The sequence below is a fragment of the Dermacentor silvarum genome, chromosome 1 (genome assembly GCF_013339745.2).
Source record: "Dermacentor silvarum isolate Dsil-2018 chromosome 1, BIME_Dsil_1.4, whole genome shotgun sequence".
In the NCBI taxonomy this organism is placed as follows: Eukaryota; Metazoa; Arthropoda; class Arachnida; order Ixodida; family Ixodidae; genus Dermacentor; species Dermacentor silvarum.
In genome coordinates this window covers 413,995,679-414,284,036 of record NC_051154.1, presented here as the reverse complement: position 1 = coordinate 414,284,036, position 288,358 = coordinate 413,995,679, and the positions used below count along the sequence as shown (strand labels likewise).

The 288,358-nt window shown below is 47.7% G+C and overlaps 2 protein-coding genes and 1 long non-coding RNA gene across 11 annotated transcripts in view; 1 reads left to right on the top strand and 2 right to left on the bottom strand.

Annotated features, from left to right (window-relative positions):
• Positions 1–49,487: 49,487 nt before the first annotated feature.
• On the bottom strand, positions 49,488–251,151 carry LOC119437595 (E3 ubiquitin-protein ligase parkin-like). Of its 7 annotated transcripts, none has more exons than XR_007465205.1 (10): positions 250,735–251,149; positions 236,214–236,361; positions 232,848–232,963; positions 195,635–195,834; positions 183,961–184,091; positions 167,713–167,774; positions 147,001–147,138; positions 136,700–136,780; positions 92,184–92,326; positions 49,488–50,149 (listed from the first exon to the last, which is right to left on the bottom strand). XR_007465205.1 is itself a non-coding variant. In XM_037704603.2 (10 exons), exons 1-10 carry the CDS (start codon positions 251,020–251,022, stop codon positions 50,040–50,042), a joined length of 1,401 nt encoding a protein of 466 aa, XP_037560531.1. In that variant the 5' UTR covers positions 251,023–251,147; the 3' UTR covers positions 49,488–50,039. The 7 variants fall into 7 exon arrangements, 5 of the variants coding, with proteins under 5 accessions (XP_037560531.1, XP_049516695.1, XP_049516696.1 ...); XM_037704603.2 differs by having other exon boundaries at positions 92,184–92,310; positions 250,735–251,147; XR_007465206.1 differs by lacking the exon at positions 49,488–50,149 and adding an exon at positions 90,857–91,611 and having other exon boundaries at positions 250,735–251,150.
• Positions 251,152–272,176: 21,025 nt separating this feature from the next.
• LOC125942556 (uncharacterized) lies at positions 272,177–277,002 on the bottom strand. Its single transcript, XR_007465204.1, has 3 exons — positions 276,370–277,002; positions 272,430–274,698; positions 272,177–272,396 (listed from the first exon to the last, which is right to left on the bottom strand). It is a non-coding gene; the product is annotated as an uncharacterized LOC125942556 (long non-coding RNA).
• A 6,179-nt stretch (positions 277,003–283,181) lies between these two features.
• LOC125939713 (uncharacterized) overlaps positions 283,182–288,358 on the top strand; it is a 6,685-nt gene continuing 1,508 nt past the window's right edge. The window contains exons 1-2 of one of the 3 annotated variants that reach the window (XR_007465202.1): positions 283,182–287,013; positions 287,791–287,884. Coding sequence is in view for 1 of the 3 variants with exons in the window: in XM_049660736.1 (XP_049516693.1) it covers positions 286,861–287,013; positions 287,791–287,884 (247 nt within the window). In the remaining 2 variants the exon portion in view is untranslated. Of the gene's footprint in view, positions 287,885–288,358 lie in introns of all 3 variants that reach the window. The other 2 variants (XM_049660736.1, XR_007465203.1) reach the window with 2 other exon arrangements.

Sequence of the window (288,358 nt, the reverse complement as noted above, 5' to 3'; positions counted from 1 at the left end):
TTTTCTTCGTGACTTCTTTGATGTCAGCATGCAAGAACATTCACATAACTCTCAGCTGCTCAATGTCCTGCATTTCAGCCTTTTCTGTCCCTAGGGCACCCGTGAGTCCACAGCCAAGGATGCTACATAGTTCATTTGCAAAAATCAGTAATCGTCATGGTTCCTCTCATCTGTAATACTGCTGTGACAGCACTGGCTGCTCAAAGGGCAAAGCTTCCGAAATTCAGATGGGAACACCTCAGCGCAGCGTTCTAGCCTCGCAAACCTTGAAGTGGCCATCAGGCTGAAGGACTAGAATATCGGCAGGCACACAGACGGTGATTTCAAGGGCTAGGCCTACACGATCAGGCTTCGGACAAGACTCACTATCCCTGCCTTGCAAGCTATGGAGCAGTCATCATTGTGATGGCAAGTCTCCATTATATGTGCTGTTCACTTTGAGGGCTAGGCCAACAGGATGGATGTCAATGAAGGAATTCATCGTCCAAGCCTTGCAAGCTTCGAAGTGGTCATTGCAGTTGTCCTTCACATCGATAGGCAGGCCATCAGGGCTGGGCCGACAGGTTGAGCTCGTCATGCTGAAGGGCAAGGTCAGATAGTAGCTGAAGCAAGCAGAATGTGCTCCCGCCTCCTCTAACCTGAGGACGACGCCTGCCGCTGTAGTAGGAGTCCTGGGTATTACGGCACCAAATGTAAGGAACCAAGACAGATGCTATGGCTATCCCAATCTTCCACCTTTAATGGAACTCTAATGAGAACCATGATGATAGGCGAGAGATGTTACCTTCTTCTTTTGGAACAGGCACAAGGGCATGCAAGGCAAGAAAACAGGAAAATTAAGGAACCTAGCTATTATGTACCTTTTAAGTAGGGTACCTATCACTGTGGACCATTGACCTCAGAAGAGACTGATCGCTGGGGACCACGAAGTCCCGGAAAAGATTAAGGGGACAGTTGGAACATGGAGGAAAGCCACGTAGGAAGGAGGTCGCCCAGCCACATGTGCTAAAGATATTTCGTCAGTTTTTGGAACCAAGCTGCCGAGACTTCACTGGACCATGGCAACCAGTCAAGGCCTGGCCAACACATAGCTACAAGAGTACGCTTTGCAACTTCACCAGGCCACAGAGTTCTAACACAATGCCTGTAAGCACCTGTTTCTGTGGCCAGAACACAAGCTAGCTTAGGGTCTGAACTTACAGACAGCTGCCGGGCCAGGACACCTCCTCCGGGTGTTCCTGTTTAAGGTTCCAGATATGACCCCCGTTTCTTTGGCCAAGTGTGGACATTACATTTGTGATGTCTTGGACCCTTCGGTCAAGCCTGTAGCTGCTGGGTTGAGCACATCGCTGCTTTCCTCATCTCACCTTGCCAGTCATGCAACGGTGAACTACTTTCTTTGGCTGAACTATGTTTTTCTAATTTGCTTTGTCTTGTACCACCACTTTATTTGTTGTAGTCTGCTGTTAATTTACGTCAAGATGCCATCTTACTCTCAGCTGCTTAAGTCTATACTATGTACTTTCCCTTCCATGTGTGCATTAAATGTTTTGTTGGACGTATGCAAATGGCTTTATGTTGTTTTGGGTGCTCTGAGGTTTTGGTTAAGTAACCCCTTCCAAATATAAAGAACCTGCATCACAGCTACTGATTATGGGTAGCCATGTGAAAAGCAGATAAAAGCAGTGAACATGTGCTTGGTTAAAAAATCCCTCCACATGGTTAGATGGTCTGTTGAGATTTTTAGGCCTGCCAACCTTTAAATTAAGAAAACACGACAGTAGAAGCTAAAAAATACTTAAATTTAGTGAAAATACTATACATTATTCGATTACTCAATATGCTCACTGTTTATTAAGTAAGACTTGCAGATTTTGTTCTGTAATGGTGCTGTGAACAGCCATGCAGCCCAATATTGTCGCAGCAGCAATGGGTCTCTGCCGTAGACAGGTAGAAATGTTGAAGTTTATTAATGAAATATTCGTGTAACATTCGTCAAGGACTCAGCTGCCATATACATTGGTTCTATCAGCTGATGTCGCAGCAGTGCGAGAAGGTCCGCATAATCAATGGGCTAAAAAAATTGGGTTATAAAAAATCACTTAGCCACTCTTGCGCTCTTGTCTTCTTTAAAATTGATTTTGTCCGAACAACACACGAATGAAAAATCATCAAATATTTCTGTCAATATGACAAACATAAGTGAAAGGCAAAGTGACAAGACGATGAGGAGATAACAAAGCAAGAAAGCGATTGCGCTTGGTTCAAAACTTGACAGCAGCTTCAAAGCATAACCAGAAGGTTGGCCCAGGAAGCAAGACAGTAGATGTATGTTGGAAAGAGTTTGAGGGCATTGTGGTCAGCTCCATGCTTGATGTATAATTCTATCTGCAATGTGTGTGCCAACAATTGGCCTCCTGAAAGCCGTTTCCTGTGTAAGCATGGTTGTATATGTTGCAGCTCAAGAACTGAAGTTTTAGTTAACCGCTTCTGTGCCTGACTTGACAGATGAGCACGCTTATGTATTCGTACAAGTAAATCAGGATGTGTCGATAGTGTACTGAGTAGGTGTATGTTAACAGGCTAGGATTTTCTTTGTTTTCAGTTATTATTCAATTCTTTATTTTACTTGTTGCACAATGTAGACCAATAAAAGGACAAGCACAAAAGGTGAAAACGTAAATGCATACATGACTGTTTTTCATCACAAAATTAATGTTTTCTGCTTTGATGTCATAATACTGTTACGCGCTGTGCCGAGCATCGAAGAATGCGCCAGAAAGACGGTGAAGACGACGATCTGGGCAGTGCTCGTGTTCTGCCATCTTGCCTGCAGCCGTCTCTCTCAGTATATATCTTGTAAATATAATTTCCCTATCCCTTTTTGCTACTGTCATCCCCGTGGCAATACATACCTGCCAAATTTTGCAATTTTATTACAAAATGTCAGATTTATAGCGGTTGCTTACGATTGTTGTATTGACACCAATAATTTGAGGATTTTTTCATTGCATCCTATTAAGGGCAAAACTGATCTCAATAGAATGCAAATATAGTCATTGGGCAATTTTTAGAGCTGGACTATCCAGACCTTCTCAGTTATTTGGACTTACTGGCAGCAGTGCAACGGCTGGGGAAATTTTGGCTGACGTTACATGAATATTTTGCGAATAAATACCACAAACGTTTGTTTTTCTGTGACACAGCTTATGTTTGCTGCGAACATAGAGCAGCATGCCTTTTCATAGTGCCTCTAGACTGAATTCAGGTAAGCGTCCAAAAAGCATTGCATAATTCGGTTTCCTAAAGTCAGCTTCACTGCAATACAGTTGTGTTAAACTGTGAAGCATATTAAGAGTGGAAAGGGGCCAGTGTCACACGACATATAATAGGTGTTCCTTAATTATGCACGCGCACACCCACCGTCACCTGCCAGTAAAAGCACCAGGACACCTATTTAGTGTAGTAGCAGGCCTTCTGAGCTACTTCGGATGTGGCTGTGGCAATTTGAGCATTTGTTTCGACCACCTTGCAAGGATGTAGCTAATATTCTAGAAATAATTAACACATCAAAAAACATGAACAGCATGAACTTCAGCTTGATAAACAAAATATTACTTTCTTATAGCTAGGGCCTCACTTTTCACCCCCAGAACATGGAACTTAAATCGTCACAAAGACAGCTTTGAATGGCTGCCAGTACAGTTATTACATGTCTCGATATTCGTAATGCGACAGGATATGGCAGGTGCGCGCGTGTAAGGAACACACACGTCCTGTGACAAAGGCCCCTTTTCACTTTTCATATGCTTCACCGCGTAACACGACTGTAGCGTGGGGAAACTGACTTTAGTGAACAGAACTATGCAATATTTCTTAGAGCCTTGCCCAAAGCCAACCAATTGTTTTTAAATAAACAATGCAAGTCTTGCGCAAGAAACAATTTTCAGTATTTCTTACCAAATTTTAGTGTTTTCTGTCTTCAACAGTCGTATTTTATTGCATTTTAAGGTTGAAAATCTGTAATACACTGTGGGGGAGCACACGCTGCCACCTTCTCCCGCGGGCGCTCGCCCGTCGCCGGCGCACGGAGCGCCCGCGACAGCAGCCGGGTGGACATCTCGTGCGCGCACACCGCGCGCTGCGGGAGCCGGGCGAACACGGGAGAAATGCACTTTGCCCTCTCCCGGTTCTCGCTCGCCTCTCGCGACGCGCGTGCCGCGCGGGAAGAGGGAAAGTATCCGGCGGGCGAGGAGGACACTCCCCTCGCGGAAAGGCATAAAGGCATAAAAGAGCGCGACCGAGAGACTCTGACCTCGCTTGACCTACTGCCTGGACGGATTTTTACCTGCTGAAAGCCGTGAGTGACCTCGTTCGCGTGACTACCACACGCGACGAGGCAAGCCTATTTTATTAGTTGTTATACAGAGCGGACTTCCCTCTACAAGTATGTTTTATTGCTGACAGCAATAAACGTTGTTGAGTTGACTCGCTGGTTGCCTTATTCGCCCGAACCCTACGTAGCTACGATTACACGCGCTACGGGTTGGGGAAGACCCCCACATTTGGCGCTACCAACGTGGTTCGAATTCGGCAACACGGCGAGTTTTCTTTTCTGTTTTTGGAGCTGGGACTACTGAAGTTGCAGTAAACAATGGCGACGGGCTTGTCTGACTTTCCAGATTTGTTCATGTTGTCGGAGGTCGCGGCAGATAATCAGAGGCCTAGTGCTAACGCGGCGGCAGCTTCCGAACAAACCGGTAGCTTTGATTTTGAGTGTTTCACGTGGAACAGTCGGGATCGCGGAAACGCCACGTTGGCAGGGTTTAGGCCTGAAAGTAGGCCTAACACGCCTAACACCTCGCCGCGTCGTCCCGTGGACTCAGAGCCACATATGCCTCTAAATAGTTCGACGCAAGCTGCGGATGCGTCCGAACCTTCGGGCGGTAGTATTCCGTCAAGCGAAATAATGCTGCAGAATGCGCTGCAAGTCATGCAGAGCTTAGCCGGCGCCCTGCAGAACACCATGCGGGCCCCGTCGCAGAGCGAGCGACCACGAATTAAGGTAGACATGCCTACCTATAGTGGGTACCACGATCGCACTAGTGCAAACGAGTACCTCGACCGTCTGCAGTATTATCAGCAAGCAACAGGGCTTTCAGACGCCGAACTTCTCGCGCGCGTGGTCCCTGCTTCACTGACTGAACAGGCGGCTCGTTGGTTCCGACTGGCCGGACACAGAGCCCGCACAGTAGAAGAGTTCCGCGCGAACTTCCGCGAGGAATTTCTTCCGGCCAACTACGAGTGGCGTTTGAGGAGAGAGTTGGAGTTGCGTACCCAGCATCCGGACGAGTCCCTGCTGGAGTATGTTCGAGCGATGGACGAACTTTATCGTCTCGCAAGCCCTCTCGCCACCGACGCCGATAAAGTCGAGCGCGTCACACGGCAAGCGCACCCGACTTTCGCGGCCTACTTCAGGGGATGTAGGTACCGAGACTTAGACGAGCTCGCCACCGAAGCAAAGCGCATCCAAGGGGACATCCTCGCGGCGCGAGCATACCGTCCGCCGCCACCCGCCGCGCTGTCACTCGAGCCTCGCTGCGCGTGGAACGGCGGCGGGATCGCTTCACATTCCCCGAGGGTCGACGCGTCGGCATCGTTCGCCGACGAGCAGGTCCAGCGTGGTTGGGAATTATCAGACCGCGCCTTGGACCCGTACGCCTACGCGCTGAAAACAGCACAGCATAACGCGGCACGCAGTGCGCCGCGGCAGGAACTTGCGACTAATGCGAGAACAGAGGAGCGGCACATGCCGACCGCCGAGCGTGGAAGCTACGGCCCGCCGGAAGGGAGCGACGGGCGCCCACGCCACCGAGGCTTCGGTGGCCGTTGCTACCAATGCGGCGGACTGGGGCACATCGCCCGTGACTGCGCAAGCACGCCGGGCCAAGGTCGAGCACGTGGTTCGGGAAACGGGCGAGGCCGCCGGTGATCCACCTTGGGTCCCGGGCGGCGATCTCGAACACAACTGGCGATTTCGATTTACTTGCGCCTTTGGCTTGTCGCGTAGGAGATGTCGCGGACTCGCAGGCGCCGTTCATCGGGCTAGCGATAGCCCGAAAGAAGTTTGCCGCATTATTGGATACTGGGGCAAGCGCTTCTTTATTTGGTGACGAGGTGTTGCAGCATCTCCGCGAGAACAATATCCGCTTAAGAGATAGTGACATTACTTTCCGCCTTGCTTCCGGCACAGCACAATTCGAGCGGTGCAGCTAGACTAGTTATTCGTTGGGAGAGACGCGTCAGGCGACAACGCCTCGTACATCTTGCCGGTCTGTCAGTGCCTGTTATTTTAGGTCGAGACTTTCTCGCCAAGTCGGGTATTTTGATAGACATCGCCAGCGGAGGTTACCGAGAGAACGGAACGGGTGTTTTGAAGCGTTTCGCAAAAGCGCCCGCGCCTGCGGAGACACGCCAGTCTCCGGGGGCGGCGCGAGCGGGCCACACCCAGCCGCAGCCGAGCGAGCAAACCGTAATCGGTAAAGACGATCAAAGCAACGGAGAGACGGTAGCACAACATTGTGCCGCGACGTTGCAAGGGGCAGCGCACCCACTTTTGTCAGAGGTCAACAGCCTGCCGGAGAGAGAACGGGCACGACTGTCATCGCTGTTGTACGAATACGACGCGATTTTCACGGACCGGCCGGGCCTCACTACGTTAGTCAGGCACAGGATAGACACGGGTGACGCTGCGCCGTGGAAATGTAATCCTCGGCCGATAAGCTTGACTAAACGGAAAGCACTTGACAGCGCCTTAGACGAACTCATCGACACAGGCGTTGTGGAAAGGTCGAACAGCCCATGGGGCTTCCCGGTAGTTCTAGTCCCGAAGAAGGACGATACTTATCGCCTTTGTGTAGACTACCGCAGGCTGAATGAGGTTACGAAGAAGGATGCGTACCCTCTACCCTCCATTTCCTCTTTAGTATCTAACCTAGGCGGGGCGAAGTACTTTACGACGCTCGATGCTAGTCGGGGATATTTTCAGGTCGAAATGGACGAGCGTGACAAAGAGAAAACGGCTTTCACTTGTCACCGCGGGCTCTTTCAGTTCAAAAGAATGTCTTTTGGCTTAGTCGGAGCTCCCGCTACTTATCAGAGGTTGATGGACCGAGTTCTAGGAGATGCGAAGTGGCAACATGCTCTCGCATATCTCGACGACATAGTGGTTTATTCGAAAACATTCGACGAGCACTTGCGACACTTGAGAGACGTCCTAGACAGGCTGAGGTCCGCGGGTATCACGTTGAACCCGAGTAAAGCTCAGATAGCTGCGAACAGAATAACGCTGTTGGGATTCACGTTGGACAACGGCCGCATTCTGCCGAGTGAGGATAAGCTCAAGGCTATACTTAGCTACCCTTCGCCGAAAGACATCGGCGAACTGAGACGCTTTCTGGGATTGGTGAACTTTTATCGCCAATTCATTCCAGACTGCGCGGCAGTGCAAGCGCCTTTAACGAAGCTCTTGAGGAAAGACGAGCGTTGGACTTGGGGTCCAGAGCAGGAGGCGGCACTGCGCGGCCTCACAAAGGTGCTCGCTGACACGGCAGAGTTGCAGCTGCCCGACTTGAACAGGGAGTTTGTGATTCAAACAGACGCAAGCGACCTGGGTCTAGGTGCAATTTTGCTTCAGGAGCACGGAGGCATTCTCCGACCGGTTGCGTTCGCGAGCCGTTCGTTGACGCCGGCGGAAAGGAACTACTCGGTGACAGAGAAGGAGTGTCTCGCGATAGTTTTCGCTCTGCGAAAGTTTGACTATTATGTCGACGGAGTGGCTTTCACGATTGAGACTGACCACATGGCTCTCACTTGGTTGAGGCGCTTGAGTGAGCCGAGTGGTCGCCTGGCGCGTTGGGCACTGCTGCTGCAGCGTTACGACTTCACCGTGCGCTACCGCAAAGGAAAAAGCAATGCCGCAGCGGACGCACTTTCGCGAGCGCCCGTCCGAGGCGAGGGAGAAACCCTGGCCGTAGCCCGAGTAAGGGACGCGGAACAACCGTCGGTCCTGGGCGAGAGCGTGAACCACGTAGATGTTGTCGGTTCCGCAGGAGTTGTCTTCAGCAGAAAGGAGCTGTTCGAGGCTCAGCAGAAGGATCCGTTTTGTCGAAAAGTGCTCGACGGGCTCCGAGAGCCGGGCGGCGCGGCCGCCGCGCACATGGAGGCAGCTGGTACTGCTGTCGGTGCGGAGCGCTCAGGAACAGCTGGTAATGCTGTGAGCGCACTGGATTCCTATCTGCTGAATTCCGACGGCGTCTTGCTGAGGTATATTCCCTCCGAGAACGACACAAGTGAGGCGTTTAAGGTGGTGATACCGCGCGCGTTGAGAGGAGCACTGCTACGCTACTTTCATGACTCGTGCATCGCTGGGCACGCGAGCGGCCCCAAGACTTACGTTGTGTCGCTTCGCTACCTGGCCAGGCATGAAACGGGACGTGCTTCGCTACGCCCGATCGTGTCATGTGTGCCAAAGCGTCAAGCCCCGAGGCGGACGACCGCCCGGCTTCATGCAGCCTATCGACAGCCAGACTCCCTGGCAAATCGCGGCATGTGACGTCATGGGACCGTATCCCACAACACCGAGCAGGAACAAATTCTTGCTGGTGGTCACGGATCACTTCAGTAAATGGGTAGAACTTTTCCCCCTACGAAAACTGACGGCACGGGTGATCATGGATAAGTTGATGGAGGTTTTCACCAGGTTTGGTTTTCCGGAGCAGTTGATAACGGACAATGCGTCCTACTTCACTGCAAAGGTGTTCGTTGACTCATGCGCCGCACTGGGCATTAAGCATAAGAAAACGACAACCTACCATGCTCAGTCGAACCCCACTGAACGAGTCAATCGCAACATCAAGCACATGCTTGTCGCGTTCTCGGAAAGGCATAAGGACTGGGATACCTACCTTCCAGAGATCGGGTTTGCATTGCGATCGACAGTGAACCGCTCGACTGGGTATGCGCCTTCTTCTCTCAACCTGGGGAGAGAGCTGCCGAATCCGATGGATAGGGTTCTCGCGGATCGCAGCGGAATGCCAGTCGCGCCGTCAGCACGAGCTGAATACGCGACGCATCTACGTGCCAAGATGACGGAAGCTTTACATAAAGCACGCTGTAATCTTCGCACTGCAAGGGCACAGCAGAAGGCGCAGTACGACCGCTCGCATCGGAACGTCCACTACGAAGTGGGCGATCTGGTGCTTCGACGCCAGCACGTTCTCAGCGATGCTACCAAACAGTTCGCTGCCTCGCTGACGCCGAAGTGGACCGGGCCGTATCTAGTGAGAGAGAAGGTTTCCTCGCTTGTTTACCGGCTCGAGAACAAGAAAGGAAAGCCGATCGGCGGACCGGTACACGTATGCGACCTGAAACGCTACGTGCCGCGTGATGAGCAGTGGGATGACGATCAGGCCCTCCCTCAACCGCGATCGGTGAGAGAGAGCAGTCAGAACAGAACGGCGAGCCCGCAGCCGCGCTACAATTTGCGTAGCAGGCGAAGGTAATCTGACTGCTAGTTGCGTAACCCGACGACTGCGAGGAACATTCGTAAGTCCGGGTGGCGTTGCGTACCGCGTGAGCATACAGCCGCGCCGGGCTGGCACCTTGGTAGTTCCTGCCGGGGAAGCGAACGTCTAGTGACCACGGAGCGCCGAGTATGGCCGACGAGTCGTCGAGGCCACGACGGGAATGTGGCGTGAACGCTCGACGCGTGGGTGTGCGGTTTCACCAAAGACTGCTGTGAGGGCCAGTGCGGTGATTATCCTGTGCTGCGACTTGAATTGGTGATGATGCTTGCGAACATTCCCTTCGCAACAGACGTCGATGGTGTCCCCGGATATACGGCCAACTATGCTGCTGATCACAGTGCCGTTCCGTGCAGTTTGCTATGCAGTTGCTGATAATAATTTCCAGGAGCAGAGCAAGACGAGATACGGCCGTGCGAATTGCCTGCAGTACGCGCTGGAACAACTGACGCCCTTGCAGTACTGACGGCGCTACGCCGGCCTTGGAGCCGCACGAACCGCTAGCCGGCGGACGACCACCCCCTCCAGCGCAGCCGACACCTAGGGCGCAGCACTGAGAGTCACCTTCGAGCCCCGACAACGATCCCGCCTCCGAGTCGGCATCAAGTGTCCGCCAGCTGAGGGCTACATCACCACAACGCTTCCTCGGTCGCCAACCTCGGCGGGTACTCAGGCAAACGGACGTCCCTAGGTGCCAGCCTCAACGTACGGGGGCCTTCTTAAGGGGGGGAGGATGTGGGGGAGCACACGCTGCCACCTTCTCCCGCGGGCGCTCGCCCGTCGCCGGCGCACGGAGCGCCCGCGACAGCAGCCGGGTGGACAACTCGTGCGCGCACACCGCGCGCTGCGGGAGCCGGGCGAACACGGGAGAAATGCACTTTGCCCTCTCCCGGTTCTCGCTCGCCTCTCGCGACGCGCGTGCCGCGCGGGAAGAGGGAAAGTATCCGGCGGGCGAGGAGGACACTCCCCTCGCGGAAAGGCATAAAGGCATAAAAGAGCGCGACCGAGAGACTCTGACCTCGCTTGACCTACTGCCTGGACGGATTTTTACCTGCTGAAAGCCGTGAGTGACCTCGTTCGCGTGACTACCACACGCGACGAGGCAAGCCTATTTTATTAGTTGTTATACAGAGCGGACTTCCCTCTACAAGTGTGTTTTATTGCTGACAGCAATAAACGTTGTTGAGTTGACTCGCTGGTTGCCTTATTCGCCCGAACCCTACGTAGCTGCGATTACACGCGCTACGGGTTGGGGAAGACCCCCACAACACATAGTTGTATGGATTTGTGTGTAAATGTCCACTGGGGTATCTTAAGTGCCAAGTAGAACAAAAAAGCAAGAAGACATACAACATTAAAAACTGAAATTTGGGCTAGTCAGCACTAACTAGCACGAACTTTACTTCTTGTGTAAATATATTTTGACCACGAGTTGAAAATCCCGGTGTACCTAATGTTGAAGATAAAACCTACAAGAAAAAATATTGACGAAGCTTTATAGAATGAGAAATGGACAGGATAAGCTAATCAGAAAGTATGTGCTTTGTCGTTTTTATTTGAACATACTGCTAGCCTCACATTTGAGGCTGTTGCAGGAAAGGGGCAGGATACATATTTAAGAGAACACAGTTCAAGTAGGCGCGGCCATAGATAAGTTTAGGTGAACAAGGCAGTACATATGCACTGTATATTCCTTGTACAAATGCTATAAAAGGAGGGCGGAAAAGTAGTAAACGCCATGTTGGAAGGTTTAGCACACAAAAGAAGAACAAAGAAAGAAAATGTAAATATATTGGATGTTCATTGAGCAAGAGACAAGAATCAGCAGGAACTGGGGAAGTCATAAGCAGCAATATATATATATATATATATATATATCAGGGCAGAAAACAAGACACTGCGAAGTGACTCACAATGCCATTGTACGACACAGCGCAACTACATGCAGATCGTCGCTACAAAGCATTGTTTGATAACTTGGCGATAAAAGTTCCGAGTGATGTGCAGGTGACGTCATCAGGCAACATGTTCCATTCAAGGATTGCACGTGACTACCTGAATATGTCGTTGTGAAATCTGTATTCTGTTAAGTGCTTGGTGTGTTTTGTTCGAGAACTACGTGTATCTGTCTGTAGTAAGAAGTCACTCGCATTGATTTTCATACTGCCATTAAGAAGGAAAAGAAACTTAAGACGAAGTAGTCGGGCTCGATTTTGTATAGGGGGAAGTTCAGCTTGCCTTATTAGTTCTGTAGGGGAGTCAAGACGGCGATACTTATTAAAAATAAATCTAATCGCTTTTCTTTGTACGCTCTCCAATTTTGCTATGTACTGTTTACTGAAGGGTTCGGGTTCCGCGCAAGAGTTTAAATGTGGTTTGTAATGAGAGCCAATCCTGAATGCTGATAATCATAACAATGCTATCACATTACAGGCACTCAATGTGGATCTAGCTTTACTTCTTCCTCTGAGTTTAACGTCGGTGTCTCATCAAGTAGACGCAGCGGGGGTTCTCTCATGCAGCTGTACAACGAACAGGGAAAACATGAGCATTTACAGGACAAAGGACTCCTGCCAGATAGACTTAGCGGAAGGTCTCTGCACTTGCGTGATGGGGGTATTTAATAGCTCATGCAATTCAGAGATGTTCAAGCATTAAACACGTTTAATACTTCTTTGTACATACGCCTCTGCTCATAATGCTTCTGTCACAAAACATTGCATTAGCCTGCAAGTCATTATTGCAGCCACGTGATTTACCATGAAGCCTTGTGAATGTGCATTTAAGCAGAAAGGTTAAACAATTATACAAGTTGGAAATCAAAATGAAGCAGCTCCCATGCATTGTTATGGTTAACGTGAAGCGTTGCCAGGCGGACCAACATGTTTGTGTACGATGAACAACAATGTGTGTAACGACAGCGACAAGACGGCAGTGACCACTATCGTGTGACACTGATGGCATGATTCGACGTGAGCTTACGACATGCTGATGGTTTGGTTCTACACATGTACTGGACGAGCATACGCAAGAGAAGCCTGGATTGTGAAGTCCTCAGTGACTGTGTGTTACACAATCGTATGTACCTATGGCTTCATGGGTTTCTCAGCTAAGAGCAGTTCTTCAGAAACGCATATGGGTTTCTCGGAAAGAAAGCTTCGTAGTAGAAAAAAAATTTCTCCTGGTCTGGGGATCGAACCTGGGACATTGTGCTAAAGTCAGGTTGATGACAATATTCCTTTTGTGAACGCTCCTTCACCTTGCGGGCTTCCACAGAAATGATTTGCCAATACCTGAGCTTAGGACCAGGCAAATAGTAGACAGCCCTGACTTTGACAGCCTCGATGCAGTGGGATAGGGTACAAGAGTTTATTAAGACGAAAGCCTTATATGTCTCATGATGAGGTCTCCGTTTCAAGGCAGTTTCAAAACCATGTCATCGACACGAAATGGTCCTCTTAGGATAAGAGGCGATAATGCGCACAAAACCGCGATTAAGGCTAGAAGAATTATTAAGCAAGTGAACTGAAGTGATAATGGGTATACAGAGGGGTGAATTAAAGGGGTTTAGTCGGGTGATAGGAGTCAAAGGAAAGGTGATGATGAGGTAAAGGGGGCTAAGATAATGAAGAGTAAATGAGAGTTAATTCAGAGTGAATGAAGGTGACTCAAGTGGTGATAGCGTGAATCAAGGGTGATGAAAATTGGAAATGTGGAGTAATAGAGCAAACCAAGTGTGATGGAAGTAAAACCGAGATGACAGAATGAATGAAAGTGAACCAAGCAGTGATAGGGTGAATCAAAAGAATGAATCAAGGGTGAGTTAAGAGTGAATCAAGCGGTTATGAAGTGGGGGAGTGACTTGCAAAAAGATATATGAGATATTATGGTGCAAGTGAGAGTGACTCAGCAAGAAAAGTGCCGAGTCGCGGTTCGAGTTTGGTGAATCATAGGAAGGGTGACTTGCAAAAAAATATTACTTGCATGAATGATGATAAATTGTGGTTTCAGAGTGATGATATCTCAGCGAAAAAAGTTCTGAGTCACGGTCCGAGTTTGCTGAATAAAGGATGACTTGCAAAAATGACTGCAAAATATAGGTTCAGAGTGACGATGACTCGGCAAAAAAAAAAAGAAGTGCCGAGTCACAGTTTCAGTTTGGTGAAATAAGGACTTCAGTTAGCGGCGCAAGGGCTTTTGCCTTCAAGTCGTCTTAGTTGTAGCAGAAGGGACCCCTAGTAATTTTGGGCAACTTGACTGCTTCTAAGGCCACATGCTATTAAAATGAAATAAAATCTGGGTTTTACATGCCAAAACCACAATCGGATTATGGGGCACGCAGTAGAGTATTTTTACATTTCACCCCCATCGAAATGCGGCTGGGATTATCCTTGCAGTTAAAAGGATGTTTCACATTTGCCAACATGGCTGTAAGCAGTCTTGGTTAACACTCCCAGGGCTAATCTTGTACACATATGCAAATATACAAGAAAGTTGACAGGACGGTTGCTAAGGTAGCTTAATGGTAAAGCACATGCACGCACAATGTGGAAGATGTGGGTCCGACTCCAAGCTGTGGCACTTCAATTTTACTTATTATTTATACATTAAAATTAAACACAATTACTTTCTCCTATGCTCTCTGGCTTCATTGTCCATTTTCTTTTCATGCGGTTGTAACTAATAAAGAATTGAGCTCAATGGATCCCCTTATTGTTCTCGCTTCTTTTGACTAGCATGGAAAGGGGCACAGTACCCTACTGCTCACAATATCAGAAATGTTACACATTGTTTTAGGGCACAAACACAAACATACAAAGAAAGGACACATACAAAGTGTCAACTACCAACTGATTTGTTGATTCAAAGGATGGAACATAGGGAGCAAATTTTGTGCACATGCAAGACACTGATATTGTGACAGTGCTAGTTTGTCTCGTAATGCTACAAATTTGCCTTAAACAAGTGCGCCTCTGTGAAATATAGGGTAATTAAAGTATTACTAACACGTGTAGTATCTTTCTGATAAAATATGCCTCCGTGAGCTCACGCACTGCCCAAGATCATAACACACAAGAAGCACGGTTCACATTAGCAGGCCTTGCAAAGTGTGCTAAGACCTGCACCATCAAATTAATTTGATTTGTTTGAGGGCTCCCCTAATATGGCCTTTCAAACACTAGTCCCTCTGACACACATAGGACTTGCCACAGATGAAAGGTATCACGTAGGTAACCTCCACAGCACAACACACAAAGTGCTTGGCATGGTTCTTCGTGCATCCTTGTCTCTCAGTACTTGTGGTACAAAGACACAATGAGGCTAATCTGTTGGGTGTGAGAGAAATGACTGGAGCGCCATATCTAGCAGCCAAGTTCTTTAATTTGTGGCTAATTCTGTGCACACATGGCACAAACTCAGGTCTAGTGATGTATGTTCCTTCCACGTCTGAATGGCGAGTCCTAGTCAAGATGCTCTTCACAATTCAAAGAACGGATTTGGTCACAGCATGCATGAAAAATTGAGTGAAGCTGACTTTTAAATGCCTAATCATTTGATGAAATCACATCATTACCCCCAACAAGGAAAATGGCCAATAAACCATTGTATGCTATTTTAGGGCATCAAGGCAGCTGAAGTTGGGGCCCTCGAGCAGTTGCCTGCTCATGTTTTACATGACACCTGCAGTTAAAAGAATCTTCTACGTCTACTGCCATGGCTGTGAGTGGTACTGGCTAACTCCCAGGGCTGCTATTCTACACACAAATACTTAAAGCGAGGGCCACAGTAGCTGAATTGGTAAAGCACCCCATGCCTAAAGATGTGGATTCAGCTCCCACCTACAGGAAGTTGTGTTTTCGTCCACTTTCATTTCCTTTTTTCGTATTATTTATAAATTCCAAATAATCACAATTAATTTACCCTATGCTTTCTCCGAGTTAATTGTCTGTTTTAATCATCTGGTCAAAAGAATGATGGCTCAGCTTGATACAGGCTACTTCAGCTTGGAAGATAAGAACGGCTGAGGAGGCCGAAGGAAGTGACCTGCTGGACAATTGTGCATACTGTTCAGAATCAGTTAAAAAAAATTTCAGCTAAATGCATAGCACAGACACTTGATTTGTTGTAAAGGTACCTAGGGTAAATACTCACTAGTGCACTAAACATGAACGTTATAGCTAAGTGTGCCCCAATTGCTGAAAATAATTGCAAGTATACATTCATGACATGTCGCAGCAGAAGCGCAACTATGGGACAGATGGCAAATAGGCACCCTGTCGGACAGCGCAGTTCATGGCTTTGAAAACAGTCGGGGCACAGCATGGTATTGGAGTGTTCAATAAAAGAATGAATCTTTTTGAAAGATGGGCGCTGACGCTTATGCTTCCCATTCTGCGTTGTGGTTCTTGTTAAGTCGTCGGTCCTCAAATCGACGGCGAGTATGTTTTCGGTGCCCGCATGTTCGCATTCCTAATGACATCGCTGGTCATTTGTGTTGTAGTCATTCGCGACATCCACGCGACGCTATAACTGGCACGCGTTTAAATGGCTAGTTTATAGCGCCACTCTTGAACACCATGTTATGCACCTGAAAGGCAAGTCTGTTGTCTCGTGAGAGAATAAAAAAGTTTAGTCTTTGTTTGGAACTCATTGCTCTTCACCCGCACTAGCAATCAACAGTGGTGACCCAACATGAAAACGCACAGCGACACAGACGCGTCTACCGTGTCTGCAGTCGAATTGAAGCTGCCCCCTTTTGGCCACTGACTCCGAGCTCTGGTTTATTCAAGTCGAGGCGCAATTCGCCACCCGGCGCATCACAGCCGACCTCATGCGCTACCATCACATCGCGAGTAGCTTGCCACCAGCTACAGCCAGCGAGGTCCGCGATTTGCTTCTCGCCCCACCTGCAGAGAACACCTACCAAACTTTGAAGGCGACACTCATTCGACGCCTCACACTATCCGAACCCGAACATTTACGGCAGCTCCTGAACGACACGATCCTTGGCGACCGCACACCATCTCAACTACTGCGCCACATGCAACGTCTTGTGGGAAGCGTTATAGATCTTAACAGCACGTCGCTGTGCAAGATATTTCTTCAGAGTCTCCCCGGCAACGTGCGCGTGGTGCTTGCTACGGTGGCTGAAAAGGATCTCGGCAAGATGGCCACCATCGCTGACACCATCATGGCAGCGGCAAACCCCTCCGCCTCCGTCGCTAACGTGCAAGTGGCGAGTGCTTCCGCCCCCTCTTCCAACAAATTCCTCGAGCTTCGCGAAGAGATCGTGCGCCTCACCGAAACAGTGGCAGCTTTGCAGGCACGCACCTCGCGCCCTTTGGAGCAGCGTAGTGTACTGCCACAGCAGCTGCGACTCCGTTGGTGCTGGTACCAGAGGAAACATAGCGATGCTGCACGCTGCCCTGTCACGCTGCCCTGTCAGATGCCCTGTCACAAAGTCATGTCAACGCCTTTAGCCTTTCCAAGGAGACTGATTTGACTCGGCTGGTGGCAGTTCAGCAAGCAGATCAAGAACTCGGTCAGTTGCTGACAACAACCGCGCTGAAGTTGAAATGGCTACACGTGTCCAGCTCAAAAGACCGAGTGTGCTGTGACTTATCAAGGGACAACCCTTGTCCTTTTGTTCCTTCTGGCCTTCGTCGTACCGTCTTCCAGTCGCTGCACAAGCTGGCACATCCGGGTGTTCGGGCGACACAAAAGCTAGTGACGGCAAGGTACGTCTGGCCATATATAAATCGAGACGTACGGCAGTGGACACGAGAGTGCATCGCCTGCCAGCGCTCCAATGTCCAGTGCCACACCATGACGCCATTGGCGAGGTTCCCAGTGCCAGATGAACGATTTGAGCATGTACACTGGGACATTGTCGGAACGCTACCACTTTTATTACTCACTTGCGTGGACAGATTTACACGCTGGGTTGAAGCTGTGCCTATCGCAGACATCACCGCTGACACAACTGCCCATGCTTTTTTTTGTACCACTGGGTGGCTCACTTCGGCGCGCCGTCCACAGTTACGACTGACCGTGGCAGGCAGTTCAAGTCGGCTCTTTTCGCCAGCATAACACGGCTGATCGGCACCTCTCGCATCAGAACTACTGCCTACCATCCTCAGAGCAACGGTATGGTAGAGCGCTTCCACCACCAGTTGAAAGCGGCTCTCATGGCGACGGAAGGGCACAGTTGGACTGAAGAACTACCGCTCGTCCTTCTTAGTATCCGCACAACGCTGAAAGCCAACATTGGCTTTCATTGGCGCAGAGCTGGTGTATGGAACAGCACTGCGATTGCCTGGCGAATTTTTTACATGCTGTGGAGATGAAAGCCCTGTAGCTACTGGCGACTACGCCAGCCGGCTGCGCAACATCATGGGCAAGCTTCGCGCCACACCACCGCGTCAGCCAGCGCCGCGACCCGTCCACATGCACCCAGAGCTGTGATCCTGCTCCCATGTGTTTGTGCGGCATGACGCAGTGCAGCGACCTCTTCAACCACCGTACGACGGCCCTTTCAAAGTCCTCCATCGTACAAACAAGCAATTTACTGTGGACATTCGTGGTCGACGTGAGGTAGTCTCTACTGACCGTGTGAAACCGGCTCATATGAAGAACTCTGAAGGTCCCGCAGCTGTCGCGACTCTTGTCAGAGCAACGAAAGAACCAACTGCAACTTCCTCCCGAACAACAGTGCAGCACAAACGCAGTGGGACGCGAGCCACTGTTCCCGTTGTACTGGACCTGTAACGTTCGGCAGCTCACTGGGGAGGAAGTGATGTAGTGAACTCCATCTGCCGCGCCGCTATAATTGGCGCGCGTCTAAATGGCTAGTTTATAGCACCACTCTTGAACACCATGTTGTGCACCTGAAAGGCAAGTCTGTTGGTGCACCGCGCCTCCCAGTGTCTCGTGAGAGAATAAAAAAGTTTAGTCTTTGTTTGGAACTCATCGCTCACGGTCTCATTGCTCTTCGCCCGCGCTAGCAACCAACAGTGTCATTCTTCTGCCTGTCCATATAGAGGCTTGGTTAAGATGTCCTCTTCGTCATGCTAGGGCGAAAAAATTGTGTAATAAATTGAGATTAACATGAAATACATGTCTTCTTTAGATAGTTGCTCCGTCCGATCTGATGCCTCGCTCGATTCCCCTGCCGATGCTTCATAGGCTTCATTGCCTCTCTGCTCTCACACTGGTGGCCAGGGCAGGCTCCTGTTATTTCAGCATCCGGTGAAGGTATGCGCCTCGGCGGTGTCTGGATAATTAGACTCATTCACTCTGATTTGGAACTCGAGACGAGTTAATTCCATTTGTATTTTTCAATTACGTTTGGATAGCGCGATTCCTGTCATGAACTTGCGATAGTGCTGCAATGCATAATACTAATGCGCCAGAAGTCCACCGTGAGGCGGCCCTATCACAAAATACTGGATTTATGTCTACCCTAACGCGCCCCTAAATCTTAGTTCTCCATTTCGCTTTTTTCAAACTGTGGCCGCAATAGCAGATCCAGCTTCATCATCACTGTGTGCATTAGCTCGAGAAGCGGCTAATCACTTTGAGCATGCTAATGTTAGCGAAAATTGAAGGCTCGCTAAAGCGTCAAAGCAGTGCCACGAATGAGCGAGCTACTCGAACACCAAGCTGAGTCATGCTAGCAGACTATTGAATTGCTATGTCAAAGCATAACTTCATGTGCGGTGTGGCAACATCCTAAAAAAAAACACTTTTTGAGTGTTTCCATTGCTTCGAATGTGGCATTGTTCAGCAAAAAAAAAAAGAAAAAAAAAAGAGACCTCTTCTTTCATGCTGAGAACGTGTGCAGCGGCATACAACATTTGTCATACGTGAAAGCGAATAATTTTGCTATTGGCTTTTCGCTCCATTTCTGTTCCTATAAGCAAGAGCATGCATGCAGGTTCAATGCTAGCACAATGCTGGCAGAACAGTTCGTCCATGCCAGTGTTGACTCAACTTGCTGCGCGAGGCACTGATAGTTCTTGCTCCGACAGCGCTGCCCCGGCAGTGTCAGGAACGTATATGCTATTATGAAGGCAAATTATTTTTGTGGGCTACTCTTAATGAATTGACACACGCTTATTTTTGTACAATCTCAAAACTAAGAAAAGTGAAGACATTTGTTCCCTCGGCCTAAGAAAATCCAAATTTCTGTAGGTAAAGTGACCAAAAAGGGATCACCTTGAACTATCTGTAGTAAGTGGGTGCTCCAGTAACAGCTGTCATTATCACTGATGAACAAAATGAGGCAGATCAGATGGACAGCCTTTTAAAAGCAGGTTTACCCTATAGATCATGCATGCCATGGCCGGATCCATTACTTTGAAAGCTGCAGAGCAGCTTGACAAGGACTTGCCAATCAGATGTAACAGGTACAGACGCCACAAGACCTGAGGTTGCCATATTGCCACCAGCAGTAGTGGGTACAGTGCTAAAAGGCAGGCATGGACAAGAAGTGCGCGTGCTTCTCCGCCCGCTCGATAGCCAGCTCCCAGCACCGTGTTTTTCAGGAGCTGCTACCCTCAATAAACGTCACGTCGCCGTTCTCTCACAAGGCACGTGACAATATGTACACAAATTTAGCCACAGATTTAAGGTCGTGCCTGCTAGGTACGATGTCCCAGTTGTTTTTTTATGCCCGTCAAATTAGCCCAAATGTGTTCTCGTACCACGAGACAAGCGTGTATGAAAAATCATGCCAACCATTTCGTGCACTGTGCTGTGGTCTATGAGATACCTCTCAGCTGTGGCAAGTTCTATGTGGGCTAAACGGGCCAATGCTTAAATGACTATCTGAGGGAGCATTCATTCAAACAATTTATTTGAAATAAACTGGGTGGTGCCACGTACGTTGCAAGGCCTGCTCACGTGAGCCGTGCTTTCGCACATTATGATCCTCGGCACAAGCAGCACCAAACCAGCACATGAGCTCATGAAGGCATACGTTATCAGAAAGATCCTGCACATGTTAGTAACACTTCAATTACCTTATATTCCCCAGAGATGCACTTGTTTAAGGCCGCTTTGTAGCATTACGAGACAAACTAGCACTGTCACAACATTCATGTCTTGTGTGTGCACAAAATTTGCACCGTATGTTCCATCCTTTGAATCATTAAATCAGTTGGTAGTTCGCACTTTCAGTGTGCATGTGTTCTTCCTGTGTAAATATATTTTTGCACACAAGAACATTGTTTAGCAGACTTCACCAACTTGCCCAAGAGGAAGTCCTATCGAGTCTCAAAATTTTTCTTCACGGGCTTTTCTTTTCCGAGAGAAATTCTGTCACTGCACGGCACTCTGAACAAAGTCACGAGTGGTTGACAACTTTACTGATAAATATGGGAGAAAAGAAAGGTTATAGAGGCAAAAATTGTCACATTGTCACTCAGATAGATGTCCTAATGCGATGCCTAAAACGTTTTTGTTAGACAAGAGGATCAGGGTAAGGCTCAAGACTTATCAGCATTCTATTGTACAGATCAAGGGAATAACCAAACAAGCCCTGTGAAGTGCAGCAAAGTGCAGGAAGATTCATACAATGGAAACTTGCCATTTGCTTGAGAGTGACATGGGCCTGCAAACCTACACCGGTCATATTTGCATGCATATTACATCTACAACATAGTGCAGGTTCCTGCAATAAACCTACGTCGTGTTTGCATACAAGATGCGAGGTATATTTCTACAAGCATTAGTACCTCGCATAGCACCAAAAGAAGTAATGCTAGATAGCAGCTTAGCAAGCTAGCTGGAATAAATCTAAGAAAATTTCTTGGTTTTCAAGGCAGCTAAACTTTACAGCAAAATTGGGCCCGAGTAGAACTATCAGCGGCTGGGCCACGTTCCCCAACATTTGTCTTTATCGCTTATATTCGGGTTACTCAACATGTGCTTTTTGAACTGTGGCGAGACTTGCTCAAGCAAGTCGTGATTCGCTAGCAACCAAAATCCGAGATAAACAGGGAAACAGAACATGCAAGGCAAGCAACAGTAGAGGTAAACGCTACATCGAGTGCCATAAAGAAGTATGCAACAGCTCACTTACTCGCGCATTATCTGCAACGTACAAGTCTCACGAAGGAGGAAACGAAATTGTTTCCCGATCGATGCCAACCTAAGCGGCAACGGCAGCAACAAGCGTTTAAAACGAGTTTAAACCTTTACACCATCAGACAAAAAAGTGCTGCCTAGCTGGGAGCACACATGCGCCTAATTCACAACAGCAAATTCAACAAACAAGAGCAACAGTACTGAAAAACGGAATGCACAAGACCACGCGATACCAACCATAAACGCACTGCAAGGCGTAAAGAAACGAGCTGCTCCAGGGTTGCGCCCTTGTGTCGCTCGTGATCGCAAGCTCGGACACGATCCAGCTCTTCCAACGCAACTAGATAGAAGAGTATTCTAGCACACATTACACTAAGAAACCATAAAATTGAAGCAGCTCCAGCAGCATGCACTGCATCGCGCACAAAATTATAAACCGGAACACGCCATACTTGTTTAAATAACGTCACGATCACGTGGCCACAACTCTGACGTCACTTCCGTGCGTGGTAGCAGCGCTCTCCACTTAGACTTCGCTGGTGCCACGCGCGTGTCAGCAGCTATTGCCTATTTTTTACCTCCATGGCCGCCGCGTCGCCGAGTTCGCCGGCTTGGTCAACTCCGCGTGCGTCTAAATGTCGTACAAAAATCCCTCACGTGACCAGATCCTAGGCACCTAGGGACACGATCATTTAGGGACTTTTGAGAAGGCGCGATGGTGGCGCCAAGTGACGACGGCATGGGATGGCGTGTTCGTTCTCGGCATGATCGTTCTCTGGCCCGCGCCGACCGCGCGTTGTTCAACATTGCGTGTGTGATTGTGCTTGCGTTGCTTGTGTATTGGTTGTAGGTACTGTGTTACTTGGCGGAAAGCCGTGAGTAGTGCTTGTGTGGCAGTGCGGCTTTGGCCTCGGTGAGCTCTGGCAATACAGAACCTGCGTTGTGTGATCCAGTGTTCCTTGACAATGCGGAGGTGGTGACGATTGAAATGTCGAAGTGGCGTAGCGCCTCGGCAGCGCAGTTCAGCGAACCGCGATGTGGCGTCGCCGTGTCCGCCTTTGCATAACGGACGTCGAGGGATGTGCTGCTCTCTACAAGTCACAAAAATGTGACTGCGTCGACCGCCCACGGTTCAGCGCTGAATGTGTGGTTTGAGTACTGTGCTTGAAACGAGTGGTGCAGCTGTGGTGCCCTAATTTCGCACAATTGAGACGCGTGCTTTTGTGCAAAAAGGGCAACAAATCGTATCTTAACCCGCTGAGGCGATGCTACAATGTCAACAATGCCGTGCATGTTTATTATGATGGTAGTCTCTACAGCAAGCAAGCGTGCACTGCAGCTATGCTGTGAATATAGCCTCAACTCGAATGTGGCGTTTGCAGAACCCTTATGTTTCTGCTTTCAACAAGCTGTATGGTGTTAGGATTATCACTCACTGCTCACATGAGACATGGGAGTCCATCGTGTGGGTTGGGGCTCAGCACGAATGTGTGGTGAGGGGGTGTGGAGTTGGTGGCTGTGTCAGGTGCCTCACTGAATTTTGTCATTGGAATAAGCTCAATGTAGAAGGACACACCCTATACCTGATGGCTCACTTTCACGGATATTGCCTTTTTTTCCTTGAAATTTCCAGCCTCAGGACGCGCCTCGCATTATATTCGGGTTCGTGACACATATAATCACAATAAATTTTTCTTTAGGAGAGACCAAAAGCCGCTCGTTGCATCATATTTGTGGTCGTGTTACTTACATGCAAATCCAGTACTTTCAGTGCCCATTGACTGACTGAGGGGTGCAGGACTTTGGCAGTGGTAGCAGCACCAAAGCAGCTGCCCAAATGGTATACCCTATAGTGTTAGATTTCTTGTGCACATGGGTGTACTGTGAAAACACGTTACAGGAATTAAACAGTTGCTGCAGCATCACGTCTGGATCTGTGATCACTGAGCGGTTGTTTGATCACATGTCTGAATTTCTGTTGTCACTGAGCAGTTCTTTGATCATTAGCTTAGGCTGTCTGTTTTCTACATATATTACAGCAATGGCGTCAGAGTAGCTGCAAAAATGGGATTTTGCTGTACAATCGCAGGTTGGTTGCTTTTCTGACTGTTACATTGCTCTATTTGCTGCAACTGCCGCCAAATGTTGCTTTACCATGTCTGGTGAATGCCTTGAACGTGAACCACATTTGGATGATGCTTGTGAAAGTATAACATGCTCCTTGTATGCAAAGAAAACTATCACACCGGTAGGTGTGGTGGAGTCACTGATGAAATAGAAGTTGAAAAATGAAAGTTCTCGCAAAATCTGGAAGTGTTCATGGCGCTTGCCATCAAAAATGTGTAACAATCCAAGCAAACATAAAGATAACCTACCTATCCTGAAGAATATGAAAGTGATGCTTCAAGTTGTCAACTTAAAGCTTGATATACTGGTGCCGATCAAGGAAAGAGTTGAGATTATATAGAAGGATTCAGTGCAATTCATGTTTAATCAGCTTGGCAATCTTGTCAAAACGACCAAATAAAATTGTGACTTTTAAGAGATTGCCATGATAACGTGATGAGGTTGCTGGCATTATTTGGTGCTTGGGAAACAAGTATGTGGTGATTGAGCTTCTCAAAAAAGAAATTAGGTGTGCCACTAAAGATATCTAATGAATTGAACCCATAAACCACTGAAAGAAGTTGAGTGTGCAAAGGCAAATGGCTACAGCTATATTTGCACAGTAATAGAAAAGTTGTAATCGGGCTGATGGTGCACAGGTGATGGATGTATATTGCATGTTCGAGGGCTTAATTTTTCATGAGCTACTCATTTTTGTTTTCCTGTTTTGTTTCCATGTGCCTTAGTGAGTGGAATGCCTGACTGCAGACTCCCGTCATTATGTACAATTAACGAAAAATGAAGTAAATTTTTCTATGAAACTCTTTATTTGTAACTTCTGTTCAGTTGCAAATGACGCAGTTGTCCCTACTCTGCACTGAATGGTGAAAGGGGGGGGGGGGGTGAGCGCATGCAGGCATCATATTTATTGGAGCTTTGGGGTGCCCTCACCATGGCTGCTCACATACCCATTTTTCTGGCTGTAACAACCTAGAGTCAGTGCACAGGTGTTTTTAGCGTCCCAGGATTAAGTAAACTTGACGTCACTATGCACAAAATTTAGATTACGACAGCCCAAGATGGCAACTGCCATGAACTGAATATAAAATTGCCTATAAGCATGCATTGTGCAATTGAATGCCTGTGAATTCTGTAATGCCACTGTCATGAAATTGACTGGCATGGTTTGCTTGAAACTGAAAACATGTTCGATCCTCAGTTGTGGCAGACTCACTTCACTATAACATATTTGATAATGCATGTGCAGATTGTGAAGGAATTGAAGCCGGTGTTACTCTTGGTGAGAATCAGTCATGCTCATTAGAAATTATAGCTAAGGCTATATATACATTACTTCAGTTGAGATCGACTAATGTTGAGATAGAAGCTCAGCTGTGGCACATAGGTACAGGCGAATAAATTTAGAAAGAAAAATTCTGGCACAACCCATTCCACGACGATGCCGATGCTAATACGATAGCATTGAAACAATGTAGAGACATTGTATTGCCACCACAGAGATCAGTCATGTATGAGCCGGGCTCCTCTCTCACGAGTCCCTCTGGACATGCTACGCCTGTTAGCAGGGTTTCCGCTAAGTCGGTGCTTGACATTCGATTCGAATCTGCCCAGCACCTAAGACATTTTTTTTTGTCATTGATGAGCGGCCCGGCCCATACCTCGTGACCTACTTTTGTTTCAAACTGGGTGTCCTCAGCACAACAGCCCCAGTGCTCTACCCCTTATACCATGGATCACCCAGTGACCCAAGTTTACAGAAAAATGGATAAAGACCTGGACAGACAGGAAGATACGATATTCCACACTTTTCAGGGTCTAAGAACGGTAATTCTAGGCAATATACACAACTGGCCTGTTATGGATACGTTGCCGGCATTGCAGGAGAACAATTTAGAGCTTCTATTGGTAAAACCACAACAATATACACAATTTTGATTTCACAAGAAACAGTACTGCCATCTGGTTTATGTATTCATCTACGTCACAGGCTCCAGAAGGAGTATTGCGTGGAGGGGGGAGGGCATCACATAACAAAGGAGCGAAAAAGTTATACAACTTTAGAAATATAAACAGCGACACAAGATCAACGCGATAAATTGAAAAGAACAGAAAATATAAAATGGTGAAGTAAAATTCTACCATTAGGAAGCTGGGTTATACAGTGAATAGTACGATTGCATAATTACATAAAAAAAGTTACATACACCAGAAATAGAAACACTTCAACACTACCCAAACATACTGATTTTTTTGTCTGAAGGTTACAGTATTGTTAATGTCAGCAATGTTATCGAGAAGACCATTCCAATGCCTAATGGCACGTGGCAAAGCAGATAAGTCAAAGGCATTAGTTCGACCAAAAATGTGCTGGACGCTAAGGCGATTGTGCAAGCACCTAGATGTGTGGGATGGACAAACAAGAGGCAAGGTGGATGAGAGCTCACTATGAATGATTTTATGTAGCAGACAAAGCGACACTACATTCTGGCATGATTCCAAGGATGGTAGTGACAATGACAACATAATGTTAGATACGCTCAAATATTGGTTGCAATCCCTGGCGATTAAACGTGGAGCACAGTTTTGGCTATACTCAAGAATGCGGATTAGATATGTCTGATGAAGTGACCAAATTGAATCTGCCAATTCTAGTTGGGGCAAGAATAATGTTTGATATGCAAGCTTTCTTGTGAAGGAAGGAGCAGCATGAAGGTCGTATTTTTTTGAAGATTGATGATCAAAGCACTTGTGTATATGGAGGTTAATCGATAGTGCATACAATACTGCCACAGTGCAGTCAAGACATTGCAGTAGTGAAAAAAATTCAGAGCACTTATCAAACAAGGACATGTATGCAAACAGCAACACAACACACATGGAGATGAGATGCAGTGCAACAATGCCCTTGTAGCCTACAATGTGTGGTTACTCAATATTTAGAAGCAACGGCACTACCACTAGGGCAACTAGAAGTGTTGTGCATGGGTGACGAGTTGACCGTAGTAGCAGCAGAAGGCACAGGCTGTGAACTTGCGGGGCGATCAGCTGTTGCGACAACAATGAACTGTAGACTGCCTAGGTCGAAGGGAACACAGTACGTTGGCCTGTTGGCTCTTCACTGATGTTGCGTAAGGGCCTATAATTTGTGCAGAAAGCATGTGGCCATCCATGGCTCAATCACAGTTGTATGGTTGTGGGTGCCGATATCGCTCTTAAGTTTTCCAAAAATGCGTGCATGACCAACTTGTTCGTCTGCAGTTTCACCTTTCTGTCACCACCAAAGAACACTGCCAAGGGTGCAGTTTTTTAGTAGGCTTATTTTTTTTAAAAGCACTTTAAAAGAACATTGCCAAGAATTTCTCATCAAATTGACAAAACACAAAGAACAAACCAGCTTAGCTAGCCTCCCCATTTTGCAAACAGAATAGCAGCTCACTTTGAAGAAAATGGGCCCATATTGTCATCATGCTTACTGAGGGCATGCAAAGCATGGAATGCCAGATTGGGAGCAGTACTGGGGCACTCCTGACAATCTTCTCATGGTAGACATTGTCTTATAACACATGCTAGGCATGTATATATGCTACATGCTTTTAATGTGAGAAAAACTGCAAAGCTGGCCGGCAGCATATCGCAGCACCTTCGCCATCAGCGTTTGTCAAGCAAGGACTGGTTAATTAAATATTATTGTGTCGACGCTACCGAATAGGGCGGGCACAGAGGCGCCGCTCCAGGGCGCCGGTTTGCGAACTGGCCGTTGCTAAGACGCCGACGTGAATTGGATATTTTGAGCGTCTGCACAGCACGGATTTCACGGCGGTCTGCCACCACAGCTGCACCACTCATTTCAAGCAAAGAGCACAAACTGAGGCCTCATGGCGTTCTGCCACCACAGCTGCGCCATTCGTTTCAAGCACAGTACTTGAACCACACATTCAGCGCTGAACCGTGGGCGGTCGACGCAGTCACATTTTTATTACTTGTAGAGAGCAGCCCATCCCTCGACGTCCGTTATGCAAAGGCGGACGCGGTTCGCTGAACTGCACTGCCGAGGCGCTACGCCACTTCGACATTTCAATCGTCACCACCTCCGCATTGTCAAGGAACACGGATCACACAACGCAGGTCCTGTATTGCCAGAGCTCACCGAGGCCACAGCCGCACTGCCACACAAGCACTACTCACGGCTTTCCGCCAACTAACACAGAACCTACAACCAATACACAAGCAACGCAAGCACAATCACACGCGCAATGTTGAACAACGCGCGGTCGGCGCGGGCCAGAGAACGATCACGCTGAGAACGAACACGCCATCTCACGCCGTCGTCACTTGGCGCCACCATTGCGCCTTCTCAAAAGTCCCTAAATGATCGTGTCCCTAGGTGCCTAGGATCGAGTCACGTGAGGGATTTTTGTACGACATTTAGACGCACGCCCGCTCGCGCCGGTCCCAGCGTGAATTGAATTCTGTGCCTGGTTGCTCCAACCGCCCGCCGCCACTGGACCGCCAGCATGCGGTGCGGCTTGCGGCGATGGGCGGCTCGAGCGTGTACAGGCCTTTACGGGGCCCTGGCGCGAGCGCGGAGGGGGGCCTTTTCCGACGTCTACGTCCGGGAATAAATGGATCGTCGTCGCTACGGACTACCTCACCCGCTATGCCGAAACAAAAGCCTTGCCCAAAGGCAGTGCCGCCGAGGTACGGGGGTACGGGGATCGATACCCCGCACCTCCACCAGATGTCACGTAGTAGTGACGCTGAAGTAAACAGTCGTAAAACTGTGTATGACGAGACTGATTCTTTATTGGGCGAACCTGTGCCCACAAAAGCAAGCTACACTCGAAGCACAACGAAAGCGGCGAACACAGTTGGCGGTCGTCGAAATCTGTTCAGCGGCGAAGCGCGTCGGCTTTTATACCTGAGTCATCGAAGGTTCCAGATTAATCCCCGACGCCCGCGTGTCTTCCAGAAAGTTCTAGACAATTCGCGTCGGTCATACAATCAGATAACATAAGCGTCGGTGAAAACAGGCAACGGAAAGAAGCATCGATAACGTTCTAGAAACTTCCGATACAGGCGCGTCCTGCGCCGAGCGATAACGTAACATTTGTTAGCCGGTGGAAAGCGACCACCGGTAAAAGATAAACATGTGTACGTGTCAATATATATATATATATATATATATATACCCTCTGCTAACAATTTTCTATTTATAGCTTTATGTCGAAAGCAATTAAATCGACTGTTCAGACAAATTGTCGCGGTTGTCATCGCCGTGATGTTCCGCATTAAATACAAAAGCCGCATGAGCGGCCCATACCCTGTGGGTGCGGGAAAAAGCACATAACAGAGAGCCGAAAAGGTTGGCGGCTTGAGGGGCATTATTTCCCACGCGCTCAATATTCGGGTTAGTTGTAGGTCACGTAATCATACGCGAATGGGAAGGAGAGCACGCGTCTTCTCCTCTAGCCCTGCCATAGCTGTGAATGACTGTGCGAGGCTGACGCTTATGGGGCCCGCGTGCCATATCTAATAGTTGGTAATCATTGGTGGGTGCAATGATAAAGGGTGATCAGGGATGACTGCTAACTTCATGTGAGCTGTCTTCCTTGCTGGGCTGTCTTTCTGCGCCCCTAGTGTTGCAGAGTTAAAGAGACACAGGTCATCGCAGATGACCTGTGTCTGATGACAGAGGCCGTCAGTAGTGAACATAAAAATAGGCAGATTGTGATGATGAATCTAATTTTCAGAGTTGCGGTGAATCGCGCCTGTATGAACCATTAGCCTCCGCTGCCGGCATTCTTCACAATGCTTGCGTTGTGAAAGTGAGTGCTCAAGGTCATCCAGTGAAGTATTTACAGGTTTACATGGTCCGTGCTTACTATGTCCACTATGTCCACTATGCTTACTATTTTACTTTTAGGTGAATGTTTACTACAATTTATATGGCCACTATAACTCGCGTAGGGGCCACGCTTTTGTGTCGCGATTTTGACGAGCCATTCATGGGACAGGGCTATTTGACCTCATTTTTCCAACTACGAGTATGAAATCAGCCGTAAACCTCCGCGATCGACTCCTCTCGACATCCAGTAGCGACGTGCGAAAGTACGCTGCGCTCGACAATTCGCTGTTGAGCCCGATCAGAATCAACGCACAGAACGCGATTGCTTCTCGGTTGGATGTCTTTTTTTTTTAAATAATGGCTGTCAAGTTATGGGTGCGGCCCTTACACGGGTGCAATCATCATCATCATCATTTATTTGCCCTTAAGGGCCCCTGATGGGGCATTACATAAGGGGGGGGGTAACAAATGGTAACCTCGGGTCACATAAAAACAAAAACAAAAGACAATAATACAGGTTGCAAAAACAGGTAAACACAGTAAACACATGAAAATTAGAAAGCCGAAAAAAAAGGGCTTACTAGTGGGGCTGTGGACAACACTGGTGTAATAATAACTGTTTAAATTTTGCAGAATTAGTTTCATTGACGATACCATCAGGAAGTACATTCCAATCCGATATGGCAGTCGGCAGAAATGATTTATTGAAAGCGTTAGTTGAACCATGAATGCGTTGAACACTGTGACAATTAAAAAGGCGTCGTGATGATCTCATGGGCGGCTGAATTAGGCACTCACGTAAATGAGGAAAATTATAATACATCTTATGAAAAAGGCAAAGACTTGCTATCTTACGACGGGATGCTAGGGCGGTTAGACCAATCGAAGCTTTGATGTTAGTAACGCTCAACCGAGAATCATATTTGGACGTTATAAAACGAGCAGCTCGATTTTGTATTGCCTCTAACGCCTGGATAAGGTACTCTTGATGGGGGTTCCAGATAGGGGAAGCGTATTCAAGTTTGGTACGGATGAAAGTTTCGTATGCGATTAGTCTAACCGTGGGCGAAGCAAAAGTGAGTGATTGTCTGATGAAACCTAGTGATTTAGAGACGCTTGCAGAAAGCAACGTGATGTGCTTTGACCAGCTTAGATTACTTGTTATTTCTATGCCTAGATACCTATAAGATTCCACTTGTGATAGCGCGGTAGTGTTTAGCGTGTATGAGAAGTGTAGGTTAGATCTTTTACGAGACACGTGCATGAACTTACATTGATACATTTAACTGCATGAGCCAAGTCGAACACCAATTTTGGATTAAGGTTAAATCATCCTGTAGCAATGACTGATCGTTAATAGTAGAGATACGTCGGTACAGAACGCAATCGTCTGCAAACAGACGAATGGATGATGAAATTTCAGCAGGAAGGTCATTGATAAAGATTAGGAACAGAAGCGGGCCAAGAACAGAGCCCTGAGGGACACCGGAGATAACGTTAGTAGAGGCAGAAGGATGACTTTCAATGACGGTGTACTGCGAACGATCAGTTAAAAAACAGTGAATCCATGAAAATATCAGCGGGTCAAGTGAAAGGCAAGAAAGTTTAGTCATGAGGCGCTGCTGGGGAACACGGTCAAAAGCCTTAGAAAAATCAAGGTAAATGACGTCAGTTTGAAAGGATGAGTCTAGGTTTAAGTGCAGGTCAGTCGTGAATTCAAAAAGTTGAGATTCGCACGAAAAGCCAGACCGAAAACCGTGTTGGTTTTTGAAGAAAAAGGAATTATTATCCAGGTGCTTTGCCACGTGGGAATAAATTATATGTCCAATAAGTTTCCGTGCAATGCATGTTAACGAGATAGGACGATAATTCGATGGATCGGAGCGGCATCCTGCCTTGAAAACCGGTGAAACTCTGCTTACCTTCCACTCGGACGGGATTTGGCCACTGGAAATAGACTGCGTGAAAATGATCTGTAGTACGCGACTGGATATTACTTTTGTGCCTTTGAGGATTTTAGCTGATATGTTGTCAGGCCCAGGGGCACTGGATATCTTCAAATTGTCAATTATTTTACAGATTCCTTCTGCCGAGATACCAACTGGTGGCATTTGAGGGAAATTTGAGCTGAGTGGCATAGGAATATTAGCAGCTGGTTCCTGGGTGAAAACGGACGTGAAGTACGCATTCAAAATGTCAGAACGAAGCTCCTTCGGAACGACAGAACCATCCTGATATGATAAAGAGATGTTATGCGAGCCACTACGATTGGGAGTTAACAAAGTCCAAAATTTTTTGGGGTTATTTCGGAGGATGTCAAGTAACTCTTTGTTGTAGAAGTGCCGTTTCGTGCTCCTCAGCAACTTCGTATAATTATGCAGGCACTCTAAGTACTTTTCCCATTTTAGTGCTGAATTGGAGCTCTTGGCTTCCCTGAACAACCGCTTTTTCTTGTTACATAATTTTCTTAATGAGTTTGTAAACCACGGTTTCCCGGCATCGCCGCGAATGCAAACGAGGGGTACATAGAATTCCATTAAAGAGATAATTTTTTCTTTATACGAAAACCAGTTTTCATCAATAGACCTATTAGGAGCAGATTGTTCAAAGTGTTGGAGAAATTTGGCCATTTCCTCATTAATTTTGGAAAAATCTGCTTTGCTGTAGTCGCGAATGTACTTTACTGAACGTTGGCGCAAAGGAATTGAAATTGCGAGGTTGAACAACACTAACGTATGATCGCTAAGACCGTCGGTGGATGACAATGACTGAATTAGCTCAGGATTTGACACAAGGACAAGGTCAAGGGTGTTACTACCACGAGTTGGTATTCCGACAGTTTGAGCGAGGTTGAAAGAAAGAATAAGATCCAAAAAATCTTTGGAATGACGTGAAGATGCATGTCACATGTAAGAGGCCGCCGGTGGCGCGAAAAAGAAGAGGAGCACGCGATGCCTGGTGTTCGGAACGGCGCAAGCGCGCGAGGCGCACGAACCGAGGCATAGTCGAGAGTGAACGGCGCTGTCCGTTGAGTTTCAACGTGGCACCGGGTCAGGAAGGTCGCATCGCCAGCTCCGCTCTGGCGACGGGAGACTTGGGGGTCTGGTTGAGTCCGCGACGCTGGCCGTCCAAGGTGTGGCCGTCGACCTCAGCAAGTTCGGGCGAGGCTCCTGGACGGGCTGCAGCTTCTCACGGCAGGACCAGGCACCCCAGAGAGGATCCCCCTTCTGCGACAGACCGGCACGTTCGATTCTCCACGGGACGCCACGTCGGCACTCACGAAGAGATTGCGACGCATCCCGACGCTAGGCCTAGGCAGGTGGGCCTAAGCAACGCCGAGCGCCATCGCTGACAAGCTGACGAGCTCATCTCCGACGAGCCGACGAGCTCACCGCCGACAAAAGAGACAACGCGAGGCGTCGGCACCTACGGCATCCGCAACGCTTCGGACGAGCCCTACACGGACGTGACAAGAGCCTCAAGACGACGATCTGTAAGAGACGATCCCGTTTACGATTTACGACGTGGTTAGGCCGGGGCCAAGGTGGCCAGACTTTGGCAAGCAAAAGCTAAGACTGACCGAGAGACTTTAAGGCGGAGCGAGGCTCCAGAAATGAGATAGTTGTTTTGGTAGTAGTGTTGTATTAAGTTAGAGATTTGGTTTATCTATTAAGTAAGCTTTTTCGCTGAGTTATGTCTAGTTATGCGTGCCTTTAGTTGTTTAGTTGTGGTTTTAGTGTTGTGTGTCGCGTGTGTTCACCGTCCCTGTACATATTAAATCCTCGTTTGCTGTGCCACCAGTCATGTCTCTCCTCCATCGAGAGTAGCGCATGCACGCAACTCTCCACACTCCCAAGTAAAGGTGACAAATATTGGCGAGCCTGCCAGGATTGATACGGCCCAGTCACCGATACTCGGGAGTTGTAAAGATGGAATGGGAACGTTTGGCGGCGATAGCGAAGGATTTAAATATGTCGAAGGAGGAGACGATGGCGTTTTTTGAATACACGCAGCAACAAAAAGAAAAAGAACACGAACGAGAGCGTGAGAAGCACGAAGGAGCACGCGCGGAGCAGGAACAACAGCGCAAAAGTGAAAAAAAAATTTTAGAGTTGAAGATTAGACTGACGGAGATGAACGCCAGGTCTCGCGAGGGGTCGATTTCCCCCAGGTCGGCGTCATCCGACTCTACTTCGCCCAGACCAAAGCAGATTTGCCCCAGGAAGTTAATGGCTCCATTTGATGAGCGTAGAGACGATTTAGATGCGTATTTGCATCGCTTTGAAAGAATAGCGGTCGGGCAAGGCTGGGCAAAGAATGAGTGGGCTAGCGCCTTAAGCCTGTGTCTAGTTGGTGAGGCTTTAAGTGTGTTTGGACGGATGCCCGCCGAAGAGAGCCTAGACTACGACAAAGTAAAAAACACTTTATTGCAAAGATTTCGGCTAACCGCTGAGGGTTTCCGCGAAAAGTTCAGGTCATGCAAGCCGGAAGACGCGGAAACTGGAAAACAGTTTGCATGTAGATTGACAAACTACTTTGAAAGATGGATGGAGTTGTCAGAGGCCAACAAGACATATGAAGGGGTGCGAGACAAGGTCGTAGGAGAGCAATTTCTCGCCAGATGCAGCGACAGTCTGGCGATATTCCTCAAGGAGAGGAAATTAAAAACAGTAGAGGAAATGGCGGCGCATTCAGATCAGTTCGTAGAGGCGCAGGGACTAAGGAATTTAGGAAAGAGTGGCAAGGACGCGCCAATGGCAGCAGTAGGGGAGACGAGGAATCGGGGCCCCATGAACAGGCAAGGGACGCCCCAAAGATGTTTTCTTTGTAACCGGCTGGGACATATAGCAATGAACTGTCGGGTGAAGGATAGTAGACGTGGTCCACCAGTGGTTTGCCAGCTATGTCAAAAGAGAGGTCATGGGGCGCACGAATGCAGATCAGGATGCATGGACAAAGCTGCATGTATGATGAAAGGTAAAGAGGATGGGCCGATAGAAAAGAACATGCCCGTGGTAGAGGGAGAGGTTCAAGGACGCAGGGCCACGGTATTGAGAGACACGGGGCCGAACACAGTCTTAGTCAGGGAGAGTGTGGTACCATCCGAGAACATGACCGGCTATTTCAAACCAGTCATGTTGGCGGACAGGTCTGTTAAGTATTTACCAGAGGCGCGAGTTCAAGTATCAACACCATATTTCACAGAAGTAATCACAGCTAGGTGTGTAGAAGATCCTCTGTTTGACTTGATTTTGGGAAATGTACCAGGGGTGAGAAGGGCCGAAGACCCAGACCCTAACTGGAGGAGGACAGAGGATTTAGAGGAGAAGAATAAGCCAGAAGTGCCAGAAGAGGAGACACCTGAAGTAGAGGTAGCGGCGGAAGTACAAACGCGAGCTATGAGTAAGAGTACTAAACCCTTAACACCATTACCGGTCACGTACATTAAGGGGTTGAGCATAACGGCGGCTGAATTCAAGAAATTGCAGGAGAAAGACGAGTCGTTGCAGAAGTGCGTACAGAAGATAGGAGAAATAGTACGAAGGAAAAGAAGTCGAAACGTGGTGGAGTTTTTCAAGAAGAACGATTTATTATACCGGAGGTGTGTGTTCAACTCGGGAAGAGAGGTTCAGCAGTTGATGGTCCCGAAAGAGCTTAGAGACAAAGTAATGAAGATAGGACACGACAGTGTGATGGCAGGACATCAAGGGATAGGGAGCATGTTGGCGACTATTACAGAAGATTTCTTTTGGATCGGGGTACAGAGCGACGTGAGGAGATACGTCAGGGCATGCGATGTATGTCAAAAGACTATGGTTAAAGGGAAAAACGAGAAGAAGACTAGTGTTTGCATGACGATTGCTGAAGGGAAGGACACAGAGATACGAGATAATGCCCGTGACACCGTAAAGAAGCTCACGACTAGAGAGCCCTTGATTCAGGTTAACCGGGATAAGAGGATGGACAACATCCCGATCGAGGTCCATTTACCCAAAGAGCAGAAGAGAGTAAAGAAAGAAGTAGTTCCACCTCAGAAAGATAGGAAGTTGATAGGTGACGTGGAGTCCAGGGAGTACCAAACACTAGGCATGATGGGACAGTGTGACTCCGAGAAAAAGGGCGAAGGAAGTAGATACCCAAATGGCCCCAGACGTGTAACGCGTAAGCGTAGAAAGAAGTTTCGCAAGAGGTGGAAAAAATAGGGCAGATGCAATGGTCAGAATCAAAAGGAAAAACATTTAGGAATGGCACGCGGAAGATTGCAGAACTTGTAAATGTGTATAGAGAGGAAAGAAGTGAAACAGTACCTATGTAGATATAGAGTAGGTAGAGTATTGTAAAACATGCTGTGATGCAAAGTTTATTCATGTAGAGTGTTTCGAAACACTGAAGTAGTGGACATTGTGAACAGCTGAGTGAAGTGCATTAGGTGGTGAAAAGTGCATAAAGTGAACTCTTAAACACGGTGAACACTGCGTCTGGTGAACCGTGCGCAACAGTGTGGTGTTGTGTAGTGCATCGAGTCTTCAATGAACCAGCACCAATGTCACTACGAGGAGTCACAGTCATCACCTGAACGCCAAGAGTGAGCAGTTTTTTGAGAAAAAACTCTTGAAGAGGGGGCCTATGTCACATGTAAGAGGCCGCCGGTGGCGCGAAAAAGAAGAGGAGCACGCGATGCCTGGTGTTCGGAACGGCGCGAGCGCGCGAGGCGCACGAACCTAGGCATAGTCGAGAGATGAACGGCGCTGTCCGTTGAGTTTCAACGTGGCACCGGGTCAGGAAGGTCGCATCGCCAGCTCCGCTCTGGCGACGGGAGACTTGGGGGTCTGGTTGAGTCCGCGACGCTGGCCGTCCAAGGTGTGGCCGTCGACCTTGGCAAGTTCGGACGAGGCTCCTGGACGGGCTGCAGCTTCTCACGGCAGGAGCAGGCACCCCAGAGAGGATCCCCCTTCTGCGACAGACCGGCACATTCGATTCTCCACGGGACGCCACGTCGGCACTCACGAAGAGATTGCGACGCATCCCGACGCTAGGCCTAGGCAGGTGGGCCTAAGCAATGCCGAGCGCCATCGCTGACAAGCTGACGAGCTCATCACCGACGAGCTCACCGCCGACAAAAGAGACAACGCGAGGCGTCGGCACCTACGGCATCCGCAACGCTTCGGACGAGCCCGACACGGACGCGACAAGAGCCTCAAGACGACGATCTGTAAGAGACGATCCCGTTTCCGATTTACGACGCGGTTAGGCCGGGGCCAAGGTGGCCAGACTTTGGCGAGCAAAAGCTAAGACTGACCGAGAGACTTTAAGGCGGAGCGAGGCTCCAGAAATGAGATAGTTGTTTGGTAGTAGTGTTGTATTAAGTTAGAGATTTGGTTTATTTATTTATTTATTTATTTGAAATACTGCAAGCCAATGATTAGGCTCGAGCAGGAGGGGCTTCATGCAAAATACAAAAGTATAGTATCAAACAACGCAAGTGATGAACACAAGAAATAGTACGTATCGCAAGGAAAAAAAAATTCTGTGTCATGAAAATTGTGCAACAAATGTGGTCATAAAAAGGGAAAAACACAATACACATGTTATAGAAATGCTAACAAAATAACCAGAAGCATAAAATAAGTAGAGAGGTTAGTAATTCAAAACATGGCGCTGCATTTCATTAACAAAATCACCAGAGGTAAATATGTTGGCTGGCAAAGAATTCCACTCCGCGACTGTGCGTGGGAAGAAACTATATCGAAATGCGTTTGTGCGAGCGAAGATTGGTGCTAAAGAGTGTTCATGACTGTGTAAGCTTTGAAGAGTGTTCATGACTGATCTATTAAGTAAGCTTTTTCGCTGAGTTATGCCTAGTTATGCGTGCCTTTAGTTGTTTAGTTGTGGTTTTAGTGTTGTGTGTTGCGTGTGTTCACCGTCCCTGTACATATTAAATCCTCGTTTGCTGTGCCACCAGTCGTGTCTCTCCTCCATCGAGAGTAGCGCATGCACGCAACTCTCCACACTCCCAAGTAAAGGTGACAATGCAGTTAGGTTGTCCCAATCAATGTCTGGAAAGTTAAAATCACCGCAAACCATGAGGTTAGCGCAGGGAAACTGGCTTTTGATATCAAGTAGAATGGTACTTAGGTCGTCAATGAAGGAGCGATCAGAATCGGGTGGCCGGTAGCAGGCAATGATGATAGTGGCGCGATGAGCCAATGAAATGTTTACACAAAGGATTTCGCTTTTACTATTGATTGCAACAGGAGAAGAAACCAGGGTGCCCTTAACAAGAACCATCACACCGCCTTCCCGGCGACCACATCTCTCACGCCGGAAAAAAGCGAAAGACTGCTGTTCGTGCAAAAGTTCGTCATTCTGTATATCAGGTGTGAGCCAAGTTTCAGTAAAGATGGCAATATCAGTGCTGTTGTCATCCAATATAGCTTCGACAGCGTCTTTCTTTGGGAAGTAGCTTCGGATATTGGTTAGTAAAACTGATACAGATTTATTTCTTGGGATAGAGCTTGCATGGTTGGGAGTTTCCAAAGGGTGGTGCACCAAAGACTTAGGTGCATGCAGTGAGCGCTACGAAGTTAGCTCGACTACAGAATCAGTTCCAGCATCGTACACAAACTGTTTGTTGTTCATAATAAGCTTATCAAAACGGATTTTGAAAAAAGCAGTACTCTGCTTACCATACGAAAAAAGTTTCTTCCTTGCCAAGCGCACACGCGCAGAATAGTCTTCACGGACTGAAAACGGCGAATTTTTTAGCTTTGAACTGGCAGACAGAATTTGCCCTTTGTCTTTGAATCTCATGAAACTGACAATTATCGGGCGGTTCTTTCCTGGCTGGTAGCGGCCAAGTCTGTGGGCACGTTCAATATCATGACTATTAATGGTGATATCGAGCTCCTGAGCAGAATGAAGTGATACGTGATTCAGATTGGGACCACGTTTCATCTTGCTTATCGGTGATCCCAAAAAACAGCAAGTTAGTGCATCGAAGACGATTCTCGACGTCGTCGCATTTGTTCAAAAGCAGTTTAATGTCCGAGGAAAGTTTAGCCATATCAGGATCAGCTACAGAGCTTGTGCAACTTAACTGATTTGTTTCCGCGATTTTTTCTAGGGCGTCGACTCGCGAGGAAAGGCTAGAAATCGAATCCTCCACCTTCGACTGAGCGGCGCGAATCAGCGCTAGTTCACTTAACACAGTATTCTGAGAGCATTCAATGCGGGATAAGGCCATAGCGATGGATTCAAGGGACGGCTGAGGATTACTATTCCCATCGGGTCCTGGGTTCATTTCGACGTCCCCAGCCAACACTAACAGAAGGCAAACGACATAGGCGTTGATACACTGGTAACAAAATATGAACATTGATTTTCGAAAGCAATCGATGGCGTCAGTGGGGCACGACACCGCAAGCAGAAAAGCGTTATCAGAGCAAATGCAATTAGTATTAGGCAAGTAACCAACCTGCATGAAAAAGGGCATTCTCGTGACCAGCATAGTTGCGGTGGCGTGCCCCGAGTGATTGCAGCATGGTGGCGGTATTTGTAGACCATCCGAAGTGGCTGCACAGAGCGTAGCACTTGGTTGCCAGATGTGGAAACGGTCCGATGTTGGAGGCAGCGCGTAAGGCCCGGCGTCACTTGCGTTGACTGTGCTGTCGGTTTGTCGCCAAACGTCCCAGTGATGGTTCAGGTCGCAACAGCTGCCTTGACAGCACAACGGCGTTGACGTGACGATCAAAAATAGCGCGGCCTGCATGAAAAAGGGCATTCTCGTGACCAGCATAGTTGCGGTGGCGTGCCCCGAGTGATTGCAGCATGGTGGCGGTATTTGTAGACCATCTGAAGCGGCTGCACAGAGCGTAGCACTTGGTTGCCAGATGTGGAAACGGTCCGACGTTGGAGGCAGCGCGTAAGGCCCGGCGTCACTTGCGTTGACTGTGCTGTCGGTTTGTCGCCAAACGTCCCAGTGATGGTTCAGGTCGCAGCAGCTGCCTTGACAGCACAACGGCATTGACGTGACGATCAAAAATAGCGCGGCCTGCATGAAAAAGGGCATTCTCGTGACCAGCATAGTTGCAGTGGCGTGCCCCCCAATCCTTACAATCCTTACACGGCCCAATCCTTACACGGATTTACACGGTAAGAATCTTCCTTCGTGTAATTGTCTTCTACTTCGCTATCACTAATACTGCTTCGCCTTCCCGGCCAAGCTGCACTCTTTTTAATTTTTTAGTACTTTGAGTCGGAGTATAAGCGCTGCTGCGCATGGCTTCTAGACTTCTATTTATTCTGATTTTGAGTGAATCCGGCTTGGCATCATTTCGGACACAGAGTGAATTCTATATACAAGGTGTTTCAGCGAACAGTTTCCAAAATTTTTAAAGGTGGCCTGTGGCAGATAGTACAATTCTAGTTCATGAGCTCGTCTACTCGAAGATGCGGGCATTACTTGCACAAAAAATTGAAATGCATAATCGACAAATTAACAAAATTAACCAATTAAGTTTTTAGCTAATTACCTTATGGCCCATGTTGCAATTTAGAAATTCTAGCCGTGGAGTGCAGATCCACACCAGTGTCGAGATATTAATTCTCTAACTTTGCGGAGAAATACATTGGCGTGCCAGTCACTTTCTCAACAAAACGTCGTTTTATGCATCAAAGCCCAAAAGTATGAAAAGAACAAATTATGGGATTTTACGTGCCAAAACCACGATCTGATTATGAGGCACGCCGTATTGGAGGACTCTGGAATAATTTAGACCACTTGGGGTTCTTTAACATGCACATGAATCTAAGTATACGGGTGTTCTAGCAAATGCAGTCGCCATGGCAGGGATTTGATCCCGCGACCTCATGCTTAGCAGTCCCACACCATAGCTACTAAACAACCATGGCTGGTAAGCTCAAGAGTAACTGGAACGCCAATGCATTTCTCCGCAATGTTCGGGAATTAATATCTCGAAACTGGTGTCATCCTGAGAATTAGTTCCTAGATCATCCGCCTTGCGAATTCCACGGCTAGAATTTGTAAACGGGTCATAAGTTATATGTTAAAAACCTAATTGGTGATTTTTTTAATTAGTTGATTATGCATTTCAATTTTTTGTGCAAGTAATGTCCACCTCTTCGAGTAGACCAGCTCATGAACTAGAATTGTGCTATCTGCCACAAGCAACCTTTAAAAATTTTTTGAATGTGTTTGCTGAAACGTCCCGTATTTATGGCCTCTGCATGCAAGAGGTGATGTTTCCATCCCTAATGTGTAAATGTTGTAAATATTTAGACGAGTTTTTTTTCTTTTATTTTATCGCCAGTCGTTAGCATTGCCTACTGGAAAGAGAATCAATATTGAGACACATATCACTCACGTGCTTTTCACATGCCGTTGATAGAAGACTCGGCCGAAGGGGTCACTGAAGTCTGCAGGTTTTTTTTTTTCAGGGTCAAAAAGCACGCAAAGTAATTTGAAGTGAGGTGAAGATACATCACCATATTCATTTTCTAGGTATAGGCTATCCATTTAGTCGGCTACCTCGTTCTCTTTAAAAAATATAATAAACTTTGTCCTTTATATATATTTAAATATATTGTGCCTTCCTCAGTGGAAATTTTTTTTTATGTTAAAGTGAGAAAACACGGATGAGGTAGCCGCCGCTGGTGCTTCTAATGCGCTTGTCCTCCTATTGTCAGGATTTGCCGAAATAAAGCGAAAGTATAAATTAGAAGCCGTGCACATCCGTGTGAACAATGGTGCCATCAGCTTTTAGCCACAACAAAAGTGAAAATGTGGAGGCGCCGCAAAAGAATCCTCATATTATGTGGGTAACAGAACTCCGGTAGTGACATTTTAGGGGCAGGAGGGGGGGGGGGGGGGGTTGGCTACGGATCTCCTAGGGGGGGCTCAGCCCCCCCCAGGCAATTCACGAGGGGGCTCGAGCCCCACAGCCCCCCCGTAGTCGGCGCCTATGCTGGCATCGCCTCTAGTCAAACCAAAGAACACGCTACAAATATTACCGACTCTCAAGCAGCTTGTCGTAGCTATGCCAGAGGCAGAACATGTTCCATCGCCGCCCGACTCCTCAAACAAGCCTCTCAATTACCCGACGTTGAAACAGTATGGACTCCAGGACACGAGTCCCTCCGTGGAAATCAGCGTGCGCACGCTGTAGCCCGAGCTCATGCCACCCGGGCGCCACAGGAGAGGGATACGATCGCATCTATGGAGCCTGTACCTTTATAATACCACGCCATATTAGAACACCACAGATTGAACAGACGACAATACCCACCCCCGCACAAGACCCTCTCACGCGAAGACGCAGTAGCATGGCGACAATTACAAAACAACACATACCCCCATTTAAGCAGATTACACGCAATACACCCTGCACTGTGCTCGTACAAATGCCCACTTTGTAACGACTACGCTTCCCTATATCACACCACATGGGCATGCCCCAATATACAGGTAGCCCCGCATATACCCAACCCCACACCCAAGCATTGGGGGGCCTTGCTGACTAGCTCGGACCCTCGTGACCAGCAACAACTGGTGCGGCGGGCCCGGGAGACAGAAAGAGCCGCAGGAGCCCTGGACTGAGGGCACCTCCCAACACAAGCAGGAAGACGCCTGCTTGTTTCTTTTTGTCTCTTAATAAATGTTTTTCCTCCTCCTTGATGAAGCTTAGTGGGCCTACCTAGTTTGGTTGCACCTGAACTAGCATAGCCCAACTAGCTCTCGGCAATAATATTTTTTCTTGCCAGTGTCAGGCACCACTCCATGCCTGAAAATGTGGTGGGCTGGAGTAGGATTCGAACTTACGACCTTCAGATTTGAAGCCGGGTATTCTACCTCTGCTCCACGCCACCACCACGCAGAAGACAAAGACAATGTTAATAGCCTAGCAAGGGAACAAGAATTCAGGATCACCAGTCAGCCTCTAGAGTCTGTAAAGGAGTACGTTTATCTAGGTCAATTACTCACAGGGGACCCTGATCACGAGAAATAAACTTACAGAAGAATAAAATTGGGTTGGAGTGCATACGGCAGGCATTGCCAAATCCTGACTGGGAGCTTACCACTGTCGTTGAAAAGAAAAGTGTACAATCATTGCATTCTACCGGTGTTAACATATGGGGCAGAAACTTGGAATTTAACAAAGAAGCTCGAGAGCAAGTTAAGGACCGCACAAAGAGCGATGGAACGAAAAATCTTAGGACTAACGTTAAGAGACAGAGCGGTGTGGATCAGACAACAAACGGGGATAGCCGATATTCTAGTTGACATTAAGCGGAAGAAATGGAGCTGGGCAGGCCATGTAATGCGTAGGATGGATAACCGGTGGACCATTAGGGTTACAGAATGGATACCAAGAGAAGGGAAGCGCAGTCGAGGTCGGCAGAAAACCAGATGGGATGATGAAATTAGGAAATTTGCAGGCGCAAGTTAGAATACGCTGGCGCAAGACAGGGGTAATTGGAGATCGCAGGGAGAGGCCTTCGTCCTGCAGTGGGCATGAAATAGGCTGATGATGATGAATTAAATTTTTTGTGTAATCAGATTGTGTGTGCGACGGGAATAGCGGTGTACCTTTTAGAACTTACGCAAGCACCAGCGATTATGCTGGAAGGTTCAACGTGTCATGTATATCCGACGCATCTGATCTGCACTTGAGATTTCGACGATCGCCGACTGTGCTCGCCGCTATTGTTCTGCTTTGAGTGTCACTTGCTTTTGTGGGCACCGGTTAGCCAAATAAAAAGTTAGTTTCGAGATTCAAATTTTGCTACTGTGTTGTTCAACGTCACCACAATGTGGCAATATATATGAGAGGGTCAGAAGGCGCCTCAAACAGCAACCCACCTTCTCTTTTGGAATCGATGTGATGAGAAGTGTTCTCCTACCATGCATCTTGCAATCATTGGCGATTGCTTTTGAAATGCTGGTTAGGCCCAGCGGCACTTGCACGGCACTGAACCGACAGCGCAGTGGGCCCACTGCATGGTCGACGGCGGTGGAACGTTGCACAGCACACCGTTGCAAGAAGCATGCCGGTCGTGTGTTCGTTCCTTAAGAAATGTTGAATCTTCACTGTGCTGGTGAAGAACGACCTTGTCAGTGCTAGCTGCTGCCTGTTCTTACGTGCAACAAAGTCGCAACAAAGCTACAACTCTTTCTTCACTAACTGCAAGCATGGTTTCAGGAAAATGCTTTCCTGTGGAATACAGCTGTTATCTTTTACTAATGATCTCTTTATACATAACGACATCAGCTCTCACATTGATTGCATGAGCGTATGCATTTGGGCTGGTTGGTTCACGCTTAGGAGCAGAAAACAGCGCTAAATGACAGGATGAAGAGAAGGACACAAACCACAGCGCTGTGGTCTGTGTCCTCCTCTTCATCCTGTCGTTTAGCGCTATTGTCTGCTCATCATCATCAGCCTATATTTATGCCCACTGCAGGACGAAGGCCTCTCCCTCTGATCTCCAATTACCCCTGTCCTGCGCCAGCTGACTCCAACCTGCGCCTGAAAATTTCCTAACTTCATCAACCGACCTAGTTTTCTGCCGTCCTAGACTGTGTTGCCGTTCTCTTGGTATCCATTCTGTAACTCTAATGGTCCACCGGTTACTCATCCTACACATATTACATGGCCTGCCCATCTCCATTTTTTCCTCTTAATGTCAACTAGAATATCGGCCATCCCCGTTTGCTCTCTGATCCACACCGCTCTCTTCCTGTCTCTTAATGTTAGACCTAACATTTTTCGTTCCATCGCTCTTTGTGCGGTCCTTAACTTGTTCTCGAGCTTCTTTGCTAACCTCCAAGTTTCTGCCCCATATGTTAGCACTGGTAGAATGCCATGATTGTACTTTTCTTTTCAACGACAGTGGTAAGCTCCCAGTCGGGATTTGGCAATGCCTGCATGCTGTATGCACTTCAACCCAATTTTATTCTTCTGTAAATTTCTTTCTCATGATCAGGGTCCCCTGTAAGTAATTGACCTAGATAAACATACTCGTTTACAGAATCTAGAGGCTGACTGGCGATCCTGAATTCTTGTTCCCTTGACAGGCTATTGAACATTATCTTTGTCTTCTGCATATTCATCTTCAACCCAATTCTTACACTTTCTTGTTAAGGTCCTCAATCATTTGCTGTAATTCGTCTCCATTGTTGCTGAATAGGACAATGTCATCTGCCAACCGAAGGTTGCCGAGATATTCGCCGTTGATCCTCACTCCTAAGCCTTTCCAGTCTAAGAGCTTGAATACTTCTTCTAAGCATGCAGTGAATAGCATTGGAGAGATTGTGTCTCCTTGTCTGACCCTTTTCTTGATAGGTAACTTTCTACTTTTCTTGTGGAGAACCAAGGTTGCTGTGAAATCCTTGTAGATATTTGGCAAGATATTCACGTATGCCTCCTGTACTCCTTGATTACGCAATGCCTCTATGACTGCTGGTATCTCTACTGAATCAAATGCCTTTGTATAATCTATGAAAGCCATATAGAGAGGTTGATTGTACTCTGCAGATTTCTCTATTACCTGATTGATGACATGGATATGATCCATCGTAGAATATCCCTTCCTGAAGCCAGCCTGTTCTCTTGGTTGGCTGAAGACAAGCGTTGCCCTGATTCTATTGGTACAGTGTAGACCGCTTATAACTTAAGTCGCCGGAGTCTCGAATATCCGCACTATAACCAAAACAACTATTATATTGCGATAATGGACACTTCAGGTGCATTTCTGCCGTCCCTGTCACCGTGCTCTAGGTTCCATATTCGGTTACTAAATAAATTAACAAGCACGGTGTCACGCGCGCACAAGCAAACATGAACACATCTCGCTCGTTGATCGCGGATACGAACTGTCAAAACGCTCGAGTGACGAAGCGCGGCGAGCGAATTGATATCATGCCTCTCGCTTCAACGCGACCTATACGCGGCGAAAACAAGGTGCGCGGCGGACTTTCCCCGTCGTAGATTGCTTTCAAGATAGGGCCAAGGCGACCGTATCGTCGAAGTGGATCGTCGCAGATTACGTCCTGCTTCGGTCCACTGAAACCGTCCCGCATTGCTTTGCTGGCGAAAATCTGCTCCTGTTTGCGCCAGTCCCGAACGCAAGTTTGGGATTCTCTGAACGCCCGTGATGCGGCCCTATTTCCGTCCGGCTCCGCACACATGATCACTTTCCTTTTAAATGCGGCATCATGATGAACTCGGTACTTCATGCTGATAGAGCAGACGCAGAGAACATGAAGACAGACGGTAGACTATTGCCTAAGCACGTGTACTGCAGCACATGGAGGAAGCTACGGTAGCTAGGCTCGATGTGCGTGCGAGGCGGCCATTTTGAAATGCCGACGGCTAAATGGTAATGCAGATTTAGGGTCGTACTCGATTCTAATGCGCACGAAATTTTTGGACCTGTTTTATCAGAAAAAAAGTGCGCGTTAGCTTAGATTAAATACGGTATTTGTGGCTTGAGGGGAGCGCTTGCCATCTAGGTTGACTGCCAAACTTCCAGGCAGCCGCACTGTAACCGATATTTCGTGTCCCACAACTGCACTATAAGCGATACGCATATACATAGAGTGCTATGGGAAAATTAACGGTAGTCTGAAAAGACCGTATTATATCTGGTCCTGCACTATAAGCGGTTACGTTATAAGTGGTCCACACTGTAATTATCATGGTGAATATTTTATACAATACTGAAAGCAAGCTAATGGGTCTATAATTCTTCAATTCTTTAACATCTCCCTTCTTATGGATGAGTATGTTGCCGTTCTTCCAGTTGTCTGGTACACTTGAAGTCGTGAGGCGTTGCGGATAAAGGGCTGCAAGCTTTTCAAGCATGATATCTCCTCCATCTTTAATAAAATCGACTGTTCCATCTTCTCCAGTGGCTTTTCCCCTGGTCATGTCTTTCGAGGCCCTTCTAACTTCATCGCTAGTTATAGAAAGAGCCTCTGTAACCTGTTCATCACTACTTCGAATGAAAGTAGCTTGGCTGCTCTGGGCACTGTACAGGTCAGTATAGAATTCTGCTTTTACTATGTCATCGAAATTGCTGATGATATTACCATGCTTATCTATCAGTGCACACATTTTGCCTTGTCCTATGCTAAGTTTTCTTCTCACTGATTTCATGCTGCGTCCATATTTTACTGCTTCCTCAATCTTTTCCACCTTATAATTTCGGATATCCCTTACTTTCTTCTTGATCAGTTTTGACAGTTCAGCGAATTCTATCTGATCTCTCGAGTTTGACACTTTCATGTTTTGGCATTTCTTTATTAGGTCCTTTGTTACTTGGCAGAGCTTACCTACTGGTTGCCTTGGTGCCTTACCTCCTACTTCAATTACTGCTTCTGAGATCAGCCTAGTTACGGTTTCATTCATTACTTCTATGTTGTCTTCATCTTCCTGTTCTAAAGCTGCATATTTGTTTGCAAGCACCAGCCTGAATTGGTCAACTTTTACCCTTACTGCGTCTAGGTTGGCAGGTTTCTTCTTGACCAATTTTATTCTTTCTTTCTTCAAATTGAGAGAAATCCTAGACCTCACCTATCTATGGTCATTGCACTTTACCCAACCTAACACTTCTACATCCTGCACTATGCTGGGATCGGCAGAGAGTATGAAATTTATTTCATTCCTTGTTTCTCCATTAGGGCTTTTTCAGGTCCACTTCCTGCTGCTGCACTTCCTGAAAAAGGTATTCATTATTCGGAGCCTATTCCTTTCTCAGAATTCTACCAACATCTCTCCTCTAGTGTTCCTGGAATCGATGCTGTAGTTGCCAATTGCTTGCTCACCAACCTGCTTTTTCCCCACTTTTGCATTGTAGTTGCCCATGATTACAGTATACTGAGTTTGCACCTTTCTCATTGCTAATTCAACATCTTAAACTGTTCTATTTCTTCATCATCGTGACTGGAGGTTGGGGCGTAGGCTTGTACTACCTTCATTCTATACCTCCTATTCAGCTTTATTACGACGACTGCTACCCTCTCATTAATGCTGTAGAATTCATCAATGTTGCCTGCTATGTCCTTATGGACTAGAAATCCTACTCCTAATTCTCTCTTATCTGGAAGACTTCGGTAGGAGAGAACATGGCCGTTAGTCAGCACTGTATAAGCCTCACCAGTTCTTCTAACCTCATTAAGGCCAATAACATCCCAGGCAATACCTAATTCTTCAAATAGCCCTGATAAGCTAGCCTCACTCGATAGTGTGCATGTGTTAAACGTCACCAGGTTCAGTTTCCATAATTCCATAAGTCTGCTCATAATTGATTGCTTATTCTTAAAGTTTGCTAAAGCTTTCAATGGGGTGGCGCACATGACTTACTTCTTAAATGAAGCAAACTTAACATGGACGCTAAGGTATTCCACTGGATAAGACTTTAATTTCGACCGCACCCAGTATGTTACTGCTAACAACTGTCCGTCTACTCTTTCTCCTGTCTCCCACAAGGATCTGTGTTGGGACTCTTGCTCTTTCTCATTAACGACCTCCATGACTATCACGTTTTCAATACAAGTTTTTGCTGATGATTGCGTCCTCTACAAAAAACTAGCCGAACCATCTGATCAGCAGAAACTTCAAGAATATCTTAACAATTTGTCCTCATGCTGCAATAAATGGATGATGCAGTTTAACATCAAGAAGTGTAAGAGCATGCGAATGTCTCGACAGGGCCACACTATTAGCAGCGCATATTTTCTTGACTGTATCCCACTAGATCCTGTACCTAGGCATCCACATCACTTGCGATCTTTCTTGGCACATACATGCTGACTACAATACTAGCAATGCAAACCGCATATGCTGGGTTACTTACAATGTAAGTTTTCCGATCACCTTCATCAGTAAAACTACATCTATATAAAACACTTGTTTTGCCCTAAATTAGATTACACATGCTCAATCTGAGACCGCAAAAACACTACACTTTCATCAATTATAGAATCCGTCCAGAATTGTACAGCTCGTTTTATTCTATCAAATTACTCTTGGCATGCCAGCGTATCATCAATGAAAGCAACACTTGCCTTACCTGAACTATCCTTGCGTCATAAATGCGTTCGCCTTTCTTTGTTACACAATATCTACAATTATAATTCGATTCTAAAGGACATTCTTTTTTCCACTCCCGTCTATGTATCATCGTGTTCAGACCATAACTACAAAGTTGGTGAGCCATCTTGCTGGACTAATACCTACAGCGAATCTTTCATTCTGAAGACTAGCAAAGAATGGAACCACCTTCCCGCTTCCATCGCCACTATTGCTGACACTCACAGCTTCAAGGCTGCCATTGATGAAGCCTTTTTGCACATGTTTTCTTTACTTAGCTATAACTCTACAACTCTCCTTCCTGTAATGACCTCGGGCCTTGGAAGTATGCTAAATAAATAAATAAATCTGTTGTCCTTGTATTTTGACCAGTTTCCTGTACTGTGGATTATAAGATGGCACATGGACAGGCCCTTTCCAAGAACCTGCAATAGTTAACAAGCTTACCAGCTAATTCCACAAAATTTATGATGTCTGTCACTGCTGTAAATTCCAACCATCAAGAATGGTGATTTTGTCCTGAGCTCCTCCCCCGTCCCCTTTTCTTTAATCACTGGAGACTTACACTCTCCAAATATGCTTGAACGGCAGAAACCTCCCGGTCGTTTATTCTTTATCCAATGGCACACAGTTCTTTAAGAGAACACACTAAAAGTAATGACATGGCCCAAGGCAATCCTCGTGAAACGAGCACCATTACATTTGGCAAGGCAACAAGCAAGCTTAAGAAAAAAGCAACTTTATTGCTCACAAGATATTTTTTGGAAGTAGGTACAAAGTTTCATGATCTCAGCAAGCACAAATATTGGCTCTGAATAAAAACCCGAGTACAACCAGGTGTGAACCATAATGACAAACATCATGGGTCAGTGCACAGTATGCCGTGTGGCTGCTTCCACAGTCCTACCATGGTTCCCTTTGATCGCAGCGAGTGCATTGTGTAACACACCTGACCTGCAGTACTAGCACATTATGTAAAAGCGAATGCCTCCTGGTCTAAAAAGTTATTAAAGGCAATAAAACATAGCACACAAAAATAAAAACACAACATATAGAAACCACATGCCTAAGAAAACCCACATGTGACACACCATCCCCCCATAATGTGACTCGTGCACAGCAGGTAACTTGCACCACTGTTTGGTGAAGTGTCCAGGCGAGTGTAGGCCTAATGTCCATCATATCACAGTTATGAAGCATGGTGTGTGTACCAGGTGCTTTTGGTTGATGAGGTGAACAGGCTACCCAAAGTGTTGTGGACTAGGGCGGCAGAATTGTCCTTCATCCGAACCAGTGGGCCCCCATGCATTGCCGTGTCCATTCATCCTGGCACAGCCAGCACCACTGGAAGCCACACTGTGACCGGCTGCACACCATGTGCATACAGCCACCTGCACAGATTGCATGCACTCAATGGGCAACAAGAGCCTTTGAACAAAAAACAGCAGAACCCATCTCACGATGAATGTCAACATTATTGCTAATTGCACTGAAGCAACACACCGTGTATTGCCACCGACGCATCATGCCCCACACCGGATAAACTTTAAAGGACTTAATTGAAGAGTGGTACATACCCAGTGCTGCTCTTCATATACACTATTACAATTTAATTATAATAGTAAAAGAACTAAAAGGTGCACCTGAGTGCATGGTGGCCCCAATTTATAACAGAAAAATATATAGCATGCCCCCTACGTTCACAACCAGGAAAAAACTCGACGTGCAGAATTTACCTGCACAGATGGGAATTTTTTTTAATGAGTTTTAATTGCGAATGTAGTGTGTCATCATTGCCATTTGCATCTCATTAGCCACAGATACCAAGCATACAGAAGTGTTATTCTAGAGCAATCACTTCCGAGAGATTTTACGTGACTCTGCATCGAACTTGTCCAAGTATGCGGCCGATCCTGGCTCTGTGCACACACAGCGAGCTTAGCACAGTGCCAGAAACACTGGTGGCCGTATGCACTGACGCATCCAGTGCCGAGACATGCGAAATCTCGCGAAAGTGACAGTACCTCCGAAAATTATTGACCGAGAATACCACACCAAATCGTAGTTGAGCACAAAATGAACCAACAGCAACCTTGAAAAAAACACGCTCTGTCACCATCTTTTGATGACGCTGCCTCTGACAGCTCTGATGGTAGACTGTCGGCAACGGTGCAAACACAGTTTTGATTTTACATTCGATTATAATGTGAAACCCATTTTTCTTGGAGAAAAGGTGCGCATTAGATTTGGGTAAGTACGGTACCCAGTGACCCAAGTTATTTATTTTTACTTTATTTACACAATACTACTGCAGGCACTGCCATAGCAGGAGAGGGTTTGCAGGAGATGGGTTCACAATAGTTTTTTTTCAAAAGAATCATGTGATGTGCATCCAACACTTTGGGGTAGACGATTCCACTCATCACTTGTAAATAGAAATAATTATTTCTGACAGAGTTTTGTACAGACAAAGTATGATTGTACTACTCTGCAATCAAAAATACGCGATGACCAATGTTGGGCATGAGAAATTATATGTACGAGGGGCGCCTGAAAAGTTTGTGGCCTGACGCGGATGTAGTGACCGTAGGTTAAAATTTTGCAGTCAGTTCTCGACATAGTCTCCCTTGAGGACCACATGTGTACGCCATCACTATTGGAGTTTCATTATTCCACTTTGGTAGAACGTTTCGTCCTGCTCCTCCAAAAAAGTAATTTATGGCCTCCATGACGGCTTCATCAGAAGGAAAACGACTTCCACCAAGGTGCTTTTTCATCTGTAGGAATAGGTGGTAGTTCGAGGGAGCCAAATCAGGGGAATAGGGCGGGTGCTGAAGCAGCTGGAAACCACAGGAGTGAACTGTTGCCACCGCAAATGCCGATGTGTGAACTGGCGCATTGTCCCCGGAGCATCCCTCGCCGTTTTTCCTTAATTGGCAACCTCAGACGACGAATCTAAGCTGCATAGTGTTCCCCATTGATGGTTTGACCTTTCGGGAGGAATTGCAGGAGAATGACAACCTTGCAATCCCAGAACACTGATGCCATAACCTTGGCAGCGGATGGAACCACCTTTGCTTTTTGGGGGCGGGCGGAGGTGGGATGTTTCCATTGTTTTAAGGCTTCTTTTGACTCAGTATATTTTTTTACAGTATATAGTTAATGTATATTTTGCAATCATTACATAGTGCTTTATTATTTAGTTGTATGATGCCGTTTCTTGCCTTTTTTTTGTGTGTTGTATGGTACAGTGCTGTTTGTTGTATGCCATAAGCTGTTTACATTGTTGTATGTAACCCCCCCACTGTAATGCCTAAATGGCGCTGTGGGTATGAGAGTAAATAAATAAATAAATAAATAAATAAATAAATAAATAAAGGATGAAAGTGATGCACCAAAGTTTCATCACTGTAACGAATTTCTGCAGAGTGAAGTTCTCTCAGACGTTTGTTATCTAGTGTCAAAAGTTTGGGCACCCATCAGGCCGAAACTTTGTGCATGTTCAGGAGCTGTGTTACGATATGGCCAAACCTATCCACTGATATGCCCACACATTCTGCAATGTGCCGCTGTGTGACATGTCGATCAGCCATTAAAATGTCTTGAACTTTTTGCACATTTACATCTGTGCTTGCTGTTGAGGGACGACCACTGCGCGCAGCATCTTCAATTGATGTCTGGCCTCGCTTGAAATCAGCAACCCACTTTTTCACCATAGCATAAGAAGTAGCATTGTTCCCCAATGTGTCCTTGTCCTTGTGAATTTCTTGGGGTGTCAGTTCTTTTTTCAAAAGGTATTTAACGACTGCTCGCTTCGCAAATTTTTTTCTTTTCATATTTCAGCTTAGTGAGCATTGCTTTAAACTGCTGTACTTGAAACCAAAAAAAAATCGAAATAAATCCAGATTGCTCATGAGACCATCGAAATAACTGGATAACATATTGCATTGCAAAACAAGACCCCGAGAAAAAGATTTCACGGGTGGGCTGCGAACTTTTCAGGCACCCCTCGTACCATTTGCCAAATTGTTTGGTTATAGAACATCAAGTAGGAAATTTTCAGACTGGCAATACTACAGCAAAGCTGGAGCGGATCCAGTCCGAATCTGCCGAACATACCAGAAACGGATGACGACGTGTTCTAATCTGAGCAAATAAGCCAGGCACTGGATTTACCCCACTTTAGCAATTTCCTTATGGACTATGGAAGTATACCTAGGACTGGGTGCACGAGGGAGCAATAAGCTTGACAACTGAAGGCAACTGCTTTCTTTTTGTATGCAAAGTTTGTTTAATGCTTTCTTGCAACAATATGGGTGTCCAATCTGAGGTTGCCGTTAACTGTCACGCCTAACTATTAAACAGAGGTAACCAATTTAAGGTTCCTATGTTGAACGTGATAAGCATCAAGCAGTGCCTTCTGTTTCATTGTCATTGTGCTTGACAGTGCTTTAGAAAAGCTTATCTGCATTGTGTTTGGGCGAAGCAGTCCACCAGTTTACAGAGACTGTTGTTAATGTGCCCTGGCATGAAGAACTCAATTGACAACAGAATGAATGACACAATCACCTTGACATCTGGATTTCTACCAATATCACTCACATAGACGAGGCACAACAGGCCCGGCGGTTAGTTTCTAACCCAGTTCCCTCAGCACAGCAGACCAACCATGGAACGAAAGTTGACGGAAAAACAGTTACACACACAGTAGATAGACAGACCCCGGAAAGTGGATAAAGTATCCTAAGAATGCTAATCGCATTTAAAAAGGCAATGCTTGACCGTATAAAAGTATGCTGTTTTTTACCCCTTACCTTGTTCACAATAAACTAGGCCTAGCAGATTCAAAATATCCGTCTTCTTTTATATGGTCAGCGTCGCATTTTTCTTCTGGCAATGCACTGACCAGGCAAGATGTTAACAAACCCTTCCAATAAACTTATCCTTCAAAAAGTCACAGCCCTCAAAAGAACTTTGCCCCAGTGCAACATGCTAGAGGACTCGCCATAAATCCCCCCTGCTACACAATGCTTGTTTGCCACCAGCACTTCCATAAACACAGGCTGTCGAACCGAAAAAAATGCCAGTTCAGGCTACTTCGATGTGGTTCAAGTTCGGCTCGAGGAAACAAAAATTATAGCGGTTTGCAAACTGGTTCATGTTCGCCAATCGGTTCAGCACAGTGTATTTGATCCTTGGCCTTACACGTTGATGTAGCACGACACAGTTCAGGCAGCCTGTTAAACTAGTCTGTGAATGCAAATTTTATTGCGATCAAATTATATAGACACTCCAAGCGGATTTCTGCCGTCACTGTGAGGCTCTTAAAAAGTCCAAGGGCAATAATATTGTCGCCGCACGCCTTGTACGCACGCCTGTACGAGCGAAAGCGCGCAAGGGACATGCGCTTTCGCGGAGAGCAAACGCGACGTCCTTCGTTGCGCGAAAGGCCATGGGGGGATGGCAGGGATGGAGGAAGGCCACATTCTCTGCTGCAGCACGAACTGAGTATTTCGTGACTGGGCGCAAGGGGGTGACTCAATTTCACGTGTGAAAGGAGGAAGCGCGGCTTTTGCTCTGCCAGCAACCGCGTACGTTGTGCCTCTCTGTTTCCACTGAAGCTCCTGCCGTGCTTACTCACGCCAAAGTTTTGACAGCAAGTGTCCGCGGTCATCGAGCGTGATGTGTTTGCTTGGGCACGCTGACACTATGCTTGTTATTTCAGTTAGTAAGTGAATGGTTCCAAGTTTGTACGGCCAATAAAACTACAGTAGACTCGTGATAATTCAAACTCTAATAATTCAAACTTTCAGTTAATTCAAATAAATTTCAAATTTTTGGTTGACCCGCTGTTTTAAATGTCTTTTCAAGCCGCTTAATTCAAACTGCACCATTGCGTTAATTCATACTTTTTGCTTGTCCGTGCCAGAAAATATCTGCTGCCTTTTTCGCTTCTAGCTTAACATTTGCGTTCTGATATCACTAACAGTCGCAAATAAAGCCGACTGTCTGCCTACACGTGTCAAAGCAGCGTGACCCTTGGCCACTACACACGCCAACGCGTTTTATTGTTCCATCAGGCCCCGCACACTCTAGAGTTCACCAAATGGCAAGAGAGGGCGAAAAAAATCGCTCCTATTAAAACAAGCATAGTACATCCACTTGAAAATATGCCTATGTGAGTGCAATAGCTGCCGCTAGAGGCACCGTAATAAGTGTAATTTTAACCTTAAACTTACTCCCGCACTTATCAAAACGTTTTTATTTTATGACAAAAAGTACAAAATTATTATTCATAATTATACACTGTACTCCTCTGTGTGTTTTTTTCCCATTATAAATGCAAAATAACGTTCAGCATCATCAATCTCCCACTGACCTCTGGCCTGCAGTTAAAATTTTTACCGTTATTTTCGCGTACACGGTAAGCAAGGATTCATTGGTTCGTACACTTGTGCTGGTTGCTTATTTTGTGCTAAAACCACTTTATCGCGCTTCGACACGTCACATTATTTAACTTGGGGTGAAGTGACGTGCTTGCGGGCGGAGATGCAAGCCCGAAAGCTCGGTTTTGGTCGTGAGCCATGCGGAACAAGTCTGCATCGAAACGGGAGCCGGATTCTGCTGTGACGGAGGATGGCAATACCAGTGAGTCGTTCAACACCGCTGCTTGAATTGTTATGTAATATTCATCTCGTTCTCCAATTACCCCTGTCTTGCGCTAGCGTATTCCAACTTGCGCCTGCGAAGTTCCTAACCTCATCATCCCACCTGACTTTCTGCCGTCCTCGACTGCGCTTCCCTTCTCTTGGTATCCATTCTGTAACCCTAATGGTCCACCGGTTATCCATCCTACGTATTACATGGCCTGCCCAGCTCCATTTCTTCCGCTTAATGTCAACTAGAATATCGTCTACCCCCGTTTGTTCTCTGATCCACACCGCTCTCTTCCTGTCTCTTAACGTTACTCCTAAGATTTTTCGTTCCATTGCTCTTTGTGCAGTCCTTAACTTGTTCTCGAGCTTCTTTGTTAACCTCCAAGTTTCTGCCCCATATGTTAGCACCGGTAGAATGCAATGATTGTACACTTTTCTTTTCAACGACAGTGGTAAGCTCCCAGTCAGGATTTGGCAATGCCTGCCGTATGCACTCCAACCCAATTTTATTCTTCTGTAAATTTCTTTCTCATGATCAGGGTCCCCTGTAAGTAATTGACCTAGATAAACATATTCCTTTACAGATTCTAGAGGCTGACGGGCGATCCTGAATTCTTGTTCCCTTGCCAGGCTATTGAACATTATTTTTGTCTTCTGCATATTCATCTTCAACCCAATTCTTGCACTTTCTCGATGAAGGTCCTCAATCATTTGTTGTAATTCCTCTCCATTGTTGCTCAATAGGACAATGTCATCTGCAAACCGAAGGTTGCTGAGATATTCGCCATCGATCCTCACTCCTAATCCTTCCCAGTCTAAGAGCTTGAATACTTCTTCTAAGCATGCAGTGAATAGCATTGGAGAGATTGTGTCTCCTTGCCTGACCCCTTTCTTGATAGGTATCTTTCTACTTTTCTTGTGGAGAACCAAGGTAGCTGTGGAATCCTTGTAGATATTTGCCAAGATATTCACGTATGCCTCCTCCACTCCTTGATTACGCAATGCCTCTATGACTGCTGATATCTCTACTGAATCAAATGCCTTTTCATAATCTATGAAAGCCATATAGAGAGGTTGATTGTACTCCGCAGATTTCTCGATTACCTGATTGATGGCATGGATATGGTCCATCGTAGAATACCCCTTCCTGAAGCCAGCCTGTTCTCTTGGTTGACTGAAGTCAAGTGTTGTCCTGATTCTATTGGAAATTATCTTGGTGAATATTTTATACAATACTGAAAGCAAGCTAATGGGTCTGTAATTCTTCAATTCTTTAACGTCTCCCTTCTTATGGATAAGTATAATGTTGGCGTTCTTCCAGCTCTCTGGTACACTTGAAGTGGTGAGGCATTGCGTATAAAGGGCCGCAAGCTTTTCAAGCATGATATCTCCTCCATCTTTGATTAAATCTACTGTTATTCCATCTTCTCCAGGCGCTTTTCCCCTGGTCATATCTTTCAAGGCCCTTCTAACTTCATCGCTAGTTATAGAAGGAGCTTCTGTATCCGGTTCATCACTATTTCGAATGGAAGAAGCTTGGCTGTTTTGGCTACTGTACAGGTCAGTATAGAATTCTTCTGCTGCTTTTACTATGTCATCGAAATTGCTGATGATATTACCATGCTTATCTTTCAGTGCATACATCTTGCCTTGTCCTATGCCTAGTTTTCTTCTTACTGATCTCATGCTGCGTCCATATTTTACGGCTTCCTCAATTTTTCCCACGTTATAATTTCGAATATCCCTTACTTTCTTCTTGTTGATCAGTTTTGACAGTTCAGCGAATTCTATCTGATCTCTTGAGTTGGACACTTTCATGTTTTGCCGTTTCTTTATTAGGTCCTTTGTTTCTTGGGAGAGCTTCCCTACAGGTTGCTTTGGTGCCTTACCTCCTACTTCAATTGCTGCTTCTGAGATCAGCCTAGTTACGGTTTCATTCATTAGCTCTATGTTATCTTCATCTTCCTGTTCTAAAGCTGCATATTTGTTTGCGAGCACCAGCCTGAATTGGTCTGCTTTTACCCTGACTGCCTCTAGGTTGGCCTGTTTCCTCTTGACTAATTTGACTAATCTTGACTAACTTGACTAATGAGATCGCAGGGAGAGGCCTTCGTCCTGCAGTGGACATAAATATAGGCTGATGATGATGATGATGATGATTCATCTCGTTAATTTACAGGCGGAGACAAGTTAACGAACTAGATCCTGCATTACACATGGGCAGTCAGGACCCTCCGTTGCTGTTTCTGAAATAAATGTTTAGTTGTGAGGCTGTCGCTATACAAACACAATCGTGAAAGAAAGAGAGCGACATCGGAATGCACGTCACATTTTTCATCTCATTGTAGCCGTGGCCGTAGGCGACTGAGTAGCCTTATCAATATATATATATTTTGTCGAGTCCGCCGGCAACTTCTTTTGTCCACAAAACCAGATAACCCTTCGGTAAATTGAAGTGAAAGTACTGAATTTAATGTATTAACCAGTTGCACGCATGATCATTCACCCATATTTCATACTTGTTGGTTCCAAGTGTTCTTGCTGTGCAGTTTGATTTACCTTAGGGCATTTTTTTTGCAGTAATGAAGCGGTGCATCACGTTCGTGCACAAAAAGAATGCAGCAGTTCTAATAGCTTCATGTCTGTCGTGCATTTGCTTGTGGAACCAGCAGGGTGATATCTTCTAGTGTATAAATGAGTGCACAAATTCTCTCATTTGTGATCCTAATAATACTAAAGCTGTTGACACGCATTGTAGTTAGGCAGACACCAATTTTATGGAGAGTAGCAATATATTTATTTAATTAATATGTTGCTTAAGCACCCTAGAACAAACAGTGTACATTTGCATGTGTTCTGCAGTCTAAAACCCTTACAATAGAGAGTTTTAGAATAGGGGCCCCAAAAGTTTGAGGCCCCAAAGAGCTTTGCGCGTGTTAGCATTGGGGCATGCAGGAATGAAGAGCTTTACAACAGGGCTTTACGTTTGCAAACAGCGTCTCGCGCTTGCAGCGGCACTACGGTGGCAAAGAAAAACTATTATAAATATTAAAATAAACTATACCATTTTATAAGAAGGGTAATTTTGACTTTCGTGGTTTTACGTTTAATTACAATTGAGAGGTTATTCTATTAGCAGCAAGCAATTTGTTGCACTTAATTTTGAGTAACCAACTTTACGTGCCTTCACCAGCCAAGCTAATTCACGTTAGCCCTATGAGCCATGAAATCGACAATCTAATTCGGAATCAGCGGCGTCTAATGAATCAATCTTCATTACACACGTTAGTTGAGAGAAAGCGATAACCGCAGTCACTTCTCCTAGCTTACGAACTTGACGCGTTACCACGAATCAAGCCCAGTTTGGTACTCGGAGAGCCGTCGCTTCAATGGGTACCGGCATGCTTGTTGATGCAAAGCTTTTGGGGCTCCCACTAAATCGGTGAAATAGCGTGCCCAACGCAAAACCCGTGCAAAACCCCGCCTGTAAATTAACGAGATGAATATTACATAACAATTCAAGCAGCGGTGTTGAACGACTCACTGGTATTGCCATCCTCCGTCACAGCAGAATCCGGCTCCCGTTTCGATGCAGACTTGTTCCGCATGGCTCACGACCAAAACCGAGCTTTCGGGCTTGCATCTCCGCAGTGGTGTCGACACTATTTCTTTGGGGCTCCAAACGTTTCTAAAACTCTCTAATACAGTGTAGACCACTTATAGCTTAAGTCGCCGGAGTCACGAATATCTACACTATAAGCTGTACCGCACTATAACCAAAGCAACAATTTTCAAGGCCCGCACATAAGCAAAACATGTTCACCGAGCCGCCATGCGTATGTGACAGTCGAGGAATGCGGCTAGAACGTTTGCATTCAATTTACAGTCGAATCTCGTTAATTCGAACCAAATCACGCGGCGGCGCCTCCGACCGGCATTGCTCCGGCACCGCCATAGAGTAAAAACTTAGGAGAGACCCCACAATGTCACGCGCGAAAAAAAAAAAAAAATGCGGCGGAAATTTCACCCTCTCTCAAATGGCAAGGTCGCCGATTCTGCGTTGCGCCGGAACATGCGTGTACGTGGCGACGTCTCAGCCACGCTACCGTAGTCACGCGTAGAAAATGGCAGTGAACCCTTCTTTCTCCTTTATGCGCTTCCTCTACTTTCTAGTCACGTGTTGACCTTGCACGCTGCGGCTACGACGCAGAGGGAAGCAGCGGCGCTGTCCCAGGCCGGCCAATGAAATTGCCCACGCTGGCAAACGCCCGCTTCCCGATAACGGCAGAAAGCTAAACTTCGGGGAGCTGGCGCCTGGCCGGCTGTAGCGGCGGCGCCTGCACGGCGGTGGGCGTGCACGGTGACAGTCGAAAGTGAGGGAGCTACGAGGGAGGGGGAGGGGAGCCACCGAAGCGGCGGAGTTGCCGAGGTGAAATCCGCTTCCCTGCCGCCCTCCTCCCTCACATTCCACGGTCTCCGCGTGCGCCCTTCGCCGTGCCGGCGCCGCCCGCTCGCTGAAGTTTCGTTTACTGCCGTTATCGTGAAGCAAGTGTTGGCCGGCCTTGGCAGTTTCGTCGCCCTCGCTTGCTCTGCGCGCCGTGATATTTCACGACTCGCACTCAAGATTCTGGTTTCAGCCTCACTGGCTGTTCGTTCGCACCACGTGCCCTTCTCCTCCACTTCGTCTCTTTCTTCCTCGAGCACTCCTTGGGGCGCCCGTTTGAGGAGAGCGTTCACCGTCTCCGCAGACTTCCGTACTCCCAGGCAGCCGCACTGTAACCGGTATTTCGTTTCCCGCAACTGCACTATAAGCGATACGTGTATACATGGAGTGCTATGGGAAAATTAACGGGAATCTGAAAAGACCGCACTATATCCGGTCCTGCACTATAAGCGGTTACGTTATAAGTGGTGTATACTGTATATATGTCACATCTTCTTGCATTTCATATTGAAAAATTGTGCTTTTTCAATTTCTGATGCAGTCAAAATTTCTGTTCCAGACATGCAGTGAAAAGGATGGCACCAGTGTAAAGCAACACACTTCACACACTAAAGACAAGTCACTGCCTGCTACAAGGCCACTGTGTGGACAAGGTAAACAATACCAAGTTCAGGAATAAATATGCTTGATATATGCTGTATTGGCTTGCTAGTCTTGAGATACATGTCATTTATTTGTAGCAGATGATACGAATGTTTGTTCATATTTACGGTTCAGCATAATTGGTTCAAACATAAAAGAAAACGCTACATGAGTTTGGCTAATCTGTGCTGTATCTCATGTAAAACTGTTCAGCCCCAACGGAATCTGCACCAAGTACACCTTGGTCCTCATCACAGGAGCCCCCATCTACACTGACAGGAAGGGGCTGGAGCCGAATTTGCAAGGCTTTTACACCACAAACAAAGAAGCGGGTGCAGAATTATTTGGATGAGACATCAAGTCTATTGAGGACTGTGTCAAGACTAAAAAGAGCCTCAGCCACCATACCACCAGCACGGATATTGGCCGAGTCAACCAGGTACCTCAACAAAGACTTTCTAGAAATTCTTTGTGTTGAGATGCACCTTGCAACCATTGAACAAGCACGGACGACACTGGCCAAAAGAGTTCCGTCAGTTTGCCCTTCCTTAAAATCAGCTTCTTGGTCATATCAGGTTCCATTTGTGCAAAGTATACATTTTTCTATATAAATGCAAGCTTTTTCATTCCCCATTCTTGTTAGAGATCATTCTTCTTCCTCATCCAAACATGAAGATCAACCGATTATTTGCTCATACAGTAGAACCCCGCTGTTACGTTCTCGGGTGCTGCGTTTTCCCGGCTGTTACGTCGTTTTCGGCCGGTCCCGGCACAGCTCCCGTAGAACCCAATGCATTGGTAACCCCGCTGTTACGTCGCAACTGTGGGACCGTTCCCGCATCATACGTTGCGAACTGCCACACCGCGCCGGCCCGAGAGGCCATTTCGACTTTTCATGTCGCTTGGCTTGGTTGCTTGACGATGGCATTGGCCGCCCAAAGTGCTGGGGGCGACATTTATTACGTATTTTCGGTTTCCGCCAGCAAAAGTATGGCCTTTGATATCCGCTTTTGCTATCTCGCGCGCCGCCGTATGCTGTATGTGCGAGTGAAAGCGTCCGAGGGAAGCCGCGCGGCCGTATGCTGAATGTGCGAGTGAAAGCTTGCGAGGGGAGCCGACGACCACGTCTCGCGCGCGAAAGAAAAGCAGGGAGGAAGCGCGCCTCCTTCCGTTGCGCTCGAGGCACCAGCGAGGGAGCGGGGGGGGGGAGGGGGGCACCATCGTACTGCGCAGCGGCGCGCGGTCCCGCCGGCCGTATCTTGAAAGCGATCTGCGTGGAGGCTGATTCTACGCAGCGTAGGTGCGTCGGCGGCTCGTGGCTTTGTGCGTGCTGCGTGTTATCGGCGCTGCTCGTGGCTTTGTGCGTGCTGCGTGTTATCGGCGCTGCTCGTGGCTTTGTGCGTGCTGCGTGTTATCGGCGCTGTTTGGGTTGAAGCGATAGACAACAGCACGAAGGTCACTTCGCTCACTTCTGCAGCGGCGCTTAACTGCGCGTGTCCGCGCTCATCGAGTGTGATGTGTTCATGTTTGCCTGTGGGCGCTGACACCATGTTTGTTAATTAGTTAATAACCGAATGTTTACTACAAGTTTATACAGACGATAAAACTACTATTCTTACTTTGTATAGCTCATCGCAATCGATACTTCGGCTGTCGGGCGAAACTACTTTTTGTAGCACGTAAGAATTAAAATAATATTGTGTGCAGTTCAACACTACTCCCATTTCTCAATTTTTCCTGTTTCCTGGCTCTTGCGTTTCCCGGCTCTTACGATTTTTTTTTTTACGGTCCCGTGAAAAACGTAACAGTGGGGTTCTACTGTACTTAATACCATCCAGTGTCTAGTAGCATACCATATATGTAGCAGTATTTCCTAGTGTACGTTGCCATGTGCAATTCCTCTTCTGAAATAGCCGCATCAGCATGTGTCTTGCATTAACCTTTGCACCGTGTGCTATGTAGCATTTGACTTTTCTTAATCCTTTTGGCCTTCAGTGCTTACAGAGCAGAGTGGCTTCTTTCTTGAATGCAAGCTTTCTCATTGCCATATTTAATTCCTAGTCTCATTCAGCATTGCTCTTCTTGCTCTATAGCCTAGGTGTAGCCTCGCTTGTCTAGCCTTGCCTGGGTGCAGCCTTGCCTTGCTTGATAGCCTTCAGTGTAGTGCAAGCTACACTGAAGTGATTGGTTGTAGAGTCTGGTTTCACTGCTGTCCCACTTGGTCGTGGTCGCTGTGTTACGTTTCTCGGATTTGGGGGGCCTGTTAAGTTGCATTGGGAAGCAGTCGCTCGAGGTAAGCACCTGCTCCTGCAGTCCGCACAGCAACAGACTCCCAATTTACCCGCACTGTGATTGGTGCTCCCCGTTCTGCCCTTTCCTGCTGCAGCCGTGGGCAAATTGTGCATGTGGCCTTCCTCGGCCGTGATTTGGCGTGAGCGTAGACCAGCATTTAGAAGAGTGTGGGTGTAGGCCAGTTGGTGATTCATGATTTGGGAAGTTACCACAAAAACACACAAAACGAAAAAAGAGACAACACGAAGCGGTACTGACAACTCTTTATTCAATGAAACGAATGCCAAGCTTATATATAGATCAGACACATGTGTGCACCCGAAAAGCAATGAGAAAACCAATAAAAACACAAAGCGACCTTTAACAGGGGCACGATACAAATGCTAAGATAAACGCTGATAGACTACTGCGGCATCTAACACGTGTGTATCACGTGAAAAGAAACAAAAGTTCTTTCTGGGTAACGGCAGATTATCGGCAGAAAAAATGGCCAGCTGGAAAGAGAGATTGTAGAGGCAGTTGCCATGCGACGCTTTAAGGATGGTGATTGCGTTAGTTTGCCGTCAGTTGCTTTACCTAAAGCCCCTATATATAAAAAGTAGCGCCATCCACTTCCCTTCTCCTCCGTTCCACTATCGCGCTCGGCGCGACCAGCGCGATCGAGGCGCGATATCGGCAGTGGCGCCGCCTGCGTCGGGCCTGCCGTGGCAGACGACAGCTAACGCGCTACCAGAGGAAATCCGAGGAAAACTTCGATCGCGCCCTGCGGAGACGTTTTTGAGGCGCGATTTTGCTTCGTCAGTCAGTAACTGGTCTTAATAATGCCGTTTTGGAAGTAGCAACGCGACGAAGCGAGACGGCGCAAATATCAAGTGTGCAGCAAGCGTTTGCGCACGCCGGATGGTAAACAAAAAAAGCATTTTGCCCTCGCCTTGTCGGTTGCGGCAACTTAAGGCGCAGCAGCATGCCATCACAACGAAGTTCTTGTCCCTAACACATTTGATCCGTTTGTGCGTACAGCACTTTCGTCGCACAGGCCCGAGAATGACAGTAGGAGCGCGCTGGAAAGAAAAAAATATACAAAAGCGCGACGTGAACTTCCACGTGACACGGATTGGCCAATGGGGGAGCGGAGGAGGCTGGGGCGACAGGAGGCGGCTAAGAGAGGGCGAGGAGGAAGCGCCGGGGTGAGCGCGGTGGCGGCAAGATCTAAGAATGGTTGCGCTGAGCCGTGCTCCCTCAAGGGCTGCAGAAGATAGCGCCAACCTTTCCCTTTCCCTCAAGAACCACTTATCATCATCAGATCTAAGAATGGCGCTACTTATATAAATATAGGGGCTTTAGCTTTACCCAGACAGAACTTTTGTTTCCACGTGATACATACGTGTTAGGTGCCTCAGTAGTTTATCAGCGTTTATCTTAGCATTTGCACGGCACCCCTGTTGAAGGTTGCTCTGTTTTTATTGGATTTCTCGTTGCTTTTCAGGTGCACACGTGCGTCTGATCTATATAAGCTCGGCGTTCGTTTCATTAAACCAGGGGTTCTCAAGCATGTTCGCTCCAGGGAACCCTGCTAAGCTCCATGAAGCACCAAGGAACCTCCCCCCCCCCCCCCCCCCTTGAATTAACCCAATTACAATGTCCTGAATAACCGAATGTCGTTCGAATTATCGTGGGCATCACGAAAACAATAAACAAATGCTTAACTATGTCAACACGCTTTTAGTTACGCAATGAATCAGCAAATTCCGTCCACTAAAAGACCAGTACAGAAGCTGAAATTCTCATTTCATGACTGATTAGCGCTAGCAGCGGCGAAGGCCTCGCGCACATACATCTCGATTATTTTTTCGCCAGTCAGCTGCTCGCCAACAAATTGTCCGTCCATCGCGATGTAGCCGGTGCTCTTAATCTTCGACAGCTTTGCACTGAGTCGAAGCAAAATTACTTCTTGCCGCAACCGCTGTGGACGCAACCGCTGCGGACGCAACCGCGGCCGCTATCGACGCGATCATGGACGGCGACCTTGCGGTTGAGAAGGTAGGCGGCCAACTCGTGCACCAAGTCAAAACGAAACTACCGTTCGCTGCAAATAGTGCGGACAAAACCGCGGTCGCTATCGACGCTACCATGGATGGCGACTACGCATTTGTGAAGGCACGCAGCCGACGCGCGCACCGAGTGAAAACGAAACTACTGTTTGCCGCCACCGCTGCGAACGAAACTGCGGTGGTTATCGACGCGATTATGGATGGCGACTATGCATTTATGAAGGCATGCGGCATGCCGCCAATGCGGTGTTACACGCGGCGATAAACGCAAGAATAAAGTCTCCAAGGGCACAATTAGGCACGAAGCGCTCCGGCGTTGCTGTCAATCAAGTGCCGCGCCCGATTGCCGCTAGGACCATGGCGATGCGGACTGCGCCGCTTCGTTTCGGTTGGACGCTAGCGCCGTTCTTGCTCTTCTGCGGCGCATATTTGCGACGCTCCGCGCATTTTTTTTTCTTCATTTTTTAATTTCTCCATCGTATACGTCAGTGCGCACGCAATCAGCACCTACGCTATTTACAAACGGGAGAGATGCACATGTTGGTAAATTACGGACTCCAAGATTCAAGTGCGAAAGCTTAGGCGCGCTGCCCGTTTTCGGAGGTTGGATGGTTTGGGGGAGCACACGCTGCCACCTTCTCCCGCGGGCGCTCGCCCGTCGCCGGCGCACGGAGCGCCCGCGACAGCAGCCGGGTGGACAACTCGTGCGCGCACACCGCGCGCTGCGGGAGCCGGGCGAACACGGGAGAAATGCACTTTGCCCTCTCCCGGTTCTCGCTCGCCTCTCGCGACGCGCGTGCCGCGCGGGAAGAGGGAAAGTATCCGGCGGGCGAGGAGGACACTCCCCTCGCGGAAAGGCAAAAAGGCATAAAAGAGCGCGACCGAGAGACCCCCGGGTCTCTCTGACCTCGCTTGACCTACTGCCTGGACGGAATTTACCTGCTGAAAGCCGTGAGTGACCTCGTTCGCGTGACTACCACACGCGACGAGGCAAGCCTATTTTATTAGTTGTTATACAGAGCGGACTTCCCTCTACAAGTGTGTTTTATTGCTGACAGCAAAATGTCACAGTTTCGCCCTAAGGGCGAAGCAATGAATGCGATAGCAACACAGCAATGTCATACGAAGTAAGGTGAGCGGCTTTGGTAGCAACAACACGCAGAACTGTTGTCGACGCCATCGGCGTTTTGCCCGCGTTCGCTCAAAATGCGTGCGGCGTTGGTGACTGTTGCCGGAGCCTCTGATATAAATAGGCACTGCGTGCCGCAGCTAAACGTCGCCTCCCTTCCCTCCCCCTCCCCCACGGCCTCTCGCTCGTTGGAAGAAGGCGCGTTTGCTCTACATACATGGTGATTGTGAAGGAGAACAGAGACGCCTACTTCTGCAGCCCTTAAGCGAGCACGGCGCAGAACGCGCGTTTGTTCTCCGCCGTGCGTTCACTCCCCGTGAAAGACGCGCCCCTCGCGCCCTTTCACTCGCACATACAGCGTTCGGCGCGCGGCGACGATTTCTTCTCCAAATGACGTCATACGGAACCTCACGGCGACGGCGACGCCGACGGCAGAAATCTGCTTTTGAGTGTCCATATAATTGCTATCGCAATAATAAACGTTGTTGAGTTGACTCGCTGGTTGCCTTATTTGCCCGAACCCTACGTAGCTGCGATTACACGCGCTACGGGTTGGGGAAGACCCCCACATTTGGCGCTACCAACGTGGTTCGAATTCGGCAACACGGCGAGTTTTCTTTTCTGTTTTTTGGAGCTGGGACTACTGAAGTTGCAGTAAACAATGGCGACGGGCTTGTCTGACTTTCCAGATTTGTTCATGTTGTCGGAGGTCGCGGCAGATAATCAGAGGCCTAGTGCTAACGCGGCGGCAGCTTCCGAACAAACCGGTAGCTTTGATTTTGAGTGTTTCACGTGGAACAGTCGGGATCGCGGAAACGCCACGTTGGCAGGGTTTAGGCCTGAAAGTAGGCCTAACACGCCTAACACCTCGCCGCGTCGTCCCGTGGACTCAGAGCCACATATGCCTCTAAATAGTTCGACGCAAGCTGCGGATGCGTCCGAACCTTCGGGCGGTAGTATTCCGTCAAGCGAAATAATGCTGCAGAATGCGCTGCAAGTCATGCAGAGCTTAGCCGGCGCCCTGCAGAACACCATGCGGGCCCCGTCGCAGAGCGAGCGACCACGAATTAAGGTAGACATGCCTACCTATAGTGGGTACCACGATCGCACTAGTGCAAACGAGTACCTCGACCGTCTGCAGTATTATCAGCAAGCAACAGGGCTTTCAGACGCCGAACTTCTCGCGCGCGTGGTCCCTGCTTCACTGACTGAACAGGCGGCTCGTTGGTTCCGACTGGCCGGACACAGAGCCCGCACAGTAGAAGAGTTCCGCGCGAACTTCCGCGAGGAATTTCTTCCGGCCAACTACGAGTGGCGTTTGAGGAGAGAGTTGGAGTTGCGTACCCAGCATCCGGACGAGTCCCTGCTGGAGTATGTTCGAGCGATGGACGAACTTTATCGTCTCGCAAGCCCTCTCGCCACCGACGCCGATAAAGTCGAGCGCGTCACACGGCAAGCGCACCCGACTTTCGCGGCCTACTTCAGGGGATGTAGGTACCGAGACTTAGACGAGCTCGCCACCGAAGCAAAGCGCATCCAAGGGGACATCCTCGCGGCGCGAGCATACCGTCCGCCTCCACCCGCCGCGCTGTCACTCGAGCCTCGCTGCGCGTGGAACGGCGGCGGGATCGCTTCACATTCCCCGAGGGTCGACGCGTCGGCATCGTTCGCCGACGAGCAGGTCCAGCGTGGTTGGGAATTATCAGACCGCGCCATGGACCCGTACGCCTACGCGCTGAAAACAGCACAGCATAAACGCGGCACGCAGTGCGCCGCGGCAGGAACTGGCGACTAATGCGAGAACAGAGGAGCGGCACATGCCGACCGCCGAGCGTGGAAGCTACGGCCCGCCGGAAGGGAGCGACGGGCGCCCACGCCACCGAGGCTTCGGTGGCCGTTGCTACCAATGCGGCGGACTGGGGCACATCGCCCGTGACTGCGCAAGCACGCCGGGCCAAGGTCGAGCACGTGGTTCGGGAAACGGGCGAGGCCGCCGGTGATCCACCTTGGGTCCCGGGCGGCGATCTCGAACACAACTGGCGATTTCGATTTACTTGCGCCTTTGGCTTGTCGCGTAGGAGATGTCGCGGACTCGCAGGCGCCGTTCATCGGGCTAGCGATAGCCCGAAAGAAGTTTGCCGCATTATTGGATACTGGGGCAAGCGCTTCTTCATTTGGTGACGAGGTGTTGCAGCATCTCCGCGAGAACAATATCCGCTTAAGAGATAGTGACATTACTTTCCGCCTTGCTTCCGGCACAGCACAATCGAGCGGTGCAGCTAGACTGGTTATTCGTTGGGAGAGACGCGTCAGGCGACAACGCCTCGTACATCTTGCCGGTCTGTCAGTGCCTGTTATTTTAGGTCGAGACTTTCTCGCCAAGTCGGGTATTTTGATAGACATCGCCAGCGGAGGTTACCGAGAGAACGGAACGGGTGTTTTGAAGCGTTTCGCAAAAGCGCCCGTGCCTGCGGAGACACGCCAGTCTCCGGGGGCGGCGCGAGCGGGCCACACCCAGCCGCAGCCGAGCGAGCAAACCGTAATCGGTAAAGACGATCAAAGCAACGGAGAGACGGTGGCACAACATTGTGCCGCGACGTTGCAAGCGCACCCACTTTTGTCAGAGGTCAACAGCCTGCCGGAGAGAGAAAGGGCACGACTGTCATCGCTGTTGTACGAATACGACGCGATTTTCACGGACCGGCCGGGCTTCACTACGTTATGGCGAATTCCATTGGGAGAAGAGGAGCAGGGCGCCGCGCAGTGCGGAGTCGGGTGACAGCGCAGTGAGAGCAGGCACACTCGACCCGCCACTGGAATACGGCGTGCATTCGGAGAGCAGGTGGGAGGGGGACTTGTGAGGAGAAATGTACCATGTGACTAAAGCAATCGACGTCCCACCATTCTCTGCAGGAGAGCGGCAAAACACGCCTGATCATCTTGTAATCTGTCGGGCTTAACGCTGTCACCGTTTACGGCCACGTACTACATACTTTTGTGCAGTGCCGACGCATTCCTCAACGTTTCCGCCTGCGAAGATCATCTCAAGTTGAGCTCTAGCAGCTTTCGCTGCTGTCACCGTCGAGCGTCTCAAGCACTTCAGCAAGGCGAAGACGCTTTGCTGCCGCTGTCCCCCGCGCATCCGACGAGAAGCAAGGCGGACTAGAAATGCCAGGATCTGTCTCTAAATCGCTGCGAAGCTCGCTCGTATCGCCGACGTCAAAATCAGCGGTGTCAAAACACAAACCACGCTAGGCTACCGCCATTGCCGCCGCGCGCGCCGGCTGAAGCAAAATAAAAAGAAATGAGGAGGATATGACGGCTTAAGCCACGTGATTTCCTCCGTACTCCGCTTTTCAAGCGAGAGCAGTCCGGACTGCTCCCAGCTGCTCTCGGCGCCGCGAAACTGCTCTTGTTCTACCACTGGATGACGGCGCTCCCACTCCTGTTCGACCACTGAAACACGTCGCCTCTGGAACGAGCACTTTCAGCGTGCTTTTGAGTGCTCCTGTTCTCCCAATGGAATTCGCCATTAATCAGGCACAGGATAGACACGGGTGACGCTGCGCCGTGGAAATGTAATCCTCGGCCGATAAGCTTGACTAAACGGAAAGCACTTGACAGCGCCTTAGACGAACTCATCGACACAGGCGTTGTGGAAAGGTCGAACAGCCCATGGGGCTTCCCGGTAGTTCTAGTCCCGAAGAAGGACGATACTTATCGCCTTTGTGTAGACTACCGCAGGCTGAATGAGGTTACGAAGAAGGATGCGTACCCTCTACCCTCCATTTCCTCTTTAGTATCTAACCTAGGCGGGGCGAAGTACTTTACGACGCTCGATGCTAGTCGGGGATATTTTCAGGTCGAAATGGACGAGCGTGACAAAGAGAAAACGGCTTTCACTTGTCACTGCGGGCTCTTTCAGTTCAAAAGAATGTCTTTTGGCTTAGTCGGAGCTCCCGCTACTTATCAGAGGTTGATGGACCGAGTTCTAGGAGATGCGAAGTGGCAACATGCTCTCGCATATCTCGACGACATAGTGGTTTATTCGAAAACATTCGACGAGCACTTGCGACACTTGAGAGACGTCCTAGACAGGCTGAGGTCCGCGGGTATCACGTTGAACCCGAGTAAAGCTCAGATAGCTGCGAACAGAATAACGCTGTTGGGATTCACGTTGGACAACGGCCGCATTCTGCCGAGTGAGGATAAGCTCAAGGCTATACTTAGCTACCCTTCGCCGAAAGACATCGGCGAACTGAGACGCTTTCTGGGATTGGTGAACTTTTATCGCCAATTCATTCCAGACTGCGCGGCAGTGCAAGCGCCTTTAACGAAGCTCTTGAGGAAAGACGAGCGTTGGACTTGGGGTCCAGAGCAGGAGGCGGCACTGCGCGGCCTCACAAAGGTGCTCGCGGACACGGCAGAGTTGCAGCTGCCCGACTTGAACAGTGAGTTTGTGATTCAAACAGACGCAAGCGACCTGGGTCTAGGTGCAATTTTGCTTCAGGAGCACGGAGGCATTCTCCGACCGGTTGCGTTCACGAGCCGTTCGTTGACGCCGGCGGAAAGGAACTACTCGGTGACAGAGAAGGAGTGTCTCGCGATAGTTTTCGCTCTGCGAAAGTTTGACTATTATGTCGACGGAGTGGCATTCACGATTGAGACTGACCACATGGCTCTCACTTGGTTGAGGCGCTTGAGTGAGCCGAGTGGTCGCCTGGCGCGTTGGGCACTGCTGCTGCAGCGTTACGACTTCACCGTGCGCTACCGCAAAGGAAAAAGCAATGCCGCAGCGGACGCACTTTCGCGAGCGCCAGTCCGAGGCGAGGGAGAAACCCTGGCCGTAGCCCGAGTAAGGGACGCGGAACAACCGTCGGTCCTGGGCGAGAGCGTGAACCACGTAGATGTTGTCGGTTCCGCAGGAGTTGTCTTCAGCAGAAAGGAGCTGTTCGAGGCTCAGCAGAAGGATCCGTTTTGTCGAAAAGTGCTAGACGGGCTCCGAGAGCCGGGCGGCGCGGCCGCCGCGCACATGGAGGCAGCTGGTATTGCTGTCGGTGCGGAGCGCTCAGGAACAGCTGGTAATGCTGTGAGCGCACTGGATTCCTATCTGCTGAATTCCGACGGCGTCTTGCTGAGGTATATTCCCTCCGAGAACGACACAAGTGAGGCGTTTAAGGTGGTGATACCGCGCGCGTTGAGAGGAGCACTGCTACGCTACTTTCATGACTCGTGCATTGCTGGGAACGCGAGCGGCCCCAAGACTTACGTTAAGTTGTGTCGCTTCGCTACCTGGCCAGGCATGAAACGGGACGTGATTCGCTACGCCCGATCGTGTCATGTGTGCCAAAGCGTGAAGCCCCGAGGCGGACGACCGCCCGGCTTCATGCAGCCTATCGACAGCCAGACTCCCTGGCAAATCGCGGCATGTGACATCATAGGACCGTATCCCACAACACCGAGCAGGAACAAATTCTTGCTGGTGGTCACGGATCACTTCAGTAAATGGGTAGAACTTTTCCCCCTACGAAAACTGACGGCACGGGTGATCATGGATAAGTTGATGGAGGTTTTTACCAGGTTTGGTTTTCCGGAACAGTTGATAACGGACAATGCGTCCTACTTCACTGCAAAGGTGTTCGTTGACTCATGCGCCGCACTTGGCATTAAGCATAAGAAAACGACAACCTACCATGCTCAGTCGAACCCCACTGAACGAGTCAATCGCAACATCAAGCACATGCTTGTCGCGTTCTCTGAAAGGCATAAGGACTGGGATACCTACCTTCCAGAGATCGGGTTTGCATTGCGATCGACAGTGAACCGCTCGACTGGGTATGCGCCTTCTTCTCTTAACCTGGGGAGAGAGCTGCCGAATCCAATGGATAGGGTTCTCGCGGATCGCAGCGGAATGCCAGTCGCGCCGTCAGCACGAGCTGAATACGCGACGCATCTACGTGCCAAGATGACGGAAGCTTTACATAAAGCACGCTGTAATCTTCGCACTGCAAGGGCACAGCAGAAGGCGCAGTACGACCGCTCGCATCGGAACGTCCACTACGAAGTGGGCGATCTGGTGCTTCGACGCCAGCACGTTCTCAGCGATGCTACCAAACAGTTCGCTGCCTCGCTGGCAGCCGAAGTGGACCGGGCCGTATCAAGTGAGAGAGAAGGTTTCCTCGCTTGTTTACCGGCTCGAGAACAAGAAAGGAAAGCCGATCGGCGGACCGGTACACGTATGCGACCTGAAACGCTACGTGCCGCGTATGAGCAGTGGGATGACGATGAGGCCCTCCCTCAACCGCGATCGGTGAGAGAGAGCAGTCAGAACCGAACGGCGAGCCCGCAGCCGCGCTACAATTTGCGTAGCAGGCGAAAGTAATCTGACTGCTAGTAACTCGACGACTGCGAGGAACATTCGCAAGTCCGGGTGGCGTTGCGTACCGCGTGAGCATACAGCCGCGCCGGGCTGGCACCTTGGTAGTTCCTGCCGGGGAAGCGAACGTCTAGTGACCACGGAGCGCCGAGTATGGACGACGAGTCGTCGAGGCCACGACGGGAATGTGGCGTGAACGTTCGACGCGTGGGTGTGCGGGGTGCGGTTTCACCAAAGACAGCTGTGAGGGACAGTGCGGTGATTATCTTGTGCTGCGACTCGAATTGGCAATGATTCTTGCGAACATTCCCTTCGTAACAGACGTCGACGGGGTTCCGGATACGGCCAATTTTGCTGCTGATCACAGTGCCGCTTCGTGCAGTTTGCTAATAATTTCCAGGAGCCGAGCAAGACGAGATACGGCCGTGCGAATTGCCTGCAGTACGCGCTGGAACAACTGACGCCCTTGCAGTACTGACGGCGCTACGCCGGCCTTGGAGCCGCACGAACCGCAAGCCGGCGGCCGGCAGACGACCACCCCTCCAGCGCAGCCGACACCTAGGGCGCAGCACTGAGAGCCACCTTCGAGCCCCGACAACGATCCCGCCTCGCAAGCCCGAGCAGTGCAGCTGACCAGCCGCCTCCGAGTCGGCATCAAGTGTCAGCCAGCTGAGGGCCACATCACCACAACGCTTCCTCGGTCGCCAACCTCGGCGGGTATTAAGGTATGTCACCACCTTTGAAAAGGCACTTTTTAAGAAAAATGTACATTTTCTCTTGATTAGATTTCCAGAATTCCCAAACATTCAAAAATGTTCTGCAGAAAGAATTATGTTCTTATCTTATTTAGTTCAAAAGTTATAGCCAACTTACTAACAGCTGGCGAACAGTTCTGAAACCGAAACGAATGTGGTGTGGTAACAGAAACTGATAACTCAGCAAAAATCAACGGCGTATATTGAGATTTTTCTGTTATGTTTTAGATTGATACGTAAAATATTATTCAAAGACAATTTGTAAGGCTTCCTTTTTTTTAACATTGCCCAAATTTCCGTAAGGGGGATGCCTGACGCTACAAGCGTTAGAAGTGCGTCTCTGTTGTTCACGTTGCGCGCGCTTTATGCTGCCGCTGTGAATACTACCGGGATCGTCGTTTTTATAGCGATTATTTTTAGTAGCAACAGTAATAACATAGGCTGAACATTTTTATAGGAGGGCATGGCCAAGTTCAAGGCAAAAAGGCGATTGAAACAAAAGCTTCAATCAAAACTTTCGAAAAAATAGAAAACATTCGAACAAAGATTCAAACTAAAGTGAAGCCGGTTTATGCTAACCTTTGTACGGATTTAAAGAAGTGCCTACACGGAAAATCCCAAAATGTAACGAGAGTTTCAACGGTATGATATGGCAACGAGTGCCAAAAACGTCCGCGTGAGCCTGCCCTTTATTATGTGGCCTGCCCATCCTCCTTTTTGGTTTATATGATGCTGTGTGCCACTTCAAAGATAGCAACAGAAGTACAACAGATATTTTGAGGCAAGCAGGCATTGAACCTGGCCATCACACGCTCGTAGCATGTTGCACCAGTGACCAGTACCGTGTAAAGAAGGCCCAGCGTCAATCAACGGGTGAGGCAAAATATCTCCGCAAGAAAATGTGGGCTGCAACAAAAGCCAAAACAGAGCTCGTGGCAGCTAAGAAGGGCCCTAGCTATGAACCTAGTGGATTTTAACTTATTATGGCATGATGATCTTGTTTGTGCAAGGATTGGAAAACTTAATCTTGTTTTTCTCAAAACTTGATTTCTTGCACTTTCCTGTTGCGCAAACAGTTGTAACTTCAAAATCAATGAATAGTTTTCAGCGAAACTTTGCACGCTCGTTCCTTTATTACTAGACTGTGCAATGAACTAGGATTAATGAAAACGAATGATAAGTTTTGATGTTCTGAAGTTTTATTCGAAGCAATGCGGACAAAAATGACACATTTTTTTTGTTTTCTTTGGTATTTTTACTATATCTTGATTCCCAATCATCGGATGGCAAAGATCCTAGTTCATGGCACAGTCTTGTTAGTTGGCTACCTCTGTGCCAAAAAGTTTACGATTCCTGCACTCCATTCGCTAGTTATGAATGTTCACGTAACAGCCAAGTTTGGGCAATGTTTTGTCAATAACAAATGCCAGTATAATTTTTTTCACTCTTTCTTGCTTTTGAATGTCATTTAAAATGGTCCTTTATAAGGTCAATGTGAAATAAAAATTTAATGGCCAAAACTAAAACTTTTTTTGAAAAAGGTGGTGACATACCTTAAGCAAAACGGACGTCCCTAGGTGCCAGCCTCAACGTACGGGGGCCTTCTTAAGGGGGGGAGGATGTGGGGGAGCACACGCTGCCACCTTCTCCCGCGGGCGCTCGCCTCGCCCGTCGCCGGCGCACGGAGCGCCCGCGACAGCAGCCGGGTGGACATCTCGTGCGCGCACACCGCGCGCTGCGGGAGCCGGGCGAACACGGGAGAAATGCACTTTGCCCTCTCCCGGTTCTCGCTCGCCTCTCACGACGCGCGGGAAGAGGGAAAGTATCCGGCGGGCGAGGAGGACACTCCCCTCGCGGAAAGGCAAAAAGGCATAAAAGAGCGCGACCGAGAGACCCCCGGGTCTCTCTGACCTCGCTTGACCTACTGCCTGAACGGAATTTACCTGCTGAAAGCCGTGAGTGACCTCGTTCGCGTGACTACCACACGCGACGAGGCAAGCCTATTTTATTAGTTGTTATTGCTGATTAGTTGTTTTATTGCTGACAGCAATAAACGTTGTTGAGTTGACTCGCTGGTTGCCTTATTCGCCCGAACCCTACGTAGCTGCGATTACACGCGCTACGGGTTGGGGAAGACCCCCACAATGGCTACAAGCTGCTTGCGGATTTACTGCACAGTTCGCGCGTTGCCGTTGCACGCTGTGATGTGCTTTTTGACACTCTGGCATGGGTAATGGAGGTTCTGCGGATCGAGCGCACCTCGTTTTCGCCGTTTTAGCCACTTGGTGATGCGGAACAACGGAAAATTTATCAGTGGCTCGCGGAACCCCAAGCAAGGGCCTGCGGAACCCACTTTGAGAACCCATGCATTAAACCAACAGTTGTCAGTACCACTTCGTGTTGTCTCTTTCTTCGTGTAGTGTGTTTTTGCGGCAACTTCCCAAATCCTAGACCAGCATACGTACTTACATGGTCCGACATGTGTGAAGTTTATAGCCACCTGGGTGGAAAGGCCCGCAAAAGTGGCTGCCGAAGGTGATGCCCACGAAACCAACCATGTCCACATTGAGAGATAGAGGGACACCAAGTGTGAGCTACACATTCGCGGCCCCCGAAATAACAAAAAGAGACATGCAGGATGGAATGGAGGTAACGCTAAATTGCTGAGTAGTCCATGTCGTGGTGTTGGCTTCGGCAGCAGATGCCTGCGTCACCCGATTGCTTCGCAATGCAGGTTGCTCATCTTCAACCACGACTGTCGGTGCAAGCAGGTGGCACACTGTCAAATCTGTTTGTACTGCTGGTTGTCGCTCGTTACCAGACCGCCATGTGCGACGACAAAGGTGAACCGTTTACGAGCTCGTGATAATGATTCCAGAGTATCTCAACATGCAAATTTTATTTTTGCTCTTGTACGAGAAGCTGCACTGCTTGTCTTCTGCCAATAAAGTCGCACATTCTGTTCACTCACTTGTGGCTTGTTTTTATGGGCATCAGTAGAGTCTCTTTGGTCTCCTGGCAATTAGAACGCAAAAACTACGCGGCAGCCAAGGCAATGAGGCATGCCGCAAAGCCAGCCAGGCAAGCGCGGCACGTACCAGCGTACGCTATCGGCCCAGAAACAACAAGGACAAGAACGTATTATTGCTTACGCCAGCCGCCTTCTTTCCCCTGCTGAGCGCAAATATTCTATCACTGAGCGCAAGTGTCTGGCTCTCGTTTGATCAATGGGTAAATTCCGCCCCTATTTGTACGACCGGCAATTAACAGTCATCACTGATTACCACGCTCTGTGTTGGCTTTCTTCCCTGAAAGATCCTTCTGGGCGCCTTGGCCGCTGGGCCTTCAAAAATACAACTACTCAGTTGTATAGAAGACCGGCCGGTTACACCAAGATGCAGACTGCTTGTCGTGCCATCCTGTCAACCCACCTGATGTTTCTATGGCCGGCATACCTGTCACCGTTCTCTCTTTGAGTGCTTTTGACGATATCGGAGCGGAACAACGCCGGGACGACTTCTTAAAAGACCTTATTCAACGGCTGACTTCAACAACGCCCGACCTTTCCCTTTGCATGTTTGAACTTCACGATGGCATATTGTACCGCTCTAACATGCGCCCTCACGGTCCTGACCGACTCTTAGTTGTCCCTGCACATCTGTGCTAGACTGTTCTCGCCAAGCTTCATGATGTGCCGACTGCTGGTCACCTTGGCGTGTCACAGACTTATGACCACGATTGTCGGCGCTTCTTTTGGCCTCGTAACATCTGCCGTTATATCGCTAAGTGTGACCTTTGACAACAACAAAAAAAGTCGACCACACTCCCTGCTGGCGGCCGTCAACCACTTGACGTACCATCAGAACCATTCTTCCGTGTAGGCAAAAGATCTTTTAGGCCCTTTTCCTACGTCCGTTTTGGGAAATAAGTGGATTGCTGTAGCAACAGAGTACGCCACCCAATACGCAATCACACAAGCTCTTCTGACAAGCTGTGCAACCGATGTTGCCCGACTTTGTGGGGATGCGCGACTCTCACGCGTCCCCTGATGTTGTTTTCCCCGCATGTCTCCTGTAGTCCGGCTTCTCTGCGTGGCTAAGCCCGGCGGTGGTTGCGAGAGATGGCGCTAGTGTCGCGATGCTAACGCCACCGAACGGCGAGGTCACTTGAGAGAAAAAGGTCGGAGGCGCTCTCTCTTTGGCTTGGGATCGGCGATCAACACGCACGAACGCTTCGCGCGTGCGCCGGCCCGCTTCGCGCGACCGTCGCGCGAGGCTTAGAGCGGGACACCGGTATGGACGAACACGGATCGTTCGAGCGCGCCACCGTTCGCGTGACTGTACACGCGAACGACTAGGCGATGGTGTCATAGCATGGGGCGAACGTATTCGCTCGCTATCGGGTCGCGGTGAGTCGGACTTCCTTGATTTGTCGCGCGCCCATGTGAATGTTCTATTGGTTGTAATTCGGCTAGAGTGTATTAGTGTATGAAAGGTGCAATAAATGCCCTTTTGATTGTCTGCACTACTGTGTTGTCGTTCCTTTGTCCCAAGAGCACATGCGAGACCCCACAACTTCCTACTAGAAAACGTCATCCTTCACCATGGTGCCCCTCGACAGCTCCTCACCGACCGAGGCCACTACTTTCTTTCTAAAGTTGTTAATGACATTCTACACTCGGGCGCGACTAAACACAAACTTGCTACTGCTTACCATCCACAAATGAATGGTCTAACCGAGCATCTCAAACGAACCCTTACTGACATGCTGACCGTGTATGTCTCCGCTGACCATCGTGACTGGGACGTTGCATTACCGTTCATTATCTTTGCCTATAATTCTTCTCGCCTCGATACTGCAGGCTTCTCTCAATTCTTCCTCTTGTTTGGCCGCGACCCTACGCTACCTTTCGACACCCTTCTGCGTGATAGTCTGAATTTCACATCGGAGTACGCCCGGGAAGCCATACTCAAGGCACAAGTGGCGCGCCATATTGCTTGACGTCGACTTGTAGACTTGCAGGACAATCAGCATCGCTTATATGACACCCGCCATCGTGACGCCCACTACACACCGGGCGCCCTGGTTCTCCTTTGGTCACCGTCGCGACGCGTTGGCCTCTCGGAGAAGTTGTTTTCACGCTACTCTGGCCCTTACCGCGTCTTGCGTCAAGTAACCGACGTCACCTATGAAAACGCCCCTCTTGACCCCACCGTGGCTCAGCCTCGCTCCGACGTAGTCCATGTCGTGCGTCTTAAGCCGTATCATTCGACCACCTCCTAACCAGCACCGGGTCGGTGCTTCAGCCACCAGGGGTCATGTGACAGACCGATGAAGAAGGTGTTTTCAAATGACTTCAAAGAAGAAGACGCTCTGAACTTCGCGAGCTAACTATGATCTTGTCAGCCACTGCAGTTCTTGTAAATACACTGTAAATATATTTATGACTTCTTTTTCCCCGTTACAATATCACAAGCTCGAATAAAAAATTGCGGCAGTGCTTGCAGTTTCGAAACGACAGGTGATTGGAACCGGGCGCCGTTTTGAAAGAGCTACACGACACCAAACTTCGTTCTTTGGATGGACGTTTCTAACGGAAGTTTGCAGCTAGGTGCGGAAACAGACTGGAAACAGAAATGACACTGAAAATCTGGTTTTCGGACCAAGGTGGTGCCAAAGTGGTGCTTCTTCTTGCATACCGATCCCTGGTACTAACAAAACTTGAATACGCATCCCCTATCGGGAGCCCTAACGAAATCTATCTGATAACTTCACTAGAATCACTACAGAATCGAGCCACTAGATTTATTCATTCGTGCTATTCATACCATGCCAGCATATATCAGCTTTAAAAGCGAAGTCAGGCCTAACAAATCTTGCTTGCCGTCGTCGAATCGCCAGTATGTGCTTGTTCCAAAAATTCTTTTTCAGCTCACTTCGTATTCTGCCCTACATAAGCCCTCCCTCCAGCACGGATTTCCCTTCACATAGGTCGTTCCCTGCAAGTTGCCCGTCCACGTACTCATACCACAACATTTGCTGCATCATTCTTTCCTCGCTCAGCCATAGATTGGAATAGCCTACCACACGACGTCACTGCAACCACCTGCTCATCTACATTTTCTGATTATATAACTACCATATTTAACCAATAACTTTTTTGTATATATGTACCCACCCCTTATGTAACTCCCCCCAAAAATTGGGGGTCTTTAAGGTAATAAAGTGAAGTGAAGAATTGTAACTGCCAATGCCAGCTTATGTGCAGTTAATTTCTAAGCGTTCTTAAGTGCGAGTCCATATACAACGAACTATTGATATAACGATGACTTTTCGTGGAACTAACGATTTCGTTATAAGTGGGTTCCACTGTATTAACGAATATATGTGAATGTTACATTACAACACAAGTTTGTATGTGCCCAGAGTCATATTTATGATAACTTCTGATAATTCAAACAAAATCCTGGGGTCCCCTCAAGTTCAAATTATCGAGAGCCTACTGTACTATCCTTACTCCGTATAGCTGTCTACTAATTTGCTATCGCAATCGATGCTTCGTCTTTCAGGTGGAACTGCGACTTTTTTATCCACAAAGATTGCGAGATGACCTCACTGGTGCTTGGGAGACAGAAGTTTTTACATGGTTTGTCGAAGCAGATCGAACAGTGCAAAAGACGGAACAAGGTGTAGACAACGACTTTATCCCGTCTTGTGTGCTTCCCATCGACATGCATCAACCACTTCAGCACACCCATGATTTCTATTCTTTCAAGCATGAAAATTTAATGTCATATATCAACAGCAAATGTATGCTATTCATTTGTCTATAACTTCAATAGCTTTTGCTGTCTTCATGTATTGGAAAATTAACACACATGCAGATTAACGACAGCACGAAGACAGTTATCATTAGCCTATTTTTTATGTCCACTACAGGATGAAGGTGTCTCGCATCGATTTCCAATTACACCTGTCTTGCACTAGCTGATTCCAACTTGCACCTGCAAATTTCCTAATTTCATCGCTTCACCTGATTTTCTGCCGTCCTTCCCTTCCCGATTTGGGAAGTTACCGGAAAAAACACACCACACGAAGAAAGAAAGAGCTTCTCTTTCTTTCTTCCATCTCGTGTGTTTTTTGCGGTAACTTCCCAAATCATGAATCACCAACTGGCCTTCCCTTGGCACCCACTCTAATGGTCCACTGGTTGTCAACCCTACGCATTACACGGCCTGCCCAACGTCAACTAGAATATCCCCGTTTGCTCTCTGATCCACACCGCTCTCTTCCTGTCGCTTAAAGTTACACCAAACATTTTTCGTTCCATCACTCTTTGTGCGGTCCTTAACTTGTTCTCGAGCTTCTTTGTTAACCTTCAAGTTCCTGTCCCATATGTTAGCACTGGCAGAATGCAATGATTGTACACTTTTCAACAAAGACAGTAAACATGTGCAATAGACAATTTTTTATAGCCTCACAGCACGAGCGTCAGCCGTGTCGCTACTCATGATGATTTATTGGCATCCCCATTGAAACAGGGCTGTGACAAATAGTCACCTGGTTTGCTTGAGTTAATCAGGTAAGTTATACATGCTTTTCATTCACGAATTTTTGTATACATCTCCTTAATCTTTTTTTCTCTACCTCAAAACTTGTCTATCTACCTTGTACCGCTGCCTACGCCTGTAACGGATCTGGCCGTATCAATCTCTTCCCTGCTTTTTTTTCACCAATACTCTAAACGTCCTTGCTGATCTCGACTGCTGACCGGTTGACGCTTCCATCCATTTTAAATCCAAGTGCTTCTGGAAGGTTTACCATACCTACGGGTCTCACTTGGTGAATCCCTTCGTATTCCATTAGGATGTGCCGAGAGGTATCAGGATTTTTGCTACAGCATACACACGCCTCATCTTGTTGCGAGTATTTGCTCCGGTATGTTTTTGTCTTTAGGCAACCAGCTCAAGCCCGAAATAGCAAGGCACTGCCCTTTTTGTTATTGTACCGATTTTCCCTTCTAATTTCTTTCTTCTGATTTTTGTAAATCTCCATGGTCTTTTTTGTTTCCATTTTTTACATCCACTTCACGGTCTCTGTTTCTCTCACTTTCGTTTTAATGACTCCTGGTTGTCTATTTACACTTTCAATTACGCTGTACTTGGTTTCGAACTTTCTTGACCTTTTCCTCCATTGTGTGTTCATGCTTTTCAAGTACAGATACTTGTGCACTTTAGCCGCCCATTTATTTTCATCCATGTTCCTGAGCCTTTCTTCAAAACTAATTTTGCTCTGTGCTTCTCTGACTTCAAAAGAGGCCCAACTCATGTCACCCTGCACTGCCTCATTTGTGGTATTCAATTCAATTCATTTCAATTCTCTTTATTTACCAGAAAATATTCTGGCTGGACTCCTGGGCTAAATGCTGCAAGAATACAGCTTGACGGGGCCCAGGAGACCATACATACACGGCAACAAGTGCGTTAATTCAGCTTCCAGCGACGCGAACGACGCGAGCAGCGTTCCTGCCGACGCGAGCGGCGTTGCTACTGACGCGAGCAGCGTCGCTTGACGCATTTCAATCTTGGACGCAAAAGGGTATAAATACGGGTCCACCGCTTGTGCTGCCAGAGTCCGACGAACGCCGTAGGCGCTCTTGCTGCTGGCGAGCTTGTAGTAAGGCCTCAGCTCGTTCTTTGTGCAGAATACTTGCGAAAGTTACAGATAAGTGCTTCTTGAAAGCCTCCCAGGTTGTCAAGGACAGCTCCTGGTTCTCGTACCAGGTTCTAGCAGAGTCTTCGAGAGAGAAGAAGACGTTCCGAAGTTTGCCTTCGTCAGACCAATTGTTGAAGGTTGCTCGCAAGTGGAGCCACTAAACAGCGCAGGCACTCGCGGCTGCTGGACGACGAACGGCGCAGGTGTGGTGGCGGCTTGCATTGGTGACGTCGAGCGGTGGTTCACACGGCGACCAGTGGCAGGTAGTGGTCCCAACTCAGCCGGCAGTCCTTGTAGTCGGCCGCTGCACCGGATTTCGCGCAAAGCAGTACGATCGCAACTTACGCGCTCCTCCATCAGACTGCGACGACCCCCGAAATGCCTCCGCGGTGATTCTTCGAGATACCATCCGCACCATCGTACGCGATGAGCTGCACAAGTTGCTACTGGGTGCGCAACCACAAATATCCTCGCTCGCAGACGTCGTAAGAGACGAGGTACAGCAAGCGCTGGGCACACTCGATCCCGCCGAAACAGCACCGACCCTATCGCCACCTTGCCAGGAGCCACGCGTTTCAACTTACGTCACCGCTCTGCAAAGCCAAGCATGGCCAACCAGTTGGCGACGGGAAACCTACACGCCACCTCGACGCACACAAGCCTACCCGCCGTCGCCGCGCCCGCAGCAGGCCGTCCGCTCAAACACGTTCCGGCAAACCACCACGAGGAAGACCGACATCTGGAGGACCCCAGATCGACGACCGCTTTGTTTTCACTGTGGTGAAGCCGGCCACCTTCTAAGAGAGTGCCCCTACCGTCCGATGGGCCTCCGCGGGTACAACATCGACGCCCCACGACCCCTCCCTGGCAAGTGGCCTCGAGAAATGGAGGCCTATCTTCGAGCGACCGAAGATGCCACCCCACGTCGCTTCAGGTCCCTGTCACCCTACCCACGCCGTTCGTCTTCACCGTACCAAGGGTACGCAAGCGAGAGGTCACCGCGAGAGGTCACCAATGCAGATAGCGAAGCATCGCATTATAACCGATGAATCGGCTCGTCCCGTCCGCCGAAGTCCCTACTGCGTTTCTGCGCGAGAACGTGAAACAATCAAGACACAAGTTGAACAAATGCTTTGCGGCGACGTCATTCAGCCGTCCAAGAGCCCGTGGTCTTCACCCGTGGTTCTTGTAAAGAAGAAAGACGGTACCCTACGATTTTGCGTCCATTATAGGCGTCTCAACAGCGTCACGTTAGCGCTGGCACCGCTGGCAAAGAAAGCTGTTCGTAGATTCTTGGGGCTCTGTGCGTATTACAGGCATTTTGTCCGAGATTTTTCACGAATTGCAGAGCCTCTCACTCGCCTTACGAAAGCCGACGTGCAGTTTACATGGCAGAAGCCCCCAAGAAGACGCTTTTCGAGAACTTCAAGGACGCTTACAGTCACCACCAGTACTCGGCCATTTCGACGAGAGCGCTGACACCGAGATCCACACGGATGCAAGCGGCATAGGACTCGGTGCTGTGTTGATTCAAAAGAAGAACGGCCTCGAGCGAGCCATCGCCTACGCGAGCAGATCCCTGTCGAAAGCCGAATTGAACTATTCGACGACCGAAAAGGAATGGCTTGCTTTCGTTTGGGCGGTCACAAAATTTAGGCCGTATCTTTACAGGAAGCACTTCAATGTCGTCAGTGACCACCACGCTCTGTGCTGGCTCGCTAACCTGAAAGACCCGTCAGGTCGCCTCGCTCGTTGGAGCCTGCGACTACAGGAGTTCGACGTCACCGTCGTGTATAAATCAGGCCAAAAGCACACAGACGCTGACTGCCTTTCGAGAGCCCCTGTTGAATCCGCCCCGCCCTGCAACGATGACGACGATGCCTTCCTTGGGCCTATAAGCTCTAACACCTTCACACAAGATCAACGCGCCGATCCTGATCTACACTGTGTCATTGAATACCTCGAAGGCAAGACCGATTCGGCGCCAAAGGCATTCAGGCGTGCGCTTTCGTCGCTGTGCCTACGTGACAACGTGCTTGTGAAGAAAAACTTCGCGCCGTACAAAGCGGCCTACCTACTTGTCGTGCCAGTCAAGCTGCGGCAAGAGATTTTAGAAGCGTCTCACGATGAGCCGACAGCAGGGCATCTGGGATTCACTCGAACTCTGAGAAGAATCCAAGAAAAGTACTACTGGCCCGGCCTGAATGCAGACGTCGCACGCTACGTGAAAACCTGCCGAGATTGCCAACGCCGGGAAACACCGCCTACAAGGCCAGCCGGCCTCCTGCAACCAATCGAGCCCCCACGGAAACCATTCCAGCAGATAGGGATGGATCTGCTTGGCCCCTTCCCGATGTCTACTTGCGGGAACAGGTGGATAGTGGTAGCAACGGACTACCTTACGCGCTATGCCGAGACAATGGCGTGGGAACACCGCCTACAAGGCCAGCCGGCCTCCTGCAACCAATCGAGCCCCCACGGAAACCATTCCAGCAGATAGGGATGGATCTGCTTGGCCCCTTCCCGACGTCTACTTGCGGGAACAGGTGGATAGTGGTAGCAACGGACTACCTTAAGCACTATGCCGAGACAATGGCGTTACCACCGGGAAATGCAATCGAGGTCGTGAAATTCTTCGTAAAGAACACCGTTTTCCGTCATGGTGCACCCGAGGTCCTTATTACCGACAGAGGTACGGCATTCACAGCAGAACTCACGCAACAGATTCTGCACTTGAGCCACACGAGCCATCGGCACACTACAGCGTACCACCCGCAGACAAACGGCCTCACGGAGCGTTTAAATAAAACCCTCGCCGACATGCTCGCCATGTATGTCGACGTCGGGCACAAGGCTTTGGACGAAATCCTTCCGTACGTGACGTTCGCGTACAAACACTGCGCCACAGGAAACAACGCAGATGACACCATTCGAGCTTGTCTTCGGTAGTCAAGTCACCACCATGCTGGATGCGGTGTTGCCTCACATCAAAGACAACATCCATGCAGACGTTGTCGGATTCGTTCAACGCGCCGAGGAAGCTCGCCAGCTCGCCTGAATGCATATTAAAGAGAAGCAAAACATTGACGCCCGACTCTACAACCTACGACGACGAGACCAAGACGCACTTGGTGACCGCGTTATGGTGTGGACACCGATTCGTCGCCGCGGGCTTAGTGAGAAGCTCCTGCGCCACTACTTCGGGCCCTACAAGATAACTCGACGACTTGGACCGCTAGTCTATGAGGTTGTGCCGGATGGGGTGACACAGTCACAGGTCGCGCGCGACCTGAGATGGTCCACGTCGCGCGCCTCAAAAAGTTCTTTGAGCGTTAGCGGACTAACGGACATTTTTTTTTTGTTTTCCATGTTTGATTGCATGCTTACAAGTTCATTGTTTTGTTTAGCATCGGGGCGATGCTTTTTCAAGGGGGGGATAATGCCACGTGCATTAATTCGGCTTCCAGCGACGCAAACGACACGAGCGGCGTCTCTTGACGCGTTTCAATCTTGGACGCAAAAGGGTATAAATACGGGTCCACCGCTTGTGCTGCTAGAGTCCGATGAACGCCGTAGGCACGCTTGCTGCTTTCGCTGTTGCCGAGTTCGCTTGCTTTAGGGGCACAAGTTCACCCAATAAATTCTATTTTAAGTTTACCGTCGACGTAGTGTTACTTTCTGTCTGCCTGCGTGCCAGGCAGCTCACCGTCACCTACGTGACAATATCATGATTCTGACGCTGCAGAAATGCAGTAGTCTGAATGAAGTGTTTCAACGCAGAAGAGCAGATGTAAAATGAACGCAGGATGCGAAACTCATACAAATCTTGGATTTTAATTAATCTGTGAGTGCAAAAGTATGTGCAAGTCGGAGATAAATAATCAATGTTGGCAATGTGATGGACAGCTTTCTTCTGTAAAAGCAGTATTCTATTTATATTACGCTGAGTCGTAGTAAGCCAAACCAAACTGCAGTAGTTTAAGTGTGATTGAAATAGCGCGTGATATATTTTAACATTTATTTGTGTTGGGAGAATTTCGTGGCACCGCGATAAAACTCCCGTAGTTAAAGAGGAATAAGGATTATAAACAGGGATAAGGTGCCTCAGAAAGGCTGGCCTTTCTGAGGCACCTTATCCCTGTTTATAATCCTTATTCCTCGTGTGCTACTCCATTAGTCAGCCATCTTTTTTAATTTCGTAGTTAAAGTTGCTTACATAAATTACCGTGGGCTTCCAAAGCCAACCGGCCTACTGATCTTTGGTGAACTTCCAAACCCAACAAGATATCCGATTTTAAGCATAGAATGGCATTTGCGAACGTTAGCGCTGGCACCATTACTCCTTTCCAGATTCCACGCACCACCTCATACTTATTGTGGCCCCACAGTGCTCTGTGTTTCATTATTGCTGCATTCCGCTTCTCCTTTATTTTCAGATTATCTTGGTGGTTGCTTGAGTAATTCTTTCCTTCATTTATGTGTACGCCGAGGTACTTACATTGCTTCACAATGGGTATTACTTGCTGTTGAATTGACACCACGAAGTTACTCGTCTCTTCATTAAAGACCACAATTCCTGATTTCTCTGTGTTAAACGTAAGGCCTAGATTTGTCGCTGCACTGCCACAGATATTCGCAAGTATCTGTAAATTTCTTGCATTGTCTGTTAGTAGAACTATGTCGTCTGCATACATCAGTCCGAAAACCTGCTGTTGCACTATTTGCCCATTACGCATGTAGGATAAATCAAACCCTAATTCACTGTTTTCTAGTCGTCTATCTATGCCCTAAACATAAAGTGTGAATAACAACGGAGACAGACGACATCCTTGGTTCAGTCCGTGGTGAATTTCCACCACTGCATTACATTTTCAGCCTTCCCGTACAACTTCTACTCGGTTGTCCCTACATGTCTCCCATAGTAGCTACACGAAATCGTCATCTATGTCTCCGTGCTTGAGAATACCCTATAACAATTCCCTGTCTACGATGTCGTAGGCTCCCTTAATATCTAGAAATGCTATCCATAAAAGTCTATTCTGAGCTACTGAATTCCCTTCCCTGTCTACTATGTCGTAGGCTCCCTTAATATCTAGAAATGCTATCCATAAAGGTCTATTCTGAACTACTGAAACCTCTATGCACTGAGTTCATACAAACACATGATCCTCTCGACACCAGGTGCTGCCTTTTAGTGAGGAATGCAGGAGACGGGAGAAAGTGGCTGCACTTGGCGGTGCCCTGTTCGCATATTGGGCCTCTTTGATTTTCCACTTCTGACTACCTGCAGGCTGCCAGAGCCAGCCAGAGCGCCCGTCTTTCTCAGTTTGCTCCACCCACCGTGCGACGTTCTTCCGCCACTCTTCCATTCTTCCGACACGTTTTACTCGGGCTGGACAGTTTTGGCTAACCTCAGACTGCCAGAACCAGCCAGTACGATTTTTGTCTGGCTGCTCTCTGGAAGTTCTCTGGCTAGCAGACGACAAAAAGAGGCAATGAGTGCTCACCGCCATCTTTGTGGGGACTTGATGAATTGCAACGCGGGCACTTGAAGACTTTGGCCTCGCTCAGCTAACAGGCTACAGTCACCTTCGAATTGCATTACTTATAGCATTATCTTCTAAGGCTCTGAAGCACCGCTCCGCCTTGCAAGGCGGTGCGATTCGAGCGGCGGCGAACCATTTGAAGTTTTCTTTTTTTGTGTGTGTGTGTCTGTGCGGGTGTGTTTATGTCCCCATGAAGGCTTATTCCCGGCCATGAACTGCGTGCCACACTCTCGATTTTGCATGCACGTTATCTGCATCGTGTGCTGTGCAAGTTGTAGACGCTTATTCCCATACATTGTGGCGACTTTTCGGTTCACCTTTCTCTGGTGGTATCCCTTTTCACATCTCTCGCATATATGCGATATCTCCTTTTGCTGCGACTAGCAAGGGCATCGCAGCTAGTCCATGTTCGCTCCGTCTCTGTCGTGTGCTTGTTTGGCATCTCGAAACCAATGCATTCTAACTATAGGCCGTTGACGTTGAAGGAATGCACTGCATGGTTGAGTAATGAGACATGTACATTAGCTTATTGCTCCCATGATCAACCAATACTATTTTTCGTGTGAAACTTTTCAGTGGTCACAGATGGCATGCATTTTCATGCACCAACCACAGCCCCAGGTCCTTCAGCACAGCAGCAGAAGAGAAGCACCATCAGCTGAAACAAAATTTTTGAAATCGAAGCCCATGCAATCATGTCGGCACGAAATACAAAATTTTATGCGTATAAGACGTACCCCATATCCTGCTTTTTCGTGTCTTGTCAAATGATAACAAAATGCCAACTCATAAATGTCGCAGGTGGCTTACATGATCCCTGCAAGCAGGCATCCTCGGGGGATCGCTTTTGCGATCCCTCGCGCGCGATTTCACGTCTTGGCATCGAACGTGTCGGAGGCCATTTGTTGCACTGTGCAAAGTCAGGTACCCAGTGCTCATCCTGTGCCAAGTCATGCGAAATCTCACAAAAGTGATCATATTCCCAAATGACACTATATATCTTCAATCTGGCAAGACATAAATGGGCCGACTACGGCAAGTGCCGTAGATTTGGTATGTACGGTCTGACATTGATTTTCATGTAGCCTGTTTCGATGTGTTCAGGAAATGTGCTAGTGCAAAAGGTGAGAACTAGGTATTTTGTCGAAATTTCTTTGTCGTCTCGTCAAATCTTGATTCGCTGCACATTCGTGACATGTTGTTCCTTCCAGCCCTCTAGAAGCTCTGTCTCACTCAATACTAGCAGGTCCTGTTCTGAAATTACACCTCGTCGTGTGCTGTTGAGGGAATGATGCGAGGTTTACTGAAATTGGGATGTCACCAAATGAAATGAGATTTGTCAGTTTCTCACGTTGTACTTTGTCACAAACTTCAAGGAGAAGGTCACCACTGGCCATTTCCACGATTTTGTTTCCGGGGCCCAGACTGTCGGTGAGGCACTTTGTGACAACAAAAGGAGATAGTGTGTGTGCTCCTGGTGTGCGAGGCGCTCATAGATGGCGCCAGTTCTGTGCGAGTGGGGCCGGCCAGCGGTTTCGGCGGCAGTGTAATTTGAACCCGGAGTGCCCGGAGTGAAACCCCTTCCGTGCGCGTGGGTGTGCGCGGGAAAGAAGGGCAGAAGAGGGACGGCTACGCACCGAGCGAGACGCCGCATCCCAGTCCCCCGTCTTACTTTTACCTAAATAAATGTTTTCGTTAAAGCAACCACTGTTCCAGTTTCCCTCTATCTCCGAAAAGCGTATTTAACAATAGCGTTCTTATAATTTTTTCAGGGGTTTCAGAATGGATCACGTGGAAAGATTTCTTTGCTCATGGCGAAACAGTTTAAAGATTCGTCGGTGCACCGTCTTTTTAAAAGAGGCGACTTTTGCAATGAGCCTGAAGCCATAAAAGTATTTCGGCAGCTCTGCCAGCGGCCCACCACAGAGCCCAAAAAGGGGACGCGGCTAGATCTTGTATATATAAAGCCTGCCAGCAGTACACAGCTACTATAACCTAATGTATATACCAAGGACTGGATATGTTACACACGGTTAACCCTTGCCGCCCGGAAATTCAGAAGTGAAAAGAAGAAGGGGAAGATGAAAAGGCGAGAGAGAAGGACGAAGATTAAAGAGGAGGACAGGAAAAGACAACTGCTGATTTCCTCCAGTTTGGTCAGTCTGGAGGGGTGAAGCGGAGGCCCAAGAACTTAAAGGTCCAAACACCTGGCATTGCCTCAGCCCCCACGATGCCCCCTTTCCCCAGACACGGCTAAGCCGCGCACTGCCACATGCGGGTGGGTCCCACCCTTGTGTGCTCGGGTACGTGGTGTCGCAATAGACCAAACGCCTGCTTAGTGACCCACATTCCATTTGCAATTATAGTGGAGCGGTTAGAGAAATGCGGAATAACAAATGCAACGAGCCAGAAGGAAGGCAGAATGTCATGCTCCATAGCAATGCAAAGCTCTCCAAGACGGACACAAACTTCCATTCTGTGAAAGTAAACTCCACAAGTGTCATCTTACTTCTGATAGGCAAAATTGGAGGCATGCTACATTGTCCTTTTTTTCATAAAATCCTGTTCACATTAGACATGAGTGCACATTGTTTTATACTATGAATCCATAAATATTAGCTGTGTGTTATATTTGGGGGCACATTAAAATCAGGTAAATACGGCCAAATGAAAAAACGGTGCCGTTTTTTCTGCCTATTTGTTTAATTCGACTAGCTGGTTAATTGTATCCATTCTATGGCTCCCACCAAGGTCAAATCAATGGAATTCGACTGTAGTGTCACAAGCTGAGGTGGGGGTTCCCACTATTAAAAGCTACGGGGCTGATTCTGCTTCTGTCATGCTATGTCATTGGCAAAGTGCCAAGACACCCTCAATCTATCAAGTGCAGGGTTCGCCTTCGTTTTGGGAGCACTTTTCAAACTTCTTTTTGGCTAGGCCAAATCAGTCAGCCCAAGTGCCAGAAATCTGTGACATCGGCTGCATAAATGCAGACCAATTGGGTATTTCCTCTTAGTGTTTCGGGAACCTCGTTTAACCAAGAGGATATGGGATGATGGCAAGCATATATGAAAGAAAGCGACAAAGTGCTTGCACAGCACTAATAAAACAAGCTTGGAGTGAATGAGAAATTGGACATTTTTCTGACAGTGGTGATATGAAACTGAGCCAAGGTCCATTCAGATCTGGGGTTACCAGCAGATATTTTCAGTCCACCTCACTTACCTAACTACAGGTGTGCCAGGGGCAAATACCGTATATACTTGTGTAATGAGCGCACTCACATAATAAACACACCCCCAACTTTGCTACTGTGCAGTCCCACGATCAAACAGCCGTGCTTCTCGAACAGACTTGAATCTTTTACTCTCGCACATGCGTTTAAAGCAACTGTACTTAATTTCAATGCCCGCCACTATGTTGGAAATAGTTAGTGATGCCATGTGAGAAACGTCGAGATAAGGTAAACAAAATTCTGCAGCTAATTTGAGGTGAAAACAGGAAACACAGGAAACTTATGTAGGCTGCCCATCCACGCTAGCGGTAAACGTGCTGTGGTGGCACACTGGCCGGAGCGGTGGTCTAGATGAGTGAGACGCTGATGGCAAACACTGGCAGTAAGCATGCGGTAAGATGAGGCTGCATATTTTTACGGCCACTTGGGACCTGACGAAAAGAGTGACCGCAAAAATGCTCAGCCTGTTCTCATCGCAACCTTGCCGCCAGTGCCACCACAAACGCACCTTGCAGACTCGAGAGAGAAAAAAAACAGCAACTGGCTCTCTGCAACAGTTACTCTTTACGCAGTTTACGGACTTTACTCTGAGGTAATAGCAGAGAGTGCGGCCGCACAATGCGCAGCCAGGGGCAGAGTGAAGAAGGGGCGCTTGGTTGTCATAGTGAGCATAGTGTCGAATTTGCATGGCTGTTGCTCTCTTTTCTGCCTGTCTTTGGTTCCGCTGGGTGCCATGGGCCCCAAGTAGAGTTATACGCCTGCTGCAGGACACAGAGTTTGTTGGCACACAAAATGGAAATGCTGATCAGACGCCGATAAACTTTGGCATGCTGATGAACAGGATGGTCGAGGAAAGAGGCGCACACAGCGTGCTTGTCAAAACAACAGGTGCCGAAAAGCAGCGCTGCAACGTGATGCTTGCGATAATGGCAGACGGCTGGAAGCGCCTACGAGGATGAGCTGTGGCGGATCCACGATGTGGACGAAGCGGCCAGCGACCTGGACAACAAGTCTAGTGGTCCCAATGCGGAGCGAAGTGCAATAAAAACGCTGTTACGGTTTGCAAATAGTATACGTGTATTTTTACTGCAAGGATAAATTATCGAATGCAATTTTCAAATCATTACCCTCTTATTTTTCACTTCTTGCTATTTCGAAAAAGTTCCCATCAAATTTACCCCACATAATAAACGCACCCCCCAACTTTGCTTCGATTTTCTAGGAAAGAAAAATGCATTCATTAAGCAAGTATATAAGGTACTTCAAGAGCTAAGGGATGCTGACTACATGGCACCAATGAGATTTCACTGTGCAGTGTCAGAAACTTTTGAATTACCTGATGTTTTAAGACATGTGACTGCGAGTTAGCAAGGGTGTACTGTAGGCCCCCTCCAACCACTCTTGCTACAAGTACACAGTGGTATATTCTGCTAGATCCATGCCAATTTCACCATAGGTACCGTAATTTCGTTCTTGACTTTTACCCTAAAGACAGTCAATTCCATGCTTGTGCTAGGCAAGACCAGCTTCACATGTTTAGGCAGCCAGCCTGGAACAAATGGCAGCCAACAGCCTGGTGCTCACCACTGCGCTCGGTGGGTGTCCGACACTTGGGGCAAGGCTTGGTGGTGGCCTGCACGGTCAGTCGACTGGCCTCATCCCACGAGCTGCCTTGCGCTGCTGTGCCAAAGGACCTCCGACCAGCTGATTCCTGCATGAAATGTGGCCTACTGCACAACAACGTGCATGCATCACAATGCACCCAAATTTCACTGGTACCACCAAAATAGAACCAAGTCCATGCATGAAAAACATACAAAAATGCTAATTGGGTGTGCATGGTGTGTTCCTTGCTGCAGTGGAATGCCAAGAAAACACATGCACACAACTTTTCTTCCATAAAAGCACTTCCTTGATGGCCAGTTAGAACAGCGACTGGCTTTTAACCCTTTAAGTGCCTTACACGATTCCTACTTGGTCACAATTTTTTTCCCCGCAATAAGCGTCAGGACGAGCCTGTCTTGTCCACGTGCTTGGGCACTCTAAGCGCCAGTAATGAGCTGGGCTGGTGCCATCAATTTAGATGTTCTGATGAGTTCCCTCTTCGACCCCTAGGGGGCCTACAGACTCCGTTCGCCTAAAGCCCCTATATATAAAAAGTAGCGCCATTCTTAGATCTTGCCGCCACCGCGCTCAACCCTGCGTTTCCTCCTCGCTGCCTCCTGTCGCCCCAGCCTCCTACGCTCCCCCATTGGCCAATCCGTGTCACGTGGAAGCACACTTCGCGCTTTTGTATATTTTTTTGTTTCCAGCGGGCTCCGATTGCCATTCTCGAGCCTGTGCGACGAAAGTGCTGTACGCACAAACGGATCAAACGTGTTAGGGACAAGAACTTCATTGTGATGGCATGCTGCTGCACCTTAAGTTGCCGCAACCGACAAGGCGAGGGCAAAAGGCTTTTTTTTGTTGACCATCCGGCGAGCGCAAACGCTTGCTGCACACTTGGTATTTGCGCCGTCTCGCATCGTCGCGTTGCTACTTCCAAAACAGCATTATTAAGGCCAGTTACTGACTGATGAAGCAAAATTGTGCCTCAAAAACTTCTCCGCAGGGCGCGATCGAAGTTTTCCGCGGATTTCCTCTGGTAGCGCGTTATCTGTCGTCTGCCACGGCAGGCCCGACGTAGGCGGCACCACTGTCGATATCGCGCCTCGATCGCGCTGGCCACGCCGAGTGCGACAGTGGAACGGAGGAGGAGGGAAGTGGTTGGCACTACTTTTTATATATAGGGGTTTTACGTTCGCCATAGTTTATCCGGTGGAGATTTTAAAAACGGACGCTTCCAGTCGTATGTTGGCGCGCCCGTCACGAGAGCATGGCATTTGTTTGATTGAGTCGTCAAGCTCCGAAGACAACCTGCTTCTGCATGAAAGCATTGACAGTGATGGCAGTGTTTTCCGTGCTATAGGCACATACAGTGACCCTGATGTCGCCGACCACGGTAGTTTGTACGGATGAGGGGGATGCCAATGGCACTAGGCCTCGGCACACCATGCACCGTGGTTGGCACACGCCCGCCTATCAACTGCAGTCCGGTACAAGCTCGAAGAAACAATGGACGACAACTCTTTGTACACTGTGGGAATCCTCGGGTTCCATAACCGCCGCACGGGCAGCGAATGTCTCGTCAAGCGCATGCGTGCCAGGGAGAGTTGGGAGAGGGGAAACTTTCCTTCCGCGGGCGGCGCGCGGGAATCGCAAGCGCTATCAGCGCCACCGGGTGGGTCACGTGAGATCCCGCTGATATCGCCCGGGTCTCTTTGGTCCCCAGCAAGCGGCGATGGCGGAAGTCTCCGCTGCCGCTCCCGATTCCCGCACGTGGTTATTCAACCGCGTTCGTGCCGCGGCAAACGCCGCGGCCCCCCCGTATTTCCCAGTTGGTAAGTCGGAAGCCCTTCTTTACCTAGTGTATTATTCTCTTCAAGGGAACCCTCAGCGATGTCAACTATAGCTAGCTGGCCTGCTCGAAGTGTTAGTTGCAGTCGTAATAAATGCTTTCCGAGTGTACACGTGGTTGTCGTCTATTGTTTCCTCGAGCTTGTACCGGACCGCGGTTGATGCGCAGACATGCGCCAACCGCGGGGTTCGGTGTGTCGAGGCAGAGGGCCGTTGGCATCCCCCCATATCCCGACAATTTGGCATTCCCAACGTGGGGCAAGCTCTTGGAAAACGGGACGACGATCGGTTCGGATGTGAGGAAGCCTGAAGGCTTTGTCCGGCCCAGCGTTAGGCCTCAACCGAAGGCGTGATTGCTAGCTAAATTGGGCATGTGCTTTCTTGAGTGCGAGTTAACGCTGCGCCAGTGTCGCCGAACTCGTGTAGATGCTGAGATTTACAGCGAGTTTTCTCCTAAGAGTACGCCTGAAGCGAGTGAGTGCAGCAGCCGACGCGGTGGTCGATTTTCCCTGTACATATGTAAATAACCTCTTTTCTGTATCTTTGGCTCTGGGAGCCGGGCGCCGGAAACGCTGGCTAGGACGTCAGCGGGGCGCAGTCCCAGGAGTCTGCTCGGAAGCTGCGGGTTGAGCAGCGAGCGGGGACCACTTAGCTAGGCCTGCATCTCCTCGCGGCGGCTCACTGGAACCCTTTATGGGTCTTTTGTGGCATTGGTATCCGTCATGGACGCGATTAGGCCTAAGGCTCTGCGGAGCTGCCGGTCGCAAGTTCGAAGACGACCATGCCGCGACATTTAGCGGGTGCAACCGGATTCGCTAGTTCCACTATACTCGCCCGAGCGGAGAAACCTCGTTCGAAATAGAAAGCTTATTTTGTTCAGATGAACTCAATATTTTGCGGGCGGAATAACCGAAATCTCGGGTGACCAGAGAGCGCTTTGTTCATATGAGCATCGCCCACTTTCGCGCTGTATCAGACCGGAAAAATTCGGTCGAAGCGAATAACTTCATTCAAACGAACTGGATTGTTTTTTTTCTCTCGTTGCCGCATAAAGCTATGCGGTAGACGGGTGGTTCAGCATCGTGTCAGACGGCCGACGCTGCGGCGGCCTCTACTGCCTTAATTCTAAGTGTTTGTGGAGTGCATTTGAGCGACTTTGCAGAACGAGTGAAGCCGCCTCGACTTGCTATTGCTGCCATGGTCCACGTCCCTGCCTGCTGTCTCGGCCTCTCCCTGTTCGCGACCCGATGCAGCAGCACATGGCAGCCACAATGAGGGAGGCCCACCTCATACACTCCCACGAGGATGCGTCGGTGCGAGGTTCATCGAGCCGGCGCGCGCGCCGCTTCGAGAAAGTCCTGACCCGCTGTTCCCGGGTGGACATTGCGGCGCGCATCTTGAGGGCAAGCCATCTTCAGCCCCCGTCATCGTCAACCACTGTGACGGCTGCCACATGTGGGCGGCCGCCACACAGGACAGTGCTGCCTATCAACGTGGATTCGGACATTTCCTGCCGGAGTTGACCATCGCATCTGCCCGGATACTTTGTCAATGCCGTCGTTCCAGCGATTTCTCCGCCATAGGGCAATATTTAAGGGTGGAGGGATGTGGGAATCCTCGTGTCCCATAACCGCCGCACGGGTAGCGAACGTCGCGTCAAGCGCATGCGTGCCAGGGAGAGTTGGGAGAGGGGAAACTTTCCTTTCGCGCCCGGCGCGCGGGAATCGCAAGCGCTATCAGCGCCACCGGGTGGGTCACGTGAGATCCCGCTGATATCGCCCGGGTCTTTTTGGTCCCCAGCAAGCGGCGATGGCGGAAGTCTCCACCGCCGCTCCCGTATTCCCGCACGTGGTTAGTCAACCGCGTTCTTGCCGCGGCAAACGCCGCGGCCCCCCCGTATTCCCCCAGTCGGTAAGTCGGAAGCCCTTCTTTACCTAGTGTATTATTCTCTTCGAGGGAACCCTCAGCGATGTCAACTATATAGCTAGCTGGCCTGCTCGAAGTGTTAGTTGCAGTCGTAATAAATGCTTTCCGAGTGTACACGTGGTTGTCTATTGTTTCCTCGAGCTTGTACCGGACCGCGGTTGATGCGCAGGCATGCGCCAACCGCGGGGCTCGGTGTGTCGAGGCAGAGGGCCGTTGGCATCCCCACATATTCCGACAACACTCGGAATGCATTTATTACGATTGAATGTATGTTGTTTACTGGCTCAAGGGCCAGGTATGGCCAAAGAGCGCCATGCCAGTGTTAGTGAGTTCTAGTGGAGTGACGAATTCTGACAAGTAAAGAAAGGGGCCTAAAATTAGTTGCTGTAAAATGCGTAAGATCTACATGTAATATTACGATTGCAACTAACACTTCGAGCAGGCCAGCTATAGTTTACATCACTGATGGTTCCCTCGAAGAGAATAATACCCTAGGTAAAGACTTACCAACTGGGGTACAGGCGACTGCGGCCAACTGGCATGGCAAAAACGTTGTTGACAAACGACGTGAAGGAAAACGGGAGTGGCGGCAAAGCCTTCTGCAATCGCCGCTTGGTGGTGACCAAAGAGACTCGGGCAATTAATGTTGGCGGGATATCACGTGGGGTGGCACTGATAGTGCGTGCGCTCCCTTGTGCAACCCGTCTACACGAGTTTGGCAAAACTGGCGCAGTGTTACTCGCCACTCAAGAAAGCACATGGCCAATAGCAATTACGCTTTTGGGTGAGGCTTAATGCTGGTCCAAACAGAGTCTTTCTCACACCGAACTAATTGTCATCCCATTTTCCAAGAGCTTGCCCAGCGTTGGGAATGCCAAAATGTAGGAATAAGGGGGGTAGCCAATGGAACTAGGCCTCAGCACACCGCGCACGGCTGCCCATCAACCACGGTCTGATACAAGCTCGACAAAACAATGGACGACAACGTGCACACTTGGAAAGCATTTATTACGATTGCAACTAACAATTCGAGCAGGCCAGCAAGCTATAGCTTACATCAGCGAGAGTTCCCTCAAAGAGAATAATACACTAGGTAAAGAGGAACTTCCGATTTACCAGCTGGGGTAAAAAATTGGTCGACTAGCCAGCTGCGGGAAAACGGGAGCAGCAGAGGAGCCTTCCACACTCGCCGCTTAGTGGTGACCATTGAGACTCGGGCAATGTCTCAGGGGTCTTATGCGACACGCCCGGCAGCACTGATAGTGCTGTGTGCAAGCCGCAAGAAGGTGATTTTCCACTCTCGCAAAACCTACCTGACGCGCCTGCCCACGACGTGTGCCACGCTGGAGACCGCCTTGGGAAAGGGATTCCCACAAGCTTTAATATGGAGCAACAGTGAACCTAGTTAGAAGGACGGAGCCTCCCGCCAGTGCCATCTTGTTTTACATTCTGTGAACAAGTGGAAATGAAAGGAAGCAGAAAGCTGCTGATAGGTACGATAGCTACGCCTAACTTTGCTTGTGCGTGAAGGATTTAAAAATTCTTTTGCGCCAGGTGAGTCGTGAGGCGACATAAGTTAATACTGATTTCATTCTATGATTAGTTGGAAAAGTGTTTTAGGGCCCCTTTAAAGGGTTAAGAGGCTTAATATTGAAACAATTGCTGTGACAAATGGTCATTCATGGATGGTTCTTAGAGAGAAGGGCTTTTATGAATATGGGCCCAAGTATTCTTAAAAACGGGCCCACACAATGGAATGCACAAACAAATACTTGGCCATGTGCACTAAAGTCTTGTTAATATTGTTGCGAAGCGATCTGTACAAGACAACGATGAAGATGCTTGCACGTGGGGTGGATCAGCTATTTTCTCTTGGCCTAGCTTTCTTTGTAAATATTCTGTAACTATAACCTTCGCCTACATCTCGCCTCTGTCACACTTGGGTGGAGGTGCAGGGTACATCACACCTCGCAACGGAGCTCCGCAGCAGCTGTCGTTTTGGACATCTGTCTGCAATGACGCAAGACACAGCGCCTACATCAGCGTCCGCCACTACAACGGTCCTGCTTGTGCAACCCCGGGATCCTGGCACATTCTGTGGTTCCAGCGAATCGGACGTTGAAGCCTGGCTGCCAGAGTACGAACGTGTGAGTGCTGACAAACGATGGTACCCTACCTTGATGCTGGCAAACACTATATTCTACCTGAAAGGTACTGCGAGAATATGGTTCAATAACCATGAAGCTGAGCGCGGGAGCTGGGACACCTGCAAAGAAGAACTACGAGACTTATTTGAGAAACCCGTTGGCCAGAAGATCGCAGCGAAAAAGATGCTGGCGTCACGTGCGCAGACGTCTACAGAATCTTACGTCTCGCACATAGAAGACGTGTTATCGCTATGCCGAAATACCAGAGGCTGACAAGGTTGGGCATATCTTGAAAGGGATCGCCGACGACGCCTTCAACCTTTTAATGTGCAAAAATTTCGCACATTTTGCACGGTTCCGGTGCCGAGATGCGGTCGAAACGCTCACATCTGCTCTTTCTTCAGTTGTTTCAGATCGTTGTAGCAGCGTCCGGCACTGGTTTTGTTTCAAGACAGCTGGGAGGATGTGGCGAGGTCTACAACGCATGCCCAAATGGAAACATAGTGACTGCGTGGCCTCGTCTTAATGAATTGACGGAGCATCAACCGCAGCAACAGGTGGTTGCACACACATGCACAACTACCGAAAACAGCGACTTGCCCGGAGAACAGTGTCCGGCTGTAATCACTGACTGGTGGTTATGGCCATATCTGGATGCATCTTCAGTACCCAGCATGATAGCAGTTGTCACTACCGGTCACCGAGGGCGCTCGCTGTCAGAGGAAAGACTATTTCAACGCCTGCTCCAGACAAGGCCTTTGGGTTCCGGTGCCGAGATGCGGTCGAAACGCTCACATCTGCTCTTTCTTCAGGTTGGTCTCTTTTACCGTTATAAGCCAACTCGCACGCATGAATACTCGGTACCGGAGCCCACCTGGTCGTTACAGCAGTTTGTGCTTGTTCGTGCCGGTGTCTGTCTCTGTACTGGTGCAATAGATAGTTTCTTTAGAATAAGATAACTATTAGCTGGTGACGTCGAAGAGAACTCTGGTCCTCTGTCGGAAAAGCAAGAGCGTGAACTAATGGAAGCAATACGTTCGTTACCAAAGATATTGGCAGGTCAAGACAAGATAATTAAACAGTTAGAAACACTGCGAACTGAGCACAAACAAATCGAAGACAAAATTGGGAATCTAACGTCAAAAGTTGCCAAATTAGCTGAGGATTTATCCGTTTTGTCTGCGCTTGAGGACAGAGCAGAAGTGCAGGCGCAAAATAACCAGCTCTCAAAAGCTATGCGAAACGTATTGATTAATCAGGACGAGCTCGAAAATCGTTCACGTAGGAATAATTTACTGTTTTTCGGCATAGACGATGAGAACGAGAAGGAAACATGGGATGAATCAGAACGGAAGGTTATATCTGTCTGCTCGGACAAACTGGGTATTACTGTTCAACCATCAACGATTGAGAGAGCTCACAGGATGGGGAAGCATAATAACGATAAACCAAGGCCCATTATTGTGAAGTTTGGACTATTCAAGGACAAACAGCGTCTTCTTTCTTGCGGCTTCGAAACTGAAGGGCAGCAGAATATCGCTAAGTGAAGACTACTCCCAGCAGGTTCGGCGATGTAGAAGCAAACTGATTGCTTATGCGCGGGAACAGAACTCTGTAGCTAGATATAAGCTAAAGTACAACAAGATGACTTATGAAGGCAAGACTTATATTTACGATGGTACAACAGATTCCGTACGAGAGTACATTCAGTAGCAAACAAAGCGTGAGCCGCCGCGGCTCAGAAGAGACACGGCGGATCGCCTATCCGTCATCGTTATCAATTGTAGGAGCCTGAAGAATAAAACAGACGAATTCTCTAGCCTATTGCGCATTTCACAACCTGATATTGTCATCGGGACAGAATTGTGGCTCGACCCTGGCATATCGGATTGTGAAATGTTTCCATACGAATACATAGCTTATCGAAAAGACCGTAATCACCAGGGAGGAGGTGTGTTCATTCTTGTACATGACAGAATCAGAAGTGTACCGTTATACTGTGATGATGTTTCTTCAGAATGTATTTGGTGCAGAATATTGGTCTCTGGTGGTAACAGCCTTGTGGTGGGATCTTTCTACAGGTCACCATCTTCAACAAGCATAGAACCATTTCGCGGCCTTGCACGATCACTGTCGATGTTGTCATCGGAAATTATTCTACTTGGGGGCGATTTTAACATGCCTGAAGTTGTATGGCGTGACTGCTATCCTGTAGCGACGAGCGGCTCGGCACTTCACGCGGCCTTCATTGAACTAGCACAGAACAATGAACTTGCTCAGTTTGTGAATTTCCCAATGCCTTACGGTTCAGCTAGGGACAGTACGTTGGACTTGTTGTTTAGCAACAACGATGATTTAGTTGAAGAAGTTACGGCAGCACCAGGAATAAGTGATCATGAGGTGGTAAATGCAACAATAGTGTGCAAAAAGTTACAAGTTAGCAAGAATTGCCCGAGAAAGGTTTTTGTGTATGAACAGGGGAATTATAATGCCATAGATGAAGAGTTAAACTTATTCCTGCCAGTATTGCTGGAATACTGCAGTCAGTGCAGCATAGAAAGTTTATGGGCTCTGTTCAGAGACAAACTCCTGTTTTTGGTCGCTAAATACATTCCCTCAAGAGTGGTATCATCTAGACGTAGAATGGATAAACCTTGGATTAACAAGGAACTGCATCTGTCAATAAGAAAGAAGGCCGGAGTGTACAAGGCATTCAAGACAGAACCAAGTCAGAACTTATATGACAAGCTTAGAACTCTAACTAAAAACTTGAAACGAGAATTAAAGACAGCAAAAAGAACATACTTATCGTCGCTAGCTGATAAAATAATATCTAATCCTAAGGAGTTATGGCGATATGTCAAAAGTAATCGAAAAGACAGTGTTGGCGTTCCGGCTCTCCGGCATGAAAGTGATATGTTAACTGATGACACAAAAAAAGCTGATTGCTTTAACGAATATTTCCACTCCGTCTTCACAGCATGTCGTCATATTCCGGTACCTGAATTACACGAACAATTACCTCAAATGAATGACATAGTTTTAAATGAGGCTGGCATAAGGGCTCTGTTGTGCAACATTAATCCTCATTCTGCTCACGGTCCAGATGGAATATCAAAACATGTCTTGAAGCGCTGTTCACACAGTATTGCTCCTATCTTGGTTGAATTATTTACCAAGTCAACAAATTGTCAAAAATTACCTAGTGATTGGAAAATGGCCAATGTAACTCCTATATTTAAAGGTGGTTGTCGGGCTTTGGCAAGCAATTACAGACCAGTGTCTTTGACATCTGTTTGTTGTAAAACACTAGAACATGTTATTTACTCTGGTCTTATTAAGCATCTTCATAACCATGATTTCTTCATCCCGACCCAGCATGGATTTCGCATGGGATTATCCTGTACCACTCAACTTACTGAATTCATACATGATGTTGCACTCGGCTTTAACAATAGTACGCAGATAGATGCTGTTTTCATTGATTTCCGAAAGGCGTTTGACGTAGGCCCGCATGACTTACTTTTGTACAAACTGTCATTTCTTGGCCTCCCCGATTCACTTTACGGTTGGCTTAAAGATTATTTGCATAAACGGCAGCAAAAAGTGGTTCTGAACGGTGCAACGTCGAGAACGGTTGATGTTTTATCAGGTGTGCCTCAAGGGTCGGTCCTTGGGCCGTTGCTGTTCCTTATTTTTAGCAATGATTTAAGTGAAGGCGTTGTTTCGAATATCAGACTGTATGCGGATGATTGCGTTGTATACTATCCTGTGTCATGTGCCGAACATACGAGTGTGTTGCAGTTTGATCTCGAAAAAATATGTTCCTGGTGTGCTAAATGGAAGATGGATTTGAACGTAGCAAAGTGTTATCATGTTCAATTTACGAACAAAAGGAAAAAAGTGCCTAGTTCATACTCTCTAAATAATGTTTTAGTGCAATGCGTTGATGAAGTCAAATACCTAGGCGTCACTTTAACGGCGGTATTGGACTGGACATCCCACATTGACATAACAAGCGCTAAAGCGTGCCGCCTTTTGCACCTTTTCCAGAGGAACTTCAAGTGTGCGCCCAAACCTTTGAAGGAAACTTTATATCTTACAAATATTAGGCTGATGTTAGAATACGCTTGCGCAGCATGGGACCCCTTCACAAAAGTTCTCGAAGATAAGTTAGAGCGTGTTCAGAAAAGGGCTGCAAGATTCGTCACGGGCATCTACGACTACAAAATTAGAGGTTCGCAAATCAGGGAAAATCTGGGGTGGAAGTTGCTGTCCACGCGCAGACAAATGATCAGGTTAAAGCTTTTACACAACATCAACAGCGGTAACACAGGAATCGATAAGAACATATATTTAAAACCACCTCATTATCAGTCTAAGAGACGCGACAATTCCAAGAAATAAGTCGTATTAATGTATTTAAATTTTCATTCTTTCCGCGAATAATTGCGGAATGGAATTTGCTCCCGGATGAGATAGTGTCTGCACCCAATTTTTCATCTGCCATAGAGAACTTTACATGAATCTGTTGTAGACAATATTTTCTAGTGTACCGTTTCATGCATTGTGTAGCAAATTTTATAATCGAATGTTTTTTTTTTTCGATGTGTTGTCTTTCTCTGTAATTACTATTATTGTATTTGTAATACCATAAATCAGGGGTTCTCAAGTACAGTCGTCCCACGGAACCCTGCTAAGCTCCATAAAGTGCCAAGGAACCCCCCCCCCGAATTAACCGAATGTCGAGTTATCGAGGGTATCAAGAAAACAATAAACAAATACTTCACTACGTCATCACGCTTCTATTCACTCAATGAATCGTCAAATCTTGTTTCTATTTAGCACAAGACCAGTGCGGAAGCTGAAATTCTCTTCATATCATGACTGATGAGCGCTAGCAGCGGTGAAGGCCTCGCGACATCCTTCGCGGCGTGCGCTTTCATCTGAGACGCGCTTTGCACACCAACGGGCGCACATCTCGATTATTTTTTCGCCACTCAGCTGCTCGCCAACAAATTGTCCGTTCATCGCGATGTAGCTGGTGCTTTTTATCTTCGACAGCTTTGCACTGAATCAAAGCGAAACTGCTGCTTGCCGAACGAAACCGCGGCCGCTATCGACGATCATGGACGGCGACTTTACGGTTCAGAAGGCAGGCGGCTGACGCACGCACAAAGTCAAATCGAAACTACCGTTAGCTGCAAGAAGTGCGACGAAACTGCGGCCGGTCGCTATCGACGCTGCCGTGGGAGGCGACTGCGCAGTTGTGAAGGCACACAGCCGACGCGCGCATCGAGTGAAAACGAAACTACTATTTGCCGCAACCGCGGCGGACGAAACTGCGGTGGTTATCGACGCGATTAGAGATAGCGACTACGCACTTACGGAGGCACGCGGCTAGCCCGCCAACGCGGTGTTGCGCGCGGCGATAAACGCAAGAATAAAGGCTTTAAAGGTTAGGCACGAAGCGCTTCGGCGTTGCTGTCAGTCACGTGCCGCTTACGATCGCCGCTGTGGATCACGGCGATGCGGACGACGCCGATTCGTTTCGATTGGACGCTACGCCGTTCTTGCTCTTCTGCGGCGCGCATTTGCGGCGCTCCGCGCAATTTTTTTTTCTTCCAACGTATACGTCAGTGCGCACACTATCGGCACCGACCCTATATACAAATAGGAGAAATGCGCATGGTGGTAAGCTACGGCCTCCGAGATTCAAGTGTGAAAGCTTAGGCGCGCTGCCCATTCTCAGAGGTTGGGTGGCTAAAAGCTGCTTGCGTATTTATTGCGCAGTTCGCGCATTGCTGTTACGCACTGTGATGTGCTTTTTGACACTCGGGCATGGGTAATGGAGGTTCTTTCGATCAAGCGCACCTCGTGTTCGCCGTTTTAGACACTTGTCGAGAGCGGGACCAGGGAAAATTTATCAGTGGCTTGCGGAACCCCGAGCAGGGGCCTGCGGAACCCGTAGGTTCCGCGGAACCCACTTTGAGAACCCATGCCATAAATGATATGATGCTCTTTTTCTTGAAGTTCAATATATGACCTTTATGTTTGTAATTAGCTCCCCTACGATAATGCCCAACTCGGGCGCTGTAGGTATTTGTAATAAATAAATTTGTAATAAATTTTTCTACAGTTGATGCCATTATAAAGGAGTGCCGGCGCTTTGAGCAGGCTAAAAGGCGGCGCGTTGGTCACGCGTTTGCCTGGCTTCCAAACACAGCGACAACTTCCTCTTACGAAGCCGAAATGGCAGCACAGCCGTCAGTTCCACCAGATCAGCCGACTCGGATTGTACGCCATGAACTTGAGGCCATGCCAGGTCATGCCAGTGACTCGAGCTCGATTATGTCGACTCTATTTGTCCAAGCTACTGTCCGGCAGGAGCTCGCCAACATGGGCATTCACTCTGTGTGCACCGTGGCAAGCCCAACACAGACTTTCTGGCGTCCGCTCTCATCCTATGAAGAGCAGTGATTCCCTACACGATATCGTGACCCTGCTGTATGGAGAATCCCTGACGATTGACCAATATGATTTAATTGTCACCATGTTGGCCACGGCACCTGTTACTATTGCCACCTGCTGGTACTTGTCACCTCGAATGTCGTCTACCTCTTACCGCCGTCCTGACAGCAACCGCTTCCCACCTTCCACCCAGTCGTATTTCCCAACGAAGATGCTCCCACAAGCATAAATAGTCACTCCCCATTAGCACGTGGTCACCAGTCACGCTCACCTCCAGGCTGCTGCCTGTCGTCTCGCTCACCGCAGACTCGCTGCCTGTCGTCCCCCTGTGATAGGCACATGCCTATCAGGAAAACTAAATAGTGCAGCGCCCGGAGGTGGTGCTGCATTGATGACTTCCCCCCAAATCCTCTTTTGACACTGCCGACGAGACAAAGCTTTTAGACGATGTTGATGGCATCACTATTTCTGCGCTCATCGACACAGGGGTGCACATCTCTGTAATGAGTGTAGACCTTCGTTGTCACCTTCATAAAGTGCTCACGCCTGCCGCCTCCCGCAGATTTTTTGTCCACTCATTCTGTCCTCATTGATTGTGCGACCTGTGCTCTTCAGCTTGAACTGCTCCATTTTCCCAATATTCCAGCCGACATACCACCACACTTACGCTCTCGCCATCACATTTGCTTGCCGCCTCAAGCTGCTACATATGTTACTTTGACGCATTCACGGGATGTTCCCAATGGTGACTACATCTTGTCTCCAACAGCTGACGTTCTGTTAGCCCCTGATGTCACCCTTGCTGCTCACACCATTGTTTCCATTGCTGACAATACAGTGGTCATTCCCCTACTCAACGTCAGCCTGTTGACTAAGGTTATCCCGCAAGGCATGTCGCTGGCCACCATTTCTGCACTTGATCCCTGCAAGATTGCTGCTTTAGATAAAGATGTTTCACCAAGGTGGTCCAAACAGGCTGCCTTGCTCCACCAACTTTGCTCCTTTATCTCTCGACGACGTTAGCAAGATGATCGCACCCGATCTGACCCAGGCGCAAGCTTAAGATCACTACCATGTCCTGGTGTCCTATCACGACATCTCTGAATTTGACAACCTCCCTCTAGGCCAAACATTTGTTGTGACTCATCGTATCAACACTGGTAATGCCAATCCTACACGCCGAAATACATATTGCGTATCCCATCACAAACTGTTTCCTGGCTCGTCATCATGAACATCATGTTTTCTGGCTCAAGCCATATTGCTCTGCTAGCTCCTCGCCCTAATAGCAAGCGCAAAGACGGCTCTTCCGCCCCCGGAGCTGAGATGTTACGGAGCGATCCGCACATAGATGAATGCGATGCTTGGCAGAGCAATGAAGACGACAATCAAGACGCTTGCCCATAGAGCCGATCAGCCATCTTTTCTTGCCCTACCTTTCTTTGTAAATATTCTGTAAACATATCCTTCGCCTACATCTCGTCTCTGTCACAATATGTACCCGTTTAAAACATATTAACAGCGAAAATGTAGTTGCGATGAATCCCCTACTCAGTCTCCATAGAGCCTAATGTATTGGCTGACCACCTAACACTTTTGTGACTGCGCCTATTCCCATTGATAGCATGTTATCGATGGTTACAAATTGGAATTTTGGCGCTCTCCGAGCGCTTCTGGACAGCTAATGTCAACTAATAGATTCGAGAGAAACTATTTTATCAGTTTAACTTATGTGTTTTGTGTTTCTCTTTTCCACCACGCAAGATTTTTAAAGCGCCTTCGTAGACAGGGAGACGAGCACTCGTAGTTTCGAAGATGGCGTTGATGTCGCACGCCACTGCCCCATGGAAACGTTGAATTTTGACTGATCCCAATGCATCTGGGCTCGAATTTCTGGATTATGGTAGCAGCACAGATTTGGAAGATGGCTTCAATTCATCAGACTTTAGTACAGACGCTGAAAGTGCATCAAACTGCACCGGAACGTCAACAAGCATCCACCGGTGATTTTCGCTTTCTTCTTGGATCGTTTGATCGCTGCCGCGCATTGACCTAAGTATATCCAGTGTGTTCTAAAGGTCACAGTTCTTATCTGCAGAGTGTCAACGTCGTTCGGGCAGGACCAAATGACGGTAATTAACGACCAGCAGCATCACAGAGAGTGGAGTTTTGTGCTGAGTAGATCCGCAGCGGCAGCCATGACGTTAGCTTGTATCCCTCGCAGATACCAGCTGCGTCCGACGGCACTTCTGTGTTGGGGGTGCGTACTCATTAAAACAGGCGTCACGCGACTTGACCGAGCATTCGCCCGAATTTCGTACATACTTCACCTCCTCCACTTTGCTAACTCTTAACGACTTTTTAAGGTTGCTTCGCAATGCTCTGCTATTGTAACTGCCTTGTCGAAAGTCAGCGTTGTGCCTTTGAAAAGCAGGCGTTCACGAAGCCTGTCCGATGCGATACCAGTAATTAGTTGGTCGCGGCCAGTGATGTCAGAGGATCCTTCCCATTTGCATTTCTGTGCCAGCTCCCACAAACAAGCAATGTACAATAGAGTTCAGTGGGCTCACTGGGTTGCTGCAGATGCTTTTTGAACCGGTGGTGCTTGACGAGCACATTCACGGCAGGCCGAAAGGGCCGGTCGCATGTAGCAAGTGCTGCCTTGAGCGGGTCTTCTGACAAGGACGTTGCCGCCTCTGTAGGCAGTTTCTTTCTATTTCTCAGGTGCAGGTAGAGCAGTTGCATTTCTGAACTGATGGTGTCCTTCCACGCCAAGAGAGTGCCTTACGCCGTTGCGACGTAAATTCACTTGAGCCCAAAGCTTCCAAATTAATGCTGAAAAGGCTTTTCCACTCGTTCCATGGAATACTTGGATGCCCAGGCGTTTGTAGGAAAGCCGGAGTCTGGTCTTTGCAGCAAACAGCAGCTGGGTCGTCGCCACCTTTGTGATATTGTCTATCAGATATGCCCACTGCACGCCAAGCCAACTTGGGTGCGTCAACTCGGTAAAACAACTTCCCCGACAGTGTCTGCCCATTCATGGCAGCACCCTACTTTTATTTCCAACTATGAAGTTATCTGGCTTGGAGTAGCATTTTCAAATGCGCACTCCTTTCTTATCGGAATGGCCAATAGCCCACTTTGTGAATTCTGCGGGTGTAATGAAACAATCGCACACCTTCTTTGTGAGTGCCCTCATTTCAACCCACAGAGAGCAGTTCTCTCAGCGACAATAGATCAACTGGACAAACGCCCAATAACAGAAAAGAACATCCTTGGAAACTGGCCTACAGAAACAACGACGCGAGCCGCCCTGAAGGCACTGCTGCGTTACTTGAGAGACACCGGACTCAGTGACAAATTGTGACTCTGCACTGTGTTACGTAGGATGGAACGTTCACACTAAGCAACATGAGAACGCCTTCACAGACTACGTGACAGTGCCCGCAGAAACAGTTCTGTTGTGTGTGCGTGTGATTTTCTTTTCTTTCCTTCCTTTTTTTATTCTTTATTTTTACTTATTTTTCTCTCCCTCTCCTTTCGCATCCCTTTACCCCTCCCCCGGTACAGGGTAGCCAACCGGAGATAACCTCTGGTTAACCTCCCTGTCTTTCCTTTACCTTTTTCTCTCTCTCTCTCTATCTCTCTCTCTATGAAGTTATCTAACTGTGAGTGGTGACACAACAGATCACAATGGAACCCAGAACCAGAAACAACTCTGGGCACAACAAACGTTTTCTGCTCAGCTTGCACAGTTTTATCTCTACCGACATGGCTGCACTCCTGCTGAACTCCTCGTGGTCTCCTGAAAATGTTGAAGCAAATGTCTCTATTGCCTTTCCTCAAACTGTGAGACTGAACGCTCATTTTCAAAGCTTTAGTTGAATAAGAACTGCTCTATCCTTGATGAGAAAAAGCTGTACTCCTTGGCTCCTAGCCATTATGTCCATCGAACAGGATTTGTTGTGGAATATTCTTTTAACCAAAACCAAAGTTTGCCGGCAGGCCTTAGGTGCAAAATGCACTTCTGTGAATAATATGAAATGTCACAAACCTACTGGTGACTTAATGAATTTAGTGCCAAAAACATGATCGCAGAGAGGACAGGACAAACACTTTCCTGTCTTGATGCCTCTCCATTCGACATGCACCAACAGCAAGCACTTTGATTGGTTATATCTGTGCAATGTTGAGCGTTTGTGCTGTATCAGATAGGTAGCCAGAATCACATGCACATGCCACTGACCTCTAATATGTTTTTAGGGTTGAAAGGAGAGTCGAACATGCACTTTCTTGTCTGAATTGTATGCCACATATGTAAAGCAGGTAGGCTGTCAGAATTTTAAGTGTCCACAGATAACTAAAACCGTTATTGCAGTTATCCTTTTCCTGAGTGATGAAAAACAATAAGGGCAGTTCGTGGATTTGTGACATGCTTCATGGTTAAATGATGACAACATGCCCATCAGACAGTAAGAACAACCTACCAGAAAAAAATAACACATTGTCTCAACGCAGAAATGTTACAAATGGTTTGTCAAAATTTAAGATGTCTTTGTAGGTATGTTTAGGCATGTAACCTTTTATCCAGGGAATAAACTTGAAAACAGCAGACAAAACCTGGAGCAGTCTACATAGGCGTATCTACCGAGGGGGGGGGGGGGGGGGGCAAAGTGTGCCAATTGGCCCCCACCCCTCACATTTTGAAAGCGGGCACTTTCGGCTGCACGCTGGAAAGTTCAACAAAACTACAGCTAAAGCTACATTTTTGTTCTTAATAAAGTGGCTAAATAAGTAATTCTTTTCTTTGCTACGTATCCCTTGCTTGGAAAGCGTGCATGGCGACGCGCGGGTTTCGTCTTACACACTCGCATTGCGGAGAAGGCCTGGCTCTGGACAGCTCAATCCCGCCGTAACAAAGTTCCGCTTGCGCTAGTTGTTGCATCATGCCCAGTTTTTGGGACTGCCTAACCTTATTTGAAAACACAGTCGGCTTGTCATACTTAACCTGCGGGCGAGGGGAGAGGGTCCAGATAAAGCATTTTAATCAGCCGCGCTCAATGATTGATGTGCCTTTCGTCATGAAATGGTTGATTATCAAATGCTGGAACTATCGCATCTCCGTCCAGAGATAGTCCACATAGCACTGCAGTCTCAATATCTTAATCCCATCAAAAATCTAATCAAATCACTTGCAGGTCTAACTGTTGAATTTTATTGTGTAATTACGACTTATCAAAGATATGTTCGTGAAAATGACCTTGGTTGAACGTGCAGAGCCATTTCGATACCAAGATAACACGTAACTTCATTTATTCTGAAGGCATGATGTTACTTCTGCTTTAGTCTATTTCATTTCCAGGCCGTTTCTAAATAAGAGCTCCACTATTACTTGTTTCTGGGGAGGAGATATAACAGCAGATATTGTATGTTTTGAAGAAATGAAGGCCACTTTTTGGTGACGTGGACCGAAAACTTGAATTGTGCAGGTTGCTTCTGTGCTCGAAAATCGGTTACTGAATACTCGCTTTCTCGCAATTTTTATGCGTTATACATTGCATTTAGTTGTTTCCCTGGTATCCTCAGTAAACTATGCGTGGTACGGTGTTCATATTTATTCGAAGTACGAAGCAATGTTCTAAGTGACGAATGATATTTGTTTATTCTGTGTAGGTTCATTACGGTCTTTTAGAAAGTTACTCATTGAACTGTTTCAGGGTGACACACTGCCGCCTGTTGAAATGTTTCCCAGACTCCTAAAACGACTGCACAATACACGGACTTGAAATTCCGTGAAAATAGGGAGAACTTTAAGCGCAACACACTGCGAAACTTTCACTTTCCTGCTTAAAATACAAGTGTTGCAGATAATTACCAAAACCCTCGTTTATCCATGTGTTTTCGTGCATCATGCGTATATTTAGTTCTGCGTATCCTTGCTGAGCTAAACATGACTGCTTGTTTATATCTGGAGAAAACTAGGAGCATGGTGTGGGAAATATGTACCAATGTTCTGAGTGGGTTAAATTTGCCTTTTTAATAGATGGCTGCGCTGTCATGGTTACAACTGAGGGCATATTTTGAGAACATAGTGGGAACAATGCGTCAAGTTTATGTGCGATGGTAAATGCGTATTGATCAATTACAGCTTTAAAAAAACTCTAACCAAGTATTCGAAAGTATCACGCTGCTATTGTTAGCTAGTTCCCCAATGTACCAAGAGAACTCTGCGTTTCAGGTATTTTAATTATACTTTGACGGAATAGGCAGCATTTTAAGTACAATGTGTCGCGATGTTTTAACATTTCTGGCTTATTTAGAAGCGTTACAAAAATTATTGAACCCTCATATTTTTCTTTTTTACTTTTTCATGCGTGATATATTATTGGGTTCGCCTGGTGTCCCCACTGAACTAAAGGAAGCAGCTTCTTTATGTTTTGTGACTCTTAGGACCAGATAATGTTTCATGTGTCGGTAAAGTTCAAAATAAATCAATGATTGGAGGTTTCGCAATAACTTACTTTGGGAAGCATTCTAGAGTGTTATGAGGCTGTCTAATGAGCGGGGCAGAAATAATCCCACTGCCTTGACAGTTCAATAAATGTGACCAAGACCAAATTTAGCGAAAATTGGTGGTACAGTGCAGTCCATTTATAACGATACCACATATAACGCTATATCAGTTATAACGATGAGTTGACTTAGAAGTATCAACTTACGCATTAGGGCTATGAGAAAAAAAAAACCATATATAACGATATATTATTCACTGCATATCGGATATAACGATTGAAATTTTGCTTCTGGGCAGCATTTTTCATGCAGAATAATCGTGAAATTTGCGTTCCTAAATTGCCCTTAACCAAGACGAGGCAAAAGTTTGCCTACGCGAGTTCGTACCTGCAGCCATTACTGCGCGCCGATTTCGAAAGCCACGGAGAGCGTTGCAAGCTGCGTGCACAAGATGGTGCCAGCTGCTTCGCGTCCGCGTCGGTTGTGCGAGCGTCCAGAGAAGGAGGAGGAGGTGAAGAAAGCGTAGCCCTTTAGAATCTCCCTCTCTCGGCGAGCGTGATAATGCACTGCGGAAGCAGCGGGAGGTGCTCCGAGAAAGTGCAAAGTGGAGTCTGTTGAGACGAAGCTGAGAATTTTGCAGGACTCGGAGAAGTACGAGCTCACGCAGTCGATGATATCGACGATTATGAAAACCATGATCATGAAGCAGTGGCCACGCTGATCAATGGAGAAGGCAGGCTCTGTGTGCCAGGACGAAACCCCTATGCGTGAAACCAACAGCCGCTGACATGATCGAACTCTGAGAGCACGTCGCTACCGACGGTAGTGCTTCGATGGAGGAGTTTCCAAGTGCAGATAGTGCTGCCTCGCTCTGCAAACAGATCTCCGACGGGGCGATCGTTGTCGCAACAGACGTGGCATTGTGCGACGGAAGCGACGACAGCAGCGGCATTGACGACGAGATTGACAATGGCCCGTCTTTGACACCGACCCCGATGCTCAACCAAAGTGCAATGTTGTCGATCGAGTCACTCATTGATTTCATGCACGCTAAATTATAGCCACCAGTGTGCGCGCAGCAGCTGGATGTGATGCACACGGGGGTTGTGAATCCGAAACTTTGCAAAAGCAAGGGCAGATTTCTATTTCGGCATGCCTAACGATTCAGACGCTATTTAAAGGTATAAATAAACGTTTTATTTTTCACAACCTACTTTCTACAACGTCAATTTTTTATCGCAAGTGGCAAATTTGGTTTCGGGACTGCAAAGGTATATTCGGCATTTTTTTAAACGGCAGTCCAGATATAGCGATGATCGATTATAACGATCAGATTTTTCATTCTTGATATAATTATAAGTGGACTGCACTGTATGCTATGAAAACTCTGCACAAAGTTAAATCAGGTTGAATCAAACAGTCTTGGTAAATGTTGGTAAACAGCATGGTAAATGTTATGGCGAACATTGTTGGCGAATGTGTGTTATTGAATTACTGGCTTTATAAAAAAAAAGCTCCAACAAGAAGTGCTCCAAGCATTGCATGCGGGCTAGGTTTCAAATGGAACAGGCATATACTGGTAACTTTTTAAACTATGCGATACAGTTACAGGAAACTGAAACTTTTATTGAAACAGTTCGAAAGAAACAGCTTCGCTGGAAATTTGGTTGTAAATATCCAAGGTCGCACACATCTGCTGTCTTTTTTCTTTCTCTTGTGAATATTGCAAGTCATTTATGTTGATTGCACTTCTTTTTGTATAAACTCGACAATACTATTACCTTAACAAGTGATACATTCGTGCTGTAGACTTAAATACCAAGTACGATTCATTGTTTAATTAATGAAATTGTCTAACAAATATGCATTTTTTTATGTGTGCTGCACTGCTGCTACTGGGTGGGATCAATGACCTCTGGGCACTCACTGCCTTTTGTCCCTGCTTGAGGTTTTATGTAGTTACAAGAAATAAATGCAAAATCAAATAATAATTTTTTGGGCCCCCATGGTTGATCATGCGAGTCATAAAAAGATCTACGTCTGTTAAATATAAACACCACAGACATACATATTTTCAGGCTTTTTCTCTTATTGTAATAATAATTGGGTATATAGATATATTAGAGCACTGCACGGGCCCGGGCCGGCCCAAAAGCCCGGGCCCGGCCCGGCCCGCGGGTCGGGCTTAAAGCCGCGGGCCCGGGCTGGGCTCGGGCTTGAGGCCGCGGTCCCGGGCCGGACTCGGGCTTGAAGCCATGGGCTCGGGCCAGACTCGGGCCCGCTCATTGAAGGGCCTAAGTAAGCCTTCGAGCACACGCGACCGTTATGCATGGCATGGTTCAATGCATTCTGTGCCAAGTTGAAGTGACACGTGCAAGATGACTGTTATCATCATCATCAGCCTATATTTATGTCCATTGCAGGACGAAGGCATCCCTGCGATCTCCAATTAACGCTGTCTTGTGCTAGCTGATTCCAATTTGCGCCTGCGAATTTCCAAACTTCATCACCCCACCTAGTTTTCTGCCGTCCTGGACTGCGCTTCCCTTCTCTTGGTATCCATTCTGTAGCTCCAATGGTCCATCGGTTATCCATTCTACGCGTTACATGGCCTGCCCAGCTCCATTTTTTCCGCTTAATGTCAACTAGAATATCGATTATCCCCGTTTGTTCTCAGATCCACACCGCTCTCTTGACTGTATATCTTATCAGATGACTATATCTTATCAAATAAAATAGTAAAACAGATCAAGTTCTCATTTTTAACAGCGGAGCTGTTTCAGCCGGGCCTAATGTGTCCGCTGAATCCAAAAATGTGGGCCGATCCTGGCAGCAGTGCAGAAAGGGTCCAAGCGCAATGGCACATACACCTGCATGTGAACTAGCGAAGCTGAGCCTGGTTAAGTCCAGCTAAGAATGGTGGGGACTAATTGCCTATCGATAGGCAATTGATAGCCAATAAATAACTAGTTGATAATTGATCAATAATCAATAAATTCCCAAAAATGCTGGGGATGACTTTAGCCTAGCCCAAATACGTGGCCAATACGTTACGATAGCCAATCGACAGCCAATCAATAGTTTATTGATAATGGATCAATAATCAATAAATTCGGAAAACTTGGTAGTGCTTAGCCTATCCCAAATACGTGGCCAATATCTTGCAATAGACAATCGGTAGCCAATCAATAGCTAATCGTTAATCAATCAATAATAAATAAATTCCGGGAAATGCTGGGGATGACTTGGTAGTGCTTAGACTAGCCCAAAAGCCAGGACTAGCTAAGTGCCCATCAGCTCCGCTGTCTCTTAAGCATTGCGTCGCCAGTGCAAGCTACGCAAATTTTTTTTTCTTTTCCGCAAAAACGAACATTGTTTCAGCGTAAGGAAAAATAAATTATACAAAGAACCACTCCTCAAACCATTTCCATGTTACCGCTTTTGCGATCGCACTATTACCAGTTTCGATACTATGGCATTATTTTAGCGCTAAAGCCAGTTACTTTTGTGATTCGATGCACAAAACAGCGTTTTCCTCAAAAAGTTAACTGGAATGCCCATGCATTTCGTCGGACACTTTGAAAATTAATATCTCGAAACTGGTTCAGTCCTGAGAATTCGTTCCAAGTGGATAGGCCTTGCGAACTCAGCGGCTATAATTCGTAGATTGAAAGATGTGCCGTAAAATAATTAATTAAAAAGTTAATTCGCATAATTATGTTAAATATTCAATTAGGCGTTTTGATTTCTCATGGAAGTAATGGCCACCTCATCGAGTAGTTTAGATCAAGGATTATAATTGTGCTATCTGCCACAGGCAATCTTTAAAAATTTGGTTCAGCTAAAATGAAACGCCCTGTATATTTGCATGCTAAATGACATCATAGAACCATATTGACACGTATAATTGTTTATCTTTCACCGGTGGCCGCTTTCCACCGGCTAACAAATGTTAAACGTTATTGCTCGGCGCAGGACGCGCCTGTATCGGAAGTTTCTAGAACGTTAATCGATGCTTCTTTTCGTTGCCTGTTTTCACCGACGCTTATGTTATCTGATTGTGTGACCGACGCGAATTGTCTAGAACTTTCTGGAAGACACGTGGGAATCAGGGATTAATCTGGAACCTTCGATTACTCAGGTATAAAAGCCGACGCGTCGTGCCGCTGATCAGATTTTCGACGACCGCCGACTGTGTTCGCTGCTTTCGTTGTGCTTTAAGTGTAGCTTGCTTTTGTGGGCACAGGTTCGCCCAATAAAGAATCAGTTTCGTCATACACAGTTTTACGACTGCTTACTTCAGCGTCAATACTACGTGACATCTGGTGGAGGTGCTTTTGTGTCCATGCAGCGGATGCCCCCGAAAAGCCGTGATCCAAGCCCGAACCCCGAAGAGGGTACCAACGTTGTCCCGGAGCATCGAGCTAGCCTCAGGCTACAAAGCAAACCCCCGGAGTACGGACTTCTTCCCGAGAAGACCAAGAGGACAAAAGTCACGACCTTGGCAGCAGCTACCATGACAGCCCCTGCGCCAACATCTGCAATCGTGATGCAACAACCCAGGGAGCCGCCGACTTTCCGTGGTTCGCCATGTGAAGACCCCGAAAGCTGGCTGGAGGCATACGACCGGGTCGCTACGTTCAACAAGTGGGACTGCGACGAGAAGCTGCGCCATGTTTACTTCTCGCTTGAAGACGGCGCCAGAACCTGGTTCGAGAATAGGGAGCATGCACTAACAACCTGGGACCTGTTCCGAGCCGCATTCCTGGACACCTTCACAAGCGTCGTCCGTAAAGAAAGAGCTGCAGCCTTGCTGGAAAACCGTGTACAGCTCCCGAAAAAGAAGCATCGATTAACGTTCTAGAAACTTCCGATACAGGCACGTCCTGCGCCGAGCGATAACGTTTAACATTTGTTAGCCGGTGGAAAGCAGCCACCGGTGAAAGATAAACATGTATACGTGTCAATGCTACGCGACGACATCATCCAGCCGTCCAAGAGTCCGTGGGTGTCCCCCGTGGTGTTAGTGAAGAAGAAGGATGGAACCCTACGTTTCTGCGTCGATTATCGTCACCTCAACAAGATCACGAAGAAGGATGTATACCCCCTCCCACGAATTGACGACGCCTTGGATCGACTCTACAACGCAAAGTATTTTTCGTCGATGGACCTCAAAACAGGCTACTGGCAAATCGAAGTCGACGAGAAGGATCGGGAGAAGACTGCCTTTATAACACCAGACGTACTGTTCGAGTTCAAGGTCATGCCGTTTGGTCTTTGCTCGGCACCTGCGACTTTCCAACGGGTCATGGATACAGTAGTGGCAGGCTTGAAGTGGCAGACTTGCCTCGTCTATTTGGACGACGTCGTCGTGTTTGCCTCAAGCTTTGAAGAACACCTGCGGTGCCTTGAAACAGTTCTTCAAGCAATCAAAACCTCCGGACTCACGTTAAAGCCCGAAAAGTGCCGCTTCGCATATGAGGAGCTCTTGTTTTTGGGCCACGTCATCAACAAGTCTGGAGTGCGCCCCGACCCTCAGAAAACTGCGGCCATCTCCAAATTTCCTCCGCCCGCTGACAAGAAGGCAGTGCGTAGATTTCTTGGACTGTGCGCGGCGCTTCGTCAAGAATTTTTCACGGATCGCTGAGCCACTGACATATCTCACGAAGGCCGACGTCGAGTTCAAATGGGAGACGCCACAAGTCGAAGCATTCGAAGAACTGAAGCGACGCCTGCAATCGCCGCCAATACTTGCGCATTTCGACGAGAACGCCGATACCGAAGTCCACACCGACGCAAGCAGCATAAGACTCGGCGCCGTCCTTGTGCAGAGGACTGACGGACTAGAAAGGGTTGTAAGTTACGCCAGCCGGTCGCTATTGAAGGCGGAAGCAAATTACTCCACAACAGGAAAGGAGTGCCTCGCCATCATCTGGGCTACATCAAAGTTTCGCCCCTACCTCTATGGCAGGCCCTTTAAAGTTGTGAGCGACCACCACGCCTTGTGTTGGCTAGCTAACTTGAAGGATCCTTCAGGTCGCCTCGCACGATGGAGCCTGAGACTTCAAGCATTCGACATCACCGTCGTTTACAAATCCGGGCGAAAGCACTCTGACGCCGATTGTTTGTCTCGCGCCCCCGTCGAACCGCCGCCACAAGACGACCAGGATGACGACACTTTCTTGGGACCCATCAGTGCCGACAAATTCGCCGAACAACAGCGAGCCGACCCGGAACTAAGGAGCCTTGCAGACTACCTGGAAGGCAAGACCGTCTTTGTGCCGAAGGTGTTCAGGCGAGGATTGGCGTCGTTTTTCTTGCAAAACGACATTCTCCTAAAGAAGAACTTCTCGCCTCTCCGAGCCAACTACCTCCTCGTGGTACCCGCAGCTTTGCGTCCAGAGGTTCTGCAAGCTCTCCATGACGACCCAACGGCTGGACACCTCAGTTTTTCCCGCACGCTAGCGAGGATACAAGAAAAATACTACTGGCCTCGCCTCTCTGCCCACGTCGCCCATTACGTAAGGACATGCCGAGACTGTCAGCGACGCAAAAAACCGCCGACAAGGCCAGCCGGACTTCTACAGTCAATCGAGCCACCTCGTCGACCGTTCCAGCAGATCGGGATGGACTTACTGGGGCCTTTTCCGACGTCGACGTCCGGCAATAAATGGATCGTCGTAGCTACGGACTACCTCACCCGCTACGCCGAAACAAAAGCCTTGCCCAAAGGCCGTGCCGCCGAGGTAGCCCAATTTTTCGTTGAGAACATCCTCCTGCGTCACGCTGCCCCAGAAGTACTCATCACCGACAGAGGTACGGCCTTCACGGCTGAACTAACTCAAGCCATCCTGCGCTACAGCCAGACAAGCCATCGCCGGACCACCGTCTACCACCCGCAGACGAATGGCCTCACCGAGCGCCTAAATAAGACCATCGCCGACATGCTGGCAATGTACGTCGACGTCGAACACAAGACGTGGGATGCCATCCTTCCGTACGTGACCTTCGCATACAACACGGCCATGCAAGAAACGACGCACATGGCGCCGTTCAACCTGGTCTACGGAAGGAAACCGGCAACGACGCTTGACGCCATGCTACCGGACGTCTCCGACGAAGAAAATCTCGACGTTGCCACCTATTTGCAGCGTGCCGAAGAAGGTCGACAGCTCGCCCGCCTGCGCATCAAGAACCAGCAGAGAACCGACAGCCGACACTACAATCTTCGACGACGCTACGTCGAGTACCAGCCCGGAGACCGTGTTTGGATCTGGACTCCGATACGCCGACGAGGACTTAGCGAGAAACTCTTACGTCGCTATTTGGGACCATATAAGATCATCCGACGTAATGGCGCACTGGACTATGAGGTCGTGCCGGACGGTATTTCGCAATCACAGCGGCACCGCGCATGACCGGAAGTCATCCACGTGGTGCGTCTTAAGCCTTTCTACGCCCGCTGAGGAACTTAGGTCCTTTGTTGCTTCATTATTTTTGTCCCTTTCTGTACGCGTGGTTTTGTTTTCGCTTTCGTGTTTGTAGCATCGGGACGATGCTTTTTAAGGGGAGGGTATTGACACGTATACATGTTTATCTTTCACCGGTGGAAAGCGGCCACCGGTGAAAGATAAACATGTATACGTGTCAATACCCTCCCCTTAAAAAACATCGTCCCGATGCTACAAACACGAAAGCGAAAACAAAACCACGCGTACAGAAAGGGACAAAAATAACAAAGCAACAAAGGACCTAACATTTGTTAGCCGGTGGCTGCTTTCCACCGGCTAACAAATGTTAAACGTTATCGCTCGGCGCAGGACGCGCCTGTATCGGAAGTTTCTAGAACGTTAATCGATGCTTCTTTTCGTTGCCTGTTTTCACCGACGCTTATGTTATCTGATTGTGTGACCGACACGAATTGTCTAGAACTTTCTGGAAGACACGTGGGAATCAGGGATTAATCTGGAACCTTCGATCACTCAGGTATAAAAGCCGATGCGTCGTGCCGCTGATCAGATTTTCGACGACCGCCGACTGTGTTCGCCGCTTTCATTGTGCTTTAAGTGTAGCTTGCTTTTGTGGGCACAGGTTCGCCCAATAAAGAATCAGTTTCGTCAGACACAGTTTTACGACTGCTTACTTCAGCGTCAATACTATGTGACAATATCGTACAAATCAAGGTAAGTGCATGCGCCCCACCAGAAAAATAGTAGCACAGGCAATGGGCCAGATTACTGATGTTCCTGCGGGAGAAACAAAGATTTCGGCCTTTTATTGCTTATATACTGCAGCTGATTAAACCTCGGGAAGGTGAGGCTGACAGATATACGGTACAATCTGTAAGTAAAAAAAAAAGAATTTTTTTCTTACACGCCGGGCCTGGTCATGCACAAGCGGGCCCTAGCTAACCTTAGTAATGAACGCCCGGGCCTGGGTCGGGCCCGGGCTTGGAACCACGGGCCCGGGCCGGGCTCTGGCTTTGTATTACGGGCCCGGGCTGGGCTCGGGCCTCGTAAAGTGGGCCCGGGCCGGGCTCGGGCCGAAAGATCCGGCCCGTGCAGTGCTCTAATATATATAGAGAGAGATCGTTAGCAGTTTGCTCCCCCACTCGAAAAATAGTTGGTACACCACTGGCAGTCTAAATATTTGTCATCTTAACATCGTGACTGTTGTCACCATTACCAACCCCAGGCAGATTTAGGCTCAGGCCCCCGAATGTTTTAATGCGGCACTGGTGATCACATCTTTGTTTAATTATCTGTCATCATTACAGACTGCCTAAAACATGTGCCACAAAGTGTGTGTCAGCACGCCAAGGTGAATTTCTCAAGATTTGCAATGCGGTCAGTACATAAACTTTCCGGCCACATTGAGATGTGTATGCCAGTGAAGGTGCACTGCTAGTCAATGGCACCATATGGAGTAGGGACGACATTTCAAAAATGATTTCCTTGCATAAAAACACAAATTACTTTGATTAAACATCCTGAAACAAATTGGTAGGTGTCCTTTTATGAAATATACAACCTTTCATAATTTCAAGTGGACAACCTCAATGCTGAACTTACTGCTGAAAATAGAAAAATGCAATTTTTGCAACTTTGGGATTATTTATCTTACTATTTCACTTTTGTAGCATGAAAAAAATATTTTAGCCATAATGAAAGGTTAACAAAATAAATGTGGATAGATCTAAAGTTTTAAAATCTCATAAGTGCCTCAAATCGGCACTTTCGCCCATATTATAAGTACATCGAAAATTAAGTTGAGGCCTACAAAGGAGAGTGCACAGTAAAGAACAGTCTTTCCAAATTATCCAAACAATTGTTCCGTTTCCTCTGAATTAAGCTTCATTTTTTTGTGAAATTCTTGTACATCTTTTGCTTTTAAGAGTAGAATTGAAATGACACTCACAGGCAGACATTTTTTTTTTGCACAAAATGTTTTGGTAATGCATTCATACTAAATGCATACAATTTTTAAGAAAGAAATCAGAGAGGTGAGAGCTCCTGCATTTGACACGGCACGACCCGTAAACAAAGTCTTGAGTTATCTTCCGTTACCCACCGCAGTTTAGCAACCAAGTTGGTGGACGGCTCTCCCACTGTGAGCAGCAGCACAATGAGAGAAACACATGTGGGCCAACCCCCCCCCCCCCATAGCACTGCACAAGCTCTGGTGCAGCCAAACTACAGGGTAAGGCAAGCTTTCTCAGTGCAGGTCTTCCTTCAGCCAATTGTATTCCGCACACCAGACAGAGGCAGCTTCACCCAGGTTATGCTCTGTCACTTTTAGTTGAGTGTACGGTGAAGCACATTCAAGTGAATGACAAAGGCACATTCTGATATGACTATCAGAGGCACATTTCTCTATGCAATATGCGCCTAACTCCCGACTTTACTCTGACAAACTTTTTGATGTAGGCAAGAAATGTTCCCAGATGGTTCCCAGTAGCCACCCAGGTGGGCAAAGTGACAGCGGCGGCGACACGATGTTAAAACGCTGTTTCTTCATTGTGTGCAGATCCTCGGATGCGTCGTCGAGCCTATTTTACCGGAGAGTACGCCATGTGACATCATCTTCGCACGTTTCCCGGTTGATTCATCATTCTACGAGTTGCACGAGAAGACCTTCATCACTGCACTGCCCGACTGCCCTGTCACCCCTGTGTGCGATAGTTCTGGCATGCTCGGGAAATCAACGGCCTGCCTGCGTGTTTCATGGAACTCTGGTACTTGTGCACACACCATCGATATCTGCAGCGATACCTCAACATCAACATTCAAGGGTTTAAAAGTGGCGCTCAAGGCTTCGCTCGTCAGTGGGCAAAGTGACAGCGGCGGCGACACGATGTTAAAACGCTGTTTCTTCATTGTGTGCAGATCCTCGGATGCGTCGTCGAGCCTATTTTACCGGAGAGTACGCCATGTGACATCATCTTCGCACGTTTCCCGGTTGATTCATCATTCTACGAGTTGCACGAGAAGACCTTCATCACTGCACTGCCCGACTGCCCTGTCACCCCTGTGTGCGATAGTTCTGGCATGCTCGGGAAATCAACGGCCTGCCTGCGTGTTTCATGGAACTCTGGTACTTGTGCACACACCATCGATATCTGCAGCGATACCTCAACATCAACATTCAAGGGTTTAAAAGTGGCGCTCAAGGCTTCGCTCGTCAGTGGGCAAAGTGACAGCGGCGGCGACACGATGTTAAAACGCTGTTTCTTCATTGTGTGCAGATCCTCGGATGCGTCGTCGAGCCTATTTTACCGGAGAGTACGCCATGTGACATCATCTTCGCACGTTTCCCGGTTGATTCATCATTCTACGAGTTGCACGAGAAGACCTTCATCACTGCACTGCCCGACTGCCCTGTCACCCCTGTGTGCGATAGTTCTGGCATGCTCGGGAAATCAACGGCCTGCCTGCGTGTTTCATGGAACTCTGGTACTTGTGCACACACCATCGATATCTGCAGCGATACCTCAACATCAACATTCAAGGGTTTAAAAGTGGCGCTCAAGGCTTCGCTCGTCAGTGGGCAAAGTGACAGCGGCGGCGACATGATGTTAAAACGCTGTTTCTTCATTGTGTGCAGATCCTCGGATGCGTCGTCGAGCCTATTTTACCGGAGAGTACGCCATGTGACATCATCTTCGCACGTTTCCCGGTTGATTCATCATTCTACGAGTTGCACGAGAAGACCTTCATCACTGCACTGCCCGACTGCCCTGTCACCCCTGTGTGCGATAGTTCTGGCATGCTCGGGAAATCAACGGCCTGCCTGCGTGTTTCATGGAACTCTGGTACTTGTGCACACACCATCGATATCTGCAGCGATACCTCAACATCAACATTCAAGGGTTTAAAAGTGGCGCTCAAGGCTTCGCTCGTCAGTGGGCAAAGTGACAGCGGCGGCGACATGATGTTAAAACGCTGTTTCTTCATTGTGTGCAGATCCTCGGATGCGTCGTCGAGCCTATTTTACCGGAGAGTACGCCATGTGACATCATCTTCGCACGTTTCCCGGTTGATTCATCATTCTACGAGTTGCACGAGAAGACCCTCATCACTGCACTGCCCGACTGCCCTATCGCCCCTGTGTGCGATAGTTCTGGCATGCTCGGGAAATCAACGGCCTGCCTGCGTGTTTCATGGAACTCTGGTACTTGTGCACACACCATCGATATCTGCAGCGATACCTCAACATCAACATTCAAGGGTTTAAAAGTGGCGCTCAAGGCTTCGCTCGTCAGTGGGCAAAGTGACAGCGGCGGCGACATGATGTTAAAACGCTGTTTCTTCATTGTGTGCAGATCCTCGGATGCGTCGTCGAGCCTATTTTACCGGAGAGTACGCCATGTGACATCATCTTCGCACGTTTCCCGGTTGATTCATCATTCTACGAGTTGCACGAGAAGACCTTCATCACTGCACTGCCCGACTGCCCTGTCACCCCTGTGTGCGATAGTTCTGGCATGCTCGGGAAATCAACGGCCTGCCTGCGTGTTTCATGGAACTCTGGTACTTGTGCACACACCATCGATATCTGCAGCGATACCTCAACATCAACATTCAAGGGTTTAAAAGTGGCGCTCAAGGCTTCGCTCGTCAGTGGGCAAAGTGACAGCGGCGGCGACACGATGTTAAAACGCTGTTTCTTCATTGTGTGCAGATCCTCGGATGCGTCGTCGAGCCTATTTTACCGGAGAGTACGCCATGTGACATCATCTTCGCACGTTTCCCGGTTGATTCATCATTCTACGAGTTGCACGAGAAGACCTTCATCACTGCACTGCCCGACTGCCCTGTCACCCCTGTGTGCGATAGTTCTGGCATGCTCGGGAAATCAACGGCCTGCCTGCGTGTTTCATGGAACTCTGGTACTTGTGCACACACCATCGATATCTGCAGCGATACCTCAACATCAACATTCAAGGGTTTAAAAGTGGCGCTCAAGGCTTCGCTCGTCAGTGGGCAAAGTGACAGCGGCGGCGACACGATGTTAAAACGCTGTTTCTTCATTGTGTGCAGATCCTCGGATGCGTCGTCGAGCCTATTTTACCGGAGAGTACGCCATGTGACATCATCTTCGCACGTTTCCCGGTTGATTCATCATTCTACGAGTTGCACGAGAAGACCTTCATCACTGCACTGCCCGACTGCCCTGTCACCCCTGTGTGCGATAGTTCTGGCATGCTCGGGAAATCAACGGCCTGCCTGCGTGTTTCATGGAACTCTGGTACTTGTGCACACACCATCGATATCTGCAGCGATACCTCAACATCAACATTCAAGGGTTTAAAAGTGGCGCTCAAGGCTTCGCTCGTCAGTGGGCAAAGTGACAGCGGCGGCGACATGATGTTAAAACGCTGTTTCTTCATTGTGTGCAGATCCTCGGATGCGTCGTCGAGCCTATTTTACCGGAGAGTACGCCATGTGACATCATCTTCGCACGTTTCCCGGTTGATTCATCATTCTACGAGTTGCACGAGAAGACCTTCATCACTGCACTGCCCGACTGCCCTGTCACCCCTGTGTGCGATAGTTCTGGCATGCTCGGGAAATCAACGGCCTGCCTGCGTGTTTCATGGAACTCTGGTACTTGTGCACACACCATCGATATCTGCAGCGATACCTCAACATCAACATTCAAGGGTTTAAAAGTGGCGCTCAAGGCTTCGCTCGTCAGTGGGCAAAGTGACAGCGGCGGCGACATGATGTTAAAACGCTGTTTCTTCATTGTGTGCAGATCCTCGGATGCGTCGTCGAGCCTATTTTACCGGAGAGTACGCTATGTGACATCATCTTCGCACGTTTCCCGGTTGATTCATCATTCTACGAGTTGCACGAGAAGACCCTCATCACTGCACTGCCCGACTGCCCTATCGCCCCTGTGTGCGATAGTTCTGGCATGCTCGGGAAATCAACGGCCTGCCTGCGTGTTTCATGGAACTCTGGTACTTGTGCACACACCATCGATATCTGCAGCGATACCTCAACATCAACATTCAAGGGTTTAAAAGTGGCGCTCAAGGCTTCGCTCGTCAGTGGGCAAAGTGACAGCGGCGGCGACACGATGTTAAAACGCTGTTTCTTCATTGTGTGCAGATCCTCGGATGCGTCGTCGAGCCTATTTTACCGGAGAGTACGCCATGTGACATCATCTTCGCACGTTTCCCGGTTGATTCATCATTCTACGAGTTGCACGAGAAGACCTTCATCACTGCACTGCCCGACTGCCCTGTCACCCCTGTGTGCGATAGTTCTGGCATGCTCGGGAAATCAACGGCCTGCCTGCGTGTTTCATGGAACTCTGGTACTTGTGCACACACCATCGATATCTGCAGCGATACCTCAACATCAACATTCAAGGGTTTAAAAGTGGCGCTCAAGGCTTCGCTCGTCAGTGGGCAAAGTGACAGCGGCGGCGACACGATGTTAAAACGCTGTTTCTTCATTGTGTGCAGATCCTCGGATGCGTCGTCGAGCCTATTTTACCGGAGAGTACGCCATGTGACATCATCTTCGCACGTTTCCCGGTTGATTCATCATTCTACGAGTTGCACGAGAAGACCCTCATCACTGCACTGCCCGACTGCCCTATCGCCCCTGTGTGCGATAGTTCTGGCATGCTCGGGAAATCAACGGCCTGCCTGCGTGTTTCATGGAACTCTGGTACTTGTGCACACACCATCGATATCTGCAGCGATACCTCAACATCAACATTCAAGGGTTTAAAAGTGGCGCTCAAGGCTTCGCTCGTCAGTGGGCAAAGTGACAGCGGCGGCGACACGATGTTAAAACGCTGTTTCTTCATTGTGTGCAGATCCTCGGATGCGTCGTCGAGCCTATTTTACCGGAGAGTACGCCATGTGACATCATCTTCGCACGTTTCCCGGTTGATTCATCATTCTACGAGTTGCACGAGAAGACCTTCATCACTGCACTGCCCGACTGCCCTGTCACCCCTGTGTGCGATAGTTCTGGCATGCTCGGGAAATCAACGGCCTGCCTGCGTGTTTCATGGAACTCTGGTACTTGTGCACACACCATCGATATCTGCAGCGATACCTCAACATCAACATTCAAGGGTTTAAAAGTGGCGCTCAAGGCTTCGCTCGTCAGTGGGCAAAGTGACAGCGGCGGCGACATGATGTTAAAACGCTGTTTCTTCATTGTGTGCAGATCCTCGGATGCGTCGTCGAGCCTATTTTACCGGAGAGTACGCTATGTGACATCATCTTCGCACGTTTCCCGGTTGATTCATCATTCTACGAGTTGCACGAGAAGACCCTCATCACTGCACTGCCCGACTGCCCTATCGCCCCTGTGTGCGATAGTTCTGGCATGCTCGGGAAATCAACGGCCTGCCTGCGTGTTTCATGGAACTCTGGTACTTGTGCACACACCATCGATATCTGCAGCGATACCTCAACATCAACATTCAAGGGTTTAAAAGTGGCGCTCAAGGCTTCGCTCGTCAGTGGGCAAAGTGACAGCGGCGGCGACACGATGTTAAAACGCTGTTTCTTCATTGTGTGCAGATCCTCGGATGCGTCGTCGAGCCTATTTTACCGGAGAGTACGCCATGTGACATCATCTTCGCACGTTTCCCGGTTGATTCATCATTCTACGAGTTGCACGAGAAGACCTTCATCACTGCACTGCCCGACTGCCCTGTCACCCCTGTGTGCGATAGTTCTGGCATGCTCGGGAAATCAACGGCCTGCCTGCGTGTTTCATGGAACTCTGGTACTTGTGCACACACCATCGATATCTGCAGCGATACCTCAACATCAACATTCAAGGGTTTAAAAGTGGCGCTCAAGGCTTCGCTCGTCAGTGGGCAAAGTGACAGCGGCGGCGACATGATGTTAAAACGCTGTTTCTTCATTGTGTGCAGATCCTCGGATGCGTCGTCGAGCCTATTTTACCGGAGAGTACGCCATGTGACATCATCTTCGCACGTTTCCCGGTTGATTCATCATTCTACGAGTTGCACGAGAAGACCTTCATCACTGCACTGCCCGACTGCCCTGTCACCCCTGTGTGCGATAGTTCTGGCATGCTCGGGAAATCAACGGCCTGCCTGCGTGTTTCATGGAACTCTGGTACTTGTGCACACACCATCGATATCTGCAGCGATACCTCAACATCAACATTCAAGGGTTTAAAAGTGGCGCTCAAGGCTTCGCTCGTCAGTGGGCAAAGTGACAGCGGCGGCGACACGATGTTAAAACGCTGTTTCTTCATTGTGTGCAGATCCTCGGATGCGTCGTCGAGCCTATTTTACCGGAGAGTACGCTATGTGACTTCATCTTCGCACGTTTCCCGGTTGATTCATCATTCTACGAGTTGCACGAGAAGACCCTCATCACTGCACTGCCCGACTGCCCTATCGCCCCTGTGTGCGATAGTTCTGGCATGCTCGGGAAATCAACGGCCTGCCTGCGTGTTTCATGGAACTCTGGTACTTGTGCACACACCATCGATATCTGCAGCGATACCTCAACATCAACATTCAAGGGTTTAAAAGTGGCGCTCAAGGCTTCGCTCGTCAGTGGGCAAAGTGACAGCGGCGGCGACACGATGTTAAAACGCTGTTTCTTCATTGTGTGCAGATCCTCGGATGCGTCGTCGAGCCTATTTTACCGGAGAGTACGCCATGTGACATCATCTTCGCACGTTTCCCGGTTGATTCATCATTCTACGAGTTGCACGAGAAGACCCTCATCACTGCACTGCCCGACTGCCCTATCGCCCCTGTGTGCGATAGTTCTGGCATGCTCGGGAAATCAACGGCCTGCCTGCGTGTTTCATGGAACTCTGGTACTTGTGCGCACACCATCGATATCTGCAGCGATACCTCGACGTCAACATTCAAGAGTTTAAAAGCGGCGCTCAAGGCTTCGCTCGTCAGTGGGCAAAGTGACAGCGGCGGCGACATGATGTTAAAACGCTGTTTCTTCATTGTGTGCAGATCCTCGGATGCGTCGTCGAGCCTATTTTACCGGAGAGTACGCCATGTGACATCATCTTCGCACGTTTCCCGGTTGATTCATCATTCTACGAGTTGCACGAGAAGACCTTCATCACTGCACTGCCCGACTGCCCTGTCACCCCTGTGTGCGATAGTTCTGGCATGCTCGGGAAATCAACGGCCTGCCTGCGTGTTTCATGGAACTCTGGTACTTGTGCACACACCATCGATATCTGCAGCGATACCTCAACATCAACATTCAAGGGTTTAAAAGTGGCGCTCAAGGCTTCGCTCGTCAGTGGGCAAAGTGACAGCGGCGGCGACACGATGTTAAAACGCTGTTTCTTCATTGTGTGCAGATCCTCGGATGCGTCGTCGAGCCTATTTTACCGGAGAGTACGCCATGTGACATCATCTTCGCACGTTTCCCGCTTGATTCATCATTCTACGAGTTGCACGAGAAGACCTTCATCACTGCACTGCCCGACTGCCCTGTCACCCCTGTGTGCGATAGTTCTGGCATGCTCGGGAAATCAACGGCCTGCCTGCGTGTTTCATGGAACTCTGGTACTTGTGCACACACCATCGATATCTGCAGCGATACCTCAACATCAACATTCAAGGGTTTAAAAGTGGCGCTCAAGGCTTCGCTCGTCAGTGGGCAAAGTGACAGCGGCGGCGACATGATGTTAAAACGCTGTTTCTTCATTGTGTGCAGATCCTCGGATGCGTCGTCGAGCCTATTTTACCGGAGAGTACGCCATGTGACATCATCTTCGCACGTTTCCCGGTTGATTCATCATTCTACGAGTTGCACGAGAAGACCTTCATCACTGCACTGCCCGACTGCCCTGTCACCCCTGTGTGCGATAGTTCTGGCATGCTCGGGAAATCAACGGCCTGCCTGCGTGTTTCATGGAACTCTGGTACTTGTGCACACACCATCGATATCTGCAGCGATACCTCAACATCAACATTCAAGGGTTTAAAAGTGGCGCTCAAGGCTTCGCTCGTCAGTGGGCAAAGTGACAGCGGCGGCGACATGATGTTAAAACGCTGTTTCTTCATTGTGTGCAGATCCTCGGATGCGTCGTCGAGCCTATTTTACCGGAGAGTACGCTATGTGACATCATCTTCGCACGTTTCCCGGTTGATTCATCATTCTACGAGTTGCACGAGAAGACCCTCATCACTGCACTGCCCGACTGCCCTATCGCCCCTGTGTGCGATAGTTCTGGCATGCTCGGGAAATCAACGGCCTGCCTGCGTGTTTCATGGAACTCTGGTACTTGTGCACACACCATCGATATCTGCAGCGATACCTCAACATCAACATTCAAGGGTTTAAAAGTGGCGCTCAAGGCTTCGCTCGTCAGTGGGCAAAGTGACAGCGGCGGCGACACGATGTTAAAACGCTGTTTCTTCATTGTGTGCAGATCCTCGGATGCGTCGTCGAGCCTATTTTACCGGAGAGTACGCCATGTGACATCATCTTCGCACGTTTCCCGGTTGATTCATCATTCTACGAGTTGCACGAGAAGACCTTCATCACTGCACTGCCCGACTGCCCTGTCACCCCTGTGTGCGATAGTTCTGGCATGCTCGGGAAATCAACGGCCTGCCTGCGTGTTTCATGGAACTCTGGTACTTGTGCACACACCATCGATATCTGCAGCGATACCTCAACATCAACATTCAAGGGTTTAAAAGTGGCGCTCAAGGCTTCGCTCGTCAGTGGGCAAAGTGACAGCGGCGGCGACACGATGTTAAAACGCTGTTTCTTCATTGTGTGCAGATCCTCGGATGCGTCGTCGAGCCTATTTTACCGGAGAGTACGCCATGTGACATCATCTTCGCACGTTTCCCGGTTGATTCATCATTCTACGAGTTGCACGAGAAGACCTTCATCACTGCACTGCCCGACTGCCCTGTCACCCCTGTGTGCGATAGTTCTGGCATGCTCGGGAAATCAACGGCCTGCCTGCGTGTTTCATGGAACTCTGGTACTTGTGCACACACCATCGATATCTGCAGCGATACCTCAACATCAACATTCAAGGGTTTAAAAGTGGCGCTCAAGGCTTCGCTCGTCAGTGGGCAAAGTGACAGCGGCGGCGACATGATGTTAAAACGCTGTTTCTTCATTGTGTGCAGATCCTCGGATGCGTCGTCGAGCCTATTTTACCGGAGAGTACGCCATGTGACTTCATCTTCGCACGTTTCCCGGTTGATTCATCATTCTACGAGTTGCACGAGAAGACCCTCATCACTGCACTGCCCGACTGCCCTATCGCCCCTGTGTGCGATAGTTCTGGCATGCTCGGGAAATCAACGGCCTGCCTGCGTGTTTCATGGAACTCTGGTACTTGTGCGCACACCATCGATATCTGCAGCGATACCTCGACGTCAACATTCAAGAGTTTAAAAGCGGCGCTCAAGGCTCAAGTTGCCTTTTGTTGAGTGGAGACGTGGAGCTGAATCCAGGTCCCCCCCAATGTTTATCCCTCAAAAAAAGCTCAGCAATTCTTCGAAAAGTAATGATTCTAGTAGTAACAGTTGTTCTGAACGCTCTACACGCTCCACATGACCACTCAACTTTCAGCTACTGCGGCATCTTCGACTGAAAATGCTGATATTGTTACTATGCTTACTGAGGTTCTTGAATGACAAAAACTGATGGCTGAGGACCTTGCCAAAATTAAGTCATTCCAAGCTTCTGTAAACTCGCGTTTTGATGCGCTAGAAACCCGTGTAGCAGTACTTGAATCGCCTACAACAGGCCAGAAGGTCGATGACAATGTTGCCGATCTTCTCCGCTCCGAGGTTAAAACACTAACTGGAACTGTGGCTCAGTTGGTTGTGAAGAATGACGACCTTGATAACCGATTCCGTCGCAACAACATTATTATACACGGCTTGGACGAAAAACCAGATGAAAATGAGAAGACTTTGCTAGACGGGGTTGGGCAGATATTTTCTGGAATACTGCAAATCATGCCCCCACATACTGAGCGTTGCCACAGGATCGGCGGAAGGCACAGAGAGTGTCCACGCCCAGCTATTCCTAAGCTGCTTCGAAAAAAGTCTGCGGTGATGAAAAACGCATCGAAGCTTAAAGGATCACAATATTGCATCACTGAAGATTTTTCAGCCAGCGTTCGTGCAGTCTGGAAAAAAATTTGGGACGCCTCTGCACCTTTTCGGAGACAAGGCATCAAGCTACGCTACGATTACCTTTTTATCGACAAAGTGCGCTACAATTGGGATGGTGTGTCCAATGCCCTTATCAGAGAGCCGAAATCTCTTAATAAGAGAACATATCGTTCAACACCGCCTGATTCGTCTCCTGCAGCTGAACCTTCTGAGTTACTACGTTCCACTTGCCCCAGCTGACTGCCCCGTAATTCCAATTGTAACCTTTCCATTTTAAACCTCAATGCCAGGAGCATAACTAACAAGTTCGGAGACTTTTTGTCTTCTGCGCACTCGCCTCATGTAGTTGGTATCACAGAGACTTGGCTGCATGATGATATACTGGACTCTGAGTTCACTCCTCCTGGCTATGTTGCGGTTCGCACAGATCGGCGTCATTCCAAAGGTGGCGGCGTTGCATTGCTTTTTTGATCGGATCTCAAATTTTTACGATTGTCACCACCAGGTGACATAGAATCAGTCTGGTGTAAACTTTATCTAGACAAAGCACATGTCGTGATAGGCGTCGTTTACCGTCCACCAAGTTCCTCTGTAGACCACGTTGTAACACTTAGTCGCTATATTAACGAGCAGCAGCTAAATATGGGTAACCTCATTTGCATGGGTGACTTTAACGCCCCCGGCATTCATTGGCCTACGTTAACACTTGCGAAAGAGACTTCCATAAATAGAGAACTAGTTGCCTTTTCCCTTTTATTCGACCTTGTCCAGATTACCGATAAACCTACACGATGTGGTGCTCTGCTTGATTTGGTTTTCATTAGTTCTAACATTGTTGCAAAAGGCTACAGAAGTGATGCCATTCAGGGAATTTCTGATCACCAGGCCGTTCTTGTCTCCTTAAATTTCTCGGTTACTAAGCAGAATTTTGTTTTCTCTACATTTCCAGATTTTAATCGCGCTGATGATGTTTCAATAATAGACACTCTGTCTGATGGTTTTGAAGAATTCGTTGCACTAAGTTCTACTTGTGATGTTAACGCATTGGTAACCTATTTCGAATTAATAACAACTTGATGAGGGCTAGTTGGTTCATAGTTGAGCGAAGGTATGAAGTAACAGCGCGTGTATCAAGGCAGCATTAAATAAGTCGTGCGTGCACGAATGTGAGCGTAGCCTGATGAATCAGCTGGCAAGTTTAAGAGATGCAGGCTTTCCCCAACATGTCATCACATCTGTGTGTGAGACAATCCTGCAGAGAGCAAAAACAGAACCAGGCAATAAAGAAAACAATCAAGACAGGAGACCAGTGCAGGTTCCGTACGTGCACAAGCTATCACACAATCTTAAGAAAGTTTCAAATAGGCATAATGTCAACTTGCTTTTCAATGCCCTTTGCAAGCTGTCTTCGATTTGTGCACGCATGAAACCAAGATACAGGCCCCCCACTTGCACTGTCAATCACAAAACCCGATTTTTGTCTGATTGCACAAGTAATGTAGTGTATCAGATTCCCTTGAATTGTGGAAAAGTTTACATTGGTCAAACTGGACAATGTTTCAATGATCGTGCTCGACAACACTGCAACAACGTAAAGAACGGATATGGTAGCCATTTAGCTGACCATTGTAAAAAACATGCATGCGCTCCGATGTTTAATAAAACGAAATTTATAGGAAAAGGAAAATCTAGGAAGGAAAGAGAAATTTTAGAGGCCTTTTGGATTAGCATCGAAGGTGACAATTGTGTCAGTTCGCCTTCTCTTCAACTATCGGAGAAAGAAATAAACTTCTTGAAAGAAAGATTGGCATTGTGATTAGCGAGTGTTTGATGTGCGCATGTATATTGAGTATGTATAAAAGGCTGGTTTTCTTGTAGTAAACATTCAGTTGGCAGTCAGCGCTTGTCCTGTGGTCTTCATTCCTTTCTCGTCCCTGTTCATTATGCGCTGTTACTTCATACCTTCGCTCAACTATTTCGAATGCTTGGTTAAAAAAAGTATTCAGTGTTTTATTCCTTTCAAAACAAAGAAGCAAAATGTGAAAATTCCCTGGATGACGCGAGATACAGTAAAAGCTCGATGATACGATCACGGCTAATACGAATTTCCGGATGATACGAATTTTTCTGTGGTCCCGGCCGAGCCCCATTACTTTGCAACGTGCTAGAGAACGGTTGTTACGAATCAATTTTCAGCCTGCGTCGGTTGATACGAATAAACGCCGCCCCACCGACGGCCATGAAAGAGAACAGCGCGCAGTCACGCGCTTTCTCTCCTCTTTTGGTGCGGAGGCGCAGTGCCGGACAGCGCGCAGTGCCGGACAGCGCGGACTCCGCGACTGGGCGCGAAGAGTTTGAAGTGGTGGCGCTTTTGTACTTCTCCTTTTCTGCGAGCTGTCAGATGGAGTGGCTGCTGCGCTTCGGGCCGCGTTCTTCGTGTTTGCGCCATTTTCCTAGTCGCAGCGAGCTATGTCTCGCAAGCGGAAAGCACTCTCCTTTAAAGAGAAATTAGACATTCTTCGAAAGGTCGATGAGGATCCCAAGAGGAAGCGGACGGAGTTTGCTAAGGAGCTAGGCCTCGCAACGTCAACACTGAGCACAATTGTTGCACAGCGAGACTATCATGAAAAACGTGCTTTCGTTCAACGTCAACGCGAAGCAAGCGAATTCGAACGCGCTTATTTCGAACATACCGCGCACCGACAATGCTCTTAGCAGCGCGCCAAATCACACGGCGGCGCCTCCGACCGGCATTGCTCCGACACCGCCATAGAGCAAAAGCTCAGGAGAGACCCCTCAATGCCGCGCGCGAAGGAACGGAAAAAAAAAAAAAACCCGCGGCGGAAATTTCACCCTCTCTCAAATTGCAAGGTCGCCGTTTCTGCATCGCGCCGGAACAAGCGTGTACGTGCCGACTAGAGTGTTCTAGACAACCGTATTCTAGCACACAATAGTGCCGACGTCTCAGCCACGCGGATCAAATGGCAGTGAACCCTTCTCCTCTATTTTCTAGTCACATGTTGACCTTGCACGCTGCGGCAGCAGCGCAGAGGGAAGCAGCGGCGGAGGCACAGTCGGGCCAACGAAACTGCCACGCCCGCAAACGCTCGCTTCTCGATAACGGCAGAAAACGAAACTTCAGGGGGCGGCTAAAATAAGCTGGCGCCAGCACGGCGGCGGGCGCGCACGGAGATGTGCGCACGGAGTCGAAGGTGAGAGAGCTACGAGGGAGTTGAGAGGGAGGGCGAGGGGAGCCACCGAAGCGGCGGAGTTGACGCGGCCAAATCCGCTTTCCTGCCGCCCTCCTCCCTCACCTTCGACGGTCTCCGCGCGCACCCGTGTGCCGGCGCCGCTTTGTTTTCTGTCGTTATCGGGAAGCGACCGTTAGCCGGCGTGAGCAGTTTCGTGGCCCGCGCTTGCTATGTGCTTGCGTGCCGCGATATTTCACGACTCGCACCGTTCGTGCATCGTGCTATGGTGCACGAATACTTCAAAAATACGTCCTTTTAATTCGAACAAATTTTCGGGCCCCTTCGAGTTCGAATTATCAAGATTCGACAGTAGTTTTAATTGTGTTTCGATGATACGAATTTCGGCTAATACGAATATTTTTCATGACCCCGTGAGATTCGTATCATCGAGCTTTTACTGTATATTACATCTGACACATCGAGTAAATAGACTAAGGTGTAAGAGGCGCTCAAACAATCAAGCAGCCATGATGAATTTCGTTAAGGCAAAAGAGGAGCTTAGACTGAAAATTAACTGCGCTAAGGATTTCTTCTTCCGTATGCAGCTGCAGGACCTACTAAAAACCACCCCGCGTAAATTTTTGTCGTCTGTCTTGCCACGTGATATGACGGCTACTTCTATAGTGATTAACAATGATTCTACCAATGATCCACTTCATATATCAAACGCTTTTAATGAGTATTTCCAGTCAGTTTTCACTCGTGACAACAACGTCATCCAAACAGACACCATTGCTCGTAGTGACATATCCATCAATGAAATTAACATTACCGAAGAAGGTGTGTTGAACCTAATATTGAAACTCGATATTAAGAAGTCTGCAGGGCCAGATGGCATTCCTAACTTGTTTTTGGTATGGTACTCATTATGGACCTGTCACTACCCACTGTCATATTCCACAAGTCCCTGGCATCCTCTACAGTACCCTCATCCTGGAAAATGGCTCAAGTTCTTCCTTTATTCAAGACCGGAGACAAACACATTTTATCTAATTATATACCAATTTCTATAACCTCTTACTCACGTAAAATATTAGAGAACATTATTTACAAGCACATTATGGAATATCTTGAGTCACATAAATTACTAACTAATGTCCAGCACGGCTTCAGACGTGGGTTCAGCACATTAACTCAGCTAAGTGAATTTACACATGAGATTTGTATTAACCACGACGCGGGCAACCAAATTGACGCAGTCTTCATTGACTTTTCAAAGGCATTCGATACAGTGATTCATTCGAAATTGATGTATAAACTTGACGCAGTCCTTAATAACCCCCACCTTCCTCAGCTGGATTTCTAGTTTTCTTTCCGATCGATCTCAATTTGTGTCCTTTAACAAAGCTAATTCCAGGGTGACAGAGGTGCATGGCTTCAGAACGGCGCAACAAGGAAGACGACAGACGAAAGAACACACGAACACACACGAACACTTTCGTCTGTCATCTTCCTTGTTGCGCCGTTCTGAAGCCATGCATCCATACCAACTCGCCCAATTGTCAGTGCTACTCAACGTGACAGAGGTGCCCTCAGGAGTGCCACAAGGTTCCGTGCTGGGTCCATTGCTTTTCTTGGTCTTTATAAATGATCTGCTTCATCACATAACTTCAAATATACGTTTGTATGCTGATGAATGTGTATTATATCATAAAATTTCCTGCTTTCAGGACCATTTACAGCTTCAAAAATCATTTTCTAATTTTAGCTCTTGGTTCGCTACCTGGCAAATGACCATTAACATCCGTAAAACCGTTGTTATGACTTTCACTAATAAAACAACGCCTTCCGTTTTCACTTACAAAGTTAATAATACTCCAATTCAGAGCGTTAGTGAATATAAATACCTTGGTCTTGTTTTCACACCAAGTATGTCATGGTCGAAGCACATAGATTTAATATCCTCAAAGGCATTGAAAAAGTTAGGCTATCTGCGCCGCACATTGACCACAGCCCCAAGGGACACTAAACTACTGATGCATAAATCGCTAATCAGGCCTATACTAGAGTATGCTTCTCCTGTCTGGAATCTACACAAACAATGCCACATTAATCAGATTGAGGCCATCCAAAAGAAAGCGATCCGCTTCATATGCCATAGGTACGACAGGGATTTTTCACCCTTTACAGCACTTTTATCTCTAGGCTTACAACCTCTGTCAGATCGCCGACGCACGGAATCACTGAAGTTTTTGCATTGAATTATTAACTCCCCTTGCCGTACATCTTCAGATAATTATCTAACCCCTGCAAAACCATCTCGTACTAGAAGTTACCATCACCTAAACATCGCGCCTTATTTTGACCGTACGGACACTTTTAAATACAGTTCATTTCCCCGCGTAATTGAATACTGGAATTGTTTGCCTGGTCCTACTCGTTCTCTTCGTTTAAACTTACTCGTAGCGCTATTGAATAGTTTCAATTTGTATTGTTCATATTGCCTTTATTGTTTATTACTTGTCATTCCTCTGCTTTTCACACTCACTCCTGCCATAGCCCGGCTGCAGTATGTACAAATAAAACAAATAAAAAAATAAAAACTACACAGGTGAGCCTATGTGCTTCGTGCGGGTACGTGTGTTCACCCGGCCATCTTTACTTTCTGGACTCGGGCAGTCACCTCACTATGAGTTTTGAGCGTTTGTCAGCTTGTCCTGTTCATCATACTTAATCTGCAACAAGGAACACTTACGGCTGGTTCTTCGCCACTTTCTCTACTGCTGCTGCAGGGCCCCAAGTGGTGTCCCTGAAGGCACTGCCGGCAAAACACAAACTGCACAGAAAGGGGACACATTGGCTACTACAATGGAAACACACCTCTTCCACCACAGACAATAATATAAGTGGCCTTTCCTCAACTTTTTCATGCACAGAAGTTTATTTCACGAGTAAAACTGAATTTTTTTCTATAATTGTGAACATCTGGTAAGAAAATGCTATTCTCACTACGAAAAAACTTGTGTTACTTTTCAGTCACACAGAGTGAGGTGGTCCCCTGACGTGACCACCCCGCACGAAGGGTCCAGCAGTCGCCTTGTTTTGTGGAAGCCAGCCAAACAGTTTCCTAGCAGGTACAAGGGGCATGGCATGTCTCACATATCCATGTCCTCCTCGAGGGTTAGGCTTTTGTACAGTACACACCTTCGTAGGGGGACCTTTTCGGCTGGTGCTTGCAGGGAAGTATATGTATCGTAGTGTCTACATAAACTTTTGATTTAATTATCTGGACTGCCTCAATGATGGAGTGTCAAAAAACAACACGTTTCCGCTAAAGTAGTTGGCATGTGCAATCTGCACTGCTGCTGAGCGTAGGAATTTATCTGAAAGATCAGCATCTCTGTCAAGAACACTTTCAAAACTAGGCTGAATATATCACTTGGACTTTTTGTTCTTATTGAGAAGCGGAGTAGCACTGTATGATAAATACAGTAGAACCTCGTTGCTGAATTTTAGAAGAAAAAAATATCCAAAGTTGCTAATAAATTTAGCACACTCAACTGGCATTGACATCTGCATAATGCGAAGCGTTGCACAGATCGTTGCAGCACAAGATGATGAGACCCAAGTGACGTGAGCGGGGCGTTGTCATTTTTGTGGCTTCGGCAAGCTTCCATTTGTGCTCCTCGATCTGAGTGACAGCATCTTTGGGTGGGGCATTTTGGCATTGCCGAAATGCCTATGCGCATCAAGCAGGTGGGGACCGAGACTTGCTTTGTTGTTTTCCTATTGCACAGTGTTTTAAGATGGCGATAGGAAACTGAGCTGGTAGCCATCCGAGAGGGTCTGCAGCAGGGAACAGAGGCACGTTTGGGTTATTGCCCAATTAAAAGCGTGCAGTAGGCTTCCAATGATGCTGTGAAAATGACAGGTTAAGATGTTTATCGCAATGGGGTTTGCAGCGATAGCTGTAAATGTGACCTGCGATGACCCACGAGGAGATTTGGCAGCAATCAGGAGAGGAGTGCAAGCAGGGATTTTCGCATGACACGGACGAGTGAGCAGTGCGGGGAAGCTGCTGTGGCGGGCGCCTACTGCTCAACTGCTCTCATTCGCCTTGTCTGGTTCACATGCCATCTAGTGGCCTGAAAACGTATCATACGATCGCAGTTTGGTGATGTACTGAACATTGGTGCTGTAAAATTGTGTTTCTGGGAATGTATTAACAGGCACGAAAGAAGCCTAACTGTATTGGGTGGCTATTTCACTTGTGAACATTGGAGCCAGGAACTCGTAAAAACAAGATAGCATCAACGAGGTTCTATTGCAGCTCAACGGTGGTGCATAATGATGTAGGATGATTGGCACCATGGCAGTCATGAGATGAACATGATGTTCATCAGCCCCTGCATCAGCTGGCTCACACGGAGTGCAAAGGACATTTCTTGTGCCGACTCTTTCTTTGCGCGTTCATTTATGATTGCATCATGAGCTTCAAAGTCAGAATCCCAGTCAAGTTAACAGTACGTGCTCCACAGCAAGCTGTCAAAATTAAAGCGCAATCGGTGCAGTAGAAAATTTGTATTTAATTTTTCAATTGTATGAAGTTGCAGTTGAACAGTGAGTAGTATGGTGACACTGAGTGGCGAAGAAATCAATTGGCACCCCCAAAAAGGGCTCCCTTGGGTAACAGAAGCCAATTTCAAAGGCCATGCTTTTGTGCACTGCAAACAGTGGAAGTGATTGCAGGAGCTGAAAATATATCATGGCCACCATGCATCGTTTTGTTTTTGCGTTAGCATCTCGCTGGTTTGCTAGACCGCGCGAGTGAAGGAATTGTGTGCACAATTCAACAGCGGCGCCCTTGTTGCACCATTGGGAGCCAGAGCACACGAAGCAAGACATCTGATGTGGTCTCAAACTGTTTCACCGCAGACAACACAGTGGTAGCCCCTCAATTCCTGATGTCACACATACACGCGCTGAGAGCCCAGTTTTTTTTTTTTTTTGTGCGTATGAACAGATTGGAGCCCCTACGTTCAGTTACAATGATAAACTGAGAACATTCGGATGACCATGTCATGGCCCCTTTAAGGGACAGCCCCCTCGTATAGGTCTCCAACTGGGCCCGATGAGGGCTCATTGAAAAGAATCTCTTCAGTACTAAATAAATGACTCAAACACAGAGATACAGTAAGCACTAGAATTTGACGTGACTAACAGCCAATTTTTATGGTACCAGTTTTTTTTTTAAGTGCACCGAAAAGCTTACCAGTCAGAGTGCCCATTCCTGCAATGGTAACGCGGAAAACGTCATAGAACATCTTGTATTGATTTTTCAATCTGCAGTAGCAATCGTGATCACGAAGTTGTACACTGGAAACATGCTGAAAACAGTGATAGGTAAGCGCAATTGCCTTTGTCAGCATTGGCGGGAAGCAGATCAGTGTAGCCCTAGCTGTAATAAATTAATATTTTGTTTATCAAGCCGATAATCATGCAATGGCATTTTGTATTTCCCAATGAGACCACAAAACTCAAGGTACTCACTTGTAAACTCACAAACATACAGAAGCATTCATCTGTGCCACCATGCAATAAGCGATGCCATGGCTTGACTGCAGTTCTGCAGTTCCACTCAATGCCGGGAAGATGCGCTTGTTCGCGTGAACTTTCTTTATGATCGTTATAAGCGTAAAATAAAGTGCAAACGCCTACATAAAATAAAGGCTGCGATTTTAATCAATACATTGTGGGGGTCTTCCCCAACCCGTAGCGCGTGTAATCGCAGCTACGTAGGGTTCGGGCGAATAAGGCAACCAGCGAGTCAACTCAACAACGTTTATTGCTGTCAGCAATAAAACACACTTGTAGAGGGAAGTCCGCTCTGTATAACAACTAATAAAATAGGCTTGCCTCGTCGCGTGTGGTAGTCACGCGAACGAGGTCACTCACGGCTTTCAGCAGGTAAAATCCGTCCAGGCAGAAGGTCAAGCGAGGTCAGAGAGGGCGGGGGTCTCTCGGTCGCGCTCTTTTATGCCTTTTTGCCTTTCCGCGAGGGGAGTGTCCTCCTCGCCCGCCGGATACTTTCCCTCTTCCCGCGCGGCACGCGCGTCGCGAGAGGCGAGCGAGAACCGGGAGAGGGCAAAGTGCATTTCTCCCGTGTTCGCCCGGCTCCCGCAGCGCGCGGTGTGCGCGCACGAGATGTCCACCCGGCTGCTGTCGCGGGCGCTCCGTGCGCCGGCGACGGGCGAGCGCCCGCGGGAGAAGGTGGCAGCGTGTGCTCCCCCACATCCTCCCCCCCTTAAGAAGGCCCCCGTACGTTGAGGCTGGCACCTAGGGACGTCCGTTTGCCTGAGTACCCGCCGAGGTTGGCGACCGAGGAAGCGTTGTGGTGATGTAGCCCTCAGCTGGCGGACACTTGATGCCGACTCGGAGGCGGCTGGTCAGCTGCACTGCTCGGGCTTGCGAGGCGGGATCGTTGTCGGGGCTCGAAGGTGACTCTCAGTGCTGCGCCCTAGGTGTCGGCTGCGCTGGAGGGGGTGGTCGTCCGCCGGCTAGCGGTTCGTGCGGCTCCAAGGCCGGCGTAGCGCCGTCAGTACTGCAAGGGCGTCAGTTGTTCCAGCGCGTACTGCAGGCAATTCGCACGGCCGTATCTCGTCTTGCTCTGCTCCTGGAAATTGTTATCAGCAACTGCATAGCAAACTGCACGGAACGGCACTGTGATCAGCAGCATAGTTGGCCGTATCCGGGGACACCATCGACGTCTGTTGCGAAGGGAATGTTCGCAAGCATCATCACCAATTCGAGTCGCAGCACAGGATAATCACCGCACTGGCCCTCACAGCAGTCTTTGGTGAAACCGCACACCCACGCGTCGAGCGTTCACGTCACATTCCTGTCGTGGCCTTGACGACTCGTCGTCCCTACTCGGCGCTCCATGGTCACTAGACGTTCGCTTCCCCGGCAGGAACTACCAAGGTGCCAGCCCGGCGCGGCTGTATGCTCACGCGGTACGCAACGCCACCCGGACTTACGAATGTTCCTCGCAGTCGTCGGGTTACGCAACTAGCTGTCAGATTACCTTCGCCTGCTACGCAAATTGTAGCGCGGCTGCGGGCTCGCCGTTCTGTTCTGACTGCTCTCTCTCACCGATCGCGGTTGAGGGAGGGCCTGATCGTCATCCCACTGCTCATCACGCGGCACGTAGCGTTTCAGGTCGCATACGTGTACCGGTCCGCCGATCGGCTTTCCTTTCTTGTTCTCGAGCCGGTAAACAAGCGAGGAAACCTTCTCTCTCACTAGATACGGCCCGGTCCACTTCGGCGCCAGCGAGGCAGCGAACTGTTTGGTAGCATCGCTGAGAACGTGCTGGCGTCGAAGCACCAGATCGCCCACTTCGTAGTGGACGTTCTGATGCGAGCGGTCGTACTGCGCCTTCTGCTGTGCCCTTGCAGTGCGAAGATTACAGCGTGCTTTATGTAAAGCTTCCGTCATCTTGGCACGTAGATGCGTCGCGTATTCAGCTCGTGCTGACGGCGCGACTGGCATTCCGCTGCGATCCGCGAGAACCCTATCCATCGGATTCGGCAGCTCTCTCCCCAGGTTGAGAGAAGAAGGCGCATACCCAGTCGAGCGGTTTACTGTCGATCGCAATGCAAACCCGATCTCTGGAAGGTAGGTATCCCAGTCCTTATGCCTTTCAGAGAACGCGACAAGCATGTGCTTGATGTTGCGATTGACTCGTTCAGTGGGGTTCGACTGAGCATGGTAGGTTGTCGTTTTCTTATGCTTAATGCCCAGTGCGGCGCATGAGTCAACGAACACCTTTGCAGTGAAGTAGGACGCATTGTCCGTTATCAACTGCTCCGGAAAACCAAACCTGGTGAAAACCTCCATCAACTTATCCATGATCACCCGTGCCGTCAGTTTTCGTAGGGGGAAAAGTTCTACCCATTTACTGAAGTGATCCGTGACCACCAGCAAGAATTTGTTCCTGCTCGGTGTTGTGGGATACGGTCCCATGATGTCACATGCCGCGATTTGCCAGGGAGTCTGGCTGTCGATAGGCTGCATGAAGCCGGGCGGTCGTCCGCCTCGGGGCTTCACGCTTTGGCACACATGACACGATCGGGCGTAGCGAATCACGTCCCGTTTCATGCCTGGCCAGGTAGCGAAGCGACACAACTTAACGTAAGTCTTGGGGCCGCTCGCGTGCCCAGCAATGCACGAGTCATGAAAGTAGCGTAGCAGTGCTCCTCTCAACGCGCGCGGTATCACCACCTTAAACGCCTCACTTGTGTCGTTCTCGGTGGGAATATACCTCAGCAGGACGCCGTCGGAATTCAGCAGATAGGAATCCAGTGCGCTCACAGCATTACCAGCTGTTCCTGAGCGCTCCGCACCGACAGCAATACCAGCTGCCTCCATGTGCGCGGCGGCCGCGCCGCCCGGCTCTCGGAGCCCGTCAAGCACTTTTCGACAAAACGGATCCTTCTGCTGAGCCTCGAACAGCTCCTTTCTGCTGAAGACAACTCCTGCGGAACCGACGACATCTACGTGGTTCACGCTCTCGCCCAGGATCGACGGTTGTTCCGCGTCCCTTACTCGGGCTACGGCCAGGGTTTCTCCCTCGCCTCGGACAGGCGCTCGCGAAAGTGCGTCCGCTGCGGCATTGCTTTTTCCTTTGCGGTAGCGCACGGTGAAGTCGTAACGCTGCAGCAGCAGTGCCCAACGCGCCAGGCGACCACTCGGCTCACTCAAGCGCCTCAACCAAGTGAGAGCCATGTGGTCAGTCTCAATTGTGAAAGCCACTCCGTCGACATAATAGTCAAACTTTCGCAGAGCGAAAACTATCGCGAGACACTCCTTCTCTGTCACCGAGTAGTTCCTTTCCGCCGGCGTCAACGAACGGCTCGCGAACGCAACCGGTCGGAGAATGCCTCCGTGCTCCTGAAGCAAAATTGCACCTAGACCCAGGTTGCTTGCGTCTGTTTGAATCACAAACTCCCTGTTCAAGTCGGGCAGCTGCAACTCTGCCGTGTCAGCGAGCACCTTTGTGAGGCCGCGCAGTGCCGCCTCCTGCTCTGGACCCCAAGTCCAACGCTCGTCTTTCCTTAAGAGCTTCGTTAAAGGCGCTTGCACTGCCGCGCAGTCTGGAATGAATTGGCGATAAAAGTTCACCAATCCCAGAAAGCGTCTCAGTTCGCCGATATCTTTCGGCGACGGGTAGCTCAGTATAGCCTCGAGCTTATCCTCACTCGGCAGAATGCGGCCGTTGTCCAACGTGAATCCCAACAGCGTTATTCTGTTCGCAGCTATCTGAGCTTTACTCGGGTTCAACGTGATACCCGCGGACCTCAGCCTGTCTAGGACGTCTCTCAAGTGGCGCAAGTGCTCGTCGAATGTTTTCGAATAAACCACTATATCGTCGAGATATGCGAGAGCATGTTGCCACTTCGCATCTCCTAGAACTCGGTCCATCAACCTCTGATAAGTAGCGGGAGCTCCGACTAAGCCAAAAGACATTCTTTTGAACTGAAAGAGCCCGCGGTGACAAGTGAAAGCCGTTTTCTCTTTGTCACGCTCGTCCATTTCGACCTGAAAATATCCCCGACTAGCATCGAGCGTCGTAAAGTACTTCGCCCCGCCTAGGTTAGATACTAAAGAGGAAATGGAGGGTAGAGGGTACGCATCCTTCTTCGTAACCTCATTCAGCCTGCGGTAGTCTACACAAAGGCGATAAGTATCGTCCTTCTTCGGGACTAGAACTACCGGGAAGCCCCATGGGCTGTTCGACCTTTCCACAACGCCTGTGTCGATGAGTTCGTCTAAAGCGCTGTCAAGTGCTTTCCGTTTAGTCAAGCTTATCGGCCGAGGATTACATTTCCACGGCGCAGCGTCACCCGTGTCTATCCTGTGCCTGACTAACGTAGTGAGGCCCGGCCGGTCCGTGAAAATCGCGTCGTATTCGTACAACAGCGATGACAGTCGTGCCCGTTCTCTCTCCGGCAGGCTGTTGACCTCTGACAAAAGTGGGTGCGCTGCCCCTTGCAACGTCGCGGCACAATGTTGTGCTACCGTCTCTCCGTTGCTTTGATCGTCTTTACCGATTACGGTTTGCTCGCTCGGCTGCGGCTGGGTGTGGCCCGCTCGCGCCGCCCCCGGAGACTGGCGTGTCGCCGCAGGCACGGGCGCTTTTGCGAAACGCTTCAAAACACCCGTTCCGTTCTCTCGGTAACCTCCGCTGGCGATGTCTATCAAAATACCCGACTTGGCGAGAAAGTCTCGACCTAAAATAACAGGCACTGACAGACCGGGAAGATGTACGAGGCGTTGTCGCCTGACGCGTCTCTCCCAACGAATAACTAGTCTAGCTGCACCGCTCGATTGTGCTGTGCCGGAAGCAAGGCGGAAAGTGATGTCACTATCTCTTAAGCGGATATTGTTCTCGCGGAGATGCTGCAACACCTCGTCACCAAATAACGAAGCGCTTGCCCCAGTATCCAGTAATGCGGCAAACTTCTTTCGGGCTATCGTTAGCTCGATGAACGGCGCCTGCGAGTCCGCGACATCTCCTACGCGACAAGCCAAAGGCGCAAGTAAATCGAAATCGCCAGTTGTGTTCGAGATCGCCGCCCGGGACCCAAGGTGGATCACCGGCGGCCTCGCCCGTTTCCCGAACCACGTGCTCGACCTTGGCCCGGCGTGCTTGCGCAGTCACGGGCGATGTGCCCCAGTCCGCCGCATTGGTAGCAACGGCCACCGAAGCCTCGGTGGCGTGGGCGCCCGTCGCTCCAATCCGGCGGGCCGTAGCTTCCACGCTCGGCGGTCGGCATGTGCCGCTCCTCTGTTCTCGCATTAGTCGCAAGTTCCTGCCGCGGCGCACTGCGTGCCGCGTTATCCTGTGCTGTTTTCAGCGCGTAGGCGTACGGGTCCAAGGCGCGGTCTGATAATTCCCAACCACGCTGGACCTGCTCGTCGGCGAACGATGCCGACGCGTCGACCCTCGGGGAATGTGAAGCGATCCCGCCGCCGTTCCACGCGCAGCGAGGCTCGAGTGACAGCGCGGCGGGTGGAGGCGGACGGTATGCTCGCGCCGCGAGGATGTCCCCTTGGATGCGCTTTGCTTCGGTGGCGAGCTCGTCTAAGTCTCGGTACCTACATCCCCTGAAGTAGGCCGCGAAAGTCGGGTGCGCTTGCCGTGTGACGCGCTCGACTTTATCGGCGTCGGTGGCGAGAGGACTTGCGAGACGATAAAGTTCGTCCATCGCTCGAACATACTCCAGCAGGGACTCGTCCGGATGCTGGGTACGCAACTCCAACTCTCTCCTCAAACGCCACTCGTAGTTGGCCGGAAGAAATTCCTCGCGGAAGTTCGCGCGGAACTCTTCTACTGTGCGGGCTCTGTGTCCGGCCAGTCGGAACCAACGAGCCGCCTGTTCAGTCAGTGAAGCAGGGACCACGCGCGCGAGAAGTTCGGCGTCTGAAAGCCCTGTTGCTTGCTGATAATACTGCAGACGGTCGAGGTACTCGTTTGCACTAGTGCGATCGTGGTACCCACTATAGGTAGGCATGTCTACCTTAATTCGTGGTCGCTCGCTCTGCGACGGGGCCCGCATGGTGTTCTGCAGGGCGCCGGCTAAGCTCTGCATGACTTGCAGCGCATTCTGCAGCATTATTTCGCTTGACGGAATACTACCGCCCGAAGGTTCGGACGCATCCGCAGCTTGCGTCGAACTATTTAGAGGCATAGGTGGCTCTGAGTCCGCGGGACGACGCGGCGAGGTGTTAGGCGTGTTAGGCCTACTCTCAGGCCTAAACCCTGCCAACGTGGCGTTTCCGCGATCCCGACTGTTCCACGTGAAACACTCAAAATCAAAGCTACCGGTTTGTTCGGAAGCTGCCGCCGCGTTAGCACTAGGCCTCTGATTATCTGCCGCGACCTCCGACAACATGACCAAATCTGGAAAGTCAGACAAGCCCGTCGCCATTGTTTACTGCAACTTCAGTAGTCCCAGCTCCAAAAAACAGAAAAGAAAACTCGCCGTGTTGCCGAATTCGAACCACGTTGGTAGCGCCAAATGTGGGGGTCTTCCCCAACCCGTAGCGCGTGTAATCGCAGCTACGTAGGGTTCGGGCGAATAAGGCAACCAGCGAGTCAACTCAACAACGTTTATTGCTGTCAGCAATAAAACACACTTGTAGAGGGAAGTCCGCTCTGTATAACAACTAATAAAATAGGCTTGCCTCGTCGCGTGTGGTAGTCACGCGAACGAGGTCACTCACGGCTTTCAGCAGGTAAAATCCGTCCAGGCAGAAGGTCAAGCGAGGTCAGAGAGGGCGGGGGTCTCTCGGTCGCGCTCTTTTATGCCTTTTTGCCTTTCCGCGAGGGGAGTGTCCTCCTCGCCCGCCGGATACTTTCCCTCTTCCCGCGCGGCACGCGCGTCGCGAGAGGCGAGCGAGAACCGGGAGAGGGCAAAGTGCATTTCTCCCGTGTTCGCCCGGCTCCCGCAGCGCGCGGTGTGCGCGCACGAGATGTCCACCCGGCTGCTGTCGCGGGCGCTCCGTGCGCCGGCGACGGGCGAGCGCCCGCGGGAGAAGGTGGCAGCGTGTGCTCCCCCACAACATATGGTGTACTTAACAACAGCCAACTTATGTACAGTAATCTGCAGTTATTTGGTCAGCATACAGCTTTAGTACCAAGGTTTCACCACAAAGCAGTACAACATACTGTTTTTCGTGGATTTCTGTGCAACTGTAGAATTACAATTCCTACTTAAACCGTGAACAGCATGCTCGATTCTATCACCATAAATCACGGCCTTTTTCAATTCCATCAAACTCTCACAACCCGCTCTGGGTGGTTGTCGATCCCTAGGGGAGCTGGTGCTAGGCCTACACACTTGTCTATTGCCAAATAAGCCCGTGAAACACATTTGCTGAGTTCAAAACTGGCTCTTAACACAGCACAGTGGAATGCTGACTCTGAAAGCTTCCACGGTAAGAATCCAAGACGGCAATGACGAAGTGTTTTCTTCCACGTAAGAAACTCACCCCACACCCCCGGTCACACTTGACTCGGTCACAGCCCGGTTCGGGCAGCAGTCCCTGCCCACAACCAGGCCGGGGACACAGCACCCCTCCCGCCTGGAGAACCCACTCCTCAGCAGCAAAGCGCTGGTACCGCTGGTACTGCGACACAAGTGAAGACATTTGTACAACCGCTTTGGAACAACATTGAGACGAAGGTAACAACCATGCAATAAGCAACAAAACCGAACATTTAGTGGTAATGTGAAAATGTGCAGCAAGCTGAAATTATAGCTGGTATTAAGAGGAGCGCCGTGATGACTTATGGAGTGCAACCCTTTCTCATGGCCAAGAAATAGAGGTCAGGTGGTACCAGACTGCATTTCAAAACTTTGGTAGGAAACACAGCGGAAGAATGCGGATGATGTATCCGTCCATCAAGCTTTCCCTGATGCGTGTGCATGATTGTTTGTACAACCACCTACTGACTAAGTGAGAACCAGCGGCGTTTATTTGAAAGGCAGTACCTGCTGCCGTGTGGTGCCGATCGCACGGTGCAATTTGTGCGTAGAACATTGCCTAAGTGCACAGCATCCTTTTGCCGGGATGCTTTTTGTATGCGTTTGTGCGAGCATCTGTCCCTTTGCGCTCGTGCCGCTCTGCACACCGTGTGTAGCTTGTAACTATGGGTCACAGGCAACTCATAAGAGCATGATGTTTGGGTTCCATAAAAGGGTACAGTACACTTCCAACACCACTACACATTGTGCAACACAGGCCGCCGAGCAGATAAGCAGGCTTCTTTCGAGTTCTGGCAGCCTGCTGGCGGCTAGCTAGTTCCAGTCCCGATAGAAAATGACATCACAGCCACGTGAGCTGGGATCTCAAGACAACCCAAAGCTGTGTGAAGGTTGCGAAATTGAATGCGAGGATAAACGCAAACATGCTACGGGGATAGGGACCACCAGCACGCTCAGCGTAGTCGGCCCACCTTTGCACTGCCCACTTGGAAATGTGCAGTTACACTTGGCAAAGAGCTGAGCATTATTCTTGAGCGATATCATTTGGTGATACACCCACTTTCACAAGATGTCGCTTGGTTCGGCAGAGGACGCACACTCTGGCACGCTCAGTATCTTTTCAGAGCTGCCAGACGCGCCTCGTGCCAAAACGCACGAAAGTGATCGTATCCCTGAAAACCATAGCTTCACATGGGCGATATGAAGTGAAGCCTGCGAAGCTATCGCGTCCACTCGACGGTGGCAGCATGGCATAACAACATCGCCTGCAGTGGGACGACACTATCAGTGGACCGCTCTCCACATAGCCCAACCAATACACCATCAAAACTCGTCAGACGCCGCAAAGAAAATTTCACTTTAAAACTGCACGAAAGTGTGGCGACAATGTTTTGTTCAAGGCACCCATGTTTGTTGTAAATTTGTAACATTGCACGCTTGTGTCACGCCCGAGAAATTACGCAAGATCCAGCACAGCGTCTGAAATTTCCCTAGCCATTATGCATTGTTTCTAGTATTGGTTCTTGAAGTGACGCAACACAGTAGTGACAAGAATACTGAACCATTTACAGTCGAACATGTTTATACCAAACGCTGTAGTTCTGTGAAAAGTGGTCTTTATCTCAGTAGTTCATTATATATGAACTCGCCCTTAAAAACTCTCAAAAATTAACTGCACTGAAGCTGGCGTCAGCAGTTACAATTTGGCAGCACATTGGTCCTAAAACCTGATTTTCAATGTCGTTTTTCTTCATGGTGTGTTCCCACACCTAACTGCAAACTTCCATTTAAAGAATGAAATGCGCCGTCGTGTAGCTCTTTCAAAACGGCACCCAGTTCCAATCACCTGTTATTTCGAAACTTTGAGCGCAGCCGCCATTCTTTACTCGAGAGCTTGTGATATATATTTTACTACCAGCAGGACATGACTGTATTCTGCACATGAGAGCGAATAGTTCTAGTTGGCTGGAAGTGTAAACTTCAGAAACTACTGCGGCATGCCGCCATTCTGCCAAGGTCTCGGACATCACGGTCTCGGCATTACGACCGCATGTCAGTCACACAAGAGCCATGAAATTGCGTTATCTATGTCGCTTCGGGCAAAAAAAGAAAATGCGATGTTGAAATGGGAAAAGGTCACCGCGAACCTTTATCAGAAATCGGCAACGTGTAAATGAAGTGCCGCCGAACCGTGATTTCCTGATCACGGTGTAGTAACCTGCCGATCATTTGCAACATTGGGTGTTTCAGCGTTCTCCCTGAACCACACCCTGGAGGCGTCCCTTGAAAATGCGTGACCTTCTTCACGGCTTCCGAAATCCGAGCGCCTCAGTCGCTCGCTCCTCTCGAAGGCCATATCATCGTCGCGGTTGGACTGGAGAGGGGCCGGCGCTGCCGTGCACCCAGTTTGGTCGCACTCCCATCCTTAAGGCACTTTGTGTGTGCCCTCTTTTTACCGTGACCAGGTTTGAAGCATTCGTTGTAGCAGTACGGCGATTTAAACAAGCTTCATTATATCTGGAAGCAATTTCCATAGGGAGGGTCGGAAAAATCGTAAATGCACTGAAATGTGGTCGTTATAACCAATAGATCGTTATATCTAGGATTGTTATAACAGGGTTCGATAGTATTGTTCTGGACTTGAGTTACTGAAAACCACGTGGGTAGCAACAGCCACAGCGGCTAAGTACATTGTTTCTTGCTGATAGCTGATAAGGAATTCAGGCGTGCAAGTGCACTTTATCAACGACGCTGCAGTTCTAGGAATACAAAAGTCAGAGTTTCGCCCAAAAGGCAAAGCATTGATATCGATAGCAAAATATCAGATAACTACACGAAAGTACATAGTTTTATCAGCCATATAAATTGCAGTAAACATTCACTTACTAAATAAATTAACCAGCACGGTGGCATGCATGCACAGGAAAACATTAACAGATCTCACTCTATGACTGTGAACTCGCTGTCACAATGAGGCGTGATGAAAAGCGCAGGCAGCAGGGAGCAAACGCTCCATCTACCTCTCGCTTCAATGTGTCTTCAAAACCCGAGAAACCCGAGCCATGCGCAGCCAGGCTAGAGGTCCACTGCTTGGTGTGCCCGTGTAAGCCGATCATGGAAAAAGTAAAGATTTTGTGCCGCTGCCGAGATAGCCGAGCGAGAGAGAGCTACTCGAGGCGTACCATATAAGGAAGAAGGGACAAGATTGTTGTATCAGCTCAGTTTGTCTGCACAACAGTGAGATGAGGTTTATTGATGAGCGTAGGTAAGTTGCGTTTGGCATAAACAAGGTTTTTTTTATTTATTCGTGTACGCGCAGTGGTGTATGCCTGGGTTGTATTTATATGTGGTCTTTGTGGAATAAACGTAACTTGCAAGTCTGCGCCCATCTTTGTTCCATGCTGTCTCTGTGGTCCGTTTGTTCCCGCAGTTAAACATTGGGCCTCTTCGATTATCCGTCTCTGACAATCCCGGACTGTCCGCAAGGCTGCGTACGCAACGCTCATTGGCTGAAAGCACCATCTCGGGCAGTCCACGGCTATCAGGAACGGATAATCGAAGAGGCCCATTGTTCGCTAATATGTACCAACTCACCCAACAACAAGTTCCCAACTCACCCAACAACAACTAGAGGGGAACCTATGTGGGAAGAAGAGGCACGTCAAAGCCACCATCTTTCTCGGCTCTTATGCTTTCCCTCACAGCACGCAGGGCGCAATAGGATCTGATCGCACTCTTTATACGGCACATGGTAACGGTGTTTACTACTATACTGCTGTTCATTTACAGTGTAGACCGCTTATAACGTAAGTCGCCGGAGTCGCGAATTTCTGCACTATACGCGGTACCATACTATAACCAAAACAACGATTTTCAAGCCATGCACGTATGCAAAACATGTAGACCAAGAATGTAGACACGCTTGTACTATCGCGCGCACATCGCGATTACGTTTTCGCCAGTGAGCATAATCGCGATGTAGCCGGTGCTCTTCAAGCTCGACAGGTTTGCACCGAGTCAAAACGAAACAACTGTTTGCCGCAACCGCTGCGGAAAAAACAGTGTCCGCTATAGACGCGATTATGAACAGCGACATTGCGGTGCTGAGCGCTCCTCGCTCAGCGAGCTCCGAAAGTAGTCCGAATTAACCGATGTGCGGCCAAATAAGTCCGAATTAACGAGAGTTTGATTGCATTGAATAATGCATAGGCCGGCCGGGAGCACGCACCTTGATGAGAAGCGTGCTCGCGGCCGTCCTTGACGGCGAGATTTTCCCGTGGAAGCCGCATTATAACCAGTATTTCGTTTCACGCGGCTGCACTGTAAGCGGTATGCGTATACATGGAGATCTATGGGAGGGTAAACGGGAGTCTGAAAAGGCCGCGTTGTAGCCAGTTCTGCACTATAAATGGTTACGTTATAAGTGGTCTATACTGTATTACCACACAAGGTAGGGTTAAATGGCCAAAACAAAAACACCGATGAGGCACTGACGCAACGCGGTGTAGAATGCATCGATACAAGGGTGCCATACACTTCCCCAATAACGCACTTGCCAGTTATGACCTCTGAAATCAGGCGGTGCGCGCTGCAAGATTTCAGAGGGATGACCAGCTGAATTCACCGCTATAGGTGAAGTCGCTGCTCTGCTTCGGCGGCTACTCTCTGTCGCATGGTGCACAATTGGAGAGGTGCATTCACAACCAACCACGCTTGTCCAAATATCAATTTTCTTGTTCGAAGCCAAGTCAAAGCAAATAGAAATTAATAGGGGTGTGCGAATACTCAAATATTCAATGTCGAATTGAATAGTGATGATTCAAATACAGTACAGTAAAAGCTCGTTAATTCGAATTTCGCGGGGACGCCCAATGAGTTCGAATTAAACCGAAATTCGAACTAATGAAATTCATTGAAAAAACAGCAGGAATTGAGACCGGGTTGTTGGAAAATCACTCAAAATATTTACTTGCGAAAATAATCCGTGATCACTGTCTGTTTCTCTTCTTTGAATGCGATCGCCATAGCCTTGTTTTCCAACACGCGAGCATGGCAGAAAGCATCCTCTGCGTCTTCCTCGAAGCTGAAGAATAGACGCGCGACACGCATAGCCTCCATTAGTTCCAAAGCTGAAGGCCGCGTGGGTGCATCATCCTCTTCGTCATCCGCACCTACATCGACGACGGGCGCTTCTCCACCAGTCACCTGCGCGATGATATCATCGTCGGTGATTGTGCCGCAGACCGCTGCACAGCGATCTGCATCAACGTAGTCGTCGAAGGTCATGTCCTCCAGCGCATCCCCCAATCCGGCAGGAATGACCACGGCCTCGCGCTCGTCGGGCTCGCAAGCTGTGCCCTCATTGGTCACACAAAAGCCACTGTGGCGGAAGCAATTGGCAACAGTTGTTGCCGTGACCTGATCCCAGGCCCGCACCAACATATGCAAGGCCGTGAGCAGCGTCACATCGTAGCGACACGGCACCGAACAACTTTGTAGCTCTGACGTACACGAGGCCTAGCGACTGAATGTGCGGCCAATGCCTCCTTGTGCGGCACACAAAGGACACGGAGACTACGCAGACACGTCCGGCACGAACCACCACACGATGCGAAGAGCGAGCGCAATGACGACAGTGACGCCCGCTGCACTCGCGCCATCTATCGTTGAGCCTTGAAAGCTTGCGGCGGCAGTATAAAATACCACCACGCAGTGGCGCGCAGTTCGAATTATCGATAGAGGAGCCGATGCGCACGTGAACTAACGAGTTGGTTAACACATAGACGCCTATATATTGTGGCCGGACCATGACCATCAGTTCGAATTAACCCGAAAGTTCGAATTAATGAGGTGCAAATTAACGAGCTTTCACTGTATAGACCACTTATAACGTAACCGCTTATAGTGCAGAACTGGATATAGTGCGGTCTTTTCAGACTCCCGTTAATTTTCCCATAGCACTCCATGTATACACGTATCGCTTATAGTGCAGTTGCGGGAAACGAAATACCGGTTACAGTGCGGCTGCCTGGGAGTACGGAAGTCTGCGGAGACAGTGAACGCTCTCCTCAAACGGGCGCCCCAAGGAGTGCTCGAGGAAGAAAGAGACGAAGTGGAGGAGAAGGGCACGTGGTGCGAACGAACAGCCAGTGAGGCTGAAACCAGAATCTTGAGTGCGAGTCGTGAAATATCACGGCGCATAGCGAGCGAGGGCGACGAAACTGCCAAGGCCGGCCAACGCTTGCTTCACGATAACGGCAGTAAACGAAACTTCAGCAAGCGGGCGGCGCCGGCACGGCGAAGGGCGCACGCGGAGACCGTGGAATGTGAGGGAGGAAGGCAGCAGGGAAGCGGACTTCACCTCGGCAACTCCACCGCTTCGGTGGCTCCCCTCCCCCTCCCTCGTAGCTCCCTCACTTTCGACTGTCACCGTGCGTGCCCGCTGCCGTGCAGGCACTGCCGCTACAGCCGGCCCGGCGCCAGCTCCTCGAAGTTTCGTTTTCTGCTGTTATCGGGAAGCGGGCGTTTGCCAGCGTGGGCAATTTCGTTGGCCGGCCTGGGACAGCGCCGCTGCTTCCCTCTGCGTCGTAGCGGCAGCGTGCAAGGTCAACACGTGACTAGAAAGTAGAGGAAGCACATAAAGGAGAAAGAAGGGTTCACTGCCATTTTCTACGCGTGGCTACGGTAGCGTGGCTGAGACGTCGACACGTACACGTGCCTTCCGGCGCAACGCAGAATCGGCGACCTTGCCATTTCAGAGAGGGTGAAATTTCCGCCGCGTTTTTTTTTGTTTTGTTCATCAAATGGATCGCACCAAGTAAATCAATGTTGCACCTCTTGCTGGCGTCATACGCTGTAAGCATGTGCTGCAAAAGAGCCTTGCGGTACAGCTTCCGGGTAGTCTCAATGATGACCTGATCCATCGGCTGCAGGTTGTGTTTGCAGGCAAAAACTCCACAGTGATCGCCTTGAGGTTGTCGATGTGGCTCAGACAATTGTCAATCATGAAAAGCACTTGCCGATTCAAGGCGCATGCTCGCTTGTTACTTCTGCAGATGCATTCGGCTTCCCCAGTATCAACAATGGAAGCTTGTCCTCGCCTGTTCCATTGGCACCAAACAGCACCATGACCCGCTCCTTGTTTTTTTCCGGATGAGGATCCGCCACCGGTAGCAAACGTGTGATTCGATAGCATCTTGCAGAAAAATGCAGCCTCGTCTAGTTTGTAGATGTCTTCATACTTTTCACGTAGAGCTTGGAGCCGATGTTGGCACCATACGTGTACAGTGTCATAGTTCACAACTGCAGTTTCGTCAACGATCGACTTCGAGGTCACGTCGTGTCGTTTCTTGAACCGCTCAAGCCAGCCATTGCTGCACTTGAAATCTTTATGGCCCATTTGGAGGATGCAAGCTTTGGCTTTTACAGTTAGTGCAGGTAGATGTACGGGGAGATTTGCGCTCCTGGCGTTCTTCAGTCACTGTAGAAGTGCACTTTCCACTTCGGGGTATTTTGAATCGCGATTCCTCTTTCTCTTCGCTGAGAAGCTCTCTTCAAAGCCATCCAGCACAGCTTCCTTGTTTTTCAATACAGTTGACAAAGTAGATGGCGGTATGACGTATTCCTTCGCAGTGTCAGTTTTCTGCCGGCCGCTTTTTTCCACTTCTTTTATCAGCAGAACTTTCTGCTCCAAAGTCACTTTTGCCCGGAGATTGACGGAGCCATTTATCACTGTAGACCACAAAAGCACACGCAAGGCACGACTAACGAAGCACTCTGAATAACACACAATCACATGGCCTGCAGCACGAATTCAAACGCACGCGCCGTCAGTGCCAAAGGGACTGAACGTGGTGGGCGACGCAGAAGGCAGAAGCTTCAAAATGTCATCAGGGCATCTCGTTTTCCTCGTCAGTGCGCGCTGGTGATGGCGACGGTTGCAATGGCGGGCTTGGCATCAGCTTCACATGTAGCGGATGAAAGACAATCAGAGTCGCGGAGACCAAGTAGGAACTGCGTAAGGGCACCCGTTGGTGGAAGATTGTGCTCGGGAGGGCAGGCCAGAAGAGGGCAACTTTGGAGGAGCAATGACGTCGAAACTGGCAGCGAGGAGGTGAGGAGTTTACATGAAGGCGAGTGAGAGGAGTGACTGGCGTCCTAACGGATTGCAGACTGGAGAGCGAATGAGGAGGGGAAGGCAGTGGCCGCGTTTATATGGGGGGGGAGGGGGGGTGCGGAGGTCACAGAAGACTACGAGAGTATTGTGCTGGAAAGCGCCGCAAATGCTGTGGCTTGAGTCTGAGGTTGTGTGTGTTGTGCTTAAAAAAATGTTAGTACCCACTCATTGTGGGTACGCATTGCGACCATGAAAACTGAACGGTTTTGCAGTAGGGGCTTTGCATGATCACTGGACAATTTTTTCCCCAGGTGTGCAGCCGTAAAGTTTGCAAAGCGAGAGTTTTCAGCGCACCATTGTCGACGACACTGTGCTAATTCTACGGTTCGAATGTCGGTGTTCATGCTACCGTCACGTCCGCGCCATTGACAAATGTCTAGGAACAAAATACAATGTCCCTACCACACATTTAGACCGTTTGTCAAAAGTCAGATGGCGCGAATCGAGCATGACCAGCTCGAGAAAATCGCCGGGGAAACACCACCTTGCGTTGACCTGCCATGTTGACAACCTGACTCGCCAATGGCGAGGCTCCGATATTTCATGTTTTTGGCAAATTATCGGTCGATTTGCACTGTCAAAAGTGCAACGAAGCTATGGGCGGTGTTTTATTGCGATGCAGGCCAGAAGTGCTCTTTAGAGTGGTAAAACTTTGCTCATCGAGTGCACCCCATGGAGCACGCAGTCTTTTGGCCACTTTTCGGCATCCAAGAGATTCACGGTTTTCTGGCATTGCAAAGCGTCAAGAAAACTTTATTTTCGGGTGGATTTTATCACGGGACACCAGCGATGCGATTGCGATCGAGATTAATGGTTCGGGTGTGCTGCACCATGGAATTTGAGAGCTTCCGTTCGCTCCGCAGTAAACAGCTGGGAGCACTCCGCACTCGCTTTGTACCCGTTACTAGGTGGTCATGAGTCCTGGGTTTGGTACTTTTGTGGCCTGTTCTGTGCCTGCAGGAGACTAATTCGTCGGCGGTATTAATTTGACACTGCTTGCGCAAAAAGGGTCGCTGCCGTCGAGCGAAGTGCCACTTGCCACTTCCCTCTAAGCATGTCAAGCTCTTCATGCGCTTCGAGTAATGCGGCTTAAAATGCATGCATTCGGGTCGGGAACAGAAGAAATTTCGAATAAAGCGATATTTCAAGTAAAGCGATTTCGTTATAATGAGTGATGACTGTATCTAGTATTTGATTTTTTGAACATTCGGTTTTTCAAATAATCTGTATATTCGGTGATAACCGGGCTGTGGTCGGTGCCGTGACGCACGCAGCATTCTCACGGCCCACGGTCTCTATCGGTACAAGGTTTGACATGACCAATCAATACTATTTACTATGTGAACAGAGGGTGCAACAAAAGCAGCGCTTATAGAAAGCACAAAAGCATGTGCAAAGATTGCGCCAATTAGCCACCGAAAGGCATGCTTATCACATTGGATACGCGTGTTCAGCATTCACGCATGTAGATTCGCACAGTATAGAGCTATTTACCCACACGCGTGCACACAGACAAACTTGGCAGACGTGCTCACGATAGTTGTCAACTTGTGGACCCAAACGCCACTTGAACGGCCGTCAATCCAACCAGCCCGCGTGATCCTATGACGAATCACTGATGAGCCACCCGTAGGAACTGTGGGGTCTCACACGTGCTCTTGGGACAAAGGAACGACAACACAGTAGTGCAAACAAACAAAAGGGCATTTATTGCATCTTTCATACACTAATACACGCTAGCCGAATTACTACCCATAGAACATTCACATGGGAGTGCGACAAATCAAGGAAGTCCGACTCACCGCGACCGGACAGCGAGCGAATATGTTCGCCCCATGCTATGACACCGTCGCCTAGTCGTTCACGTGTACGGTCACGCGAACGGTCATGCGAACAGTGGCATATTTGAACAATCCGTGTTCGTCTATACCGGTGCCCTGCTCCTAGCCACGCGAGACGGTCTCGCGAAGTGTGGATCGGCACTCGTGCGAGACGTCCGCATCGCTTACCGATCCCAAGCCGAAGAGGAAGCACCTTCGACCTTTTGCGCCCAAGTAACCCCGCCGGCCGCAGCGCGACGCTCGCGCCATCTCTCGCAGTGCGCCGCAACCACACTAACCGTAAAGCCACACAGCAAAGCCAGATTACAGGAGACGGGAGCCATACGAGGAAAACATTAGGGGATGCGTGAGAGTCGCGCATCCCCACAGAACATATTAGTAACAAGCTTTCCGTGACCGTTTGCAGCCCGTTAGCACATACGCCGGTGGTGAATTTTCGTCCCGCCACACTGTCTAGCCCGTTAGGCCAAATCAGAGCTGCGTCGTCGGGTGTCGGCAACTAAAGTGACGGTTTCGTACCAAATCAACCCAGATCTAATCACAGCAGTCGCATGACCCTCACAAAGTTGACAAACCACCTCGCCAACGAAAGAAAGGGTACAGGATAACCATTGTTCACAGCCCAACGTTTCTGAGAAGCACCATATGTTGGCTTCTCATTCCGAGTGCTGTTTGTAGGTGCACAACGGTCTCTTTTCGCAGCTTCAAGTAACCCGTCACGAGACTAGCTTCGGATTTTCATGGCGGGCTTGAAAATGTAATGTGACCAGTGCAATGACCCCCTCCACTGCAGCAAATTTACATGGATGGCAGATGGATGCAGGCAGAAAAAAAATAAAATGAGGAGAGAGAGGGCGGGGGCAGTGTCACACGGAACTTGCTGTGGGCCTTCTGATTTGAGAACTCTTTACCGTTGGTGCAGAACGCGGTCGACCTGTGCAGCGCCGATGACCGCGTAAAGCGGTGCCAATTGTCAGGTGATGCGCATTCCCGCTTTTGTCCATCGTGCAGATCGGCCTTAACGAGCTGATAATTCACAGAAACCAACTGCCATAACAATGGAAAAACCCTCCTGTTCGCTGGAAGAAAACTGGAAAGCAAAACTTCTTAAGTAATAGGACATTGCCATTAGGCACAGTATGGCCCACTATTAAACTAAAATTTATAATGCAAAAAAAGGTCAGGCGTGCAGAAACGGATACAAGAGAAGTGGACAACACGAACGGCGTTCGTGTTGTCCACTTCTCTTGTGTTTGTGTGTGCACGCCTTGCCTTTTTTGCATTATGAATCCTTACCAACTAGCTCAGCTTTCTGTCGTATTAAACTAAAAACCTCATTGGTATTTAGAACTTCGCTATTCTTCAGCTTCAGAGGGAAAAAAACACTTAATTCTATTCGACTGAAATTCGAGCGATAAAAAAATATTTTCCAGACCATCGTATACGAACTGAGTTATCAGTGCTGGCATACTGATTTGGTGTTCTCTTTAGTAAGTTACGGATAGCTTGCTAATTTCTTGTTACACACTGTCATTAGCCTCTTCAGCATGTGCAGCACCGTGTTTTTCGCACAAAACTTGTAAGCAAAAAAGTTTGTGTTACGTTTTCCGATATTCGATGTTCAATTCGATATTCTGCTTCTCTTTTTTGATTTGATATATGATTCAATATCTACTATATTTGGTATTCACACACCCCTAGTAATTAGTGTCCAATAATTTTGAAGCGATGAGTTCGGATGGTTGTGGGATTTGCAGAAAACCTTGACATAAGAGCCAGATGTTGACAAACCTAAGAAAATTTATTGAGATATTTTCATGTAAAAATGCAAGTTCTACATTTCTCACCACCCCAGCAGCACAGAAAATTTGTTTACAGGCTCTTGCTCACTGTTGCGCTTAAGTGAAATTTTGTGGTAGTTGTAGAGGGTGCAAAAATGCCCCAAATGATTTGATGGTGGCATTCTCCCAATGTATACAGGGTGCTTTTTGTTTTTTTGACAATACAGATTTTTCATAAACACTGGCATGTGTGCTTATTTATCCTTTTCTCGGGGACTGCATTTCACCTGCTAACAACTTAATCGCTCACCGCAAGACGCTCTCAAACTTACTCAAGTGTTATTGTTGGCTCTTGTGTGTGTTCTTGCTGGACATTGTGCAATCAGATTGTATGTGCGACACAAATTTCTGGAAGGCATGCGAGCACCAGCGGACGAGTCATGCATAAAAGCTAATACGCTTGACTCGCAGATGAAATTTTCAACGACTGCTGAACGTGCTCGCCGCTGTCGTTGTGCTTGACTGTTGCTTGTTTGTTGCCCAATAAAGAGTTACTTTCGTGATTCGCACTTTGGCTACTGCGTTCTTCACCGTCACTACAATGTGACATCTGGTGGAGGTGTTGCTGTACTGGACGCCCCAGTGATCCAAGCCTGAGCCGCGAAGACAACACCAACATCGCCACGGACCTGCGAGCTAGCCGCAGGCTGCAAGGATTGCTACCAGAGTATAGACCTCTTCTTGAGATAGCATTGAAATCAAGGCCAAGTCAACAACCACAGCCCCAGCATGCCCCATCATGCTGCAAAAGCCTAAATAGCCACCGACCTTCAACAGATCGTTTGAAGAACCCGAAAATTGGATGGAAACATACGAAAGGGATGCTGCATTCCACAACTGGAACTCTGATGACAAGGTGCGGCATGTATGCTTCTTCTTGGAAGACGCCACCAGGACGTGGTTCGACAATTGTCAGTCCACCCAGGCAACGTGGGACCTCTTCTGCAGCACCTTCTTGAACACCTTCATGAGTGTCGTCCACAAAGAGAGGGCGGAAGCAATACCAAAATCCAGTGTGCAGGTCCCAACAAGAACATTGCGACATACGTGGAAGAAATGAGTTGAATATTCCACCATGCCGACTCAGACATGTGTGAAGACAAGAAAGTTCGCTTTCTCGTGCGTGATGTGAAGCAAGAGATTTTTGCCGGATTGATTCGCAGTCCATCCAAGGCCATTGCAGAATTTTAACAGAAGCCACGGGCATCGAGAAGATGCTAGAAATGCACACTCGGCAATATAACCGTGAACTGCTTTCATTGAAAGCCGAAATCAAAGCACTAGGCTCCAACGAGGTCCAAGAGACCATCAGAGCCGTTGTACTCGAAATGCACAGAACGTTCCCTTCGACACGGCCTCAAGTAGCCTCCACTGCTGACATTATCCAAGAGGCGATCCAGCAGTCACTTGGAGTCCCTGAATTGCCGCAGACTCAGCCAGAAGCGCTGACCTATGCCGCCATAGCCCACCATCACGTTCCCCGTCCACGCCCGTGCCAGGTAACACCAGTGGGAGAGGGTAAAAGTGACGTGAGAAGACGAAGGAACGCTACTACTAGACACGGCAGCGGTTGCGGACTGCACCAATTTAAATTGAACGTACAGTACGGTACGTTTCTCCTATTTCTGAAAAATGAACACTGTGCAAATTTGTCAAGCGGACATCTGATGCAGGGCGTGGAGACAAAGCCGCATTAAAACACCACAGCGTCTAGACGACACTAGACAGAAGCGGCCACCCATCAAAGCAACACTTCTGTGCCTGCCGCGGTAGCTTTGCAGCTCAAGGTCGCAGGTACAATCCCGATCCTGGCAGCCGCATTTCGACGGGGGCCAAATTAAAAAATGCATGTGTACTTCAATTTAGATGCATGTTAAATAATCCCAGATAGTTAAAATTATTCTGGAGTATTAAACTACCACATGCCTCATAATTATATTGTGGGTTTGGCACATAAAGTACCATTTTTAATGAAAGTTTAACACTTAGCTACAATGTGACGCGTCGTGTGAGACACTGACAATGCTAACCTTTGCAGAGAAATTATGGTATGTAAAGTACCACAATTTAATGAAAGTTTAACACTTAAACACATTTTGAAGCATCGTGTGAGGCACTGACAATGCTAACCTTTGCAGAGGTGACGAACAATGGTGTGCAACGCCTCAGGCAAACACATCTCGCTGTGTTATGTGAACTGCGCAGACAAGTGGTGCACAAAAGGTCATGTTTAACATGAACTCACCATTCTCGTATTGCACCAAACACTGAAGAACTCAAACATTCAGCGTAAACATCACCACCAATTATCATCAATTGACGCAAACAGCACAGAACGCTTCGCTTACATTGATTTCCACAGTCTGTGAGATCAATATCATTTTTTTGAAGTTGGCATACACCTGGTTTGCATTGAGGTGTCCCGAGATCACCTGTCATGCAACGTTTTGGTGTTACAAAAAGCCACACTTTATAACAGGAGTTGCCAATAAGTGTCCATAACAGGAGTTGCCGTAGCTTTCAATAAGTGCCCATTTTGCTTTACATATAAGCACACCACAAAGAGTACAGATTGCTCCTTCAGTGAACATCTACTCTGTATGAATCAAATTAATTGCATGAAGATTCTTTTTATTGCTTAATGTAACTACAGTTAAACCTGCTTATAACGAACCTCCATATAACGAATTCCTGGATATAACGAAGTTTTTCTATTCCCCGCCATTACTCCATAGAAGCACATGTATTTGAGACCTCTGCGTAACGAAGTGGCAGCGGGAGACCCCCTCAAAATAATGAATATTCCCCACTGACAACCTAGAGATTTCGCCTCAAATTTTGTCATTTTTGTGCGAGCAGCAACCGGAAGCACCTACTCAGCCGCGACGGAATGCGAAGCGGTGGCGTCGCGCTTGGCGCGCTCGAATTCACGGCGACTGCGAGGCGAGAGGCGAGAGCAAGCGCATGTGTGCGTGCATGCGAGCATGCGCGAGGCGGGCCTGCATCCGTCGACCCGCCGATCTCGCCGCCGCGGGCGTGACCTTGCCCCCTCCCTGGCCTAGCCCACCAAACTGGCACTCTCCTTTTCCGGTTGATGTTGCCGAAAGAAAAAAAGTCTTTCTTTTTTTTTTTCAACGCGCTGGCAGCGCCACTCTTTGATTACTGCGCAAGTCTCTGCGCTTCACTTCACTAACCTGACACTAGGTGACACTATACGACGCAACGATGCCATCGTGTCGGTCGCTCTTCGTTTCCGACGCCTCGCGTTTGTGCAAAACGACACATGTCTACGCATCCAGTACCTGGTGTGACCTTCCAAGGATGAGTGCTTCGAAGAAGAAACGCAAGATATTGACTCTTAGGACAAAATGACCGAACGCCGTTTCTTGAGGCCAAAAAAAAAAGAAGGATGTAGCTGCCAAATTTGGCATCCCAGCTAGTTCGTCAACAATTTTAAATGCAAAAAAAAAAGGTGCAATTCGCAGCGCTGTGGAGCGTGGCATGGACGGCAAGAAGAAGAAGTTGAAGTCATCAACATACGCCGACGTTGACAAAGCTGTGTTCACATGGTTTATGGACATGCGGGCACAAAATGTACCTATCGGCGGTGCTGTTTTGCAGCAAAAAGCAAGGGATTCTGCTTGAATCGATGCTTTGCCTTTCGAGCGAAACTGGGACTTTTTGTTCATCGCAGCTTTAGTGTATTGCGAGTAAATCTTGAGCGATAGTTGTATTTCTGTATAAAAGCATGAGGTGCACGGTACTGTAAAGGATTTTTTTTCCTCTCTTTTGGTCATGGAAAATGAGTGCGTGTTAGAATCGAGTAAATATGGTAAGCGTTTCTTTTTCATATTTTCGTGCCGAACCTGCATATAACGACATCCTCTTTATAACGAAGTTTTTGGGGAATTTGTCAATTTCGTTATATCCAGGTTTAACTGTATTTGATACATCGCATTATTATATATTTGTACAATGCCACTTTCCGAACGAGGTCGTTTGCGCCTGCTTGCGCTTTGGAATACAGTGCAGTCTACTTAAACGATATCAAGAATGAAAAATCCTATCGTTATAACAGATCATCGCTATATCTGGACTGTCGTAAAAAAAAAGAAAAAAAAAAACAAAGAAAGCTGCTGAATATACCTTTGTAGTCCCGAAACCAAATTTGCCACTTGTGATAAAAGATCGACGCTGTAGAAAGTAGACGGTGAAAAATAAAACGTTTATTTATACCTCTAAATAGCGTTTCAATCGTTACGTGCACTGAAATAGTCAGAAATCTGCACTTGCTTTCGCGGAAGTTTCAGGTTCACAACCGCGGTGTGCATCGCGTTCAGCTGCTGTGCGAACACTGGCGACTATAATTTAGTGTACATGAAATCAATCGGTCCGGTTTGCTAACACTATCCACAAGAGCGAAACACGCTCGCTTAAAATTCTTGTTTCAACTGCTAAAAAATAACTATAGGATAGATACCTCCAAATACATTTCATTTTCCCAGGCTCGACCTACACGCAATAAGCATGCGCACACATTGACAGAATACGTCTGTAAAAATGACACGCTTAAGTATTCTTTCTTCCTGCTCACAATAGCAGAATGGAACCAACTTGATGCTTCTATCACCAACATCGAATCATTATCTGAATTTACCTCACACATAGAAAAACCTGCGTGTGCGTAAGAGTACCTATGCATGCAGTGGCATCGGCACAGATTTCTTTGTTTGGTAGGCAATTTCAGTAAACCTGCTCATTTAGGACCGTTTATTTGTTTGTCATACTGATTTTCAACGTTCGATGCTTAAATTTAGGTTCTGTTTCATTATTTGCCGCTTGTGATACCTGTGCTATCGCTATTTTCCTTGGCCATCTTTCGTAAAGCTTCATGTCCTTTTTTTCTTCCTTTTCTTCCTTATTACTATTCCGTTTGATCTTAATATCGAAGTATTGTATAGATTGTATAACTTGCACTGTATATATCCTTTTTTTTTGTATAACCTGCATTTTGTTTGACTGCACTGTACAGAAGAATTATTGTACTGCCCAACTGCCAAGCTCTCGAAGGAGAGCAGCAGTATTGAAAATAAATAAAATAAATAAATAAATAGAGTGTTTTAGTTGAGCGTCTTTATGGTCTGGTCTGCTCCAATTTTCCCCGCTAAGCCACAGCGGAGTGGCAGGTGAATTTCACAATTTAGTTATGCGTTAAGCATAGCAAAGCGGACCTTTTGTGGTTGCAGCGCCCTCTGGCCAAATTCAGCATAGTGAAACAAAACTTTAAAAACGTTTTGTCACTTTTACAAAGTAAAACGAATATATATAACTTAATTGTTCATGAAGTATCTAAACGGGTGCTTGTAATGCGTTTCCGGTCCATTTTATCGAATGGAAAATGCAGCGTCGACTTGGTCAATGCCATGTGACAGCCAGCAAGGTTGCATTCCGTATCCAATCCAATTCTTTCGGACGTCAATGCGCTGGCGACGATTTTGTAAGCTGTGCTGTTCGCTTCACTTTTTTTCCTTAAGAACCAGTTGGAGGTGTATTACACAAGTTATTCACGCTCGCACGACTAGTGCCTCGATGCACGCACGAGAGAGGGCGCATGCAACGACCACCCTCGCTAGCAAAAGATGGCAGCGACGCTCCACGCTCCATTTAGGCAGCTTGTAAGCGGACCGTTTTTCTCGCTCCGCTAGCCTGCTTGCGGCTAAGCGGTGGGCACATGCACAGTCGCGCTGCCACTCCGCTTAGCGCTGAGCGAAGTGTGGAAACGCCAAACTAAAACACTCTAATGAGCAACTCAATCGGAGCGGCTCAATTGACAGTTGAACATTGGGGTCGGTGTCAAAGACGGTTCATTGTCAATCTCATCGTCACTGCCGCTGCTGTCGTCGCCTCTGTCGCACAATGCCACTGTCTTGTCATGACAACGATCTCCCCGTCAGAGATCTCTTCGCAGAACAAGGCAGCACTATCTGCACTCAGAAACTCCTCTATTGAAGCACAACCTATGTCATCGTCAGTAGTGACATGCTCCCAGACTTCGGTCATGCCAGCGGCTTCCACCGCGTTGGTTTCACCCATAAGGGCACACAAAGTCCGTCTTTTCCGTTGATCGGCATGGCCACTGCTTCTAGCCTTCATGATCGTGGTTTTCTTAATCGTAGATATCATCGACCGTGTGAGCTCGTACTTCTTCGAGACTTGCAAAATTTGAAGCTTCGTCTCGAGTGACACAGCTTTGCACTTTGTTGGCACACTTCCCACTGCTTCCGCGGTGAGAGAGAGGGAGGTTGTAATCACTTATTGCTTTCTCTCTCTTTCTTTTTCTCCCTCTTCTTCTATGGACGCTAGCACGAACGCCGGCGACGTGGACGTGAAGCAGTTGGCACCATCTTGTGCACACTGCGCCAACTCGTGATGTTCTCTGTGGCGTTTGCAATCGGCGGGCAGGCGGGAAGGGATGCGCTGTGCGGTAATGGCGGCAGATACGAACTCGCGTAGGCAAACTTTTCGCCCCGTTAAGGGCAACTTAGAAACGTAAATTTCACGGTAATTCTGCTTGAAAAACGCCGGTCAGAAGCAAAATTTCGATCATTATATCCGATATACTGTTATATATAGGTTTTTTAACAGCAAAGATGTATAAGCTAGCCGTAATTTATGCTACGTGCCAAGAAACTGTTGCACCGTAGCCATGGCAACCCAGAGGAGGAGGAGGAGACCGTGTGCCTGCGCAGGCAGTCTCCATCCGCCAGCTCCCTGCCTTCCCGACCCCCACCTCTATTCTCTCCGCGGCACGCTGAGCCAGAAGAAAAAAAAAAAAATGGCAAAAGCTTGCACTAGGCCGCGCAAAGCTCAAGACACAGTGAAGCTCGCCGATTGATATTGAGCGGCTAGCCTCCAACGTGTTCGGTGTCGGGAAGCAGCAGCGTTCTTGGTACTGTGCCAACCTTACTTAGCCTGTCTGCGTTTGTGGAATGCCAGGAACGCTGTCGCTTGTAGGTGCCGACACGTCTAGCGCTAGTCACGCGAAATGTCGCGGAAGGGAAAGTACCTCCGAAAATGATTTCTCGAGAATACCTTCCTAGATGCGTAGTTAAGCTAAACCAAGTTAAGACCTAGCAGCAACCAAGTTAATACCTAGCAGTAGCAGCCAGTAAGTTTCGCTGTGCCTAAGCCTTGCGCGACCGAGTGCAAACTTGCCTCATAGCCCTAACTTTTCTCACAGCCCTATTGCTTACGTTGATACTCGTAAGTCGACTCAACGTTATAACCGATACATAGTTATATGTGGCATCGTTATAAGTGGACTGCACTGTAATTCAGGTGTCCGCCGTGGAATGGAAATCTGGTTTAGGTGTCCGCCAGGGGGAGGAATGTGAAAAACAAACAAACCAGAAACACTGGGCTTTGGAGGACATGGAGCTTCCTTTGAGTCGGCAGTTTTCACGGCGTCTGTTTTGCACGCATCACTCTTAGTATAGGGTGCTTCGGTGGTGTGTGGCGGCGGAATCTATGGAAAAAATAGCAATCGCGTGGGCCGAGAGCCAATAGCGACAGTTTAGTGAATAGCTCATATAGTCACAACTTATGAACTGACGAGTTGATGGGTGGAATTGTTAATTTTGGGGCTTTCACTATAACAACCTTTCAGAATAGTGAGCAATTTACCGTGGTCCTCTGAAGTTCGTTGTACAGGGTGTCCCAGCTATCACGCAGCCCGATTTAAAAAAAGAGGAATAGCGTTACGCGAAGTCAACCTAGTGCATATTGTTTCCAGTACAGTGGAGTAGCCGCTGTTACTGATTTAATTAATTCATTGTAATTAATTACCTAACTCGAGAAGTACTGTCCTAATTATTAAAGTGTCAATGAGAAAGTTGTAGAGCAACATGAAAAACTCCCGATACAGCTTTCTGTGGCTCAATACGTGCTACATAAATTTGTTTTTCCCAAGTGTGAAAGAAGCCCGCGAATACACGCAGAATTTCCGTACGACTGGCCGCATGAGGCCGTTTGTGTGTATTAGCGGGCTCCTTTCATGCTCGGAAAAACACTTTTATGTAGCACGTATTGAGCAACAAAAAGCTGTATCAGGAGTTTTTCATGTTGCTCTACAACTTTCTCATTGACACTTTGATAATTAGGACAGTACTTCTTGAGTTAGGTAATTAATTACAATTAACTAATTAAATCTCAGTAACGAAAGAAATACTGGCGGCTACTCCACTGTACTGGAAACAATACCCACTAGGTTTGCTTTGCGTAACGCCATTCTTCTTTTTTAAAATTGAGCTGCGTGATAGCTGGGACACCCTGTGTAGAGATTTCACTGTGGTATAGTACTTCCAAACAAATAACACTAATGGCTCTACTAGTAGGCACTGCAAAACGAAGCACAATGTCTGCCTACAATGATCATGCCATCTTTATTCATTGTACAACAATGGAGCACAGGGCATTTTGCTGCATAACATGCTCATATCTGAGAGTAGCATTCAATTGTGCTAAATAAATTGTTACAACTGATCCACACCAAGTAGTGCACGTTAAAGAACCCCAGGTGGTCAAATTATTCCAGAGCCCTCCACCATGGCGTGCCTCATAATCAGAACTGGTTTTGGCACGTAAAACCCCAGAAAGAAGAACTAACCAGCTTGCCAATGTTATGCATAAAGTGTTGTTTAGCTTTGTTGCAGTGGCAAAGAAAATCCCGCGAAGAGGAGCGTTAATGCAGGTAGGTGCTCCCGGAACACCAATACTACTTGGACACACCAAAGCCTCATTGTGCCACCCTCGGGTCAACAGCACGCACTGCATTCACCAAGCAAAACGACGTGCCTCACCTGTTCACTCCCAAGCAGGTAGAAGTGGTGACTCTCCTCGATGAGCGAGTCTGCACAGCCCACTGCAGAGGCAAGGAAAGCAGTGGTGATTGAAGGACTTTATTTCACCCCCAGGGACACACTACGACCGCAATGATGTCGTAGCAAAAAGCCATTTCCACACTTGACAAAGGCTTGTTCACAGGGCATTCGCAGAAATGTACATAGAAAACTTTTATACAAGTACAGTAGAACCCCGCTGTTACGTTCCCGGATGCTGCGTTTTCCCAGCTGTTGTAGTTTTCGGCTAGTCCCGGAACAGTTTCCATAGTAACCCCGTTGTTGCGTCACAACTGTGGGACCGTTCCCGCATCATACGTTGTGAACTGCCATCCCGCGCCGGCCCAAGTGGCCATTTTGACTTTTCATATCGCTTAGCTTGGTGACCTGACGATGGCATTGGCCACCCAAAGTGCTGGGGGCGACACCTATGACGTATTTTCGGTTTCTGCCAGCAAAAGTATGGCCTTTGAGATCCGTATTTGCTATCTAAGGATGGTGTCTATGACACGTTGTGGCCCTAGAATAAGTTTTGGCGCATAGATGTTTCGTATGAAGTCCAAGGGTGATAACGGCGTCGCCACACACCGTATGCTGTATGTGCCAGTCATGGAGAAAGGAAAAAAAACTTCCTCCATGGTGCGAGTGAAAGCGTGCGAGGGGAGCCGACGACCGTGTCTAAACACGGTCGACAGCGAGCTGCGTTGTACTCTAGCATCAAATGCGTGCTGCGTGGCGACGCACGGGCCGTATCTTGAAAGCGATCTGTGTTGGGGGCAGAATCTAGGCAGTGTAGGTGCGTCGGCGGCTCGTAGCTTTGTGTGTGCTGTGTGTTCTCGGCACTCAGTTTGCGTTGAAGCGATAGACAACAGCACGAAGGTCACTTCGCTCGCTGCTGCAGCGGCGCTTCCTCACGCCAGCATTTGACAACGCGTGTCCACGCTCATCGAGTCTGATGTGTTCATGTTTGCCTGTGGGTGCTGACACCATGCGTGTTAATAAAGTTAATAAGCGAATGTTTACAAGTTTATACGGATGATAAAACTACTATCCTGACACTGTATAGCTGTCTACTAATTTGCTATCGCAATCGATGCTTTGGCTTTCGGGCGAAACTACGACTTTTTTTCACACGTAAGAATTAAAATAATATTGTGTGCAGTTCAACACTACTCTCATTTCTAAATTTTTCCAATTTCTCGGCTCTTGCATTTCCCGGCTCTTACGTCGTTTTTTTACAGTCCCGTGAAAAATGTATCAGCGGGGTTCTACTGTATAGAACTGTATCAAGAAGTACAGTGACCTCACACGCTTATAAAGTACCATATTTTCAGAACTTTAGGTCGCATCTTCCACTTTTCGCAAGATTCAAAGAAAAAATTGGCATATCAGCCACACTTATTTTAACTCAGTCGGCATGATGAAACACGGTTATGCACACTTGTGCACTTGTACACTCACCACAAAATGCCGTTCTTACCCATTTTAGAGCACTGAATTTCCTTTAAGAAAACTATTACGAGCTGCAAATTCCAGGAGAGAGAAACTTCAACCAACTCTTAGGTGCAGAAAACCAACATTCATTGCACTCCACTTGAAATCATCGAAGGTCTCGTCCATTAACACAGTAAAAAAGTTTTACTTTTTGGCCGGCAGCATTGCTCGGTCAACGTTGTCGGCATGGTCGACAGCCTGTGAATAACGTTTACGAGACGTTGTAGGCATGTCATTGCCTCTGTGGCTTGACATGCTCAGGACAAACGGTCAGAACACGCCTGCCTGAATCTGAACTATGATCTTACCTGAACACAAGCTTGAAATGGAGACCGGAAGCCAGAAGCACTGCGACTTCTTGCGCAGGCAACTGATGATGATGATGATGATGATACAAAGTGGTGCTTACGTAACAGGTATATCTCGGGTGCCACAACACACAATAAGAAATTGTGGCACCTTTTTGTAATTTATTGCGTCAGATCCGTGGGTTTAACCTTTTCTTCAAGAAAAACTGGCTGAGGTTCAACTCTTGTAAACTTTGTTATCACGAGCAAAAGGTCTGTTTGGCTTGGTTTTGCAAAGACTATGCACGCAGTGTTTCATTAATGCACGCTTCCACGCTTGGTAAGCTTCTCTATAACATGCTAATCTTTGCGCGCCATCCATGGCGGGATTGCGCGACCAAGCGAGGGCAGAGAGGCGTTGCAGCGGCTCCACACCGGATCATGTGGTGTGACGTCATACCTTTGGCTCCAGCAGCTCAAGGTCATTGCGATGCGATGAATGACCTTGTGAGAGATGGCGTAGTAGAGCTTTCGCTCTAAAACTGAACTATAATAGCAAACTAGTACGCGTGATCTCGTATCACGTAGGCACACATATAAGGAAAGCCAAGCTGGCAGCCACCGCACTGCCTACACGTCGAGCCCTAGGAGCTACGATCTGTCACCATGGTCACTCTACTGATAAAACAAGATTCGATTTCTTTCAGAATGTTGCCGTGCATGATTTCTTGTACTCATGAAAAAAAAGAGGAAGTAAATAGAGAAAAAACAAAAAAACATGTTGGTCTCCCAAGCATGCATGGTTTTATAACACCATTCTATAAGACACCGATAAAAATTTTAGGATAAAAACCATGACTGAGTCCAGAAAATGCCGTACATATGAGCCAAAGGTGAAGGAAGAGAGAGGTTTACAGGAAGATGGAGGCTTCAACAGTGTTCTCGACAAGCGATGTTTGAAAGCTGCCCTTGTGGAACGTTAGCTTCAGCAAGCTCTCTTTTTCGACTCCTGTTGGTACAAGCCAAAGAATGTTCCTTTACAAAAAATTTGTAAAATCGGGTTTCGTCAGAGCGAGTTTTAACTGTATAATGAATTATTGTGTATAACGAACAGCAGTGAAATCCCCTCGAGAATTTTTGTATAAAATTTTTAGTTTACATATCGAACTTTTTTGTGATCCCCTTCAAGTTCGATATAACCGGGTTTGACTGTAGGTTAAAAACTTAATTGTTCAAATTTTGTGAATCAGTCATATGCATACGAATTTATTGAGCAAGTAATGTCTGTATTTTAAGCAATCCAGTTCAAAGACTATAATCGTGCTATCTGCAACAGGCAATTTTTTTAAAATTCTGTATGGTCCAACAAAAAGCATCTGGTGTATACCAGGTGTTTTTTCTTAAGCGAACTTTTTCTTTAAACTGTCATATCTAGGCCCCTGCCATCTCTGCCGATGGCTACATGGCTAGGCAGACATTAGCAGCACTAAAATTATCAATGATAATTTCACTACTTACCTAATGAGTGCTAATTAACTTCTTAACTCTTTCGGAACTGCGCCCATAGGCCATCGATCCTATATAATGGACGGTTTTGCGAGTGCCGCCAAGCTCAAGTTTCCGTGCGCTGAGACATGTAGCTCCATCTACGAGGTAGTTTCATAACTAACCTTTAGGTTTCGGGTTTTTTTTTTTCCAGCAGGTGGCGATACATGAAAGAGAAGTTTGTAGAGCGCGAAGTGACGCCGAGAAAAATAGCGTCGCGCTCGCGTCAGGTCGCTCAAAGAGACCGATGTCAATTGCGTAATTTCGCTGCTTCGGCAACGGATTTTTGGGATGAAAGAAGCAGCGAAGAGTCCAAAGACGATTTTGGCAGCACCGATTTCATTTCGGACAGTGATTCCGGCGACAACCAACCTGGGACTTCATCTAGTAGACGAAGGTGAGCATAGTTTTAGATTCAGCTCTCTCTTGAGTAGGTAAACAGGCTCGCTATATGTTCTCATAGTCTTATCACTATTTGACAGGGTCTCAACAAGCTACGGCAGCAATCTCCTGCCGGCGCAGAAGCAGAACGAGTTTTTGCCGAGACGGGAACCCAGCGTGTACTTGGACGATGATGTGGGCGTGGCACTCGGAAGCGGATCGAAAAAATTTCTAACTGCCCCAGACTTTTTTTTCTTGACTGAGGTGATCGAACACAAACAAATATGCCTCAACAAACATTTTGGAGAAACCCACGCATGCTCTTTCGGACGGATCATGGGAAGAAGTCACCCCAAGTGAAATATGCTGAAGTTCATCGGCCTTGTGATTTACATGGGCATTGTCAAGCCGGGGAAGGCTGAAGCTGTATTGGAATGTGGGAAATATCTACAGTGGTCTGCTCCCATCCTGGATCATGCCGTGTCGTTGTTTTATAGCTCTGCTTGAAATGCTGCATGTTGCAGAGCAGGGGCATAGCCAGAAATTTTTTTCGAGGCGGGGGGGGAAGGCAAGCTTCTGCTTTCCTCTACGTCACGTGATCGATAATAAATATCGGTAGTTTAAGCAGACTCTATACATGTATATCAAAGACATGGGATCGCCCCCCCCCCCCTCCTCGCGTGTGCTTGTGAAGAAATTAAGTAAAAGTAAAGTAAGCTCAGTAAATACAGTAAGTACGACAGGTACAGTGGGCGTTTGGAGCACCGGTCTCTCATCGCGCCACTGAATGGACCAGTCTTCGAAAACGCATCATTGAGATGACCCACCCGATCGGAGAAGACATCATTATATGTTAATTTCCGTTAAGCGTAGATGGCGTCGTCCTCGTCGGGGCGAAGTGCGTTTCAGAAGTCAAGGATGACTATACGTGTGAAAATGCACGTGTGACCAAGCTATACTTACTCCCATAGCAATAGCTTGTTCGCTGGGTCTTTGCGCTAGAAAACTTAAATACGCGCAAAAACGCGTAAGGATTTTTCTTTTTTCGAAGCTCTCGTCACCCTGCTCCTTCATACGAGAGGGTTGCATTTCCTGCGGCAAGTGCATGGGCCGCTGTGTCTTCCGATGTGTGCGAGCGTGCAGCCGTCATTTGCCTTTACGTCAACAGATTCACAATTGTACAGAATATTTCACCGCACAGCATAGATATGGCATGTGTACGCATTTTAAGTAGAGCGTGCAACTCATTTCTGCTTCACTTTCGCCGGTGCAAACAGGAAGCGGCCTTGTACCTCACAGAATCTCGACTGATTGGTGTACTAGTGATGCAGGAATGAACTCCGGTCTTGTTCAGTGCATAGTGCACATAATCAATTCCTCAGGATGCGTGAACTCCGACGAGAACTGTCAGCGCCTGCAACAAGAGTTTACTTACGCTGTACTGCGCACAGCAGTAATCCATGCTTGTCGGCTGTCTGTTTCGTGCATTCTGTTGCGAGTTGGTGGAATTTCACTGCTGTCATCAACCCCTTCGTGTGTACATTGCTGGTTTGGGATTCCACAACAAAACAGCAACTACCAGCCTTCCGTAATTGCTGGTTTGGGATTAAACAACACAACAGTAATTACCAGCCTTCCGTAGGGGCGTAATCGCAAACAAGAGACGTTTCTCATGCAGACTAAGCCTACGTTCACACTTGGGAAGCGGCAAGCGGGCGGAAAGGCCAAAGCGGCCAGAAAATGTTTTCCGTGCCTGTCCAAGTTGTTCACATTTGTTTTGCTACCGCCGCGGCCGCCTCTGCCGTTTTCGTCCAGATCTATCTCGTCTGCGTACGTTTGTCGGCGTGGTGGCGCTCATTATCGCATTATTTCGAACGGTATGTTCATTCTTTGACCCACGTACCGTCATCAAAAGTGATCATTTTACGCAACTTCGCGTGTCATCTGCGACCTTCGGTAAATTCCTCGTTGGCGTTCCGTAATTCTCACACGGGCGCGGTAGCGCTGAGTCACAGGTTGGTGCCTAGGCATGATAATATTTCTTTAATAGCTTTTATTTACAAGTTGTAATAATAACATTTCATCATTCCGTAATGTCGGCGCCTCCAGGACACCAAAGGGGCAACGGGAACACCACAGCTAAAACCCGGGCTGGCCCTTGTGTTGGGGCTCGCCAAAGCCTGCGCATCCTACGTGAGACCTACGCTCCCAATCTATCGTCGCGACGAGAAAAGCACCCCGCGACTTCTGCAACATACCGTACACGTGCGAGGAGAATTATGGAGCGCCAACGAGGAATCTGCCTAACTATTGTCTGCCGTGGAAGTGGAAGAAGAAATGGCTTTTATACTTGTACCTACTTGTTTTCTAGAAATGGACAATGAATAAACGGAAGACGCGGACACCTCGGAAACGGCGGTGGTGGGTTCACCTGGCTTTGCAAAAGCGCGAGAAGTTGGGTCACGCCAAGGCTTCGTTGCCGCACCTCCGGTCGCGCGACGTTGAATACTATTGCGAGTATTGCTGAGAGTACGTTTCAGTGCCACTCTTGTCGTAGAGCAAGGACTGGTTCTTGATCGCGTCGATCAGCATTACAGCCTACACTTTTGGTGCCATGTTCAATTTTATGACCGGTTGTTTATATGCTATAGTGTAGCTTCCAGTGAAGCAGAACGACTTTCCACCGTGTTTCCGCTTCACCATGGCGAAAAAATCGGCCTGAGATCGATTTGGCTCGCAGCCTGTTTTTCTGCCTGTTTTGCCGCCTAGGCGGGCGGATTTTTGCAAGATTTTGCCGCTTCCGACAGCTTCGAGACCAAGTGTGAACGTAGCCTAAGATCCTGCGCGAGCGCGGCCTAACCGGCACCTGAAGGGAAGCGGCGGAAATGTATACCGGAGATTTCAACCCCCTGGGGTCTTTAACGTGCACCTAAATCTAAGTAAACAGGCCTCGAGCGTTTTCGCCATCATCTAAAATGCGGCTGCCGCATTTGTTGCTTCAGAATGCGGCCGCCAGATTCTCGCCCAAAACCTCACAGAGTGTCAAAGCCTTGACAAACACCATGACAGTTGTTTCCATATGCAGACATGATTCGCTGTAAATTATCAACCCAAACGGAAGCGCCCAGGAATGAAATTGTGACAGTAGCGCCGGTTTCTTGAATTATGTCAGCGCGAAGCGACGAGAACAAAGGGTGAGTAAGTGGGGGGGGGAGGGGTTGCGGAAAAAAATTCGGGGGGGGGGGGGTTGAACCCCGCCAACCTCCCCCCCCCCCTGGCTACGCCCCTGTTGCAGAGACTTGGACGATGTCAGTCAGCAGTCATGAGGAAAGCTGCACTACATATGGTGGCTTATGGAGCACATGAACCAAGTGTCAGCGAAGCTCTTCCAGCCACATCGCGATCTTTCCGTGGATGAGCGTATGATCAAATCGAAAGGGCGGTATGGCATCCGACCCTACATCAAAGATAAAGTCACAAAATGGGGTTATAAGCTGTGGGTCCTAGCTGACCTTGGCACCAGATATACTGTGCAGTTCAGCGTTGTAGGAATCGGGAGTTGTGGTCTCGGAGTCCGACGTCAAACTGAGGGTCGCCCTCTAGCGTGCGCCACCGGCGCGTGACATAACGGGTAGCTGGCCTACGCTACTGGGGCGTCACACTGAGGCTTAGCAGGCCCACGCTGTCGTCCGAGCTGGCTTGACGAGGGTTGCTTCATTTGTGATGAGTACAAAGTTGAGAGGTAGGGTAAACAGAATAGGGGGTTTATTTACATTGGAAAGGCAAACTTATTTACATAACAAGGGGATACTCATACTAGCTGTAGTACAGAGCGCAGTACATCATAGCATGTCAGCGCTACTACATCTGAGCAGACTACATACATTGTTTTGGTAGAGCACTATCTACATGTCAGAGCAGATGGGAGAGCACTCGAGCTACATCGCGGAGCAGTTGGGAGAGCACTCTCTACATGCCAGAGCAGATGGGAGGGCACTCTAGATGAGCCACAAAATCCCGCTTAAATGCCTCCTGTCCTCCCTAGATCCCTCGGCCAAGGAAACCTGCGGGCACACCTTCCTCCAACCAGAGCGTCCAAAGTCGCCGAAGGCTCCGTCTTGAGGATGAGGGTGCGCATAAACACTCCGGCGCCTTTGTTCCACGAACACACCTGGAAAAGTAGCCTCGGGCGTACACGGCTCACCGTCACAGAGAACAGAGGGGACGCTCATAGATGGGAGGTGTCACGCTTGACCCAATCTGGCGTGTCTTGGCTCCTGGGATGGCCCAGCAATTAGCTGCTTCGTCTGTTGAACAGCCATGGCGGCTAGCAGCAGCCATAATGAAACAGCGTAGAACACACTTTCCCAAGAGTTTCTCGGTCCCAGAGTCAAGGTCGGTGACCAAGTGGCAGCCAGCAACCACGTATTCGTTGAAACGTGTCTCGCCACAGTGTCGCCGCGTCCAGTGGGACGTATTTTCACCTTCACGAAGCGATTCATTGCAGGAAAGCAGATGTGGCTCGAAGTTTGCTGCCCCCGCTCTTCACAGTGGACTACTTATCACACGTACTCGTGCCACTGAAAAGCCACGTCAACTCCACAAATAAGTAATTAAAATTGCGCTAGCTTTGTGATCACAACTCAAGCACACATGCATCTCACGCAGACGTTTTCTAACGCATACTCATGTTTCTTCCTTTTGCCTTTGCAGGACACGCCTTAAAAGAACAACAAACTAAACTGGCGTAACTTACGCACTCACAAGAACTTAAAAAAGAAAAATGCGTCTGTTAATAACTACTTCCACGCACGCTTAGTAAAAAATCAGAACACTGCTGCCCTCAACACACACGAGCGACCCAGTCCCAAATATTCTGCTTCCTTCGGTCCGCACAGGACACGCGCCAATGAAACGTACGCTTCTCAGTGCAAATTATAGACTCACTGAAAACACAACACGCTTAACCTTAAAAGAAAAAACTTGCACTTCACAAAGTTTAACTGATACACACGCGCGTTGCTATAGGCCTTTAACGAGTGATCTAGACGTTTCAAGTCACTCACAAAAAAAAAAAAAACTAAAGTCTATCTACTCATTAACGAACACTTCGCGAAACGAAAGCTTTACTAAAAACATATCTTAGAACCTTCAGAGCTTCTCAAACAACAAAATAAACAAAGCTCATAACTTACATCTTGAAAGAAACTCTAGTCTCAAATCGCGAAACTTCTCAAACTATCAAAAATAAACAAACAAAACAAAGCGTCTGTTTCTTGGAACCTGTCTTTTTGTCTACCGTTCTCGTACTTTTGAGCCGTACTCGAGGTGGTCGAGCCCTGAAAGCTATTCTGGTCATCCAGGAACAACAAAAGGCCTGATTTTCCGTCAGTTCTTTCGGGACGTCACAGTCCCCTACCAAATTGTGCCCTGGCGACATGCTTTGATACCGACCTCGGCTGGCCCCGTCGCGTCTCGTCCTGCCACCTTGCGCTCCTTTGCACCGCATGCTGCCCCCCTAAAAGAACGACGGGGTACATACCCGTGCCCTCTGTCCGCATTCGTGTAGAACATGCTTCTCTGGCTCTTTTTGACCAGTGGCTGGAACGCGCCTGATATGAAAATGTCGTCAACGACGACCGCATCTTTCCTTTTTTTGCGCCACGCCTTCTTACATCTTTTGTCATCTTTGGGTGCGCTACATTCTGTATCGTATGCCGACCTTTATGTTTCTTTCTATGGAGCTTTTTCTTTGAACTCAAATTTGAGCCATCTGCCTCGTGCTGACCGTCACATATCTCTTTGGTCCGAATCACTGTCTTACCAGCACAGTCTGAGTGACTTACAGTTAAATCCTCTCCCTCTTTGCCCCGACTGGCGGACAGCTCAACCGAGCCTGGAACAATGCAGCAGTCTTAACTCGAGCTACGCAACTCGCAATCCTGCGAACTGCCCACTACTGCATTGTCCAGCTCACGCTGTGCATCGGCACACAGCTCGTCAGTCTCGATCACTATCTCACCTGCACAGTCTGAATGATTCATACCTAAATATTTCATCCCTGTTTTGGCTACCCTGACTGGCGGACAGCTTCACCGATCCCTGAACTATGCAGTTGTTTTCCTTTGAGCTACGCTGCTTGGAATCCTGCGAACTACCCACTACTGCATTGTTCAGCTCACGCTGTGCATCGGCACACAGCTCGTCGGTCTCGATCGCTGTCTCACCCGCACAGTCCGAATGATTCGTACCTAAATCATCCCTCTTTTGGCTACAGAGACTGGTGGACAGCTCGACCGATCCCTGAACCATGCAGCTGTTTTCCTTCGAGCTGCGCAGTTTGCACTTCTGCGAACTGCCCTCAACTGCATCCTCCAGCTGGCACGACGCATCGGCACGCAGCCCTGACTCGACATGGGTGCTCATGTCTGTCGGGCCAGCAGTACTCTGTGCTTCGTTAACAACCTCGCTAACAATTCCTGCGCTGCTCACACATGGTGACTGTGCCAATTCATTCACAGCTGGCCTAGCTGTCTCTACAGTGCACAGCACCTCGTTTTCATTTCGTGATATACCGTATTTTCGCGCGTATAACCAGCCCTTGTATATAACCCGCACCCCTAACTTTGAACTCCACGAAAAAGAAAAAAATAACCTCGCGTATAACCCGCACGCGTATCCGAAAAAAAATGAGAACTAGGAAGTTACAACTACGCGCAGTCATCATTTCATTTTCAAAACAAATTTATTTCAAAACGACTGCCGCGACATTGTCTGTGCTGTCGTCGGATTCACTGCTGTCATCCGAGGCTTCATCGCCACTCTCTAAGACGTAATCGTCTTTGGAACCATCTCGCAGCAGCTCTGTTGCCGATTTCTTCAGCAGCGGCTATGATCTTCAGTTTCTGTTTCACTGTAAAAGACTGCTGCCGAGACACACTCGTGATGCCTAAACAAGGCTGGCCAACTGTGCAAACTGGGCTTACAAGAAACGGCACCTGACTCATGCGAAAAGCATGCGAAAAGCATCTAACCAGACTATGGATGTGGATCTGGCTATAACCTGTGTTGGCTTCTTATTGGCTTAACACACGTCGATGTCGATAGGCATGCGGACAACGCGGACTCTGCACGGTAGGCTGCGCTTGCCGTGAAGCCGACCCCCACTCCTCCCTTCGCGAATCTTCGCAGATAACCCGCACCCCCACTTTTTAAGCAATTTTCCCCAATTTTTGGTGCGGGTCATATGCGAGAAAATACGGTATTGGTTGGCGCGGACAATCTATCTCGCGCGGCAAGTTGCAAACAAGCGAAGGGTGGCGTGACTGCCTCGCTAATTGGGAGATTGCGAGAGGCAGCGCATGGGAGACGTGTGAGTGCGATTCAGAGCAGCCACCGCAGACAGACCTCTGGTCATGCAGCGCTTGTTTTGATGGCGTCATCGGTGAACAGACAACGCGCGGTACTGTGGCGCTATCTTGAAGCGATCATTGCCACAAAAAGCCCCATACACACTAGCGTTGAAATGCGCGTGGCGCGCCGCCGACGTTAAAATGCAGCTGGGGCAGGGCGGCCACACCAACTGACGGCGAGCCACTGCGGCAGTCACGTGACAGCATGAAAATCTTGCCTCCTCTTTGTACGTACAAGATGTCGCGTGCTTTTTCCTTTGTCTGCTGACCAGTCAGTGCTGTGTTTACATTCTTCGTCCTTCATTTTTAACGCGAGTCATGTCTTATGAAGATGATGACATCGTTGCCACTGATCGCAATCATGTTGGTGTGCTCTCTTCTGTTGTGGCGTCGCCGCGTTCCAAAGTCAAGGAAAATGAGGTACTGAGTGTCGCCTCCATGTCCGTGTATTCAGGGTCCGTCATGTCATACAGATTCGAATATGGCGCACTGTCTTCAAAAACCTTTCCATCGGGACGTCTCGGTTTAGCCTCATCATTGAAAAAACAATCTCAAACCATGACAATTGAAACAAGCATGAACGAGAGCAAACTAAGCAAAACAAACAAATGCGAGCGAGAGCTGACGCGAGCAGACGAAACAAGCGGTCCGGCTGAGACCAGATACGAGTACGCATCGAGCAGTCGGGCGGGTGCGCATGACACCAGTTTCCTGCGCGCCCGTCACTGAAGGGGCCGCTCTCATTGGTCTCCGCCGTTCGCGACTCACATTTATCATCTGCCGCTCTGCGTTCGCTCTTTTATGCCGACGCTCGCCACAGGAAAAGGGGCCTAGGCGCCCAAGAGCTGCCTTCTAAAATATACGCCGTCCTATAACGGCTTAACAGAAATCCTGAGACTATCACCCCCTCTAAGGGGTACATAAAGCTTTCAATTTTCTGTAACCTCTGTTCTTTGCATGGCTGTTCTAAACTGGTTTGAAAATTTCAGTCATTTCATTCAATCAATGTAAAACTTCATTATGTTGTTCATATCAGTGGCAGAATACAATGGCTACCCGAACTATGTCACACAAATGTCTGTTTTGAAAGCCCAGCAGAAGCTGGAATTACTACTTTAAGCAAGCCCAGAAATAGTTTTAAGCAAAAAAAATCTCAGTTTTCCCCGAAAAGCGGAATATCGATTGTGATAGCAAAGTAGCAGAGAGCCTTAAAGGATAGTACTTTTATCAGCTGTATCGACTTGTAAACATTCGCTTGCTAACTAAATTAACAAGCATAGTGTCAGTGCACAAAGAAAACATGAACACGTCACAGTCGATGACCACGGACACATGCTGTCGAAACGCTGGCGTGAGGAAACACGGCAGCAGCAGCGAGCGAGATGACCTTCGTGCAGTTGTCTATCGCTTCAACGCAAACTGAGCGCCGAGAACACACAGCACGCACAAAGCTACGAGCCTATAGCACCTGTTGACTCTGCTTCCAACGCAGATTGCTCTCAAGATACGGCCACGTGGTCGCCACTTGCAGGAGGAGTAAAATTCAAAGGAGAACGAAAAAATGGCCACCCGCTATAGATGGTTTGAAACGTCACTTTCGAGACCTTCTGCGCCGCTCACGGACACACTGTGCCATCGGACGTGAAAGAGGGGAAACTATATTTTTGTTTTCTAAGCAGTTTGCTTTTTTCCCGGCAAGCGGTGATTTTTAAACGTGCGACGAAGTTTCGCGATCGTCAAAGCAGAATGCAAAAATGTCAGACTCCAGAAACGGCGCGCGCGCTTCTGGAGATCGCAGTTATCGCGATTCCGCTGCCTCTGCAGCTGATCTGATCGATACATCGAATAGCAGCGAGTCAGAGGACGCCGACTTTTTGTCGGACTTTGAGTCTGAAAGTGACGACGACATAAGCCAGCCTGGAACATCAGCGGCCGCCGCCTGGTACACCCAACTGTAGTGTTTGCAGTTAAATTTTTATAGCGAAATACTTGTTGAATGAAAAATTTTTATTTTTTCGGAGATAGGCGGCAATATATTTTGTATATCTCATAATTTTCATAACATTTTTTTCTTAGTAGATACAAGCGTGTTTTTACAATATTTTTTATGACACATCTCGTTAATAAAACTTTTATGCGTGAAAAGTGCATTCACTTCGCTTTCTGTTTATGTATTACATTAAGTATTAAATATCCTTCAGAAAAAAACATGTACATGTGTACAAAAAACATGTACACCGTAACATACAAAAAACACCTATTTTCCCCATGGTAGGGAAAGAGTTAAACTGCTGTCAGGAAGTGAAATAACAATCAGGTACTAATTAATGGCCACGAAATCACATACACATTAAAACGAATGTTCATCACAGAATTTCTAAGAGCATGATGAGATTGAACTTAAGCAAATGCGACTGCAACTTTGAACGTGGTTGCACACATTTGGATGCAGATGGCATGATCGTGGTGTAAGTCACAATCACGATTTATAACTGCACATGTTCATGGCTTATCTATGACCATGGCAGAGCTGCTCATACAACTTTTGATTATGATCTGCTACTAACAGGGATTGAAGTGACCAAGGGTGTTTTAGAGCAGCTTTGGGAGCAGCAAATTTGGCCCATTGGAGCAGGTTTGGAGCAGGAAAGTATCGTTTGGAAGCCGAGGATACGCGTTTTTTGGAGCATGCTAGGTAACGATCAACATGACTGAAAAACAGACAAATCAAGTTGTCCTTTATTTGACTTTGCAGAACACTATTAGGTTACGGCGAATCAGTCCTGTGGAAGCCCGCAAGGTAGAGGAAAGTTCACTAATGGGAAAAAATGTCATACACCCGACAAAGGGAACCCATATGCACTCTTCGGAAACCACTATTAAGTTACCTACCAGACGTGCCAACTAAATGTGGCCAAGAAAAAGAAAATAACCAAGCAACTTATGAAAACATCACCTGTTGTATGATCCTAGCCTCATACATTCACCATAATGACCAACTACTCATATAACTCAGGATCATGACAAATTACTACACACGATACAGTAAAATCTCATTAGAAGAGACACGGTTACAAGAGACACTTGGTTATAAGAGACATTTGAAAATGGTTTGGTTGGTTTTCCTATGTTCGACATGTTAACAACATTGCATATACGAGACATGGTTACAATTAAGAGACACATGGTGTACAACTAAGAGACACTTGGTTACTAAAGGCAACTTTTTTTAGGTCCCTAGAGTAAATTCCTCACTATTTAGAAGAGAGACAACCCAGACACGCTCCCGCAACGTGGCCGACGCGTACCAACCGGTATGCGCTGCAATTTTCATTCCCTTGGCTCGATTCTGTTCCGTTCCACAGCCAGATGTCATTCCTCGCAAAGTTGCGACTACAAATTGCACTGAATTTTATGTCATTATGCTTTTATAATCGCTGTCGTGCTCCCACACCGACTCTGTGACAGAGTACCATTGAGTTGGATTTCCGTCGCAGCGCCTGCGGCGCTGGTCGCTTTGTATGCCGGTAGTCAAACTCCGGAGCCATCGCCATGTTTCAGTGAGACAACTCTGTTCGAATTGTCGGGAGCCGAACAGCACCAAGCGGATGCGGGCGGATGCGAGACCGGCCCGGTTATCTTGCTGTGAATCTTTGCCATGTCAGGACTTTGCACGTCGCTCTTGGCTTGCATTTTATTTTGTGCAGCTATCGCTCCGTCCGCAGTTTGCATCCCCCCACCCCGCTTACTAGGTTGCGCGGAACTGAACATCGGAAGGGGAGCCATCATAAAAGCATGGTCGTGCCGAGTCTAAAGACAGCTGACATTAAAAAAATTGGAGCACGCTTAGGCTTCACCTTTAAGAGTGGAACACGATAGCGTTATCGGGCCCCGTTCGCACCGCATTTTTCTTTGAGTAGGGCTTCACTGCAATGCAGAACGTCGAACGTCAGCTTACAAATACCAAGCTTACACCGATCCCCTTAAAGTCGGCTTCACTTTTAAACAGAAATGCATAGCTGGGAAGACGTTTTTCCAGGGGCAATATAAGTCGTCTTATATTAAAATGTGAAGGCCCCAGGACCTTTTTTTATTATTTCATTAATTGTTTGCTATTGCCCCGATGCATGCACGTGTCCAAAACGCATTAGGCAGGCGAAGTCCCAATTTGACTTGCCGAGGATGCGGCGCCATTTGGATATGAATTTCGCAACTAACCTACCCGAGCTACTGGAAAAGGGGTTTGTGTTTGAGTTTCCTCGTAGCAGAATTATGTTTTCTCGTACATTAAAATTACAATCCAATGCCACCATGTCTGAAGGTTGTGGTTAAGTCGTACTTAAGCATTTTTCTGATGGATTACAATGCGAGAAATTCAATTTTTGTTCAATAATACCTTGCGCCACATGGAGGGCCTGCGCGGTCGGGGTGGTTCGGGATTATTTTCTCCTTCACACCTTGTGCCATGCACGCTCTCTGCCACGGGCGCCGATGCCGGATTTTTCTGTGACATGGGGCCCTTAACACTATCGCGTTAAAAAAGAAAGAAAAACGAACGTGAACACATCTCGTGTTATTTTCACCTGTGAGCGGACCTTACACTCCCCAGGAGTTTTACGGTACAGAGAAGCTGTGCGCCGTTTGTGCACACGGCTAGCACGTGGCCGTATTAATCAGGGTTCCGCAGATGAAATTCTCTTCCTGGCTCATTTGTATCGCCGTGTAAATGGTGTGCATACTTTTTTTTTTTGGGGGGGGGGGGTCTCTTGTAATGCACTCCCACCTTAAACATAATCGAACAAATGCGGTATGTCGCCCTCATGACGTAGGTACGACGCAAGTACGTACAACAGTAGATGTGTAGTACGTAGATGTGTTTAAACACACTTTGATTCTGATGTATAATAAAGTGATCTAGTCCAACTGCTCAGTGTTTTTAGGATTTTTGGTTATAAGAGACCTTGGTTACGAGAGACATGTTTGCCGGGTCCCTTGAGTGTCTCTTGTAATGAGGTTTTACTGTAATGGCATAACTATGATAATAGCTTAACTGCTAATATGACTCACGATCAAGGTCTACAAGTACTCACCAGGGCAGGGAAGTGTCCAGCCCAAGGTTGGGTGCTGGACAAAGCCACGCTCGTCAAGTCGGCTGTGGCAATAGGCCCGAAAACAGTCCAGGCAGATGACGTGTGCACACTTGAACACCAACACAAGCTGGCTGCATGGTACAGCACAATGCAAAGGACACTAGAGTGACAAGATGGTAAAATAGCAAACAAAAAACAAAGCTGCAATACATGCCAATCAGGGTCACTTATAAAAACAGTTGTCTAATGGCATCAGCATGAAGAAATATGGTGGCTGATTTTTAAAAGTTGAATGAAAAGTTAACGGACAATATTTTTTGTTTTGCTTCACAAGCAGACACAAACACTGTTAATGCACATTTACAAAGAGCTGTTACTTTACACCACAAGATCATCATCACAATGAAATATAAAAGTTTAAAGAAAGTGTATCGGACATGCGTACTGATAAAAGCAGAGCGGATGTGCATCAGTGATGCGCAGTATGTTCAGCGTGCTCGCTCGTGCCTTTATAAGCTGTGGCTCAACAAACGTGGTCATTCTTGCACTCACGATGATGCTGTTAGCGTCATCCCTGTTTCCCTGCTGGCAGCGTCGGCAAAGTTTCGCCCGAAAGGCGCAGCTTCAATTGCAATAGCAAATTAGTAGAGAGCTATTCGGAGTAGGGATAGTAGTTTCATCGGCTGCATAAACTTGGACGCATCCGCTTACTAACTGAATTAACAAGCATGGTGTCAGCGCGCACAAGCAAACATGAATAGATCACACTGAATGACTGCAGACGACGACTGTCAAAATGCTGACAGCAAGCGCAGCCGCCAAAGCGGGCAAGGTCCGTGTGGTCTATCGCTTCAAAGGAAACTGAGCGGCAGATGCACAGCGCATACAAAGGTCAGAGCCATGTAGAGATAAGAGACGGTGCGGGCGACGGCCACAGCCGGGCGAAAGTACGAACGCAGTTGGCAGAGTAGAAGCTGCGCCCCCCCCCCCCTCCTTCCCTCCCCGTGCTGCCTTCCCGCTTTCTTGCTGTTGCGTGGGAGATTGAGTGGCAAGTTCCCCTTACGCCCGGTTGCAAGATACGCCTTTGGTGCTGGAGCACAGCGTCGCCCCGCCTGCCTCCCTCCCTCCCTCCCTCCCTCCCATACCTCCCATACCTCCCATACCTCCCATACCTCCCATACCTCCCATACCTCCCATACCTCCACGGCCTTTCGCGCGACGGTCGCGTTTGCTTTCCGCCGTGCGTTCGCTCTCCGTGATAGCGCGCAGGGGGATTCGCTCGCGCATACGGCGCGCGGCAACGATTTTATCGCCCTTGGAATCTATACGGAACCTCACAGCGACGGCAGAAATCCGGTTGAAGTGTCCATATAATTGATATCGCAATAAAATCAGCTTCACCGCAATACAGCAGTGTTACAGAGTCAAGCATAAGCAATGTATTGCGGTGAAGCATACCAAGAATGGGAAGGGGTCACTGTCACATGGCATGTCACATAACAGCATGTATTCTTTATTTACACACGCATGCAGCCATCGTGTCCTGTCGCAATACGAGCACCAATATGCATAATAAGTGTACTGGGCTATTTCACAGCTATTCTGAATGTGCCTGTGGTGATTTGGACCAATGGGATCAGTAAAAAGCATGCATTCATTTTTTTTAGACTATGGAATTTTTGAGACATTTTCACAGCCCCTAGGGGGAAGATCACAAATTTTTCTTTAAAGCTTGCCCCAAACACACACTTTGTGTGGGATATGCACTTTATTAACGATGGTTCTACGTTTAGATGTGACACACAGTAAACTTGGAACAGCAAATACTGACACAGTGACATTTTAGACGACAGTGACATTGCTGTTGCCAATGTGGCCTGCTTCAGCAACTGGTTTGTACAAACTTGCTCGAAGCAAGTACAGATCTGGCATCCTTTTACCATCAGACCAAATGAAGGTTTAGAGACCAAAGAGAGAAACGTTATTAACAGAATGTATTTTTCGTAAAACTAGACGCAACATTTCTAATATTGTAAAAACAGCAGAACATAAGCTTTACAGATAATTTGGGAGACTTGGCAGGGATGCAGCAGATAAGCGCTCCATCGAGCATTGCCAGAAAGTGTAGCATTGCCATTTTCAAGTCCACATAAGCCAACTCTTCAAAAAGTGATCATGTCATCCAGGCCTTGCTATTGTTCCTGTAGTGGCAGGGCAGGTGGCGGATATTTTTGAAGCAGCGCGGGTTCTGAAATTTTCCGATAACCCAGGGTTTTATCAATTCAGAGCCATCCGAGCTGCAGCACAGCAGCTCTGTTCCTTGCTGCATTTTCCTCCGTGACAAGCCTGACCTTTTAGGCTCGGTGTCTTGGATGGCTGTACCTTAAAGAAAAGGCCTGCTTCATCGGCACCGAAGATGTCCCTGGGTTCGTAGTCGCTGATAATGGATGCTACGGTCCCTTTCCAGGTGTCGACGGTTGCTGTGTTGACACTTGCAACCTCTCCATTCACTGTTCGGTAGCATACCCCATGACTCTTTTTAAAGCGGTCAATCCATACATTTGACGCACAAAAACTGTCGATGCCCAGCTTGTCGGCAATCTCAAGCACTTTTTCTCGCAAGATGGTGCCGTCGAAGTTCACTCCTGCGGCCCTCGCTTGTTTAAACCTTTTGAAAATGGCCTCATTAAGCTGCATGTCCTCCAAACCCCGGGCTTGCTTGGATCTGCCAGCGAAGTCTAGAGCATTGTCTTCAATTTTGCTCCTTTTTGCAACAATGGAGTAGAGAGTTGAAGGCGTTAGTCCGAGTTCCTTCGTTATGCACACCCTCTTCCGCGTCAGGTTTTCTTTCACAGCGCGGAGAATGTTCAACTTATCTTGCAGCGAATGTGCTTTTCGTTTTATTGATGCCATCCTGGTGGAAGACTACGCTTCCATGGTACTCAAACAAAGATGGCTGAGACTGCAGCCAAATGACTTGTTTCTGTACGTCCGCGCGGCCTGAAGGAGATGACGGGTGACGAAGCAAGGAAGCCACTACACACAGTCAGCCACGTTGACAGCAGGAGCATTTGGCACGGCGGCAGGCAGGCAACTGGGAGCATCGGAGTTATAAAAGAATGTCGAAGCAGAAGGATGAAGCTTACACAACCATTTTGCGTGACGACTCGCAACACGAAGGCAGTGCGAGAAAACTGCGGGAAGCTTGGACGAACCGCTTGGATGCGATAACGATGATGATGAGTACTGTATGTCGAGTGATGGTGTGTGCACTGATGCACTTGTAGAGCTGGCACACACAGTCAATGGATTGAAAACGAAAGTACGTTGGCACAACGTAGATAGTTTCATGTGGGACTCCCCAGAACTTGTGCATACGGCCAAAGGCGTGAAGACGAAAGCACGAAGCACCTGCAGCCGACTTGACAAAAGTATGTACGTCAAACGACAAAAGAAATCCTTTTGCACGGTACTCCGTAGACCTGGAGGCAGCGCGCTGTCTGCCACATGAAAAAGAAACTGTGCCACACAGTGATGCGGGTGACGCAACGTACAGTATCGGTGCAAGACTCGGTAACTTAATATTTCGCCGTTTTTAGGGTGATGAAAGCTCATATCAAGAAAAGTTATTTTGCACGCTGAAGATAGCTACGTCGCATCCTTTTTGCGTGCCCAAAACCTGTGTCTGTGAATGGTGCAAACAAAGGAAGGAGATCTTCGGCTGCACGTCGACCACGAAAAGTTTCTACGGGCTGAAAAGTGGAAAATATCTGGACCTTGACGACAAGCTTGCACACGTTCTGAAGCAGCTCCGTGTAGACCGAGCTTGTCAAGGTAATAGCCCTTGAATCGGCACGCGATCAGGACGTATCTATCAGTGACCTTAAAGCCAGCAAAACTGGATCACTGAAGGAAAGGAAATGTCAGCAGAATAAATTTCACATTCTACGTGGGTGTATTGAGCTTGTCCTTTTTTTTTTTTCAGATCGTCAACATAGGGACATGCCATAGTTTTAAACAATCTTGTAAGACTACGTTCAGGTGCATTTTTATCTCCAACTTTCGAAAATTGGGTGCGCGTTACATTCGCTTAAATATGATATAAGCAGATGCTGCGCTTTGCACTTTTACGCTGCACTCTTTCTAGTCTGTGGGCACTGATCGAGCTACCTTGCCTAAATTGCGTCAGGGTGCGGCCGTTAACCTTTTTGATAGGTCCAAGTTCATGTGGAGAATTGGGTTTGTATGCGTCATTTAGAAGCGCTGCGATTCGATTTTTAGCGAATGATACCATTATACAGTTGAATCTCGATAATTCGAACTCGAACGGGCCCGAAAAGTTGTTCGAATTAAAAGAATTTTGAATTAAAGGAAGGACTTATTTTTGAAGTATTAGAGCACCATAGCATGATGTACGAAGAGTGTGAGTCGATAAATATCATGGCGCGCAAGCACATAGTGAGCGAGGGCCACGAAACTGCCCACGTCGGCCAACGGTCGCTTCCCGATAATGGCAGAAAACGAAACTTCAGGGAGCGGGCGGTGCCGGCACGGCGATGGGCGCGCGAGTGGACCGTCGAAGGTGAAGGAGGAGGGCAGCAAGGAAGCGGATTTGGCCTTGGTGGAGTGTACTAGAATACGGTCGAGTGGGACGAGCGGCTGGGGCGGCGCATGCTTTGCAGTGAGGCCCCCGATGTGGAAAAATACTGTGGCGGCGCTGCGGTCGAAGTGGATTGGGCCGCATCAAGGTCGCGCCGTTGGAAACTGCTGGCGATACTGCTCAGCAGGGTCATCCGTACTACTTCGCGCACTGGTATTTGCGTTCAGACCAATCAAATTGGGTATGACGTGTATTTATGCCTTAAGAATAAATTCTTTTCCTTTGTCTTCTTCATTTATTTTTTTATTATTTTCTAATGCCGCTCGGTGATTGCGCGTGCATTGTGGCTGCAGTGTCGTCTTTCATTCTACCATGTTATTGTACGGTTCCCTTTGCAGAAAAAATCTTTTTCTCGTTCTTCAAGCAGCATGTATATCTCGTGTGTATTGTTACGCATATAGTTTTCTATCAGTAGGTCTTGCGAAACGCAGACGAAGCAACATATGTAACCTTCCTGCTTGCCGCTTCAAAGAAGTAAAGCATATCTGCCCCATCCGGCGCCTTGTACTTAGATTTACGGGAAGCATTGGTATAGATTTAAAAAAAACAGTAAACTGCAGTACAACATTCCATTCAAGTTTCCGCCTTTCTCGCGTAACAGAATGCGTAGTAATTGGTACGGGGTCATTTATTGCAGTCGGACCTCGAGTGCCGAAAACGATTTTAGTTAGGCATTCAATATACTAATCTTTGACCGGAAGTCGTATGTGGAATTTTTTTTTCCAGTTGATAATTCAAAAAAGAAAAAAAAAAAAAAATCCTGCGCGGTAGCCTAATTAGTGCCTATATCGTGGATACGGCGTTGCGCTGCTAATTCTGGAGCTCGCGGGTTCAATCCATGCAGGTCGCAGAATTCGATGGGAACGAAATGGAAAGACTCGTGTACTTCTATTTAGGTGCGTGTTAAAGAACGCCAGGTGGCAAAAACTAAACCGGGTGCCTCATAATCATATCGTGGTTTTGCCACGTAAAACCCAAGAATTTTCTTATATTAAAAAAAGAAAAAAGCAGGTGGCTGCGTTCTTCAGCTTATTTCTGGGGGTATAAACAACATAATTATTCTCAAGTCTGATTTCCGAGAAAAACATGTTACGCTTATCCTATATTTCATGCGTAAATGTAATGTCGTTCCCAAATGTATGACCGCTCAACTCTGCAGCTTGTATATTATAAACGGCTGCGTTCAGTTATCCGGTGCACTATCATAATGACCACAATGAAACAATTAAAGGAACGGCATGTCTCACATACACGTAGAGATATGTGCAGATCTGTTGCATTCGTTGAAGAAGTGTGATACCACATGGGGCACTCAGTTTTAACGGGTTGCAAACATGGTGAGACTGTCAAAAATTCTGGTCTGAATCAAGTTAGCCGACTTAAAGGCTGCCCCCAAACGGGGCGTTTATATTGAATTAGAGCTAGGAACTTTTTAAGCAGGACTTATTAACACCCGTCCGGTAATTCTCTCAGGAACTGCGCCTCTGCGCAACAGCCACGACTCTCCGGCAGCAAAATCATTCGAAATAACAGCCCGCACTTGCATGCAGTCACTCACTTTTCAGATTTCAATAGTGCTGTTATGCGTTACATTCGAATGGAAATGACTATTCGGCATCGTACAGTATATCAATAACACTTGCACAGACACACACACACACACATATAAGATGGTTTTGCCTGATATGAATATTATTTCTGCGAATGAGAGTTTTATTTACAGTATTCACAAATATGTGTGTTTGTTACTGCAAACACATGTGCTTATTCCCCCCGGTCAGGAGTTCTCACTTTTTCAATTATTGCATTTAGAATATTTGTTATTTTTCCCTTACATATATATATATCGTAAATATATATGTCTATGTACCCTTTGATTTAATTACCTAGAAATACATTGTTCATTCTTCGCACCACGCAGTTAATAAACCTGGTTTATTTCACTCTAATATTGTTTCTTCGATCATTGTCCCTGATCAATATCCACCAACAAGAAGCGCGTGTAAAATGACACGATATCAATAATAAAATTTTCTTGCGTAGCCTTCATGGTGCGGAGAATACCAGTTACTTTTAGAGGACAGTGGTAAAAACTACATTTGGCACCGGCTGTAAAGAGTCATCGGCACACCGAAGCAACTAAACCATTAAAAAAATGTACTGTACAGAGGTTCTGCGAGAAAAACTGGCTGTCCGCCAGCGTCCGCATAGCGAACGCGTGCTCGCTAGCAGACGACGCGCTTGACAACGACAGAAAAATTGAAGACGTCGCGTTGTATAATCTATGCCTCAAATATATATGTTTGGCAAAATGGTGTAAACAAAGTTTCAGTTGAAATAAAGCGCTATTTTAAAAGCGTACTATGCGCAATCGGCCTCGGCGCCCGCCGCCAAAGTACACTGAATATGCCGCGGAGCGTGTCTCCGCCCCAATCCAGTTCGCTCGCAGCGCCCTCGCACTATTTTTCCACACGCGGCGCCTCAGCGGCAGAGCGCCGTTCAGCCCACTCGACCATTGTCTAGTACACTCTAGCCTTGGCAACCCCGTCGCTTCGATGGCAGTGGCTTCGGTGGCTCCCCTCGCGCTCCCTCTCAACTCCCTCGTAGGTCCCTCACCTTTGACTGTCTCCGTGGGCGCCCGTCGTCGTGCCGGCGCTGCCGCTCCCGCTGGCCCGGCGCCAGCTTAGCCCGCTCCCTAAAGTTTCGTTTTCTGCCGTTGAAGTGATGATGATGATACACTTTATTAAAATAAAAAGTAAGAGTAGTCGTTGTGGAGAGGGTCCCGCCGGGCACGCCTTTCATCACTGCAGCGATGAAGGTTGCCAAGTACCGCTGAGCCAGCAATAATGCTGCAAGAGTCAACCAAGCAGCCGTAGGGGATAGGTTGGTGGATGTTGGGGGAGAAGGGTGGGGAGGAGAGCAAGACCACAGTATGTGAGAGCCATTGGGATTACCGCCACACCTGTGACATCGCGGAGGTGGCTCTTCCGCGAATGCGCGAAGAAGATGTATACGTGTGGGAGAAAGAAGAGAGCCCGTCTGGGCTTGTCGGATGAGGAGGCCGTGTGCGCGAGATAGACAGTTATAAAGGCGGAGACGTGCGGCGGGCGAGTCGATAGGGCTGGAGAGAAATGGGAGGAGGTCGGGAATCGTGAGCTTGGCCCAGGGAAGTCAGGAGCCTGGCGAGAGTGTCACAGGCGAGCCGGTTAGCCCGTTCGTTCCCCGACAGTCCCGCATGGCCATGTACCCACACGATTTCAACTTGTGTACTCGGACTACTTTGGAGAATGTGTGCCAGAGGGTAGGAAGCACCTACTATCGCATGTAGTTCAGCAAGTGCGGGATCTGTAACCGAGAGGACTTCTCTATGAAGAATAGCATAGCTGCCCGAAAGAACCACTATGGCAGAGCTGAGTGAGGAGACGCTAGCGTCCGTGTAGTAGAAATGACAACGGTTTGGATGAGTGCGGACGAAATGCTGAAAATAGTGGATTCTAGTCGCGCGGCGTTGTGCGTGTATACAGGGATTCATGTTTCGAGGTAATGGCGTGATGCGTAGAAGTGCCGCGCAGGATGACGAAAGTGCCGTGAGGTGGTGGAGGGGGACTTGGAGACAGAGAAGCCGACGTAGGCCAGGATTTGGCGTCCCTGAGTGGTGGTGCTCAGGCGAAATGAGGCGTTGGCCGGCGTGGGCAGTTTAGTTGGCCGGACTAGGCCTCCGCCGTTGCTTCCCTCTGCACCGCAGCACTGGCTGAGACGCAGTAACGGCGACCTTGCCATGTGAGAGAGTGAAATTTCTGCCTTGGTTCTTTTTCTCTCTTTCTATTTTTTTTTTCTCCATGCGGCGTTGAGGGGTCTTGCCTAAGCTTTACGGAGCAAGGCCGGTTGGAGCGCCATGTGATTTGGCGCGCTGCTGAGAGCATTGTCGGTGCGCGGTATGTTCGAATTAACCCTCGCAAATGCTTTCGCGTTCTACCGGGCGTTTTCGCCCATTGGAATACACATAACTTTGACGGGACCACAGCGTCAGTTCGAATAAACCAGAAGTTCGAATGAAGCGTGTTCGAATGAAGCGTGTTCGAATGAACGAGATTCGACTGTACTTATTTTCTAGAACTTCGAATACTTCCAATAGTAAAAGTCTGGCACTAATCGAATCGAATAGCAAGCACTATTGAAAAATGTTTGAAAGTTCGAATATTCGCACACCCCTAGTGGTAATAACGGAGTATAGGTGTGGGCTTTCATCCTGCTCTCTGCAATGGTTCGAGACATTATCAAACACACTGAAGATTATGTCCCAGAGAGTGATGACGACAGACAGTAAGTTACCATTCCGTATTTGTGATGCGCAGGTTCTTTTGTCTAATATTTCTGGCGGTTCTCTGAGGCGGAGCCTCCCAGAACCCAATCGAGGACAAAGCCGTTTGTCGAGAAACACACACACAAACTTTTAATGAAACTAGAAACGAAAATTAACCCATAAAAACAAACACACAAAGATAACATGAAAACACGTAGCTGGAACGCTAATGTTATGAGGCAAGTTCGGGCAGGCTGCGGGTGTGCGTATGCACTACAGTCTCGACGCGGCGAAGCGGAGACGACGAGAGAAGCGTTGTTGGTCTCACCAAAGGTCGCTGTATCGGACCGGCTACCAGAGCGTGGCAGCTCTGGCTCAGAGGAAGAAGACAGGCAGCTCGGCAGCACGGACCGACGGTGGTGACGTTCTGGTCGGGCAGCTGATCGTGGCACTCGGGCTCGTAGCCCGTCAGCTCATGTTCTGCCCACGGACGCAGACGCTCACCGGCCTCGGGCAGCAGCAGTTGACTATCGGGCAGGGTGGCGATGCCCGGGAAGGCAGGCGGCTTGGCAGCAGGGGTTGAGGGCGGCGGCGTTCTGGCCGGGCAGCTGGGCGTGGAGCTCGGGCGCGTAGCCCGACAGCTCTCGTTCTGCCCACGGGCGCAGACGCTTGCCGGCCTCGGGCAGCAGTTCTCGAACGGATGGAGTGGCGGCGCCCAGGAATGGGTTGGCAGGAGGCCCCGGCCGGGTGAAGTCCTGGTGGCTCGGGTCCGAAACCCGACGGCCGTCTTCAACTCCCGATCCGGTGGCCGACCTTCTCCTGGTGCCGCTTCTGGAACTCCTCCCCCTACTGCCAGCGCGGCTCCTTTTTCTGCTGCTCTGGTCGATTCGTCGATTTCTGATTGGCTGCTCGAGGCTCCGTGTTCTTTTGTGATTGGATTGGCTTTTTCTTTTGATTTCTTTTCTTGTGCTGCGTGTTCACGCGCCGGACGGTCTTCGGCGTCGTCGTTTTCGGCGCGGCGCGGTAGAGCGGCGCGCGCTCTCCTTGTCGTCTGCTTCTTGTTTGAAATCCAACGCACCTTGTCGCACACCACAAATATCACCGTCGCGCATCACCGCACCCTGTCGGGCACCACAAAAGTCACCGCATTGTGTCGCGCACTACTCATCACAGTATTGACCTTAACAGTCAAACCTCAATATAACCAAGGTTTACTCGCATCGAAAAGCCTCATTAAATCGTAAATTTCGTTCATTTGAGTTTTGAAGATTTCAGCAGTAAAAATAATTTCCCAAATTCTCATGACAGTCCTGGTGGATAGTATCTTGTCAGTAAGCACTTGTAAACAAATCGCAAGAAGGTCTGGCCATAATAGCGTGATTATGAGCGCCAGCATGGGCAGTGCAGATCGTGCCAAGGGCAATGGATTAGCATGGGTCACGGCGTCCGAGATTTGCAAGTGTTGCGTCACCCACGCCGTAAATCTTGGACGCCAGGGCTGACCATGCTTGGTACCCACAGCCTTCATCAGGTGGCACACACAACCAAAAATGTAAAAGACACAGACATTCGTCCTGGTAGAAATGTGGAGCATTGATGGCGATAGCAAAGAGACAACTACACGAAGTAAGGTTCATAGTTTTATCGGTGTCAAGTGCACTCAGGCAAACATGAACAGATCTCACTCAATGACCACTAACACTTGCTGTCACAATGCGAGTTCACACCGTGTCTTGAGAACTTGAGATTTTGTGACTGTCAATACTAGACGCGCGGGAACACAATGCGCCTCAAGGCACCAACCATCACGTTTGCACTTGGCTTACCTCCAAGATACGGCGTGTGACCTGCGCATGGAAAGCCTTTCAACACAGTGGTGCAGGAAGGGCAGATGGCATCCTGCGCTCCATCTCCCGTGCTTCATCACGTTAGCACGCGTGTGCTGAAGGAATCGTCAACTCGCGCGTTTTTCCGAGCAATCTGAGCTGCTACATGCTCTGCAAGTTGTTTCCCAATGAGACAAACGACACAGCAGCGGTATTGCCTACATACTGTGTCCGGGTGCAAGCGTTTTGACAAACTTTTTATGCAGGAGGACGCGCTTCCAAATAACTTTTGCCTTGGCTGGCATTTTTGTTGTTTTTTTGCGAGATTTATCAGACATACAGGCTCCGAGTACATGCTTAAAAGCTGAAAACTTGGATACCGTCACACGAGATTACTCTGTTAAATCGCGGGGAAAAAAATTTACAGTTTTCATGGAATTAAAATGGTTCGATACATTGCGAATTTCCTTAAATCAAGGTTCATGATATTGAGGTTTGACCGTGAAGGTAAACTATTTAAACTTTGGCTATTTTCGATTTGCACAAACATGCTGCATTTTTTGTTTTATAAAAGTGTGTGTGCATGAGACTTAAACGCACATAGTTAACTGGTATGAACGTGTGAAAAGTGGGTGTGCCTTAGATTCGGCGGCACTTCACTTCAATTGGGTAAATATGGCCAAATAAAACAACGGTGTGTTTGGCGATTTTTTTTCTGCCTTTCATTTTATTTCAACCTGCTGGATGATTTGATCAATGTGATCGGTCCCGCCAAAGGTTTAATTAACATAACTTGACTGTACGAGGTAGCTTTGAAAATGGCATTTTGATATTGGAGGGTTTGCAAGGGTCTCGAACCCTCCTGTGAACGCTGTGCCAGCTCACCTGATGTCCAAGCAGGCCAGACAAGGCACCCGAAGGTAGTTGTAGCGTATCAGTTGCAGCACAATGGGCACCTGATCGTCATGTGAGCCCACCGTGCCTGTGCACTTGAAGAAGAAGCGCGCAGCCCGCACCTCGTGACAGATCTGGCACTGCCCTGACAGCCGGCCCGGTTCGAGTACGTCCTGCCAGCAGGATGGGTCCTGCGCACAATGCAGCCGCTTTTGCATGTCAAGCATGTTTCCAGATGATACTCCAGTTGTGGGACCATCCACTCACCCAGCCGATGTCAGCTGACTTGTGCCTTTCTCACCTTATCGCACAGCCTCTGTTACATTTGGCCTTTCACCAGCCACTTATGCCGTTTTATTGTGAGGATCCCCCACAAGGGGAGGAGGCATTTTGGTGCACTAAATGCTTCCCTCCAAAGCAGTGAGTGCACAACTGTTTTGCCCAATAAAACCATAAATCATGCATGCATGTCGGCTCATATAAGTATCTCTTAAGGGGACCCTGAAACGATTTGGACGATTTTGTACAAATGTCGTTAGGGTAGGTCCTTCTGATCATTAATTGACGCATCCAAGTGCTCCGTGTAAAGCGTGTTATTTATTATAGGGTTTTAAAAATGCACATCGCTACCGATCGCAGCCCGCCACTCGCCTGAGTTTTCAGCCGCCCCTGACCAAGTGACGTAAGGTGACCATATGACGCCAGTAGGGCAAGCTATTCAATTGGCTGCCCAGGGTGCATCATCAATTATTTTTCTAATTTTCTGGTGAACAAACGTTGTTCATAATACAGTATAGACCACTTATAACGTAACTGCTTATAGTGCAGGACCGGATATAGTACGGTCTTTTCAGACTCCCGTTAATTTTCCCATAGCACTCCATGTATATGCATACCGCTTACAGCGCAGCCACGCGAGACGAAATACCGGTTATAATGTGGCTTCAGCGGGAAAATCTCACTGACAAGGGCGGTAGCGAGCACGCTTCTCAACGAGGTGCGCCCACCAATGGGAGAGGAGATCAACGAGGGCGATGCGGAGGAGGAGCATGAGTCCAAAGGCGATAAAATCATCGCTGCACGCCGTATGTGCGAGTGAAAGCGCGCGGGGGACGCACGCCTTCACGGAGAGCGAACGCACAGCGGAGATACAGGCCTATTCTAGCCACTGTAGCAGAGAGCAAGCGCGACTTCCATCGCGCGAAAGGCCGTGGAGGGACAGGAGGGAGGGAGGGTGGGTGACGCTGTGCTGTGGCACCAAATGCGTATCTTGCAGCCGGGCGCAAGGGAAACTGGTGACGCTATCTCCCACGCGAAAGGAGCAAAGCGGGAAGGCAGCACGGGAGGTAGGGAGGGGCGGCTTCTACTCTGCCAACAAACGCGTTCGCGCCTGTGCCGGCTGTCGGTGTTGTCGCGCGCACTGTATCTTGAAAGCGATCTCCACATGGCTCTGACCTTCGTATGGGCTGTGCTTACGCCGCTCAGTTTCCGTTGAAACGATAGACCTCACGAACTTTCGTTCGCTGCGGCGGCCGCGTTTCCCCCGCCCGCGTTTTGACAGTGGTCGTCTGCGGTCATCGCGTCTATTCATGTTTGCTTGTGCGCGTTGACACCACAGTTGTTAATTCAGTTAGTAAGCGAATGTGTCAAGATTATGCAGCCGATAAAACCACTATCCCTATTCCTTATAGCTCTCAACTAATTTGCTATCGCAATTGATGCCTCGCCTTTCGGGCGAAACAGACATTTAAAAAAAAGTTATTACAATGTAGACCGCTTATAACGTAAGTCAACGGAGTCGCGAATATCCGCAGTATAAGTGGTACCGCACTATAACCACAGCAACAATTTTCAAGGCCCGCACATATGCAAAACATGTGCACCGAGGCGCCACGCGTATGCGACAGTCGAGAATGCGGCTAGAACATTTGCATTCAATTTACAGTCGAATCTCGTTAATTCGAACCAAATCATGCGGTGGCGCCTCCGACCGGCATTGCGCCGGCACCGACATAGAGTAAACTTTTAGGAGAGACCCCTCAATGTCGCGTGCGAACAAAAAAAAAGAAAAAAATGCGGCGGAAATTTCACTCTCTCTCAAATGGCAAGGTCGCCGATTCTGCGTTGCGCCGGAACATGCGTGTACGTGCCGATGTCTCAGCCACGCTACCGTAGCCACGCGTAGCAAACCGAGAGTCCCCACATTTCTCTCTCGCACCCACTGCTCCTCGCGCATGCGCAGAAATAGCGGAGAAATCCAATTTTGATGTGAAAGTCGCTGCGGCTACGGCGCAGAGGGAAGCAGCGGCGCTGTCCCAGGCCGGCCAACGCCCGCTTCCCGATAACGGCAGAAAACGAAACTTCGGTGAGCTGTGCCGGGCCGGCTGTAGCGGCGGTGCCTGCACGGCGGCGGGCACGCACGGTGACAGTCGAAAGTGAGGGAGGTACGAGGGAGGGAGAGGGGAGCCACCGAAGCGGCGGAGTTGCCGAGGCGAAATCTGCTTCCCAGCCGCCCTCCTCCCTCACATTCCACGGTCTCCGCGTGCGCCCTTCGCCGTGCCGTGCCAGCGCCGCCCGCTCGCTGAAGTTTCGTTTACTGCTGTTATCGTGAAGCGAGCGTTGGCCGGCCTTGGCAGTTTCGTCGCCCTCGCTCGCTATGCGCGCTGTGATATTTCACGACTCGCACTCAAGATTCTGGTTTCAGCCTCACTGGCTGTTCGTTCGCACCACGTGCCCTTCTCCTCCACTTCGTCTCTTTTTTTTTCTCGAGCACTCCTTGGGGCGCCCGTTTGAGGGGAGCGTTCGCCGTCTCCACTGACTTCTGTACTCCCAGGCAGCCGCACTATAACCGGTATTTCGTTTCCCGCAACTGCAGTATAAGCGATACGTGTATACATAGAGTGCTATGGGAAAATTAACAGCAGTCTGAAAAGACCGCACTATATTCGGTCCTGCACTATAAGCGGTTACGTTATAAGTGGTCTATACTGTACTTTGTCTGCTTCATGCAAAGATCGTGGGTACTTGGACATTAACCTTTCAACGTTCGTAAATTTAAGCGGATGCAAAACTCCCAGTCACACGCTTAGATTCTCGGATACATGCGGCTGCTTGGTCTACATGTTTTGCATACGTGCAGGGCTTGAAAATCGTTGTTTTGGTTATAGTGCGGTACCGCTTATAGTGCAGATATTCACGACTCTGGCGACTTACGTTATAAGCGGTCTACACTGTATTTGGAATGTTGGTTAATTTGTTTCGATAAAAAAAAGTAACACAAAGAGAATACACGACAATTTATCACTACAATCAAGCACTTCTGGCACACAGCAAGTGTTGTCTGCTTGTGTCGCAACGTGCTCCATGTTGACACAAGCTGTTGTTCTGCTAAATTCTGCACGGTCAGTGTTGGTCCCGATCTCTCTTTTCATGAGCACCACGGTGCGCCCTTGCTGTGTTGTTGGCTGCAAACGTAGCAATCGGCGATATGTCAAGCTGCGACATCGTGTCCCTCTGCAAGGCAGCTGACGGGCGGAGTGGCTGCAGCGCATCGGACTGTCGGTATTCGATCGGCATCAGCATCTATACGCGTTTGTGGCCATCACTTCACGCCAAAGGATTAATACCACAATAGAGTTTCGTGTGTCCGGTATTCAGGCAAACGAAAGCGCAAGTGGACTGGGTGTTTTACGGGTTGAGTGGAGGCGCAAACGTGAACGGCTATCACGGTGCAGCCACCTGGTGGCACAGAGCTCAATGCAACACAGAGCTACTATTGCAGTACCCAAGTATATTCTATTTTGCTGCTGGTGTAAATTTTCAGCAGGAGCGTAATCGTGAACACATCGTTGCTTTAAATGTTTGAAATTTTTTATACTTTAGTGGGCACGGCGGACCGAGTGGGCACGGCGGACCGAGTGGGCACGGCGGACCGAGTGGGCACGGCGGACCAACTGCGGGCATGTGGCCTCACAAGCCTTTCCTCTACTTTATGCAGGTGCTCGTTCTTGGTTTGACCGGAGCGACATTTCACCAGAACTGTTCTTCTACTGGATCTACAAGCTGCCAAAATGTGCCTGTTCCTTCCACGTGCTTTCTTAACACGTCAGCAACGATGGAGACTTTTCAAGAAACCCTTTCCTTCCACGTCACGCCAGCTTCGTTCTCGCGCACTGCAACCCTAGCGCCACCTACACATCATGTGACATCAGTGGGCTGCTGTACAAAAGGACGACTGCAGCTACACGATTTCAGTGGGCACGGCGGACCAACTGCGGGCATGTGGCCTCACAAGCCTTTCCTCTGCTTTATGCAGGTGCTCGTTCTTGGTTTGACGGGAGCAACGTTTCACCAGAACTGTTCTTCTACTGGATCTACAAGCTGCCAAAATGTGCCTGTTCCTTCCACGTGCTTTCTTAACACGTCAGCAACGATGGATACTTTTGAAGAAACCCTTTCCTTCCACGTCACGCCAGCTTCGTTCTCGCGCACTGCAACCCTAGCGCCACCTACACATCATGTGACATCAGTGGGCTGCTGTACAAAAGAACGACTGCAGCTACACGATTTCAGTGGGCACGGCGGACCAACTGCGGGCATGTGGCCTCACAAGCCTTTCCTCTGCTTTATGCAGGTGCTCGTTCTTGGTTTGACCAGAGCGATGTTTCACCAAAACTGTTCTTCTACTGGATCTACAAGCTGCCAAAATGTGCCTGTTCCTTCCACGTGCTTTCTTAACACGTCAGCAACGATGGATACTTTTCAAGAAACACTTTCCTTCCACGTCACGCCAGCTTCGTTCTCGCGCACTGCAACCCTAGCGCCACCTACACATCATGTGACATCAGTGGGCTGCTGTACAAAAGGACGACTGCAGCTACACGATTTCAGTGGGAACGGCGGACCAACTGCGGGCATGTGGCCTCACAAGCCTTTCCTCTGCTTTATGCAGGTGCTCGTTCTTGGTTTGACCGGAGCGACGTTTCACCAAAACTGTTCTTCTACTGGATCTACAAGCTGCCAAAATGTGCCTGTTCCTTCCACGTGCTTTCTTAACACGTCAGCAACGATGGATACTTTTCAAGAAACCCTTTCCTTCCACGTCACGCCAGCTTCGTTCTCACGCACTGCAACCCTAGCGCCACCTACACATCATGTGACATCAGTGGGCTGCTGTACAAAAGGACGACTGCAGCCACACGATTTCAGTGGGCACGGCGGACCAACTGCGGGCATGTGGCCTCACAAGCCTTTCCTCTGCTTTATGCAGGTGCTCGTTCCTGGTTTGACCAGAGCGATGTTTCACCAAAACTGTTCTTCTACTGGATCTACAAGCTGCCAAAATGTGCCTGTTCCTTCCACGTGCTTTCTTAACACGTCAGCAACGATGGATACTTTTCAAGAAACACTTTCCTTCCACGTCACGCCAGCTTCGTTCTCGCGCACTGCAACCCTAGCGCCACCTACACATCATGTGACATCAGTGGGCTGCTGTACAAAAGAACGACTGCAGCTACACGATTTCAGTGGGCACGGCGGACCAACTGCGGGCATGTGGCCTCACAAGCCTTTCCTCTGCTTTATGCAGGTGCTCGTTGGTTTGACCAGAGCGATGTTTCACCAAAACTGTTCTTCTACTGGATCTACAAGCTGCCAAAATGTGCCTGTTCCTTCCACGTGCTTTCTTAACACGTCAGCAACGATGGAGACTTTTCAAGAAACACTTTCCTTCCACGTCACGCCAGCTTCGTTCTCGCGCACTGCAACCCTAGCGCCACCTACACATCATGTGACATCAGTGGGCTGCTGTACAAAAGGACGACTGCAGCTACACGATTTCAGTGGGAACGGCGGACCAACTGCGGGCATGTGGCCTCACAAGCCTTTCCTCTGCTTTATGCAGGTGCTCGTTCTTGGTTTGACCGGAGCGACGTTTCACCAAAACTGTTCTTCTACTGGATCTACAAGCTGCCAAAATGTGCCTGTTCCTTCCACGTGCTTTCTTAACACGTCAGCAACGATGGATACTTTTCAAGAAACCCTTTCCTTCCACGTCACGCCAGCTTCGTTCTCACGCACTGCAACCCTAGCGCCACCTACACATCATGTGACATCAGTGGGCTGCTGTACAAAAGGACGACTGCAGCCACACGATTTCAGTGGGCACGGCGGACCAACTGCGGGCATGTGGCCTCACAAGCCTTTCCTCTGCTTTATGCAGGTGCTCGTTCTTGGTTTGACCAGAGCGATGTTTCACCAAAACTGTTCTTCTACTGGATCTACAAGGTGCCAAAATGTGCCTGTTCCTTCCACGTGCTTTCTTAACACGTCAGCAACGATGGATACTTTTCAAGAAACCCTTTCCTTCCACGTCACGCCAGCTTCGTTCTCACGCACTGCAACCCTAGCGCCACCTACACATCATGTGACATCAGTGGGCTGCTGTACAAAAGGACGACTGCAGCCACACGATTTCAGTGGGCACGGCGGACCAACTGCGGGCATGTGGGCTCACAAGCCTTTCTTCTGCTTTATGCCGGTGCTCGTTCTTGGTTTGACCGGAGCGACGTTTCACCAAAACTGTTCTTCTACTGGATCTACAAGCTGCCAAAATGTGCCTGTTCCTTCCACGTGCTTTCTTAACACGTCAGCAACGATGGATACTTTTCAAGAAACCCTTTCCTTCCACGTCACGCCAGCTTCGTTCTCACGCACTGCAACCCTAGCGCCACCTACACATCATGTGACATCAGTGGGCTGCTGTACAAAAGGACGACTGCAGCCACACGATTTCAGTGGGCACGGCGGACCAACTGCGGGCATGTGGGCTCACAAGCCTTTCTTCTGCTTTATGCCGGTGCTCGTTCTTGGTTTGACCGGAGCGACGTTTCACCAAAACTGTTCTTCTACTGGATCTACAAGCTGCCAAAATGTGCCTGTTCCTTCCACGTGCTTTCTTAACACGTCAGCAACGATGGATACTTTTCAAGAAACCCTTTCCTTCCACGTCACGCCAGCTTCGTTCTCACGCACTGCAGCCCTAGCGCCACCTACACATCATGTGACATCAGTGGGCTGCTATACAAAAGGACGACTGCAGCCACATGATTTCAGTGGGAACGGCGGACCAACTGCGGGCATGTGGGCTCACAAGCCTTTCTTCTGCTTTATGCAGGTGCTCGTTCTTGGTTTGACCGGAGCGACGTTTCACCAAAACTGTTCTTCTACTGGATCTACAAGCTGCCAAAATGTGCCTGTTCCTTCCACGTGCTTTCTTAACACGTCAGCAACGATGGATACTTTTCAAGAAACCCTTTCCTTCCACGTCACGCCAGCTTCGTTCTCGCGCACTGCAACCCTAGCGCCACCTACACATCATGTGACATCAGTGGGCTGCTGTACAAAAGGACGACTGCAGCCACACGATTTCAGTGGGCACGGCGGACCAACTGCGGGCATGTGGGCTCACAAGCCTTTCTTCTGCTTTATGCAGGTGCTCGTTCTTGGTTTGACCGGAGCGACGTTTCACCAAAACTGTTCTTCTACTGGATCTACAAGCTGCCAAAATGTGCCTGTTCCTTCCACGTGCTTTCTTAACACGTCAGCAACGATGGATACTTTTCAAGAAACCCTTTCCTTCCACGTCACGCCAGCTTCGTTCTCACGCACTGCAACCCTAGCGCCACCTACACATCATGTGACATCAGTGGGCTGCTGTACAAAAGGACGACTGCAGCCACACGATTTCAGTGGGCACGGCGGACCAACTGCGGGCATGTGGCCTCACAAGCCTTTCTTCTGCTTTATGCAGGTGCTCGTTCTTGGTTTGACCGGAGCGACGTTTCACCAAAACTGTTCTTCTACTGGATCTACAAGCTGCCAAAATGTGCCTGTTCCTTCCACGTGCTTTCTTAACACGTCAGCAACGATGGATACTTTTCAAGAAACCCTTTCCTTCCACGTCACGCCAGCTTCGTTCTCACGCACTGCAACCCTAGCGCCACCTACACATCATGTGACATCAGTGGGCTGCTGTACAAAAGGACGACTGCTGCCACACGATTTCAGTGGGAACGGCGGACCAACTGCGGGCATGTGGGCTCACAAGCCTTTCTTCTGCTTTATGCAGGAGCTCGTTCTTGGTTTGACCGGAGCGACGTTTCACCAAAACTGTTCTTATACTGGATCTACAAGCTGCCAAAATGTGCCTGTTCCTTCCACGTGCTTTCTTAACACGTCAGCAACGATGGATACTTTTCAAGAAACCCTTTCCTTCCACGTCACGCCAGCTTCGTTCTCGCGCACTGCAACCCTAGCGCCACCTACACATCATGTGACATCAGTGGGCTGCTGTACAAAAGGACGACTGCAGCCACACGATTTCAGTGGGCACGGCGGACCAACTGCGGGCATGTGGGCTCACAAGCCTTTCTTCTGCTTTATGCAGGTGCTCGTTCTTGGTTTGACCGGAGCGACGTTTCACCAAAACTGTTCTTCTACTGGATCTACAAGCTGCCAAAATGTGCCTGTTCCTTCCACGTGCTTTCTTAACACGTCAGCAACGATGGATACTTTTCAAGAAACCCTTTCCTTCCACGTCACGCCAGCTTCGTTCTCACGCACTGCAACCCTAGCTGCCACCTACACATCATGTGACATCAGTGGGCTGCTGTACAAAAGGACGACTGCAGCCACACGATTTCAGTGGGCACGGCGGACCAACTGCGGGCATGTGGGCTCACAAGCCTTTCTTCTGCTTTATGCAGGTGCTCGTTCTTGGTTTGACCGGGGCGACGTTTCACCAGAACTGTTCTTCTACTGGATCTACAAGCTGCCAAAATGTGCCTGTTCCTTCCACGTGCTTTCTTAACACGTCAGCAACGATGGATACTTTTCAAGAAACCCTTTCCTTCCACGTCACGCCAGCTTCGTTCTCACGCACTGCAACCTTAGCGCCACCTACACATCATGTGACATCAGTGGGCTGCTGTACAAAAGGACGACTGCAGCTACACGATTTCAGTGGGCACGGCGGACCAACTGCGGGCATGTGGCCTCACAAGCCTTTCTTCTGCTTTATGCAGGTGCTCGTTCTTGGTTTGACCGGAGAAACGTTTCACCAAAACTGTTCTTCTACTGGATCTACAAGCTGCCAAAATGTGCCTGTTTCTTCCACGAGCTTTCTTAACACGTCAGCAACGATGGATACTTTTCAAGAAACCCTTTCCTTCCACGTCACGCCAGCTTCGTTCTCGCGCACTGCAACCCTAGCGCCACCTACACATCATGTGACATCAGTAGGCTGCTGTACAAAAGGACGACTGCAGCTACACGATTTCAGTGGGCACGGCGGACCAACTGCGGGCATGTGGCCTCACAAGCCTTTCCTCTGCTTTATGCAGGTGCTCGTTCTTGGTTTGACGGGAGCAACGTTTCACCAGAACTGTTCTTCTACTGGATATACAAGCTGCCAAAATGTGCCTGTTCCTTCCACGTGCTTTCTTAACACGTCAGCAACGATGGATACTTTTCAAGAAACCCTTTCCTTCCACGTCACGCCAGCTTCGTTCTCACGCACTGCAACCCTAGCGCCACCTACACATCATGTGACATCAGTGGGCTGCTGTACAAAAGGACGACTGCAGCCACACGATTTCAGTGGGCACGGCGGACCAACTGCGGGCATGTGGCCTCACAAGCCTTTCCTCTGCTTTATGCAGGTGCTCGTTCTTGGTTTGACCAGAGCGATGTTTCACCAAAACTGTTCTTCTACTGGATCTACAAGCTGCCAAAATGTGCCTGTTCCTTCCACGTGCTTTCTTAACACGTCAGCAACGATGGATACTTTTCAAGAAACCCTTTCCTTCCACGTCACGCCAGCTTCGTTCTCGCGCACTGCAACCTTAGCGCCACCTACACATCATGTGACATCAGTGGGCTGCTGTACAAAAGGACGACTGCAGCTACACGATTTCAGTGGGCACGGCAGACCAACTGCGGGCATGTGGCCTCACAAGCCTTTCCTCTGCTTTATGCAGGTGCTCGTTCTTGGTTTGACGGGAGCAACGTTTCACCAGAACTGTTCTTCTACTGGATCTACAAGCTGCCAAAATGTGCCTGTTCCTTCCACGTGCTTTCTTAACACGTCAGCAACGATGGATACTTTTCAAGAAACCCTTTCCTTCCACGTCACGCCAGCTTCGTTCTCGCGCACTGCAACCCTAGTGCCACCTACACATCATGTGACATCAGTGGGCTGCTGTACAAAAGGACGACTGCAGCTACACGATTTCAGTGGGCACGGCGGACCAACTGCGGGCATGTGGCCTCACAAGCCTTTCCTCTGCTTTATGCAGGTGCTCGTTCTTGGTTTCACCAGAGCGACGTTTCACCAAAACTGTTCTTCTACTGGATCTACAAGCTGCCAAAATGTGCCTGTTCCTTCCACGTGCTTTCTTAACACGTCAGCAACGATGGATACTTTTCAAGAAACCCTTTCCTTCCACGTCACGCCAGCTTCGTTCTCGCGCACTGCAACCCTAGCGCCACCTACACATCATGTGACATCAGTGGGCTGCTGTACAAAAGGACGACTGCAGCTACACGATTTCAGTGGGCACGGCGGACCAACTGCGGGCATGTGGCCTCACAAGCCTTTCCTCTGCTTTATGCAGGTGCTCGTTCTTGGTTTGACGGGAGCAACGTTTCACCAGAACTGTTCTTCTACTGGATCTACAAGCTGCCAAAATGTGCCTGTTCCTTCCACGTGCTTTCTTAACACGTCAGCAACGATGGATACTTTTCAAGAAACCCTTTCCTTCCACGTCACGCCAGCTTCGTTCTCACGCACTGCAACCCTAGCGCCACCTACACATCATGTGACATCAGTGGGCTGCTGTACACAAGGACGACTGCAGCCACACGATTTCAGTGGGCACGGCGGACCAACTGCGGGCATGTGGGCTCACAAGCCTTTCTTCTGCTTTATGCAGGTGCTCGTTCTTGGTTTGACCGGAGCAACGTTTCACCAGAACTGTTCTTCTACTGGATCTACAAGCTGCCAAAATGTGCCTGTTCCTTCCACGTGCTTTCTTAACACGTCAGCAACGATGGATACTTTTCAAGAAACCCTTTCCTTCCACGTCACGCCAGCTTCGTTCTCACGCACTGCAACCCTAGCGCCACCTACACATCATGTGACATCAGTGGGCTGCTGTACAAAAGGACGACTGCAGCCACACGATTTCAGTGGGCACGGCGGACCAACTGCAGGCATGTGGGCTCACAAGCCTTTCCTCTGCTTTATGCAGGTGCTCGTTCTTGGTTTGACCGGAGCGACATTTCACCAAAACTGTTCTTCTACTGGATCTACAAGCTGCCAAAATGTGCCTGTTTCTTCCACGTGCTTTCTTAACACGTCAGCAACGATGGATACTTTTCAAGAAACCCTTTCCTTCCACGTCACGCCAGCTTCGTTCTCGCGCACTGCAACCCTAGCGCCACCTACACATCATGTGACATCAGTGGGCTGCTGTACAAAAGAACGACTGCAGCTACACGATTTCAGTGGGCACGGCGGACCAACTGCGGGCATGTGGCCTCACAAGCCTTTCTTCTGCTTTATGCAGGTGCTCGTTCTTGGTTTGACCGGAGCGACGTTTCACCAAAACTGTTCTTCTACTGGATCTACAAGCTGCCAAAATGTGCCTGTTCCTTCCACGTGCTTTCTTAACACGTCAGCAACGATGGATACTTTTCAAGAAACTCTTTCCTTACACGTCACGCCAGCTTCGTTCTCGCGCACTGCAACCTTAGCGCCACCTACACATCATGTGACATCAGTGGGCTGCTGTACAAAAGGACGACTGCAGCTACACGATTTCAGTGGGCACGGCGGACCAACTGCGGGCATGTGGCCTCACAAGCCTTTCCTCTGCTTTATGCAGGTGCTCGTTCTTGGTTTCACCAGAGCGACGTTTCACCAAAACTGTTCTTCTACTGGATCTACAAGCTGCCAAAATGTGCCTGTTCCTTCCACGTGCTTTCTTAACACGTCAGCAACGATGGATACTTTTCAAGAAACCCTTTCCTTCCACGTCACGCCAGCTTCGTTCTCGCGCACTGCAACCCTAGCGCCACCTACACATCATGTGACATCAGTGGGCTGCTGTACAAAAGGACGACTGCAGCTACACGATTTCAGTGGGCACGGCGGACCAACTGCGGGCATGTGGCCTCACAAGCCTTTCCTCTGCTTTATGCAGGTGCTCGTTCTTGGTTTGACGGGAGCAACGTTTCACCAGAACTGTTCTTCTACTGGATCTACAAGCTGCCAAAATGTGCCTGTTCCTTCCACGTGCTTTCTTAACACATCAGCAACGATGGATACTTTTCAAGAAACCCTTTCCTTCCACGTCACGCCAGCTTCGTTCTCACGCACTGCAACCCTAGCGCCACCTACACATCATGTGACATCAGTGGGCTGCTGTACACAAGGACGACTGCAGCCACACGATTTCAGTGGGCACGGCGGACCAACTGCGGGCATGTGGGCTCACAAGCCTTTCTTCTGCTTTATGCAGGTGCTCGTTCTTGGTTTGACCGGAGCAACGTTTCACCAGAACTGTTCTTCTACTGGATCTACAAGCTGCCAAAATGTGCCTGTTCCTTCCACGTGCTTTCTTAACACGTCAGCAACGATGGATACTTTTCAAGAAACCCTTTCCTTCCACGTCACGCCAGCTTCGTTCTCACGCACTGCAACCCTAGCGCCACCTACACATCATGTGACATCAGTGGGCTGCTGTACAAAAGGACGACTGCAGCCACACGATTTCAGTGGGCACGGCGGACCAACTGCAGGCATGTGGGCTCACAAGCCTTTCCTCTGCTTTATGCAGGTGCTCGTTCTTGGTTTGACCGGAGCGACATTTCACCAAAACTGTTCTTCTACTGGATCTACAAGCTGCCAAAATGTGCCTGTTTCTTCCACGTGCTTTCTTAACACGTCAGCAACGATGGATACTTTTCAAGAAACCCTTTCCTTCCACGTCACGCCAGCTTCGTTCTCGCGCACTGCAACCCTAGCGCCACCTACACATCATGTGACATCAGTGGGCTGCTGTACAAAAGAACGACTGCAGCTACACGATTTCAGTGGGCACGGCGGACCAACTGCGGGCATGTGGCCTCACAAGCCTTTCTTCTGCTTTATGCAGGTGCTCGTTCTTGGTTTGACCGGAGCGACGTTTCACCAAAACTGTTCTTCTACTGGATCTACAAGCTGCCAAAATGTGCCTGTTCCTTCCACGTGCTTTCTTAACACGTCAGCAACGATGGATACTTTTCAAGAAACTCTTTCCTTACACGTCACGCCAGCTTCGTTCTCGCGCACTGCAACCTTAGCGCCACCTACACATCATGTGACATCAGTGGGCTGCTGTACAAAAGGACGACTGCAGCTACACGATTTCAGTGGGCACGGCGGACCAACTGCGGGCATGTGGCCTCACAAGCCTTTCTTCTGCTTTATGCAGGTGCTCGTTCTTGGTTTGACCGGAGCGACGTTTCACCAAAACTGTTCTTCTACTGGATCTACAAGCTGCCAAAATGTGCCTGTTTCTTCCACGTGCTTTCTTAACACGTCAGCAACGATGGATACTTTTCAAGAAACCCTTTCCTTCCACGTCACGCCAGCTTCGTTCTCGCGCACTGCAACCCTAGCGCCACCTACACATCATGTGACATCAGTGGGCTGCTGTACAAAAGGACGACTGCAGCTACACGATTTCAGTGGGCACGGCGGACCAACTGCGGGCATGTGGCCTCACAAGCCTTTCCTCTGCTTTATGCAGGTGCTCGTTCTTGGTTTGACGGGAGCAACGTTTCACCAGAACTGTTCTTCTACTGGATCTACAAGCTGCCAAAATGTGCCTGTTCCTTCCACGTGCTTTCTTAACACGTCAGCAACAATGGATACTTTTCAAGAAACCCTTTCCTTCCACGTCACGCCAGCTTCGTTCTCACGCACTGCAACCCTAGCGCCACCTACACATCATGTGACATCAGTGGGCTGCTGTACAAAAGGACGACTGCAGCCACACGATTTCAGTGGGCACGGCGGACCAACTGCGGGCAAGTGGGCTCACAAGCCTTTCTTCTGCTTTATGCCGGTGCTCGTTCTTGGTTTGACCGGAGCGACGTTTCACCAAAACTGTTCTTCTACTGGATCTACAAGCTGCCAAAATGTGCCTGTTTCTTCCACGTGCTTTCTTAACACGTCAGCAACGATGGATACTTTTCAAGAAACCCTTTCCTTCCACGTCACGCCAGCTTCGTTCTCGCGCACTGCAACCCTAGCGCCACCTACACATCATGTGACATCAGTAGGCTGCTGTACAAAAGGACGACTGCAGCTACACGATTTCAGTGGGCACGGCGGACCAACTGCGGGCATGTGGCCTCACAAGCCTTTCTTCTGCTTTATGCAGGTGCTCGTTCTTGGTTTGACCGGAGCGACGTTTCACCAAAACTGTTCTTCTACTGGATCTACAAGCTGCCAAAATGTGCCTGTTTCTTCCACGTGCTTTCTTAACACGTCAGCAACGATGGATACTTTTCAAGAAACCCTTTCCTTCCACATCACGCCAGCTTCGTTCTCACGCACTGCAACCCTAGCGCCACCTACACATCATGTGACATCAGTGGGCTGCTGTACAAAAGGACGACTGCAGCTACACGATTTCAGTGGGCACGGTGGACCAACTGCGGGCATGTGGCCTCACAAGCCTTTCCTCTGCTTTATGCAGGTTAGTTACTACTCTGTCTCGTTTAAGAGCGATTGCCGCTGTCTTTTGGTCTTGCCATGCCCCCGGCGCTGTGCTAGTATTGCTTACGAAATGTACTGTATGTGTTTACTTTTGCTGTGAGGTGACGTCATGACAAATCCAGGCCCCGATATTGAAAAATTGCTGCAAGAAATACTAGCTGGACAAACCAAGTTGGTTGAAGATATGGCGATGCTTAGAACGCAGTAGAACAATACAGAACTTTTTACTGATTGTGGCCATCGTTTCGCTGTTTTAGAAAAACGTGTCGCTCGTATAGATGAACTCGAACAAACCGTTAAATCTCTAGAAACCAAAATAGTAGAATTGGAAGATAGGAGCAGGCGTTCCAGTTTGATAATTTTTGGCCTTCGGGAGGAAGCCGCTGAAACAGAAACCGAGCTTAAGAAAAAAATTGTGACTGACATATTTTCTCATATACTAAAGTGAATTGCACCTCGATTGGAAGAATCCACCGTTTAGGGAAGACCGGTAAACAAAGACCGGTTATTATGTTCTGTCAGGACTTCAATGAAAAACTTGCAATCTTCAAAAACGCCCACAAGCTAAAAGGGACCAGAATTTCTGTATAAAATGACTATTCCCATGAAACCCTTAGAAAATGTAAACTGCTTTGGGATAGCGTGAAGGCTGAGAAAAAAGACGGCAAAAAAATTAGTTTTATAGACACAAAACTGCGGGTCAACAATGAATACTTTAGATGGGACGATGCCACGAACACCAGGATTAAAATTCATGACTATCGCAGTACTTCAAAAAAGGACTGACTTCCTCCCCCTCAAGAACGCAGTGTTATCAACAAGAGTGATCAGCTTGACGCGATTATTCTTGCGCATAACCCACACGTTGTCGTCACCACAGAAACATGGCTGCATGACGAAATAGAAGATACGGACGTCTTTTCCTATAATTACTGTGCTTTTCGTCGTGATAGACCTACTAGAAGTGGCGGTGTTGCTAATTTGGTAAGACAAGATATCTCTGCAGTTCTCCTACGTCAAGCTGCTAATCTTGAAACGATCTCTTTAAAAATTTTATGCCGTAATACCTCTGTTTTGCTTTTTGCTGTTTATCGAGCTCCCGATTCCGCTCTGCAGTTTTTCAATGATCTGCGAGATCACATGGTGTCTTGTACACGACAAAATTTTTATAATAGGCAATTTCAATCTGCCAGGAGTTGACTGGATTCGTGGAACTCCTACGCTGATGTTAATATAAATAATGAGCACTTGCGTAACATCTTGATGCACAACTTGCAACAAGTGGTTACTGAGCCAACAAGTATTAGCACAGTTTCTGCCTCAATACTTGACCTTGTATTTATTAGTCGGAATTTAGATAATTATTTGGTCTCTGTTGAACAGGGCATTTCTGATCATGAACTTGTGGCTTTTTCTTGCTACCTTGACCCTCTGAGATGTACTCATTGTAAAACTATTGCTTTAAAAGACTTTTCACGTGCCAGGGATAAGAGCATGCTGGATTATCTTGACTTTCGTCTTAGCGGCTATGGGGGACACTGTTCAACTTTGGGATGAATTTAAGCATATTTGTATGCACTGCATCGACAACTTTGTTCCAAATAAAACCAAGAAAACATCTAGAGCTACTCCCTGGATGACGCATGACATAATAAGGAAGGTTAAGCGACTAAGACGACAGGGTATTTCTCGTGACATAGTACAACCCTACCAAGCAAAATTAAATGAGGCTGTCCCCCGTGTTGCTAAACTTCGCTATTTCCAGTTAACCCTGCCTAACTTCATCAGAACTGCTCCTTACAAGTTTTGGGGCTATCTCAGTAAAAAAAATAAATCAGTTGACCATCTTATGCATAAGGGCAATCCTGTTGTCGCTAAACAAGATATCGCTCATCACTTCAATGCTTATTTTAGCAGTGTGTTTTCGAACTCACCCGTTTCCCCTTGTGTGAATTGCGTAGCACGCAATGATGATTTTAGTTTTATTTCTTTGTCTGGTGTCTTTTCTATGCTTCTGAATATAAAAACAAAATCGTCTCCAGGGCCTGATAACCTACCAAACATGTTTCTTCACAGGTACGCCGAAATGCTATCTCGCTTTCTTGTTATTATCTTTCGTGCATCCCTTTCATCGTCTGTGCTTCCTAACGACTGGCTTTCTGCTTGTATTGTTCCGATACTAAAGAAAGGCGATCCATCATTGGTGGCAAACTACCCCCACCCCATATCACTAACCTCATTTTGTTTCAAACTTTTAGAACACATTATTGCTTCTGAAATCAATAACTTTCTCGATGATAGAGCCATTATATCTCCTATGCAGCATGGTTTTCGAAAGGGCCTCTCCACTATAACCCAATTAACCACTGTAGTTCACTGTCTCGCTAGCACTGTCAACAAATCAGGGCAAACAGACATCATATTTTTGGACTTAGGAAAGCATTTGCTCTTGTATCGCACGCAAAGCTAATAGAAAAACTTGAACATCTCAACATTCGTTCACATCTCGTAAATTGGATTCGCGCTTATCTTTCCAACCGTACGCAATTCATAGTAGTTGATAATTGTTCTTCCAGTATCCTTCCTGTCACTTCTGGTGTTCCCCAGGGTAGTGTTCTTGGACCATTATTATTTAACATATATATTAATGACATTGTAGACACTGTTACTCAGCCCGTACAAATAAAACTATTTGCTGATGACTGTCTGCTCTTTAATGAAATCACCTGCCAACAAGATCAAGTTACTCTTAACTCTAACCTTCAAATCATACTAGCTTGGTGTGCACGCTGGGATATGCAGCGTAACGTTGATAAAACAGTATTTATGAAGATCACTAGAAAAATTAACAAATTATCGTTTACCTATAGCCTAGCATCCAAACCTCTTACGGAGGTGAATGAATATAAGTGCCTCGGTGTTACAATAGCCAGTAACCTTAGTTGGAACTCGCACATCTCTCACCTTTGCGACTCAGCTTTTAAAAAGCTTTGCTACCTGAGGCATAAATTAAAACACGCTCCTTCTAAAACCCGTCTTATCGTCTACACCTCTCTTGTCCGTCCTAAACTTGAGTACGCCGCTATTGTATGGGATCCCTATACTAAAACTAACATCGATGCGCTAGAAATGATACAACGTAAAGCAGTAAGGTTCATCTTTTCAAAATATTGCTCAAGTGATTCCCCAAGTCAGTTAATGGCTGAACACAATATTCAGTCCTTGCAACTAAGAAGAAAAATTCACAGGCTTAAATTTCTCTTCTTACTGAGTAACCATAAACTATCTCTTTCTCCCGATCCTTATATAACACCCCTCACTGCCTGCCGAACGAGACATCGACACGCTGCCTCATTAACGCCTTATAATGGTAGAACCAACGTCTTTATGTATTCCTTTTTCCCTCGCACAGTAACGGAATGAAACAGCCTACCTTATAGCAAACTTGTCAGCACTGACTCAATAGCGTCTATTACAATCTAAAATTAGTGCTTGTTACGGAATATTGTTTCAATTTTGTATCGTTATGCATTATTTATTGACGTACGCGTTGTAATAATATTGAATTATATACTCCTCTTTCTCATTACATTTCCAGTGCTTCGAAATTGTGCTTATGAAACAGTGTTTCAATTTGTATTTGTCACCCTCTATGCGTTAATTAGGTGCTTCACTCATCATGCATTCGTACTTTGTATTACATTTTTCCGGAGCTTTTCTACTCCTTCGTCAATCTATTGTATTTTCATTTTTGTATGTACCTTTCCCCTCCTGCCTGGGCCTTCTAAGGCCTGCAGTATTCCTAAATAAATAAAATAAATACTTGGTTACAGCAATATCAGCTCTGTGTTTGGCTGGTTAAGCTCTCCTCCACCAGGTCGCTGGACCGTGCAGGCCGATCAGGCCGCTCACATCTACGCTAAAGCTTCTTTAAAACAGTGGCAGTAGTATGGAGGGGCTTTAGTTTACACCTCCACCCATCCGTCAAAATACCCAGCACACCTGTGGTACCGGAACACCAGACACGCTCGGCACTGCGACAGAATGCTCGTATGCACACTGCTTGGATAGCTCTCGCTCAAGATCGACGGCCAGGCGGCTAGCGCAGAAGTTGGAGAGGCTTCGAGCGCTGGCTCCAAGACAACCGGACATAGACAGCACCAAGTCACATCATGACGTAGAGCCAGTGAAGGCGGAGCTTAGCCCCGATTACTCGGCGAACGAGTTGAGGAGAAAAAGCATGGCTAAGGAGGAGGGTAACTTGTAAAGCCCGGCGCACGTGGAGCGAACTTTCAGGGCGAACTTTGTGCGGTTCGCACCAACGCAGCTGAACGCCAGCGTGCCGCCGCCGTGCTGCACCCACATGCAGCAAAAAACAGGCGGCCGCCGCCGCCACGATTTCAGTGTTGCTAGAAACAGCAGGATTCCATTCCCAGTAAGATGCAGGGAAAAAATTGTTATGTATCTGCAACTGAACCATGCAACTGAACTATATTGGTCTACCTGGACGGCTGTGATCAGTTGATCATTGTACACGATGCGCACAGCTTTTGTCGCCATGTTCGCTCTAGGCTCTTTGGCTGGCTAGCAGAGTCAAATGCGGCGGCAGGAAGTCGGACGCAACTGCGCCCTGATTAGTCCGCGCTAACAGCCTTCATTCGCAGCTTCCAGTGAGCGGTTGACCGCCTGCGAACATATCTAGCCAGCCTTGATTGACGGCGAACAGCCGCCGGCCGCCGGGCAGATGTTGCGCACAGCCGTTTGCCAGTTTTTTGCAAGAAACTTGCTACATGTGGGTCGGCTTAATCGTCCATAGCTCTCTTAATATGAGATGCTTCACTTAAATTGTGGCGGGAATGCTTTATTGTAGCTGTACCCTACGCGTCTACAAAATTTGTCCGAACCGTTTCAGGGACCCTTTAAGCACACAATGGAACAGCCTCGCATGATATTGTTCTTCCAGCTTCTTCTCTTGTGGCAACGGGCGTGAGTCATATTGTTCTTCCAGCTTCTTCTCTTGTGGCAACGGGCGTGAGTCACTGTGCACATTCTTGGCTAATCCTCAAGAATGGGTATAGGCAACTCAAATGTACTCACCTCTCGTCATCATTCTTCCCTCGAAAAGCGTCATCCTTGTGACATTGCTGCTTCATCCAATACTGTGCCTCCGCCTGATTTTGGCATTTGCATAGCTTGTGAGTCATTGGTGCATAAACATAAACATTGCATAGAATGAAGATAAACCTAACTGTACGCGTTGCATTTAGTTGCATAGCATTTATTTCACTGCTTCATGAAAGCTTTGCTTCACATGACCGGCATAATTTTGTCAAGCAGGCTTCTCCAACGCCGTTGTGTCCCAAAGCAGCCTCAGCTAGCCCCCCCCCCCCCCCTCCTTGTGTTGGTCATGCTTGCCCTAAGAGCTGTGTGAGAAGGTCCAGCCTACATATTTGTCATCCACTGGACTGGAGCACAAAGCTACAAAGGCGTTGGTCCCAGGTTCGCTCCAGAGACCATTACACATTTCTCTTCAACTGCAGCACTTTCTTTCCAAGTAAGGGTTATCTTTGTAGTTTCATGAAAGTGCAAAGATGGCAACTCGACGCCAACATGGCAACATGGCAAAAGACGCCAACATGGCAAATCAGTTCTGTGGAAGCATGAACTGATTTGCCATGTTGGCGCCTCGTGGCCAAACCTACAGTGAGCTATGAGGGATACTGTAGTGATCAACTGTGGAACAATTTTGACCACCTGGGGTTCCAATACTTGACCTTACCATGCAGCCATTCCATTTTGCACCTATTGAAATGCAGCTCCCCACAACTAAAATTCGATACTGTCACACCATTCTAAGTACCAGAATTTCATAAGTATTGAGCTACTGCAGCAAGTAGGATTCTGAAGACTGGCCCTTTGCATAATTACTTAAAGGATATCCCACTCCTCATACTGTTATTTACAACAAATTCTTGGTTTAAGCGCGAAGAAAAACACGGACGGTGTCAGAAGAAGACAGCACAAGTGCTAACTCACAACAACATTTTTTTTATTGGAAAGAACAAACATATATATATATATATAAAGTGATTGCAAAAAACCGTAGCAAAGAAACATCACATGGTTGAAAGGATAACAGTTTCCAGATAAATCAGAGAATGGTCAAGCCGCTAAAATTTAAAACAAAAGGACTACTTCGCACTGACGCACGTGCTGAGCAAATATTGAAATTCACCTTCTCACAATGATAATGATGTCTGGCTAACACAAGTTTCTCCTAGTCTTTTTATGTGAAATGCCTCAATTATTTCACATGTAGTTTGGCATTTGTGTCTACAAAGGACTTTTGTGTCCTCAAACCATGGCCTACAATGGCACATGAAACAATGCGAGGCTAGATGAGAAGAATTGGAATTGTTAAGGGAATGCTGATGTTCGTTTAGTCTAATATTGAGGCACCTACCACTCCGTCCAATATAAGCTTTACCGCACTTGAGTGGAATGTGATATACTATGCCTAACACCATAATCATTCTTTCTGCTCAAGTTTTCTTTTTATCATAGGACACATCCTTGACAACTTACAGGGAGCCAGAAAAACGGTATTTGACGTCATATCTACTGGCTACATTCCGTAAACCACGAGACAACCTGGGCACCACCGCAAACCGCTCTTTTTTCTGTTTTTCTTGCTGATTTTATGGAGCACTCTTGACCCATATTGAAAGCTTTTCACAGGTTAGTGATAACAAATGTGCAGGATATCCAGCCTTTTTTAGCCTATCTAGCTGTTGCAAAAAAAACTTTTGTTGCATACAAAGGATGGCCAATGAAGACGGTACCAGGAATGGACTATAGTCGGATACAACTTTAGAAGACAGCGGCATTTGCCCCTCAAAGGCGGATGCACACGAGCCGGCACCAATAGGCGCGCACTTCAGGTAACGTCATGAGCCGGACGGCCGGTGTCCCCGCTGACGGAGAACATGCCTAACATGGCTGCCCTCGCTTCGAACTGGGCCGAGTCGCGTCAGCTCTGTGCGTCTCCTTTCGTCAGAGTGAATTCGAATTGTTTGTGGTGGTCTGTCATGGCGGAAATATTATTGTGAGCTTACGATGCAGAATTTGTGCCGCGTGCGTTTGTTCTGAGCTGTGAGCCGGCAAAGAAAGATTGCAGCGAACATCGGTGACGCTGCACTTCGTGTGGAAACAGGATCCCGCGGCGACATACTGCTGCAAACAAACATCGTACGTGTTTGTTTCGTGGTGTTTTGTTTTGCTCCTAAGTGAAGTTACGATGAGGAGAGTTCGCCAAAGTCTGGTACCTACTGTGAGCGGCGGGTGTGTTTGTGTACTGTGCCCCTGCGTTTCTCGTCGGACGTGGTGAAGTGATGGAGCAAAACCATTATCAGGATAAATGAGAAAAGCGTGCGCGGATGAAATCAACCTGCGAGTTTCTCAACAGAAAAGATTTGTGAAAGCAACCTCCAACGCAAAGATTCGTTGCTGCTAGCTCAGCGTGCAAACGACCGATCGTTGGCAGCAGTGTGATAAGATAGCCGAGCGTCTAGCAGTGTCGTTCGAGTGTTGTGCAGCACCGTCGATTGATTGCTTTCCACCAATGCTAACAATCAGTGACTAACACGCGCTGCTTGAGCGAATGTTATTGGATTGTTAATGGTCAGGCGTTTGGAAGCAGTGTTTGTTTCCTTAATGTCAGCCTCAATGCTAATATAAAATTATGACTGATACACTGGTGCCGTTGCAAGGGAGCTTGGCATGAATTCGCGTCGCTGTGTGGCTTAGAACTCTTCGCTCACTGCACGCGCCAGCTGTAGAAAGCCTGCTGTGACACAATCGCGCATAAGCTGTGCTGCCAGCACTCTACTTGCTTTCCCCCAACACAGCTTTACGCTTTGTCGTGATATGTCGCTACTAAAAAATTCCTATGACAGTGAAGGCAACAGAGCCAATATGTGCATTAAAAAAAGTACGACCAAATAGGCACAGCTGCTTGTGAACTGACTCCTAATAGTTCTACTCACGTCTGCGTTAAATGTGTGTGCGTGTTTTCTCGTGTGTTTGTTTATATTTGTTATTTTGCCCTTTTTTGTATTTTAGATCTTAGTTTTCGCGTTTGTGTTCATGTGTGTGAATATGTGAGTTCTTCCGTGCATGTATGTATTTATTCCTATTTCTATACTTTTATTTTTGCATTTGTTCTTGTAAGCATGCTGCAGCCACGACTTTCTTTACAATTACATTAACTCGTCTTATTCAAAGCACCAAGTCCTGTGAATAGCAGGGCTGGCCTCTTTGATGTCATTAAAGCCATTCTCTCTTGTCTACCTTGCCTCCTCAGTCTGTCACCTTGCTTTGTTTTCTCCTACTAATCTGACCTTGCTTCTTGTGCTGTTGCCACAACGTGATTAGCCAACTTCCACCAAAGAAAGTTCTATCAGCTGGGACAACAGAAACATTGACAGATACAAAATGTTAAAAGCATCACGTGGCTTGCACAGTTACTTCGTCTCTTACCCCTGTTAATGTGTTTATGCATCAGTGCATACGGTAGCTTGCCAGAAGTGCACATGAAAAGGTGCCATATTGTGAAACAGCACCTTGCTATGTTGTTGCATTCAGTATTAATAAACAGATGGTTTTGCTGCCCGTCACATGTGGTGGTACACATATATAACATTGTGCAGTGGGGTATCACTTCCTGTCTTGACGCTTTTATCATTACAAATGCAGTTTTCTAGTGAATGGAGTCCAGTAAAGCAGTGCTGTGAGAGCTTTTGCAACTTTCACCATTTATTACTTCCCCAATATCACTCTCTGAATCTGTCCGTCACTTTGCCTACGGCTTGTAATGAACAAAGTGACTCACTAAAACACGTGAAACTTTACTGAGCATTTTTCCGGTACGTAAATATGACAAAAAAATGCTAGCAAAGTTAATCACGTTAATAATTGTGCTTGCATTCGCATTACTTGCTCGAGTCAGATTAATAAATTGAAAATTGGCTATGACAACACTTCAATTTTCAGTGCAGACTGCTAACGGAGCCATAAAGCGTGCTCCGACTCCTGCTATTTCACTATGGGGGGTGTCAAACTCGACGGTGGCTGCCTGAATGAGCATTTTGGGCCTCACTAATCTAATGATGTCTTATATTTGTTCTCTTAATTGCATTACTTGTGTGAGCCAGATAACAAAATAAACAATGCAACCACATGAATGTGCTTTGGCATTCAAGCTGCTGACAGTGGCTGTCAGTTTGGTGTTATCTGTTGCTATTTCACCACCACTCGCTATGACATGACTACGATTTCCAGTGCAGACTGCTAACGGAGCCATAAAGCGTGCTCCGACTCCTGCTATTTCACTATGGGGGGCGTCAAACTCGACGGTGGCTGCCTGAATGAGCATTTTGGGCCTCACTAAGCTAATGATGTCTTATATTTGTTCTCTTAATTGCTTTACTTGTGTGAGCCAGATAACAAAATAAACAATGCAACCACATGAATGTGCTTTGGCATTCAAGCTGCTGACAGTGGCTGTCAGTTTGGTGTTGTCTGCTGCAATTTCACCACCACTTGCTATGACATGACTACGATTTCCAGTGCAGACTGCTAACGGAGCCATAAAGCGTGCTCCGACTCCTGCTATTTCACTATGGGGGGCGTCAAACTCGAGGTGGCTGCCTGAATGAGCATTTTGGGCCTCACTAAGCTAATGATGTCTTATATTTGTTCTCTTAATTGCATTACTTGTGTGAGCCAGATAACAAAATAAACAATGCAACCACATGAATGTGCTTTGGCATTCAAGCTGCTGACAGTGGCTGTCAGTTTGGTGTTGTCTGCTGCAATTTCACCACCACTTGCTATGACATGACTACGATTTCCAGTGCAGACTGCTAACGGAGCCATAAAGCGTGCTCCGACTCCTGCTATTTCACTATGGGGGGCGTCAAACTCGACGGTGGCTGCCTGAATGAGCATTTTGGGCCTCACTAAGCTAATGATGTCTTATATTTGTTCTCTTAATTGCATTACTTGTGTGAGCCAGATAACAAAATAAACAATGCAACCACATGAATGTGCTTTGGCATTCAAGCTGCTGACAGTGGCTGTCAGTTTGGTGTTATCTGCTGCTATTTCACCACCACTCGCTATGACATGACTACGATTTCCAGTGCAGACTGCTAACAGAGCCATAAAGCGTGCTCCGACTCCTGCTATTTCACTATGGGGGGCGTCAAACTCGACGGTGGCTGCCTGAATGAGCATTTTGGGCGTCACTAAGCTAATGATGTCTTATATTTGTTCTCTTAATTGCATTACTTGTGTGAGCCAGATAACAAAATAAACAATGCAACCACATGAATGTGCTTTGGCATTCAAGCTGCTGACAGTGGCTGTCAGTTTGGTGTTGTCTGCTGCAATTTCACCACCACTTGCTATGACATGACTACGATTTCCAGTGCAGACTGCTAACGGAGCCATAAAGCGTGCTCCGACTCCTGCTATTTCACTATGGGGGGCGTCAAACTCGACGGTGGCTGCCTGAATGAGCATTTTGGGCCTCACTAAGCTAATGATGTCTTATATTTGTTCTCTTAATTGCATTACTTGTGTGAGCCAGATAACAAAATAAACAATGCAACCACATGAATGTGCTTTGGCGTTCAAGCTGCTGACAGTGGCTGTCAGTTTGGTGTTATCTGCTGCTATTTCACCACCACTCGCTATGACATGACTACGATTTCCAGTGCAGACTGCTAACGGAGCCATAAAGCGTGCTCCGACTCCTGCTATTTCACTATGGGGGGCGTCAAACTCGACGGTGGCTGCCTGAATGAGCATTTTGGGCCTCACTAAGCTAATGATGTCTTATATTTGTTCTCTTAATTGCATTACTTGTGTGAGCCAGATAACGAAATAAACAATGCAACCACATGAATGTGCTTTGGCATTCAAGCTGCTGACAGTGGCTGTCAGTTTGGTGTTATCTGCTGCTATTTCACCACCACTCGCTATGACATGACTACGATTTCCAGTGCAGACTGCTAACGGAGCCATAAAGCGTGCTCCGACTCCTGCTATTTCACTATGGGGGGCGTCAAACTCGACGGTGGCTGCCTGAATGAGCATTTTGGGCCTCACTAAGCTAATGATGTCTTATATTTGTTCTCTTAATTGCATTACTTGTGTGAGCCAGATAACAAAATAAACAATGCAACCACATGAATGTGCTTTGGCATTCAAGCTGCTGACAGTGGCTGTCAGTTTGGTGTTATCTGCTGCAATTTCACCACCACTACGATTTCCAGTGCAGACTGCTAACAGAGCCATAAAGCGTGCTCCGACTCCTGCTATTTCACTATGGGGGGCGTCAAACTCGACGGTGGCTGCCTGAATGAGCATTTTGGGCCTCACTAAGCTAATGATGTCTTATATTTGTTCTCTTAATTGCATTACTTGTGTGAGCCAGATAACAAAATAAACAATGCAACCACATGAATGTGCTTTGGCATTCAAGCTGCTGACAGTGGCTGTCAGTTTGGTGTTGTCTGCTGCAATTTCACCACCACTTGCTATGACATGACTACGATTTCCAGTGCAGACTGCTAACGGAGCCATAAAGCGTGCTCCGACTCCTGCTATTTTACTATGGGGGGCGTCAAACTCGACGGTGGCTGCCTGAATGAGCATTTTGGGCCTCACTAAGCTAATGATGTCTTATATTTGTTCTCTTAATTGCATTACTTGTGTGAGCCAGATAACAAAATAAACAATGCAACCACATGAATGTGCTTTGGCATTCAAGCTGCTGACAGTGGCTGTCAGTTTGGTGTTATCTGCTGCTATTTCACCACCACTCGCTATGACATGACTACGATTTCCAGTGCAGACTGCTAACGGAGCCATAAAGCGTGCTCCGACTCCTGCTATTTCACTATGGGGGGCGTCAAACTCGACGGTGGCTGCCTGAATGAGCATTTTGGGCCTCACTAAGCTAATGATGTCTTATATTTGTTCTCTTAATTGCATTACTTGTGTGAGCCAGATAACAAAATAAACAATGCAACCACATGAATGTGCTTTGGCATTCAAGCTGCTGACAGTGGCTGTCAGTTTGGTGTTATCTGCTGCTATTTCACCACCACTCGCTATGACATGACTACGATTTCCAGTGCAGACTGCTAACGGAGCTATAAAGCGTGCTCCGACTCCTGCTATTTCACTATGGGGGGGCGTCAAACTCGACGGTGGCTGCCTGAATGAGCATTTTGGGCCTCACTAAGCTAATGATGTCTTATATTTGTTCTCTTAATTGCATTACTTGTGTGAGCCAGATAACAAAATAAACAACGCAGCCACATGAATGTGCTTTGGCATTCAAGCTGCTGACAGTGGCTGTCAGTTTCGTGTTGTCTGCTGCTATTTCACCACCACTTGCTATGACATGACTGTGATTTCCAGTGCAGACTGCTAACAGAACCATAAAGCATGCTCTGACTGCAGCTATTTCACTATGGGGCACGTCAAACTCGATGGTGGCTGCCCGAATGAGTTTTTGAGTCCGCCAACAATAATAACGGTTGACAATAGTGTTTCAATTCAGATATTCCAGCATTTAAATGTGTTTCTATGCCACTTCTTAAATCAAGCACAATGTGTGCAGGAGGTTGCTTATCAGAATTGAGCTTCTATTATAAGGAATATGCCATAAATGGAACTGCTTATTTATTTGAGAGGTCACGGAATGGATGGTTGGTTGTTGCGAACCCACCGGCAAAATTTTGGTAGCCCTAATAAGGGCTGTTCTTTTGTTAATAAGAGGCCTTTATGCTTCGCCGAGTGGCTCAATGCAAGGCAGCTCGCAGTCGGAGTCGCTTTCTTCAGTGTCATCTTCACCCAGCTGGATGATGATGGGTTGAATGTGCTCACTCCCAGACATGTCAAGTCTGAACTTTGCCTCCAAGTCCATCACATGCTGAATGCTCTTCCTCCAGTCTTCCGCCGTTACCTGCTTGATTTTCTCGCTCAAGATGACGTCGACCGTGGACAGCTTGAAGTCTATGTTGTCTGCAGCGATGCCATTTTTGACTTTGGCGCACACAAGCTCAATGGGAATAAATTCGCAGTGGTACGGCGGGAGCCTGAGTACAATGCAACCGGCCCTTACACCTGTGTTGTCTACGATGTAGCTCAAAAAGCGTGACTTTACAGATGCCACCAGCTCAAGCAGCTGCTTCTTTATCATCCTTTCACCGTAGGTGATGTCCTTGCTTGTGGGCCACTCCTGTATCTTTTCCTTCTTCCAGGCCGTCGTCGACAATTTCTCTTCTCGCCGGCTATGGTAAGGTGCACTGTCTAAAACAATGACGCTACCAGCTGGCAACTTCTGCCGAACATCCTTGAACCAGCCTTCAATGAGATTGCCGTCCATTTCTTCGTGGTAGTCGCCTGTCTTTTGGCCTCTGAATACATCCAAGCAGCCGTCGACGAAACCATCCTCGCTGCGGATGTGCGTCACGATCAGGCGCTGACCTTTCCCAGAAGGTTGTTTTAGACCCGTCGTCAGGCCATTTGCTCGAGCGAACAGGCATCCGTGCTTCTCCACCACGGTGTCTGTCCACACGATCGACTGAGTGTGTCCCGCCGTCACCCATGTCTCGTCCAGGTAGAAGATCTTTCAGCCTTCCGCCCGGTAGCGCTCCACGTCACGAAGGTAGCGATTCCGCCAATCGGTGATGTCATCCCGGTCGATAAGGAGCGAGTTGCGGCTTCTCTTTTCGTGCTTGAAGCCGATCGTGGCAAGCAGGCGACACACAGTACACCGCCTTAGTGATGGGAGTTCCATACGCTCCGAGAACTCTGTAGTTATCTTCTCGACCGTCCGTATCTCATTGCGGCGAAAGAAATCGTGCACACATGACCTCAGCGGGCACAACGTGAAGCTGTCAAACTTCGCGCTGCGTCTTCTCTTCTCCGCATTGCGTGGGCGCTTTCGCGAGGCCGTCGTCAGTTTGCCACCCGAAAAATGCGAAGCTTTAACTTCCTCCCTCACCCTGAACACAGTCCTTTCGCTGACACCGAGCATGTCGGCGACAAACTTGCTCGTGTCCTCCACGCTGCGTTCAGGCTGCCTGTTACGCCAAAACGTGTAGCAGTGGAAGATCATGTTGCGTGAATCGCTGTTCAGGACGTGGCCGCTCTTGTTCTTGCCGAGGCTCCTTGGTGGTGTGGTCATCGAGGCGACACAAGGCTCGTTCGGCAACAAAGGATCGCGTTCCGATGTCACCTCGCTGGGCTCCATGGCTGAAAACTGGCACGGAATGCCGCGCGGGATCGTGCCCGAACTCACGAGATCGCAGGTTCGCAACCGCGAAAAAAAAAAGAAAAAAAATTAATTAAACATAAGCCCAACACATTAAAAAAATAAGGTTGTGCAAACACACAAAAGTATGTATGAATCTTATGCTATTAAGCCAGCGACTGCTACGCCCGGTGCCGTCGATCTTGCTCCGTAGCAGACGACGCACAGCGTTGTAGAAGGCACGGAGTTATTTTTCTCTCGCGATCCGGCATGTGCGGTAGCATTTCTATCATGATAGTTTTACCAAACCACCTCGTCAAGATACACAAATTTTATTTATAGGGACAAATACGCGTTTTAGAAGCAGTCACAATTTTTTGAGCGGGACTATTTCTTTAGTCGCAGAGGAATTGGCTGCTGCGCTTCGGTCAACTGGGCGGGGCCTCCTCCTGTCTTCTAAAGTTGTACCCGACTATAGGATCGCGGACAGACTACGGAATTCATTTGTCCTCTAAGGTGCTCCGAGACAGACGCTGCCACTAAAGGGTCGCTATCGGGATCACCATAGGGGTCAGGTGCATGCGTTTACTGGTAAAGTTTGAATTATTCAGTGGAGGTCAATTTCAGGATCGAAATAACGAAAGTTTGGACCCATAAAAATGCATGGGCGCCGGCCGGGACCTTTGGCTGGGATCGAATTAACACTTTCGTGACCGCGCCTATTCCCGTCGACAGTTTGTTGTCGATGGTACAAGTTGAATTTTCGCGCCTCTCCGAGCGCTCCGGACAGCTAGCGCCATCGAGCGGGTTAAAAGAGAGACTATTTTATCGGTTTCGGTTTTGTGTTTCTCTTTTCCACCGCACGGGGATTTTTAAAGCGCCTGCATAGTCGGGGTGACGAGCGCTCGTCGTTTGGCATCTACGTCGCGCGCGTCCGCTCCATGGAAACGGCGAGTTTCGACGGTTTCCGACGCATCTGGGCTCGAATTTGCGGATGATCGCAGCAGCACAGACTCGGAAGACGACTTCGATTTGTCGGACTTCATTACAGACGAAGAAAGTGCGGCAAACCGCCCCGGAACATCGACGGGTATCCGCCGTTCAGTTTTGCTTTCTTCTCGGACCGTGTTATCGCTGCCACGTATTGACGTAAGGATTTCCGGCGTGTTCTAAAGGTCACAGTTCTTATCTGCAAGATGTAAACGTCATTCGGACGGGATAATTTACCGGCGGACGCGCAGAGTCGAGTTTTGTCCACGAAGACGGCCGGGAGTGCACCTTGGAATCGCGCTCCGAAGTGCTGTGTGTACCCGTGTGCCTCAAGAACTTTTGTAGATACAGAGCTTATATTTGCAGGCTGATTTCATATATCCCTTTTCTTGAAAATGTATATTTCGATTTTTTTTAATATTTTTTTTGTGCAAAGCAGCATTGATGTTTTTATCGATCTTTCTCGTTCTTGATGCGATTTTTTTGTTTTGATAATTTTTTTCGTAGTATTTTTAATAAATATGCTGTTTGAAATTAATACCGTTGGAAAGATAATTTCTTCTTCTACAATTTGATACCATACACTTCAACATGAATCATTTCCTGTGGCAGGAAAAAAAATAATAGCCAGACTACCCGAAAACTACCGATTTTCCCGCGGTCACGAAAGTGTTAACTCAAAAATCTAATTAACCGGAGTCAAATTAATGGAAGTCTACTGTATTAGCACTATAATTGCAGCACCCAATCATATTCTACTTGGCTGCTGGTGTAAAGTGTCAGCAACGACAAAATCAGTAACATGACTAGGTGAGCTAGTTGGTACATGATTTGTAAGCAAACAGCACAAAAAAACGGGACAAAACCAGAAATAAGTAAAGTGAATGAGAGGACTGTAAGTGCACTGTCTTATGTTGTTCGGTTTGGTAAAGCAATTTCTAGTTTTGTCCCATTTTTAGTGGTGTTTGCTTCCGAATCAATAACATGAAACTTTTATTTTTACTACAGTCGATGCCAGATATTTAACAGTTATGCAACAGCCAAAATAGGATTTGGCGCAATTTTTGGAGCAGGAAAATTCAAATTTGGAGCAGGTTACGGAAAGAAAACCCCTCCATTTTGGAGCACTAAATCCCAAATTTGGAGCAGTTTCACAAGGAACACTTACTCATAAAACGCCACAAAATTTACCTCGCATAATAACCCCCCCCCCCAACTTTGCATTGGATTTCTGGGGGAAAAAAAGTGCGTTCATTACGCGAGTATATACGGTAATTCACATTAGAAGCATATGTGAGGGCAGGGACGCAATCGGAGATCATTGTTCTGAGCGCGCGTTCAGTTTCATCGTGCATAGTTCACCTAGGCCGCGCCCGGCAAAATTGAATGCACGCTTTGAACGACCCCGTTCGCGCCCCAGCAGTGCACTGCACGCAACTTTTTCCGCCAAACATGTGGAAAGTACACATGCATTTCTTCGTGGAGGTTAACTTTCGTTTTTTTTTTTCTGACGATGTGTCGCGACATTCCGGCGGTAGTCAAAACATGCAGCGACTGTTTGACAATAATTTGGCGTTGCGATGGTGGCCTCGAGTTTCTGATACTATGCCGATTTCGGTCGGATATTATGGGCATTTTTTGTGGATTATCAGGGTTCGTTGTAACGAGAGTCGACTGTGTGTGTGTATATACAGGGTGTCCCAACTATCATGGACCAAGATTTAAAAAAGAGCATTGCGTTACTCCAAGAAAACCTAGTGTGTATTGTTTCCAGTGCGACTTAGCCTGGGGGCTTTTGCCCTCGGGTCCTAGTTTCTCTGGACCAAAATAAAGTTCTTGCCATGCCATGCCAGTGAAGTAGCTGCCAGTAATTTTTTCGTTACTGAGATTTAATTACGTAATTGTAATTAATTATCTAACTCAAGAAGTAATGTCTTAATTATCGAAGTGTAAATGAGAAAATTGTAGAGCAACATGAAAAACTCCTGATACAGCTTTCTGTTGCTCAATATGTACTACATAAAAGTTTTTTTCAGAGCATGAAAGAAGCCCGCAAATACACGCAAAATTACACCGAGACTCGCTGCTCGAGGCACTTTGCGTATATTCACATGCTTCTTTTACTCTCAGAAAAAAACTTTTATGTAGTACGAATTGAGCAACAGAAAGCTGTATCAGGAGTTTTTCATGTTGCTCTACAATTTTCTCATTTACACTTTGATAATTAAGACATTACTTCTTGAGTTAGATAATTAATTACAAGTACGTAATTAAAGCTCAGTAACGAAAAAATTACTGGCAGCTATTTTAGGTTTTCTTGGAGTAACGCAATTGCTCTTTTTTTGAAATCTTGGTCAATGCTAGTTGGGACACTGCGTGTGTGTGTGTGTGTGTGTGTGCGTGTGTGTGTGTGTGCGTGCAGCGAAAATTGGCACCGTTTCATTACACCGCAGTGCCTGTTGCCGCGTGGAACCGAACCCTTGCTAGTTTTGTGCATTGCATCGCCTACAAAGCTCACGCCGTCAGTGCCAGGTCACTTGCTGTACCGTACGAGCGAGTTTCCCGTAAAGTATTCGTACCTGCTCCGCTCGTGACCGTGTGCACGGATACGGCAAGGATCTTGTTGAGTCAACGTGGCAATGGTGAACTGTGTTCGTTACTGCAAGCAACACGCACTCCGTGACTCCGCGAGATTCTACTGCATATACGACGCGCTACACTGCAACCAGCAGCAAAAATATTCTTCGGCGCCCAACACCAAACACCCCAACGTCTCGTCTGGGCTTGTGTTTGGATCTTTGTCTGCGCTACTGGATCGGACTAGGATTGGATGGCGATGTCCAAGCTGCAGGTTGCCAATGCGGCCGTTGTTTCCTGCTAAAACTAGCGTAACCAAGAAATTTCGCGGCTGGTCAGGCGTTTTGGCGCAGCGTGGCGCAATTTCAACATATATCACGGTTTTGGTGCAGCTCAGCGCAAAAATACAAAATTGTATCAAAATGGCGCAATTGGTGCAGCTGTTGCAATAGTTTAACAAATCGATAATTCTAAATATAAAAACGCCTTTCCGAAGCTTATGTAAAACTTCAGCATGTCTTGGACCATTTCTCAAGATCCTGAAAAGCAAGAATTTACTGATTTGCTTCTCCAAGGCAGTGTCGAAAGCACAAAAGGTGACTTATTTTTTGCACACGAATGTTGCAAGTCGCTTGAACAGCGGAATGGTCATTGATATACTGCCACCATCAGCACACTTGTACTGCGAATTGCGCATGAACGTGCCCAGCCGCATGTTCGTTACCATACCAATAACAATATGTAGGCAACGAGTCAGCCAGACCGTTGTGTCGGGCTTTGGAACCGACTTCCTGTTGGAGCCAGCCGTCCTCATTTTTTGACCACCCTAAAATGTCCACGCGTCTCTTCTTGCGTGCCGCTCAGCGTTCCGACACCTCGCAGTTCCTTTGTTCTCAGCCCTTCTCGTTCAGTTGCTGCTTCAGTGATTGCTGACACTACACGCTTGCTGTTAGTCTCAAAAGTGGCTTTCAGCTTGCAGAACATCCCAGTCTATTCCCACTCACGCGTAACCATGCGAACACAAATGAAACATGTTCAGCGCGGACCCGCGATTCGGGTAGAGGTGAGTCTCGTGCACCGCTGCCTCAATTGGTCTTTCAGCGAAGTGCAGATGTGGCGTGCAGTGGCTTTGTTACATTCAAACTGTAAAGATACATCCAAGCGGAGGTTGGGGTTGGATAGGTTTTGGCTGCTTGCAGAATCCTAAAATGCAGTTCGATGAAAGCCCTTGTCTACAAGAAGATAAACCTGGCGGCGCAGACATCTCCAGTTCGGCATCCCATGCGCCGTGCCACTCAGTGAAAAGATTAGTGTCATTCATGCTTTCTTATGGAATGCGTATCGGATTCAGATAATTTTAAAACTGTTCGATATACACAACATGATAAAAATTGGTGGGGCTGCAACAATCATATGGGGACAGATTACCAGCAAAGCTGATGAGGATGCATACATGGGCTACATACATTATGAAATCATACATTTTTTTCATGCAGCACCACACTACGCCACTACAAACGCCACCACGGTCACCGCACCTCCCATGCATCTGCCGCAATCACTGCTGCAGCCGTGCGGGCACCTCCGACGTGCATAACCAGTTATAACCACAGAAGCGAAGGCCACGTGCACAGGCTCTGTTGCCACACTCTGTCCCCCTCTCCCCTACCCGTCTCCATTCCTGCCCATGCGCCGTGTGGGAACCCTCGGGTACAGTCCTTGGGTCCCATAACCGCCGCACGAGCAGCGAACGTCGCATCAAGCGCATGCGTGCCAGGGAGAGTTGGGAGAGGGGAAACTTTCCTTCCGTGGGCGGCGCGCGGGAATCGCAAGCGCTATCAGCGCCACCGGGTGGGTCACGTGAGATCCCGCTGATATCGCCCGGGTCTCTTTGGTCTCCAGGAAGCGGCGACGGCGGAAGTCTCCACCGCCGCTCCCGTATTCCCGCACGTGGTTAGTCAACCGTGTTCTTGCCGCGGCAAACGTCGCGGCCCCCCCAGTATTCCCCAGTGGGTAAGTCGGAAGCCCTTCTTTACCTAGTGTATTATTCTCTTCGAGGGAACCCTCAGTGATGTCAACTATAGCTAGCTGGCCTGCTCGAAGTGTTAGTTGCAGTCGTAATAAATGCTTTCCGAGTGTACACGTGGTTGTCGTCTATTGTTTCCTCGAGCTTGTACCGGACCGCGGTTGATGCGCAGGCATGCGCCAACCGCGGGGCTCGGTGTGTCGAGGCAGAGGGCCGTGGGCGATCCCCACCATATCCCGACATTTTGGCGTTCCCAACGTGGGGCAAGCTCTTGGAAAATGGGACGACGATCTGTCCGGACCAGCGTTAGGCCTCAGCCGAAGGCATGATTGCTAGCTAGATCTGTGTGTGCTTTCTTGAGGGCGAGTTAACGCTGCGCCAGTGTCGTCGAACTCGTGTAGACACTGAGATTTGCAGCAAGTTTTCTTTTAAGAGTACGCCCGAAGCGAGTGAGTGCAGCAGCCGACGCGCGTCGGTGGTCGATTTTCCCTGTACATATGTAAATAGTCTCCTTTCTGTATCTTTGGCTCTGGGAACCGGGCGCAAGAAACGCTGGCTAGGACGTCAGCGGGGCGCAGTCCCAGGAGTCAGCTCGAAAGCTGCGTGTTGAGCAGCGAGCGGGGACCGCTTAGCTAGGCCTGATCTCCTCGCGGCGGCTCATCGGAACCCTTTATGGGTCTTTTGTGGCATTGGTATCCGTCATGGACGCGATTAGGCCTAAGGCTCTGCGGAGCTGCCGGTCGCATGTTCGAAGACGACCATGCCGTGACATTTAGCGGGTGCAACCGGATTCGCTAGTTCTACTATACTCGCGCGAGCAGAGAAACCTCGTTCGAAATAGAAAGCTTATTTTGTTCAGATGAACTCAATATTTTGCGGGCGGAGTAACCGAAATCTCGGGGGACCAGAGAGCGCTTTGTTCATACGAGCATCGCACACTTTCGCGCTGTATCGGACCGGAAAAATTCGGTCGAAGCGAATAACTTCATTCAAACGAACTGGATTGTTTTTCTTTCTCGTTGCCGCATAAAGCTATGCGGTAGACGGTGGTCAGACGGCCGACGCTGCGGCGGCCTCTACTGCCTTAATTCTAAGTGTTTGTGGGCATTTGAGCGACTTTGCAGAACGAGTGAAGCCGCCTGGACTTGTTATTGCTGCCATCGTCCACGTCCCTGCCTGCTGTCTCGTCCTCAAATTGCAGCGGAAGCCCCTCCCTGTTCGCGGCCCGATGCAGTAACACATGGCAGCCACAATGAGGGAGGCCCACCATCATACACTCCCACGAGGTTCATCGAGCCGGCGCGCGTGCCGCTTCGCAAAAGTCCTGACCCACTGTTCCCGGGTGGACATTGCGGCGCGCATCCTGAGGGCAAGCCATCTTCAGCCCCCGTCATCGTCAACCACTGTGATGGCCGCCACACAGGACAATGCTGCCAATCTACGTGGATTCGTACATTTCCTGCCGGAGTTAACCATCGCATCTGCCCGGATACTTTGTCAATGCCGTCGTTCCAGCGATTTCTCCGCCGTAGGGCAATATTTAAGGGTGGAGGGATGTGGGAACCCTCGGGTACAGTCCTCGGGTCCCATAACCGCCGCACGGGCAGCGAACGTCGCGTCAAGCGCATGCGTGCCAGGGAGAGGGGAAACTTTCCTTCCACGGGCGGCGCGCGGGAATCGCAAGCGCTATCAGCGCCACCGGGTGGGTCACGTGAGATCCCGCTGATATCGCCCGGGTCTCTTTGGTCTCCAGCAAGCGGCGACGGCGGAAGTCTCCACCACCGCTCCCGTATTCCCGCACGTGGTTAGTCAACCGCGTTCTTGCCGCGGCAAACGCCGTGGCCCCCCCGTATTCCCCAGTTGGTAAGTTGGAAGCCCTTCTTTACCTAGTGTATTATTCTCTTCGAGGGAACCCTCAGCGATGTCAACTATAGCTAGCTGGCCTGCTCGAAGTGTTAGTTGCAGTCGTAATAAATGCTTTCCGAGTGTACACGTGGTTGTCGTCTATTGTTTCCTCGAGCTTGTACCGGACCGCGGTTGATGTGCAGGCATGCGCCAACCGCGGGGCTCGGTGTGTCGAGGCCGAGGGCCGTTGGCATCCCTCCATATCCCGACAGCCGTGATATGGATGTACACCACCCCCCCCCCCCTCCGGGAACACATGTGGGGGCTAGAGGTAAACAGGTTTGCTGTAATATCGGAGTTTGCTCTGTCCGGGATTGACTGTATTTTTAAATAAGAACACCCATGTACAAACACGTTCCTAACACCTTTGACAAACCATCACAAGACAGCATTGCTACTGTAACGCATTTCTCTAGTAACCCGGTATTATGCAAAGGGTAACAGATCCACAGACAAGTTAAAACTCTCATATTTTGCCTATGTTAATTTGATTTAGTGTCCCTATAAGCTTTGAGAGCAAGCAAGTAAAGAGGCAATGCATAGTCACCTTTTGAAGGATGAAGGAGCCTTCACCACAGGTGGCACAGCAGACCCTAAGCTTGCCTGGCAGCACACGGTCACATGGCTGCTTACAGTAGACAAAAAACAGAGCTTTGTCCACCTCTGCACAAGTCAACACACAAAGAGGGGACAACGTTTGTCAGGTGGGCCTTTCCTCTCTCTTTGGCCCAAACACAATGCACCAGACAGCTAAAAGAGACAACACTGCCTCATAGTTGGCATCAAGGGCCAAACTGTCTTAAAAACCTCGAAAGATAAGGTACAAGAATGAAAATAAAAAAAGAGAATGCACCCATGAGACAAGGCAAACAGGACAGCACGACTCTACTTTCTAAAGGCACTACGCAAGCCCAACATGCCAGTGCTGAAGCACCATGTTGCAAAAGCATATTGCGAACATTCCCATGACATACCTGCCAAGTTCGGAGAAACAAAATCCGGGTGATCTTTCGACCCGGCGGGGGGGGGGGGGGGGGTCAGTCGATTACACAACCCCCCCCCCCCACCTCTGTCGATATTTGCAAGTACTCCCAGAACTTCATTACAATTTTATTTACAGATATACAAATGACCACATGAACATCAAGGTCTCACTTTTGCAAGCATTTCCTTGTTGCTAATTTTGCTTTCAGAAATTCTTCAAAATTTAATTAAATTCTCAGGTCTTGCGCCCCACAACCACCATCTGATTATGAGGCATGCCGTAGTGGGGAACTCCGGATTAATTTCGACCACCTGGGGGTTCTGGGTACGTGCACCTAAATATATAAGGTACACGGGCGTTTTTGCAACCACGTCGGGTGTTAAAAAATTCTTCAGATAATGATTTATTGTAAGAAATTCCATTTCTTTACCATTTTGCGAGGTTGACGTTTCCCAGCGTCTTGAACGAGTGACACATGGACGAGTGGCACTGCGTCCTCGTATTTATCACCATGTTAAATTGCTGCTCGCACTCTGCATTTCTCTGTGGTATCAACAAAATACCCAGCGTCACTTCGGCTGAGCACTACATTAAAAATACTTGAAGAAACTTTTTGCACTAGCGATCCTTGCTTTTAAAGCCATGACTGACCGTAGGCCTACGCAATGCCAGAGCGGATGACGCCGAGGAGAACAATGGAGAGTCTAGTGTTGCTAGTGGCGGAACGCGGCATTCGCTCGCTAGCTTAATGAGGCTAGGGCCACTAGGGCACCCAACAACCCCGTCAGCGTAAGGAGTGGCTCTGCGGTTAACGAAATAGCGCATGTATAGGGTTTCCCTACAATGTTTTGTACGATGGACTTCTAATCGGATTAGATTGAGTTGGGTTCTTTTTTTTCTTTTGCCAATGTGGCCTGACAAAGCAATGGATGCAGGAACGGGTCACAACAGCAATTTCTGAGAGATTTTCCTGTCAACCGTACAACTGGAAAAAATCGTCCAAATCCGGGAGTCTCCGGGAGACTTGGCAGGTATGCCATGATATCGTATCTATACCGATGACACATTCATTGGCTCTTCATATGAAAAATGCCCCCAGTGAGTTGTGTGTCAAGTTTTCTTGCTCTTCCCCAAAATTTCCTCCATCCATGGTTTACACCCACACGCAGCATCTTTATTCTTAAAGGGCCCCTCACCAGGTCTGGCCATTTAGAGCTGAAACGCTCAGTGCATACAATGCACGTTAACGATCACATCTGCTAAGTATTACATCCCTAGGTGCCGCGCGCAAGAGCTGAAATTTCAAACCAAACGCCATTTGCCCTTCTCCTCGTGAGCGCCACGCTGCCAGCTGGACGTCGATCGCGCAAGTGCGCCTAAGTACATCGCCGTGCTATGACGTCACTCTTAGTGGCACGTGACTTTGAGAATTATTCAAGGCAACATCAGTTATTACGTTTCAATAGACGAATTAAAGTTTAGAGAAATAATGAAACATACACTGTGCACAAACTGAATGTCTGTGTGTTTTTGTTTTACTTCGTACCGTAGCAAGAAAGACACGTACTTCGGTTTCATCTGCTTGTTCCCACGTCATGCAGTCACGCGCAGAGAACGAAACTATGTCATTTTCTACCGTGTTCCAGAGCCGCCATCGTGCTCTTTCATTCTCTGACACCTGACTCAGTGCTCATGACTGTGGCACTGACTGATACCGTTAGTCAGGTGTTCTCGTGAAGAGCGCACAAAATCGTCTGTTGCGCGAAACGAGACAAGCACAACAGCTCACAGACGCGACCGTACTAGAAGTGCACCACTCAGCAAAAACCCGCGAGAAAGAGATAATAAAGAAGAAGTCGGGGCCCATGATGTATTCGCCATGCAATCGGTATGGGAGAATGCAGCGAAGGAATTTCGCTTGCGGAGGCTAGATGGGTGCAAGTGGAGAGAGTGTCGTGTTGGCGGTAGCGCTCGCCTCCAGAAATCATGGGTTTGCAGCACTTGAAATATTTATATCTCTGCTATTAATGAACTAATTTGAAAAAGTGTTGTGATAGAACACTCCTTAGATGGCACATACCAACTTCCAGCATATAAACAAAATTTGCTATGGCACCATTTCTGCTCTAGACCTTTTCTTAGCATGTCATAGAAGCACGAGGAATTGTGATAATTACCACACACAAGCCCAAGTTATCGGTCACATAAACTTAAAATACAAGCAATATGAGAGTAACTCTCAGCTCAAATTTTGACGGCTCTGGATGCCCCATTTTATTTTTCCGTGATGTGGTAGTGTTGCGCACAATAGCTGCAGAGCATCGTGATGTTATGTAAAGCAAGTTCACAAGGCCATGGTTGTCAAGCCTGCTCATCCTTGTTCACTGCACCGCACAATCAGGCGGGTCCCCATCGTGGAGGCCACGTGTGTGGCAAGAACATATTCCGCGAGGCAGACGTTGCCGTGCGATGTGTGCTCAGCATGCAGATGCTTCATCCCCACGGTTGCAATACTTTGGTCATGGCTGTGTGATAACTAGGCGATACTTAAAATGGTTGTAAAGTGTAATGCTGTAGCTTTCTTGTAGTACTCACCATATTGTGCGAACGTAAAGTGCACATTACATTGTTAACAAATGATCATGGTGCCACACATCGATGTCACGTCATTCACACAGAACCTCCACATCATGATGTTGCTATTGGTGCCGCCCAACTTCTTGGGAGCATTGCAGGGCCTCTTTAAATCCGAGTATGGAGGCGTTGAATTGAGCATATGAAAAATGATACGTTGGTGTTAACTGAGGTTAACTCTCATTTCTAGTGCAGTTTCTATCATTATTTTGGCTTTCCCTGTGCAAACAAGACTTGGTAATTGGCAGTCTGTAGGCCTCACTTCCTAAGTTGACACAGCTAGAGCATCCCTACCTGTTTTGCGTGCCAGGTGCTCCTCTTCGGTGAGCTGTGAGGTGACGATTCCTTCACCCAGGGGACAGCATACCTCTGCACTCATGTACGCCTCGCCATTGGCCGAGCGTACCGCATGCACTGTCGTCTGCTCCTCCACATTGTAGTCCTGCCCCAAACATAGAGTAGCAGCAGCAGCATTGGAGGCAAAGCAACACCAGAAAAATAGTGTTAACTCGTGGTACTCAATTACTGCTTGCTTTCAAGAGAGTGTCAACAAATTTGCAGGAAGTCTTTGACACATTATGCATCCCTGAGTCTACTGCCATAAGAATTTTCAAAAGCCTTTTCTGCTAGCAAGGAGAAAAAAAAAATAGCTTACTTCCTTCACACATCACTATCATCCGTAATGGTAAATTCTGAAATAGTAATGCAGGAGGCTTTATGTGTTAAACCAGCGCCTGGGCTGTTCAACTGTCACTGAAGGGTTCTAGTTAACCAGTCAAGATTACCTACTTCAGAACAAACCATGATCTGAGGCACGCTGTAGTCAGGGACTCCAGAGTAATTCTAACCACCTGAGGTTCTTTAACGTGCACCTAAGCCTAAGTACACAAGAGTTTTCGCATTTCACCCCTGCTGAAATGCATCCGCTACTGCCGGGATTGAACTGGCGCCCTTGAGCTCAGTGGTCTACTGCCATCGCCACAAGTCTACCGCTGTACCACGGCGAGTCGATTACTATGGTGAACCTCAACAGTACACGAACAAAACCGAAGTGAACTGTGCGAGAAAACAAGAACTATTTCTTTTTCCTTGGCGTCTAAAATGCCTGCTGTGTTAAAAGGGATTAGGAACTACTCACTTCAGAAACAGAAATGCAATACACCAAGCATTTCTCGCATTTCGCTCCAAAAGTAATGTACTTACAGTCATATAGTGCTTACACGCCTCTGCACAACCAGTGGCTATAACCCTTCACTTGACAGGTGAACACTCAAAACAAGGTTCATAATACAAAGTTAACACTATCAATTGCTTAATTACCCTCACAAATATCAAAGAGTGTGAGATTATAAAATGCAACGTACAACAGTTCCTTTGTAAACAATTGCAAGGTCAGAAGCTAAACATTTCGACAGAATTACCTGTCTGGTTGGGAAAATTGATTAAGACTTAGAGATTGACTCCAACCAAATAAGGAAATTTACTAGCCCGACGTTTCAGAACCAATTCGGCTCTTTCTTCAGGGGGTATTCTTCGGAGGTGGCGGTGTGCCGCTTTTAAAAGGTCCGTCGTAACAAAGGAGCGGAAGGGGGAGAGAGCGTAAGGTGGAGACACTTGGCAGGGCACCTGCTCTAGACAGACAAATAGGTGGTGGGGGTGGGGTGGGGGGGCTTCGGCGTCGCTGGTCGGCTGGGTTGACCGATGCTGGGCGCCCTTTAGTCGCGGGAATGCGTTGACGAGAGACGGGGGGGGGGGGGGGGGGGGGCGAGTTGTTTTGGTGTTGCTGACCTAGGGCGGGGGGGTCCTTTCTTCCCTTCGTCGCGTCTGCAAGGCCATGAACATACAAAGAAGGAAGAATGCCCTTCATGCGGTTTATATTACCCGCCGTGTTCTGAATGTGCCAAGACTCGAGTAGTAGCTTCGGGGAAAAAGTACTCAGAGCTCTGCCTTCGATATTTTCCATAGTTAGGTTAGCCATGGTGACGGAAATTGAGGCCCCCATGGGAGTTCCTTTCACCTGCTTGTAGTAGCTGCCTCGGAAGGTGAAGTAGGTATTTGATAGGCATAGCTCGAGAAGGCGGCAGATCTCGTCTACACTCAAGGGGGTTCTCTCGTCGAGTGTGTCGTCGCGTTCCAGGGCATCCCTTGTTGCGGATATAGCTAACTGAATGGGTACTCTGGTGAACAAAGAGATCACATCAAAAGAGACCAGGCATTCATCATCTTCGAGGCGTACATTTGATATGAGCTTGATGAAGTTTTCGGGGTTGCGCACGTGGGATGCTGTCCTTCCGGTGAGTGGTGATATAATCTGGTGCAAGTATGTGGATAGTGATCGAAGTGGGGAGCATGAAAAGTCTACGATTGGCCGTAAGGGGATTCCGGGTTTATGGAGTTTTGGCAAGCCGTAAAAGGCGGGTGCAGACCCGTTCCTGCACATTAATTTTAGATGAATATTTCGAGAATTTGGGTGGTTTCGGAAAATTTCGACCAGCGTCTTATTCAGTACTGATTGGGTCCTTGTGGTGGGGTCCTTTTTTAATTTTTCGTAGTCTTGGCTGTTACTGAGGGTGGACGCCTTTTCCTCGTAGTCCTGCATGTTTAACACGACGGTTGAGTTGCCCTTGTCCGCTGGTAGAATTACAATGTCCCCATCTTCCCTCAGTAATCGCAGCGCTCTTATTTCGTCAGACGACAAGTTTCTTTCTCTTCGGCAGTTGTTATTGCACCTTATTATGCCTATTGCTTTTATTCTGAGCGGTTCCCGCACTTTAGGGTCCAGCTGCTGGATGCCGCTCTCGAGGGCGGCGACAATCTTGGGCAGGGGGAGGTTATCTGTGGTAACGTTGAATTTATGACCTTTTGCCAGGACTGAAGTCGCTTCTGTTAAGAAAACACAAGGCATCGGTCGTAAATTCTTTATTGAAAAGAGTCGAAACTCATTGCACATTGGAATCAGATCAAAAGAAAGAAAGGAGAACAGTTCTCAACGAACTCAAAAGGAACGGCTATACAACGGAGTCCATCCCATACGTCAAAGCGAAGCTCTCAGCCGAATATTGAAAAAAGAAGGCCTCAAAGTCGCGCATAAACTGATGAACACTTTAAATATCCTCATTCCTAAACCAAAAGACCGTCCACCAAAAGAAAAAGCTCAAGGCGCTGTCTATAAAATCAGCTGTGCCGACTGTCCGGCGTCGTACATCGGGGAAATCAAAAATTTAAAAGAAAGAATCAGACAACATGAAAACGACGTCAGAACATTCAACCGAATACGCAGCGCCGTCGCCGAACATTCCGAAGGCGCCGACCACTAGATTTCTTTCCAAGAAACCCAAATCCTTCAAACAGAGACAAACTGGCGAAAAAGGCTACTACTCGAGTCTTGGCACATTCAGAACACGGCGGGTAATATAAACCGTGTGAAGGGCATTCTTCCTTCTTTGTATGTTCATGGCCTTGCAGACGCGACGAAGGGATGATGCTCTAGGTCAGCAACACCAAAACAACTCGTCCCCCCCCCCCCCCCCTGTCTCTCGTCAACGCATTCCCGCGACTAAAGGTCAGCATCGGTCAAACCAGCCGACCAGCGACGCCGAAGCCCCCCCCCCAACCCCCTATTTGTCTGTCTAGAGCAGGTGCCCTGCCAAGTGTCTCCACCTTACGCTCTCTCCCCCTTCCTCTCCTTTGTTACGACGGACCTTTTAAAAGCGGCACACCGCCACCTCCGAAGAATACCCCCTGCAGAAGGAGCCGAATTGGTTCCGAAACGTCGGGCTAGTAAATTTCCTTATTCGGTTGGAGTCAATCTCCAAGTCTTAATTGCAAGGTCAGAACATTATGAGCCTACCAATTATTGAGGTTAGTCATCTTGGCTGGGCTTTGTTATGCTTACAATTTTAAAAGCGTCCGCGAACATAACTTCACTTAAGGAATGTCCTTCCCAATAGCGCCGTCGAACAATGAAAAGTCCCATCAACTCACAAATATGCACTCATGTTAACCTCTGTCACACTACGTATATTGTGACGTCACAGTAAGGTCGGACCTTTATTGAGCCCGAGAGACGACACGGCGAAGAAGGGCGGCGTCCACAACCAGCCTGAACAGCCTTCGACAGTCCACACTGATGATGATGCGCCCGCACGCGCGATGAAGATGAGGGGCACACGCATGATGATGATAATGTACAGATGATGAAGAAGTGCACAATAAATGCCCACACTAATTTCCCTCGCGCGAAAGCGGCCATCCTGGCCGCTGCCTAAAGGTACGGGGAACGCCGCGTGAAGGGCTTCATACGAGAAACGTGGACCACTTCGGTAGAGCGGCAACGGCGGTCAGTTGAGGAAACAACAGGGGTCACGCGATAATTAACTGGAGAAGTCATTTCCAGGACCGTGTAGGGGCCAATAAACTGACACTGAAACTTCTCGCACAACCCAGGAGTGCGAACTGGTGTCCAGAGCAGCACTTCATCGCCAGGCTGGTAGAATACTACGCGATGATATGCGTCATAATGATCCTTGCGGTCCCGCTGCCTGGCTGCGGTGTTGACGCGGGCATGCTGGCGACAATGGACGAGGCGGGAAACATATTCTTCGCAGGAAGATCGAGATGGACTGACAGGGGCAGAGAAGAATGAAACATCGAGAAAGGAACTGGGTGAACGGCCATAAACGAGGTAGAATGGCGAGTAACCGGTTGTGCGTTGAACGGCGGTGTTATACGCGAAGGTGACGAATGGCAAAATTGTGTCCCAGTTTCTGTGATCGGGTTGAATATAGGCGGCTATCATGTCAGAGAGCGTACGATGAAACCGCTCAGTCAGGCCGTTGGTCTGAGGATGATAACTTGATGTAGTCTTGTGAGTGGTGCCAGAGGCTTTGAGCACTTCGCCTACTAGTTGGGAAAGGAATGTCTTTCCGCGGTCGCTCAGAAGGACACGAGGGGCGCCATGGCGCAGGATGATGGATTGAAGAATGAAGGCAGCGACTTCGGAAGCCGATGTTGAACTTACACAGGCTGTTTCGGCATAGCGCGTCAGGTGGTCGACGGCGGTCACTATCCATCGACTACCGGCGGGAGTCATGGGAAGTGGCCCATATAGATCGATGCCAACAACCTCAAATGGTTCCGCAGGACATGAGACCGGTAGTAGTTGTCCGGCAGGAGCTGATGTTGGACGTTTGCGACGCTGACAAATGGCGCAGGAAGTGACGTATCTCGCCACACTGGTAGACAGGCCAGGCCAGTAGAAGCGACTTCTTATGCGGTCGTAAGTTTTCTGGATGCCAAGGTGGCCAGCAGTCAAATCGTCATGAAAGGCCTGAAGGACACGTGCACGAAGGCAACGAGGTAGCACGGGCAACCAGCGTCGTCCATCAGGATGGTGGATACGGCGGTACAGCACGGAGTTTTCAAGCTTAAATTGTGTCAGCTGTCGACAAAGCCGGGCGTTAGGCGGGCGCGAAGCTCCACGAAGGTGGTCTATAATACGGCGACAGTACGAGTCAGCGAGTTGTTGAGACGAAAATGATGCATGGTCGTGCGAAGTGAGATGATCAAGAGTGGCGAAGGACAAAACCGCCGTAGAAGAGACGTCAGTGTGTGCGTCACTGGAGGCGGTGGCGGAACCATTGATGAGTGCGGCTGGAGGAAGGGGGCAGCGAGAAAGAGCGTCTGCGTCTTGGTGCTTCTTACCAGACTTGTAGATGATTTCAAAGTCATATTCTTGGATACGAAGAATCCAGCGACCAAGACGCCCTGACAAGTTCTTGAGTGTGGAAAGCCAGCATAAGGCGTGGTGATCCGTCACGATGGTAAAATGGCGACCGTGGAGATAAGGGCGAAATTTCTGGACGGACCAAACGACAGCGAGGCACTCCTGCTCGGTGATGGTATAGTTCTTCTCGGCAGGTGTGAGCACGCGGCTGGCATACGCAACGACTCTCTCACGCGAAGAGTTGTCTCGCTGGAGGAGCACAGCACCGATGCCATGGCCGCTGGCATCCGTGTGCAAGAGTGTGGGAGCAGTCTCATCAAAATGACACAGGACAGGCTGAGATGTGAGGGCGCCCTTTAGCTGGTCAAAGGCAGATTCACTTTCAGGTGACCACACGAAGGGAGCACCAGAACGAAGTAAGTGGTGTAAAGGTGCAGCTATAGAGGCGAAATCGCGAATAAATCGGCGAAAATAGGAAGCGATGCCGAGGAAACTGCGTAGGTCCTTGGTCTTTTCTGGACGAGGAAAGTGAAGCACCGCCGAAATCTTGTCAGGATCAGGTCGAATACCATCCTTGCTTACAATATGACCTAAGACCTTGATCATCTTGCTTGCAAAATGACACTTTTTGGTGTTGAGCTGAAGACCAGCACTGGCTATGCACGTGAGAACCTCGTCGAGACGTTGCAGGTGCTGTGCAAATGTCGACGAGAAAATAACGATATCATCCAGATAGCACAAACAGGTCTTCCACTTCAGGCCACGCAGAACGGTGTCGATCATGCGCTCAAAAGTTGCGGGGGCATTGCAGAGGCCGAAGGGCATGACGTTGAACTCGTAAAGACCATCTGGGGTTGCAAACGCTGTTTTTTCTTTGTCGGCTTCGTGCATCGGTATTTGCCAGTAACCTGAACGCATATCAAGACTGGAGAAGTACTCAGCACCTTGCAGGGAATCGAGGGCATCGTCAATGCGAGGCATGGGGTACACATCCTTGCGCGTGATCTTGTTGAGCGCTCGATAATCTACACAGAAACGCACGGAGCCATCTTTTTTTCGGACCAAAACAATGGGAGACGACCAAGGGCTAGCAGAGGGGCGAATTATCTCACGTTGCAGCATGTCGGCGACGTTTTGCTCAATAATTTTGCGCTCAGCTAGAGACACGCGATACGGCCGGCGACGCACGATGGATCTGCCGTCTGTCTGAATCCGATGCGCTGTGACGGTCGTCTGTCCCAATGTCGAAGAATGGGCGTCAAATGAACCTTCATACTTCTTCAACAAGGCAAGGAGCTGTTGCGTCTGCGAAGGAGTCAAGTCCGAGCTGATTACAGCAGCAAGAGCGGAGGTAGAGGCAGGATGTCCAGCAGGAGGGATTTCAGAGGGAGCCGCCTTGAGGGGAACGACAGAGAGAGGCTTGGAATCAGCAATGCAAGCCAAAGTGGTGCCTTTAGGAAGTAGAATTTTCTCAGGTGTTGTGTTCCTTGCTTCGAGAAGCACAGATCCATTATCGAACCTAACTAGGCCTGAAACAATGGCTATCCCTTTTGTGAGCCAACGCGCACAAGGTAACACTAACACATCGCCATGGTCGATGGCGTCGGACGTGATGGTCAGAATTTGCTGACAGCCTGGAGGGAGCTCGGTATCTTTTGCAGCGAGTAGACGAAGTGGCTGGTGCGGTTCATCGCCGAGCGAATAGTCGGTGTCGGTCATATGTACGACACCTTGCCCACAACATATAGCAGCAGAAGCAGAGGCAAGGAAATCCCATCCTAGAATGAGCTGGTGGGAGCAGGGCGACAGCACAGCAAATTGTATGTAGTGGACGATGCCATCGATGGATACACGCACTGTACAAAACGCGGAAGGGCGGATTGCTTTCCCTTGAGCTGCAACAAGCGCGGGTCCATCATAAGGCGTCGTAACTTTCCTGAGACGCCTACACAAATCGGAATGCATAACAGATAAAGTCGCACCGGTGTCCACCAAAGCTTCAACGTGCACACCTTCAACAAACACGGACATCATATTACAAGGGCGCGCTGGAGGAATTGTAGTCCTGTCTGTGAATGCAGTTTTTCCTCCGAAAACTGCATTACTTAGTTTTCCGGGCGGCGGTCAGAGGTGAAAGAGGCAGGCCGAAGCGGTGACGAGGAGCGGCGGAAGGGCGATGGTGATCGGCGTCTGGTGGTACGGTAACCATTCGGCGTCTCGGTCGTTGCGGGCGGAGATGGGGAACGGCGCGGAGGGGAAGTGTAACGACGGCTTTGGTAATAGGCCCCACCAGAATACGCATCGCGTTCACACAGGTCGTACCCGCGACGCTCATCTTGTTGGCGCTTGCGGCAAAAACGTGATATATGGCCGCGATAACCACAGTAATAACAGGTAGGACGAGACGGTCGCCAAGGCGGGTAGTAAGGGGCACTCGGTGTGCTGTGAGATAGTGCGGTCAGATGGGGCGATGACGGCTCAATTGGTATTGAGGGGACATTGGCCGGAGGAGCGACACCAACCTGCGTGTATGTGGGTAGAGGCAACGTTGGACGTACACTAGTCGGAGGCGCGGCAGCAACCTGCGCGTATGTTGGTACGGTGCGAGGGGCCGGAGGGTCCACATTCGCAGCGCAGGTCATTGACGCAAGTTCCTCTCTGATGACGTCGCGCAATGGTGCACCAGAAGGCTGAGCAGGAATCATCAACGAAGATGACAAGCCAAGAGATTGAAGTTGTTCACGTATGATCGCCCGGATCATCAAGCGCAAGTCGGGGTCTGCCGCAGAACGGTGTTCGCTGAAGTCCGGCTGCAAGCGTACGGACTCGAGCTCGTCGAGGCGCTGGCACGTCAAGACGATGTCAGCGACGGTAGCTGGGTTCTTGACTGCGAGTGCGTTGAAGGCCACAGTCCCAATACCTTTAAGAACATGGCATATCCGGTCTGACTCAGCCATGGCAACATTGACACGGTGACAGAGTGCAAGCACATCCTCGATGTACGATGTGTAGGACTCGCCAGAGTGTTGTTTGCGAGCATCCAGAGTTTTCTTCGCAAGGGCGCAGCGAACCGCCGGCGTGCCGAAAACTTGCCGTAGTTGCTGCTTGAAGTTCGTCCAATCGGTGAAATCAACCTCATGGTTGAAAAACCAGGTCTTCGCCACACCGGTCAGGTAGAACGAGACATGGCGGAGCTTGTGGGGATCATCCCACCGATTAGCAGAGCTTACGCGCTCGTAATCATCCAGCCAGTCCTCAGCATCTTCACCACGAAGACCAGCGAACAGATGGGGATCGCGCTGGTGGCCGCTGATGATCACAGAAGGTGCGGCTTGTGGAGGCGGGATGGTTAGGGTAGAAGCGCCAGGCTGCTCGTCCTGCGACATGCTGACGGACAGTGGGCACAAGCGGCGACCCGAACGAAGCTCCAGGGAGTAGGCCAGGGGCGTAGAGGACGGGGAACCAAGAAGCACCTCCACCACTTGTGACGTCACAGTAAGGTCGGACCTTTATTGAGCCCGAGAGATGACACGGCGAAGAAGGGCGGCGTCCACAACCAGCCTCAACAGCCTTCGACAGTCCACACTGATGATGATGCGCCCGCACACGCGATGAAGATGAGGGGCACACGCATGATGATGATAATGTACAGATGATGAAGAAGTGCACAATAAATGCCCAATATATAAAATGCACAATATATAAGTGTGCACAATATATATATAGAAGTGCACAATATATAAAATTATGGGGTTTTACGTGAAATAACCACGAACTGATATGAGGCACGCCCTAGTGGGGGACTCTGGAATAATTTGAACCACCTGGGGTTTAACGTGCACCTAAATTCAAGTACACGGGTGTTTTCGCATTTCACCCCCATCGAAATGCGGCTGCTGTGGCCAGGATTTGATCCGGTGACCTCGTGCTCAGCAGCCCAACATCATAGCCACTAAGCAACGATGGCGGGTTTACACTGTGCGATCACAGTTTGTTTCGCAATCATTCACTTTTTACACTTCCTTGGTTCTTATGTTTTGCCCTTCTCTGCCTTGTTTGCAAGTTGTGCCTGTATTCTTTGACCGCCACTAATACTTGATCTTGTACAGTTGTTGGATTTTCACAGAGAATGTAAGGTAAGCAAAAATGGCCCTCGGTAGATCGCTGGGAGCCAATAATGTGAAGAGCTGTGGCCGACCTATGTTGCCAACCTCGTCAATGCTGGCTCGACCAGGGATAAAGAGACAGCGGCTTCATGCTGGCCAGATGCCGATCATACAGGATTGCGCTTTTTTTCGCCTCCTCTGGAAGTGGTGGTAGTAGTTGAAAAAGCGCTTCAGCTACGAGCGAGCAAGTGCGGTGCCTGGGGGGCAGGGGAGCAAGAGAGAGAAGCAGGTCGCCTCCACCGGGCAGCATTCACAGGGAAGGGACCGGCAACAAGCGGGCGCATAGATGGCGATTGTTTTTTTTTTCTTCCATTTTTCTCCTCTCCACTGCTTCGGTCGCGACGGGAAAGAGCGGTAAGGAGATAAGGAGGACCTTTTGGTGGGAAGCGTTGAGTGGCTGCTCGATCGGCGCAGCTTCGCACGGTTTCTATGACGCTGCGCTTCTTGTTCATGAGAAATGGACACTTCCAGCCTGCAGACTTTCACCTCCTGCAGACCTCCACCTTCACATGTAAGTTGCATGTCTTAGTTACGCTATTAGGGCCTATCTATTTTAGAGTTAATTTGGAGGGAGTGCGCTTAAGTAGCGTTGAGGCTGCGATTCTTTGTTTTGAGAGCTCGTCTTTGCTTTTCGATCTGTTGAAATTGACATGTTAAAAGCACGGCCTAAATTTGATGTCTTGTGGTCCATGTAGCTGCACTTAATATGCAACAGTTCACGTGCTTGTCATGTAAGCAAATTAAGAGACCGTGGGTGCATCGTCATATGCATGGAGCACTGATGTGCCCGCAGCGTACTATAAATGCCCTGCGCACGCTGTATGTACGTTGCAGTTCTGGTGACATGCGTCCTGCCCCGACTGGCCGCCGTTGCCGCAGCGGCTGTCACTGAACTACTGGTGCTGCAATCGCATCTTTCGTCATGCGCACGTCATCTGTTCCTGCTGCGATATGTCGTTTGCCCCAACTCGCCGGCACCGCTTGTCCATCAGCAAATGTACTTTAGATGCACTCTCTCGAGTTTTGTGACAAACCTGCCACGCTTAAGTAACAGGGACCTCATTGTGTCTGTGTACCTGTGTAAGTGTGTCTTGCAGTCACGTCTCTCTTCACGCACGGTGCTTCGTCGACTATGATTGCTACGATGCCCAGTTTGCCCTAGCTAACCTGTACCGCCTGCTCATTAGTGAATGTAGTTTAGCTGCCTGCTCAAATTTTTATGCCAAGGATAATGTGAAAAAAGAAATTTCCATGCACCGACCTCGAAATACGCCTGTAGCTGAAAGCTGAAGCTGACAGTGCAAATGAGCGGTCAGGCGTGACGATTCTGCTTTCCAACGAACTTTTCCTAGTTCCTAGCGGCACATTGCCCCCTTCAGTGTTCTTTTGTGGCAGTGTATTCTTAACATGTGTAATAAAGACGGGTGCCTGCATATAAGCAGCGGTATAAGAATTAACGTATCGTGCGCAGCTCAAGATGGTAAGGTGCACCAAATGCGCGCTACTCCTCCACTGGTAAGCTAATGCCTCTCATTATTTCTGACAAACGAAACTCCTTAAATCTGGAAATTGAATGTGCTCGGTGAATTTCTCCACCCGCCATCTGTTCTGCGTCTAATGAACTTAATTTGTGCATGCCTTTTTACATGTCACTCACGCATATGAAAAGATGTACGTTCAATGTGACTGGCAGGAAGTGGCAAGAACCAATTTGATGACTGAACATCCATAGGTCAAAGGTTTTTCTTTTCTACGAACAAAATTGGCACCGAACATTGTGAGGTCTTTTATTTACTTGAGCAACTTCCTTTCAAAATATTTTCGCTTTTTGTCTGTCGGGTCACAGTCCTCTTATCATTCTTTTCCTTTTTTCTCAAGTGCATGTGCATAATGATATAAAACTTGATTACTCATGTCAACCCATTACAAATCACCCATCCAAGCAGTCACATGCTCACTGTGCTTGCAGGCACTCACAGATGGTTTCTCCAGCCTGACCGGGGTGTTCCAGGATTAATCGCCGGAAACAGCTAGATTCACTCAAGTGGGGGATTCGTAACATGTGTAATAAAGACAGGTGCCTGCATATATTCTGCAAGCGTTCAATAACGGTGAATATCTCAGGATGGTTTTGAAAGACTTCATATCTCTGCGAAGACGCTTGTGGGGGTCGCGAATCACGTATATTTGAGGCCACAGGCATTTTTCCATGACAAGCGTGCACAGAACGAAAGCACAATCTCTTTATTCTCTTTCTTGCTCCCGTTCCCACCAGATGTGTCATCTCGGCCCACTACACTCTCCCAGGCTTTGTTTCATCCATCCCCTGCAAATAAGGGATGATATTGGCAATGGCTGCTATTTCCATCGCACCGTTTTCCATCCTGTAGCCGACGGTCTCGAGTACTCGTCCTTTTGCAGCCAATTTGACCACTTTAAACGGACCCACAAGTTTTGTGTTAGGAGCGCCATATCCTTTCCGCACCAGAACCATATCGCCTAATGCAATTGCGGGAATATTTGCGTTATGACGTTTGTCAAACGCGCTCTTCATCGCTTCCTTTGCTATTCAGAACTTTTCTTCGTTTCCTTCAAGTGAAGCTTCTCTGTTATGCCAAGTATATCGTCCACAGGCAAATAGGCAGGCTCCCCAAAGGCGGCATATTGAGGACTGCATCCCAGAGTGCTCGTATGAGATCTATTGTGGTGCGACACAGCTGCTTGTAGACAACACTTCTACCCTCCTGGGAATCCTGGGTACATACTTATATATTGTTTTATATCTCGTATAACTCACTCTGCTAGCCCATTGGGTAGCTGATGATGGATGGTATGGTACTGTAACTTCAGGGTAATTTTTCTGTCTTTTGCCCACCTTGCAAATGCCTGGCTCTTGAATACAGAGCCATTGTTGGATACACCACATTTCAATCCTGTAAACATGTCTCTATTCAAGAGAGATATGACAGCATCAGCACTTTTTTTTCCTGGCTTGGCAGCTAACATGCTTGAGCATTCATCAATGCACACTAAAAAGGACTGCGTTTTCTTCAATTCAGCGAAATCAACATGTACGGTTTCAAATAGCACATTTGAATGAGGCGGAAAAATCATACTGTCTTCTGCTTAGATTTTGCTTTGTCAGTTGACACTGCTGACAAGAGTTAATGTAATCTCTAATATATTTCTTCATGCCGGGCCACATAAACCTTCTCCTCATCTTGTAGCATGTTCGCAAGAAGCTGTTATGCCCGCCTGACTCTGAACTGTTGTGATAAAGGCCAAGAACTTTTGTTTTCAGTGTATCCGGTATGTGAAACTTTCCGTCTAAATACATCAGCTGTCTGCTCTGCCATATGGTTGTGCATGACAAAGACAATTTCAAGTTTTTCATTAAGTGCAACACACCAAAAGAATCTATACAGGATCCATCGGTGGGTAATGCATTCTGCAATACGCAGATGACACTTGGGAAACAGCTGACACTTGGGAAAAAGACATGGCAAATGTTTCGTTTAACATGGAACAACAATCATAAAGTGAAATAGCGCAAGTGTCATTATTGTTTAATGAGATTGTACTGTTTTTAGAACCACCAATTGTGTTCTAAAACTTTTTAGGATTTTCTATAACTAATGATGGGAGAGTTTTATTGAAAAAAACAACCTTTGCTTCACATGCTGCATTTTTAAATGTTAAAAATGCGAGATGGTACTTATTCCACAACTCGGAGTAGTTCGATCACTTCGCTTTGTGAAACGTGCACTTTTTTTTATTGAGTAGGCCATTTTAAGGAAGTATTGAACCACACCGAAAATGTCCGCAAGAAATAATACGCAATGGCCACAAATTTATAATTCAGGTACTTCACTTTATTTTTAAACAAAGACAAATTATACTGAATGGTTTGTTCAGAAAAATTAGCTATGTAGTCATCAATGAAATGTGATAATTCCTCGTTAATCAAAACGAAACCAGCTTTAGAATAAACCCGTACATATTTCCGTTTCTTTGGATTTCACTTGATGTTGCCCTCTAGCATAACGTTTATGAAACAATGGTCACTTAGGCCAGGCAACATGTTGAGGGAGGTAACAACATCGGGGAAATTAGTGAGGGCGAGGTCAAGTATCATTCCAATAAAGGTTTAACTTCAATGTCTTCATATCGACGCCCTTCACGACAAGGGCGTCAATATTAGCCCTCTGGCCTTGATAAGAGAGATTTGCTTTCGCCCATTCATCATATATTTGTCTCGTCCCATCAAAGCTATGTACCTGCTCTGTACGTGCTCCCTCCTATCTTTTTCCTTCCTCCATGTTCCAGTGAACGACTACATGCTCACTGTACATCGAAAAACACTGCACTAAAAAAATTAGTACCATGCAAATTGGTTGTCAGTCCCTTTAAGGTTATCCAGTTGAGAAGCGGAATATGCTGGTATCTGCGACAAGGGACCTTTAAAAAAAAAAATGACATACGAAAAAGCACCCGGTATACGGGACTCAAAAAAAAAAAAAAAAGCAGAACACCTGAATATGAATAGTGGCAAACAAACGCTGACCGCGTACAAGCCACGCCGTCGCTTGGAAGTCGTCGGCCGAATAACCGGCGGTCATGAGGCCTGCCCGGTGTGGTCTGCCGACAGCATGCCGAGCTCACTTTTTTGCTTGGGTATCGCCTAAATATCTCTGCGCAGTCCTGAAAAAACGCAGTTTGAAATAAATTGTGCGTGTCAACGGTCACTGGACCGCTATTTCGCTCACAGCACTCTTTTGAACTCTCGGAAGTCGCCTGCCCAACAGGCGCTCGCGATGAAACGAAACCAAACATTCGATCCTCCTGCCTTGAGAGTTCACAACTGCAAACACGACAACATGGCGTGGATGTCCACGCCGGAAGCATGCAAGAACAGAACGGTCACCTTGATTGAGACTTGGTCCACAAGTTCTTGGCCAGCGAAGATCACACAAATTTCTTCGACAGGCAACGAAAGTCGTTCTGCGAGGCGCTCCTTCAAGTTCTGCACGGTCGCGTCGCGCGCAAGGCTCAGCGGTATAACAAGGTCTGCCGAGAAGCGCACGTTTATCGTGATCTCGTTCATTTGGGTGGTAGAGAGTGGCTTCCTACGAAGGAAAGACAAGAAGGCTAGCCGACGCCACAGGAACGACGCGAATGCGTCAAGGAACGCATGAAGCGCGAAGACCGCCATCCAGCGTCATCCATGCGGCTCCATCAGCGAGAAAAACATGCGGTATGTTCGATTCGGGCCGGCATCGGAGACAGTCCCTACGTCAGCTAAGGAGACAGCAGAGACAGCTTCTGGGCCAAGTAATGGAACGCGTTTCGAACAGCCTGGATACAGTTTACTAGAGTGTACTAGAATATGGTCGAGTGGGACGAGCGGCTGGGGCGGCGCATGCTTTGCAGTGAGGCGCCCGACGTGGAAAAATACTGGGGCGGCGCTGCGGTCGAAGTGAATTGGGCCGCATCAAGGTCGCGCCGTTGGAAACAGCTGGCGATACTGCTCGGCAGGGTCATTCGTACAACTTCGCGCGCTGGTATTGGCGTTCAGACCAATCAAATGGGGTTCATAATTGCATATGACATGTAGTTATGCCTTAAGAATAAATTCCTTTTCTTTCTTTTATTTATTTATTTTTTATTATTTTCTAATGCCGCTCGACGATTGCGCGTGCATTGTGGCCGCAGTGTCGGCGTTCATTCTACTATGTTATTGTACGGTTCCCTTTGGAGAAAAAATACTTTTCTCGTTCTTCAAGCAGCATGTATATCTCGTGTGTATTGTTACGCATATAGTTTTCTATCAGTAGGTCTTGCGAAACGCAGACGAAGCAACATATGTAACCTTCTTGCTTGACGCTTCAAACAAGTAAAGCATATCTGCTCCATCCGGCGCCTTGTACTTAGATTTACGGGAAGCATTGATATAGATTAAAAAAAAGGAGTAAACTGCAGTGCAACATTCCATTCAAGTTTCCGCCTTTCTCGCGTAACAGAATGCGGAGTAATTGGTAGGGGGTTATTTATTGCAGCCGGACCTCGAGCACCGAAAACGGTTTTATAGTTAGCCATTCTATATGCTAATCTTTGGCCGTAAGCCGTACGTGGAATTCTTTTGTTCCCAGTCGATACTTCAAAAAAGAAAAGAAAAAGAAAGAAAGCCTGCGCGGTAGCCTAATAAGTGGCTATAGAGTGGATATATACGGCATTGCGCTGCTAAACTGGAGCTCGCGGGTTCAATCCAGGTGGGAACGAAATGGAAAAAGACTCGTGTACTTCTATTTAGGTGCGCTTTAAAGAACCCCAGGTGGCAAAAACTAAACGGGGCGCCTCATAATCATATCGTGGTTTTGTCACGTAATGCCGAAGAATTTGCTTATATTAAAAAAAGAAAAAAAGCGGGTGGCTGCGTTCTTCGGCTTATTTCTAAAGGTGTAAACAACATAAATTATTCTCCAGTCAGATTTCCGAGAAAAACATGTTACGCTTATCCTATATTTCATGTTTATAATATACAAGCTGCAGAGTTGAGCGGTCATACATTTGCGAACGGCATATCATTTATGCATGCATGCATAAATGATATGCCGTTCGCAAATGTATGACCGCTCAACTCTGCAGCTTGTATATTATAAACGGCTGCGTTCAGTTATCCGGTGCACTATCATATAACGACCCTAATGAAATAATTAAAGGAACGGCATGTCTCACATACACGCAGAGATATGTGCAGATCTGTTGCGTTCGTTGAAGAAGATAAGTGTACGTACCACATGGGGCACCCAGTTTTAATGGTTTGCAAATATGGTGAGACTGTCAAACAAAGTTTTCCTTGTCTGAATCAAGTTAGCAGATTTACAGGCTGCCCCAAAGCGGGGCGTTTATATTGAATGAGAGCTATAGGAACTTGTTAAGCAGGACTTATTAACACCCGTCCGTTAATTCTCTCAGGAACTGCGCCTCTATACGCAACAGCCATGTACGTGCACGACTCTCCGGCATCAAAATCATTCGGAATAACAGTCCTCACTTGCATGCAGTCACTCACCTTTGAGATTTCAATACAGTGCTGTCATGCGTCGCATTCGAACGGAAATGACTATTCGGCGTCGTACAGTATATCACTGACACTTGTACACACACACACACACACACACACACTATATATATATATATATATATATATATATATATATATATATATATATATATAAAGATAATTTTGACTAGCTGCTACGAATATTATTATTGCGAATGAGCGTTTTCTTTCCAGTATTCACTAATAAGTGTGTTTGTTGCTGCAAACACGTGCGCTTATTCCGGTCGCGAGTTCTCACTTTTCATTTCAATTATTGCATTTAGAATATTTATTATTTTTTCCCTTACCTATATATATCGTAAATATAATATATGTCTATGTACCCTTTGATTTAATTACCCAGGAATACATTGGTCATTCTTCGCGCCACGCAGTTAATAAATCTAGTTTATTTCACTCTAATATTGTTTTCTTCGATCATTGGCCCTGATCAATATCCACCAACAAGAAGCGCGTGTAAAATGACACGATATCAACAATAAAATTTTCTTACGTAGCTTTCATGGTGCGGAGATACCAGTTACTTTTAGAGGACAGTGGTAAAAACAGCAGTTCACCTGGCTAAAACTACATTTGGCACCGGCCGTCAAGAGTCATGGGCGCACCGAAGCAACTAAACCATTAAAAAAATGCACTGCACAGAGGTTCTGAGAGAAAAACTGGGCGTCCGCCAGCGTCCGCGTAGCGAACGCGCGCTCGTTAGCAGACGACGCGCTTGACAACGACAGCAAAATTGAAGACGTCGCGTTGTATAATCCATGCCTCAAATATATATGTTTGGCAAAATGGCGCAAACATAAAGTTGCAGTTGAAATAAAGCGCTACTTTAAGAGCGTACTATGCGCAATCGGCCTCGGCGCCCGCAGCGAAAGTACGTTGAATATGCCGCGGAGCGCGTCTCCGCCCCAATCCAGTTCGCTCGCAGCGCCCTCGCACTATTTTTCCATACGCGGCGCCTCAGCGGCAGAGCGCCGTTCGGCCCACTCGACCATAGTCTAGTACACTCTAGTTGTACTAGAAGGAGCAGTGCAGCAGGCGGCCACAGAACACCCATACAAAATTAGAGAAGGGAAACTGTACCTTCCACAGTGCAACGAAAATAAGCGTAGCGGTGGCGTTGTGAACTAAAGTATGCGACCGAGAGATGGCGCTGGCAAAATCAAAACTTGATTTGCCAAAGATTTGATAGAAATTGCCAAAGAAAATATCTACGATAATTCTAGGGAAAGCTCTTTGTTGTTTGAAGCCAGGACGGGAGTATTGCGGACTAAGATGTACCGAGATGTACTTGAGAAATGTTGATACAAAATGGAGGAAGCTGACCAGAAAACTGTCAATCAAATATTTGGACTGCAGGAGGGGTGCAAACCAGGAAACAGCGGTTAAGAAAAAGGTTAAGGAAACAGAGAGGGGTCTGTGGAATACAGGGATGCAGACGAAATCAGCACTGGGAACATACCGAACTTTCAAGCAAGAAATTGCCAAACAAAATATCTACGATAATTCTAGGGGAAGCTCTTTGTTGTTTGAAGCCAGGACGGGAGTATTGCGGACTAAGATGTACCGAGTCAAGTACCAAGGTTGTGCTGTGCGTGTGGAGAAGAGGAGGAAACGGCTGAACACCTCATACTTTTCTGTAAAGGGCTTAACCCTACAGTGCAAGGCAACTGGGCTGATTTTTTGAAAGCATTGGGGTTTAGGGACAGTGAAAGCAAAATAGACTTTAAGCGGGTAGAAATAACCAAACAGAGGTTATCTGATTGGTGGATAAAATCAAGGCAGGGGTGAAATTTCACCCACCACAAAGTACAAAATATGTTAATAGTCACGGCTAGGTGGCGTATGCCGCCGCCCGGTTTAAAGGGTTCAGCCTCATCCATCCATCCATCTATCCATCCTAATATCATCATCATTAGGTAGTGAGCAATATGGCCGCTACGGTAGCGGTTCGTAGGGCTGGTCGCGCTGCTCGCTCGCTGGTTTGGGGCGTTTTGTTACCGCTTTCGGGGAGGTATTCGTGTGTACTGTACTCTAACATGACTACAGATATACAGGTGACCGAGAGGCCTCAACTGGCAATGAAACACTTCAAACAAGTAAGCTCACATTGTTTATTGTCAATGGTGAATGAGGCAGTACATGATCACAATTTTCGTACAGATCAGGTGGACTTAATGTTGTCCGTCACTGAGTTTACAACATACAGAAACACAGATAACCATCTATTTTTTGGGACCCAAAGCTGAAATCGAGCGAAGTTTTCTCATCGTGTTCGGCGTGCCGTAAAGCAGGGAGAACGAAGGTTCAGACAGTGATATTTATGCCGAGCTGCCCTCGTACTTGTATTGCGTACAGTGCTGCTTGACGTTTTATATTCTCTGCGTTCGACGATTTCCGATAGATTAAAGAAAGGAACACAAAAAATTACTCGGCAAAAATGTACTGTCAGCAAGATAAGCTCGAGCTGCAATGTCTCATTGCTCTCGTAACACATTGGCGAGAGGCACGAAGTGTAGGAGGGGGGCGTTATGCTAAATTTTACATCACATTTTCTGCTCTTGATATTTTTCTGCTGCACATTTAGTGTTCAGGTACGGCAGCAAAGGCTTTGACACAAGTGGAGTACTCGTAGGGAAACCAAGGAACGTTATGGAGACAGCAGTGCTTACAAGGACTTCTGGAAATATTGTGTGAATAAACAAGGACACGAAATCAACATATAAGCAAGCCCAATTAATGCTCACAGTTCCTTGGAAAATGGAATTTGTGGTTTCATGTTGAAAAAGAATCTTGGTATAGGTATTCAAACACAGCAAAGAGGTTGCAAGGAGATGAACACTTCAGTTTAGTAACAGAGGTGACCAAGGGAAGCCTCAGCTTGAAGCCAAGGTTTCACCAAGCCAACATATTTGTGAGGGCCGAGACGAACACAAGTTCCCACGCTGAGGTTTCCCTTGCTCGTTCACTGTTGATTAGCTGAATGTTAAGCTGAACTTATTCTGCGAGTACATTTCAAAATATTTTTGGGAGCACACTGTGCGCAGGTTTTGTCATCTGCTGTTTGAAGAGACAGAAAATTTGCTTTTAGTGATTTCTCAAGTTTGTGAAGTGTGAAATAGGCTGGCCGGTTGTGTGAGCTTGCCTTTTCTAGCTATCTCTTATGGTGCAGTACTAGCCTAGTTATTGATTTCATGCAAACTGTATATGAGCCTCTTGTAGTAAACAAATGTAAAATCATGCGCATTTCCAGATCTTATTCTAATCCTAGCACTTGCCATGCCAACGTTCCCTTAGATTTTGTCATGTAATATAAATAACTTAAATTGGACCAATAATATAGAGTACGTCATTAGCAGTGCTAATCACATGCTCGGGTACTTATGGCGCAACCTTTCCAAAGCACCGTCTACTTTAGAACTACAGCTTTACAAGACTAATTCACTGGAAACTTGAATATGCATCTGCAATATGGGATGCCAGTCGTGTTAATCTTATTACTTCACTTGAACTAGTACAAAATAACTATACTTTTATTTCTAATTATAACCATACCGCGAGTATAACTTCAATGTAAACTGGCCTAGCACTCATTCCACTAGCTAATCGCCGCAAAGTCGGCCATCTTTTGCTATTTCATAAAATTTTATATCACACCACACTTCATGACGACTTCATACTGCGGCCTCAGTGCATTTCAAACTACGTCGATCATCGCAGTAAGGTAGGAATTGATTTATGGAACACGAAGTCTTTCTTTCATGCCCCGTACATCTCAGAAATGGATCGTAGCCATCACAGATAACAAACTTTTTTGCAAAACATTAGCTAACATTGTATAATCAGGAGAATCATTATGTTACAAGAACTCACTGCACTTGTTTTGTTTTACTCTACTACTTTGTAACCACTCCCCTCTTTAAAACCTGTGGCCCTGAGGGTACTTTAAGCAAAAAATAAAATGAGTTTCACTCATCATGAAGTGTCATTTCCTTAAAATTGCATTAAGCGCTTTTGATCATTTTAAAATTCTTTGCATTTTCATGTAACAAATTATCGTTGTGAGGGAGCATGTGATACTTCGTGGTACTAATGCCCGTCAAATTGATTTGCAAAGAACAGATGACAGAGTTTGTGCATTAGCAAGTAGGAGCTTGCTACTTTGTTTCTGTTCTGGTCGTCATGGCTATAATGACTGCAAAAGAAACAAGTTGAGACTCAACATGTTACTTCTCTGATTGTCATAAAGCACCCTTAAAAGCAACTAAGCTTGTATGTCAAATTTCTTATTCCCGCTCAGTATGATACAGAACTGTAGACTGCTGTTATCCTAATAGGGCTCACACCTCTCTATCTGGTAAACTTCCAAACATTTCATAGTGAGGCACGTAGTTCAAGAGGACCTGTTGTCATTGTCGTGACAGTTGAGCATCTTGTGGCTTAGCGTGGGCAGCTTGCAGACCAATAATCTCTTTTGTCCATCTTCCTGAAAAGAGAAATGACAAAGCCATGACACACATGTAAGCAAAAAATGGTGAAACAAAAGTTAGTCCCATAAATGAAGAAAAATCACGGTTCTAGTTGAAGTGTTCAGAAACATACCCTGTGAGGATTCTGGCCCTTGATGTTACTTCCAGTGGAGACACGTTCACGGTTGACTTCTATGTCCAGAGACAATAGAGTCCAAAGGGATGAGTCCAAATATGAGCAGCGTCTCGGAGGCTGGAGTCGAAAGAAAAAAGAGCCTCAATTACTATGCTGGAAGTGTGCGTGAGTTTGTGATTCATGTATGACAGAGAACAGTGCACGAAACGCTTCATGACAGAAAAACGCACAAACACTGTTTTGAGTGTGCATTTCTTTCAGTGGTTTCCTTGTGTGGGCTGTGCTTAGTCAAGTCTCGATTAGACGACAATTGTTTCTGCCAGATACTAGTAATAAACACAGTCATTTTATTATGTCTCAAATGCAGTTAATCGAACTGTATCACCGGAAGTACACTTGTCACTAATGTGCAGTGAATTTATCGCGCTGTATCATTTATGCAGAAACAGCCAAACTTTATTATTTATGCTGTACTCATGTTAGCAATTTTAGCAACTTGGCAAAGTAACAAGAGCCTCGTTTGAATTGCTTTGGAAGGGCAATAGCTTTAGAATTATTACTACCGTATTTATTCGAATCTAGGCCGATAGTTTTTTTCAAATAATCACATACGAAACTCTAGGGTCGGCTTAGATTCGAGGATTTAAAAAAACGCGCCAGTTTTTCACTGAAACTGATAAATATGGTGCATAGTTAGCGCCATGTAGAAAAGTCAGTATCGCAGCCGCTACTAGCCGCGCCAGTAGCCAACTTAAGTACACGAGCGACGTCGCCATTTTGACCTACGTCGTATCGGTAGTATCGGTATGGTGCAGCATCGGCGCGCGGTGTGGCGTTAGCGTAATGGCACCAAATGGGCGATGCCACTATAGTGCCGCTTTCTAAACGAATACTATATTTACTCGAATCTAACGCGCACTTTCAACACGACCCTAAACCTGTGTCGTCATTTCAAAATGGGCGCCTCGCACTCGCGTCGAGCCTAGCTACCGTAGCATGCGGAAGCTTCCTCCGTGCGCTGCACTACACGTGCTTAGGCAATAGTCTACCGTCTGTCTTCACGTTCCCAGCGTCTGCTCTATCTATCAGCATGAAGTACCGAGTTCATCATGATGCCGCATTTAAAAGGAAAGTGATCATCTGTGCGGAGACGGACGGAAATCGGGCCGCATCACGGGCGTTCGGGGAATCCGAAACTTGCGAGCGGGACTGGCGCAAACAGAAGGAGAGGATTTTCGCCAGCAAAGCAATGCGGAACGGTTTCAGTGGACCGAAGCAGGACGTAATCTGCGACGATCCACTCCGGGGATACGATCGCCTTGGCCCTATCTTGAAAGCAATCTGCGACAGGTAAAGTCCGCCGCGTGCCGTGTTTTCGCCGCGTTGAAGTGAGAGGCATGCTAGCACGAAGGCGCGCTTCGTCTCCAGCGTTCTGACAGTTCGTTTCCGCGGTCAACGAGCGAGATGTGTTCATGTTTGCTTGTGCGCGCGTGACGCCGTGCTTGTTAATAGCGGTCTACTAATTTGCTATCGCATTCGATGCACCGCCTTTCGGGCGAAACTGCGACTTTTTTTTTTATTCATCGCAACTTCAGTGCATCGGGAGGAAATCTATTTTTCCAAATGACAGAAAGTTGTATTTATATTTGAAAGCATGAGGTGCGCGCTACTGGTAAAGGACTTTTTTTTCCTCATGGAAAACGGGTGCGCGTTACAATCGAGGAAGCGTGAGAATCGAGTAAATACGGTAGTTGTGCTAGCTGCAGAAGCATCGTCAAACGTTCAAGCCGGGCGGAACTTCGGCATCGGTCTGTCGCTGGAGGGGGCCACGGGAGATGGTTCTTGCGTGCGCCGCAACGTGCGCTCCTTCCAAAAATGCAGCATCTCTAATGCGGTGGGTGGTACTGAACATAGCGCACTGTTTGAAGATGTCAGCAGTAAGCAAGATAGCGACGAGGCTAGCAGCGATGGTGACATAGAATGAGCTCGGCATGTTCAAATTTAAGAAATGCTGTTTCATTTTGCGAATGCTGTCCTCGCTTTTTCGTTCGGCCTACATTCGAGGTAAGTTTTTTTTTTGACTTCGAACTTTTAGGGGGTCGGCTTAGAATCGGAGTCGGCCTAGATTCGAGTAAATACGGTATTTTCTACTTTTAAGAAATGATGACAGGAATCTGCTTTATCCGCCTCGCATGCAAAGAAATTCAAAGTTGAAAATGCGAAGCACTGCTTTTTTACTCACCGGCGCACAAGCCCAGGGGCTGCAAGGTTAATCCGCTTTCGTGGGTAGTCTTCAAGCAGACTGTGCTCGGTTCCAGCGATGAATTTTCGTGCTGGCCAGCACTTTTTTTTCGAGCAACCAGACGCAACGCGGCCAAACGCGGCAGATCACAAACGGCGGAAGCCGTGCATGCAGCCGCCAGTGAAACGCCGCAGCTGAGAAAGTTCACCGTCTTTAAACACGTTCGCTTGGTGGCAGCTATCGAATGTTGGATGCATAAACTGGCTGAGGTATTATTGATATCTAATTAAAATGAACCTGCGTGATGCTGCTCAAAGGAAACGACCACCCCGTTCGCAAATATAACCGCCGTACAATTTGAATCGATAAACGGCACGGACTGCAATCGATACCAGTGGGGTGCCGCTAATCACATGTCAGTGAGGCCTCAAAACCTTTATTCAATTAACAAAGCACGGACTTTAATAACATAAGTCCAATAAAAACAATAGACTCCTTATTTTGTAAAAAAATTGCACTGTAATTGTGTTTGTCGGTTATATGTACATTAAAAGCTCAAATAATGATGATGATGATGATTTATTGGCATCCCCTTTGAAACGGGGCGGCGACAAATAGTCACCTAGCCTGCTTGATTTAATCAGATATACTATACATGTTCTTTATCTAGCATTTTTGTATACCTCTCATTATATTTCTTTTTCAAAAATTTACCTTGTACCGCTGCCTATGATTTTAAGAGATCAGGTCGCATCCATCTTTTCCCTGCTTTTTTTCCACCAGTACTCTAATCGTCTCTTGCTGATCTCTACGGCTGATCTGTTTGTTTCCTTCCACTTTAAACCCAAGCGCTTCTGGGAGTTGCACGTTACCTACGGTTCTCGCTGGGTGGATATTGAGTCGTGTTGAGCGCCCCTAGCAGAAAAAATACAAACTAAAGTATTCGACCAAATTACAGTAGCTCCACTATGCTGGAACGCGCCGCGGTTGATTTTTCGCCCTCTGTGGCCATTTGGTGAACTCGAGAGTTTCCGGGGCCGCGTCGCGGTAAAGAGAGGAGACTGATCCTCAGGTCACGTGGTTGAAAAAGTCATGTGATCAAATGGACTAGGCACCTAGGTATTTCTCTGCATAAAATATAAGGAACGCCTAGGTACAACTGGTGCCCTTAAATATTCGAAAACGTCCCTAAAGTCGCGGACTTGCCTGGATACGAGCCTGGCTTTGGCTTCTGCTCTTGCAACATGCACGAATGGCGCAGCGCGAGGAGCATGGCGAAAGTTTTCAGACATGAATGGTCCGTCGTTCCATTCGATTCGCCAGCACGCTGGTGTTGGTTCAGCGAAGTTGGTTCTTTATTTTATGCCAGCACGTTGGTTCCTTATTCTGTGGCACCACGGTGAACCAGATCACGGCAGTGTACAAGTTCACAAATTGTGCATCTTTGTGCGGCGGTGCACAAGCAAAAACGGCACAAGTTTCGAAATGTCTTCAACGCACGTTTGGTGGCAACGAGTTGTTTAAACAACGAGCAGGTGTTGCGCAACGAGCAGTTTAAATTGCCTTCATGTGTGCGTGGCATTACGCGCGTTGGTGAGCGCCTTCATATGCCTTCTGTTAATTCACTCTGTTAGCGATGTTTGCTTTCGATGTATGTGTGGTCTTAATGCACATTTTCCATGTGCACTGTTTTTATGTCATGTAGATTGGCGACAGACGATGTCGCGTGTCTTCGTGTTCGTTAACACAGTGCAACCACGGTTGTGATGTTTATCGGTGTTATCAAAGCTCAAAGAAGCATTTAAATGCGGTCTCATCAACCGCGCGTGACTCCCAGTGAAAGATAATCACAGCTACGCATGTGAACCCATATGTTCCAGCTTTTCACACGTTATCACATGAATTATACCGACTTCACATGGCAACTTTCAAACACGATCGAGCTCGATAATTTTTCCCATAAAGACTCTGAACACCGCAGTTTTATTACACGCAAGTTTTATCACACGCTCATACCACTGTGCTTGTGGTTGGTGTTTTGTATGTCGCAATTGGAGTTACATTGAGGCGTTTTGTGCCCACGCTGCTTAATTAACTGGTAACCCACATTGCTCTCTATAGGCCATCACCAAATTATATACGATGCTTTATGGAGAGGTGCAAGCATTTATTGAATTAAAAGAAACATTTTATTGAGGCCAGTACTTCAGATATGTTGTGAATTTTTATAGGAAATTCCGGCTATCATTGTCATAGGATACTTGGAAGTCAATAAACTTCACTTCTGACCAATGTTTATGAATTACATATCACATTTAATGGTTTGCCTGACATTTGTTGCAGAAGGTGTCTGCTGTATTTGCTTTATAACCTTGACCTCCTGAGTGTGGCTGCCGGCAATAATGGACACACAGAACTCGGTGCACCTTTTCTTTTTTTAATTTGGTATGCTGTTACATCATCTTTCTACCGGATGTGGAAGCACTTCTTCCCGCATGTCTCTTCATTCTCATAGTAAAAATACTGAAAAGCCATCATGTCAAATTGTCTCAAAGCTATAAGCATGCCACTTCCTCCTTTGACTATGCCAGATATTACTGGTGCATTCGTGCAAGCATGTTGGGAGAACTCAACTGCTACTTTGTTCTACTACACTCTGCTGGCAGGTGTATTACTCTGCTGGCAGGTGTACTAGGATACGATTTGTTTGCTGCTGTTTTGTTGTTGTGTAGCAGTCAAAAATAGTTAAATTTTTGCTGTTGGGTTACATGGAATAGTTTAGATATCACAGCTCCAATGGTTGGTACAAACATGGGCCATCCATGACCCATCAAGCACTTTGCAGACATATTCACACAGTCTGCAGACATTCACACAGTCACACAACGAATATCCACATAATTTCTGCTCAGCTACAGCTTCTTCAAGCCATTTGTAATCAAATGTAACAGGAATATTTTTGTCTGCATTTACATTTCGCAATGCTGTTACTTCTGCACCATAACAATTGCCAGCATGTTCATTTCTGTACAGGGAGAGTAACCTACGTCACAGTGGTTGTGTTAAGGAAGACCCTGTACGTTTGATTAGGCACTTCATGGTGACAAAAAAGACTACTTTAAGAAGTATTAAAAATATTTGAGTGTCTATTTTAAAAGATTAAGTTGATTAGCTCAATAATTTTTAATAACTTTATTGAAATCAATTTAGGGATGGTTGCCTACAAGTCATATCTATTTTTGTTTTTCATTTTTCGTGTGTTCAAACAGGAAAATTACAGTTGGCCCCGTCATCTTTAAGAAAAATTATGCACTATTACATGGTAGTATGGTTTATGTTAGGGTTGTGGCTTGGACTAGTTGGTTCAAGGTGCGAAAGTAGGGTAACAGTGCAAAATTGATGGAACACAAGGTGAAGAAAGGATGAACATGGCAAAGATGGTTTATGTGCTTGATAAACATGTATTTATGTCTTTTGTTGGGACATGTGGTACTTCCGTTCTAAAAAAATAAACTACTTGAAATTAAAGTTATAAGGGCCACATGAGATTACAGGTGTGATGCTGGCTGCAGCAGTCGCACTACTGAAGGGCTGAGTGTTAAAGTACTTATGTTTCATGATTTGTGGCCACATTAAAGAAACCCAAGTGTTCAAAATTAATCAGATGCCCTCCCCAGTACAGCCATATTTTCCGACAAGAATTGCTAGAGGGAACTGTAGTGCTGCAATCATTCATCTGCCATGAGAACATTGGGCAGTGCATGTATTTGTCTAGTGTTTGTGCTTGTGGCTTTAAATATTCTTGTGGTGTTGCTTATTGCACTTTCTAAATGTCCATGCAATCATACTAGTTTACTAAACACAGCCAGCTAATACGTCTTTGTTCAAATGCATAACCATTGTGAATTGTATTTATAAAGCAATGTTTTGTTGAGTATGATAAGCTCCTCAAGTCACAAAGCCATTTGAAGTCGGAAGGACAAAGTTTATACAAATCTATGTACTACCAGTCGTTACACTATCATTCCCATTCTGGCTGAACTGTCATACTTGCAGCTTCCAGAGACAATAATGTCAGAGTTCTCTCGAGACATTTCTGTAGGAAACTTAATGACTACAGTGCCCCTCATAACCCCTGTGCTAATTTGAAATGATTAGCTCCATAATTTATTTTTAGAGCTTAAGAGGTTTCAAAGTAGCTGAGTGGACTCTTGTGTGAAGTAATGTGCATAACGAAAAAAAGAAAAACTAGAAGTAATCAAATTGTATACAAGATGAGTGGCATGGATACCACAGTTGTTCTTCAGAGGTGCACCAGCATTCAGGATTCTGTGTTATAATGTAGCTTGCACTATTTGGTTTATATGATTTAGGGGCCTCATAATAATATCTTCAGAAATTTGTTTTTCAATAGTTTTCACACATCTGGCCACGGCGGCCGCATTTCAATGAAGGCGAAGTGAAAAGACACCGGTGTACTTAGATTTAGGTGCACGTTCAAGAATCCCAGGTGATCAAAATTAAGCCAGAGTAACCCACTAAGGCGTGACTCATAATCAGATTGTGGTTTTGGCACATTAAACCCCATAATTTCTTTTTCACACATTCATTGATTACAGTCTAAATTATTTTTGACCATGCTAGCAATATTAAGCCAATCTTGCAGCATTTTCTCAGTGGATGTAGTTAAAAATTACTTTGCTGAACAGATGAACTGAAGTAGCAGTTATTGTATAGTAGGTGAATCACAGCGCATGAGACAAGGAATAACTGCAGAAATTAGATACACAGGGAACAGACTTCAAACTTATTCATTGGCATGTACACGCATCCTTATAGACATATTTTGTGCACGGAACACTAGACAGTGCTCGTCTAGTGTTTCGTGTTTTCTTTGTCCCTGTCTTCCTTGCACTGCATTCCCCAACTAACTGTGAACCAACTCGCTCAAATCAAAGTCCTGCTTCATCTCTTGAGCTCTATGCCTCAGAGCTGAGGTGCAGAGGGCAAATGCAATCTGGTTTTGCGGGTGGAGCTTCTGTGTAATTATTAGGTTGTCACTGAGTGTATGGTGTGTGTTCAAAAAGAAACCCAACTTTTCCTATAACATCTTTATTGCTTATTGTACAACATCTTATCTCCCTTACGGTAGTCCTTTCTACCGGCAATACACTGTTCCCATCATTTCTTCCATTTTCGGAAAGCCTCCTGGCACGCACTTCCTGGGATGGCGCGCAGGTCTGTTATCGCATTGTCCTGAATCTCCTCTATGGTTTGAAAACGATGTCCTTTCAATGTGGTTTTAAGTTTGGGAAACAGGAAAACGTCTGCTAGGGCTGGTCCGGAGAATACGGTGGATGGGGCACAATAAAAGTGTAATGTTTTGCTAGATAGCTGTGGAACAAGGAGCGACGCGTGAGCCAGTGCATTTTCATGATGCAACATCCAAGTCTGGTTTTCCCACAGTCCAGGCCCCTTACTGCACACAGGATCCCTCAAACGTGCTAGAATTTCCTGGTAGACTTCTTTGTTTACCATCTGACTGTGTGGTACAATTTCCTGGTGGACGATGCCATTGCAGTCAAAAAACACAACCAACATCACCTTGATCATTGACCATGCTTGTTTGGACGAGGAGACCCTTTGCCACCCACTGCAACGACTACACCTTTGTTTCAATATCACAGCCATAAACCCACGTATTATCACCTATTATGATTTTGTTAAGGAAGTTTTCATTGTCATTGGCAGTGGCAAGCAGTTCCTGGCTGATTTCAACACGGGTCTGTTTGTGATCGGCAGTCAGCAAACAGCGTGAATTTTGCACTGACATAATGCATCTCCAGTTTGTCACTCAAAATTTGATGGTAAAATTGTCCGCTGATGCCCACTTCGTCAGAAACTTCTTGAACAGTTAAACGACAGTTTCCACGAATCATAGCACGAACTCTCTTGACATGGTCATCATCTGTTGATGTGGAAGGTCGTACACACTTGGAATCGTCACCCATCGACATTCTGCCATGTTCAAAGCACTTAAACCACTCATTGCACTATGTGCGACTCATACAGTCCTCCTCGTTTGCTTGGCTAAGCAATTGAAATCTCTCTGTGAAAGGTTTTCAAAGTTTTGTAGCAAAATTTCGCACACAAATGTTGTTCTTCAAGCTCTTTCAGTGTCACTTTGGCACTAATCCGACGAACAGCTTTCGCACGTGCTCACTTACTACAGCTACAGCTGTAGTAGCTACAGCGGCTGTAGCTCAACTACTAACGGTCAGAGTTCAATACGTGGTAAATGGCAGCTTTTTGTCTAAACCTGCCACTATGTGCGCTCAGTAGCCGCAGCACGCTCCCTCTGGCGGTGGGCACGCTATTTCAAAAGTTCCGTTTCTTTTTGAACACACCTCGTATAGTCGCCTGCAGTTTCTTTGTGATCATTGTGACAATCTTTTTCCATCTTACATAGCCCCACATTTTACAGTACTTTACTGAGTAGACGAATTGGCGTGATTTGTTCTCTTTGGGTCGCAGACCTCACTATGGCCCTTCTAACTTCTAAAGAAATTCAAGCATTCGAGTTATTGTTCCATATTCAATGGAAGTGTCTTACATCTTGAGCGTGAAGTACTCCACTACGAAGCACATATTTACTGACGGCTCCTCTACACAACGTAGCTCTTCCTGTGGTATTTTTGTTCCTTCCACAGGTCAGACATTTTCATGTTGTTTAGAGCGATTAACATCATCAATATTGTTTGAGCTCTGAGCTGTACGCGATGAAACAGGTGCTAAGATACATACTACGGCAGCTTCAACAACAATCATGCAATTACATTTTGGTCCAGGACATAGCATACCTAACGCCACTTGGAATCTAACGCTGGACATATGATAGCATTTCAGTGGCTTCCAGGACATTGCGGTATAACAGGTAATGAAAAAGTGGATGAGGCAGCCCGCAAGGGACATGATCACATAATATCTATAAAAGTGTTTTTTCACTTAAAGTGAGGCTTCAATTATGACGAAGCACTATGTGCTCAATGAACAGCATAGAAGATGGTCGCCACATTCAGGCAATTGAAAGTTTTTCAAAATTGACCCAGAACTACAATCAAGGCTACCAAAATGTCTACCACAGCATATGGAGACCCTCTATCACCAGCTTTGGCTGAACGTTGCACACGTGAACAATCCTCTTTTTCACATTGGCTAGACCACAAATCCATGTGACAACTGCGACTCCATGGAATCTCTAGAGGCCATCTTGCTTGAGTGCCCAGCTTACAGAGACGAGCTACGTTGATATAAAATGAACATGGAGAAGCTTGACCAAGGCCCCTTGACATTGATATCGATGCTGAGTCCCTGGCCTTGCCCATCAAAACAGCGCAAAGCCCTAAAGTTTTTATGTATTGAGTCCAATTGGTTTGTTGTCTAAACTATGACTTACACATCGTCTCAATCAAGACTGTGATTTCATTTTATTTTGTATTTACTATCTACCTTAATCGCATCGGATACTTACTGCTGATAACATCACAAGACTTGCATTTTTTTTCTCCTTTTTCTTTTGCCCATTTTTTCTAGCACCTTTCTCCTTCGTCCCATTCCCTGTAGGGTAGCATACAGGTGTAAATACTCTTTCTCACTCTCTCTCTCTCTCTTGAGTTTGAATTCATTCGAAAGGGGCCGCATTTTACAGACTTCCATTTTTTTTTAGTTTCATCTTGGTTTCACTGACTATAATGCGCAGCGATTTGAAAGTACTTTCTTTTTTAATTATATTGGAATACTCGAGAATAATCTTTAGGTCAATCCTTGTATTTAGCGTCCGTGTGTGTGTCCAGAATGCACGCGTACGCATGTTAGCTGCAAATCCATGCTGTAAGCGCGTGCGGGAGAGCAAATAATCTGATTTGTCGTTATTTATTAACAAGCCTGAAGACATTATGCTGCGTTTTTATTACGGTTTCAGTTTCTGCCTTGATGATGATGATGGCGTTGCGAAGCGCCACCTACATTGGTGGAGAAAAAAAAACATGGCGGTTGTTTACATTCATTCAAATGTGATACGAGTAGGCTCGAGCTCATGCGACGCGGTAAATTGCAGATTGAATCTGAATTACTCTTTTCTGCAAGCGGTTAAACGCATAAAGTGCACACGCTGCAGCGAAAATTGTGTACCTGACTGTCGTCTCGCTGTAAATGTGAGTAAACTGAATGCTGCGTTCTGCGCTTTCAACCTCGCGATACGATCATTTGTAACCGTTCTTTTAGGACTGGTTGGTAAATAAATAGTATTCAAAAGCGTGTGTAATAGTTGAACTGTCCCGCGAACAATCGAGCCACCTGTTTTGGCCAGTCTTGTTCTTTCCTTACGACGATTTATGTCTTTGAAGACGCGAACACCGGGAGAGTTGACAACGATTTAGCGAGCGTGCCGTGAAAATTCATGCCTACTGATGCAAATGCCCTGCAATACAAGTTGAAGCGTTCGAGCTTCGCAGCGCGGCAGTGTTTGAGGTTTGCGTATTTGATTGTGCAGTCATTTTATCGAGGCGAATGAGTAGACGTTTTTGTGTGTTGGCTTAGTGCATGTACTCAAACATACATATACTCTAGTGCACTGGATCTCTAAATCAACATATACATTTGCTCTATTTTGCAATAAATCTGGGTGCTTTTATGAATTACTGTTAGCTTTGTGTGACGATTTGCGGAGCTATTTTTAATACTTCCATTTTAATGTTTATTGTTACCGTGGTCATAGAGCATTCAGTATTTTTCAGTATTTCTTTACCGTGTAGCTTGTAGTTCAATAAATTCTGGTGCAAACTAAACATGTTTCGTAGCGATGTTGCCCTTACAAGAGTGCAATCACACTGGGAAAACTGTGCTTGACAGCACAAATCTGCATAGATGACATTAAAGAACAGGACATTTTGTTCCTTAAGCTCATGAAATTTGTCTAGTGTACGAGGGCGAGCTCCTGCTGTGTGCCGGGATGGTTAACGTCACAGCCACTTTTTATCATCATTTAATGACATAGAGAATGAAAGGGATGAAATAATGTTGCAGTTTCGAAACTGTGCAATTCCTGCACTGGGTTCTTAGATAAACCTTTCCAACTCTCGCAACATCCCATGCAGGACACGGAAAAGTCGCATAGATCTGGTAGCATGTTCACGTTGTGCATAATCACATTGCCACTGTGAATCGGTGGTGAAGCACAGTCTAGCTGCTGGTGCACAGACCCTTGAGAAATCATCTCATGGTTTATAAGACCCCAATTTTTGTTATGTAGTTGAAAAGCTTATCAAAGATGCCCGTAGCATTTCCTTCATAGCTTGTAGAATTCTTTAACGGAATTTTTAGAACTGCGAGCTCATTTGATACCAGTATACGGGCATCTGCACTACTGTCAATTGATAGTGATAGCACATCACAAAAAATTGAATTTGAAACAAGTCCAGCTTTAGTAGCAAAAATGTTTAAGCTATGCATTTAAAACGTTTTTGGGTGTGTGCAAATTGTGCCCCGCTTATCCAAAACTTCTAATTAAAGTATGTGCATGATGTTTTCTTGTTTTTTTTTTGAAGTGATGTTTTTTGTCTTTTAAACTTTGCGTGTAGTGGCTGCTGTCTTGCCAAGCAGACATAAGCCTATTATCAGCTACCACAATACCCACTATACTCCATTTCATATTTAGCATGTAACACTCTAGAACTTGTGCAGGTTTGGTCATCAAGAAGTATCACTCCACATGTTTCATGGTGAAATGGTTCAAAGATCCAACTGTGAATCAAAAGACTATAGGTTTGACTACTCACCTCAACGATCCCAGATGAGCCCACGCAGTGGCAGCTCCTGCATCTCCTGTGCTTTACTAAGTTCAGTTAAAAATTTTTGAAATATACAAAATTCTGCTAGGAAGTGCATTTACCTTACAAAAATATAAGACAGCATTGCCTTAAACATTAATTACGATAAACACTTCAGTGACGTCATCACAAAAGTTTCTAATACCATGCATTTCTAATAATAATAGTTGGCACTCAATATTAGAGAAGTACAATATATTACATTAGATGGCAGCCTGCAGAGCGAAAAAGCAATTTTTTAACAGCATCTTGTGCACCATGCGGCATCCCAGAGCCCGAGGGATGTTGTACAGATGCACATCTCTGGTGTCGTTGCACACAAACTTCTCCCACCAGCAGATGATAATATTGACGAGAGCAATTTCAGCTTGGTGCACAACTGTAGATTTCAACTGTGCACAACACGAAACCAAGACACGGATGGAAGCAGTAAGACACACAAGTGCTAAAATTCAACAAATGTTTATTTGATGCATGACACAACGTATATAGCATGAATTCAAAGCAAGTGCACGTGTCACACAGCTATAACTTCAAAAATCAGCTCGAAGAAACTCGAGTTCGTTTCCTAATAATCATACAGAAGGCGAGCTTAAGCATTGTGTGCCAACCTGTCAATCACTTTGGCCGCAATTGTCAGTCTTACTAAATTTTCTTCATTCTTGGATGTTTTGTCTTGTAGCAGAAGGACAGTCTTCTTCCTACTCATTACAGAATGTGCGGATATCATCCACCATTTCAAGAACCTGGCGTATCAAAGGAAAAAACAGCTTGTTAATTATTGTGGCCATGATGATTGACAGGCTGGGCACACAATGCACAAGTACCTATGACGTTTTACTAAGCTCGAGGGTGCAGTATCGAATCCCAGTCGCGGTGCCCGCATTCCAATGGGGTGAAATGCAAAAACGCCCACGTTGAGTGCATGTGAAATAACACTAGGTGGTCAAAATTAACCCGCAGTTTGCCACTACAGTGTGCCTCATAATCAAATTTCAATTTTGGCACGTAAAACCCCAGAATTTAATAAAAAATAATGCGTAAGCTTGCCATCTGTAGGATATTAGGAAAAGAATCTGTATTTCCTTGGGTCAATTTTAGATCATTCTTGGAAGTCATAGCTGTTTGACATGCACATTTACTTTGAATTCGTGTTCAAATATGTTCTGTCATGCGTCAAATGTGTTGAATGCTCTCCTCTGTCCATGGCTTGGTTTTGTATGCTATTCTTCTACAGACAATTATGGCAAGCATGCATGCCCACGTTGACATCGCCATGTGCTGTGTTGAGAGCAGTAATCGAATGCCGCAGTATAGACTTGTATTCACTACAATGGATCCGTGTAACTGCAATTTTCGCACTGTCATTAGTAGGGTCAGGCCCTGAGTGTCTACCATATGAAAGTATGCCATTTTGAGCCGTTTGTGAGATTGAAGCACCCAGTCTTGACACATGCCAACTGCAAGGCTGTGCATCTTGTTGCCATTGTGCAAACACTCTCAACTCAGATCTTGAAGAAACTGATGTAGCTACCGCTGTTGTGCACAATTATAAGCTGAAGCTTTCTTTGCCCACGTGCCAGAGATTTGGCAGGCTGTCGTGCATCTCACCGAGTAAAATGATCAGATTTCATATACAAAAAGTGGTGACTTGGTAGGCTTGGAAGGCTAAAACGGAAGCAAACCTATGCTTTGTCCTTGGCCAATAACCAAGTGAACACTGAAGGTCTGCGAATGCACCAGGCGCAGATTTAAAAACATTTGTTTAAAGCCGCACGTTATTGAGATTTTTATATGAAATAGCTGAATGAAAACTTAAGTATGCCCTTGATGAGCCATTATCATTGCTGTACTTATAAGGCTTGAAATTTGTGATAAGTCTGCACTTCGCACCTGATTGAATAACAGTTATGAGATATTAAAACACTTCAGCCTGAAACACAAAGTTTTTTTCATTTATGACAAACAGTCTGGCATTTAAGGTTCTGCATGAAGGAAGCCATTGTAGTTCTTGTTCTCAAGGAAAGAAATTAAAGGATTCATCCATTTGGCTGCTAGCTACAGGCCTGTTGTGCTTATTACCTGTCTTTGCAAAGTCTTTGGGAAAATGGGAAATCGTCATCTCCTACACTTGCTTTAAAGCAACAAGCTACTCGATTCGTATTAATGCGGGAGGGCAGGTTGAAAGTGCATTTGTGTTGGGAGTTCATGTCTGCGCTTGCTTAAATCATTTTGCATCCCGAGCCACCTCGGTTTGCATTATATCCGGTACTGGTCTGCACTCTACCCGTGACGGCAACTGTCTAAGACAGCATCTGACACACACTCTATGGGACATAACTAGTAGCCCATGTTGTATAATCAGCAAGGCAGTTGCAATCAGAAGCCAAAAATTGTGTGGAAGAGCCAAAGAAAGCTTCCCTTTAAAAATTCGGCTGACAGCTTTTTAAATCTGGAATGTCACTTACTTGACAGCCACACCACAATAAATGACACATCAACACCAATCCGATTGGACATCACGTCTGCATGTAATGTCAATTTACACTGTACACAGACACACACACACTTACAAGCAGCACGTGTGACCAGCTCAGAGGTGCCTCTCGCGCTCTAATGCACACACCATCCGATTGGACATCACGTCTGCATGTAATGTCTATTTACACTGTACACAGACACACACACACTTACAAGCAGCACGTGTGACCAGCTCAGAGGTGCCTCTCGCGCTCTAATGCACACACCATCCGATTGGACATCACGTCTAATGCACACACCATCCAATTGGACATCACGTCTGCATGTAATGTCTATTTACACTGTACACACATACTTGCACAAGCAGCACATGTGACAAGCTCAGAGATACCTCTCACGCTCTAACAGACCACCATCCAATTCACAGTTGCACTGCTGCACATAATATAGTGCATCCATTTGCAACACCACACTGCACACAACTAGCCTAGAAATGCTTCTCATGCCACACTGATAATACTTAACTATGCCATAGTGCAGGCAAAGCATGCCTTGCTTATGACAACCGTACTCTGCCTGTCTAAACAAAAACAGCATTTTCCCTAGCTTTCTGCAAAACAACTAAGCTACTACCACACTACTACTAAGCTTACTTTGCTGGCCTGCAGTAATGATGGTCATTCCCAGTATGAATAAATAAGGTTTTGCTGTTCATTTCCCCACCTAAAAGATCCCGCTTTATTGCTTCTTGCTCCAGCATAGTTGGCCGATGACCTAGTGCCATTTTAGATTTGCTCTTTTTGGGTGCTGCATACCTCCGCTGTTTCTGAAGGTTTTTGTTTGCAGGCACCAATCTAAGCTTTCCTGCAGGCTCTCTCACGTCTGCAAGCTTGTGCTTTTTAACTAACTTTGTTAAGTCATGTTCTATAGAATCCATTTTCTCGCAACTTGTTTCAGGAAGGTTTTTCAATATCTCTTGAAAAGCAGCCTCAGCTTGCACTTTGAACTTTTCAATTCTTTTTTCTGTTTTTTCTTCTTTCAAACATTGCTTTGTGCTCTGCATGATACCTTGAGCACTGGCCATTAAGCAGCTGGGATCATCAATGACACAAAAGCTTTGACTACCATTATCAAAAGAGACACCAGAGCAACTAGTTTCACGGCTCGGCAAATTGCTTGACTGCAGCACCATCAAAGCAACAGCATGAATGTGCTTGCACATGTGCACATATGTTACATGGTCAAGACACGTACATGTGTACATGTTATGGCAAGCCTCGCAGTGCTTGCAATGGAGCTCACAACCTGTGCAAGTCCTCCCAGTCTTTTTCACGATGTGATGAAAGTTAACTACGCTCTGAGATTTTACCTGCCATACGCCATCTCCCACTCTGTCAATATCGGATGTCTGAATATCAGTGCCTGCTTTGTGCTTTTTAAAGATAGCAGATTTGCGATGGTCAACTTTGCCTTTTATAAGTGCAACAGCCCTGTTGAACAGTTTGTCAACTGTCAAGGTAAAAAGTACATAGATTAGCTTGTCCAGCCGCACATTTACTTGGCCACCAAAGTAGGAGTACTTCAGAGTCTTGTGCATTGATTCAACGTGATTGTTTGTTGTTAAGCCTACCTGCTTTCTATAGCAATAGGCCCACTGAAGTACTCTCTTAGCATAAGTTTTCTCAAAGTATTTAGTAAAGCTTTCCAGATCCTCTAGATCTTTGGAAGCAAGGTTATTCTGTGTGTGCAACTTGGAAGGTAGGTTAAGAAATTCTTTTACTTTCTCATCTATTTCTGTTTCATCTGCATTGATTAGTGCGTGCAAGGTTTCTCTTGTGACATTCCTGTACTTGATAATACTAATCATATTGAGGTGTGCGTTCCAGCTGCGCATCACATGCCAGATACACAACCACCGATTCTTCAAGGGACCATTCACTTGCTCCCATGTGTTGCCATAAACAGGGGCATCATTGGACATGAATGCTTTACACTCTATCACGCCTACCTTTCCCTTGATGGCCTCAAAAAACCTCACCATCGTTTCAGTGTTAACTCTCTTAGAAATCAAGTAGGCACATGGAATACCACAGCCATCTTCCGAGATGGTTAGCAGTGTTGTCAGCTGAAACTTGTACCTATTTGTGCCATGCGTAGAGTTAATACACAATTTCTCTATTCCTAGCTTACAAAGTAGTTCTCTCTGTGGGAAGGTCATCAAGGCAAGCTCAAAGTTGCCTTCAGAACTGCTCGGATCACCCTCTTTCCTGTAATACAAAAGAGGAGAGTCACTGCCTGCCTTACTTGGCTCATTTTCTGGGCTCATCAGCTCATTTCCTGTGTTTAAATCCTTCTCTTCCATTTCTTTAACCCATAACTCCAAGCTCGTAAAATCATCAGGATGTCGCCGCTCTGCTTTGTCAATATTATACTTATCGCGGATGTTCCGAAGGTCCTCTCTTGTGACAAGTTTCATCCAACTGCTAGTTGCACTTGTGCCTGCCTTGATTTTTTGCAAAATGGTCTTCGGTGGCACTCCTTCTGCTAGTCTACCTGAAAATTGTAAAGAGCAACTCATCAGCAACCAAGGAGGCTGCACATCTCTATTTTTTTAATTTACGCAGACATCCCACTCTCTTTTTACTACACCTGGGAGGGCATGGCAGGAGCTGCACCTTACACTATGCCCACTGCTGGTGGGCATAGTTTAAGGTGCACCCACTGCTATGCCCACATCACACACATCAATAGGTCCAGGCAGATGGACTCATCATTAATACCAGGGACTCAGCTAGACTCTTAACAGCAGGGACTTCCAATTATTAAAAAAAACTGTTTCTCTCCCTCTACTGTATTTGCTTGTTGCTCTGCAGCAGAATATCTCGACTACTTTTCTGCCTAATAACTTAGTAATTCAGGCTGGTGACCTCTCGAATACGAGCTCTGAACATGTACTTTGTTGTTAAAATGCCTTTGCTGGCAGATTTTATGTAGCTTGAACAGGGCTGTCTTTACAAAAACCAAATAGTATCAACACATGCCTTAACCACGGTGCTATTTAGACAAATTACATGTCATATGGGAACAGACAGAAGGCTTGTTAAATTAGTGTCATAATCTAAACATCCATATACTGTGTGTCTCAGCTAATACTAACCAAGCTGTTCAATGAAAACTTTTTTAAATAAAACACGATTTTAAGACCTACGGTGTTCGGTCATCAGACCTCCGACTTAACATTGTGAATAATATAATTGTATCTTTTACAGTGTTCTGAAATATCTTTTGTCCGTTGAACAGTTTGGCTAACATCAAAATGATCCCTGTTTTCAACCTGAAGTGCATGCATATTCAGTTTTTCGATATCTGACAGACTAACAAATAAGTGTTCATTTTATAACAGTAATAAAAAGAAAGTATGTCCACTACCATGTTGATGGCATCGCACATGGTCTTTTTTAACGCAATATAGACAGAGCCAGAAAGAGCACGCAGCGTAGTGCTTCTGTGATTGGCAGAGATAAGACATTTTGAAAAGTTATTTGCTGCAGGGTTTTTCTAAAGCCATTAAGTAAGGTTGTGCAAATAATTTGAATTTTGAAAATGAATCGAATGGCTGACAACAGTAATTGCAGTCTACAGGGAGACAGATAAGTATGGCGACTCTTTCGAAGGATTCTGTGGCACCAGTAGGTGAGAAAAGGCATGAAGCAATAATTCACACATTAAATAAGGACACCTTGCCTTTAGGCAGCCTACAAATTTATTTTCTCGATTTAGTCCATTTATTTTATGGGCAATTTCACCATGTTTGCATCCATTTAAAACACTATCCAAGCTATAGTACATATTACAAACTTATTCTGGTGATATATGCTGTTCTTTTGTTTCATTACTATAAATGAAATAGTCTACACCGGATACCACCTTTCATTTGTTTCTCATTTATAAGCTTCTCTAGTTAACTAGACATCCAGTTTTAAATAGCATCAGAGTGTAAATAGGCTTTATTTTAATTTTTTTACTAAAAGAACACAACCACATTTCAGTTCAGAAACAGCTTCCCTTACTAGGGTCTGTTCTTGTACATGTAGCTAAATACTAAATGCTAGCAGCATGTTAATGCAATGCATTTAAAAAACAATATTGATCTGTCATTGAGAATGCAGCAGTTATATTCTGACCTTGTGACACTGGAAATGAATGGCATGCATGAAGTCTTACCTGCAATTACTTTTTTCTCAGCCACAGAGAGCCTCTGATGAGCTATCTCATCCAGGTGTCCATAGTGGTTCTTCTGAAATACTACAAAGACTTTGTTATCCCTTTCTGTAACCTCAAGCATTGCAAAGCAATGTATGCCTATTTTGCTGCTGCTTTGCACTTTAATCTGACGTTCGCGCAGCTTTGTAGGGAGTTAACGGTGACAATTTAGATATCGCCTGAACACTCCTGGCGAATTTTCTTTTCTTCCAGTAGAAGCAACAAAATGGCTGCAAGTCTCGCTCTCCACATTATCTTTCCAAGACAGGAAATCTCAAATAAAGGCAGTAGAAACATCAACACATGTATCTTGTAATTGCATTCCACTGATTCGTTACAGAGGGTAAAAATTGAAACCTACGTTCCAAGGACTCTGATCCAAGCATCAAACGAGCAGGTTGCAGTAATTGCAGCAACTTTGGTGGTATAACATGTATGGGTTATATTGCTAAAAGTTGTATGCACAACAGATCTCATGTGTTTTTTTTATCTATAAAAAACTTCCTTTATAAAATGTAGAGCGTAGCATGTTGTGGTTACAAACCTCTTGCTAGTACCTTTCTAGTACATTTACAGTGTTTGGCAGCAAACACGTGGCCATAAAATACACAGTAATAAGCATTGCTGTCACACGTGTGAGCTTTCCTAAAAGCTGTGTGTACATCGTGGCACGCCAATTTATTTCAGTCACACACAATTCTGCACAGTTACACACATAGGAACAAGCATGCCACTGGAATTCTGAATGAAGAAATCGCCGGCGATGTCCCGCGCAATCTTATTTTTTGTGCAAGTCTGGCGACGTCTACGTAAAATTCTGTACGCACGTTTTTTTGTTTTTTGTATTTGTAAAAAGTTACACGGAACTAGGTGCACACCGAATACTGGCACACGCTCGAGTCATTTCAGAAATAGCACATTGTGTCAAACAGGTTGGTGTACGGGCGAAAGGACCACATGTCATGCCTTATGGAAAGTATAATCGAGCGAGGTTTCTTACCTGTATACGTGTCAAACGTCAATGTCTCCACTTCCACTTCGAAGTTATGCTCACTCTCGTGGTGTTGCCGCAAGTCACGAAGCGTTGAAAAAATCTTGGGACACAAATCACATGCGAGGGTTCGTTTCTTACTGGGTATATTTGCCTCCTCCTGTACGAAATTCTGCAAAGCTGCTACTCCGTGAAGATTTCTTATGTGCTTTTTTAAATTACTACGATTAAAAAAAGTCTTGTCGCAAAATTTTCAAGAATGCATCACGACGCGCGAAGTAGACAAAGCGGTCCCAGGCGTAGCGTTTCCACAGCTGTTCATCTCAGTGCGCAAGGCAAGAGTGACAGCGACGCACGTGGGCGACAGCATGCGAAGCTCTAGGTACAGCGTACCCTAGGGAGGCATTGCCCACGGCGGCGGCTTTATGTTCCCTGCTCCTTGAAGCGGAGAATTCCCTGGAAAATGGCGTTTCGACGATACTTTCAACCGACCAATGAGTAGTAGTAGTAAGTGGCTCTTGTGGAAAGGAAAAGGTTGACGCTATCTTCTGCAGCCCTTGAGGGAGCACGGCTCAGCGCCAAAACGAATGAAAACGAGGATCAGTCTCCTGTGGATACCTCCTCCGCCGGGGCCTGAGGCGGCACTCTCCGCGTGGCTCCGGCGGCGTTGCCAGTAGCAGCGGCGCTGCGATCGCCCACTCTTGAGGACAAGCAGACTACACACTCGCATCCACTGCGAGGCTGGAAACATTGTTAAGATTTTTGCCCGTAAGCACTTAGTTTATTTAGTCTGTATTGTCTGCTTATGATCAGAAAATACAATGCGTACTGCTTTTTATTCTTTTTTTGCTACAGAAACAAAAGCGGTCTCTGAAATAACTATAGCGCGTCTATCCTCGCCGCTTGAATCTTGCCACGCTCTCGAGAATACGGGCAGTTTCTATCGCAATTGAGTCCCACCCAAATGAACTTTTTCAACACGTTCATCAATCAGGATCGAGTTTGTTAAGCTTACAGAGCTTGAGGGCGCAGACGAGTCTGCGATCGCGAGCGAGCAGATTCGGACTGTACATCGCAATCGGCTGGCCGCGTGACAGGGGAATTAAACGTAGCTAGTCCCCGCAACAACGAAAGCGAGTTTAAATTAAGCAGGCACATTGTACACTCGTTGTATCCTTGGCTACACCTCTCAATGACACGTTAGGTGACGGCCTGGAAAAGGAGAAAAAGAAAAGAAAAAACTGTGCCAATGAATAACGTCGCGCAAAATGAGCTGGACTCGTTGCTGTAATTGACGCGAGCTGAAATTTTCACGAATTAAAAAGCTACACAGAAAACATTCATGCACGAATTGAAAAAGTCACATACGTCCACAGAAGCAATTTATTCTGTAAAAATCACTGAAATTCAGCTGTTAAACCATGTCTCACCCACAAAGTAAACACAAATGAACATGCAGAAGATAAGTCTAGCACAGCAATGATGCAGGAAACCAAATGGCAGTTTCAGTGTAATGGCAAAGCAGCTAAACGAGCTACAGCATTTCACAAAAGGGGCACAAGCTCATGGTCTGTGCAATCTGCAACTAAATGCTAACAATAAGGCATCACTGAGTATGAGTACGATGGTAGGGCACAGAACATTGATATTTGGAGTAGCTTTCCACACTAATGCAGTGACAGCATTGCCATATATATATATATATATATATATATATGGTAATGGGCAGCAAATGAACTACAAATGTGCAGCTGCTTGCTTTGCTTCAGCAAATCCGCACAATTAGCAAGGTGACGTGCAAAAAAAAATTAATAACAGAGCAGGTTAGGGAGACAAAAATAAAACACGCGATGTGATAGTTACACTGAAGCTAGTTTAACCTGCTCTGAGCAGATTGGATTTGTTTTCGCCTTTCACAAAAAAGCGCAGTGTCAGGATAACATAAAATGCGACCATGTAAGTGCAGTTAGGCTCTTTTCACTTAGAACTGAGATTTGAACAGCGCGAATAAAACAGGACACGAAGAAACAAATACCACAAACAAGCGTATTTGTTTCTTCGTGTCCTTGTTTTATTCACGCTGTTCAAACCTCAGTTCTAAATAATCAACCACCTAGCACTCGTCAAGACCTTACTAATGCTCTTTTCATGGTCTTCGCAACCGACCTACAAGGGGGAAGCATGATGTATCATGTGCAAAACATCCATGATAGATTCACTGTGAAATTTGCACCCACTGAAGCAGTTGGTAAACACATCTTCGGACCTCCTCTTTCTCACGTTTCTCTTTGGAGGCAAGCGATTGCTTAAATGTGGGGCAACGTTATAGGCAAGATGGTGGGAACAGCGTCCGAGTGACCGTTGGCGTCCCCCGCGGAATCCGTACCTCTGTGCCATTGATCCAATGCACATAGTCTCTAACGATGAAGCACTGCTCAAAATGTAGCTCACACACTTATCGCATGTGTGCAAATTACGTTCCCAAACGCTTCTTCGCTCCGGGGCTGCAGGCGCTTTAAACAGTGAAAACTTCGCCGTTTCTTTGCTTCGCGAGTACCCTGCGCTGCATCCATGGGCGAAACAATGGCTTAAGCGTTGCTTAGGAGCCATTCGCGCGCTTTAGCACCTCACATTCAGAGAGAAGCAGGAGAAACAGCACCAAACAAGCGCCATAAGCGCTTCCAAGCCACGAAGCAAGCAACCGCATGCATAGTGTTATAGTAGAGTCCTTGTTATAGTGAGAAACTCTATGACCGCATGCAAGGATGGATCGATGGATGGATGAGGCTGAACCCTTTAAATCGGGCGGTGGCATACGCCACCTAGCCATGACTATTAAGTGTGGATACACTGTAGTGTGGATTAAGAGTGGGCGTTTGCAGCGCCGCCGCTTCTTTCGCCACTGGCGGCGTCAGTACAGCCAATACCTCCTTTCACGGCCGGACTCGACTCTCCTCTCCTCCGCGCTCCCTTACGGCCTTTGCAACGCGACGGGAGTCAATGGAATTTTTTCTGACGAGTAGCACGATGGCTCGCCGCAAGAGGTCGCTACCACCTCACCGTGTTCGCGGGAGCGAAGGGTCGCACGGGCTTGGTTTTGCTGCTGCCATTTTCTTCAGTAGCTGCTGTCAAGTTGGTTGAGGCTTGAAGAAAATTTAGGCTTTTCCTACAGCAGTCTGGGAATACAAGGAACTGGTGGAGGTTGTGTAGCATGAAATAAGGAAGACACGGCAATACAATTGTTGGATTGGAAAGAGGAAACCACGTAAATGGTGGAACAAGGAAATTAAACAAGCTATAGAAGAGCGTAAAGAGGCATCTAGGGTTCATCGAGAAGCCAAAAAGTTGGGATTACAAGAAGAAGAGGTGCTCCTTAGATGGAATACATACAGAGAAAAGAAAAGGGTTGCGAGTGAGCTTGTGCAAGAGAAAATTAAATGCGCAAGTGAACGTTGGGTGCATAACATTCACAAAAGAGACAAAGGCGCCCGAAAAAGATTCTGGAACCATATAAAAGCACTCGGAGCTCCAACTAGAAACTCGCAAACGGCTATAAGGGATGAAGACGGTAACATCTATGAAGGCGATGATGCGCTGCGGTACATCGCAGACGTTATCAGGCATAACTTCGGTACGAGAAAAAGCGTAGTTCAGACAACAGATCCAGCAACAACAGAGAGGCTTGAGAGATCAAAATTCAGCATAGAAAGCTTTTATTGGAAAAAGGCAGCAGAAAATGTCCCTAACAACACGGCAGCATGACCCGATGAAATCCCAATACAGGTAATCAAAAACCTCGGTCCAAAAAGCAAGGCACTGCTGACTAATGCCATAGAGCAAGTGATTAGAACAAAGAATATTCCCGTTGGATGGCGTGAAAGCAAGATGAATCTCATCTACAAAGGCAAAGGAGATAAGGATAAGACGAGCTCGTACAGGCCAGTTACAGTAACGTCGGTGATATATAGAATGGCAATGCAAGCCATAAAATTAGATCTGTCGAAGTGGGTGGAGGAAAACGGTGTATTGGGGGAACTACAGAATGGGTTCAGGCCAGGCAGACGCTTAGAAGACAATATGCTTGTACTAACTCAGTGCATAGAGATTTCAGTAGCTCAGAAAAGACCTTTATGGGTAGCATTTCTAGATATTAAAGGAGCTTATTACAACGTAGACAGGGAATTGTTGTGGGATATTCTTCAATACGAAGGCATAGATGACGATTTCGTGGAGCTGCTGAGGGAGATATATCGAGACAACCAAGTACAAGTGGCATGGGAAGGCCGAAAAGGAAATGAAATGGTGGGAATTCACCAAGGATTGAAGCAAGGATGCCCCCTGTCACCATTGTTGTTCACGCTTTACGTCAAGGGCATAGAAAGACGACTGGAAAACAGCGAATTATGTTTTGATTTATCCTACATGCGTAATGGACAAATGGTGCAGCAGAAGGTCCCTGGATTGATGTACGCAGACGACATTGTGCTACTAGCGGACAATAAAAAAGATTTACAGATACTTGCGAATATCTGTGGGAACGCAGCGACAAATCTAGGCCTTAAGTTTAGCACAGAGAAATCAGGGATTATGATCTTTAATGAACACACGAGTAACTTCGTGGTGTCAATTCAACAGCAAGTAATACCCATAGTGAAGCAATATAAGTACCTCGGCGTACACATAAACGAAGGAAAGAATTACTCAAGCAACCACCAAGATAATCTGAAAATAAAGGGGAAGCGGAATGCAGCATTAATGAAACACAGAGCACTGTGGGGCCACAATAAGTATGAGGTGGTGCGTGGAATCTGGAAAGGAGTAATGGTGCCAGCGCTAACATTCGCAAATGCCATTATATGCTTAAAATCGGATATATTGGCGGGTTTGGAAGTTAACCAAAGATCAGTAGGCCGGTTGGCTTTGGGAGCACACGGTAATACGACAAATGAGGCAGTGCATGGAGACATGGGTTGGGCCTCTTTTGAAGTCAGAGAAGCACAAAGCAAAATTAGTTTTGAAGAAAGGCTCAGGAACATGGATGAAAATAAATGGGCGGCTAAAGTGCACATGAAAAACATGAAAAGCGTGGACACAGAATGGAGGAAGAGGTCGAGGAAGTTGGCAACCAAGTACAGGATGATCGAAACTGTAAATAGACAACCAGGGGTCATCAGAAAGAAAGTGAGAGAAATAGAGACCGTGAATTGGATGCAAAGAATGGAAACGAAAAGGACAATGGAGATTTACAAGAATGAGAAGAAAGAAATTAGAAGGGAAAATCTGTACGATAACACAAAGGGCAGTGCCTTGCTATTTGAGGCTCGAGCCGGTTGCCTAAGGACGAAAACATATCGGAACAAATATTCGGAACTAGATGAGACATGTGTATGCTGCAGTAAAGATCCAGAGACCACTCAGCACATCCTAATGGAATGCGACGGGATCCACCCAGCGAGAACCGTAGGTAACGTGCAACTCCCAGAAGCACTTGGGTTTAAAGTGGAAGGAAACATAAACAGATCAGCCGTAGAGATCAGCAAGAGACGATTAGAGTACTGGTAGAAAAAAAGCAGGGAAAAGATGGATACGACCTGATCTCTTAAAATCATAGGCAGCGGTACAAGCTAAGTTTTTGAAAGGGAAAGATAATGAGAGGTATACAAAAATGCTAGATAAAGAACATGTGTAGTATACCTGATTAAATCAAGCAGGCTAGGTGACTATTTGTCGCCACCCCGTTTCAAAGGGGATGCCAATAAATCATTATCATCATCATCATCGTTCGCGGGAGCGAAGGGTCGCGCGGGCTTGGTTTTGCTGCTGCCATTTTCTTCAGTAGCTGCTGTCAAGTTGGTTCTTTGTTTGATGCTGCTGTCCCGACTGGTGAGATTCTTGTGCGCACAACGTCCATCAGACTTGCCCGCTGATGCCCACGACATGAGTGTGGACTTGCTCCCTGCAACCTTGGTCTGCTTTTGTGGGCGCAATTACCTCACCACTTCTGTGCTTGACGGCGGCGTCTGAAGCAGCATACCTATATCGCCGAACCCTCGTGTGCTACCTACTGTGTGCCAGCTTTTGCAGCTGAATGTGTGAGCTTTCTCCGTGGGATCGTTGCAAGCGTGAAAGCGTCGTTTCTTCCTTCTGCCTCAATTGCGATCACTGGAGCCATGGTGTACTGTTGTGTGCCATTTTGCAAATCCCAACAGGGGAAGACGCCGGGTGTTTCCTTTCACCAATTTCCTAGCGATGCGGAACTGTGTTCTAAGTGGCGAAAAAGCATTTCTCGTGAAAATCTCGTCATCAACGACAAGTCCGCATCAACTGTAGTGTGTAGCAAACACTTCAATGAGAGTGATTATGTTCCCGGATGCCGAATACGGAAGTTGCTCGTGGGAGTTGCACCGACCGTCTTCAAACTATATCCGTCCTACATGGTGCCAGCTGCAAAGAGACCGCGTAAGGACCCTGCATATCGTGACCCCCCAGCTCCTAGAAATTCACCAAAGCGGAAAGCAGAGTCGCTGTTGCCTGTTCATGAAGATTTTGGTGCCAGGGAGGAGGTAACCGAGGAAAAACAAAGTGCTTCAACACAAACCAACAGTAACAACGCTCACCGATCTAGTTACTATCTTGTCATTATGAAAAGGCTTCGGGCTCAAGTTGCCTACCAGCGCTCGAAGTGCGCGGGGCTCCTGAGAAAGCTTGCCGTAGACAAAGAAAAGATGAACGAATACAACGACGACAAACACTATATTGCCGTCAAAAAGATTGTTGCCGATTCCCAGAAAGGTGAGAAAAAGGCTGTTTTTCTCCGTCACCAGATTGAAGTCTATGGCAGTAAACGACCATGTTATTCTGAAGAAGTTGTCAGAGAGTGTGTGATTTGGCGCTTCCTTTCGCCAAAAGGTTATGATCACGCCCGAAAATCTGACCTCTTGACACTGCCGGCGAAGTGTACGCTTCAGAGGTACGTGGGCCCAAGCCCAACGTCTTCAGGTATGAGTCCTGCGATGAAGGAGAGGCTGATCTTTGAGGCCTCGATGCTCAGCAGCAAACAGCGCATGGCGTCGTTGATCGTAGACGAGGCTGCCATTAAGCAAAAATGTGTGTATGACAGAAAGGCCGACACAGTTTTTGGTCTCAAAGACAAACCCAGCAACAGTGCGGCAAGCAGCTCGGCAGAGACTCTTGCAAATAGAGTACTGTGCTTTGTTCTGCATGGTGTGGCGAATTCATACAGGATACCATGTGCCTACTACTTTACGAAACAGCTGAGTGGGAGAGACCTGTTTGCCTGGACCAAGGAGGTAATCTCTGCTGTGGAGTCCTGCGGATTCGTAATTGTCAGAATCGTTACAGATAATTACTCAGCAAATGTCACTATGCTTAAACACATGGGAAGTGGATGTTTGTCTTCAGTAGTCCCCCATCCTCACGATTCAGATAGAGTCATGTTCCTGAGTTTTGACCCTTGTCATATCCTCAAAAACATACGCAGCCAGTTCCTGGAACGTGAACTTACAGACGGCACAGAGGTCATTACTGGGAAGTTTGTACAGAAACTTTATGAATTTCAAAAAGACAAAACCGTTAAACTGGCAAGAAACTTGACCAGGAAGCACGTTTACCCGTCGAACTTAGAAAAAATGAACGTGCTCCGCGCAGTTCAGATATTCTCCCCGCAAGTGATTGCAGCGTTGTGTCATCTCCAGGAGAACCGGTTCGGCGACCCAGCTCTTTACAGTTTCAGAGGAGTGAGCCCAACAATATTGTTCATGAAGATGATGAAGCAATGGTTCGACGTCCATGACACGGTGTACAGTGGCAGTGACAACAAGAAGCCGATCTCTGACGAAAACGACCACAGAATACTATGGCTGGAGAAGGATTTTACCTGTTACGTGAGGAATATTCAAGAGGAGTCAATTGCATCAGGAAAGGGTGAATTCACAGATGAAACGTACAGCGCCTTGCTGTTCACCACGAAGGCAACAGTGGAGACAAGGTTCCTCTTAAGGAGGGGAATCAAATATGTCCTGACAAGGAACTTTAGCAGTGACCCAGTTGAAGCACTCTTCGGACGGCTCAGGTCCATGTGTGGGGGTAACGATGTGCTTGATGCAAGGGCTGTCACAATTGCCCTTGATAACATTGTCAAAGGCAAGGCCATCCCTCTAAAGCAAATGCAGGCGACAGATGCTCATGCTGAAGAGCTTGCTACAGCTGTACCACAGGAGGTAATTGCACAGCTGGAGAACCTGAAAGGACACTTTTTGGATCCATCCACCTCAATGACATACTCCGGTCTGGTGTATGTTGGGGGGTACCTCGTAAAACTCATTAGTGAGTTTGGTTGTGATGCATGTGTGATGATGGTGACGACGACTAACAAAGGGGATCCTTTGTACACTCTATTGCGCGAACAGAACAAAAGTGGACTGCATTACCCGAATCGCATGTTCTTGGCACTTTTGGACAGCATTGTGGCTTTCTTTGAAGCAGCTGCGAAGCACCTTCCGCGAACAAAAGTGCATGAAGTGCTGCAACTTCTCGTTGCACCCTACCTTGAACAATCGCCCATCTTGAACTGCCCAGAAGATGTTGGCAATGGTCACACAAGGCGCACAGCTAATGTGATTGCTGACAAATTTGTCAGACTGCTTCTAGTAAATCACACAAAGATGGTAACGGAAAAAAATGAAAAACCAGTTCCTTACGTGCACAAGCCATCCAGAAAATATTTTAGGCTATAATGTACATACATGATGTGAAGGTTGTTGGCACCAAAATGTACAAGAGTGCACTGTATTGATGAGGAAATAAATAGTTTGTACCTGTAAAATTTTTATTTGTGTTGTAGCCTCGCAGTATCTGTACCTTTCTTATAAATTGAAGTGCGTGTACTGAGATAATCATTTCCCCTTTGTAACGACATGTGTATTCAATAATTGTGGGTGTTGGCTTAAGCTTCCCCTTTAATCTTGACAGCGTCGTCTGCTACAGGCTTGCGGCTTCAAGCAGAGGCTGTAAGCCGTTTCATCCACATCGTACGAGGCTATGGTGTTGACTACCGACACTGAAAATAAAGATTAGGCTTTAAAATTTGAGATAACTTGCGTCTGACAGCCGGAATTACACAGCTCTTGCTTATATGCATCCTGCCGGAGCGCATCTGTGAACGCGCTTTGCGGAGGCGGCAGCGGTTAAGCAGCGGTTAGAGAGCCTACATACGGGACTTCCGTCTAGAGTGGTGTCAGCCTTTGACACACCACATGCCGCCGGCCGCCAAAACACATAGTTGCCCGAGAGAGACGCAGCGCCATCTTGGTCCCCACACCAGTTTGCTCTGTGCTTGCCGCCGTGAGCCGTGCAGCGGAATCGCGTTTAATCCTTGTCTAGGCAGCGTCGAAGGCTGTGGAAACGTGTTAAATGCGGTCAGCGAAGCCTGAGGAGCAAAAATGCCTGGTTGTTGCGTACCTCTGTGCACTAACCACTGCAGGAAGGGCGTGCGAATGTTTCGCTTCCCAACCAGCCCGAGCCGAAGAAAACGCTGGCTCGCGCAAGTGAAGCGAGACTGCTGGGAGCCCACCACCGCTTCACGTGTTTGCTATGTGAGTACTGTCTGTTTTCCTCGTTGTTTTTCTTTCGCTGTAGAATAAGCTTTATGAATTTGACCGTCTCAACGTATCCAGATAATCGAACGTGTCGTTTCTGGGATTATGTGTCGCGAGTAGGAAGATCAGCTGTAGTTTCAAGAGCTTTTTCACCTGGATGTGTTGTCCATGCTCGCGCCGGCTTTCCACGGGCGTGAAATTGAGCCGCGTGGTGCTGATCACAAATGTGTCTCGACGGAGAGGCTAGGTGACTAGTCGACGTGGTGCTTTATCCTGTTGTAACAGCGAGTAGCGAGGATCACTCGAGCACGCGGTTGTCGATAAGATATGTGCAGCCCGCGCTCTTTTTAAGACGCGTAAATTGACGTGTCTTCTTTGACGTCGAGTCACCGCTTCCATCCCGACAAAATATTTACACTACTGAACGGAACTTCTCGCCAAAAGCCCTGAGTTGGTAGTTCAATGAGCGTTTGAAGCTGCATCGGCACTTTTACTATTGGTGTGCTGTTGCATCTATTTTGTGCACAGAATGATCAAGCTACGAATGCATAATGGGAGAACACGTTTGAGGACTGACTTCAGAGGCAAATGTGCACATATAGTTTTTATCAGTTGTGAACTACATTACAATGAACAGTCGAGCGCCCGCTTCGCGAACTTGTACGGCTGAAAGATTTTCCTTCTAATGCGTCTTGCGTGCAGCCCCGTTCGGAACGTTCACGTGAATGCACTTACTTAATTATGCTAACGGCCGTGTGGTGACATTTATTGCAGGCTCATTTCGAAGATTCAAGCTTCGAACAGAAAAGGCAAGATGGCTTGAAGAAATTGAGGCCAGATGCCGTTCCAACAGTTTTTGCTTTTCGATGTAAGTACGAAGTGAAGATTACGCTACGTTTTGTATAAGACTCGTTGAATAATGCGACATTGGATAGGATGTATCTCCCTTGTCTATATTTGTTTTTATTGTCTTCAATTGTGCTGTTATTTGACACACGATAGCCTTAAACATGCGAGTTTGCTTCTGATGGAGTCATTTGCGCTGTACGTGAGTGCAGATAAGACTGTGTGGTCTTTCTTTTTTGTATTTTGCTATGTATGGTATACTACTGTTATTTGAATCATGAAGCCGTATTGTGAGTGATCATTTGCTTTTACTGCCTGTCGATGTTGCTTGTATATAGAGGCATGAAATTCACCCATAATTGGTCATATAAATTGAGTGCATCCGTTTCAGTGAAGCCTTAACAGAACTTGTTGTTGGGCTACGGCTTTGCCACTACTGCCTAGAGAAATTTTAGAGGCGTACCAAATTAGAAAGAAAGGTAGCGCCTGTATAAGT

Coding starts and splice junctions, on each gene's coding strand:
- LOC119437595 (XM_037704603.2), bottom strand. CDS start 251,022: ATGGCGGTCTTCGCGCTTCATGCGTTCCTTGACGCATTCGCGTCGTTC. Junction 136,781..147,000: donor AGTGTGACCGGGGGTGTGGG/GTGAGTTTCTTA, acceptor CTTTCTGTGCAG/TTTGTGTTTTGCCGGCAGTG. Junction 50,150..92,183: donor GACACCCACCGAGCGCAGTG/GTGAGCACCAGG, acceptor CAATCTGTGCAG/GTGGCTGTATGCACATGGTG.